Genomic DNA, 288,358 nt, shown 5'->3' on the forward strand with positions numbered 1-288,358 from the left:
TCTTGAGAAAAAAAACAAACCACCACCAGCAGAAGAAACAAACAGCTCAGGACTGGCATCAAGCCCTTTTCTGTATTAATTATATGGGCTAGGTTTTAAGAAATTGTGTCCCTGCCCATGGCAGGGGTGTTGGGACTTGATGATCTAAAGGTCCTTTCCAACCCTAACTATTCTATGATTCTGTGATTCTATGAAATGCTCCTAGCTGACAGTGTGGTGACAAAACCCCTGGAGGGGTCTGGTTTTGCTGACAGGGGAGAAGTTTTGTCAGATTGAAAGAGTTCAGCAGTGTGAGGAGAAGAGGGTGAAAGGCACAGGGAGTGTGAACAGCAGCTCTCTGCAAAGGACAGGTAGCTACAACGTGCAGGAGGAGCTCAACCCGCCATCAATCAGCCACTCTAGAGGAGATAGAAAGGGATGATCATTTGCCAAGCAAGTGGGAACCTTGAGGTAACAGTCCTCCTGGAGGAGAGTCTCAATGGTTGGACCTCTGCTCCATCCTTGTACTCACCTTTCTTCTTCATAGTACTGCTAAAATTCGGTCTTTCCACATTTCACCTGTTTTTCCATTCTTCACACATCCAAAGCACTCTCATTGGATCCTCAAATGTGACAGGATGACCATGTGGTAATACAGCTAAATAAGACAAAATATGCTGCCTCACTTGCACTAGTTATGCTAGAGGAGAATCTCCTTTGGTTTTCAGCCTGATACCCACTTTGGCTCATTTGAGGATTTTTTTCCCCTAATCTGACTAGGTTTTGTTTAATCTAATAGAGAGCACTGATACATGTACACAAGACCAAGATTACAATTCCAAACCTCATGGTTCTGTCATAATTTTTATTCAAAGACCAGCAATGCAGCAACGTCTTTCTTTAGTAGTAGTTAAGATGTTTGATATATCTTAAAATAAAAAAACCTTCTCCCCTCCATTCATGGGGTTTATTTGGAGGAGAAAAGACCTGCTTTGTTCACCAGTTGTGCTCCAAAATAAACCATTTCTGAGCCCTGCTAAATCTGTAGAAATATTTGTAGACCAGCGCTTTTCCTGAAGTACCTTCAGCACTGAAATAAGGGCTGGGAAAGATGTTTTACCTTAGGTAATCTAATTGCAACACAGTACAATACTTTGTGTGTTAGCTGGAATAATTTTAAACAACACTTAACAAAGTGGTTTTTCCTGTTGTAGGGAGAGATGATGCTAATCTAAAAGGCCCTCAGACCCTGACTTTATTTCACACCTTCATCTTTTGGGAGATCTGCTCCATCTCAGCTTCTTACAAGTGGAACAACTTTGTGGGAAGAGCAGGGGTGGAAAACAGCTTCTTGTGGGCTCCTTAGAGACTTGACCTTTCTGGTACTGATTCACCCGTGATGAAGTCAGCCCAGCTATCTGCATACTGAACTGTTTTTTTTTACAAAACAACACAAAACATAAATGACAGCTAAAACATTAATAAAGAAATGTACTGATACTGTTTTAGCTGAAAATACTTTTGATGTCACTTTTACAAGACTACTTGAGAAGTCATACCTCAGCCCCATGCTCTGCTGAATTCACGGTATAGGTCTGGAAGGTTTTTAGGCTAAACTGTTGATGTGCTGAATTTGGGGAAGGCTTTTTGAATGGCATCAGATTCTAAATTGCCCTTCTAATTTGGGCAATTACAGGCCATTTTTTTGAAGTGACAAAGGTACGACCATTTTTCAATGGCGACAAAGCTGGCTCTTGTCTCTGAGAAAACCCTTCTCACCTACTTTGGTGCATTGATGCTTTCAACACCTAGACCACTGCTGATCTGTTCAAAAAGCTCCCACTTACTTCCAGTTAGTGACGGAAATGCTAGGATTTCTTTTTTTTTTTTTTCTTTTTTTCTTCAAAATAAGTAGAAACCTTCACCTGGCTCAGCCCCAGTTTCTATTCCCCGAAAACATTCTTCATTTTCACTGACAGATCTCCTGACATTGCTAAGACAAGCGATCATTTCCTGAGAGCTCCTCAAGCAAGGTGAGACCTGTTCAGTTCTTGGATGGCTGCTAACAAGGCAAACTCACTGGCCTGCAGGAAGTGATTAGGATCACCATTTGGAGCACCCTCCTCAGCCTCTGCTGGTGTTGCAGGGGTGCAGCCTCTTAGACTGCAGAGCAAAACCTGTTTTCTGCTCCTTAAGATCTCTCAGATACGGTAATGCCGCCCACTTTCGGTGTGCCTGAAGTGATGTTTAATCCTCTGTGCACTTCATGTAGCACTATTGAATTTCACTTATCGTCATTATTGATGAGTGACACAGAGGTTAAATGATTCGCATCAAGACATTTAGCTCAAAAAAAAAAATAATTAATACATCACTTTTCAGTCAGTTGAGACACTTTGCTCAGATGCCAGTCAGATGGGTAAGTGTAACAGGCAGGTACCTTCTCAGAGGGCTGCTATGCCAGCTAGGAAGTGCGGCCAATAAAGCCACCTGGAGATTACCAGGCTCTTGCTACGATAACTGTGCAGCCAGGGAGAAGCATGTTAGTTTCCAGCAACTTGGCTGAGGCGCAGAGGCTGGGAGTGCCTTTGCTCCAATGTCTGCAGCCAAGGGCAGGATGCTGGCGTTGCCAAAGGGTGGGGCAGCCCACCTACAGACTGCCGGCCTGGGGCTGCTTTGCCTTTCCAGGCCTGTTGCAGATCAGCCCCAGCAGTGCACCTCAGTCGCTGTTGCTGCCATGGCTGTTTCCATCTGAGCAGGTGACTGAAGCCCTTCACGCGCTGTACGACTGCTGTGCCACCGGTCACACTGCCTTTTCAGGTGATGGCTGCTTGAGCGACTGGTCAGTTGAGCACTGAGCAAAGAGGTAAGATAAAAATGGTGCTGTTTTTTTCCCCAAAAATCCTTTATGTGAAGCTCTTACACAGCTAAACTCTTCAAAAATCGATCTCTCATAGTCACATAAACACCACTACTTTGTTTTGTTTTCATCAGGGCCAGTAACCCCTCACAGTCCCTGAAATTTTGCAGATGGGAGATGCACTGGGAGACACAAAGCCATGAAGAGTATCAGCCCTGCTTTGTCCAGAGTTTTGCTTCCTTCCCTGCTGCTCTCCTCATTCCATCTGACCTATTTTAACCACTACCACTGCACTGTCATACGAACCTTGGTACTTTGGCCAACATCCAACTGTGAAATAAGTGCTCTTCTTTACCTGATTCCCTCTGCAGGTGTCAGGAAAGCTGTTCCTCATGCTCCAGCATCAGAAAGTGTAACTGTCTGTCAAACCCTGGCAGAGAGGATGTTCGTATGCGCAGAGCACTCTCGGGTCTTTCCCAAAGAGGAACAGTAAAGTCATAGCGACAGGGGAGAGAAAGGGTATTTGTGAAGGTTGTCTTTATCTGTAGGCTTTCTGTAGAGTGAACGGAGAGACAAAGGAAAGGGAGAGACTCCTTTAGAAGACATTAGGAGCATCAGACCAAGCTTCTGCTTTAAAGTCCTTCCTTAAACAACCTTTCTTTATGGAAACTAGCCTGAGCTGTACTTTGTAAGAGTTAAGACTAGCCAGAGCAACCTAGACCAAATATTTATGAAACCCTGTGCCTTGTTTCCTGGTGCAGGAGCTGCCTTTTGGGGGGTATTGCCATGCCTGCTGCTCCTTTCTGATACAGCCCTATAAAAGATGGTAAAGATGTGATGGCAAAATAGCCTCCAACGGACAGACATAGCAGCCAGATTTTGCTTTTCAGTAAGCCATTGATACTTAGAGAGACATCTCCAGCAAGTGCATTGTAGTTGAGCACAGCAGCTCTTTCAAAGTTGACAGCTGGAAGGCCACCATGCCCCCTGCATATGTGCCCAACCTGCCATAGCAGGGAAAATGGAAATCAAGAGAAGAAGAGACCTTTGTAATGAACCAGTGATGCTAGTGCAATTGGAGGAAGTTACAGTAGTCACAAGCCTTCAGCATGTGGGAAAGCATCACTTTTTTCTTTTTTTTAATTTTATTTTTACAGCAAACATATTTAATATAGCCATTTTAAGTTTTACATGAACCATAAATCAAGGAGAAATAAGTATATTGGCCACAACATAGGTTGTTTTGTAGCTTCTAAATTTCTTAAGTGTTAGGTCATTTTACTTACAAGCTAAATAGCTGTCTGCGAGAGGCCTTGGTTGGTCATAAATTGTCCCTCCAATAATATAAACCACACCATTTATTTACAACATGTATGCTCTTCCAAGTAGATCCAACAGCTCGTAAAGAACAAGAGCGCCTATGTCATCCCTACTGAGACCACTGCAATAAAAAACCATTGGAATGACTCTGTGCAATCAGATCCAGCAACAGTAGCTTTTATGGGCTTTCTCCCCTCCAGGAAAACCTGGGATGCTAGTGCAATATTAAAGAGCTGTGATGGTTTTACCCATAGTGGGATCTTAATCCTCCTATGTTCCCACTGGGTTTGGGAGTGGAGTGAGGTTAACACTCACTGAAGAGGGTCAGAATCAGCGTTGTTAGGATGGTTTGCTTTCATAAGGGATATGATTGATTAAAAAGAAGGTTAATTGAATCTTATGCAGCTGCCACAGTAGTATAAACTCCAATCTCTGGCTTATAAACAACATTTGCTGCAGAAGGGTTATTACCTGCTAACAATTGGAGCAATGAGCCTTTTGACCCCTGTGTATTCCAGGATGGCAAAGCAGTAAAAACGGACGTGCTGGTACCTGACCTTGGGTAGGCTCTTAGGAAATCTTAGCTCAGTTTAAGTAATAAATATGTTCATACACTGGCAGAGGTGTGCCCCGATCAAACTCTGAAGTGAAATACCCCCTAAAAGCAGCATTTGATTTAGATTAGAAACACACTTTTAAGCGTTTAAAGTAGAAGAGCAGTAGGAGCTGATCCGAGTCCCCAAAGCCTTTTGTCGACAGAAAAGCTCTGAACAATTTCCTTTTAATAATATTACTGCCTTTTTTTAATGTGATTTCTGTAGTTTTTGGACAGTACAGAGGGGTGTGATATTTATCCCATGGATTTGCAGACTAGCAGGATCATTAACACATTAATCAACATTTTGTTCACTGGCTCAACCTCAGACAGTGCTGAGGGTGATTAGCTTGATGCAAGAGATTCACAGCAGCATGGGATTCATCTCACCCTACTGGGGAAGGTATCTAAACTGGCTACACGGTGTCTCCGTGCAATGTCTTGCAGAGGAAAAGTCACCCCATCCTACATGTCTAAACAGGAAAGGTTAATTCTATCTTAGGATATGCCAATCTTTTGTCATGGATTATGAGAGAACCCTGATGATAGAGTAAGGATTTGTCCCAGACATACCTGATTTTACCAATCAGCTCAGCAGAGAACCTGCATGGAGGAAAATGAAGACATCCCCTTCAGTAGCTTCTGCATGAAACTGCTGGTTCCTTTACACCAGGTGTCATGGCTGATTCAATGGCCAACTGCTTTGCTCAACAGCTGATTTCATTCCAGGCTCACTGCTCTGCCCATCAGGATCACCTCTGAATAGCTTCCCCACCCTCCCTTAAAGCTGTAGCCCTATTTATACCAGCCCACTTCCATGAAACCAAGCTGAAAATCAGTCTCTTGAGACTACAAACCCTTGATCACAACCAGTGTATCTGTTGCTCACTGTATCACTGCTTCCCATCACACACATAATGGACAGATTCATTTCTCCTTCCTCCAAAACCAATATTCAGCTTGTCGCTGTCGTGGCCTATCACAGCTCTGCTGATCTGTCCTGTTTTGGTCTCTTTTTGGGCACTGATGAAGACAGTCAACAAGCCATTTTACCATGAATCTTCTGGTTGTCAGATGTCTCCAGCCCTTGCTTTAAGCCCTTCTCCTGTGCTGTTTCTGCTGCAGCGTCATCCTCAGCGTCACTGCCTGTTTTTCTGCACCTCTATCGCACTGTTGACTGGAAGCTCAAGGCAAGACCATGGCACGTCCATGCCTCCTCACCAGCTGCTCCTAAGCATCACCAGAGTTCACTGACTGTGTTGGTGTGGTGACAGACCAAGACCAACCACCATTACCAACAAAAAGCAGTAACAACAGACACAAGGAATTACGAAAAAAATTACTTTTTAATGTACAAAAGGTTTATATACAGGTTCAGCATGTTACCTCCATTCTTATGATGTAGAAAACAGCTAAAAATGTTCTTAAGATATAAATTTGACAGAACAATTCACCTACAGTACTTTTAGCAATGATGTCTTCTATACATAATATATACAGTGCTGGAATGGTTATTTTAATACTTTTTCAGTAAATGAAGGACCACCACTGAAAAGTCTGAGAAATCTCAAGTCATTGGAGATTTGGTTTTGCTTTTGTATTTGATCTTTTGCTAATGAGATATCCATGAAGAGGGACTCAGTAGCCATCACTGCCCTATCCAGCTGCTCAAAAAAATCAGATTAGCAGTTGAAGGACACACAAAAGCCTGATCCATCTCAGCACAAGGGATGCCCAGTTGTACTCCAAGCATCCAGGACAACATACAATGTCCTAAAATATGTACTGCCCTCTTTCATAAATGCAAAGGCAAGGGCAAGGTCAGTAACTACAGGAGGATATATACAGCAGACTATAAAACAATCCCTTTAGACACAACTTTCATGGGAGACACAAACAGCCGGGCACCTTGCTTTGCTTTCCTGTCCTCATGCACCCTGGACATCAGCAAGAGTCATGGTGGCCTTGAGGGGTGAAGGGTGGGGGTGAGAGTGTCCTGTGTGCACCCTCTGCATTTGGGATGAGAACGGGTAAGATTGCAGGATGCAGAGTTGCACCTCCCTGAAACAGCTGTACCCAGGGCTGCCGCACAGCAGCTCTGCCCCAGCCCACCACTGCCAAGCATGGTTGTTTTGTACTGGTATCACAAGGGTTGCCTGGAGGTAACACATGGCATTTTCCTGCCAGCCCCTGGTGATGCTTTGAAGAGTGAGCCTGACATCACTTTGTGCAAAAGGAAAACAGCAATACCAGAAAGCACCTCTATAGAGCTGTCCCTGTCCTGGGCAGGGGACAGAGGCAGATGCAGGTAAGACCACCACATACATATGGGGGGGAGAAGGGGATACAGGAAGGGGAAAGCGAAGCTTTTCTAGTCAAACTGTGAGAACCTGGGGAGGGATGTCACACTTTTCCCTGCCCTTCAACATATGGGATACAAAGCACTGGATGCTATCAAAGCAGGATGAGAAGAGGGGTCTTTGTCCAATGCAGTCGGAAGTTAAGCAAAGCCTCCTTTCCAAGCACATGCACCCCACCACTTACACCCTTTTGCCTAATGACAGTAAAAATAAATAATGCAACTAAGACTTAATTCAGTGCCAGATAGGACAGGTCTGGAAACAGCTGGTCATTATTACAAGTAGTTATATTTTGGTGGAGGATTTGGCTTTGGGAGGTCCTACTCCTCCCATCTCTTCCCCAAGGACATTTCCAGGAGATTCTCACTGGCAAAACTACTATTTTGACTCAAATACCTGTTTTGCGATTATCCAGATGCTTGCTTACACTGTAGACTGCAGGTGCAGTGCTGAATGGAACCAGGCAGAGTACAAAGAGTATATATATATATACTGTAGCACAAAGCACTAGCCAAACTAACGTCCTGGGCTTTCCATGGTATATTTTTTGGATACAGCAGCTCTTTTGATGCTGACCAAAGCTGTGGGACATGTTAATGTAGCACTGGGTGCATGCCAAACGGTGTCCTTGTAGGGCAGCATGTATTAGCTCATGCCTGGCCTTGCAACGTGCCTGTTGCGTGCATGGAGCCCAGGCAGAGCCCTGCATGGAGCATATTACACAGACAAAACCTGGACAGATAAACCAGCTCCCACAATGCTGCCACAGCACTGACTGAGCTGAAACGATCATAAAATTCTCTCCATCATCATCACTTTTGTATGCAAGCACCTCACCATGGAAAACCCAACAGAAAGCGAAGCCGTTGCAAAGCTGCACAGCGATATGGTAATGCATGCTTCAGAGATCTGACATTACAGATGCACGCAGGGCCCCCGCAGAAAGTCACTGTGCTCAGAAGGCGCAAAGTTATGCGTGTGTGTCAGTCTGCATGCTGGAGCCTTCTTGCCACAGGGGGATTATTTCCCAGTGATTGCTGTTCCCAGGCCTCTGCTCCACTCTGCACATGAGATAAACCACGTTGTAAACACATCTGATCAAAGTGTGCATTCACCTTTTATGTGTCTCATCAATGTGTCTTTCCAATGTTTTCTCAGAAACACCACTATGTTTTTATAAATGTACATTTTATATACGCTTCTGGCAATACCCTATGTTTGATTTTTAAAGGAAGAGAGGCCTTGGCTACTTAGCAAGAAAGCATGGTAAGGCACTTTGCTGAGAAGCTGTTTGGAATCAATGCTCTTTGCAAGGTACAAAGGTATTTACGGTATAAAACAATACTGCTGGCAGAGGGCTTGCTTGGAGACGTAACTAAACCCTACTCTCATCAGAGCAGAATATATAATATGGCTTTTATTCTGATCAAAACCACATCCTCCCATTTCTTTCTGGGGAGGGTTGAAATGTGAGTTTTTGCAAACATAACTAAAGGAAAATGGTGGGGAGTGCTATTTACAGGGCTGCTGGGGAGGGAGGGTTTCATCTCTAACCACGCTCATGCTGTCTCCTAGCTTGGTGGTGATACCGTTCAGTGCTCTGGGAAACCAAGCCAGAAAATAATACTAGAGGTGCACCCATGTGGTGCTGAACTGCCTGGATATAGTTTACATAATTCTGTACAGAGACTTTAAAGAAGAATTATTTTGAATCCATTTAATGTATTTAATACTTATAAAAAAACCCCTATGCTATTGAAACAGATTATTTTTGAAAAGCACATTCATAAAACTGCTTCATGCAGAGCCCCTTAGATAGCGCTAAGGCTTTGTGCTTTACTGTTATGACATCATGTTTAGAAATTTACTCTCTTCTGCCAGCGTGGTTAGCATGGAGCTCATATCACCTATTGCCATATTGCTTATTCCTGTGGGTATGGTGGGCAGTGTCAGAGAGTTTCGTGGAGTCGTCAGGCGAGAGGAGTTCTGGGAGAGGTTCTGCAGGATGCTGGGGCTCAGGGTTCCAGACATCAGGCTCGAATGATCCCCATCGTCCATGATGGCATCAAAATCTATCTGGGGTGGCTCAAGACCTTGCGAGTCCACCGTACTGGACACCTGGTTTGCACCCGGGGAAGGCAGAGTGGCCGGCTTGCTGTTCAGTGGGCACTGCTGCTGTCTGACCCGGCAGTCCGTGTGATTATCGAAGCTGCTGTTCTGTTCGTACATGTGGATTTGACCGTAATAGTACATCAAGTTGTTTTCCCTTGTGCCGTCCGTGCACTGCTGGGCTGGTGCTGGCAACATGTCACTGGTTCTTTTATGCACGGCCTCTGCTGCCTCCTGGGCTGGGCTGATATTGTTTGTAGGGTGGGGAGTTCTCATGTAGCCCAGCTGCTGCACGGTGCGGAGGCCTCGGGATCTGTTGGCTGGGCTGGGCTCTGGCGGAGGATGAGGCTGGACCATGCCGGGTGCATATGTCTGCGCCACTGAGCCCATCATGCTCTGCTGAGGCTCAAAGCTGGGCTGGCTGGAAGTCATGACGGGCTGATGAAAGGCCTCCTGAGCCATGGGGAAGTTCAGGTGGGTTGCCTGAGCTGAGTAGTTCTGCTGACTCGGCTCGTGCATGACCTGGCCCAGCATTGTGTGCTCGCTGTTGCTGCCAACCATTAAAGAAGGGTCAGTTGCCATATCCATTTGCTGAGGGTGAAGGTGGGGTCCAGACTTTGCTGCCATGCTACTACAAGAAGGAGTGATCTGATTTGGGTTGCCACTAATTGCACTGGGGCTCAGCATCTGATGAGGTTGGTTATACCCAGTGTGCAAGCCCAGATCAGGATTCATACCAGTGCCTAGGCTCATTGGCTGCTGCCGCAGCTGCATACAGTTTAGCCTTTGGCCATCCATGCTCACATTTCTTTGCATAAAGCTCTGCTGTGTTATGTTCATATTGTTCTCCGGCAGCTGCATCTGCTGCTGGTTGTAGTTCTGGTACTGACCAAAGTTCTGCTTCTGCTGGACCACTGCTAAGTTCCCTTGTGAAAACTGTTGCTTTGACTGATTAGACATCATATCAACTGTACCTGAGCTGACTTCATTCCACTGGACCGGCATGTTATTTTTATTCATGTCTGAGGAAGCGTCAAAGCTCATGGGACACTCTGCCATCATGGGTCCCAAGTGGCTCATGCTCGCCTCAGCCACAGCCATCCTGCGCTGGCCGGGCAAGGCCGAAGGCTGCAGCTTCCCACTTCCCTGGAAGCTCTGCATCTCATTGCTATACCCCATGGAAGTGCTCTCAACTGCAGTCCCATTGCTCTGGGATTTGATGTACTGCACCACGTCATCTGGCAGCATAATGTCATCATCTCCGATGGGCGCCTCCGTCTCCCCAGACATGGCCTCCATGGCAATGTTTTCGCTGATGCTCAGCGGCCGCGGTGAGTAGGAGTGCCGGGGCAGGCTCCCATCTGAGCGCCCGTAGCTCTGGAGGCCAAAATTCCTCCTGTCCACGGGGTGTGGAGGATGGAAGGGGTTCATGCTGCTGGTGCTGTTGAAGCGGTGAACTCGTGGGAGGGACTGGGGGTCTCCAGCAGGTCTCCTCACCGGGTCACTTGCCCGCCTCGTGCAGTTGCCCGGCACCTCATGGGGAAATGCGGCAGCTGATGGGTAGCCATAGGTGTTACCATCGCTGCAACGTCTGGGTCCTGGGGGGAGGCGGACAGAGGGCAAGGTGGGGTCTGGTCCATCCATTAGCGAGATCCTGTTCTTCAGGGTCATCCTCTCCATGTTTGGCAGGGGAGTTGGGGGAGGGCCCCCTGTGGCAGCAGCATACTTGGCTTTCAGCCTGTAGTGCTGAGCTGGTGTGAGGTTCAGCAGACCCGGCATGCCGCTGCACTGGCTTGCCTCACTCGACCGACGGGAGGCGTCCGTCGAAATCGGGTCATAGGAGTCAGCAGAGCTTGTGTTATTGGGACGGTGCCCAAGCTGCGAAGCCTCGCTGGAACGGCGGCTGGAGAAGTAGGGGGAGATCCCTGATGATCTGCGGCTGACGGTGTAGGCAGAGCTGATGGTGCTTGTTGTGCTATCACGGCGCTCGTTGAGTTGGTTCAGCATTGTAACCTCATTGACAGAGAGCTCCATTATTCTGGGATTAGGCAGTGTAGCAGAACCACCACTATTTTCTAGAATGGAGCCTGAGAGAAAGGGTACAGGGAAGAAAAGGTTCAGTTAGCTGAGAAATTTCACTTGGTAGTGTTCTTAGTGCCAAATACAGACACACAAAGCCAACCCCAAATATTTTATTAGAACGATAGTGAGTTTCATTTGCCGACAGCGAATTCAAAGCCTCTTCTCCAGCATTGTGTCCATGCACAAAGAGCAAGAAGGCTGAGGGAGAAGACAAGAAGTCCCTGCTGCAGAGCCTTTGCAATGTGTACCCCATTGATACTCAGCTACTGAGGAAGTGCCTCCACATGGGCTTCTCATAGAAGGAAAATGTAGGCCTGGTGTGAACAGAGCCAGAGGGACAGCACATAGCTACAACCACAGCTGCTCACATGCACGGATGCACAGCAGTCAGGGATAGGAGGCCGGGAGCCCAAAAGTTGACATTCAAAGGCTCTTCCCAGAGTACACCAAGAAGCTCCAATATACTAAGCCCCGAGGTTTAGTATAACTCAGGCCCTATGCCTTGGGACTTCTTGGCAAAGCTAGAGGAGCACTGCAGGGTTCATAAAAAAGCCTTTATCAGGAATTCCCAACCAGGGGGAAACTACCATATGAAGCTGTAGGCAACAGCCAGGAGCTCTCAAAGTGACAAAAGGCCTGTCAGAGCAAGATCAGGGATGGAGGGCTTGTCTGGATTGCTGCTGTGCTCCAGCAGTCTCCTAGGAGGCACACTGGCCCTGGGGGAACTGTTACTGCTGAACAAACCCAAGCAGTCTTGAGCCTACCACTAGGACAGTGAGGACAGCTGTGGCTGGGTCCTGGGCAGGCCCAGAAACAAGGACACCAACACCTCTGACTCCCTTCATAGCTCCATAGCACTCAGCATCTGGGCTTCTGTTGCACATCACCAGATGGCTGTGCTTACACCCAAGCTCTGCATTTTACCTGACATCTCTATCCAGCAAGGGCTGACTCAGAGGCAATAAGAAATGATCCTCCTCCAGGGCAGACTCTCCGGTATGAAACCTGAGTCAGACTCCTACAGCAGATGGCCCACACCCAGGGCTTACCATTTCCTGAGATGGGAGGCAGCTTGGTGTTTCTGGCTTGTGGAGCTGGGCTCACCCATGAGCAGGAATCCTTAACTGTCTTGAGTTTCTCTTTCTTCAGCTGTTCAAGTCGTTGCATCGTCGTCATGTGTTTCCTTAGGTGCAGGCTGACTGTTGAATTACCAGATGAGACTGTTGAGTCCACAACAGGAGCATTGTCATCCAACGCTGTCAGATCTCCCAGACTTCCCCCACTGTGCATGTTCATTTCTACTCCACTGTCATTGTTGTTGGTGCTGCCAAGGGGTGACGGTTCACTGCTGCACGACGACTGGCCACCAGGACTGGACTGACACATCTTGGGGAAGGAAAAGAGGAAGTTGGGCAGGTAGAAACATTGATGGAAAGAAACCAAGAGCCCAACATCCCCAGCAGGCTCCACATGCTGTGCCCTATCACAGGCTCTCCCCTGTCGTTACCCTTCCCTGCTGCAGAATCTCAGCTCTAGCAGAGGGCAGGGGCAACTTCCCTCGGGTTGGGGGGAAGGGTAGAACCCCACAGCTAGAAAAACTATGGTATATTCAACTGGAGGATGGAGAGAATCCAAATGCTGCTCCTCCAAAAGATTAAGGACAGATGCTTCTTGAAGAAAATCATCACGATACCTGGTTGTGCAAGGTATATTGCGGCAAGCAGCAGCTTATCTAAAATAAGATCAAGGCCTAAGTATTTCAGACACAACGTATTTCTGTCTTTAAAATACCCTAACATATAATTAGGTTAGCTGACAAACTTCCCAGTCACATAAAAACCTGGTTCACTGTTTGCAAACTCCCACTTGCAGATAAGGCAGATAAGCACCATAAATATTTATTTCATTTACATTAGGAATTGCATATCACATTGAATAGTTTATTTGCAGCAGACACTAAATGGTCTGAACTTGCTGCTACCAGACAGGATGCCTTGGCTGCTCTGCTCCAGGCCCATGCTCCAGCAAAAAATGGGAGTGCCAAAAGGCAACGTACTTTGCCCCAAGCCAAAGTGGGAATGCAGGGTGATGCAGTGTTTTACTTTGCTCTGTAGCAGCCCCTATGGGCAGGGCTGACTGGCTCTGATGGCCTCATTGCCCTTAAATCTGGGTGAGAGAGATTGCAATCCCAGGATTTCATAGCAAGCTGTGATGCTGGAAGAAAGCTGTCAAAGGGAATCCTCAGGCACTGTGTCCTCCCCCTTTTTGCACTCAAGCAAATATCCCCTTGCCCTCCCCACTGCTCCCCATGCCTCTGCCTGCACCCCGTGGGGGTTAGCCGGAGACAGGAGGTCTGCAGGAGACCATGCTTCATACAGCTATTTTAATACAAAGGGTTTCTTTGCTCACCTTAGTACCGACTGTCCTTAGGAAGGTAGAGTTAGGAAGGGTAAGTGGGAATAAAGAACAGGTTGTTAGGACAAAGACAGCAGAAACAGAAAGGACCATGTTAGTAAAAAGAGGAAGAGGGAAGTGCAGAATACAACACAGATTGCCAACATTCCCCACCCCTTTCCTGTACCCCATTTTCCCTGCCTACCCTTTTTTGGGGCCCAGATAAAAAAACCTAGGTGAGACTTCCCACCCATCTCCATCTGTCTGGGATGAGACCCAAAGATGGGTCAAAACAATGGGCCTTGGAGTGATAAGAACCAGTGAAACATCTCACCCCTACCACCACCCTGACCTTAACCAGGAAACAGGAGTTGGACATGGAGCCTGCCAGGTCAGATGTTGCCTGTTAGATGTGCACAAGTAAAGTACACAGCTCTGGATAGGGAGAGCGGAGAGGGATATCCGACTCATGGCCCTGCTGCCAGAGAGACTGCTTGACTGCAACCCCAGGAGCACAGAGCTCTAGGAAAACAACCTCACACCTTCAGCGAAACAGGGTGGGGAGCAGTGATTGCATCCATGTTTTCATAGTTAAAAAACAGCAAAACACATGGAGGAAGAGTATTGGAGAGAGGCCATTCTGTCCAGTGGTTCTCACACTCAGTCTCTGTAACCTAATACAGAGCCTCATCACAGTAGAACTGTTCCTTCAGTCATTTAGAGACACTCTGGATGTGAAAATCCACAGTTCCTTCCTGATTGAAACATGCTGCTCATTAGTAATGTGTCCAGCAACACCTCCCTTAACATTTTTGAGAAAATCTTTGTAGCTTCAGGGCATGTTGTTTCATAAGAATAACAATCTTTTAGCCTGGATTCAAATCAACAAAAGCTTTGGAGCTCAGAGTCCTTTCAGTGCTAGTGAGAAGCCTGGGCACTATGGGAACACCCCCCTTTGCAGGTTAACTTCTTTACTGCTGTATCCAGACCACAACCTGCCCCACTCTAAGCTGGTGCAGCAGATCAGAACTTCTGAGTATGAACGTGAAGAAAAACATCAAAAGGCAAAAGTGACTTGCGTGCTGCAGTGATCCATCTCCTCCACCAGCAGTGGTGGGCTGAGGAGCAGGTTAGCTCCCTGTATGGGGTGGAAGAGACTTGAATGTGTTTGGACCCATCACTGTACACACATCATTAGCACCATCGACCACACTATTTTCTACTAAGAAGGTGCTGTAATGGCCAGGAGGCTGATAAATGGCCTTTGCTTCTGCTGGTGGTCACTCACGGGGCTGTAAAGCGTGACCACAGTTGACTGCAAGCCTGTACTCTGTGGGCCACAGCATTGCTCCCATGTTTATTCCTGGTTCACTTCCCTGCCGCATCCCACTACAGTTTTCTGTGGCAGTTGGGAGTTGTGTGCTCCTGTAGACTACAGTACTCCTGTACTTTGAGCAACCTGCTCTAGTTGACCTTGCTGGAGCAGGGAGGTTGGACTAGACAATCACAAGAAGTCCCTGACAACCCCATAGATTCTGTGCTTCTGAGTATGGAACTGAACTTGCTTTAAGATCCCAACAAAAGTAAACCAGTTACTTTTATTCCCACTGGCTACATCAGACAGCTCACAACAAAGTTGTGCCACGAAAACTGCTGTGCAGCAGCAGCCTGGAAAAAAAAACAGAGAAGGACACAAGGAGGAGGAGGAGAAAAGGGACCGCTTAAGCCAGGACTTCTGCTTCAGCTGTTGCTCAGTCAAAATTGGTGAGGTAAGTAAAGCTCACTGACCACAACACTCTTGAGTTTTACCAGCTTTAACAGCACAGGGAGGCCAAGCTCAACACTGGGCATCACATGGTCCCCATAACTACAAGGGTGAGAATTTGTGATGCTGAGTAGGAAGGCACAAAATGTACTGAACTGCGCTCTGACTTGCAGCTTCATCTCTGGACATGAACTTTAGTGTGTTGGCAGGTGAAGGGCAACTGCCCCTAGAGATAAATGGCATGCAAATGCTTCATGCCCCCATTGTGCTGGAGAAACTAGGGGCCATGTCGTTTCTGCCAAGAGCAACTGCTCTTACCACAGAATTCTCCGTCTTTATTGTTTTGACTTGTAAGCAATCCTCCGTGCTCCTTGTGGTGCTGTTGGCCTCAGGGCTCTCTGAAACCTTGCTGCTCTGCTTGGCGCTTGCCTCGTTGTCCCCATTTTCCTTGAGCGGAGGTGGCCTTGGGTGAACATCATTGCGCTGCTTCTTCGTGACGTGGGCATCAGGCCCATGCACTGTCTTGACGTGTTTCCTGAGGGAGCTAGGGTCTGTGTACCGCTTTGTGCAGCCAGGGATTTTACAGACGTAGGGTTTCTGTCAATAGAAGCAAGTCTTGGGTTATATTTAGAACAAGTCCAAATATTCCAGTGTATGGGCCAAGCAAATACAATGAGCATAGCAGCTGGCAGCAGCAAAATGTGGAGCATCTGCTCTGCAGGATTCTGTAAGACTGGGATCGCTAAGATGTGATATATGGACTGCTGCTGATGCACACAGACCTGGCCAGTCATTTTATGTTGGCTGAACACCTTGTTTCCAGTTTCTGGATGAAAAGACAGCTAAGAATTCATAAAATATTTTCCCAATATTACTTTCCCGTGTATGTGTTTGCTTGGGTGGCCACAGGAATGTTTCCTGATTATGGATGGGAGGGAGGTGATGTAGGGACTGAGCAGAACACATTCTCTCTGCTAAGGTGGGGTCTACACAGAGAAAATGTCTGAGATCTTCTGGCTGATGGAATTCCAGGGAAACCAAGCCAGACTGGATTCACCCTACCCAATCTATCATACCACTCCAGCACCTGTCATCTTGAAATCTGTTATTGTGCAAAACAAACCACAGGCATGCAATGTGTTTTTTTTTCAGACGATAGCACTCTAGTCCCAAATTCATGAATCATTGATTGCCACAGGAAAACAAGGCTGAAGCCACACTTCTGAAAACAGAAGTCAGCAAACAGATACTTTTCTTCTTTCAACTTTTTTTTATTATTATTTTTTTATTATTGAGTTTCCAATTCCAAAGTGTATTAGTGCTGCAATTGTTTGAGCTGGTGCTGCTGTGCTGGAAGCTCTGAACTCATGACAAGTTCCGCTTTCAGCCTTACAGCTACTCCAAATATTTTTCTGCCAATGCACTAGGATAGGTCCATGAAAAAAAAACGGATATTGTTTGAAGGCTACCCAAAATGACCATTCCTATTCTCTTTTTTTACCTGTTTTGCAATTTCATCCAGAAGCTTCAGTGTAAAAATACAAAGGATTATATATTCTTTGGAGAAAGCCAGCATCATCACATGAAAAACACTGGAAGTCTGGTTCTCATTCAACAGCATGCTTCCTGACTGATCTTGGCACATCCGTTGAACAAACTAAATCCTCATAACACTCCACTGATGTAAATATTTAAAAATTTTAAAGCTGGGTATACCAAAGCATAGAAGGTAAAATAGTTTGTTTATGAATCTCATGCAACCTTTTGGACAAGGCATTATAGAAATATTACTGGTGCTATTAAAACCTATTCTAAAGGACAGAAGCCCCACCACACGTGCTAAAAAACTCTACATAAAATAGTTCAAGGATTTTTTATAAAGACCCTTTAACCACAAAAGTTCTGATTTTTCAGAAACTGGTAGTTAGGGTAACACAGTCACTGCTGCTTGGACGGCAGACACTCCACCAACGTCACTGTCCTCTTCATCAGGCCATAGCTCCTGAAAGTGAACTGAGCACAGGTGCTTTTTTACTGGCGTGCCTTCATATATCCCCTGGGTTACGTAGGTTTTGACATCTAATGCAGTGTATGCCCTACTGAAGTTAACAATTTGGGTATCTCAGATGCCTTCCTCCTACTCCCATACAAATACAACATGACAGTTCTCAAGGTGGGAGAATTGGAGGCACTCAGCAGAACTGAATTTCTGCAATTTTACCCATGTTTAGCTTGAACTGGAAAAAATGTCACCGAGTCTTTGGCTTGCTGTGAATTTGTGCCACTCTTTTGTATGTGCACTGGAGACCGGTCATGGAAGGAAAGTCTTTTTCCCAGCAGTAACTTTGAAGGTATCCCCTGAAGGGATTCAAATAGCCACTGAAAGTTTAAAATGAAATAACACATAGGACATCTCAGCAGTCAAACAAAAGCCAGTGTGGTAATACATCCCAAGCCTTGAACTGCAGCATGTTTGGACCATACACCTATATCCTATTAAAGAATGATAGAGACAAACACAGGGAACCTGGAACTTCCCCCTTACAGGACTAATAAACGACTAACTCTGAAAATGTGGTGTATCCCATGTAAACACTGCAAGCTGAGGGAAATATTTAGTAGGTAGCTAGGAACCACAGTAGAGATACTGATGGGTAATGTGAAATGTTCACAGCCACAAACTCTTGCTTAGTATCCATGTGGTTTTGTGAGCCAAGGTCTCAGTGCAGTTTGCTAACCTACTTGTCATGGCCACAGCTGACTGCAGAACTCTCACTCACCTGGGTCTGCTGCCCAATACAGTGAGCTTTGCCTAGTGGGATGCCATCTGTTGTAAAGGATCATTTTCTACGTTCCTCAAAAAAAGGGTGTCAAATATATATGGCCCAGAGAACCATTACACACAGCCTCCTACAGATCTCCCACAAGTCTTGAGGAATGCCTGTGTTGCATCAAGGAGGATCACTTGGAAAACTGAACCCATCAAAGAAATGACATTTAATAATACAGCCAAAGCCAAAATTCTTCATGTAGGGACATGGGGAACCAGGTGGCCTAACAAGAAGAGAAACTCTGGCCTGTCTAGGAAGGATCCTGGAAAAGCTCTAGGGAGCCATGCTCAAGTGATCTATGGGCAAAAACCAGCTAATGTACTGCTTCAGTGTGCACAAACTGGGCAAAGTGAGTCTGTATTCAGCACTGAAACTTGTAGCAGTAGGCTTGATCCATCCACATCAGAATCCTTAGGGATGAAAGAGAGATGTAAAATGGATTTTAGGACAGGAAAAAATGCTGCAGTAAAGGGAATCTTCAGTGGCTTGATCGACTTACTCAGCTTATGAGAAAGAAGACAGAGAGTGACTTAACACTGTAGTGTTATGAGGTGGAATTGGCAACACTGCACATTGGATCCAGCACTAGAGGAAGGCAGAGAAAGCATCTAGGGCTGGAAAACAAGCAATTTATAATACCTGAAGTGTGAGATTAAATCACAACTGCCTACCTTTCAGAGGAAGAAGCATTAACAGAGAGCAAATGATGTTTTAGTCGAACATCAGTTACTGGGATTGAAGGTTGCTGAGTGAATGGGAAACTGCACACCTTGTTGGTCCCTCCTGGCCTCAAGGTTGGTATAGCCTTAAACCAGTCCTAAACTACCCAGTGCCAGTGTGGATATGAATTAATTTTAACCTGTGTCCTGCTGGTGAAGGACAATTCTGACATGGATCTGTTGGAACAAGTCCAGAGGAGGGCCACGACGATGATCAGGGGACTGGAGCACCTCCCATATGAAGATCGGCTGAGAAAGTTGGGGCTGTTCATCCTGGAGAAGAGAAGGCTGCGTGGAGACCTCATAGCAGCCTTCCAGTATCTGAAGGGGGATATAGGGATGCTGGGGATGGACTCTTCATTAGGGACTGTAGTGGTAGGACAAGGGGTAATGGGTTAAAACTTAAACAGGGGAAGTTTAGATTGGATATAAGGAGGAAATTCTTTCCTGTTAGGGTAGTGAGGCACTGGAATGGGTTGTCCAGGGAGGTTGTGAATGCTTCATCCCTGGCAGTGTTCAAGGCTAGGTTGGACGAGGCCTTAGGTAATATGGTTTAGAGCGAGGTGTCCCTGCCCATGGCAGGAGGGTTGGAACTTGATGATCTTAAGGTCCTTTCCAACCCTAACTGTTCTATGATTCTATGATATCAAAACCAATTAAAGTAATACTGGGATCTGAGTCATTCATTGGGTACAGCTCAGCATCACACAGCATGAAAGTGCATCCTAGACTTTGAGTCCTTATTCTGACTCTTAAAAAATCTCTGAAACTTAAAAAGCTTTGGTTATCACCGATTCCTGTTATGCCAGATATAGAAATACTCCCAACAAGCCCTTTGTAGACACAGCATCACTTTGAAAAGCTGTCATCCATATCAATTGTGTTTCATTCTCCAATAGTCTATATTTACTGCTGCAAATTAGGCTACACACTAAATTCTTCATGGCTGCAAACACTATTAGAACTTTGGAGTGTTGTTTTTTCTTCCCCTGTCAGCTAATTAGTGGTAATACAAATTTCAATCGTTGGCTGTGGTTGATTGCAACAGACCATCACAAGTGTTACAATAAAGGCAATTTCCTCTGCTCCGCAACTACTAATAGTAAGTCGTAATTAGCCAAGGTTAACAAAGCGTTGCATTGTGCTCTGTCATTGTACATCAAACGATGGAGGGAGTATTATTTCCAGAGAATCAAGATCCAGGGTAGCAGTTATACAACTGCAAGTCTGCTCTACAGTAATATTAAACACCACGTGCACAATTGTACAATCCTATTTGCACTATTAAAAATTATAAATCTGGAAATGCATTTTCTTAATTTCCAAAGCCAATTAAAAAGTTTGCATACTTAAACATCTGTTCATGATTTCAAACATGGCTTTCATAAATATAAAGCTAATGTGGTCTGGCTTTCTGGCAAAATAAATCCCATTAAAAAACAAGAAAAACCTCTCATTACAGTGGGTTTCTTTTTACACGAGTCCAGCATGTAAAGTGTATGTTTATCGTCAGCAAAATAAAAAGTCCCAACCCTCCACTGAGCTGCAGTGAGCCCAGGCTTACCTCATTGGAATGTGTCCTGTTCTGGTGCTTGGCTCTGTCCGAGGCATTGGAAAAGGCTTTATTGCAGCCTTCATGTTCACAGACGTAAGGTTTTTCTCCAGTGTGGGACCTCAGGTGTGTCTTTAAGTTCTCCAGGCGGGAATAGGCTTTGGAGCAACCCTCAAACTAAAATTTAAAAAAAAAACATAAGAGGAGTGATTAATTAACCAGAAAAAATTTATTCTCCCCCTGCTTAAACCCTCCTCAGCTGTTTCTCATTCTTTCTTTTTTCCTTCCCTTTAAAGGACTTGTGTTTTAGGGAACAACATCCACTTTGTTGGGAGAACTCACTTCCCTAGGCTGGCTGAGAGTTTCAGCAGTGAGTCGTATTTAAGGTGCTGGTCCTTTTGGGTACCCACCTGACATTTCAACAAGAGACTCTTTTTTCTAGCAGGGTTGAACACTCCTCCACTCCTACAAGGGCTCTCTTAGCCCTTCCTGCCATCTGTCTGCAGCTAACACACTCAGAAGCGGAGGACCTCTCCCTCCCACCAGACAACTGACAGCTTCTTGACAGTGTGACCAGCCTTGCAATCTCAGTAGCACCAGCACTAGAGATGCCAGACCATTCTCTAACACACAAACAGAAATCTAGCAAGCTTTGAAGTTTCCCAAATTACAGCTTGGGACTACCCTCAGAGGATGCTGTGGTCAGGTGGTCTGACATTACCAGTTTAAAAAACAAGACTCTCAGCCTTGAAGACAGATGGATATTTGGATGACAGAACAGGCCAGGAAGCTTCCTACTGGAAGGAACCCAGCTGCCCACACAACGAGAAGGAGCAGCTTAGGAAACATGGTGAGGCTTTGGATGATGTAAGTACTGACACCCTTCACTCTGGCTGGGCTGGAGGCTTCTGCCTGCACATGCCCTATCTGCAGCACAGGAAGGTTTCACCTCAAACCAAGAAAGCCACCTTAAACACTTTTTGACCAAACAAGTGGGAATTTACAAACACTGGAAGAAGTTTAAAGAAATGCAACGCCCTCTTCTAGCTAAATGCTGCACTCACTGTTCAGTTGGCAGCATTGAAAAGTCCATGCTGCACTTCCTATGCAAGCACCTTAAAACATACTCTAAACTTCAACAAGTAGTCTCTTCTGTTGTAATGTATGCAAGCCTCGAGGTATTGTATTTTAGCCAGCTCACTCAAATGCGTCTGCAAGTTCAGTCCAGATGTGACAGGACTTCACATGGCTATGTTGGGTCTTGGCCAGTGAAGAAACGAGCTCAGAGCAGGACAGATCATGCAAAGTGTTTGATTACCCTGTGGGCAGCTATGTGGTTCTATGTGTCCAGAAATCTGGACCTTTTGGGCAGAGGCCAAAGGCAGCTGCATGCAATAGCAATGGTACCTGTCTCTTTGTGCTCCATGGGCATAGGACTCATCTGCACTGCTAAGGGGCCAGGCAAACATGCAGCCCATGAAACCCATTAAGCATCTGGGCACAGGTTAATCCCGTATAACTTTGTTGTGCTGGAAAAGAAGTAGGGTTATTTAAGCTTCATTTTAAGGTCTACAATAGGGATGGTGGACTTAAAGCAAATTTGCCCCACTTTCTTGAGATACCCAGTTCTGTTCAATGACAGTAGGGGCATCCTGAAAGAGCTGATTTCTTCCCAGTTTTGTCAGGGTGGGATGGATCCAGTATCCTTTCCTCAGACAACTTTCATTAGCCCATTTGGACCACAGAATATGCCACAGCTTTGAGGTAGTACAGTATTTCCTGATCTTCTCTTGCCCTGTACAAAGAGTCCTTTACAACTCAAATTGCTTACAGTTATTGAAATACATAATTCCACTTGCTGGAAAACAAAGGGAACTCAGCATGAGGCAACTTATGTGTCCATTCTGGTTTTGCTAGATACTGACACAAAAATGCACAGTATTAAGAACAAAAGTACAGAGGCCACATTTTCAAATAAGATCCTCTCAGCAAAGCACCCTGCGCATGTTCAAAGCAGTCGTTCCCACTCTTATGTGTGGATTTGATTATGTCAGTGGGAGTTCTGGCTGTCATCTGTTGAAATAATCCTTGACAAAATCCCAGGCTGCAATTTGGCTCATGTGTAGCTTTATGTACACCACAAACTTCTTGTCTGAAACAAATGGCACTTTGAAAAAAATCACTGACAGACTTGGACAACAAATTCTCTGCCACAGAAGGGCACTGTCTGCAGAGCTGCCATGTATCCCAGGCAATTGGAAACCAGTGGTGCTCCAGTTCAGAGAGTTGCTGCAACATACTGCATTTGAAGGACTGCAGTTCTCCAGAAGGCAGAGGATGACTTGAGATTCAAACACACACAGCCTTGCTATTGCTCCAGTTTGTCACAACTAAGGCTTGAAAGAAGCAGGACTGTGCAGCGGATTGAGCTTTTTTCTGCTCCGTTACAGCACTGAAGAAGATTCAGTCCCTGTTGCTTTATGTCTTGAGTCTACCAGCAATGACAGGGCTAGACTTTTCTCTCACTGCTTACTTTGTAGCACATTGATGATCAATATCTCTTGATATTTTTAAGGAACACTGGCAACAAAGAACGTAGCCCTCTGCCCCAGGGAGCTTATATTCTGAATTAGATGAATACAGGGCTGGAAGATTGATAAAGGAATCACGCAGCAAGCAAATCATACACATCCTGATATTTGTAAGCAGGAGCTGGAGCACAGCCAGGGAGGGAGCAAGGCTGGAAGTGACTAATGGCGAAGAAGAGGAGGAAGATATGGGAGGAGGGCTCAAACATCTGCTGAGCAGAGAGACTCATCCCTGAGACTCTGGGGAGAGGAACAGCATAATGCTGACATTGGAGGAGGTATAAAAAACTGGCAGGAGAAGAAGACAGGGAGCAGAGGATGAAGGCAGGGATCAAAAGACAGGGATGGACCTTCAAGAGGAAAAAGGGCTGAAGCATATGTGAAAAAAGGTGAACACCTCTTCTACCAGTTGATCACAGCCACTAAACTCTACCGCTTGCTTCTCTTTTGTGCCCCCCATCAGGCATCCTTGGCTGCCACATGTCAGAAAGGAGTGCAGTGGCAGACTCCATGTGTGAGGGCAGGTAAAGGCTGTAATATCTTGAGGTCAAGGTGGAGGTGAGCCCTGCTCTCTCATGTGCCAGATGAACGGTACCCACAGGGCTGAGAGACAAAATAGCACTCCATGCTCCTTCTCAGGCACTGTTTAACACCAGGTACAGTACTTCTTGCATGCAGAAAGTCTGGGGACTGAGATCCTCTTGGGGTTTAATTACTCAGCAGTTGACCCTATCTCTGGATTAAGAAAGCAGAGGCAGGAGATGTTGGCCCAGCATCCCAGGCTGGATACAGGCCTGTGTGCACACTCATACATGTAAGTGAGGGAAACCTGCAGTCTCAGCAGCAGCACTGGGTGATGCTGAGTTAGACATGACTAGGGTTAGGTGGTTCTCCACAGTGTGGTGGTACTGGATTTCCTTCTTGGATGTAAACAATTAAATTGGCTGCTTTTCCACCTTAAGTGACTTGTCTTGAGTCACTCTGGATCTCTCAGGTGAACCCATTTTTCCCAGCTAACACCTTGACCACCCTCCTTGATCACTTGCCCTGTCCCCAGGGTGTAACCTGCAAGTAGCTATAACCTAGACACAGACCACTGAACTGGCCCTAAACAGAGCGCCGGCAGGTACCTTGGGAGAGCCCTGCCTGCAGCCCTGCCTGTGGTCTGCACACACATTTCTGTGACCACCAAAGTCCAAGGTCCACTTGCCAAGCTGAGATGCACCGTATCACTGCCAGCTCACCGTGCACTTGTGTGGCTTCTCTCCGGTGTGCCTTCGCATGTGTACCACCAACATGTACTGAGCCTTGAAGGGCTTCTGCTCCCGTGTGCAGTCCTGCCAGCGGCAGACAAACTCCTTCTTCTCGCCATGGATGTGATCGTTGTTGATGTGCTGGTAAGAGAGAAGGAAGAAGTAGGTCACTCCTAGAAGAGCTGATGCCAGCAAAACACTCACGGTACAACGAAAGCCTCCACTGTACTTGTGGTCCAGCACTGCACCTGGGTCTCAAGGTGCACAGATAACACCAGGGACACAGGAGTCAGCTCTGTGGTCTGGTGTGTCCTGCAGGAGAAGGTGCACAGCACCCAGCACACCTGGCACTGGGTCCAAAGCAGCTATAAACAGGAAGTTTGCGAAAGCAATGGGCATCCGTAATATCAGGGAATGAGAAGCCCTGTTCGTGTCTCTGGAGCTTCCTGATGCCACTGCTGGAGAGGATGACCAAGTCATTTTTGTCTCTGCTGAATCTTCCTGTGCCATATTTATGCAGCTGGGACCCTTTCCTGGGGTGCTGCTGCAGCATGGGGGAGAGGAGGAGACAAGCTTCAGTTAGAATCAATGATCTTTAAGTCTTTTCCAACCTCAATGACTCTACGATTCTAAGCCTGCTTGTGCGACAGCCCAGACTCCAGCCCCAAGACATCCACCTGCTGTCCAGAGCTGGCGGCTAGCAGGAAATGACAGCATCAGTGAGCTATGAGCCAAGCAAAGCTCGACAGCCTCAATTACTGCTAGTTACTTGGGTCCCTGAAATCCTGCGCTGGGGTGTTGAAAAGCCAGTCCCAGAACGGTGCCTTCCTCCATCCTGGGAGGAAGATGAGAGTTGGTTTTTCCCAGCCCAGGGCAGATGAAGCCCTTCTGAAAACAAACAGAACTGGAGACGAGACCATCAGCAGCGCTGTTCCCGCAGCAGCCCTGTCTCTCTGAATGGGGTCTTGCTGCCAAAAATAATGGCTGTCCTTGCTCCTGTGTTTTCAGCAGACATTCTCTGACAGGAAATCCTAAAATAAACCACTTTGGGTTTGGGGTTTGTTTTTTTTCTATTTTGTGCTGAGATTTTTTTCCAGCCCCCGCCTTCATCTCCCTGGCCAAGGCCAGGCACACATGTTGTGGCTTGGGATGAGCCTTTCTTGGGGTGGTGAGGCAGCATGAGGACACAAAACCACATTAAAACAGAATCATTGACCTTCATGGTCCCAGGCAAATCCAGCCCCAGTATTTTGTGTGCTGTGGCCCAATCCTGGGGACAGAGAACTGCTGCTTGGGGCACCAGGTCTACTCAGGGGCAAGAGAAGGTGGTGGTCAGCTGGTCCATCAAGCACCACAGGTAAACACTGAGAGCCAAAGCTGCATGCTGGGAGGGTCAGGGGAGGCTAGTTTTGGAGCTCAGCTGCCTGTAGTTCTGGTTTTATAACACAACACTGGTGAGAGATTTTAGCCTCAGATGGTGGAAATCTGGAGAACTCCTCAGGAGACCATGGGCACACTAAAACACATCCAGGCCAGACTGGGAATACACTTCTACTGGCTCTGTTTGTGTGGAAGTCAATCTGACTCATAACCAAGACTACACATGACAATGTTAGGAGCTGGGGAGTACAGAGGCTCACTGGTCCTGTCTGGGGAAGACACATTTACGGGAGGGGGACTGCAGCCTCCCTTCAGGCAGATTAACTCACTGGGCAACATCTACTTCCCACCACACAGTGGAGGAGCAGTTGCACAACTTACCACTCTTCAGCTATGGCTCCACAGACCCCATCAAATCCCCACCTGGCTGGAGGCTTTGCTTAGGTTTCTCTCAAATTAAATGTGACCTTTGAGGCTGGGAGAAGCTGTGCTGCTTGCAAAAATATGTCCTCACTCCTGCTGTTCCCCATTGATACTCGCTTTACTTACAAGCATGTTGCCCACTGTGCATGGAGAATGGACCCTGCACATACATGTATTTTGCTCTTCAGACAAACTAGTTTTTCCAAGCACGGTGGGATGCCACCTTCTCAGAAGTTGGCCCAAGACATCTGTATTTCATTTTCATGTATATTTTGGGCATCCCAAATCCACAACCCCATGTTGCCAGTATCCATAGTACAGAAACCTCTGTTTTTATAACCTTCCAAATGTAGGAAAATCTTTCAGATATTTTTCTTTGGGTTTTCTCTGGAAATAAATTGTGCTGAGGTGCTTGGATCTGCCCTGCACTTTGCTCTGGGCAGAGTTAAAGAGGTTTTCTTATGTCTGAGAGGAAAACACACAAATACTGCTGGACAAATATGAGCACAGCCCATCTGACAGGGCTGCTGTGGGTTAACCCCAGAAAAGCAATGCCCTGTGGCATGCAATATGCAACCCATTAAGCCCCTTATCACTCACTTGGCTCAGAAAACCATTTCCAAATCTGTCTGTACTCAAGGACCTTTTGCACTGAACCACTGGCAGAGGTGGGCAGGTGCTAGCCTTAAATGGATGAAGAGCACGTCCCCAAATTATCATTTAGAATGTGGTCCCTCTAGGGTAATGTAATGTTCATATGCAGAGCTTGGGGAAATGGAGACTGATGCTTACTTGGTGGTGTCTAAACATGACTAAAATGAAGATGTATGAAAAAGGGTGAGAGCAGACATGAGCCCTCAGGAGGAAGGCTACACATCAGTCACATTGGGTGGCCCCTAGCAGGCTTGGAGCCTGGCTGAGGCAAGGAGCAAAAGGCTAAAGGGAAAGGAGAAGGTATCAGGTCACAAAATTGGCTTACTCCAACATTTTTCTGCAAGCAGCAGCATTGCTGGGGCTGGTGAATTCCCAGAAGCTCTGGGCTGGCCTCAAACAAATGGGGCTTACACCACAGACCCAAAATGAGGACTGGGAGGGTACTGGGCTGGTGGCACAATGGGTCTCAGACACAGATCATGTCTGATTTCACAGGCACTCACTCAGAGTTTGAGTGATTTGTTGATCCCAGAAACCAAAGGAAACCAAATGGTGGATTCCCAGGTGAAGCAGAGCACACAAAAGGTTCTTGGAATTAATTAGAACTGAAAATCTGATTAATGACTTGGTCTGGGGATCCTTCAGAGAGCAGTTTTGACACTGGTTTGGGGATACCTCTGTGATTACAGAAGCCATATTTCCCAAATTTAAAAAAAAACAACCCACTTTGTATATTTTGTGCCCTGATACAGATTCTGGAGCATGTCTCCAAACTCTGGAAGTGCTCTGTTTTTGTGGGAGGAATTAGCTGAGCAGGTTAATGGCCCCTGAGTGATATGGCTCCACAGTTCATGTCACAGCAGCATAAAAGACTTTCATGGCTTAAACAAGGACTGAGGACAGTATGGGCGATCCCTGACACAGAGCTAGTGTAGGTGCATGAGGAGGCTCAGCGAATACGATCAGTGAAGAGGGAAGGGCTCAGGCCCCTTCCTCACTTTCTGATCAGGTCCTCTGCACATAGCCTTCTGTCACTGGGTTGTGCACGAGGGAAACCGAAACTGCAGCCTCAGCAGCTGAGAAGAGAGCACATCAAATAATCTATGAAAGGCTTCTTGCAGCTAAACTCGGGAGCAGTGACCCGCTTTGGCAGTGTTTACACACCGTGTCTCTGATTTGCACCTTTAGTAGCTCCCAGAGTGAGCTCTGGCTGTACAGCAGCTAGTGATAAAAAATGAGGACAAGTGCACAGAAATCCAGATTTATCACTGGGGTTTCCTCCCAACCATTACTCACATGGACGAGCTGCTCTTGAGTGTCATATTCCTTTGTGCACCCTTCCCAGTGACAGTTCGTCTCATAAATAACCTCAGGCTCCTGTTTACATTCATCCTTATCTAGATCTTCTTTCAGGTCTGTCAGATGCTCCTGCAACACACAATGGTGCATTGTATAAGGTGAACTTCTTTCATCTGAATTCCTCCATCACTCATATATTACAGGGCAGGTATCAACTGTATGTGACAACATAACATCTTTGATTACTGTGAAATAATGAGTTACAGAGTTTTGGTAGAAACTGATCAGATTTAACAAGACATGAAATACCCTGAAGCCATGGTCCCAGCAGTGCTTGGCTCCAGCCAGGTACTGGGCAGTCCCAGGAAAGGCTTTTGACCTTTGACTGTGTTCTTCGCTGGAGCAAAACTTCTGATCTGGGGGCAGTGGGGAAATATAAGCATGAAGAAACCACAGAGCAGTCAGAGCCTTACAGTTACCACACTCACTTGAGGTGGGTTGAGGAGAGGGGTTTCTGTTTTCTGCATCTCTGAACAGATGAGAAAATTACACCTAATTCTTATCCAAAGATTTATGCCTGCAGAGTGTTCTGCAGGGACAAAGTGGTGAGCCTTCAAAGCATTTCTCCGAGACAGGGAAATTTAGGAAGCCTGAGCAAGACTCAGTGAAGAGCAGAGCTCTGGGGGCTTTGGACGCATAAATGAGTTATTTTAATGCTGGGCATCCTGTGAGCTCTCTCCTTAACTTCTCTGTCTAGCCAGCTCCGCAGTGCTAAATGAAGCACTGAAGACTTTTCTTATGGCTGCTCTGAGGATTAAAGCATAGGCAGCTACACTGCAATATAACATACCATATAATTAGTACAAGTCAGAGGTAAGGACAACTGTTGGTTCTGCATGCATCAGACACTTCCACTACTGTCACACAATCAGCAGCCAATATTGGCTTAGTAATTTAGCAATACAAAACTCAGGAGGTTTTGACCCCTTCTTTCCTTTTCCTCCCAGTTATTACTACTGCCTAGCACAGCGCATCCCGCCTCCAGGATTACTGACCATGTGAGACACTGTTCCTCATGATCTGTTGGCCCCACAAGTGTGTAAACACAGCAGATCTGCTTCAGACTGCTTCTGACCTGCCCAAACAGACCTATCTGGTTGCCACCTCCTTCCCTACCAACACCTTTGTAATGCCTACAGAGGGGCTGCCATGACTTAATGACTTAATGGCACTATATGACTTGGGAAGTGAGAGGTACTGTACAAGAGTTTAACAGTTTTCATTAAATAGCTCTTGACATACATGCCAGCTGTGACTTTTCAATTCACAAGTTAAAATATGGAGACAAAGAGATTTGCTTTAATTAGCTCCTAATTTAAAAAAAAAATATTGCAAGGTGGCTCTTGGGACAGGAAACTGTAGTAATTTACAGAAAGATTTCTGGAGATTCAAACTGTAGCACAGCCCAGAGCATTAGTCTGAGAAAGTTCAAATAGCAGGTTGGATTTTTCCCCCCTGCTATTCCTATTTGGTTGAGCTGTGAACATTATTTGAACATTATTTTTGTTGGACTGTTTCTCTCCAGGCAAAGTGTGGTCCCTGGAAAAGTGAAATTTTCTGCTAAAAAAACCTTGTTTTGCCAAAATTTTTACATTTTCTTTTGGAAAAATGATATGGAAACAATTTTAATTTATTGAAGAGGATTGTGTAGTTTCATTTCTGTGAAGCTCACCATTAATCTGAATCTGTACTGGAGCTATAGTGGTATCACAAGAGTACACTAACTCAGGTCTCTCATGGCTGGTGCTCCACTGTGTTCTGCAAACCTTGTCTGGATTGCTTTTTTTATAGCACAAGCCATCATGGGAGATACTGTCTGGCCAAGGATTTTAAACACCCAAACCATAACTCACATGGGGCGTTTCCAGTACAGTATTTCCAAAACAAAATACACACATGCATGCTCTTTTGGGAATGGATGAGCTTTATACTCTGCAGAAAATGTATCAGTCAATAATTAACTGTCTGTATCTCAACATTTCAGCACAGTCTCCTGCAGAACAGGAATCCCCAAATCTAACAACTTGCTGTTGCTTAGACCAACTGAAGAGAAGACACTCACTGCGTTCAGTCTTTTAACCTGTTCTTGCCAAGAACAGGCTGTCTCTCACAAGGTGCTTTCCAGTAATTTCCCAGTCGATACTGAAATGATGCAAGACATGAAGTCACCGTTTCCCTTGAGGTATTACTTCATACACCTCGTTAGGAACTATTAGACTACATCCTTCTCTTAATTTCTCCTTGCTATTATAATCAAACCTCTTTGCACCACTTTAAACTACTCCCCCCCCCCCTTCTTTCAGCACTTATTTCACACTTGACCCAGTGGCTGAAACTCTGGAGCAAGGCTGCAGGGGTGGGCCAGGCTGATGTCACCAAAGCCCTCCCTGAGGCTGGGTGCACACCTCTTCAGGTTACAGCAGAGAACAGAGGATGACAGCCCTTGAGGAAGCAGCTGTCTGTCCCACGGCTCCCCTGCTATAGATGCTTTGAGAAACCAGGTGATGGCTTTCAAATCTTTTTTAATTTGCTGCAAGAAATAAACACATAGCCCTATTAGCCTGGGTGGTGGCCAGATTGTTTTTTCAGGGCATGGGTTTTTGCAGCAGCATGTAGGTGCACTCCTAAACTCAAAGCTCCAGAGAGGTGCCTCTTTGCCTTAATCATGCTGACTACAGCATGTTTATCTTTCCCTGATATGCTATCTTCATCAATTTTACCAGGCCCCTGATGACTACACACGTTGCTGTCCCCATGCATCATGCTGAGACCTGCTCCTGAACCAGGGCAGAAGGAGAAATTTGTCATCAACTCTTCCATTCACTTGACAATAACACAGCCTAATATTTCATGAAAATGAAGTGCCCAGAGCACTCCTGATAGTTTACAGTTGTGATAAAGGACAGTCAGATGGATACTGTCAGCCATTAAACAGTTTGCAATCACAGAGCTCCATAAAGAAAGCAAAGGCCTTTGGACCCTTCTTGGTGTCAAATGTTGTGTCACCAGTGTAAAGGATGTTTCTAGGAGCAATTCCTGGTTGAATCCAGAGGTCGTCCCTTTTTTTGCAAGCTTTCTACCTACATGCAAGATTCCCTCATAATCTATGTTTGCTCAGAGACACTAATGCTGCTTGCTTTGCAGCACAGAAACCTCAGACATCATTTTTAAACTAACACGCTTGAAATAATTTTCTCTCTCCTTTTTTTCTATCCGAGCACAGCAACAGCAAGCTGAATCCCAAGCACCCACTGAATGCTTCATTCAGTCACTCTAGCTCTGCCCTGTACCTTGCTGGGCTCTATGCTCCAAGAGACACCCCACCTGCCTGGCAGACTTTGATGCCTTGCTCCCACGTGCAGCAAAAAGTGTCAAGAGTATCATTCCCAAAGACAACAAGACCCAGCAGCTCATAGCTTCAGCCCCACAACATATCTCGCACCGGGAAGATTACCTGTGTGGTTGGGGACGCTGGAGGCAAACCCTCGACTTCAGTCTTGACTTTGCTGCGCTTGTTAATTACTGGATTGACTGTGCTGCTCACAGCTGACTCGCTGCTCTGCTTGCTCTAGGAAAGAAAACCAGGCAAGATATGACACCAGAGTTTTGGATGAGAGACAGACTGCAGCCCACCTCCTCATTAAATATTAACTTAAAAATTGGTCAGTGTTGAACCTCAGGAGTGGCTGGGAACAACAGAGTATTGGCCTGCTGGCCCAGGTTTCACATGAAAATCAGCCATGTGGGTTTGTGCAAGGCATGGAAAAGAGAGAAGAGCCAAGGGCAGCATCAGCTTGGTCTCACTGCTGCTGCTCCATTTCAGAATGATCCAGTTCCTGTCAAAGCCATCAAAACCTTATGCAACCTCCACCAAAGCCATGATTTTATTTCTCAACACTATGAAATGATTTGCTGAGAAAATGAATTCCTGGGGGAAGAGAGGAACTCTGGTTCCGTGCAATGGCTCCAGCATGCTGGGTGCATGAAAGGCAATGTGTATATTTTGCTAAGCTCTTAAAAAATTAGAACAGCTTCAGGAGAAAAAGCATCTCATCGTATGTGCATAAAATTGGAACATTAACATTTTAAATACACTCTTGCTAATTACCCAAGATTGGTCCTGCAAGTTATTAAACAGAGGCATAACTCCTGCCAGCCACATTATTTTGGTAGCCAGTTTATATGAAGAAAACAAAGCCAATCAATCAAATAACCTTTAATAACAAACAGAGTTTGCAGGACAGCAGCCATGAGAAACCCTAAAACAATAAACCAGTCTGAGAAGTTCAGTATGATACAACTAAACCAGCAATTTGAAGTGGGTGTGAAATGAGGTGAAATAAGTCTCTGGGGAGAAAAGCAATTGCAATTCAAACTTCCAAGGAGCGAAAATGGAAAGGAAACATGATTAAAAATGTGCTAGACATTTTCACTAGCCCCGCACATGTAAAGCTCTTGTGCATACATGTGAGTGTGAACTCACATGTAATTGCCAGTGACACCATGGCATTCCTAGTTTTTAAAAGCTGGCCCCTGGTTTTGCAAACATTAACAGTCAAACCCAACAGGGATACCCCAAGAGAGAAGCTACTGAAGAAGACAGAAAGATAGGTGAAAAGGCTAGACATCCTAGGTAAGATACACTTTGTTAAAGAGGAAGGGAATAAGGCGTGGAATGTGGTTCACATCAGTAGAAAAAAGGAAGAAGGAAGGACTGATGAAGGAACTGATGAAGCCTGGTTCACAGGGCTCAGGTGCTTATCTGGCAAAACACTCCAGCGTGTGCCAATATCAATAGCACATAACATACATATTTAAGAAGATTTGCTCCCTGAGATGCTCATGCATACCATGTTCAATGCTTTAATAAATCAAGGCTTTTGTGTCCTGCATGGGTAGGTACATGTATGTGCAAGGAATGGAGGCGGATGCAAAACTTGGCTGTGACTAGTCCAGAAACGCTTTGCCAGGAAGAAGAAATAGCAATGCAAAGGGAGAGCATGAGTAAAAAGAGAGTGGGTAGAACTCCCACAGCCACCATGAAGGGCAGTGCTCGTCCCACGGAGAACATTTCTCTGTGTGCCATTCAAAGAGAGTGCCAGGACATCCATCCTTACCTGGCTGGAGTCAGAGATGCAGTTGCTGTTGCTGCTGATCTGTGTGGGTGGTGGGTTGACGGAGATGACTGCCATGTGCTGCCGTGGGGCGAAGGTTGGGGACGGCTGGATCAGGGGAGGAGTGTGTCCGAAGGCTGAGCTCAGGCCTCTCTGCTGGGTCAGGATCTGCTGGTATGTCACGGGGTTAATGGGGTGGGGGAAGCTGAATGCCGGGCTGCAGCAACGGGAGGAGGAAAAACGATGAGGAATTATTTTAAACAATACTTATCACATTAGTTAGCAACTGATTAAAGTTTGGCTTCCTGGAGGCCCCAGGAGACAAGATGCAATGCCCCAGCTAGGTGCCTTCAATGCCACAACAAGCCTGACAGTGTACTTTACTGTAAAGACAGGATTTATCTCATGCGTGCCTCAGCAAACTTCTGAATCATTTTGACCCATATATCAGACTGATTGTAATTTCTTTTTTTCCTGTATTTAAAAACAGCCAAAGCCCTTGGCAATGAGTGCAGAAGAGGTAGGACTTGGACATATCTGGCTTTGCAACCCCCAAGGCTCCCAGGTTTTCCCAGGCAGACCTATTCTGCAGACTCACAACTTTAGGGTTATGTTACCCTGGATATAAAAAAAACAGCATCACCTGGCTTACCTGGCACATATCACAGCAGGGATGAATAACTATCCATTTAACATAGTCCAAACCCACACAACTTACTCTGCATTCAGGTGAGCGGAGTGCTGGCTCAGGGGACCGCTGAAGTATGTCACCCTTCATATGTAGGCCACTGGTTCATCTCTAATCTAGGTCAGTGGTGACCAAAGACACCACCAGCTCCTGGCTGCCTGGGCGCTAACTGGGAGCAACAGGTCTGAGCCAGGATGCAGCAGTCAACAGCATTAAAAATGAGACTCTGCTTTTGGAGAGAAGGGGTTCACTTCCAGGAGCGAGCCCCCTTGGCAGAGATGGAGAAGCACAGGAGATGTTCTGTTCCCTGGCACGTGATGCACAAACCACACACAGGCCAAAAATCATATATTTACAACCTTTAAGAGGTGGCCACCCTGCACCTTTACCCTCAACAATATTTTCTCTCACATCACTAACACTGCCCTTGGTGTGAGTGTTCAGAAAATGGGACCATAATTAGCAATATGCTTCATTTCCGATTTTGCTTTTAGGGAAAATACTTACTGCTTGTGACCATACAATTAGTATTTCTGTTCCAAACCAGTTAATGACAACTTGATCAAAAGAATAAAGGGCAAAAATCACTACAGTGTAAAAGAGCTCTTGGGGTTAAAAATGCACTGCAGCAAATGAGGTGTGATAACAGGCTGCTGCACAGATTTCTTATGTTACAGCAAAGTCTAAAAATGACTTTCTGAAGTGCCACTAGGATCTGGGTCTGAGTGGGTGAGAAAGTATTTCATTCCTGCCACTAAGATGCTGTTAATAACAAAAAAGTCTTTTCACCCCAAATTGCTGACAGTTCTCCTGTTATACACGTAACCCATTTTACAATTTCTGACATTCAAGATATACCTTTAGAACACCGAGAAGAGCTTAAAATTCTTTAGTATTATTTGATTAAGTCCCTCAGAAGCCAGCAAATGACCACTGGATCAAACTCATTCTCCTGATTTGTTGAAAATACCTGATGCTACCCTGAAAAGCTTAAAATCTGATTATGAGATGCTATAAATATGCTCGGTTAATGACAACAAGTGAAAAGACTAGAAAAACACAATTACCAGACAAGGAGTTGCAATTTGTTTAAGTTAGAATTATGCTTGATTTCACAGTCAATTTCTAAATGATGCTGCTGAACAAGTAACTTAGAAAATGAATGTTACAGTTACTAATGGCAATATCTCTATTTTTTCCCACAAATTTTAGGAGTACACGATCTTTATAAAGCCTTGCTTTGCAACATCAGTGCTAATTAGATCTAACATTTTTAACAGTGAAGTAATAAAAAGAATAATAACATTGTGAAACTTGGGTGAAGCAATCATGGCAGAAATTGGCAACAATGAGCTGCCTAGTGTAAGTGCTTTTTAATTAATATTTGAACAAAACTTCACTCAAGGGCTTAGATTTGTTTTAAATATGTTTTTAGAATTAGGCTCTTCAAGACACCCAGACAACATTTTTTTTTAAGAATGTGGGCCAATAATTTGGAGAATACTTTGGGACAATCTCTTAAATCAGAGGGTTTCTTAACCAGTCCAACTGCTCACAATGAGAATTTCGTTAGATGAATTTACTCTCTGTTTCTGCTTGCAGGGAGGCATGACCACACTGCAATTACTGGAAACACGTTGACCAATAATCCCAATAGAGCAAACCCCCCCGCATATGCGACAAAGTACCCTTCCACATGCAACACCAGATGGTGACTTTGATTCAATACAGTACACAGCCCCAGTGCACAAAAGCAAAGGTTGTGAGGAAGAGGTCTCACTTGCTGGAGGACCACCCCACCCTAGGAGGATAGTTATGCATCTGAACGGAGCTGGTCCCAGAGCTTTACCTGATTGTCCCAGCAGATAAATGGCCGTAGGAGCCGCTCGCTGCTGAACTGCTTCTGGAATTGTTGATATATGCCACGAGAGAGTTTGGGGAAGTCCTGATCATCGTCTGGAGATCAATGCTGGCATCAGACAGTGGGGAGATAGACAGTGCTCGTTTTCGGCTTAATCTCGGAGTCACCCGCGGGCTGGAAAACCGGGAGACTGTGGAAAGGGAGACTTTGTCAACAAAAAGCAGCTGGCTGCTCCCTTCCTGCAGGGAGGTGGGAGGCGCTGAGACCTGCTGCACTCGTGACTGCTGTGGGATGTTCAGGAGCCAGCAGCAGTGCAGGTACCAGCTGCACTTTGATGGGAGGTTTCCTCTCTTCTGGGCACTGAATGACAAGAGGTCAGGCAGCACTGTGAACGCCTGCTTGCTTCTCCCTCCTTGAGGGATAAACAGAAGCCTGTCCATCACCCCCTTTCACTGTCACTAAATGAACTTGAAATAAAAGGGAAAAGGCCCCACAAGGTTTCCATGAGGGCAGCCATCCCTGTTGACTTGGTGGCAGAAGCCGCCGGCCAGAAGAGCCTAACGTCACAGCTAGGGCGACCCTTGGTGTATGTGCTTGTGTGTGGAGGGAGCGGAAACCAAATGAACACAAGCACAATGCTGACCATCCAATTAATGAAGGAGGCAAGGCTCCAAGAGCCCCGAAAGTAAATGAAGAGTTTTAAGAAAACTAATTTGGCAGCTCAGACACAAAGTTCAAGCTCTCCCCCCTCCAAGGGGACATGCCAGTGCCTGGACCCTATTAGCAATTGTCAATCATTCGGGCATGAAGTCATTTCCAACCGTGTCCTGTGGCAAGTTACTACTGTACAAATGTGGCCTCCCCCAGCATTTCAGCACTGCTAACTGGAACAAATTACTTCATTCAGAGGAAACTTTGCCCAAGCCTGACCCACCTGCAAATCTTTGGGGTGGCATGGACAGGAGGTGCAGATGGGTCATATCACAATGTTCCCTGATACCAGGGTACCAGATCCAAAGCCTGCCTGAGCCCTAGCCCTGTTTGGAATGGCTCATCCCTCCAAAGCAATGAAAGCAGCATTTAGGTTGTCTATTTTTTTTTAGTATTTTTAAGGGTAAAATACACCACTGAGCCATGGGGCTGGCTGGTAATCCCAATCAGCCACTCTGGAGTGCAGGAGGGCTCACCTGCTCCGGCTCCTTTCCTCAATGAGCACAACACTGTGTTAGTACCTGGCTTTTCCAGCAGCTGTCCCTCCAGAAAGCTCGCTGTGAGCTTATCTTATTAAACATGGTGAATAGAACAGTACCTTACCCAGACAGGCAATATGAATTGTTTTCCTCTAGTTGGTTGGAGGGACTGATTTTGGTTGTGTATCACCAAATATAAGCCTTGTACTTTGCATGAGCATAAACGTTCCATCCTGATGACAGTGCTGGTAGGTGAGAGGGTGAATGGGATGTACAAGGAGGTAAAATATACCCTGCCAGTGTGACCACATGGCTCCTTGATTTGTGGTGGCTTTCAGAAGTTTGTGTCAACATTTCCCTGAGACCAGTGGCTGGGTTGCAGTCTCCCAGTCTCCACATGACTCACCTGTGTACCTGAGTGGCTTTGTCATTACCATGCCCGCATGCTGCGTAATAGATAGGGTTTAGTACTACCGTCCCTTTACTACCTATAATGTCCCTTGTTGCACAAGATGAGCGACTTGCCTGAGGTCCCACTGGAAGTCCAAGGCTAAGCTGGTACTTGAACCATGCACTCTTATGACTTTTGTCCTACACCTAATAAACTTCAAGAGTTGCTAGCTGCAATGTTTTTACTGCAGTACTGCTATATTGGGAATTTCTCTTGAAAATCAGAATGCTACATATACACTGAATGTGTTCTTGTTACGGTATTTTGTAAAGCTACATTTTGCAGCCTCATTGGGTTTGCAGATGCTAGAAAACATGATTCAAGGATCAGGTAGAAAACAGACAAAGCACACACTGGTCTATAAAAAAATCACCTCCTGAGTGTTAAAGCTGTCCCATGGCTTGGAGGAACTAGTTTCAAATTTTCCTATTTCCTGTGGCTGGCAGACTCCAGCCCATCCTGCCATAATGAGTGGCACTTCTCCTGGGAGCTGGAAAAGGAGCAGACAGTTTGTAGAGGCAGTATGGACGCAAAACAAAAATGAGCAAATAAACTACCCTCAGCAAAGGCTGGTCTTGCCTAAAGTCTGGAGTGGAGCATTCCCAAACTTCACATCTGGTTCATGAAATCTGGGCCCTGACAGAGCCCTGGACCAAGCAACATAAGGGTTGCTTGTGTCTAGATCATAATGGTCAAAACCTTGTTCTGTCTGCAATATACTATATATTATACTATACTATATATTATACTATACTATATATTATACTATAATATATACTATATATAAATTATTACATTAATACTATATATTACAGTATTAATATAATTTATCTGAACTAATTAAACCTTTTTTCTTCCTCCCCCACCCCAGCCATATCTTGATTCAATACATGGGCCACAACCCATAAAAGCCTCGGTGCTGTTCCTAGTCCTACCCACCCATACCTCCTTGAGCAAGTTGCTGCTTCTTTCTGTGTTCCTATTTCGCAGTGTCATCTATTTAGATGAGTTCCTTTAGATAGGGTTTGTGTTTTATTATGTATGTATTGCACCAAGTGCAATGGGGCACCATCTCGGCTGAGTTGTCAGTGTTTCTGTCCTACAAATAATATGTGTCTTTAAAGATACAGATACTGTTTTCTTGCATTTGCATTCCCACAGTCTCCTCCTCCTCTAACAGAAGGAAGCAGGCCAGATTTGACAGTCATATTTATCTCTGTTACTCCCACACCTCAAGGGAGATCTGTTTATTAATGTGCCACTTCCTTTGATAAATTACTAAATAGAAAGAAAAGCCTTGTACTCATTTCTTGCTGTTCCTTCCTGTGATTTATGTCCACAGTGCTGGTTCAGCCATTGGTTCCCATTAATTTGTGGAGGGAAGAAGTCTGGATGTCCAACAGACACATGGGTTTTAGCACCATAACCAAAGTGAGCACCCCTCCCTGCTGCACATAGGTACATCATTTTTTTTCCCATATAAAACTCTACTGGAAGCTGTCAGATTTGCAAGATGGCCTGAGAATTCTCCAGCCCAAAACCAGTAATATGTATTGTTAGTGTCTGCTCTAATTTAGATCTTGAAAATACCGTGGGCTACATGAAATGTTTGATAGCAGATCCAACAGGTCGGGCTCTTGCTTTACACAAAAGCTTCTTAGGTCTTGCAGGCTTCCAGGGAAAACTGTGACCTAAAATCGTGCCACAGGTGAACAATTCCTCTCTTCTCAGTGACAGCCTACACAAAGTGCCTAGGAAAGGAAGTGTCTGAGAAATGGAGAATGAGTTTCACCATGAGAAGCGACCATTGATGCATTTAGGAAGAGGGAATCTTCTCAAAATTATTATTCAAAAGCAGATTAGTAGCACAGGGATCATTCTTACTAATAAAATTGGCCTGACCTAATCTCCTAATCTGAGGGCACTGAGCACAAACATTAAATAATATCAGACAGCAGCCAAGATAAGCATTACTATAGCTGTACACATAGGCAAGGCACTCAACATGGGCTGACTGACAGCCACTTGAATGCATAAGCAAAATTCTCTGTTGCCTGAGGTCCAGTGATGTTTCAAAGGAAAACCACGTACGAATTCTTTAGCAGCAACTGTGCCCAGTGTTGTAAATGAAGGCAGAATCCACCTTTCAGATGCAGAGACAGAGACCCTCAGGAGGATTTATCTCTAAAATTCCCTCTCTCATCTCCCCTTCAAAAATGCTGATTTATCAAAATGAACAGGGTTAGTTTCATGACTTTTTTGATGTTTGTGAAATATGCTGGGGGAAGTTTCCAAACTGTCAGAGTACCCCGTTCTACACTCTTGAAAGAAAAAGAACTGGTATTGTTGTGCTATTATTTTTTTTTTCAGATACCTAAAATCACATTTTTAAAAGTCACATAAAATTGGGAAATTATTTTAAAATTAGGAAATTATTTTAAAATTAATTTCACTAATCTAGCAGCATTTCAGTTTTTAAAATTAATTTCTCTATGCCTCTCTACCTGAGATGGAGACTGGTTTACCTTCAATTTCTTCCCCTTGAATACTACTGAGAAATGGGAAAAGATTTTCTCACCCAGGTCCAGAAAAAAGTGATGGGCCAAAGCCTGCACAATGAAACCAGACAGCTCCAAGAGAGACTCTGTATCATTGCCTCCTCTGGTGTGTGATAGTATTTCCAGCCAAGTACATATATCGCATGCCCAGGATAGGTGGTGGCTGTTCCTGCACCGATTTGCTCTGCATCTACCTCTCATCGTCGATGAACTCCTATTAAAGCCAGCAGATGCCTTCCATTGATTCCTTGGGCTTTGGTACATGGATGAACTATGAATTTAAAAGCTGACCTAGCAACACCCTTGTTTGAGATATCTTGAGTCTGAGATATCTCGACTTTGTTTTCAAACTAATTCTTTCCTACTTGGAAAAGATGCTACATTTATGCACTCAGTTTTTGGGCATACCAACAGCTTGGGGTCTATTTATTTGGAGTATATGAAACGAATTAGCACCAAAAGGAAGAAACATAATTTTGTTTTTGGAAAGGTTAAAGATACCTTCTTAGAAATCAAAACTATTTCAGATCTCAAGCAGCAACAGAAATACCTTTGGGCTGAATTAACACTCAGGAAAGCCTAAGGCAAAAGACTGTCCAATCTCTCTCTGTGTTAGAAGAAGATTAAAGTGGAGATGTGAACTGATGAACAGAAAGGTGCAATAAAGGTTAACCCAAAGCTCTGTGCATGGTCATAGTGTTGTGGATGGCAGTCCATGAATGTAAATAAAAAATTTACCGTAAGACTTTGCCCCCTGCTTCATCTCCTTACAAAAAGTCAGCTCTGGATACGGTTTACAGTGTTTTTAATGGGTTTGAACCCAGATACACCAAACGTCACAGGCACAGCTCTACATGCTGGAGAATAAGTATTACCCACATATTTTAAGAAACTATTTAAAACTGCCTAGAATAACTTTTCAGTAGAAGAAACTTGACCTTGTAGCAGCATTATCTTTGCAGGGCAAATGTAAAGGCCACAGCTCACAACTGCAAGATGTTCCTGTCCTGGGGGAGTAAATACCCTGTTTCTAAATGAGAAAGAATTCAAGGCTGAATTTCCAAGTGACACTGGCCTTGTCTACCAAATGTCCCTGCCCAGTCTCCCAGACAGCCTACAGCTGGGAGGAAACTCAACTTCTTGGTGAAAAGATAAAAGTTCTCTTGGCAGTTTCCGACAGTGTCTATGAATTGTCACATCCAGTGGGTTGCCTGGGAACTGGGATTTTCTTCCCAAATTTAGAATTATCCACAACAGGCCAGTAATAAGCCAAATGGTCAGCTTTTACACATGTGGCAGCTTGTGGTCTGACTCCAGTGGCCATTCTAGTGCTGTTGTGCCAAAGAATGGGATCAGACTTGGATCATGTGGGAAGTAGGAGCAGAGGCTCCTGCTCTGACCACTCACCATGGCCATGGGCCATCAGAGGGACATTACAAGAGGTGGTTTTCCTGGAGGAAAGTTTCAGACCTTGTATCACACTAGAAACAGTGGCAGCAAAGCCCTTCTGAAAGGAAATGGCAGGCACTCAGTGGGAGTTCTTTCAAGGCTCCTTCAGGGCAAGGAAATCTCAGCCATCTCTTTATGGACAAGCATGTTGCCATCATCTTGACTGCAGAACGACATCAGGGGAAATTGCTTCCAAAGGCCAAGCCTGTAAGGCACGTGGGCTGCAGATGGTTCGCCCCCTCCTTCTCACTAGAAAGATCCCTGGATCCCTTAGCAAGGCCCTGGGATAAATATACTGTTATCAAAATGCCCCCTCTTCCTGACCACTCACCAGGAAAACTCCACTCAAAGCATACAGAAATATCCCCCTCCTCCAGTCATCAGATTAAATCCAAGGGCAGCATGAAACCACAGGGTGATCTCTTAATCAATAAGCAGCAGCAATAAACTACAAACACTCTTCACATAACCAGTTCCTTATTCCCCTCTCCACTCCTGCAGCAGCAACACACGTCTTACTTAGACTGCAGCAGATGCTGGACATTTGTACTGGCACCAGATGCTGTCCTGGGACCCTTCTTTCTTCCCTCCCTGGGCCTATCAACTTTGCAGTTCAAGGAACAGTAATGCTTCCCTCAAATCCTTGCTGAAAGACAAGGCTGCATTCTTCTACTCCCAATCCACAAGGTAACTGTTTAGATGACCCAACTTGCATATGTAAATTGAATTCTTTAGAAACCAGAGTGCAGCAGAATTCCAGTCAGAGCACTTATGGGATGCTCTGGGACTTTTTCTCTCTTCTGCACGTATTTTTCTGGGGAAGAAAACAGCATTGCTGGCTAGAAATGGGTGAGAAATTGTTTCCCATTCTCTGAGCCGTTTCTGAGATTTCAGCATGTTTCCATTCTGTGCTGGGACAAAGAAAACAAAACAACAGGAAAAAAACCCCAAAAATCTTTCAGAATTTTTAAGGAAGTGACTACAGGGTGCGCCGTCTGCCCATAGTAGCCAACAGCTGGCTTGTCATCTGTGATCTAGCATATCCAGCCTGCAAGCCCGCAGCTGCTGGTCCCTCAAGCCACTGGTGAGGCACTTCTTTCCTAGGTCACCGTGAGGCTGGGCTCTCTCCATCTATCCTGATAGATGAATCATTTCACATAAACCTGATGGAGGAGAGTCCTGAGCTCACCTCTCAGACTGTGGTAACTGCTGGGCTGCACTGCCAGCCCTGCTCCTTATGCTGATGGCTATTAAATCATTTATTTGAAGTAGAAAGGCTCCAATAACACTGACTGAAAGAGGCCATTGATGCTGAATGACTGATTTGGGGAAATAAAGTCCTGCTTGATGATTTGCCCATGTCTCAGGCAACTGTGCCAGCCACTGGCTTTTTGGCTATGCTGGGCTGAACAAAACCTTTTCCCAGTTAAACTAATGGTTGTAAGTCAAGACATTTGTGAGTGCCATGCACCAGGCAGCAAGAAACAGGCCAGGGTTCCTCCCTCTAGCTCCAAAACTCAACGAAATGTCATGACAGCACTGCAGGTTCATCACTGCTGTTGGCAACTGTAAAGCTGCACAAACACAGCCCTCTTGACCTGAGCGACTATTTTTGTGCAGTGCCGCTTGGACCTAAGTTGAATTTGAGATGTTTTTCCCCCACTGCCCATTCAGCATGGGCAACCAAATCACATTTTTGACACTGTGCAAGCAGAAGTGATGGATTTAAAGATGATCTCTACTTCGCACTCTGGCCATGACAGTCTTATTCTGAAGATCTGGATCTTATTCCTAGAGCTGCTGCTGCTCTGTTCACTGATCATTTTGTCTTTCTCTTTGGAGTCTCAAGTGATGAAGTAGCTTTGGTTTGTACAGTACTCTGACATCTTCTGTTGTACAGGGCTATAACAGTACAAGCATTGAGTCACCCTGGACACACTCCTCTTCAGCGAAAAAGACACCTCCTGAAGGGCTGTGGGTAATCACAGGAGCACTTGTGCTTAGGAAAAAAGAAGTTCGATGTACTAAACATGCTCAGAAAGTTGTAGACATTTCCAGGTTCATCTGTGCTCCTCACCAGTTTTTACTGCCCCAGAGATGCTCTTGTGCAACCACTCTGTCAGCTGGAATAATCTGCCATGTGGTACTCACTTCTAGAATAGAAATGCAAAAGGTAGTTTTGATCTGGTGAATAGATCTTGTATAGTCTCAGAGGTGATCCATCAGCAATGTGACACTGGAAGGCAGTTAACTTCTGATTTGAAAGTGTACGCTTTCCAGAAAATGGATTTAATCCTGGATCCAAATTCCATTCTCGGATTTAGCGTCCTTGTTTGGATGACAGAATGAAACATGACAGCTAACTGAAGGGTAATTCAGTCACCATTGGAACTGGCCTGAAGATCCCAGCAGTCTGCTGCATGAAACTTGGTCTAAACTCTCGTGGTATAAGTGCTTCTAGCTGCACAGTGAAAACCCTGCCAAACAGGTGTAGCTCTGGTACACTCTAGCTCAACCACCATTTAAACACCGAGCAGTCCTGACACATGGCCAGTACCAGCAAGCCCAAGCTGACCTTTATGTTCTATTATTTTCCCTGACCGTAGACAACTGATGGGGTGAAAAAAATACTGAAAAACATGGAGGCACTGAGAAATTCTCCAAGAAATGCAATTACAGCAACCAGAAGGGCCCACGTACATGCCTGTGAAGAGCTGCCATACAGTCTAGGGCTCCCGTGGGTCTGCACATGTTTGGAGGTGATGTGACTCTGAATAGGCCAGTTTTAATATATGCTTATCTGCTGGTTTTTCTTTTGCAGGTGCCAGTGTTACCACAGGTGTGTGATAGTGCTGTGTGTGGTTTAACAGGAGCTACCTGCATTTTCAGCAAACTAATTCTTGTAAAGTTATGTTCTAGAGCTCACTGGGAAGAAGAGGGCTCTCTGGAAGACAGATGCTGAGGTGGTGACTCACTGGGGTTTTATGCATGCTACTGATACTCTTGTCTCAGAAAATCACCCTAAGAAGATGCTTTATTAAATTATCTGTTCAACTATTTATTTACTTAGGCCCTGCTGATTTAAATTTTTGAAGTGACTTTCTAAAAAGAGAGGGAGACTCTGGCTCCTCATCCAGCATGCCAGAGACATCCATTTGAGTTTCCATCTTGAAACTCAACAACTCTCTCTTCAATCCAGCTGATGGATAAAACCACATAGACTAGAGACTGGCACTGGGCTGCTGCTCCTTTTCACATTCTTAAAATATCCTTCTAGTGTCTCATTGGTCACATCTTCATGACATTTGAAAGTTTTCATCTCATGCAGAGCATGTGAAGGCCCAGAAAAGGCTTTCCGGTTACTCATCAACAAAGCTTGACCGAAAGATCAAAATAAATGCTTGGTGAGTCCTGGCTTTGCAGTGAATAATGGTTATGAGCTTGGCCACATGAAACCAGGACCTTTAATATGTGAGCCATTTTCAGAAGGCAAACAGTAAGAGAATCTTCTGACAATGGGAGTATCTCAGATGACTTCAGATAAAGACTGATCTTCAACAAACCAGAGGATGAGCATCTTGGTGTGTCGAGAGTTAGCCTGCATTAGCATCAAAACAGTTGTGTTTGCTTCCCTCAGTGGCTGTTCATCTGGCACTTCACTGAGGCACTGCTGGTCAGAGATGGACTAATAAGGAGGAAAGGAGGAAGGAGTCTTGTTCATGAGCCCGAGGAGAACTTGGCAGTACTGGTCTGCACCCATCTGTTATAGCTACAGACATTAACTCTTTGGAGGGAAGACAGAGTGGTCTTACTGACCAGCTGCTTTGTAGCAGAGAAGCCTGGTATAAATTTGGGTGCTGGAGGCAGGATGGTACGAAGGAGCATGTCTCTTCCTTTCTGACTGGGATCCGGGTTCATGAATAATCCAGCAATTGGCAGCAAAAATGACTATTCAGGTAAAACTTCCACAACAGCTGCAGACAAGAAACTGTTTTTTTTTTTTTTTTTTTTATTAGAAATATCTATAAGCCCCATCACTGAAGAGCCAGAACAGCTTTTATCATTCTAAACCAGTCACTTTACGAAACAGCAAGACCACAAAGTCTTTCATCTTGAAAGCTCAACAACAGAAACTTTGAAGCAGTAATGAAACGATGCAGATCTCCACTCCAAAAATTGTAATGGTCCATACGCAAATCAGAAGGCAGTGCAGGAAACAGAAGCCAGGATCTGAAAGTCGAGCCAAGTTTCTTGCAGCAAGAAATAACGCCCAAACTGCCCCCTGTAATATCTGTGCAACCCCAATTCTTACGAGATGTGCCATAAAGTGACAGGAAAGAAATTTCTAACAGCTCTGAAAATCATCTGTACTTCACATATGCTTCCAGATAGACTTTACCCATCTCACCAGGGAGGTGGTCAGGCTGCAGGGGTGACTCAGCACTGCCTAACATGGTTTTATTTCTTCTTCATTTAGGCAGAATCAAGAGCTTTCTAGGTTTAGAATGCCCTGTACTAGCATAAATACCACATTCCTGCATTTTTTTCTCCCACAAAGTACCAACATATCCTCTCCATTATGGCTCCCCGTAAACATATTTTTAATCCTTGGGGACCTGAGAGGTCCCAACCAAGATGAGAGGTCCATCATGCCATACAGCTGTGCATGGAAATGGCCAGCCTTTGCCAGAGACACCAACCAGGCTAAACATGGGGTGAGATGGGGAGCCAGAGATGGAGTTTGTCCCCAGGTACGCTGTGGTCATCCATGGCCAAAGCAGTGGAATGGCAACAATGCCCTGGTCACTGGACCAGCCCATCTAACCATACAGCAGCCATGCTATCCTCCCAGAGAGGTCACAATGTGTATATTTTAAACTATGTATATTTTATACATACATATATGGAACAAGGTGACCTTTTAAGCCAAAAATTATAGTGTAGCACCCATGTTTCAACAGGGCAGAGTTACCACCTGTAGCAACCTCCATCTGGAGGACAGCCCCATCCATCTGCCCCAGAATTCCAACCATGCCAGGGAGGACACCGACCAGTACTCACCATCAACGGGGCTGAGGTAATCATGGAGGTGGGCTGTGCTGGCTGCTCCCCCACTCTGCATCAGAAGGTCCCCATAGGGATTCGGGTGGCTGGCCATCAGCGTCATTTGGTGGTAGTAGTCGGCAGGGTTGGCTCCTGCTGGTGGCGGGGGCAGACCAAAAAGACCTCGCTCCTTCAGGTGCTCATGAGCTGCTGCCGGAGCCACAGGCAAGGAGAAAAACATGGGGAGAAGGTTCCCACCGCAATGTTAGACCTCAGCGCTGACGTTGGCAGCCCTGTCTCCCCCCACGTCCCCCGCCAGCCCCGGCCGCACGGCTCCACGTAGGGCTCTCGTGACGTGCGCTTGGGCGTGCTTTTGCGGACAAAAGAAACTAAGCTGGGGCCTCTGCATTCCTCCATTTCCGCAAATTTATAAACAATCTCTCGTTCCCCCTTCTAATAATCCTCCCGTTTGGATACAGCCGGCACCCCAGGGAGGGGGGAGAGGGCCCAGCCCGCCGGCAGCAGTAACCCTGTCAGCATTAACATCCCTGCCTATTAGGAAGGAAAGACAAATGCAGCCCAGTTCCCGATAGCAGCGTGAGGAAATTAAAGCCAAGGTCTAATGCATAGAGCTAGGTTTAGTGTCTGGCAGCATAAAACCATTTTGGCTGCCAAAGCCAATTACGCTCACTTTCTCCCAGCTGTAATTTTTCAAACCTGCCTCCCCACCCGCTTGCCCCATTAACTTATTTACCACTGCCTTACCAAAAGAAAAGAAGGAAAAAAAGAAAGTAAAGAATAAAAACTAAAGAAAAAAGAAAAGTAACCCAAAACACAATGCCTCTTTTTTACAGCTAAGAACGAAAGTGGTTTTGGAAGAAGAGGGATGGGGAAGAGGACACGCACACCAGCCATCCAACCTCTCCATGGTGGGCAGCTCAGAGTGCAGATGACGTTCTGTGGGAGGGAAGAAGACACATGCCTCTCCCATCACTCTAGGGATGTTTTTTTCGACACTGAAGATGGTTTTCTGTTGCCAGACTCTAAGCTGGGGGCCTTCTCTCTCACTGGTGTGCTTTGCTTGGCAGTGGAGAAGGGCTGCTTGCCGCTGCAGCAGATCAGGAACCAAGAGATGCTGGGGTTTGCTTGGTGTGCAGAAACTGTCCCCAAACCCTGGCTGCTCCCTAGGCACTAAGCCTGCTGCCTGCAACTGTGTAATGAAGCACTTCTGATGAAGTAAGGCATGACTTGAACCTCCCCAGTGAAAGCAGAGTCATGTGTTTTCCCCTTTCCCTGCTCGGCCATTTTTGTCCCCTGCTCCCCAGCACTGGGTCTGCCAGGGCTCGGAGAGCATCACTACCTCTGCGTGCATCCAGTGCCAGCTCCCCCACAAAACTACTGCAGGGCAGCTCAGGGGTATGAAGGAAGAAAGTATCCTTCACCCAGGAGCCATCCTGCTCCAAGACACAAAGCCAATAGGGGATAACCCAGCCAGCATTGCCTCATCTTGCCAACATCAATCCCAGCCAGGCCAGGCAGCTGGAGAGATGTGACCCTCCTTGGGGAAAGCAGAGCTCCCAGTAGAGACATAAGAGTAGGCAAGCTCATAAGAAAGCCGAGAGCGCTGTAGAAAGGAACGTACTTTAAGCAAAATATTTATAATATGATCCAGTGGTAATAGCTATTCTCACGCTCTGCTTTCTCAGTGCAGTGATGCAAAACAAATGTGTAGTTAAAGGGAGAAAAAAAAAAAGGAAAAAAGAAAAAGAGAAGCTCTCCCACTTCAGAGAGCAGCTGCGGAGCCTTTGCGGCTGTAAATCTCCGGGGCTTCGGGGATTTCAGTGCTGGTGAGCTACAGAATCGCTGCAGTACCAGTAGCACAGTGTCTTACCATCAGCAGGGCTGAGGCCTCTGGCAGCAGAGATGACGGAGAGCGTGGGGCTGCTGTGGACAGAGCGGAGGTAGTGCTCCATGTGGGGTGCCACGTAGGGGTGCGGCGGGCTGAAGGGTGACTCGCTGGGCCCCGCAGGGTGCGGAGACAGGCGGATGAGGGAGATGTCAGAGATGACAGGGCTGCCACTCAGAGGAGGAGGCCTAGGAAGGAAACAGAGACACACCGTGACACATGTGCCACATGTATTTGTGGAAGGTGGCTCTCCCCCTGGGCTGTCGTGAAAAGGGGCTGCGCAGAGCATGCCCCATGCTGGAGATCTCACTCCATCTTCTCGCACGGGGAGGCTGGCTGCATGAAGATGTTCGAGGCAAAGCCAGAGCTTGCAAGCTCCTCAGTGCACCTGGGTATTCAGATGTTTAGTGCTGCCACGTGCAGACAAATCCCCAGACAGAACTGCCTATGAGAGGATGTAAATGGCGCAAAAAGTACTTACATGATCTTGAGGCAAGCCATGCTTTGCTTGGCCCAGCATGCGTGGCTCGGCCAGCGCCGGCAGAGCAGCCCTCCCTGCCTGCGTCCATCACGGCTTGCACAAACCTCCTTGACAGGTCGGCGGTACAGTTCAGAGGGCAAAAGTTCATGAGAGGTTTTATTGCGTGCTTTCTGGGGGCCGCCTCTGTTAAATCCCTCAGATCTTCCTCAGGCCATGCACTACCTGAGAAAGAAGTCAGTAAATGCTGAGGGATTCAGCAGGTAACAAAAAATTAGTCACAGGCATGTTTTGGCACTTAAGAAGATTTTTCAGGGTGAGCAAAGATGGAAGAGAACGCATGTGGCCATCTCCCAGATGTACCCTCCAGCCTTTTAGGTAAACCACAAAGGGCACAAGGAGAGAAGAAAAAGTTACACAACCTGACCTGAGAAGCAGAAAATCAGAGCTAGATGCCAAAAGAGTCAGAGCTGTCATTAGGCAAAACAAAGGAGCAAAAATCTGCTTTACGTTAGCTCCCTCTGTACTCATAGACTGCTTGAAGTGGAGCTGGTGGCATACACAGGTCACAACAAGGACAATGTTTGTGCCTGGGTGGGTGCCTTGGCAAAACTGAGGGAGACAGATGTGAACCTCATGGGCCGCATGCCCTGCACACAAGACCACGGGGATTCAGGGCTGTGTAGGTCAGTGATCTGGGATGTGGGCTGAGCTAAGAGACAGCATTAGAAAGGTCCTTCCGTAAGAATACCCAAATATGCCATTAACAAGTGCATATAAGATCTGTGTCTCCATGCACAGACAACCACAAACACAAGGGTCTGAGCAGTTTAGACATGCCACCTGCACTTCAGGATCTCAGTCCCACCCTGCCTCATCAACACTTCATGTGCATTTTAAATTATTTGTAATATCTACATATCAACAAAACCACACAGAAATGTAATACAAGCTTTGCAGACTTATTCAGCAGTTCACGAGCACGTTTGTCTTTGTTTGATCTTCCTTGTGTTTCTCTGTCTTTCTGATAAATTAGTAAACCTTGTGGCTTTTTGAACACTTTCTGCTGATGGGCAGTAAATTAAATGCCTTTTAAAATATTTATAGTTCAAAGTACTTTCCTGTAGCAGTACACTCTGTGGCTCACTGGTGTGAAATACAAGGCACTGAAAAACTATCAGATATAAAGGACTTGGGGAAATGCACACCCAGAGCAGCACAAATGCTTGTCGGACTCAGACTGCAGTTTTGCTAGAGTAGCACCCACCAGTATCAAGCCTGTTTTTCTTTATGGCACTGAAACACAAACCTATGATGGCATGGCTACTTCAGACCTCACAACCTCCCCACCTGCGTTGCCATGGCCTTTCATTGCCAAAATTATGGGGTGACTCCAGTCCCTCTCCCAGTCCCTCTCCAGTGCCTCTCGCCATGACGTCAGCCACTGCGGTGGCAAAGCTTGGGAAAGCTGCAGCCAAGGCTGCCGGGGCTGGTTTCTGTCGAGGCTGCTAATAAAGGCGGCCGAGCACGGAGCCGACCAATTTATTTCTACCGGGGAGGAGGGAGAAGTGAATCAAAGTCCCTGTTCCAGATTTAGTTTCAATTCATTTCTAATAATCTCCACCGCCTCATCTGGAAAAAATGAAACAGGATTAAAAAAAGTGATGTCATTAAGAAAACATCTGACTAATTTTTCTTCTGATGAAGCCTTAATATAAGTGAGGGGGGATGTAAATTAAAAGCAGCCCCAATCTTTCTTGGGCCACAGAGCCTGCCTTAATACATAAGCCATGAAAGAAGTTTTCTTACATATACAATAAGTTCCCTCTTTCATCAGTACTCACAGCTTCTCCCAAAAGGGTTGTGAACTTCTTTGATGCAGTCTTGAAACTATGTATTACCAGGTTTATGAGACTTCGGAGCCTCTACTGATCAAACTGTGAGGCCAACATCCAAAACGTGTATAACAATATGAAGGGTTTGCTGTTCATTTTCTCCATGCTAAATTAGGCAGAAATACTGGAGTCCCTCAGAACAGGAAAACTCCACCCTGGCCAAAAAGGTAACACTGGGAAAGAGATCAAGAATTCACCCAAAATGCATCCAGCTGGAGAGCCGGGTGTTTTAATATAAAGCTGGCCCTCTGCATAAAGACTGGGGTGGAGAACAGGCTTCTCCTTATGGCACTGCTTAAAGCCTCTCCTTACCCCATCTCTCCATCTGTGGACTAGGACAGAAATGTTCTCAGCCAGGCCTGGCTCCTGGAAGCCCTGCCAGTCAGGGATCACCTCTCACTATTGTACACCCACAATTCCAGCAAAGCATCCTCCCATGCTGCAGCCTGTCCCAAAAGCGTGGCTTCCAGTAGCTGTCTACCAGGAACGGCTCAGTTGGCCAGAGGGATGCCCTACTCCTAACTCCCCAGTTGTCTGATTTTCTCCCCCATTTTTTCCCCACTCATGTCACTGGCATTATTTCTCATCTAATCCCCAAATCCCATGTTGTGCCATTGCATTGGCACTCTGCAAATACATAGTGAGAGGCAGCCATAGATTCACAGGTCTGCTCCTGGCAGAGGAGAACAATTACCTGATGCTTTTTAGAGGTAGTGGCTTATATACATGAGAGATGAAGTGACACTGAGCAGCTCTACCCAACATGCAGCTCACCTCCTGGGCAAGCAGAGCTCCTCATCCCCATGCTCCAAACCCCACAGCAGGGCAATCACCAGCTTGTTGTGGTGAACCAGCCTGTGCAATGGTGCCATGGTGCCAGATATGGGTTTCTCAGTTTGTCCATAGAGTTTCCTGCTCAGACCTTTGCTATCCATGTATCACTCCCCACTCTTTCCCTAGATTCTGTTATGGCATAAGGAAAGCACCACAGTGACTGGGGGAGAGCTGCTGGCTTTGCTGAAGCCAATGTTGTGAAAATTTCGCTGTCTGCAATGGGATGAGGGATTTCACCTGACCACATATATTTCTGAAGGAACTGGGATTCTGGTTTCAAATAGGCTAAGGGAATTGGGTGTCCAAACGCCATTAAATTTAATGGGGGCTGGGGACCTGTTTTCCCTGCGGCTCTGGTGAGAAGCCCATGCTCTATAATTAATGCTCACGACTTATAGAGCAATTTGCATCTCTGACGAAGCATGTGAGCGTGGATTCATTTCTTCCCCCCACTCAGGAGAGGCTCTCCTTTCCCTGCTTTCTAACAGAGGGAGACACTAAGGTGGGGGAGACATTACCTTATACCATCTAAGGGCTGCAGAGCCTCCTGATGATACTGGGTGCATGCACATGGCTGAAGGCTTTACATAGCAGGCTTTTACTGGTGCAGTGGATAACTCCCCTTAGAAAGCAGAAATCCTTCCACTATTTACCTGGTTCCAGCCCCCTGCAGAGCAGGACTGTAAGGCAGTGGGTACACATAGCAGCGGAGGAGCACCACCAGTGCAAGGAGAGCTACTGGTGTTTGAAATGTGACATACACTGCTGGTAGGACACTAGGAGATTCTCGATGGTTTTCCCAGGAACTGGTCACCCGTTAACTGCCCTACATCAGGAAAAATGGATATGCTTCACTTTCCTGCTGCCTGGGTTTTGCTGAAAGGAGCTTGTCTGAAGCTCTACAGTCTCATCCCAAAGTCTTGGGGAAGGAGCAGGTAGGTTTTCTTTGGAAAGCAAGGCAAAAAAATTCAACCTGGAGTTTTGAGTGGGGCAGAGCAGCGTGTCCCTGTGTGTGCCCTGAGAGCCGGTAGGTGCCTGTGTCCAATGCCACTGCTCATAGGTGTGTGTGCTGTGCTCGGTGCATCGCAGCTGGACACCATGCTGAGAAAGGATCCTCATGGTCTCGTGGAGGAGCAGCACTGTGTCTAAGGAGCTGGGCTGGCGTCCTGGGAAGGGAAATCCCTCAGGGATTGTCAAAACCAGTGCTGGCTGCTATGAATAGTATGTTGGGGTAACTTTTTTTCATCTTGCTCTCCCCCCTGTGGTCACACATGAACAATCCCAAAATCTTGCATGGGAGAGATGTGACACCATCTCCCTGCTGCTGTGTGTGGGTCTACAGCCTCTGCAAGCAGCATCCAGCAATGAATGCAACAGTTAAAGAAGTAGCATATTTCTGAAATAATCTCCATCAGGTAAATAAACCCCAGAAAAATGGGACCAATTAACCAGCACTAATGTCCCATGACTAGTCTAAATTAATACTTATGTGACAAATATATTCATTTAGTGGAAAACAAAGGGCTGAATACTTTTCCATATGCTTAATGGAATATGGACACTTGCAAGCAATTGTTTTGCTGTACAATTAAAAAAACTGCATAGCTGCTACACAGAGATGGAAGCTAAGAACAGAGCTGCTCATGGGGAGAGGTATCATAGCCTGATACAGTTTTGATATTGGAAAAAAGCTTTTAAAGCCAGCAATCCAATCAAAACCCCACATAAAAATCCTTGCTTTAGTTTTGTTTTAAGTAATCTTCCTAGCTTGGTTTTTGCAAGTCCTGTGTACCCAGAACACCATCCAATGCCTGCAGGAGATGGAGAAGCATATAGATGCCTGAATATTGACTGTGCTTGTGGCAGACACTCTACATATGAGATGCCAAAGATATATCCAGCAGGAGACCTAAAATGCCCCAGTATTCATGCTAAACAATTCAGTCTAAACAGCCCTCAACAGCCCCTCAACTTCACCTCTGTTTATTTCTGATTTAAAGTCCCTTACAACAGGAAGGGCGAGAGGTCGTGACACTTGTGTGGTACCCCCAGGATCAAATCCTACAAGGTCCCTCAAAACAAAGTATGTTTCAGAGGTCAAACCTGGGCCACAACTATCAAATTCACATGGCATTTTGATCACTCACAAAGATCTCCTCCCTCTCCCATTTTTTTGGCTCAGGGAAAGGAGGATGCTCTGGAAGGAGCAGGCTGGAGCTGCCTTGCAGCTGCCTCTGCCCATCAGCCACTGCCAGAGGGTGCTGGGCAGCCTGGTAATGAGGTGGCGGGGAATCACCCACACTTCCCAGTTCTCCCAGAACTGCAACAAGTTGATAATTTTCCAGTAAAGTGACCTGATGCTCAAATATAGGAGTATCAACTTCAAGATGCCAGCTTATGTGTCCTGCTAGGAAGAGATCAGGATGGGGACCCAAGAGACATTACTGCTAAGTTCCAGCCCTCCCCTGCAGGGATGTTCAGCACAAGTATTTTTATTTCTTTTTCATGTATTTTCTCAGCTCTAAAATGGGGTTAATAATATAATTTGTTTTTCTTCCCCATACTCACAGAGATGAATATACAGAAAATCAGAACTACCTCTGCGAATTCAGCAACTAATGCACTCACTCCTGAGAAGCTGTTATGGAGACTGTGAAGCTGGACAAAAATTTCTACAGCTTCAATGCATAAACTTAACAGACATGTTTTGAGCAGTTCCTGTTTTCTCCTTTCCCCTCAACTACGGCTTTGAGGCATGGAAAGTACGGAAAATTAAAAAAGACACTTTTAACAGTGAGGACAAGTTCCCATTAGACAGGTTTATGGATGGAAGTGGTAAATTCATCACAGCTGCAAGACTACAGCAAAACTAGGCGGTTTTCTAAAAGATGGGTTCTAAGTGTACTACAAGGTTTGGAGTTTTAATAGTAGGAAAGAGTAATTTCTCCCACTGTAGAAATTAAAGAGGGAATTCTATGGCCAGTATTGCAGATGTCAGATCATACAACTGAGGTAATTCCTTTGGGCCTTAAGAGACACAAATCTGAATATAAAATCCCTTATTTGTGGACTTGTGGTAGGGCACTATTTTAAGAAGGGTTTAGGTAGACACTATGAAAAAGCCCACTCTGCATCCACTGGCAACGGGAGATGCCTAAATACCTTTAAAATTCACAGCTTAAAGTCTAACCTTGTACCACTGAAGTAAAGAGAAAACTCTGACACTGATGGTAGGAGCAACCAGAACAGGTCTCCAATGTGCAAATTCCTTTCTTTTCCATCTGCAGCATGGGAATAGTATCATAACCTATCGGTGGGACCAATTTCTTAGCACAACTTTTTTCCATCCCTTAGAAAAACATATTCAAGATTTAATGAAACTTCTAGCATATGAGATCAATTTCATATACTTGCTTCAGATAAGAAAAATAATGTTTTTACTTCAAACGTGGGAAAAAAAACAGGTAAATATCTTTCATTTTTGCTTTCAAAAGACCATTCTGTTTTCAAACATACCTGACTTCAATCCTACATTTAAAATACCTAAGACAAAGAACAAATGGAACAAAAGTTTTAATTTCACCTAATAAAGAGTGTTACTATTTTTATCAATGAATTCAAAAGTATTTTGGCTTATTTAGAGCTTGAAACTTTTTTTTTTTTTCATCTAAATTCTACCATAAATGCTGGAATTTAGATGAAAACTCCCAGGCTGTTGGCAGCTTTAGTGGGGACAAGGGCAACTCCTGGAGGGACCAAAGTTGGGAGTGTGAGTGCAGGAACCAGTCCTCAGATTAGAAACTCTTCTAACCACATATGGTTTCTTATTGTATTTATGCTGCGTTTACCACAATGCAGGTCTATTTTGGCTGGCACTTGTAGGCACAACTGCAACACAATAAGAACAACAATATCAATATTTGCTTTTAAAATGGAAGAAAAATGCAAATTTTTAATAAGTAAGGTTGCCCTTCATTATACAACACACAAAGAAGCAAGGCATCAAAGGTGGAAATTAGAGTTGATACAGGACCTTCAAACCCAAATCAAATTAGTGTCTTGAGGAGAGATCTTTGATTTAAGCTTAATAGTGGTGATTTTTTCTTGGGTTGTTTTATACTTAATCAGCCACACAGCCCACTGTGCAAACATATGTTCCCAAAGCACATCAAAGCAAGTAAACACTCTGTTTCAGATCCTAATATCCTTTTTTATCCAATTATCTTACTTACATGATCTTTTAATTTAAGTTCTGAAAGCCCACCTTTTCACACAAGCTTTCCTTTAGCGATGGAGGTAGAAGCATGGCCAGCTGAGTTCTTGTGAGATACCCGCCAAAAAAACCCCACAATGAATAAATCAAAGCACAGCAGATGAGTCTCTAAGATAGTTTCTTGAGAGATTAATGATGAAAGCCTTCAGAGGAGAAGCGCATTTTAAGAAGGGGAACTTCAAGAAAGGTAGCTGAGGGGGAGAGAGGAAAGGAGAGTGAGAGAAAAGATATGAAAGAAAGCATGGATAAAAGCGCAAGAGCCAATGAAAGTAGTTCAGCAACAGACGAAAGGAGCGATGTAAACCTAGAGGCAATGTGAACCTCAAGTGAAAACCACCAGGCATGAGAACTTGATTCCAGTTGCCACAAAATTCGAGAGCTGTGGTGTCAAAACACTGCAGGCTCAGGGCAGGCAGGGAATGAGGGCTGGGCAGTGGCATGGCAGGTGTGGAGGACCAGACAAGGTGGGAAGTATCGAAGAAAGAGGTGGGAGAAGTGTAGACATGGACCAGATCCTGATGGCAGAGCTGAGCAGGAAGCTGAGGGAGACCTGAGAGGATTAAGCCCTTGTTAGGGCATGTGTGAAATGGGTGTTGGAAAGATGTGTTGGATGTGACACAGCCATTTCTCTGCATCTGACTGATTTCCCTTGGGACACATGTTGAGGATATTAGCACTTCTGAGTGAATACTATGCTTGTAGCTGTGAAGACACCGAGCTTGGGAAAACAAATGGGAAGTGTATGTGCATGGGGAGGAAATCTGAATTTTTGATCCCTGCCTACTGTCTTCTTGTCATGCTACTTCTGGGTGGGGCTTTTTCCCCTTAAAAGGAAATAACATTCAACTGCTACAAAAGAGTTTAACATTTTAAAGACTATTCCTATAGTACTTCTGAAAAGTCCCTTTCCATGTTACGCCAGCACTAACCTGTTGTGAAGAGGGAAAGTCAGTGGCAGCAACACTGCAGCAGTGCTGTGGAATGGAGCTCATGGAAGAGTCAGGCAAAACATAGGAAATGTTTATTCATTCATTACATTTTAAATCTGCCTTGGCTCTATACCCGTCATATCCCAGAAAAGCAAAAAAGGACCATTCCTCTTCATCATGACTGTAATACAATCAACTGGCTGCAGCATTACTCTAACCAACATTAACTAACAGAGTCTGTGTCTGACATCTATAATTTCATGTTAACAAATTAGGTAGACTCCTGCATTTCCTGGTACCTTGAATGCCCAAGAAGCTCATAACTTTTCTTTATATGCAAAATGTCAGGGAAAGGGCAAACAATGTTATGCCAGAAGACCACAGCCAAATCACTTGGTTGGAATGTGCTGTAAATCACGGGGTGAATGGAAAATGAATCTTTGTTCCAGGACAGTGACTTCCACCATTAATGGTGCTGCTAATATGCTCCTTTCCTATTGGGAATGTCCTCTTTCCATGATCCAAGGTCCTACAACTTAAATCCCATAAATAAACAAGACACCAAGGAAGGAAAACCTACACCCAACTACTTATAAATGTATAAACCGACTATTTATAAATGTATAAACCTGAAATGTCCTGCTTTTCTTTTCATAATTACAGGGGAAAAGCACTGGTGTTCAGGCTTTAGAAAGAAGTTGTGCTTGCTCTAAGCAGCAGCAAGCTGTTGTAGCTAACTGGAAGTAATCACAAACCCGTGGTTAACAAAGGGGAATAAAATGAAACAGGAACAGGTTCAGCACAGATCTCTACAAAGCCTTTCTAGACACAGCAGTCAGAGAAACTCTGTAAGTAGAGGTGATTGTGGTAGCTGCAAATACATCTCACACATACATGTACACACATGCTAGGTATGCTGCTGGCATGCTGCATGTGTCCTGCCTCTGGTTCATTACAACACAAAGAGGTAAAAGATGTTCATTCCTATAAAAGCAAAGCTTTAAGCTGGGGCTCCCTGGGTTTTCTGCAGGAATTAATTTTACTGGCATTTGACACATCTTAAACAGCAACAGCACTCACAGCAACCTCTAAAGGGAAATATTCCTGAACAATATATAATAAATACATTGATTTCTAATAATAACCATCTGCCCTAAATCTTCTTGCTGACAGGTTTAGTTGAACCAAAGGCCCTTTTCACATCCACTTCATGACAGTTCCCATCACTACATAAAGACTTTGAAGTGCCCTAACATGCAGTAAAATGCGAGATAACCTACCAAACTGTCAATATTTCTTCACTTCTAAAAGGAAATGCTAATGGCACTCAAAGAGCTCAAGATGTAATGTAAGCTCTGATCCAGCAGGCTTGCTGATCTAACTATCCTTTCTTTTGCTATGAGTATTCTGAAAAGCAAGCAATTATATGGTGAAAAGCAGAACTAGGTAAAAGTTTTTCACTGATATGACTGAAAAAACCCACTTTTTATTCCAACCCAGCTTTTCTCTTGGAAGTGTCTGGAGTTTTCTGTACAAAATAAGAGAATTAACAATAAATTGAGCTCTTCAATTTTAATTTCTTCTTTTTAACCTACCACTTGTTTTTTTTTTTTTTTTTTTTTTTTTTTAATCATTTGAGAGAAAGTGAACCAGAATGAAACACGGATGTTTTGAAAATCTGGACAACATTCAGCTGGGAGTTAATTTTCCACAAGAAAAGATGAACACAAATAATTCAGAATCTTTCTCCAAATGAATGTGATAAACAAGCATTTATCTATCAACTCTAGTCTGCAGTGTAAGACTGAGAAAGGCTCTATAGCAGGAGAAACTAAATGGACTAAACAGAAGCCCAATCCAAAGGTAAAACCCCAGCACTGCTTGCTGCACTGTACAACTTCAACCAATTTCAAAGGAGCCACAATGGTGCCCGCACACCCCAAATCATCAGCTCATGGTAAGAAAGGATGAGGTGTTTTATATCTCATTATTCATGCACCACCCAAAAAGCCTTCCTTCCAAAACTCTTTTTCTCCCAGATCCATTAATGTCATTCTCTACAGCTGCTCTCCTATTATTCATTCTACAATGACACACAAAAATACATGTTTATTAAGGAAGGAATACGGATCTGATATCCCCCAGCCGTTTACTGATGAAAGTTTGCTGCTTTTTAGTCTGTGGTTTGCAAACCCATGGGAATCACAAAACCTTCTTTAGGTGCCATGAAAGACAGCAAAAAACCCCTGCAAGCCTCCTGTTACTTGGGCCATGTTTGAAAACCCTGCTTGAAAATTTGTAGGCCACAGACCATAATAGCTTGAAAACCCCTCACTGACCCTATGCTTCCCAAAATCAACAGAAAATTGCATATGAGACATTCTCAGAGTAATCAGTGACCGCCACCAGCCAACCAACACCCACTGATGTCAGCTAGCATCACAGCACGCACATGTGACATAAGTTTTTTCACTACACCAGCGCAGAGGTAACCCCATCTTCCATACCTATGGTGACACCTCCCTCCCATTTCCATGTAAAGGGAGACCTAGAGACCTCATCTTTCATGCTCTTATCTCATGCAGCTATTCCTTATGCAGACACATTTCTGTATACAAACCCCATTATACTTGACCCTCGTTTCACCCTGTTTCCATTACAATGCTGTAGACTCAACCAGACTTGCTTCAGTGCCAATTCTGTGCTGTCATTCCTTGCGCAGAGTGGTAATAAAGAAATCACTGTTTTAAGCTGACAAAGAACAGATTTCTTACTAAGTAAACACTGATGTTTTGGTAGGGAAATTAAGTTATAAAATTGTGTCTACAAAGGGAAACCATACAGATGGAGTTTGTTAAGAGACATCAATACAGTCAACAGTGGTTAATTCAATTGCCTGCTACTTATCAGATTTTTTTTTGATTTTTTTTTTTTTTAAAAAAAAGGCTTACCCAGCTTTAGTAAATGCAAATGCAGAAAAACATTTCAAAGAGTCATTGTTGTCTTAGCTAGAGAGAGAAGCACACGGGCACACGGCCTTTTGAGGCCCAAGAGCCCGAGGCCCGAGAGCCTGCCAAGAGGCCCAGGAGCATATGCATTCGCCATGGTTGTATCAGGGTCCAGTGGGTCTGGTGCTCACCAGCCTGGCAGGAGAGGAGCTCTGAGCACAGCACAGTTCATCACCATACCACCACCCTCCAGTAATGTTTGTCCTTATGGCTGTGCTGTGGCCTCAATTCCCCTGGCCACTTGCCTTTCTGCCTGCATAGTGCCCCACACAACTTTTAGATACCCCAAGCCTTCCTTCTGCTTGAGTAAAAACTGGGCAGTAAGCTCAACTGTGTACGGGTACGAAATTCAGTCTCACCAGTCAAGACTTAAATGACTCCAACTCAATGTTAAATGTCACATCTATTTCCCCAAAGTGCCAGGTTGACACCAAGTTGCTGCAGCTGTTTCTATCCTAAATGCAGCAGTAGCAGAGGCACAGACACTCCTTATCCTCCCCTTTCAGGGAACTGCAGCTGGGTTTGGGGTGCTGCCTGAAAAAGTTTGGGTTTTTTTACAGCATCAGTGCTGGCAAAGGCCTCCAGACATCCTGCCTCACACTAACAGTTCTAGTAATGGTCCATACTTCTGGACTGGGAGCAGAAACAGGAGGTTTCTCGTCACGCCAGAACCCTCAAAACCCACCCTTCTTTCATCTCACCAGACACCAGCTTATGCTCCTGTTATGGCATCTAAGAGACACACACTGCCAAGCCCTCAAACTATGCAGACCCAAGGAAGAGGCAGCTGCAGTCTTTGCATGGCCAACTGCAGGTGCCCAACTCGTGTTACAGCCATTTCTTTTCACAGCAGCAGCCAAAGCCTGCCTGAGGTAGAACTCTAGGTAGTCTGAATATAACCTCAATGAAAGCAGATACATTTTGGGGACAGTTTAAAATGACATGAGAGCTGTGGGATGTTTTAAAAGCATTTTATCGGGAAGGATAAAGAAAATAATTTATTTTTGCATAGGATAAAGTTCACTATGAGATTCAGCATGCAGCATGATGTAAAGTCTCAGGCTAGCCAAAAGGTTTTAACATTGGGTGCCCTTTAAGTGATACACTTAGTAAAATGATATGTGCTCAGGTTGGAACTACGTAAAAACACTTATTTTATTAATATGAGGTAAAAATCTAAAAAAAGATATACTGCTGGGTAATTAAGTCACCAAGTGTTGTTCTACTTAAAATTCAAGAGAAGAGATATTAAACATACTCAAATTTTAATGAAAACATTTGCAGTGGCTTTAATAACTCAGCACAAAATTGTATTTAAACATTTCTCTCCAGTTTTGGAAAAAGCAAACACAGGGCCATTGTACTGTGGTCTGGGAATGGAAAACCAGAACTGCTCAGGTGCAGTGGATTATTTTACCTGTTTAGACAACACAGTGGTGAATGAACCAACCCTGGAAATCAAAGCTATGCTGGAATCCCAGCAGCAAGGTTTACAATGTGGTAGCAACTTCTGAAAGTCTCAACAGTCACCTTTTTGTAACTTCAAGTACCTTTTTCAGCCCAAGTTGATTTCAGTGGGGTGTAAGCTCCTACATGCCTTTCATTGTGGGAGTAGACTGCTGATGGGATTTTGATGTCTAAATACCTCTGGCTCAGAGTTTACTTTGAAAATATGACTTAAGGTCCTGCGCTTTGCATGTTTTGGGGTTTAATTTTTCTTAGTTATGTCTCCTGCCTGATTTGTTAAAATAAGCAAAGTAACAGGTGAAAATAAAGTAGATTTTAAAAACATTTTATGGTTTAAATCGTCTATGATGTTATTAGTAACCAAGGAAATTCAACTATTCAAAACTGAACTTCCAATATTAACAATTCCCTTTTTGCGCGTCACTTTACAGTGCAAATTTTAAAGCTGTTCATAATGTAATTGCAAAATAATTACTCTTACCCAGCACTGCAATACACATTTGGTACTCGTGAATGCTGTAAGGATTAATGCAACCATTCACACCTGCTACAAAAGAGCATCTAGACAATAAAAAAAAAAATACAAGAATGCACAGGCCATTTTCTAAGCTCAGTCATGGAGTACTGAGGTACAGAGCAAGTGCGAGAAGAGTTATAAGTACCTATGGGTAGAAGACAAGCTTCTAATTACACAAGTCCCACTTGAAAACTCTCATTCTGCTGTTCCACAAAGCAGGACAAAAAAAGAACAACAAATGTAGCCTAAGCTACTGTACCCATGGATTTTTACTGGCATATTTGTCAAGCTCACCTAACACCCCCAGTGATACCAGATTCCTTGCCTGCACTATCTCTACCTTCTACCTTCATTCAGCTTTCAAGAAGAGCTTCTAAAAGTCTCTAGTTTCATTTTAATTGAAGATTTGCTCCTACACTCCACGGGCTCTTTCATTTGAAACTCAAATGCAATCTGTTCAGACCATGATGTACTGTAGGCAAGGAGATTATCTCTTAGCCTAGCTTTCACCCACTGAGGATGATAACAGGAGGAAGAGATTAGATTGAGACCTTGCACTGGCAAGCAAGAAAGACTACACACATACATACACAAAAATTTTTACTGCACTGTAACTTCACAGATCACAGCAATTTTGCTGGTGAATGTGTGAACCACAAAATTGTCCTGCCTAGGATAAAGCCATCAATGAACACAGGGCTGGTTGGGTTGGGTTTATGAAAGGCAAAGCAACGAAATCAATCAGAGCAAACAGATCCTGGATAAAAGCCAATTTGGCAATGTAGTCAAAAAGAAATGAAGGGATAGGAAACCACTGCATATACTGCAAGATTTTGGGAAGAAGCATGATCTGCTCTTCAGCACAAAACACGCTGAGGATTTGCGTGTCCCCCAGTTTATGCTATTTCCTCACTGAGTCACCCTGGAAAATTCACTCACTCAATCCACTGCACCAGTGTGACATACCTGAAGCAATGTGACATCCGCACACAAACCAAGCCCAAGTTTCTGCTCATTTCATACTCATGAGTATTCTACTCATAATTCACTAGAAATGCAAACTCTGTTCTGCAGAGATCAAGCATGGAGAAAGCAGGCTGATAGGATTCTGAGGTCCATCGAGCACATCAGAGACCTCAAGGGAAAGAAGTTACAGCTCACAGAACTCCTACCTTCATCACATTTGGCAGGAACTGGCTCTTAAACAAACAAACAAACAACTCTTTGAAGAGTTTCTTATTCTTGCGGTAATGCTGGCCTGGGCTCTGACGGGATTCAAACCAGACGCAGTTGGGGGAAGTCTGGAGTCATACCAGGTTTAAATCTCACATGCCAAGAGAGGTCAAGACCTACCAAAGCCTTGAATAGATGACTTGCAAAGAAAATCCCAGGACATGGAGGAAGTGGTGTTGGTGGGAGAGTGCCTTTCCCTCTGACTTATTAGGCAACACCATGTGACGATGCTCTGGTGAGGAATACGGAGAGGCTGTCATTCCTATCCACTAAAGCCCAAAAGTCCAGTGCATTTGCCTGTGGTAAAGGTCCTGTGGGACTCTTAAAAAAGGCATGGGTTGTAAAATATCTAACCTGGCTCAATTCCATTTTAGTCTTTTACATCACGGTCATCTCATTGCTGTCTGCCCTGGGGGAAAGTGAACTTTCCTGACCTAACCTAAAAATTGGTTTAGTTATGTGTGCTCTCTTTTACAAAGATGGCTAGAAATGTATTTGGACTTTGGAAGTCTTCTATTTTATCAAGTGAATGAAGCGGTTTGGGGTCTGCTGACACTAATTTCACTATGAATATTTCTCTTTTAGAGAATTCCACTGGAAATAATATACAAACAGGTAATATCTACTTAAACTTTGAAATGTACTGGATAAAACTGCAGATACCTCACTTTTCATCAGTTCCTGGTATTACTTCTTACAGAGAAACAGCTGGGCTGGAGGACTAGGAGAAAAGGGAAAAAGCTAGAAATAACTTTTGTATGATTTCTCCCCTGAGAACCAACTGCAAAATCCTTCCCACTGGTCTGCAGACAATAAGAGTTATTCAGCCTGACCTGATCCTTGCCATATACTAATTCTCATGCTTTGCCCTGATCCCCAGAAGATGCCATCACAAAACAGGTGTCTTGTGACCAGGGTAATAGAGCAGCAAAGATCACATTTTACTTCCTTCCAAAGAACTGAAACTATCACTGACTCCTTGAGGGTCTTTTCAAACAAGCAGGACCACCACACTGTCTGACCCAGGTGGAGATCAGTTACTCAAAATACCACCTTAACCACTGTTAATTCCTTGTAAACTTGCTCTTCCTAGGAAGCAAGCACCAGGACATTTTATCCACACAGTACCATTGCAGTTAGGTTTCTCCAAGTTGGCTTTTTTGTCACCAGTTCTGGGATCTCTGTGTTGATGCTGGACTCACAGCAATATTATGCTGAAGTAAACACAGATCTCTAGTCCTCCTTCATTAAGCCTTGACTTCAACTTTGCCAAAATTATCTAAAGAAACGTAACTGAAGGCCTTCATGAGAATACCAACAAAGAATCCAGTACCATAACAGGTCTGAAGTCTACTGCCAAGTCCATACTGACAGCAGAAAAACACTAATATAAGCCATTTCTACCACAGGAATACACAAGTGGGACTTTGTAAACATTTCTATTTTATGGCATCTTCAGAACAACACCTCTTTCCAGGACAGTATGTGAACATGCATTTAAGTGCCTCTGAAGTCAACAGATCTCAGCAGGTATTTCTAATTAAGCATATACTTGGGTGTTTCCACTAATAGGGAGAGGCTTAAAAACTGTACTGTAGTCTAAATCACTTTCTATATGTGCCTCTGCCTCATCAGCTCACGATTTATTTTCAAATATCTTCTACAAATATCTCTTCTCCTTTGCTAATCCCCTTTAGATTGATCTTCTTTTTATTTACTGATCTGATGACAGAATGCGCTAATTCCTTCACCACCACATCTTTCCACACCCTGCTTTTTGCCATCTACAATGCAGTTTTCTCTTGTACTGCACTTGAGTTGGGATGAAAGACAGCATATGAAATCAAGTGTTTTACTTCACAGTGAAGACAAATAGTCTCAAACAAGAATATGCATGTAAGAACATCGTCCTAATGCAGCTGTAAGCTTGAAACTTTCCTGTTTTTAAGATATTAACCACACTCTGGTAGTCTTTCCTCTACAAGTGGTAATTTGGGACATGTGGTTACTCTATGGGATCTTAAGAAGCTTTCAGATGAAGCATTTAATCAGCAGGTACCATGTCCAGTAAGTGGTTTGCAAATCAAAATCCATGTAAGTAGCTCCAGAACCGAGATAGGAAAGACTCTTGTGAAGGGGCAAGAGGAGAAATAAGACAAATCCTTCTCCAGGATGTTTTTACAGGATCAAAAGGAAAATATTTCAAAGGCCCTTATATTTAGGAACATACATTTATTTCTCAGAGACTTAAACTCATAAAGCAAGATGTGACTGCATTTCATACAGCCCTAACATACTTTTTTCAGGCACACTTGACTACACCCAGGCACTGTTTAAGTGCCTTAGGTACATGTGTGCAGGGTAGGAAGAGGTGTAAGAGAGTGATAAAATGAGCTGTGGCAGAAAGAAATACCTCTGCAGTGAGGAGGCTCCACCTATGTGAAAGAAACACTGATGTACCGCTGCACTCGTAGAAGTGGTAGGAGGTGGTGGTGGAGCCTAACTCGCATTTAATCTAACAGCACGTGCTCAGCAATGGGGAGACCATGGTACAGGTCATTCTGCTGCACAGTGAGTGGAAAAGGACAGCTTCTACCTCCTAGGCTCCTGCCGTGCTATAAGGTGTGTGTGTCCCCAAGTATCACCTTGAAAAAATCATCAAAAGGCTCACAATCTCCTGGTTTCACTATCAGCTACCACAATCAATCATATCAAAACCCAGCCCCACACATGCCAATCAGGTGAGCACAGGGAATGCCGTGAACTTGCTCTGGAACTGGAGTCTGGCCAACTGATATCAACGAAGCCTTGAATATATTTTTTTCCATAGCATATCCACCTACGAGATTTGCCATGTGCATGCTCCTGTAACAGAGGGGATACAGGGCAGAAACCATCCCTACTGGTCCTACAGGAGTTATATGACCCAGACGTGTACGCAGGACTCCAAGCAAGCACAAGTCACCTCATTAATATGTTTGCATTTCTTAACTACATTACAGCCATTTTCTGAATTTTTAGGTACTTAACTGCTTTACTATGTCTGGCTTTGGGGTCCTGAGTTTCAGTGAAGGTTGGGGGAGCTAAACATTAACTGAGCATGTTTGAAAAACCCACTATACCCTTGCATTACCAGCACTTGACAAGCTGGCCCTAAGGGTCAGCATTATTCTGAAATCTACAATACCCACTTTCAAAATTGTGTCGTTAGCCAGACCCAGTGCAGTGGGATTTACGATCTGAAATCATACACACGCTTTTTAAAATCTGACCATTAAGTAATGCTCTAAATTTTAGCTCTGTTAGTTGTCTATTTAATATCAACGGTGAAACATAAAAGAACAGGCATGAAAAGCCTCCAAGGCAAAAACTTGTGTGAAGTCACAAATTCACAAAATGGTCAGGCACACACAAGAAAAACATACATACATGGCGTAGTGTCAAAGTCAGGGATCTAGAAAGCCCACTTAAATACAGACATTCCCATAGGAGTGCCCTTCGGATCTGAGATTTGCCAGAGTAACAGCACCTAGTTCTGCCCTCTGGTTTGTGCAGATGTGTGTGCATAGCATTAGCTGCAGACAGGGGATCCAGATCCACAGTTCTGCCAAATAGGGTCCTTTTTTTATATGATTTTTTTTCTTTCCCCCCTCACCCCCTCAGCCATCTGGGTGGTCTGAGAATCAAGACTCGAAATACCTAGGATCCCTCGAACCACATGTTCTAATCCCAGCAGAGTTGACTCAGTCCTTCACCCTTCCAGGGTAAATTGACTTCTCTGCTCTCTGTTGCGTAGGGGGAACTTTTGGATGAGATTGTAAAATTTCCATTCTGTATGGACATTAAAAACCCTACATTTTTCTTCCAGTATCACAAGATAGCATTCCTGCCATTACTTTTTCTCTTCCAGCACCTTGTGTTATTTGCTTCCCCATAGCCACTGGTAACTGAGAACCCAGATTAACCAGCACCTGAAAAGTGATGTGCCGTGGGCTTCATTTCACAAGCCAATGGGATAGATGGGTTTTGTTCTTTTATCTCCACATATACTGGAAGGATTTCAGAGAAATATGTGAAAATGAGCAGGCTGAGCAGACTGATATTTGAGTACATGCTGCAGGCTGCAAGCTATGGGGGGGGGAAAGGATATGACAAAATGCAGTAAGTATCTGGAGGCACGTGTTACACAAGGAGGCGTGTTAGGAGCAAAGGGTGAAATTCAGTGAGAGAAATAAAGGACTGTGGACTATGAAGGTGAAATGCATCGAGAGCTTTTTATACTCTCTCTTTTTATACAGGATAGAGTAAAAGAACAATCACGAGATCAAAAAGGGGACAACAGGACCTGAAAGGGGGAACACGCACACCCATACAGGAGGAAAGTGTGACACAGGAAAAAATAGCTGCAACAGGTCTCATTGCCTCTTGTCCTCACAACTGTAAGAAGCTGCTGAGAGGTAAAACACCATCTAGAGAGGGGATTTATTTAGGATTAAGAAAAAGGAGGGGCCAGGAGAGGCAGTGATCCATATTTAGCATAGAGAAAACTTGAGAACCAAATTCTTAACACTGGAGTTTAAAAGGCCAGGAGGTTGGCACTGAACATTTATCCATTTTCACAGGATGCTGAAAGCAATGAAGAATGGGCAATACCATTGAGATAGTTTCTAAAAGACCCGTACTCTGTTTAGAAACTCTTTAGAAAGCAGTGGGAGAATAGAGTTCAAATACATTTTTCCTAAAGCACAAGCTTAACGCGGATAAGATGGAAGCATGAAGTCACTTTTAATCTACTATAAAGTGAGGTAAGCAAAGGGATTATCACTTAAGACTTGCTGACATGAAGCTCTGAGAATGACATTTAAAAGCAATGGTGGATTACAGAGTGACATCATCTTAAACGAACACATGCCAGAGGTTTACATAAAAGACCTTGGAGATCAGGCTTTTGTTCTCAATACTAAAATCTCCTAGCCTATTTTACACTTCTGGAGGTGATTAGGCTAAATTAGAGCTGCAGTTTTTCACAGCACCAGTAACTCGGTGGCCCAGATCTTCACTAAGTGCTAATGGGCACAACTCCATCTGAGCTCATCGAGGCCTCTCACTCTACTGCAATGCTGCTGGCATTCAGCAACCAAAATCCAGCCCAAATGTTTCTATGATCTGTGTCTTACTGCATAGTTTAGTGACTCTGAAACTATGCACCTTCATGGTCCTTTGGACTTGAGGTTTGAGTTTTTCCAAAGTGTTCTGAGGAAACTAAATGCACATCATGAAACTATTCTCAATTTAGGGAACAGCACAGATGTACAAATCTTTCTCGTAACAGAAAATGCTTGAAAATTGTTAATAAGATCCAAAAGAGAACGCCGTGGGGTTTTCTGTTTGGTTGCGGGTTATATTGTAGTATAATTTATCAGATTGGAAGAACCTACAGGAACATTCTAACCCTGGTGAGTGTTTTGGATTATGTCTGCCCCTTTTTCAGAAGATCTGATCAGCCTGTCCTCCTACTGAGGTCAGATGTTAAGGGTGCATCTTCCCAGCCTCTGCACAGCTAGGTAGCGCTGTGTACTTCTTTCCTAGTGCCTGAAAAATCACAACAAGCCCCTTCTGAGAAGCTGAACAAGTCACAGACAACCCAACTTTTCTTAGTTCTCAAAAAATCAGGAAGGTGAGTATTACTGTAATGGCATTTTAGAGATGGGAAAACTAAAGCACAGATGGAATTAAAGGAATTTTTACGGTAGCACAGTATTTAATTTGTGGTCTCCTGGAGATGGAACAAGTGACCATTAAGTATTAATCCTGGTAGTTTTACAGTGAGATCAGTATTGATAGTCCCTCAAATCACCACGTCTTGTAAGTTACTAAACAGCCACCTAAAAGCAACACACTCCTGCTAATTACAGACCAGTGAGAGGTTTGAACCAGCCTTCTGGTGGGGACCAGCCTCTGCAAACCATCTCTTACTCACACATTCTTATTTTCCTAAATAAATAAAAGAAGCATGTGGGAAAGAAGGGGACAGAATAAATTGGATGTGGGAGCCCCCAAACCTGTTTCCCAAATGAGCAATGTATCTGTTTGGTGAAAGTCGTAAAACTGTGCAAAACACATAAGAAGGCCTCTCTGAGCAGCTGTTTGCTTTGACTCCGGAGGGAGCTCGCTCTATCTGCAAAGCAGCACAGTACCATCAATCACGACCTGCCAGAGATTTTCTACTCCAGTAGCAAAGTAAATATGAAAAGTCACAGGTTTTATTGGTATGTACGTTCTGTGGCTCAACCAAGTGACTGCCTTGTTGCAGGAACAACCATTACCTGGGCTCCCATCCTAAACCGCCTGACAGGATCAGGGCTGCAGCCTCGTGGGAGCTGTGTCCCATGGAGGTTAACAGAAGGCACTTTACACATATCTGATAACGCAGAAAGACACCTCTGCTGGCATGCAATGCAACCAGCTTCCCTCTGCCATCAGCTGTGGTCATGAATCCCCCTGGGTAGACGGAATGACCGAGAGGCCCCGGCATAAAATGGGGAGCACTGTAAAAATCTGACACCCCTTCACTGAGTGTGTTGGAAGTGAGATTTAGCAAAGGATTTCTATCCAGCAAAACTGAGGGGGGGGTTTGTGGTTTTTTTTTAAATAGGAACAGCAAAAGGCACATTTGTGACAATAGCAAATTCCAGCTCTAAAAGCAAGAGACACTGGTGTTTCTGGAAGCTCAGTTATAAGATGATGATGATTATTTTTTGTATGGCTAAACAACATATTTTCCCTTAACCCCACTTGGCCTTCCTTGGCTGAATCTCACAAAAACAACAAAGGAAAGAGAAAAACAGCCTGAAACAGATATCCAACATGGAAAATCTTGGGTTTGTCATTAAATTTCACAAATTTATAAACACTTGAGACAGTCTTTTTATGATGGAATGTTTAACAGTCACCTCATCTGCCTGTGAATTACCCTGCCTAAACAGCTCCGGAACATTGGAACAGGTCCTGAAAAGGTATTCAGTAATTTTTAACATAGCAAAAAGAAAACAAACTTCAACAAGGAGGGGTAATAGGATCAGATAAAGAAAAAAGTGTAGGCTGAATATCAGGGAAAATCTGTAATATATTAAGATCTCAGGGAAATGGAGAAGAACCCATGATTAAACCAGATAAAATCCCTACCAGAGGGAAATTAAGGGCAACTTAACACTATCATGGAGATGGAGTCTTCTCTATGTTTAGGTCTCCAGGACAATTCAGTCCTCATGAAAGTTTGTGACTATCAACTCAGGGTTTCGGGTTGTTGTTTTTTTTTACTATTTTACGTGTGGACAGAGGAGCAACAACAATATTTTGTTTATAAATAATGTCAGAACTGCATCCTGAAACGCCACCAGGATGTCGATAGAAAAACAAGGCTGCTTTTGTTTGTTACACTGCATAATGCCTGATGGGTTTTAACCACAGTTTAGGAGCTACTGTTAAAAAGCTTATTGCTGAGTCAAGCCTAGGCATGCTGTTTACAAGGGTTAGCCCTCGAGGCTCTTGCATTGGCAGGGATTTTTAAGCTGAGCTAAGGAGTTTTTAGTTATTTTTGTTGTGCTTTAAAAAATTAGAGTTGAGAGTAGCTAAGCACACCCAAAAGTGGGGAGTGGAAGGGAGCTATCAGCAATCACCTGCCACGTCTGCCAGCAGCTTTCTTCTGTAGTCAAGGACTTGATCTTGAAAAGCTGATGCTGAGTCCCTTTGGCTTAAAGCAGATGGCTTTTCTGCAGCGACCAGGCCACAGTGGAGTAAGCTTTTGTGAAGAAGCTTGCTAAAATATACAGTACCCCTTTATCCCTTTATCAGCAAAGGACCTGTTCTAACTTATGAAGTGAATTTGTTTGGTTCAGCTTTGAACCTGTTGAAACACCCTGGCTGATGACTTTCACTCCGGTAACACTGATCTATGTTTTGCCTACAAGCACAAGCGCAGAGTGAAATTCTGACAAATCAATAAAAGCCACGTGCACAAAATGCACGTAACACCCACCACTGCTCTTCATCCTGTGCTATGGAAGAGGCAAGGATCCCAGGGAAAAACAGTATGCACTATTACAATGGTGTACAAAATGAGTCTGAATCTCCACATTTATTTTTCTTTCATTTCTTAGCTTTTGAGTGCTGTAGTGTACAACCTCAACATTAAACGCTGCTTTATGGAAGTGGTGCCTCATATAATTTAAATGTACTGATAAAATTCCCTTTATTATTTTTGCTCTAATTCTACACTCCTGGAGAAGCTTTCATCCCTTATTCAGTTTTACTCCATTTTGCAGTGCATCCTTTCACAGTATTCACTGGGCTGCAATCCTGCCTCTCTGCCCCCTCCTCCACATGACCACAAGCTCACAAGCATCAGAATCCAGGATGATGCCCCGATTCCACAATATTCCTGTTGGTTTGAACTGCAGAGCCTAAGGATCATCTGAACATGACACTTATTTTTCTAGACAAGCCAAACAAATACCATGATTCTGACAAATTTTTCCTACTGCCAAAAAGAGCCAAAAAAATGAAGATGTCCAAAAAATGTGTCACCAAATAAGTTAAAAAACATTGATTGTCCTAATGACAGGAGAAACACTGAAACACCCTGAAAAAAATAATCATCTGGAAGTATACTTCAAGGAAATACCAACATGATCTGCTTCTGGACATACATAATAATTGCTCAGTGATTTGGAAGGAGACTCAAGTCCTGAAAATTATTTGTCATGATGCTTAACAAGGAAATTGTTTTCCTTAACAAGGAAATTAGACATTAAGACTGACACAACAGTGAGCAGAAATACCAGATTTTTCAGGTCCCTATCTTGGCAAGTGGACATTTTATTACTTGAGTTTTCCATATTTGCAAGAGAAGAGTCCCACAGGTGGTCCTGCTTGAGAGAGCCTTGCAGATGAGTTCCCTCTGGTTAGGACAAAATAATGTATATTCTCATTAGGTCACACGCAAACAGTGATGAAGGGGAATGCACTGCCATGTCATACCGAGCAATCAGGAAACAAACCTTTGACATGATGCAGCAGGCAGATAATAAGACCCTATAGCTAACAACAAACGAGACTCCACTTAATTTGCCATGCAATGTTCATGTAATTAGGTAAATTTGGTACCGGCAAGACAGCAGACAGCGAGAATATGGGCTTGATGAATTGAGGGGCTCTCTGTCAGGCACTGATCACATTAATCATGAAGTCAAAATTCAGTGGCACAGTTTTTCTTCTAAACATTTGCCACAATCTTCTAAAGTGAAAATATGTTTGTGCCATTTTTGTTTGAACAGAAGGGTGGATTTCTGTACCATCAGGATGGAGTACAAATTTCCAGAGGCTCAACTGTGCCTGCTGAGTCCACCCAGCCTATTGAACAAGAGCGACACAACCAATAAGTATGTTCTAGCCCAGCTCTGCCACCATGTTCTGGATGATTTCATGTTTGACATCTTCTGGCAAGGGGGGATGAGCACTTTGTTACGACCTCCAGAGCAGAGATGGAAAGACAAAAGAGTAAGACAAAAGAGAATCAGAACAAAAAACTAAGGAAAAAAGGACAGGGGATGAGTTTAAGATGAGAAAAAATGGTGGAAAAACTAACTCCACAGCTGGTGATAATTTTCCCAGTGTGGTTGTGCCATAGTCAGGGCACTTAAAGAGTCATACAGAAGTGGCATCACCATGACCCATAAAACCGCCCGAGCCAAGAAGCAATAGGTTGCTCAGCTTTGGTGCTTCACCAGCCAGAGAGGCACCCTTCAGCGCAATGCCCAGATAGTTTCAAAGAAGACTATGTTTCCTCTTCTAAGACCAGCAATCAAGTTTTTTCTCCAGCATCTCACAGGTCATTTTTGTGAGACGGGCTGTTAGAAAGGTGAAGGATGCCAAAGAAGGTCAATAAGCATTTGCCAACAACTATGCCTAGATACTAAGCAGGACACTCTTGGTCTGCTGACATACAAATGTGGTAGCTGCTAAGACAGAGGATTATTAATACCTGCACAGATGAACCAAAACCTGATCTGACAGCACTGTACACTTGGCCAGGGCTGATCAGTAGGATAACCCCAATAAGATAAAACACTGGCTCACATTACTGGGAGATATGATTCACAGGTACATAACACCAACTGGCGAGCTCTTAGTTGTGTTTTGGAGAAGACCCTGTTTCATGACCCCATTGAAGAGACTGCTGTGGAGCCCCTGGGCAAATGCAGTGCACCTGATCCTTCTCACAAGGAGTGAAGGAGAACACCTAGCAGGGCACACAAATAACCTATGGCAAATATCTGAGCATCTGCCATCCTCTCTTCTAAACTGCTTTGAATATTGCCCCTTTCAGAAGTCAGTATGTGCTTTATCAGCCAGAGTTCTGGCTTATTACCTATCTCCCAGTATGGGTTTTTTAATTAATCTTTTTTTCTATAATGTTTTGCTTGCACTGGCACACAAGACCAGAACTATTTCACTCAGTCCCTTTAGCCCCCACAATTCCCATGACAGCAACCTACTCTGTCTTTTCCCCTTTGCACACAGCATGAAAGGAGCTACTCTGCCCCTTTAAACATCCAGTTAAACTGACTGCCAGCCAGAAAGAAAACGACTTGTCTTCTGGTAGAATCCAGGGGAATGCCCTATCATTTTTTTCCTGCAGCATTTTGGAAGTGGAATAAAGCTCTGGTATCTGTGGGACTCCACAAATCTCCTGGCTGATGTCTGTGTTACTTGCCTCCCAGGGACTGTTACCTGCTCACACCTATCCAGAAAAAGCACAGCTCCACGAACAGCCCATGTAAAGCTGGGTGAGCACTGACCCTGGCCAGACAGCAAGGCCACAGTGGGGCTCCAGGGGATCAAATGAGAGTTTTTTAAGTGATGGGCCCTATTTGTTCTTCCTTTGCTCTTCTTGCATAATGTTTCTGCCCCTTACAGGTTCCCATGCACCAAGTACCCTGGAACCAGTCCCTCAGATGGTGGCTGAGCTCTCTGTTACTGCCACAGGTTGAGGGATTTTGGGGTGGCTGTGGAACTGCCAGCCCCAAAAGACTGCTCCTTAACTCCCACCAGGACGGTACATTTCAGAGACAAGGAGAAACCCTTCCTGCTGCATGGTCACAAACTAAAAGTAGGTGAACCCGTATCTCTCTATAAACATGTCCTCCAAGGTGTCAAGAACTTTTGAGCTGCCATGTCCTGGATTAACCATGATCCCCACTCCAGAGGTACAACCCCTGACCAGCACCTGTGCTTACTGCCCATGAGCTGCCTTGGAGAGGAGAGGCTCTTGCGAGGAGGTCATCACCAAAACCTGGGATCCTGCTCCTCCAGAATGGACAAACGCACCTGTACGAGGACCTGCCTCTTTACCACATTTTAGAAAACACCACCCATCCTAAGTGGGCCATTGTCCAGTGAAATCAAACCGAACTACAGCATTCTTGGCAGCCTTTTGCTGCCATTCCCCCAGCCAGCGGGCAGGGAAGAATGGTACACAAGGTCTTCAAATGGAGGGAGCAGTGCTGGGTCTTCACCGAGATGGTGCCAGAAATGACCAATCACGGCATGATGAGAAACACCACAGGCACAAAAATGCAAGTCAAGCCTGTCCCAGGGACCTCAGCCAGGTAAAGATACAGCAGCACTGTACTCCTATCCCACTGTTATATAGCACTTCTATAGGTTTTACAGAGCTAAGAACTATAGAGCATTCCTGCCAAGCAGGTCAGTACAGTCAGTGTTTGGGGACAGTAGGGTGGAGGGTAGCCAGCAGGGCCAGCCTGCAAGGAGGGCAGCGAGTCCCAGGACCTTAGCAGTGGGATTCAGCATGCTGCGGGCGGCTGACATTTTAGCAAGGCACAAGAGCAGAGGTGCAAGACTTACCCGTGGATAGCGTGGATAGAGTGAGGCTCGTAATGGTACCGTCCTTCCTGGTGACGCATGTCAATTGGCAAAGGAGCGTGGAAGGCCGGAAAAATGTGCTGTGGCACTGTTGAGGGGAATAGAAGAAGAAGAAAAAAAAAGGGACTTCAAAAACTTTTCCTTTCCTTTTAAAACAATTTCAAAGGCACTAAATCTCCATGAATTTCAGAGCGAGAGCAGTGCAAGACAAGGGTCTTCATGATATCAGCGCTATCATACACCAGAGAAGTGGAATGAATAAATAATCAAAGTCATGCGGAGAAATCCTACATCTTTGACATAAAAGATCTCCAACAGGGTTTTTGACAAAGACAAGCAGCTAAGCGCTCTTTGAACTTGAGGAGATTATAGGAAGCACCAAGGAAAACTAGACTTGCAACGCAAATCAGGCTCAACAGAGCCTGGCGGGATCCAGACCTGCGCCGTCCCTCATGCCTAGAGTGGCAGCAAACACTTTCCTGAAGGTCTGTACACACATGTTGGAAATATTTACCTAAAAATGTAACAGTGAGAGCAGCACTAATGCAGACCGTCTAGGCAGTCAGAAGAGGCTCAAAAGTGCCTACTGCTAGGTTCTGAGAGAGGAGCCCAAATTGCTCTCACTTGTAATCACTTGAGGCCCTATTTTTTATTCATTTGAGAAGCTTGTTTCATCTTTGATGGAAAGATAAAGTGGTCTCAAAAGGCAGAGAACACCTACATTGACTTATTAAATCTACAGGTTTTAATATTTATTATTGACCCCAAAAGTTAGCGGCGAGAATATTTGAGTGAATCGAGCTGATGGAAAATTCATCAGGTTATTTTTCCATGCTACCCCCGACAACACTGCCTGGCTGTCTGGGCTTTTTCTACTAAAATTACAAAAGCTAAAGAGATACAATTAGCACAGCATCAATAACGATACTATACAATCGCCCTCTGAATAGGACTCATCACATCTGTAATGATGCCGCTTTCTAGATTCGTACCAGCGATCATTTTAAGTGTAAAAAGCTGGTCTTGCTGTCTTGCTCTGCCTTTACAAACAGTCAGAAGTTCATTAAAGATTGCTTGATATTGTTGCAGGTCTTTCCCATTCCCTCTCTGGCTTCTTGGCCTTTCTGTCTAACTGGAGACTAAAAGCAAAACAAAAAGCAACCTCCTATCTGAGCATTTCAAAACCAGATCTGTGCTCAGTATTTCACTGTGACTTGCCTCTGCAACTGGTAGCATCTCTCTGTAGAGTGGGGAAGCACCATCCAAAACCAAAGCATCAAGGCTTGGGCCAAGTCTCTCGCTGATGCTCAGCAAACTCCAGTAAACGCCAACCTTTTTTCCTATAAAAGACTTAAAATTCAGCCTTTCGTATCTGTGACTCCAGCTGCAACAGAGCTATGCTGACTCCATCCATCAGGGCTCTGCTCCTTTTGGGTCCGTCGCGCAAAGCCTGCGTGAAATCCCCGTATAAGTCCTTCCCGGCATATCAGCAAGAGGATCTGAGGCTCCTACTCCCATTGCAATGTACAATCCCTGAGCACGGCACAGCACAGGCGCGTCAGCCAGGCTGCTGGGAGAGGTGAGAGACTACACAAAAACAACCCTCCTGCCAACTCTGCTGAAAGGCGTTAAACTAAGGTAGTCAGGGTGGAAAGTATTTAAGGCTCCACAGCAGACTTGCTCTCTGCGCTCCAGCAACGGGCTGGCACCGCACACTACCTGATACACTGGGAGCATTTTAGCAGCTCGCCTAATGTCAGGACACAGTAGGATAACTGTTAACCACCTTCCCCATTTCTGATCCCTTCCCCTCCTCTCCCAGAAGCAGCTTAGGGACGCAGTAAGCTTGCATCCTTTAGGATTTGCTTTGGCAGGGGGAAGATTCACCCTTTAACCGCCCTGGCTAGGGATGATCAGTTACATAAGGACACTCGTAAGGAGTCTCCATTTTAAAAGGCAGCCAGTGTTTTTCCAGGTTAGAAATGCAAGAGTTCAGCCATCACATCCCACCCCCTTCTCATGCAGCAACAGACATCTTCTGATCTCCTCAAACCATGCTCAGCCTAAATAACTGCCAGGCCTGGCAGACACCTAAAGCTGCTGTCCTCCTCCCTGAAGACATTGCTGTCCCCTGGCCACAGCTACAGCCACAACACATAGACCAGAGGGAGCGAGGAAAACAAGTTTTACATCATCACCTACCAAACATGGTCAGAAATCAATTGTCCCTACACAAACACCTGATGCCAGACAACACAGGCATCTCTTCCAGCCTGAGCCCCTAGGCTGGGCTTCTGGCAGCACCATACAAATAAGGAGCAGGGACTCTTCCTGTGGACTTGGGGCCAACCTGCACAGCCCACCTGGTGGCATCCCTACAGGTGAAGTTTTGCAACCTCCCAAAACAGAGTGGCCATTCTGCCTGCAATGGGCAGGTCTAGGGTTGGGTTGACCCCCAAAATGGCAGGGAAGTGTGAGCTGACATGGGGCATTGTGGTAGTGCTTTAATAACATGGAATGTCAGACTCTAATCCTTGCGCCCATTCCCTTTACTAATAATGATGAAACTAAGAACAACAGGTCAACTGAATGTCTTAAAACCCAGGCCAGTTATGTTTTATTTTTTAACTGTACATTTCTAAATGATTGCTGAGAAAATATTGGAAACTTTTGTGCTAAAAGAGTCTTTCCCTGTCACTCAATAGAGCTGGGAAAAAGAAAACATGGGGTGTTTGCTGCCTGCCCTCCTTTCCTAGCTATCTGTTGGCATAAAAATGACATCTGAAGAGAATTTCTCCCTCCACACAATTCTGATTACTAATGGGAGAAAAATTTCCACGAACTTCCTCCCTCACACTGGTGCTGTTGGTTTGTTTCCGCAGTTCAACGTATTTAGACCATGGGAGGGTCTGCAATGTGTCTGTTTTGGGTGCCTGTTTCACTCTGCTGCTCTCATTTCCAGCCCCTCCATGTGCCCTGTGCTTTTGCTGCTCCTGAGGGAGAGCAGAAGGGCTGTTTTTGGTGACAACCCCTTGAAATGTCCCACTTTAGGGCTTCCCCTTTTCTCCCGTACCTGGGAGCACCAGCCAAGTCTACAGGCTCCAGTGGCTGGTGCTGTTTCTTTTTATTCTATTCCAGGTGCTTGGTCAGAAATAATGAATGGTTTTATAGGCAATCAACTACCAATTCATAAATGTCAGTCTGGCTCTGCTTCTTGTTTCCACCCCTCCCAAAGAGGACTGAGAGCTGGCAGCAGGACAGCAACATACGCTGTTAACAAAGATGGATGCTTTACACACACGAGTTAAAAAGACAAGTATATTCAATTACTTCAAGTAAGTCACGGTGATGTATTCCTGAATAGCCACAGGAAGGGCAATATGATGATTAGGGCAATGAATTTGCCAACTTTAATCTAATCAAGGCGATCTTTTATTTAGCATTATCTGCTTTGCAGTGGCAGAGGATTTACCAAACCCAAGCAATCTTGCAGATTTAACCCCAAACCTGCCCAATTAGCATTAATGATGACTGTTTTACACAGAGGGAGGAAGGTTTTAGCAGAAGGCCTGGGAAACAGCTGGGCCACACCATGCCATGTGGGACACAAAAGCACAACATGGTACCGTAAAAAGTCCCCTAGCACTGGAGCAACAGATAAATATTTTCTCTGGCTCTTGCAGAAGGAAGAGAAAACCAAAGAACATATCAAAGCAGCACCCAAGGCACAGGGATGATGGGAAAACAGGTTGTTATGTACAGAAATAACACAGCTCTTCATTTAGTCCATGGCACGCAGCTCCCAGGGTGAAGCACAGTGGCAGAGCAGCAAGGCGCAGCCGGGAGGCCCCACCTTCCACCCAGCCGCTGCTCTTGCAGGAATGTGTCTGCTCCGCCGCACCGTTTGATAAGGGGAAAGACGCTGCTACCTGTCCCCACTTGTCGGAGCTGATTTTCTGGCCAAGGTTTATGAGCAAGACACGGACCTCCCACTGCTGTATTCTCATCCTTGCCTATTCAGAGGCCAGCCAACCCTCTGGCTTCAAAGAGAAAAGATATGAAGCAGAAACACAGGTTTAAAGGGGATGTCCCTTTGCCGAAAATCCCAGGAATCGGGGAGGGAGGCATCAGAAACAGGCATTTTTTGAGGATGATGCAGGCTTTTGATTATCTCCACAGATAAAACCGTGCTTCAAGAGAAACAGACTGCATGCATGGGTTGGTATAGCAGGCAAAGGAGCTGTTTTGACATCACTCACAGCAGCACCTTTTTTTGAGCCCCAAAAGGAGAATTAGGAAGTGTCAAATAAGGTTTTTCTATTCCAAATACTTCAGCTTACATCAGTGATTGTTAAAGAAAAAAAAAGGGCAGCAGAAGAAAAGAAATCAGACCCCACACCACTGAACTGGATTTCATCTGCAGTTCACTTTGACAGTAACAATTCGGAAAGCCCTTGGGAAAGGCCTTAAAGGACATCTTCTGTTCCCACTTGCAACTGGGGTGCTGCAGTAAGACTAGCTAGTGAGGCACCCTGAGAAACCCTACACACCCCATCTGTACTGGGCTCCCAGTGCTTTATCTGAAACACACATGAGCTGCACAGGCCGCCACCTGGGCTAAAAAAAGGTGGGTTTCCTACAATGTCCAAGAATTTCTGTAGGGACAACCAGTCCAAGCTATGAGGGGGCTTCTTTGCCATCAGAAACAGAGCACAGATATTTTGCAATCAACAGGAAAAGTCATTTGTTGAAGGAAAAAAAGAAGAAAAAGTGGAAGATGGCTGGCTGGGTAATTCAGTACCTGAAGGGTTTTTCTCAACAAATTTGTAAAAACATCCACAAAAAAAACCCCAAAACAAACCACCAAACAAACCTACAAACAAAACCAACCAACCAATCAAACATTTTAGAAAAGAAGAAGCCCAAATACTGACTTCTTAAGATCCTTTTTGGATTGATTTCTTATGGCTTTAGTGATGCATGGGTCTCAGCGTTCATAAAGGGATCACAAGCTACTTTGCAAAGTCTAATAAAGCTTCACCTCTACTAAGCTAGAGAAGCAAACATGCATCTGAAACTCAACCCATTGTTTTTTTACTCAAGAGGGGCTGAAACAGGGCAATGTAAAATAACTTGCCCAAGTCTATGCAGTCAAGTAAGAGCAGCTAACCTCCACCACAGCAGGCAGAAACTGTAACTTTATCTCTAAAAGGCTTCAGAGCCCCAGGGTACTGGATTGATTAGGATTAGTGGCAGAAAAACTTCCCAGACAACAGCTCACGCACTCCTGTCATCGTGGTGTCATTAGCAGCTGTGCACAAGCAGCTGACACAGAAAAATGGGAAGGGGTGCCTCAGAAGGTGCTGGTGAGTGTCCACGAGTGTTTCCGCAGCAGCAATGTTGTGCTGTCACGGGCCTCATGCCTGTTACTGGGATGGTGGGATGCTGCTTGGTGTGACACAACAGCTTGCAGCAGCTTCTGCTTGTTCTTTTTCTCAGGTCCAGCTTCTTTGAAAAGGATAATAGGAAAATAACTGCTGTCTGCACTAGACACTACATGGAAATCTCTGAGACATCAGAAGAGGCATTTGCAAGTTTTCCCCATCTCTAAAGCAGAAGCTCTGCTCGCTATCCACATTTTCTCCCAGATGTTCAAATCTCCCTTCTCTCAAGGGCAAGGTTAAAGATACAACAAAAATGAAGTGTCATTCACTCAGTCATCACCCAGAGAAACCCAAAGCATCAACTGAGAAGTAAATTGTAGACAACATTCCTTTTGCTGTGAAGTTTTTTAAGTTCCAATTTTACTCATTTACAGTGTAAATTTTAAACTGACATATTTTGGCGTCCAACAACTGTGGTGGCAAACATCAGGTTTGTTCTGAAACATCAAAGAGGGGCTTGTGCTTTACTCTCCAGCTTTCCTGCAGTGATTTTCTTCATGTCAGAGCTCCCCTGACCTCAGAGGGCTTCAGAGCATCCTTAGACACCCTTGGTGTGCGAGCAGGGGAAGCAAACCCACCCTCGAACCACTGAGTGTGTGTGTGGCTACTTGACTCCCTTTGATAGTCCCTCCTGGGCGTTTCAGTGTTGTATTTGGATGGCCACCCCTCCAGCAAAGTGCTGCAGGGCTGTAGGTGTCAGCAAGGGAGATGTTATTGTATTTGTGTGACGTCCCCACAATAATGATCTAGCTGTTTAAGTGAGTTGAGCAAATGAATGAGCACAAGAAAAACATCTTTGCTGAAAGTGTAGCCAAAGTTAATGCACCATTAATAATGGCTCGGGTGAATTACTGGAAGAGATAATAGGCTTAGGGTCAGAGAAGGTCTGAGACAAAGAATGGGGAAAACTGGGTCACAGAAACATGACAGAGCAGATCACGCTGATGCGCCTGTGGGATTCTCCTTGGATGAAGTCATGTACCACCATGCAGAATATTAAGAGGGGAAGTCATTCCCAGAACCACCACTCAGATCAATATAGGGAGGAGGTGGAACAGACACGCAAGGCTACAGTAGCTGCTTCTTAGGCCCCCGTGAGCCCCTGTTTGAGAGCTTCATTTTAATGTTGTTTAGATACTTTGTAAAGTACACTGTGTGCCTACCTCAAAAAGGGATAATTATGTGGTTGCTAATTACACCAATCTGATGTTTTCTAAGCAGAGAGAGGTGTCTGGGGGAGAACAGTCCCTCCCTGAACGGCAGCGCCGTGCGTTTCACAAAAAGCCATCGCAGGTTCCTCAGCAGCTCTGCTTTTCTGTCTCCAAAATCACAGCAGACCAGCCATGGAGCCACAACCTCATCTCCTGCCCCGCCAGCTGCCTGACACTAAATTACCAACTAACCTTGCTCTGTCAGAATTTCCCTTCTTTAAAATGGAGATAATAATACCTCCCTACCTCAGAGGTTTGGTTAATGTTTAGACAGCACTTAAAAAATGATGTGGTAATTAAGTGCTCAGTATTATTATATCAACGTGTATAATGATTCCAGGAGACAGCACTATAAACAGGGCTGTGCCATGAGTGCTTTTCTTTTGTTTGGCTTGTTAGCATTTGGTTTGGTTTTCATACAGCATACTTCAATAATGATTGGTTAATTATTATGTTGTTTTATTACCTGCTAAGTGGCTTTAACAAAAATAACAAAGGACCTACGCAGGTAAAATAATAGCAAATACTCATCCTGGCTTGCTATGAACATTGTAACCGGGATAAATGCGAGGCAGGCTTCCACCAGCTCACCTGTAGGAGACCCCCTCTCCCACAGGCCTCTTTGATACACGTCAGACAGCTTTTTCCATCCAGAGGGGTGCAGAACCAGTTTTCTCTTCTTCTAACATACCTAATAAAGAAAGGTGGTGGTAGCCTGATTTACATAACTATTTTTTTCAGACAGTGTGTGGCAGGATGCTGGAGAAGACAACACACTCAGTGTAACTGTGGGCTGGGTAAGGCAAGCCAAGCTTCTCCTCCAGGTAAGTAATGAAAAGCACGCAACTAACTGCTGTTGAATAAACAGCTCAGGTAACAGTAAATACCTTGGAGGAGAGCTGGAAGAAGAAGGGGCCTTGCTGGGATGCAGATGTGTGAAAATTAAACAAGAAATAATGAAAAGTATGTTGCTTTTCAGCTATAAAATCACCCACAAAAAGCCTCAAAACAAGCATTATTATACTGACACCTCAAAGCATCTGCAGGACAGAGTCTGCATGACTCTACTCTTAGAGAAACTGAGGTACAGCTAGGAGCAGATGACAACACAGAGAAGGCTTGCTTCTCCATTTGCCCCTTCTCCAGCAATCCTGCTGGAGCTCCTTGCACACACCCGACTTCCATGGAAAGACCTAGGAGCCATTTGTTTCCCTGCCAGCCAGCAGCGAGACCACACGAGTGGCCACTCAGCTACTTGAGGGGACACAGAATTTGGCTGTGTGGATGTGGTACTTACTTTACGCAGAATAAAGCCCATTCCTAGGGTTACCCACGTAACAAAGATGTTATAAAGCCCATGAGACACAGTAAACATCTCCGTCACACTGCAAATTCAAGACTGCTTTTCACCAGCATCTCAGAGGAAACCTTGGGAGCCATCACAACAACAGTCCATTATCCTGTGGACAGCCTAGAGGAATTTATCCTCTTACAAAGTTTATTTTACTGCTTTGACTCAGGTGGAATTAAAATAAAAAGTCTTTTGAAGATGCTGAGGGCTGCCATATAAGCAGCCCTCACCTAGGACTCAGGCACTTCCACATGGCAGGCAGAAATGTGGTCCTGGTGGCCATACAGCCAGGGAACACACTTCAGCCCAGCCACTGTTTTTCATTTGGGCAGTGCTGCTGAGCCTCAGGCTGCCTCCAAAGCACGGAAGGCAAGCAGACATCTGTGAAGCAAGCTGGCTCTTGCAGCTGGGACGGGGGTAAGATTAGATCAGGGAGCTCCCCTCATGGCCCTGTGGCCAAACTGAGGCACTGCTGAAGGAATTTGCCCATGATTTTGCCCTCCACCCCCAAGAAGAAAGTGGAGTGCTTAAATGAACTCAGGTCCTAATGGAAGTAGGACATTTTTCTTCATCTCAATGTCTAACCCATCCAGAAGCTCCAAGCAGCTCTCCTCAGCTCACTTCCATGCAGCCCCACACCTTTGTGAAGGTTATTAAACTTGTCAGTATTTTCCAGGGCAAAAGAACTGGAACAATTCCACTGAGGTTAAAAATGGCCTTTCCTTCTACATGGAAAATTTAGATTAAAAATCTAACAGTTCATTGACATTTTCTACAAGAACATAGAATTGTCATTAAGAAATCAAAGCCTGAAATGCCTCAGTTGCTACCTACCATCTCCAAAACGTTGCATGAGGAGCTTTCTGCCTCAGCCAATGAAGGACTAGGGACAGCTGCTGGTAGCAGAGTCAGGAGGATGCCAGGAAACCCTGCAAGGTGCTCCCATGCACTAGCTGGCTTTGCATCACAATGCCGGTGTAGCGAAAAATGGGGCACATTGCTTCTTGGGGAGAAAACAGGAATTTTCAGAAACCTGTGGAGAACGACATGGAAAGTTCTGGCTTTGCTCTTGTAAAACACGTTGTATCCAAAACTTTCAAAAACTTCAAAATGGTGTTGGGAGGACATATTCATATTCATGTCTGTAGAATTATCTTCACATATTCAGGTGGGCATCTGTGGATACAGGCAATGCATTATTTATTCTTCTACAAGAATTCCTGGGGTCTTCAGATTACTGATATGTAGTAACCTTAAGGGGACAAATCATTATTTTTTTATACCTCTGGGAAGGGTAAATAACATGAAAGCAGAGCTCTCCTTCTGCCTGAGGGAACCCCACAAGCACAAGGAAGTCCTGCAGCAGGGTGCTTGAATATCGAAACTTGGACTGCTTTCCAAAGAGCGATAATTAGAAAAGGCTCTTGATCAGCCTTGCTGCCAGCAACCATGATCTTCCATCCTAAATAGCCTGAGTTGGGGGAAAGTTTAAGGCAGAACAATTTTCTGTCAGAAAACATTTTCCAGGAATCTGCAGCTCCTGTCAAAAGCGGCACAGAAGAGATCAAGATGGTTTATGATCTATTATATTTTAGACTACAAGAAGTACATGGAAGTGATGAACTTGAAATGCCTTGACTTTAATACACCATGAAATCTGAAGTATCAGCAGCACCGATGGTACACGGCAACTTCTCCACTAACATGGCACTGCTGTTTCAGTCTCTGAGCTGCACTGCACAGGGCTGCTGTCAAGGCCCCTTTGCTTCCATGGCCAGAAGCATCAAAGGTTCATCACTAGACGCTCTGCAGGCACAGCAAATCTGCCGAAACATTCGCCACCAATGATGTGATGTAGGTGGACAACAAGATGCATATCCCACCTGGGACATGCCAGTCTGCCCTACCACTACATGACCAGGAGTTTCTACATTCTACTGAGGATTTCCAGAACAAGGCTTTCCCACCAGTGCTAGCTTTTTATTACAGGGAAGACAAGCTGTGACTACCGAACAGCAGAAAACAAACCCAAAAGGCCTAATGCTGCTTATTAATTCCACAGGTCTTGAGCTATAAATGTTGAGAGTCTTGAAAATCACTTAATTGCAAGGCTGTCAGAGGCCAAGATGTATTTTGAAGATGCTGCCAATCTGACAGTTATTAACAAACAAAGAGGCCACAAGCCATGACTGCACTGAAATCCTTGTTACTTCTACTCATGTGCTGCCTCCCAACAGGAAGTACTTAATAAGAAGAATAATATCCCGAAAGGCCAACCTACGGCAGTGCAATTAAAAAGCTTTTCTGTCTCACTTTGAGGGGGAAAAAAAAAGGAGGGAAATTAAAATCAGACAGGAAATTCCACTAGAACAAGCTAGCTTATGTCCTAATAACACAAGATTGTGCCAACTCCAGAAAGCAGAGGAGGGAAAGAAAAGAAAGAGGAGGGAAGAAAAAAACCGGGGGGGGGGAGGGGATATAAAAAAGAGAGGAAAACCAACCCTCTAGACTGACTCAGATCTGAGGCTACATTGTGGTTCAGCTGTGGCTGCAATTCTAAAGGGAGAAAGGCAGCACAAGCGAATAAAAGACAGTTTGCTTTTCGAGCAAGTAGCTGTTCCATAATGTAACTCTTGCTTGAGAGTGCAGCCACCGCTGCTTTGTCAACAAAAGACACAGCCTGATAAGCTTGAAGGGCCAGATGGATCCTGGGGCTTGTTCTTCCAACAGCTGCTGCCAGAGAATGGAAAGAGGAAAAAGAAACAACCACCAAAAAAAATCCCGAACAGTGAGGAAGAAATCCTGGCATGTGAGGGGCAGGCAGGGAGGTGGGGGCAGACCACATGGTGGTTCAGCTTGTGCCTGCCTGGACCAGTAGCAGGAGAAAAATCATGATGTCTAAAACATCTATGCAAACTTACAGATTCCACAAGAAAGACACGTTCATGGAAGAGAAAATGCCTACAGGTTTAAGGGGCGAAGTTTTCTCCAAGTTGTTATCATCCTGCTTCCTGGGAAGCCTGTAGCATCCTGGAGTCAGCAATCGCCTGCACCTCCAGCTGATGCAGCAGTTTCCGAAAGAAAAGAAGACAGGCCAAGGAGATTTGCTACTGACTGTTCTGGGACCAGGCCAATGAATGATAAACTCTTTCATTCCCCTGTGTATTTGGTGTTAAAGCTCATTTCACAGTGGGAGCCACATCACTTGGAACAGCTAGTGAAAAGTAATTGTGTGAACCTCAGCCAACTGCTGAGTGTCCGGAGGATCCTCCAGTATCCCCTGCCTCTCTCCTGTGGTCCTCAGAAGAGACTCCCCAAGTCCACAAGATGTTTCTTTTTCTGGGTATCCCAAAGAGAAAGAAATGCATTTGATGCACATGCAAATGAGGTCCTGACAGAGGACCTGCCTCCCCCTGGGGAGCAGAGAACCATAGTGTGAGTCCACAGGCAGCTGAACATACTGCTCTTACAGCTCCCAGAACTTGATTTTACATCTGAGCAAACTTTTCCTTGTCTCTTGAAAGTACTACTGCTCCACATCACCTATAACACAATGCTATATTGTAATTTGACATTAGATGGAGGCACTGTGGGAGAAAGCACTAATTGGCATTTATGACCAGGAGGCAGCAGAAGCACCAGAGGACACTGATGCCCTCAGCTGCATTCCACATGACTAAGTCCAGGATATCTGCTGCAGAGGGATGGGGAAGTTCAGCAGCCTTAGACTGGAGCTTAGACAACAAAGGACAATACTAGAGAATGACAAAGGAGGGAAAGCACATGAGGTATCACACAGTGCTCTCTGCATAACACTTGTGATCCAACAGCAAGTCTAGCAGAGCCCTGATTGTGTGCTTTCTGCTCATGCAAATAAAAGCTATTGAGGAGTGTCATCTCAAGCTGCATCCCTAGGAGCAAGTCTACAGATGGGGATGTATTTAGCATTCAAATTGACCCTGCCTCCCGCCTCCAGCCATGCATTCACACCCCTCCCCGGAGGTGGCACTGGCACTCACGCAATCATACAGAGCCAGCTCAGGGAGTTCATCCAGTTGAAAACTAATCACCTAAAATTTTATTGCATGGGGGTTTGGCTGAACCAGCTCCCTGAACCAGTTTACTATGAGATCGCTGGTGCACAAATCAGCAAAGGCCCTTAGGCTGCTGTTCAGCAATCACTTCCAGCCCAGGCTGCCACTGAGAGCAGAAGTCCTGACCTCCCTTGGCCACTTGTCTCCCTGCCTGGCTGCAGTACTGACTGGACTGCAGAGTGCATCCTGCTGAAAGATAACTCACCCTTTCCCTTCAGATGGGTGAGCATCATGCTCACAAGCCACCTTGCAACGTGCTGGTTGGAGGGAGCACGGCTGCTTCTGGTGTTGGCCAAACTATATGTATGGAGTAACTAGGCTGACTGGCCATTGCAAACTAAATACACTTCCCCAGATCCATCAGGTAGTGCACCACAAGCTGTTTGCCCAACACACACAAAACTTGTGAGAGCTGGAAAGCTGCCTTGCAGAAGAAAAACTCCCAAGCAGATGCCTAAATCCCATGAAAGCTCAGATGCCAGTGCCAGCAAGAAAGGGCACGCCAGCCCGCCCTGATCACAGACCTACCTGAACGGTCTCCCCCATTACAGGGCTGCCTGCTGTCATCACAGGGACACCCGTATTGACTCATGCTACAAAGGCTTTCTCAATCATTCAGGACGAGGCTGTGCTTCAAATGCAGTGCTGGCATTTCTACCCTTTCCAATCCAAACCACAGCAGTGAGTTTGCTTTCTTTACGCATACGTTCCTCCAGGCACTAAAACAAACTGAAATCAAACTGTTCCTATAGGCAATGGGTTGAAAAATTTCCCCTTCATATGAAAGGTCTGTTTATATTATTTGTAAAACTCAACAAATCGAGTCTGGAAAACCCTATGCAGTCTGCTGTGCGTTTTGACCAAACTTCTGTCTGGAAATGGCAGCAAAGATGTCTGCTTTCTACTAGTTACAATAAAATTGCAGGGCTGGGTATTTTTTTCTTGCACTTTTACACAGGTGAAAAAACATCTTGGTAGCCTTCAAAGAAGAGTGTTGTGAGCTTTCATGCTTCAGGACATCAGTCCCTAAAGCACTCCTAGTCTACAAAGACTAAGAGGATACTGCATGAGCTGGCTTTTAACCAAGCATAAGGCAGCCTGCTGCTCTTAACTAAGCAGAAGGTCTGATGAGGAGAAGGGTGAGGAAGTTATCTGTTTTACCCAGCTGTGGTTTTGGTGCAGGCTAATAACTCCCATGTATCATCCTGCCTTGGTATGAAAATTCTCCGACTGGTGTTAAAAATGGTCCCAGTGCAGTTTGCCGTGGATTCTCTGGACAGCTCATGCAAAGTGCAGGCTGTTAGCATGCTGCTTGTGTAATGAGGGTGCTTAGGACTGTAAGGGGTCTCTGGAAGGCCCTGAAGAGTGATTGCAGTTCAGGAGACTCACCCACCTGGCAACACACTGATTTATGGCCTGCTCAGTTAATAGCCCTGCTTAACACAGGAGTTTGTCGAGATTAAGTAATTGCCTGAAACAAAAAGTTTATTATCTTTAAGTCTCCCCTGATGAATGACCAGGTGTTGGAAGAATCATGTGAAAGATCATCTGCGATTCCCTCCCACTTTAATGGAAAAAAAAATAAAAAATAAGGTTTTAAAAGACACGCTTTCCCAAAACAGTTTGAAGCTCACAACATACACTGAAACACAGCTGCAGACAGTAACAAGCAGGAGGTTTCCCATCTCAGGTGCCATCTAATTAATAGCTCAAGTAATAACACAGTTCTGTGATGCATGTTTTACCCAAGAACTGGAAATATTTTATAATCATTAATTAATACCACTGCCTGAGAGATAACTGATCCTGTCACACAATAATAAGATCAGGAATAAATCAGGATGTGAAGCCTGTTTTGTTTCTATACATCACGCAGTGGCCTTTCCCAACCCAGAAAAATCTGGAAAATTTCCAGTCTAGAAAATTCTGCAGATAACTGCAAAGTTCAAAGATTCTGCATGCTAAATTCTGCTACAAGTATTACTCATCTCATTTCCAAATGCTTCAGGAAGGTTAATTGGCTTCATTGAGATCACACACTTACACTGCCTCATGAAACAGAGATCCAAAGAGCATCAGAGCACAAGCTTTGAGACTTGCTTTGGTCCACCTGCACCCTGAGAAGAGACACCTGCCTGCTGAGCATCCCTTGAAGTGAGGCCCATGGTACGAGATCATACAATGCCAAGCCTTTTCTCCTTCATCCCTTGTTTTCTTTCCACCCAGAATTTGCTCAGAGCTGGCAAATGACTATGAGAGCTTGGACAAGAGGGAAACAGGACTGACAAGAAAACCTTGTCTTCGTTGCAACCACTAAGTAATGTTCCCACAGCCCCAGATGTAAGACATGCTGTCCCCCCTCACATCACTTCGAGGCCTTCCTGCAATAAAATGGGAATTGGCTCCAGCTTTTCTTAGCGCCTCTCATATTACCTTTTAATCCAAATACATATGGTTCAAGGAACACTGAGATACTTGCATGAAAGGATGTACACCAAGAGAATGCAAACCCTGGAAAAAAAAGGATTAGATCTGCAAGGCTCCCTCAGCCCCTAACAAGTGCCACCCCCAACTCCCCAGCATATTAATCAACAGCCTGATGAGATTCCTTTTGAAATCCCCCAAAAGATTTCTGTAGACTGCAGTGGCTTTTGGATCAGGCTACAAACTCAGAATAAATCATAAACTGGCTGCATCTGCCAAGTTTATTTCTTTCTTTTCCAGGTTTCAGAACAAATCCATTTTACTGCTGGGAAAAAACAGAATGAAATAACTGTCAAGAGTTCAAATATCCTGTATCACTCCCCATATTAATTCAGCCAGTCAATCTATCCCATAACTGGGAAGTGAAGCAGATTACTTTGGCAGATCAAGCCACAAAACTTGTGCTGTTTCATTTATGTGCATTTTATTATTTAAGACAACCTGTGCAAACCCCTTTTTTTGGGTTAAAAGTGACAATTTGGGGGACTAAAGCAGCACGGTTTTAAACTTTTAAACTATGCTAGAATGAAGTAAAGGACATCTCCACTGAAACAATATAACAATCACCCACCCCCACCCCCAATTTTGGAGAGGCTTTCTTACTAAAAAAACACCTAATCTTAAAGGATGCACACAAAAAAGGACTTTAAAACGTGACACAATCAAAATAGTTTTGTAACAGCAGGTGCATTTTTAATGACATAAAGGACTCTGAAACGGGTCCCTGAAGCCTCATGTTTTGCATAAATTGGGACAGTTTTATTAATTTGTGGCTAATGTGTTGCCTTTTTTTCTTTTTAAAATTCTTTTTTTTTTTATTTTTTTTTTTTGTAAATTCTACCACTGATGGCAAATTCCTCACTTCTAAAAGACTATGTTTAACTGCCAAGTTGGGTAATTCTGCAGCATTTCTTTCTATTAGCATGTCCTCAGTGAGCATAAAAAGGAGCTGTTTCCCCATTCTCAATTCAGAGCCGGGCTGATGTGTGCTGTTAGCTTCAAGTTAACTTGAGAGCTCTGCAAAATGGGGAGCTTCTTATGGAAAACAGATGCAGATATCATTTAGGGTTTTATTTATTTGTTCATTGCCTGCTGAAAGCAACATTAGCACTGGCTTAGAGTTGGAAAGATGCTGCACAACATATATAGCATCATACTGGACTTTTCTCTCATTTTCAGTGTTACTCTGGTCTAAAATCAACAACTGCAATGTAGGAACATCAGCAGAGAATCACAGGACAGGAAAAGCAGCCAGACATCCTAACAGGAGAGGCTTGGGGACAACCCTTCGATTTGCTCTGACCCACTGCTTGGGGATCATTGTACCATTTAAGGAAAGGACCTACACAACCACTCAGGTACTGGGCCCCCGAACTGGGGCAACAGCAGAAATGGGCATATTAAGTTCTTCAGAAATGCAGTACTGGCAGATCAAAACATCTGTGAACACTGTGTTTTACTGACAAGATGCTTCTAACTTTGAAACGGGTACTGCTATCAGGTTATTAGTATAAGCACTTTACTTTGAAGTATGCACTGTAATTCCTGGAACTTTACTCCTGGCTCTGGTATTTGTTTGGCTCTGGATACTTCAATAATTTGTCTTTTCACTGCAAAATTCAGACTGTAATATGCCCATCCAGAGTAGTATGAGTTTATGTACCTCTCTCTGTGCTCCCATTTACCATGAATGATATTTTCAATGAGAAACTTTAAAGGAAAAAAAAAAAAGTTTTCAATCCCAGTGATATTAGATCTCAGTTTTTCCCATGAGAAAATCACTTAACACTTCTCTGACTTCAGGTGACTCATTGCTGTTACCCTGCTGAGGCTTCCTTATTCCCCTTGCAGTGTTTAACCCAGGCATGCAACTTGCCCCAGTGTAGTAGGCGTGTTGGCATTTGCTAATAGGCTTCCTGGGCTGTCACCTGGATGTGATGGGTGAGACAAAAGATTATGTGATGATTTCTGTTTACAGAGCAGTTATGATAAGCTGACATTTGCCTCTAGCTGTTGGGTTTGATAACTTAAATATGGCCTACATGAGCGCTCATCCTCTGAGCCAGTGACACTGGTTGAGAGTCATTTTAGAAGATCTTTTCCACATACCCTGCTGGAAATTACAAGTGGATTTCAAATGCATGTGAATGAGGTCACATTGACAGCCAAAGAAGCCATGGTGCCTTAATCTCTGCCCTCACATCATCACATGCCACACCACGTGCATCACCTTGCTGGTAGCGGACAGTGCTATCATGAAGGCTCAGTTTCTTGAGTACTACCCCAGTGTAACAGTATAAACTGGACATGTCCATAGAATGGGGCAGCCACTGCCGGGGAGCATCAGCACCCTCAGCGGAGCAGGAAAACTCCAGTGGGTGATGCCTTTGAAAACTGAATGAGCGTTTTCCCATCACCAACCCTGATTTCACAACTCTTCACTCTTGGGCAAACACGCTTGCATGTGCTTAAAAGGAGAAGGGATCTGGGTCAGGGACGGGGAGACAAAGAAATCACATTGCAAGTCTGTTCCTCAGGGACCAAGAGTGCCAGGTAGGCACCAGCACCGTGAAACATTGCTGGGCCTGCTGGGGAAGAGGAAGGAAAGAAAAGTGCCTGGACAAACCCATGCCAGTATGGTGCCTGTTGTCAAAGCCACAACTGCTTGAGGCGACGGCACATCTAATCATACCGGTGGGTTTCACAGGATCCTATTACATTTCTGCAGGACTCAGCTTGTATCACAGTTCCTGCCATGTCCACTTAACTAAAACATGGGGAGAAGAGGAGAAAGAAAAAAAGCAGGGGAAGCTATGATGTGAAGAAAGGGGAAGATGGGCCATTGCCGATACCTATCTAAATTATTAACTGAACTACAACAGCCACAAATGGCTATGGGGACATTTCCCTCTAGTATTTTCAGTTATTCAGTTGACTCTGGGGGCACAACGATTTCCCAAATTACTAGATTTTCTCCATTTCTCAAGGTACAATCTCCTCTTCTCTTGACTTTGTGGTATCTAGTATCAATGCAAGACACATCCATAGCCCAAGAGTTACCAAACACAGCTTTGCCAGTATATGTAAGTGCTAACTATCATTACTACACTGTTGGGAACCCAGCTCCCAGACAAAAAAGGGACCTCTGGAGTATAATCCAATTCACAGACACTTCTGTCACCTATCCTGGCAAACATCATGGGTTGACACATGACTGGGAAATGCAGGCAGACCGGTTAATACATTTTCCTTGACTCAAATGACTACTTGATCATTCCAAAAAAATCTGTTAATAGTCAGGCACATAAATTCCTCCACTGTCAAGTTGTGCTTTGTTTTCAAATCAACATTCACCTTCAAGTACATGATGTTTCTTTTTTCCTCAGCATCTGGTCCCAGGAAAAAAAATTATTAGCTCTAAGTCCAGTTTTGCTACACTTTCTCATGGCTGGTAATACCATAGTTTGCAAGAAGTTCCACTGAATTAACGTTGCTTCAGATGGGGCTGGATGGCACACTCGAGCTTTGGAAAGCCCCTCTCCATTCAGGAAAGTGACAGTGTGCATCTTCGTGTTCATCACAGAACAGTTATTCCTCTGTTTTCATAGCCTGAGCTTTGAAGTTACACAACATAAGCATCTCAGCCCAGTCGGGTAGTAAGAAAGGCAGGACCAGGTCTCCATCCACCTGTGTCAGGTACATCACCAGCCCTCCACTCAGGGTCAGGAGGGAAGGGCAATTCTGCTGCCCACACAGGACACCTGAGACTGAAGCCATCGTGACTGGGAGTATATCTGGGCTACCAGGGAGAAAAAGAGCAGGGAGATGATTTGCACTGGGAAACATCAGCGCTGCTCCCTCAGCAGCCTAAGTAAAGTCCTTCAACTTTGGCTCCCAGTGGAAACAAAAAGCCCGTTTTTATCACCTCACCTCATCCTGGGTCTATAGTGAAGTGAAAGGCGAACACAGTGACTGCTAATATCTTTAGCCACATTTACTGAAACCTTTTGACACCAAGGCTGTTTTTATTAGCTAAGTGCACTATGCCTGTATCAGAATGCAAGTTTTATTGCTTACAGTTCAGCCCTGCAAAAAGCCTTTTCCAATCGCTGTCTGCAGTAATGATAAGCCCTAATGACACAGGGAGAGGTTACTGTACCTCCTAGCACAGCCTGGCACTTAGAACAGCTATGGATATCCCACACATTGCTGACCTCCCTTGGCCTCCACTCCCCTACAGAGCTCTCTGTGCGCCCAGGCTGCATTTGCAAACACCTGGCTTGGCCAGTTAGCTAGACACGTCATAAGCATACATGCAAAATGGGCATGAAACATAGGTCTACAGTTTTGTCTGGCTTTCTAAACCAGCGCAATAAGCAGATTTCACTACTTAGAAGTGGATGGTACGTTTGGTGTTGTCCTCCTCCTTCTCCCAACTCTCTGACCAGCAGCTGCAACACCCAGCAATACCCAAGGGCCTCCAAGCAGCCGCACCAGGTCAGACAAGGCTCATGGTGCCCCATCTCTAGTATTGGCAGTCTCCCAGAGAAGACACCAAGGTCAGAAGACACACACCACAATACACCAGAGTACTGCGTAGGCCAGGCAATTTCCCATCTCGGCTCCTGAGCCAGAGATGTTCTTTTTTATTTAACAAATTTTGAGATGTTTCTATTCCAAGCTCTTCCTCAGTTTCCCCACCATCAAAAGAAAAAAAAAAAGAAAAAATTTGCCCTTAATTTTACAAAAATCTTTTAATAATTATACTAGTGCTTGCTAATCGCTTCAAAGAGCTTGGGCAGAAATCCATGCATATGTATATAAAACACTTAAATTTCATTTTTTCTTTTAGTTACATGGGATTCCCTACCTGCTTTTGTTTTTTCATTCCCGGAACTGTTGTCTCTTTCAAGCCAGTAGTTTAGAGCGATACAATCTTAGTGCCTAACACCCTCAGAACATTGCATGCAACACCAATATTGAGAAACCAGGAACTTGAACAGATGCAGTCAGACCGCTCACAGTGGAAGTTCAGAAACAAATAATTCAACCTTTCATCACTCTCTAATCCCAGGAAAGATATCAAGGTTAAACTACTGAGAAAAATACAGCAAGTGCTGAACAACATGGATTTCACTTTGGAAAGGCATAATTAGCTCGTTAGCCATGGTCACCCAGCTCAAGAATTTGAACCTACAGTAATTTCTCCCTTCACAAGATGCATAACCCAAGTAGGTACATTTGCCATCTGCAGCCGTGGCATGGATTTGGTGTCAGCCACTCACTCTATAATTGGTTCTTTATTGTGAGTTACACGAAAGGCTCCAGGCAGTCCCCACAGACCTTGCCCTTGATCTGGGTTAAGATACTTTGACCCATGATCCTTTATAATAAATGATATCCCCCTGTTAAAGAACGCTGCCTTCAACAATATGGGCTTGCCCTTAGGAAATGGGAAAGGAATTTTCCTGTAAAGGCAGATTAAGGAAATTCCACGCAAATTTCATGCATTTTGAATAATCTTCTGAACCGTGACGAACCAGCTTCCCCTTGCAGGGATCCTGCTCCAAATCACTGTAGGTTGAAGACAAATTTAGCTGTTGTTTTCTTGGCGGCGAAGCGCAGTGTTTTTCTTGGACTCTGCAAGTTGAGCTGAGCGTGGCGCTCGGTGCAGCTTGTCCTTTGGGCTTCTCTGCTCAGCAGACAGAAAGCACCCCCCGGGTACTTGTAGACTCATGTGCAAGGATAGTTAAGGTTTAAAGTTTACAGGCAGCCCAATGTAGCCTGTTGGGTTGGGAAGAGCTCCTGTGCAAAGATCAAAGAGGATTTCTTCATACACCTATACCTCCCATCCTTGGCCCAGCAGGTAACAAAGAGGCAGCGAAACCTTCCCTCTTGGTACTGGCTTGCTTTCTCTGCTTTTGGGAGCTCATGATACTCTGGGTTTGGAATGGGATCATGCTCAGCAGCTGCGTGACTCACACCGGTGGTGCCTGGTTAGAAGTAAGCCACCCACTAGTTGTCCTCTCCCAGGTCCCTTCCTCTGGGTCAGCTCTGAATGTCCTGCTCTCAGTATTCTCCTTTTCCTTCATTTCTGGCCTCCTACCGTCTCCCTAAACATGATGACAAATGGGTATCCCTTTTCTCCACCTCCAGTCCCCTCTCCAGCTCTTTTCTTAGGGGATTCCCAGCTCTGAGAGTGTCAGCACTCTCCAGTCCCCCTATCAAACCCTTTCTTCATCTCTTAGGGACATCACTGCTGCTCCTTGGCACATCTCCATCATCCTCAGCCACCACAAAGAGTTGCCCATCTTGCATGTGCACCATCCCTCCCAGCACCTTTCCCCACCACTTCTGAGCTCATGACATCAATTTTAACCTTCAGCAAAAATCCTCACTGAGGCATGGTCATCTCACATCCTCCTGGTAACCACAGGCAAACCAGGAAGTGGCAACAGAACATCATCAACTTTTAAAATTTTAGTTTCCTAAAGAAAATAGTCCATTTAAAAGCACATGGTTGTGTCAGCTGGACACAAGCATTTCTTCCGCAAAGTAATGTGCGGTGATAGCAAATTCCATGTGACCGTAAGAATTTTAAAGCATTACGTGTATTTTTAGATATCTATGTAATACAAATTATACACATTTTCACTGTTCCTCCATCAGTTTATATCAAAATATTTTCCAGATACTCATGAAAGTATCAGATAAGGAAACTTTTAGCTTACAAAAAAAACCCCACGAGCCTTTTACATGCAGCAATGTTAATGAGACTGCAGCCACAAGGAGTGAGCACTGCAGAACAGTGTTGTAGTGTATCTGTCAGCCCTCATGTATGCTTTCAGCAGAGGAAGCAAATAAAGTATTTTGCCAAGCTCCTGAAATCGCATGATGTGAGGACACACTCCTGCACAGCTTTACTTACTGGAAAATAAAAAATGCCAGCAATTACCAACTGTCATTACCAAAGATAAATTAGGTGATATTTAAAAGTGATGTTATTTTCCTAGCAATCAACATCACAATACAAGTCAGGGTGACTCTCATTCTGAAAAGGATGGCACTTCCTCGCTCTGAGTAAATAGTTTATGGTATTGAGATCTTCTCTCAAACAAAAAGTTCTGGAAAAGCGTATTGCAGTTAATGGCAAAGCAACCAACAGCACGCTAGCAGTCTGATGTAAAGTCTATTGAAATCAATGGGAGTCTTTCCACCAACTTCATTGGGGTTTGGATCAAATCCTCCAGGAGAATAAGCTATTCTGCAATATCCATTATTATGGACCGCTTTGTCCTGGTAATTAGATGCTGGGAGAGCACAGCATGATTGTTTAAGGCACTGATCATTCACCCATGGAGACCTGCGTTCAGAGCGCGGGTGGGTCAAACTCAAAGAGGAGCTGAATATTCCCATTGACACCCCCCTGCATTCCCAGCCCTGCTGCTGCCACCAGGTAGACAGGATGAGTAAAGGCGAAAGAAGGCAGAGGTGGGGCTGAGCTGCTATTGACGTGCCAAGCGCCTGCCCAAATACCCCTGTCTCCTGCTCTTCCTCCAACTCCTCCGTTTTCCCCATGCACCGTCATGCATGCAAAATACTTTCAGAGAAAAAGTGGCTAGCCAGCAGGTTGGAGGTCTGCACAAAGCACCTCTGTATGGCCTCAAGCATTTTGCACGGTGTGTTGAGCGTCATCAGTGTTATTAACTATGCAGGGAACACGTCTCCATGTTTGCGTCTTGTTTCTAAGGTAAAACATACTGCTCCTTGGAGGATAATTCTGACGGAGGGACTGCAAGTCCCTTGCAACCAAAATACAAACATAAAGGGCAAGCCATGCAGAAAGGACTCCCACCACGAAGCTATAGATTTGGCTCACTATGAATATGGGAATACATACCATTAGCAGCCAACAGAAAAGACAGTATAGCCTGAATTCTCAGAGAGGACCAGCGACTGCTAGGACATAACCAGATGAACCATTTTTTAATATGTGTCCTGAACCCATTTCTTAAGAAAAAAATCTAATACCAAAAGCAACTCCCTCCTCAACCCCCCAGACTAACAAAGAAATAAAAAAGCCCAACAGCACCCTATCTTAGCTGGTAGGAACCCACCAAAAAACAAGCAGTGCCCAGACTTTTGAAAGTCACAGGTAGGAGCTGTTTATCTTACAGGGCAAAAATCACACCACTGGAACCCTTCAGATGTCTACACAGAGTCTTCCTATAAAGACAGAAACAAAGAGGAAGGATGAGGGGATCTGACTGGGTGGCCTGTCTCTCCTGCCAGAGGGAGGCTTTTTCTCTCCTTTCATTATTCAGGAGTTAGTAGTCAAACTAAGTTGAACTGTTGAACTAAGCTCTGCTCCTGTGATGAGGCTCAATGCAGAGTGAGCAGACCTATGCTCACCAGTTTGTGGGTAAAAAAAACCAACCAAAACAAAAAAAACAAACAAGTAGGTTCAGCAAGTTGTGGCTGGGATGAAGACAGAACTACAAGTTCTGGATCCCAGTCTCTTCCCATGCAAGACCTGCAAGCTGACAAATAACATGGAGAAGATGCAGGCTAAGATGATTAAAGGCATTCCCTTGCACCGTGCAAAGCTAAGGTGTGGCACTCCCCACTATAAGATGATGCTTGCACTAAGAGGATACACCATTCCAGAAAATGACTCTACAAATTCATGGAAGACACATCCCATAATGCGACCTGCAATTCAGACAGTCCTTGAAATGGAAGACTTGCAAGGCTGTGAGAACACCTCTGAGAAGCTGCTTGCACACCTGCCTGCAACTGAGCGCTTACCCCTGTCAGAAACTGGAGCCAGAGGCAGACAGACCTTGACCTCCACCTAAGCTGATGCTGCTATTCCTGTGCTGATGTCTCATGGAGCCTCCCTCCTCTTGCACATTCAGAGTGTTGGAAAACTTTAATCCTGGCCCTAAACCAGCTCTTGTCAGGGAGCTGACTCCCTTGTACCAGCAGCATGAGGCTCTGTTGCAAACCTTGATACTTTGACAAAGCTGATGGCCTCAAAAGCACCCTAGCTCAGATGTAAAGCAGTTACTGTGCACCATGCTCCAGCTATGATGCCTAGTTCTCTCTGCTGCTGCAGGGCCTCGGAAGCCCGGGACACTAAGTCCTACCTCCATAACTCCCCACCTCAGATGTCACAGGGTTTACAGTGAGAGGGTGGAAACAGCCTACAAAAATAATTAAATCAACCAAATTAACTGAATGTATTTGGATGAGCTTTGGTCATTTCAGCGTGAAAATACCCCCAGCCGCATCAGACTAGGCCAGATGTGGTGGCAGAAAATCGAAGGCTGGTGTCAAGCACCACTGTGGAAGTGAGCCCCATGCAGGCAAAAATGCAGCCTCCCTCCCTACACTGCTCCGACATCTTAGAGAGCTGCAAAAGCTATTTGCAGTGAGAGGCTTTCTTGTAAAACATAAATGAATACCAGCTGCCTGGACGGCCTCAGAACACAGCCTCCCTCCTTGGATGGGCTGAGATCCCTGGGGAAGCTGACTGGGCTGGTGGGACATGCCTCGTCTTTTCGTCTGGGAGAGACATGTGGGAAGTGAGTGGTGACAAGGCAGCAGTGTTTTCCTCCTGAGGTGTCAGCTGGTATCCAACTAAGTGCTTTTCAACCTCAGAGGGGGAAAAAGTTGCTTTTTATCATCCCTGATTTTTTTTAAATATACCTCTTTGTTATCTGAAAACAAACCCCATTTTATTTTGCCCAAGAAGTAAGACAGTGGCCCAGAGGCCCACCTTGGATGTGCCCATCCATTAGTCCCCGCCTTCGAGCACGAGCGCATTGCCACCCTGATGCCGGGCTCCGGCAGGGTCTGCCTCTGCATATCCCAGGGCTCTGCCTGACTTGCTTTGCACATTTCTTTTTTTTTTTAATTTACCTTGGAAATATTTCCTGGCAACATATTAATGCTCTTTTCAATGCTCAACAAAAATCCAGACAGCAGCACAGACCAGAAGCCAACTGCCTGAGCAATGAGAGCGATACCTGCTTTGTACATAATTATTTATAAGTTGCTAATACTTGCATTAATACTTCATTTTATTTTACCTATGTGTTTTATCTGGTTAAATACTTAATTGGCCTTTCCCACTATAAAATGTCAGGGATTCAGTTTCACTCTTCTTGTGTGGAACATGACAGAACTGACTTTGATTTGTGAGCTTTTTCCATGGCAGATGGACAAACACTAACACACGAGACAGCACTACTACACACTACACTTGAAGCTGCTCTTCAAGACTTTCACAATTACAGTACAGGAGGACACCAGGCTTTCCCAGCTTCCAGCTGGGGCTGAGCAAGGTCCACCCGTATCAAGGACAGCAGCTCCAGGCACTGAGGTGCCATGGCTGCAAAAGTGTATCACAGTGACCATGCAAAGGAGATGCTGAGGTGCTGAATTTAAGCATTTTCCTTCTGGGAGTTTTAACCTCCGAAATCATCTGCAGGTGTAAACAGCAGCAAGTAGCACTCTACCACCCATGTTGTGAGAGCTGAATCCTCACAGCACCTGAAGGTTTTCCCGTGGGTAGGAAGTGGGGCAGGACAGAGGCAACTCTGAATGGTTGGCTGGGATCACCAGCCACAAGCTAACCCAAACTAACGTTGCTCTGGGCAGAGCATGGCAGTGTGGAGTATGGGGCTGGTTGCAATCCTGAGGTGGCCCCAGGGGAGACAGGAGAAGGGCAGTGAACACCCAGCCATGCTGGCAGGCTGTGAGCCCCAGAGGAGCTGCACTGCTAGAAGCCACTTCCATCCCCTTGCGGCAGAGATGTCTACAACTCATCTCACTTGTGCCCTCAAACCATGATGAACTTGAGGTATCAGGAATGCTAATCACTGCTCAGCTGAACATTTCCCCATAATAACCTTTAATGACTCTGTAATTACTCTTTAAACCATTGACTTTGCAATCATTTTTTAATTCCCCTTTGCCACATCTCTCCCTGTGCTACCAAGCTGGAAGGCTGAGCTGTAAGTGAATATTAGCCTGCTAAGACGAGGGTTGCACCATTACAACCCCGCTTAATGCAGGGGCTTTGAAAGAGTTGGGAGGGCAGGGGGAGGGGAGGGAGGAAACAAAAAGCACAGCAAGATTTTCCCCAAATTGCTTTCCCTCAAAACAAAGCCCTACCACTTTGCTAAGCTGCTTTAGGGAACATTTGGAAAAAGCAGCAGAGATCCCTCAGCGACTTGCTCCACTGACTCTGCAAATAGACAGACTCCCATGCTGTGAATGCCAACTTTCAGTTGAAACAAATATTAGAAACTATATAGTGATAATTTAGGGACACGGCAAGTCCTTCGGTGAATGAACCCGACTGAATCTGCCCATTGGAAACCTGCATTTTGTCCGAGGGGGGATACAGAAGCAGTAAAAGAAACTTGAGTGTCCAAGACTCAGCATGAAGCCAGCACAAAGCAGGCAGGGACAGGCAGTTTCTTTTCAAGCCTTTGCCCCCAGGAACAATGGCCCTATTGCAACCACCCTTTGCTTTTCTTCCCGTGATTAACATGCAGCCCATGTGGGAAGAATGGGAATTTATTCTGCAGTTGAGATTCCAGAGGTGCTATCGGGTCAGGTGGCTAATCGTTAAATCAAACTGCTGTCATCTTCATTCAGGTCCTGTCACCCGGGGCCACGTTATTACTTGGGTTTATGCAAAATAAACAGCTTTGCTAAACATTCCTCTAAAAGAGGGTCAAATAAAGAAGGAAAGGAGGAGGTACACCACTGGCATCAAGTAGATCCTGCATTCCCTCCTACCCCCGGTCCCGCTCTGTACTGGACTGATTAGATGGGGATGGGGGGAAGGAAGGGTTTCTTCAAGGTTTTGGGCTTTTGTTTTTATCAGCAGGCCATTTTTCTCTTTTCTAATTCCACTCAAGGCTCCTTAGTAAGTACTGTTAACTTATTCTTGTCTGGGTCTGGCTAATTCAGTTTCTTTCTTGAACTACATAGACTTACAATTCTGTATTTTCTATAGGTGAACTCAGCCATAAGAAATCTCTTATAACCCCTCCATAAAAGACAATCTCTCAGAGGCTTCCTTCAAGACACATATAGAGATGCTTAACGCAAGGCACTCAGAAGGAATGTTAATGGCAGTAGCTCACACACACATTTTTGGCTTATTGGGTTATTTAGAAATTCAGAGCTTGCCGCTTTAACAGGTAGCTGAGAAAAGAAAGGCTGCTGAATGTTCTCAATCAGTAACAGGCCAAGGTTCTAGTGAGGGAGCAGATGTGCTGACTAGTACGTTGTGTCAGAGGGAAAACGGTGGGATTTTGCAGCAAGAAGAGAAACGGCTCATCCGACCTTCCTTGCATCACTTCCAGTTTGGTTTCAAAGAGCCCATTTTCAAAGATATCCAACTGCATGGATCCAAATGCTGGCTCATTCCATCCCCTCCCACCAGAGAGCACCCCAGTCAAGGACCCTCCACAGAGACTGTCCCAGCACCATGTAATGCAAAAGACCATCCATTCTGCATGGCAGCCTGATGTCCCTAAAATAGCCAGGACGCAATATACGACTCTGATTGCAGAAGAGCAGAAATGTAGGAGCAGCATGAGACCCATTCACATGAGGCTGTCTGCTGTTCCTGTCCCCAGACTGGCAGCAGTCAAAAATAAAAAAATCCAACAAAAAATCCCACCCTCATAATTAACATTCGTCTGCCTTGAAAGACACTTTTAAAAATATGTTTTTGTTCTATGTGGCTTGTTGATCCCAGGCAAAAAGTCAAAACTGGGATTAAAACAGAAGGACTGTAGCCAGGAGACTGTCACTTCTGGTTTCTCTTCCCTCAAGGATTAAAAAGTTACTTTTAATTAATGTTGTTTCAAGACATCAAGCCCAGCGCAGCTGCCCCCAGCGCAGCTTCCAAAAGCTGGTGAGTAAGGCAAGCATGCTCAGGCTCTTCCCACACCTCTCACAGTCTGCCTTTCGTGGCACATGCTCCTCCCCAAAGTGTTGTACATCAGCTATCCCTGGGGTGCAACGCTGCCCATGAAGCCAAGACAGCAATGCCAGCATGCACTCACAGTGGGTCTGGCTTGGGTGGGTAAACACAGCTAAACTCCAGCTTTGAAATACACTCAGTCTGAGATGCCCCTGTGCAGGTTGAGCTCCAGTACCGATCACAAAAATATTTTCACTGCCTGAGCTCCCTGGGGAGAGGTATCGATCCTTCCTGAGAGCTGAAAGCCTGTTTCATGTATGAAGAAACCCCCTCCTAGCCCAAACATCAAAACATATGAGTCCAGCTCTGCAGAATTATGCTGGGTTATTCCTGGACTGTACACAAATTGGATGCTAAACACACACTGGGGTGTATGACTAACACATGTCGCTTCCTTCCTGCATGCTCTGGCAACGAGTTCAATTGAAACAGGACTGTCTGAAAAATCCTGCCGCAAAAGGTCAGACACAGAGAGTGTCTCGGTCCTTCTGGAGTTTCACAGAGAATCTGGTATGAGGGAAAATTATGGCAAGCAAAAACTGAAGCAGAAATTTGACCACAACCCTGACCTCTGATTGAAAATGCCTCATTGCTAGTTCAACCACAGGCAGACAGACATGATTTAATCCAACTTCTTCACTCCTCTCACTGCATGGAGCTCGCTCGCTCTTTTGCTGGTCCTCAGGGGTATAAAACATATTTTATCCACCCACGATAGCCAAGGTACATATGCCACAACGACCAACTATGAATTTATTCAAGGTGTGCTTAGAACTTGGCAGGGCTAATAAAATCTGAAACAGTTTAAGGTGCCCTGGAACATTTTTAAATCATATGTCTGAGGAATTTGGGGAAGAGGACAATGCCAATTGTGCCGGGGAGCTCCCTAAACAAAGACTTGGCTGAAATGGGAAGACCAGGACAAGGCTCCCCACTCCCCAAAGGAACAGCGAGATCCAAATCTTGAATTGAACTTTCCACGGCTGTGTGAAAACTCAGTGCATTGCAAGCGTAGAGGTCTGGTGGCCCACTCTGCAGGCAGCCTGCCCACAGCCATGGAGGGAGCCAGATCTGCCCTGCCACAGCCAGGCCAGCACCTCCCCAACACATGGGGGCCACAGAGCTTTGAGGGGAGCGTGAAAATTCTGGTGCATTTGAGCCCAGGCTTCTTTCATCCCTCCTATAAGGACACGAAGAGCACTGCTAGTGCTTCACAGATAAAAACGTGAATAATCTGGTCACCTTTCACCTTTGCATAACCTCTCTGGCTGAGGGATCAACAGCAAGAGCTGTCAGAGCAGCCCATTTCCCTTCCTCCATCAGCAGAAGTGAAAGGGATGAATCTTGCCAAGTGCACAGGAGAGACAGGAATTAAAGCCAGCCAGTGAGCGGGAAGGCTGAGAGTCACCAGTGCAAGACTCTGACGGCCCAAGAACAGAAGAGATTTGCTTTATGAGTAAAGGCCAGTGTGAAGTTTTTGCCATTAAAGACTTCTGCGGTATTACATTTTTTACTCTATTTTGCAGGGCTTATAGATCATAGAAAATACGCTGTATAAATTGTCTCCCATATAAGCCCATCCATTTGCAAGCAACTGACAGTAAGCAGTCAGAAAGCAAATTATTACAGTCAAAGCAAGCAAGCAAACAAACCCTATCACTGCTCTGAAACAGGTGGCACAAGAAAACTTACCTCTGTGCATATTATAGAAAATGTTCACCAGCTTGGGATCATCTCACTCCGCTGAACAGGAGGACTGGAGCCATGTGACATGGTTAAAAAAGAGGGATAGAGAGAGGGAAAGGAACTGGGCGGGGGGAACCCCAACACACACAAGAGAGAGATATCCCATTCATCTATAGATTGTTGAGGGTCGACATAATGAGTTCTGCAAACTGGACCAAGCAGCTCTGCAAGGCATTATTGCTAGTAAATAAATCACTTAGCAGGAGAAGAAAATGCATGTATAAATCTTCTGTGCTGGTAGCAGGCATGTTTCACTACCAGCTACCTCCTGAATAACATGCCAAGAAAGCCAATAGAGAGAGTTTGTGAATGCACGTCCAAATCTTCTTAGCAAACTGTCATATTGATCTAGCACAGCCTAAGGAAGCCTAAGAAGACTCAAGGAGTTTGGGCAAATGCTTGTATTAGTGTTCCCTTCCTCTTAAGAGTTTGCTGAGACGGCACTTCAGTGTTTCCCAAGTAGTGCACCTCCGACCCTGGCAATCCATCAAGTGAATGCAAATTGCGGACCAGACAAAACCAGGCAAACAGCTATGCTGCTTAATAATAATGTACTCCCAAAGAGAAGGACTTCCTCTACAATGATTGCTGTGTACACATTTAAACTAAACACCCAAACTTCTTATTAGCCTCATCATGATTTGTGTTTTTGTTCCCTTTGAAATGCTCCAAAGTAAATGGTGCAAGTTTACTCAAGGCTAACCTCAAACAGTAGGCTTTCTGAACTGTGCAAACGAACAAAAGTTAGGCTATATATAGATAGCCACGTTTATTATAAGTCCCTTTTGAAAACCAACACCCAGCAAAGTAGAGCTAAGGAGTATGTTTAAAAAGAAAATCTCGGTAATCACCACTCTCTTCGCATTTGGCCTGAACTGCCCTAATTTGGTGGGGATTGTCAGGACAATGCCGCGGGGCAGCTTCCCTAGAGGTCCATCTCTGGCCATGTCATTACCAGGAGTCAGATCAAATCAGAGGAGGGGGCTTTATTCTGATCTGCACAAGGCATTCCTGCTGACAATATTGTTTCTCAGCTTTCCACACTCAGGGGAAGAGAAATAGAAAAGGAGTTAAAAAAAAGAAAAAAAGAAAAAAGAAAAGAAAAAGGGCTCTGGAGTGCTTATTTATTCACTGCACGTTAAGCACAGAAAGTGGTCCCACGAGCATGGGGTAGCCCAAAATAACACAGATCCAGGGGCTGACCTTCTGTGAAAGCACTTTTGATCCAGCTCTTAAGAAATGTGGTTATCACAGTGTTTGTTTTAAACTCCTGTTAATGGATTGGGCAGACTTACACTGGGAAACTCACTAAATTCTATTTAATCATGTTAATTTAGTTCAAGAACTAATGACTATATTCTAATGAGCTTTCCATTTGCTGCTTTTTACTTGGATTTGCAAAATCCCTTCTGTGCAATGGAAGTTTTCCTATCTGTTATAACGGGAACATTCCCAAAGTATCTAAGTGCTTAGGTTTGGCTTGACTTGGACCATCGCTACTGCATTTTTTAGCCTAGAAAAGAAAAACACTGCCACACACATGCTCAGATTTGTCATGGGTTCACGGTAAATGTAAATACACAGGAGGAGAACAGAGCGTGTGCTGGCTGACACAGGCTGGCAGTAGTGGCCGTTGTTGGAGGGGATCAAAATCACATTTCCATGGAGTCAGGCCAAACCCACCTATGAGTCACTGCCTTCAAAAACCCATTGCAAAATCTGTGTTGTAGTCTTCTAAGGCTACTGAGGCTGGACCTGCAGTAGCAAGTTGCCTCGTGTGAAAAAAAACAAACAACCCATACACCCAAAATGCATTAGAAATCAATCAGTAGATGAATTAAAAAGCAAACAAACAGAGTCTGGTTTTACTTTCCATATTCTCAGCCATTTGGAGCTTATTCTGGAGCACTTTGGAAATCTTCCAGTGGGGCGCACTGATACGACTGTACATTCAGGTGTCTGTAAAGTGGTGCCTGCTGGCACTTACACACACAAAAGTACAAGAATACTGACTCCAATACAGAGCAAGACTGATATACTGCAGCCATAGAACTGTAACCTGGCGGTATTAGACAAAATACTGCAAGGTACTCACTGATGCCTGTGTTTAAGGACAGTCTAGGTATAATTGCTCCATCCTGACCAGTTATACAAACTCATTGTAAGTATCACTGGAGCCAGATATCATAACATTACTGCAGGGGCACTATCACAGCCAAGAAAAAAAACAAACAGAAATTTGGCTTTAAGATGATTAGAACTGGTTTCTAAAGCAGCTGGGCCAAAAGCATCAGAGCTAATTATGAAATAACATGGCTTTGCCCAAGCAGATCCTGATGGTGGGTTTCAACATAATTTCTGCTCGTGTTTCCACCATGAATAATGAAAATGGCAACCTGTTGGTCACTTTGGGAAACAAACATTACACCAAGAATAAACTATGACCAAATGGCCATCATAACGCAAGCATACAACAGAGCAGAAGAACTAAGAGAACACTGATGCCCTTGCAATTGGCCCATACTTAGTCAACCCCAAAGTTATGGAGCTTCTGTGGGATGTGGTCAGCAGTCTAGGCTGCTCCTTGAAATATTCAGCATACCTACTTCAAGACAGACAACCTATGCTGACAGAATCATAGAATGGTTTGTGTTGGAAAGGACCTTCAAAGATATACAATCCCTAAAAAGATCATCTAATCCAACACCCCTACTACAGGCAGGGACATCTTCCACTAGATCATTTTGATCAAAGCCGCGTCCAACCTGACCTTGAACACTCCAAGGGATGGGGCATCCAACAACTTCTCTGGGCAACCTGTTCCAGTGTCTCACTGCACTCACTGCAAAAAATGTCTTCCTAATGTCCAATCTGAAGTTACCCACTTTCAGTTCAAACCTGCTGCACCTTGTCCTTGGTAAAAAGCCTTTTTCCATCTTTCTTATAAGCCACTTTTAAGTGTTGAAGAGCCACAATAAGGTCTCTCCCAAAGCCTTCTCTTCTCCAGACTGAACAACCCCAACTCATCCTGTCTTCATATGAGAGGTGTTCAAGCTCTCTGGCCCACTTTCTCTTGCTTTGCAGGCCATTATATGGTTGGCTTTCTAGGCTGCAAGCATATACTGACCATTCATGTCTAGCTTTTCATCCACCAGCAACCCCCAAGTCCTCTGCAAGGCTGCTCTCAATCTCTTCATCTCCCATCCTCTTCATCTCCCATCACTTGTACCAGTGATGGCCTCAACCCAAGTGCAGAACCTTGCACTTGGCTTGGCTGAACTTCGTGAGGTTGGCATCAGCCCACCTCTCAAGTGTGTCAAGGTCCCTCTAGAGGGCATCCCTTCTCTCCAGTGTGTTGACTACATCACACAGCTTGGTGTCATCAGTAAACTTGCTGAGGGTACGTTAGATCCCACGGTCCATGTCACTGATTAAAATACTAAATAGCACGGTCCCAACAGAGACCCTTGAGGTACATCACTCAAGGGTAATAATAAAAATGTATTAAAATTAACAGTTCCATTTCATTTTGTTGATGTTCCTCACTGAAAAGCCTCTATTGCAGAAATGCTGTGGGCATCTGCCAATACCCCACCCTGGCACAACCATTTTGGGCTGCAAGGTATGCAAGAGACTAGTACTTCATTTCTCTCTCTGACTGAAGTAGTCACAGAACCATCAAAGCAGCTCAAAACTGCATCTCTAACATGGCTGCTGAAGAAATTCACTTCTTCCTTCTCATTCTAGGACCCAATGGTAATGCTGGCTTACTGGCTGTACTTACGGTTTCTTCACTTTATTAAAAGACATTTAGATCTGAGATAGGCAGGAATATCTGTATCTGATGCATGCTCATGCCTCCTTCAAAAGCCACAGCTGGCATTGCTTACGGACCATGCAGTACTCATCACAGTACTTTTCTTCAGTAGGTCATGTGGTGGAGGTGGAAAGTGCAGGTTTGAGCAAAACAAGGACAGAGGCCAAGGATGTGATTTGCATTTGAGAGTTTTGACTGTCCCTGATTATCTTGTGCCTGTTGGAAAAGCTCTGCCTGAACAATTAAGCATTCTAAGCTTAAAGAGGCTTTACAAATCTTCTGTGAGAGAGATTAAAATGTTTGCACAAATTACAAATTAAATTCAATCTCTTCCCACATCTCAAAGTTTTAATTTTTGCAAACACTCTAACGCATGGCTGTACTTAAGAAACACAAATTAGTTCTACAATACAAATTGCAGTGCATTCTTTAAGAGTTAGTCTCTTTCTCAATGCAAACTATTTGTTTGTAACTAAGTGCAATCTCATCCTTCTTCTCTCTCCCTCTTCCTTTTTTTAGGTTGCTGCCTAAAAGCACTGGCTGTGCAGAACTACCACTAAATTTTCCTATACATCAGAGAAACCAAAGTCATAAACTGAATTTAAAACAAGGAAATAAACAAACATAAGATAACCACCAAAGGGAAATGAAACAACATTAATGCTATTATTTTTAATTTGGGTTTCAGAGGAGGCTTTCCTGAGTCTGGGAAGGACAGGACCTTAGCATGGCATACTGAGCTTAGTTAAGGAAACTGGGACATGAAAGCTAAGACAGTGAAACAAGGGCATAATAACCGAGGGAATAGTAAACACTCCATCTGCTGTGTGATTCACCTCTCTGGGCACTTCCACACCAGCACCAACCTGCAAGCACCATCCAGGTCCCAGCCAGCAATTGATCCTACTTATGTACACACAGATGTGAACAAAACCATAGCCACATTAATATTCCCACTACAATTTATGATCATATTTACAAAGACATCCCTTCAGTTGACATCAAGGGCACCAGCACTGCACTCGATGCTTTGCCATTTCTGCACCGTGTCACACTGAGCGGAGCCTGGACTGGGCAGAGGCCTTTTATGTGCTTTGCTGGGACTCTGGGGGCTGAAGGTACCCAGCCACTGCCAAAGGCTTTGCTATGAGCAGCAGAAACCTTCTGCCTTCCCGGACTCCCCAGGGAAATGCCCAAGAGTTTGAACAATGGCTAGGTTACTTAATAAACAAAGAGAGCTGGGCAGCTGCCTCAAGACACAGACACACACCCCCCAAACCCTGAAACTTTGCATCATGATTCTGGAGCAAAAGGTGATGAGCAGAACTGCAGTGCTGAGTGTTAAGAGATTTGCCCCAGAAGCTAATGAAACCCTTAGTGGTGCAAGAAATAGGATGGTGTTTGGAAGTGCAGCTAATGCAAAAGTCCTGTTTATATTATGAATATTCTAATGATGCCCGAGCATTAGGAGTTACAGCTGAGTGAGGATTTCTGGGCTTGTCCAGAACCACTGATCACTATAGAAAAAAAATCCCACCTCACTTCATGTATGCAAATTGTAGCTTAGAAAAACATATAACTCTCATTATACCTTTCAACACACACACTGTTTATTTCTGCCAGCACCTGATGCTATGTTAAAGTGCATTCAGTTTCAAGCTATCACTGTCTGGACCACTACTACATAGCATGAATAGATAAAGCATGTAATTACGGTCAAATTTTTATCTGATGGCCACTGAAAAAAAATTGTTTGTTTTGGAAGGAAGGGTAGGGAGGAAGAGTTTGGCTCAAAAACAATGCTCATTTTGAGGAGCCTGGGCGGAATTGAAAAGCATTTCAAGAGTAAAGAATATTTTTTTTGTTAAAATCTTTAAGCAAGCCTCATAGTAGTGAACTGATTATAAGATAACATTCCTTACTACTAATTATAAGCAATGTGTTAAATTTCATTCAATAGTAAAACAGCATAGAAACACAATGAAAAAGCTACTGCACAGCTAAAATACCCCAAGTTGTTAATGAAAAGTAGCTGAAATAACATACAGTTTTGGCCAAATCTGTGAACATAAAGGATGCATTTACATCAGTGGCGCATAGGAAAAAAAAAAAGATGATGACAATACAATTTCGGTGGAATACTAAACGATTAATGGCAGTAAAGATTTCTGTACAGCTGGGAGAAACTTCTTACGGTCTCAGCTCCTACAAAGCATACCGCATGAGCTCTGATAAAGAGTCTCTACAGAAAGGAAAAGAAGTCCCTGCCAGCTAAGATTCTCCTAAGGATGTATACACACAAATTCTTGTGAATCAGAACGCTCCCTAGTTCAGTGAAGTCAGACGACTGGCTCAGTCTCTGGGCTAAAAGTTACCTTTATTGTCATTTAAAAAGCACAGCAATTTGTAATGAGAAAATACTGATCTCTGAGAGGTGAATGCAAACAAAGATTAAGAGGCAGCCCTGGCCTCTGGAAACTCGGGAGCTCAGAGCCATGTTCAGCGGATAAGTATTTCAGAGCAAAGTACAAAGACACTGCCGCTCATCTCACCCACAAAACCGTCTCTGAATAAATGTTGCTGGGTTGTCTCAGAGGCATGCTGATTTCTAGCTACTGCTTAATGGGACTACTTGTTACTACTCAACAGGAATACTTATAACACAGTTTTGCCCCTTGAGACTTGAACTATTCAAGTTTAGATGGATTTCAAGATGCAGTTTTTCATGTTCTTTGTCCTTAGTATGCCACTCCAGATTGGTACCTGTAATCCATTGACACAGAAGGCACTAACATGCAAATAAAATTATTTCTACCAAACTGAGATAGCTTTCTAGATTACTGTATATTAATAATTGAAAGTTGCATTCATGTACAGCGGAAGGACTGTACTCCGCAATTGCTTATATTTTAGAAATTCTCAGTGAGAAAATTCCTCTCTTCTCTTTGTCTGATGAAGAAATAGCATTAAAGGTTTTTCCTCCCCAGATTTTTCTGAAAAGTCTTTCCAGCTTGCCTTGGTAACTGGGAACACAATCCAAATTGTTCCCAATGCTCCCATAGATCTAGTATCATATTGCAAATAGGTCCTAGTCCAATGCTTACTGAAGTCAACAGCTACAAACTGATATACTAACAGCTTTCCAAGGCACTGCATGTAAGTTTGTAAGCACAAAGCAGTAAACTATAGCCAAATGAGGAGCTAAATGTAGGACTCCCAGCACTTCCCAGTCATTCTGTTCTCACCACCAAGCAACTCCAGATGTTATATATGAAAACAGTAAAAAGTGACCCCTTTTTGTAATAAGGAAAATCAAAGATTCCACTGCAGCAAATCAGGAATATCAGGAACAGTGAGCAACCAGCACACAAGGAGCCACTGAAGCAAAGCACTTGGGTGGGCACTGCTGTGCATCGGCTGCTTACACTCCACAGGAGAAATGGAGGGTTTCCACAGAGCAAAAGCAGCAGACTGCTTGCATGGGCCATCCCACACAGAGTGAAGGCTAGTGTGAATCTCCCATGCTGGAGGTCACAACCTGGTCAGCCCATCTCCCCAGGCTGTCCCCCCCCTGTCTCACCATACATTCTTCAACCTCGGTTCCTCTCACCAAGCATACCAATCCTGACTCTTCAACGTGAGCCACTGTGAGCATATAACCCTGGTGTTATTTTGCAACGCTGCCACACCTTCACAGGCAGTAGGCTACACCAGCTGCAATCCACTCCCAGCAAAGAGGCAACAGAAGTTCTGATATAACTCCGTCAGAAGTGGATGTGAAGGGATAATTGTGAAGGGATAGCTAACTTCACTGGAGATTTGATTGGGGAGGTTACAACATGCCTAACTACACACTGAGATCCAGCATATGCAAACATAGCTCCCAAAAGTTTAATGTCAGATTTTCTTAGGTCCTTTGTACGAATTTAGGATGTTTTTTTCTCTACAGCTGCCAAAACGCTAGCTGTTGACAAACTAGTTGAAGTGCTACCAAAGCATCATTCATGAGCTGACTGCATACATCTGAACAGATACATACCTCATTAATGTGCTATATTTCAAGCAAAAGAAAACAATACATGTCAAGAGGCTATAAACCACAAGTACAAATGATCCAGGTCACCTATGATGAATATAACCAGTGTTACACAAAACATGACACATGGGCTCTCTTTTCTTGGAAAAGAAAGATAAAATAGGAAAATGGGAAGAGATGGAGGAGGGTTCCACCTTCTCATCTCTTTTTCTCTTCTGAAAGCTGATGGAGCCAAAGAGACTTTTCAGATTTATTTTCCTCACTGTTTTGTACACAGGATGCTTTCCCCTCCCACCACACCCCTGTCCTGCAGGAACATCAAAAGAAGCAGAGTTTGAGTTCAGATTACTCTCTAAATCCAGGATTAGGCTGATGACTAAAGGAGAGAAAAAGACAGAAGGAAGCAGAGGATCTGAGCATGGGTCTCTTCCCTGGTTATCTGCATCCTTCTGAGATGAAATTATGTGAAAAGATACTTTTCTGGCAAGAGGCTGGATTCCCCCAAACCAGAAACTCAGAAGCTTGACCTCGGGCAGAATTCCCTCCTCTCCCTCCACAACACAGAGAACCCAGCTTTGGTGAGCTGCTGATACCAAAACATTTAACTAATTCCACTAACTTAAAGTTAGGCAGTTAATTTAAGCCCCTTGTTGAAGCAAAGGTTGGGTAAGATATGGCTCTCTGTGCTTTGCTTGATTCTGTACGCTTTTCTGAATAAGAGAGCAATCTGTAATTTCGATAAAGTTTCCAGCCTGCAAGTATATCCTGAAAGGTGCAAGTGAAAAGAAAAACCCAGTTCATAAATTATTATTATAGAAAGAATATACAACAAGCAATGCTCTCTGTATATTCATTATCCCTTGCCTACTTTAGAAACTAAATCTTGAGAGATTTTATAATTCATGCCTTCATGCTCATCAAAACCTTTTTTATAGCAATCACTTTTGTGACAGATTCCCCCCTTCCTTCATTTGAAGTAAGCAGAGTTATGGAACAGTCACACTACAAAAATACCTGAAAAGTAGTAGCTGCCCAGGAAAAGGCCTAGATATAATATGACTGCTGATTTTTGAACTGCTATGCATGCTGTGTATGCCTGGAAACATAACAAATGTGCATGGCTTGGCTTGTAGCACCTAATTTGCAATAATATTGAAGTCCCCCACAATAACTCATTTACTCTTATAATAAATATATAAAAAAAGACAAATTGCTACATCGAACATGCATTTTCTTCACTGCAAGTAGCTGCTACCCCAGGGAGAAAACCCTGTGCTGCTAACTAATAGTAAATCCTTTGGAAAATCATGTGTCATAATGATGGACAACCAGGGAAAGGGTATTAAATAGATTTAGAGGTTAGATACTCTAACAAGAACAAAAGAGGCCTTTTGCAAGCTAGTACCAATCAGAGCTGGCTCATTGGTATGATTAGCACCAAGTCCAAAGAAAGTTTCCATTATAAGACAAGACAAGAGGGAAAATTTAACACAAAACCTTTCTAGGAAGATCAGTTTGGGACAGGTCAAGTCCTACAAGATCAAGTAACTTTCTGGTTCTCAGGAGACATCATGGACTCTTCAAACGACATTTAGGCAGGGGTGGATTTTGCTCCATCTTTTGTGTTATCCTTTGGTGCATCATTACCTGAAGTACACCTAAGCCAGAATGTATTACAATTATATGATCCCAACAAAAAATATTGACAGTCTGAAAACACATCTGATGGACAAAGAAGAGAAAATGTGCATTATCTAGAAACTGAGGCAATACATGGTAACACCATTACTTGCTTCACCTTTAGAAAACTACTCATATGTGTAAGTTTACCCACAAGGGTAATTTTTTGGCAGGAGGGAGATTTAACTACTTGTCTTTTGCAGAACTGTACAAAATGGAATGATCAGATCCGGATCTAAACTTCAGATCCAGACAGGATTTTGGCCTGAATGGCTTTCCACCCCTGCTTTCTAATTAGACTTGATACACTGGGGGTGTGGGAAGTTTAATTCATCATAAATGTCTTCAGTTTACTGCATTCAGAATCAAGGAACAGCCCAGTCTTGACAGAAACAAAGGAAGAGAGTGTTTTAATTTGTATTTTTGTGGACTCCCTTATATCTTTCGTATCTGCAGAACACCCAGCTGTTCTCTGACTGGCTCTAAGTTTCTTCCCCCAGAACATTCTCTATCATTTCTGATACATCAGCCCATAGTGATTTATTATTATTTTGCGATCATTATCAGTTTACTATTTTAACCAATACACCATAAATCAAGAAGAAGAATGTTAGGTGGGACTTCATAGTGTAGCTTTCATTCATGACCTGCAAAGATCATAGCCATTTCATAAAAACCAATATCAGAGAAAGAAGCTTATTGGCAAGTACCAGTGAAATTCATTTCGTGCTTCAAAAGTTTGTGATTGGTCTGGTAAGAAAAAACCCTCAATTGTTGGAAATAATTTTTTCTTTTAAACCAGCAAACACCAAGACTGAGCTATGTCAATTGTCTGCTGCGCTTTCTACTCAAATGCAATGGAGACTATTCCATATCTGTCCTTGTAAAACCCACTGTGCTTACTATTCATGAACTGCTGGAGAGAGAGATACATAAAAAACAGGTTTCCAATACATTATGCTTGCTGCTCCAGAGAGCTGTGGCACTCTGAAACCAGACTCTGGGAAAGTCAGCTGAATACTTGGTGCAATGTTTCACACTTGCATGGGGACAGACATATGGGGAATGACATAAGGACTATCAGTTTGGAAGTCGACTCAAGATCAAAACCAAAAACCTCCCCCACATGATTTTGTGGAGAAAACTGAATGAACTGGGCCAAATTCCCTTCATTAGTATTTGTCATTCCCCGATGTCTGCTGTCCTACTTAGTCCTGGGCTCTTCCCTAAACTGCTGGGAAACTTCTCAGGCTACTTTTAGATACTTGCTCTCTCCACTCACTTCTCACAACACAAGTGTTATAAATCACTGTTCAGTGTCTTGATATAATGGCCCATTAGCAATATCCACTCTCTAATTGTGTCAAACCTTGTGCCTACCTTTTTTGTCCCAAATGGAAGACTCATTCCTAGATTTTTTTTCAATCTTGCACAAGTCTAACTGCTTGAACAAATCTATCTTTACTAATCACAGGGTCTCAAAATCAAGCAGTTATCCTCTCAGTCATCTCTGTTGGACAAATATCAAAGGGGCTGTGAGTCCCACCAGGAAACTATCAGGGTGCTCTGTTTGACTGACAGCAACCTCTCCCCCGTACTGTGCCCAGGGAGCTATGGGCACGGCTGGGAGAAAAAGCACTGACCCCAGCCCTCTTCCCTGCATCCGGTGTGGACAAGACAGCTTCACTTTGTGGAGGAAGGCAGTGTAGTTTCATAAACATGAGTGGTGCTGTTAAACTGGCCTGAAGGGACAGAGAAAATGTCCTGCCCCAATTTTATCACATGTACAGATGCAACCAGGGAGAGTAAAGTCAGGGTTCATCTCTCGTTCATGTAACTTTTGTTAACTCCCCTTTATCTGTGGAAAGAGTCTTCCAGGAGTAATTGCCCCAACCATTTTACAATCCGCCTTCCATATTAGATGAAGAATCCTCCAGATGTGCATCTGTATGCCAGTGGCTTAACCAGTTTAGCATAAACCATGTATCACACTTTAGGTCGGGTCAAGTTAACATATCTATGTCATATTAAGCGACCTAACTAACTTCAGATGACTAACCTAGCAGAACAAGCTGTGGAGGCAGCAGGCATTGAGTCCTGGTCTTCCAAAATCACAAGCTGAGCTCCAAACCAGGCCAACTGCCTTCTTCCACAAGCTGGCTCCACAGATGCATTTGGGCATGGAAGGGTCTGGGAGCAGCTTGGTCTGTTGGTGGACATGACTAGAAGGTCAGTGAGTGGGAGATCTACTCTCCAGCCCATCTCTGAATGTCACCTGACTGGAAGCTCCTCTGCAAGGGAGTCTCCCTTGCAGTACAGATATACTGGGAGGTCTCATTAGTTGCATGTTGGGGAAGTGCTTGGAGAACTGACATGCACAACTTTTAAAGTTCCCTTCCTGTTTTCTTCTTTTCCAAAGAGAATAAGCTCACCTGCCTCCTTCTTAGCCTCCTTCCCACAGCCAGAATCTCAGGAGCACACATCAAACTTGGGTTGCACAGAAAGCACAAACAAACACTGCTAATTTACACTTTAAGAGGCAGAAAATAAACCTTTCCCTTCGACTTACCATTTGTTACACAAATGCCTTTCACCCTGTCACAGTTACTGGGAGAAAGCCACTGAACTTTCAGCTGTATAGCTCCTGCACAAGGCTTCTTGTAGTCGTGTATGGACTGAACATCAAGTGGACGGCTGTGCACAAAGGTGTGGTTACCATGAATCATTTATTACCCCAGCTAAAGCTTTAGGAACAACATTCACTAATGTAAAAGATAACTTGACTCTGGGAATACTGCTGTCACGCTGGCTGCATATTTTACAAGGAGAGAAGATTCCTTTAGGTCTGTTTGCTGCATTAACCCTTTCAAGCCTTCACTTTTACTGCAAGAATAGTTTGATCTTTTATTTTCCTTGCAAGTAGAGAATAACAAACAGCACCCTGAGTTTTTATTTAAGTTTCTACATGGTACACCCAACCATTTGAAAAGACCTGGGGATCCTGAAAAAATGTTGGAAAAGAAAGCTCTCACCAAAACCAGGAGCAGTGTATCTTTACTTCTGAATGTAGTCGGTTGTGCATCTACCTTTAAAATATTTGAACCACATTGCACGATTATAAGTAACAATACTGGAAACAGCATGTTCTGTCCTCTGTAGATCATCAGAACATAACTTCAGCCAAAATTTATCTGTGGGCCAAGCGTAAATGCATAGTAGGAAAACTTTACCATATTCAACAAGAAGTACTACATTATTGATTCTCAAAGATGCTCATTTTCTTAACTACTCTTGATTAGTGGCTTGATGTAGAGAAGAAACTTGCTCACCAGTTAGTGCACCAGCATGGCACAGGGGTGCACACCACACCTTACCAGTGGAAGACCACTGCCAAGCACAAAGAATTTACAATCTTCTGCATACAGAGAGCAGCCAGGTAACTTCTGTTTGAATGACCCTCACTGTACATTAAGAAGAACACAAGAGACAACTCCAGCCACATGTCTCTTTCTGACAGTCTGCACCAGGATTCATGCTGAATGGTTAACTATCTCCATAAAGAGCAAAGAGCCTACAAATTTAAACACATACTATGCACAACACAACAGGCAAGATAAATGATGCCCATTCTGCCTCTAGCTGCAACTTTGTTGCCCTCCAAGAGGCCCGATTATTGTCACAGAGGCTTCCAGAAACTGGTGTATTTACTTCTTTGTCCCACAGAGATCGCACGAAGTGTGAGAGAGGAGCCCTTCTCACTGCTTTTCAGGGCTTCTTCTAGCAATAAAAAAAAAAAAACCAACAAATAAGCCCCAAAATTATAATTCATTAAACTTGTGCAGGGAGAAGAGCCTGGGCTGGGGTTTTTTAGCTATTTTAAACACTCTTTAAACTGGGATAAATAATCTTTAAGTATCTAATCCCAGATTTTAACCTTCAACTATGTTAATCCATATTCCTCCTCCCCCTGAGGAAGCATCTCACCGGAGGTGCGCAGGGTCAGCAAGTGACAGGAACACTGTGGGTACAGCCTGCACCTGGGCTGCTGGAGCCAGGAGCTGCTGGGTGTGAAGGGTCCCTGAAGCATCAGCATCCACTTCTGCTCAAAGACATTTGGATTCACCAAGGGCACGAGGGTCACCTGTCCTCAACTTCCCCAGTACTTGACACACACTTGACACACATCCTTCTGAACAGAAATGGGTTTTGCTGACCACGTTTGCTTATAAATGCAATTTTAATTACCTTTTACATATATAGATGTGTTTATTTGTACCTATACACACACCTGTCACATATACGTATGACTCACGCTACCAGCATTTAAGAAAGATTGGAAAAACGCACAACTGTTTGTTTTTCTTGGTGCGAATATTATTTTCTCCACCACACTAATCTACCCTCTCAAACAGAATAACCCTTTTCTCAGTCACCCATCTGCCAGCCATGCAGCCCCTAAGCGGCAGTCCTTTGGAAATCTCTTTGCAGTGTGTAATTGTTGAGCATTGCTAACTACTTCCTTCTCCTCTAGGGCTATCTGTCCTATGCTGAAATATGCAGGCTTGGGCAGTGGGAAATCGGAGCCGCACATTAACTCAGCTGCCCTGTAGCATGCTGGCAAGGAACACTGGGGTAAGCCAGTTTTCTTAAGACTAAGCAGGAGAAGACCCATGGTGAAGGTAACTCTTCCTTGGCAGAGTCTCCCCCCTCCCCCTGCAGCCACACCGAGCTCATTCCACACATCTATAATGAATCAGGCTCCAACTCATTAATAAAAAATGACAAGCCATCATCTCATTGAATCTCCCACGCTGGAACAGCATGCAGATAAAACCCCAAACTCTCTCTCCTCAATTCCTCTGTGGCCCAGCAGCTAATGAGACTACGAGATGGACAGGACAAAGTGAGCGGCAATTGCACAGAACTTAACTTGTGAGAGAAAGGGAAATAACCTTTTCATTACAGTCATGAGACTTTAATTTTAATGCCTTTTTTTTTTCTGTCTGGACTAACAAAAAGGTAGGATCAGAAGTGTTGGTAGGGCCACCACCCAGGTTATGGAGTTGTAGGAGTGTCACAAGACATACAGGAATTGAGTTTTGCTATAGTAATGAGTTGTTTGGTCCTTCAGACCCCAAGCCAATGAGAATCAGAAGTGAAAGATTTCTAAGTGTTAGCAAAAATCAAATACTATGAAGGTATATTAAAATAAACAGCCTAATGAGATTCACAGACACTTAAGTCTCCCTGGGGAGTTTCCTGGTCACTTTGAGTCACAGACACTTAAATCATGCCTCCTAATCTCCTCTCCATCTACAACATCTCTGACCCACTGATATGATGCTCACAAAGGCACGAATTAAACATTCTGTGTTTCCAAGCAAGATGAGAAGCAATAGAGATCAACACAAGGAAATGGTAAAGAACAAATTGCATTGTCTACTTAATAACTGCATCCAGCCACATCCTTGTTTAATAATCTTGAGCCATACAGCAGAGGAAATACAAATTACAGATCACAATTTCATATATACAGCACCAACTTTATTCTGCATAACATCCTTCATGGAAACTACAGCCCAAAATATTTTACACAATTAGAGGGGATAAAAAGCAGTAGAGAGGGAGAGAGGAGGACAGAGCCAGTCCCACAACATTGGGCAGGGAAAGTTTCCCACTGGGACATGGAAGAGGACAGGCAAGAATGGGAAAGGTCAGCAGTCTGATCAGCACTGGGGAACACAAGAGGTGACCCATGGAGACTGCGTGATCAGCCAGGGATTGCCATGAAGGGGATGTGATGATGCATCCTTGCATCAGCCCTCCATTTCTAACGCCTGGCCCCAAGCTGCTGCTTTCCCCTTCTGTCTAACTTGGGTTTTAATCCCTTTAATTTGCACACGATGGAGACCTCTGTTACAGTGCTGTAGGTCTGTGGTTCAGACTTCACGAGTGGTTACAAAGGAAACAGAAATATCATTTTGGGGCATAGTGAAACTGGGGTTTTCTGTTAAGAAACCAAAGAAATTTTACTTTGGAAAACAAGGAAAAAAATGTTTTTTCTCACTAGACAAATGAGAAAATCTGTTCAAGAACACCAAAAAAAGTGCAAAAGTTTGGGCTGCTCGAACTATCTTGCTTTTATTAATACAAGCTTTAATTATATAATCACATATCATTGCTGTCCCCAGGGCCTTCATCTTAACCTCAAGGGAATAGCTTCAGACTAGGACAGACATTTAAGAAGGTATATGAGGGAAGAAAGTCCTTAGAGCGATACAAGCAGGAGGTACAGTGCCACACAAGCCAGCAGAAGTAAAATATAGCTAAGTACTGGTGAGCGGCTGGAATTTTTAGCTCTAGGGTGATATATAATATTAGATCATAGTTATTTGCAATGTGATAGTGCTATCTAAGGTTCCAGTAAAAACAATCTCTGCCCCACTCTTTGCATGTGATGTGAGGAGATGACCCCAGTCCAAAAAGTCTGTAGTCTCAGCAAATGGCAAAATAAAACTGAGGGATAGGGTGGAGTAGAATCATGATAATGCTGAGATAATGAGAACTAGTGATAAAAAGCTATGGTTAAAACACGCCAGCTGCTCCGTCATTCTCAAGACCCTGGATCCCAGCTTAGCGACGCTACTGCTTATTCTGTCTAGGCCAAATATATGGATGATTCAACAGGAAGGCCAGAAACTGTCAGCATCCTGAACATCTTCAGCCAGCCCACCCCTACAGCGGGAATAATGAAGTCAGTTTTACAAACAAAAGTTGTGCATCTGCCAGTTCCGACTGCAGATTGCACATTCCTGCACCACAACCAGACAACGGAAAAAAAAGAGCATCATGTTGTGCTAGGGTCAAGTAGTCTTTTCTTTCTTTCCCTTGTGTGCTGTAGACAGAGTGAAATTATGTTTGCTCTCTGGAAAATATTTGTTTGAATAATAACAATAAAAAAAAGCCCAGACCCTTCACATTTAAATTTAAAAAATTGCTAAGAATTAAGATCATCTCTTCAGGGAAGCTTTTTTTTGACTGTGAAGACTTATGGGTTTTGAGTGTGCAAAAATGCTGAGTTGACAGTGTGAACTGCCCACGAAACTCTCTGTGGACTTCCCCCCAAATAAAACAGACGATTTAAGGAGTATGAGCTTTCCCACACAGCAGAAGGATGTCATCAAAATGGAGAGGTTAGGCACTTAAAAACCAGGCCGAATAACAATTCCTTTTCAATTTCACGCACATACACAACAGGGTGTCCTTGCACAGACATTTAAAAACCAGGGGCTATAAACCAGTATTTCACACCACATGTACAGCCTGGCTCCTACCTACCTTTACTGGGATTTTTTTCATCTGCAACTACTATTTGCAGCCTGAATTGATATCAGTAAATAAATGTTCCCTGAACTGTGCCTTAATGAATGATTAACTGTGAGCAAGTGGTTGTGGAGGGGTTCCTAACCCCAGAACCCAAGCCCAACACCCTCCTCCCCAAACCCAGGAGATGAACCCAGATTTAACATCAAAGAGATTGGGCATAGGGATATTGGTGTCCAGGACCCAAAATACAGGGTGTCACTATTAAAATGAGATTACATACACTGTTTTGTATATAAAAATATAGTGATTTTTTGCTGAAATGTTATTCATGACCATAATGTTGCAAAGCCACTGCAGCTATAGGTGATTTAAGTTTTGTGGCTGTAAGAAAACATGGCACTGTAAGAAAAAACATCACTCCCATTGCACAGAGATGAAAATAGGAACACAAAGAATGGGGGGTTCTGAATTCCTCCGTGCTAATTTAACTAGCACTTCACTTCTTTCCTCCCCGCCCTTTGATGTTATTCGGGGCTTAGTGTCATTCTTTTCAAGCAGTAGAAGAGCTGAACCATTGCTGCGCGCTTTAAGAAAATCCCAGCCCTAATGACTTGTTCAAAACAACTGGAGTAGTTTGTGACAGACCATGTCTCTCTAGTCCTAGTCCAATGCTCTAATAGACAGTCAGACAAATAAATAAATCACTTTTCTCTAAGCCTGAGCAGTTTGTAGTGTTCCTGCAGCTGACCAGGGCAGTGAGGGAAGTCCACGCCATTGCGAGCATGGGCATGCAGGCAGAGCTGCTCCACCACCCATCCCCAGGAGCCATGCTGTACCCACCACATACCAACAACACTAGGTCAGAGAGCCAGTGACATGCATATGACGCCAGAAACAATCGCTCAGCCCGTGATGAGGAAAAGGACCACACAAAGCTGGGGCAGAAGGGACGTGGCAGATCAGCCAGGGAAGACTTACTCTGAGCTAGCTCATCTCTACTGAGCTCTGCTCCCTGGTGCCAGCAGTGGTAGGAGCAAAGTCCAGAAGATACCACAGAGCTCAATAGTCCAATGCCACCATCAAACACAGCTTCAAGGTTTCTAGGGAACACTGAAATGGCACGTGCCTCGCTGGCCACATCAGGGTTGGTGCTCACAAAAGCCAGCATAGGCTTTAAAGCAGCTGAAATACCATCCACCTGGCTGCCTGCACTTACTGACTTGGAATTGTTTATTACTTTTGCTTTGAGAACTACAAATGATTGTACACATCGAAGAAGTGCCAAAAACTACATGAGGACTTGGGAGGCACAGAAACAACTCTTCCACGCATGGGCCCGCAGTCCTGCAGTGTGGGATAAACTTGCAGGGGAGAAAGGAGAGAAGAATAAAGATAAATTTCCCCCCCACTTCAAATCCCACACTAATGACACAAGGAGGGGGGGGGAAAGGAAAAAAAAAAGGAAAAAGCAAACAACCAGAGCTGCGTTTTGTACACAGACTTCCTGGGTTGCAGCCTCTTGGACTCACTTTACAAAATCAAGTTATCTGAATCTCAATGTGCTGTACAGCGCGAATTCAAAGCTCTGTCTTTACCCACTAAACTTGATCTGAGGCTCAACTTGACAATGTTGATAAATATGTTGTGCTGCATTATTCATGTCTTTTCCCTCGCCTTCCTCCTGCCTCTGCCTGGCAAGTGGCAGCTGCTGCTGGTGCAAAGTTGTGAGCAGGGAGCAGAGAGACCTGCCCTGTACAAATACCTGCAGTAAATAAAAGATAACTAGATACGTTGCATGGTGACATCTGCTGCTTCTCCTCCTCCTCCTTATGCTGGGCTCTCAGCACAGCAGTCTCTTGAGGCAGGGGGTCTGAGGAGGCGGCTTGCAGGCTCTGCAGTTGGAAGCCACCACGCTAGGGTTTTTGCTTCAGCTGTATTGAATAAACCACTTGGATAAGGATAGAAAACACCCCAGTGCTAAAATATCTAAGAGCTGAAATTCTGCTGATGAGCATCAGGAGGAGATCAGTGGTTTACAATGTGAGCAACATTCCTTTAGCTACTCATCATCATTGCAATCATCATTATAAATCTTGGCAACTGTCAAAAAACATCCATTGTTCCTATCCCTCATTTCTTTCCCCTCCAGATCTGCAGACTTAGTGACGAGGATATTTTGTTGTGGTTTCATCCTCAGTGGTTTATTCAGGCTATGTAGGGGACCACCTCTGATGAAGACACTTTGCTGCAGCAGTACAATATGAGCAGTTGTACTTAGTGGCCAAACAGGGAGAACCAGCAACTTCTCTTCCATGCTGCCAAAGGGGCTGAAACTTAACAGTTTCCAGGTTCTTCCTCTGATGCCATGACCTTAACCTCTCCAACCTGTAGTTTGTTCATTTATACACCACCATCACCAGCGTGCTGCAAACAGGGTTATGTGGTTTCAGTAAAGCTTCTCTGCTCAGCTGCACAGCAACAGCATCTCATCTGTGGCCTTTCTGCCATGCCATACATCTTGCTCCAACAGCCAAAGTCATTAAGTGCAAAAGAAAATTAAAATCAAGTCACATCTACACTTTCCCTGCATATAGTCAGAGATCCACAGAGACTTCAGGCTGCTTAAAGAAAAATAAACCGTGAAAATGTACGTATGCACACACATACAGTCAGAGTTCCTGCAGGGAGAAACTTTCATACTGGTGAGCTGTCCTGTCGTGCCACAACTTAGTCATCACAACATCTGACTCTTGAGTCTGCAATGCTGAGATGATGCTACATGACTGTTAAATGAGGCCATACTGCAAGAGTCACACAAAAAAATACGTGCTGTGCGATCAGGCTGTAATACTCAGGATACATTTGGACTTGCAGAGCAGTTGTGGGAAAGGCCTAGAAAAGCAAAGGTGTGACAAAGGTGCAGCAAAGTGCAACCCTTGATGCACTCTAGGGCCTCAAGAACAGTGCGGTCCACTGAAAGGACATTCACACGTTCACCTTCCCAGACTGAGACATTTCTGCTGCACAATTGTTTGGAAGAAGCCAAAGGAAAAAGACTCCAGAAGTAACAAGACATCTCTGTAGTCACTTTCAGTGTCTTAAAGACTCCCTCTACCACATTTATTATGTTATTGTAACTAATACTCCATGCAGCTGCCAATTCGATCCTTATTAAAACAAACTGTGTGTGCTCATTTCTCACAGGAACACTGGTGTCCAAATTCTGGGAAAAACCGGTATTTGGAAGGCTCTGCTGCTTGGGGCAAAGAACACTTTTTTTTTTACTTTTTTTTTTCTTTTTAGGAGACCTTTGTCAAGTCAGGACTGTGAATGGTTTTCCCCATTTACAGCCTCCAGACCTTTATTATGCTTGGGCTGCAACATATACCTAGCTCTACCTCCAACAGACCAAAACTGCTACTTTGAGTCATAGCAGGCAGAAATGTGCATCCTTCACTCCATACCTGTTCTGAGGTAAACTTTCCTTTGGTTCAGAGGCTGGTGATAAGCAAAGGATGAGATACGAGACTTCTGGAGCTGGGTAGAGGAGCTACTTACGCCATGCACTCTCTGGTCTGTACCATGGAGCTGGAGCACTGCAAGCCATGAAACTGGGATGTCCAGGGCTAATGGCCCACTCTTTACACCACTGATTGCTGTTTGCTTTCTGACTCCCGGTGCAAATGCACTGCTTTTATTCTTTTCTCAGGGGCAGCTGCTCATCTGTAGCTGTGAGTGGCCAGAACTAGCTGCCTTTGGTTTGGATAGCAAGCTAAAGCATGGACGTTTGGCCTCAGGACAGGCTAGTTCTACCCAGGGCTGGTGTGGATTTTGAAGTTCAACTGCTGCTGCTATCTGAACAATAGATTTAAAAGCTAAACTTAGGGAATATATTACCTGGTAGTTGCTTAGTCATCAGATTTTTGCTTTCAGCTCATGCTGTTCTGGCCCAGTTTTGCCTTAAGTCCTGGTTTCTCTGGTCAGAAAATCTAGCTGGAGCTGTCGTACCTGTCACCCACAGTAGATGCCAGAGCCCTTGCCAGGACAGAGCATGGGAGAGGGAGGTGCCTGCAATGCAGAGCCCTCACTGAGACCTGCTTCATTCCCAAGCCCATCAGTGATGGAATCTCTGGATGCTTGGCTCCAGGCCATCCCCTTATTAAATACGATTACAAAGTGGTGCTTTTTCCACCAGCTGAAGTTTGTACTTGTCGGATCAGGAAAAAAATATACATATTGAAATGCATTTCTCCTGATCTGACATGTCCAAACATTATCTATGCACCCAAACACACACACACATACATATATTAGCCTACAATAGGTAACTGCCTTCCCCAGTGTTTAGACCCTGAAACCTGAGGATTTCCCCCTCAAGTTGTGTTTTATTTGGCCTAACCAATCATGAAGATAATCAGTTGCAATAAATGTATCCTGCAGAGCCTGGAAAAGGGAAGGTGGCATATTCAAGTATAAGGTATTTGTCAATATACCTCTCAGAGGCAGCTGGGAAACCAGGAGCATGTGCCATCCCCTAGGCACTTCTGTCCAGACTTGGATGCTCTTCTCCATGCAAGACATCATCCCATACTGGGAACACTCCTGCTAAATCAATATAGGTATTCAGAAAGTAATTAGTCAGAGAGTAAGGAGATCTGAATGTCCTCCTTTATAAACATTAGCTAGTTAATTTTCAGAGTGCCCCTACAGAGACAGGCAAATATGATGACTATTATCTAAAATATATGACAAGAACATTACTATTATTAAACCCAGAGCCTGAAAAAGAATGGGAAAAGCCCCACCAAAGAGACATACATCAGCATTAGACTACCCCTACGGTTTAACTATTCTCTTAGCAAAACTCACAGATGAACATTTATTTTACAAATGCCAAAAATAACTTTAAACTCTGTACCAAAAATTCTTACACTCTCTTAATGTACATGAACTTTCTCTGCAGTCGTCAGCATCCTCCTGTCTTCTCCTCCTTCCCCCTGAGCACTTCTTCTGGAAGGGGACTGATAGTATACTGAAACAGCCCTTGAAAGACTTTGAAAGCCTGTTGTGGTGCTCCCAGGGCTCCCTCTGTGCTATATGAAAGCCACATAAAACAGAGCAGCAGTACCTCTGCGGAAAGGCTTGGCATATCTCTGTGTACTGAATCAACATAATTATTTAGCATCCATCTCTACCTGTGTGATTTCTTTATCCTGCTATTGTGTTGCAAAGAATGAAAACCATGAAGAGCTGATCATCCATGCATCCTCCCTCCTCAGCAGTTTTTTCTAAGTTAAAAATTTCCTGGTTGTGACAGAGGCAATCTGAAAATTGGAAACTGGGTGCCTTGGAAAAAGCACAGCCAGAAGCAAAGGCAGCTGTTGAAGTGTCAATTTGGAAAAAGAAGAGGAAATTGGGATGGTCATCTGCAACATACCATTCACTACTGCTTCCAAACATAACAGATTTTGTCACATGGCTCCTCAGGGGAACCTTTTTGCTGTAAGAAATTAGTGTTGACAAGAATTTAGAAAAAGTAATGAAAAATCTGAGTGTCTGTATGGATAACAACCCTGACAAACAATAAATAACCACGTTAAAGGATAAGCTTGGGAAAGAAGTAAAACATTCCACTGCTTCTGAGACAAGTTCTTGTGCATCTCTTTTCTTAAGGAGGCAGCTCAATATAGCAGACAGCTGAACTGCTGAACCATACTTTTCTAAGCCTTAGAAGAACCGGAAAAATGAGGAAATTACATCCTGTGAAAAGTGAGTTTTATAGTGGAGAGATGCCTAAGCGGAAATCACTGTTCCAAAGAGATCAATAAATGAAAGCAGAGATCTCACACTGACAACTGCAAAAGCTCCTTCATAGCCACATTCTTCCAATCATTCTCTCATGATCAGAGAACAGAGGACTCTTATCAAAACAAATTTGCTATTCGTTAAGAAAAGTACCTGAACAGAACAATTGGTAAGCTGCATGTTTGTACTTACAATGAAACTCTCATGAGGCAACTCCTCTATGAAAGGCCAGCTGCATTTTTCCTTGTAAAAATACTAACTGTACATGTGTAAAAGTCAACAATCTAGGTGTATTCTGTGTATCAAGAGCCCCCTTACATAAATGGTGAACTCTTTGCAAGACAAGATTTTTTGCAGCCATTAAATGCAAATGGTTACTATGTGATCTCCCATAGAAATCAAATGAATATAATAAAAATAGTTTCACATGTGCATAATATGGCATACAGATGCTCCTTATACAACATGAAGAGCCGTTACAGTATAACTCATCTGCGATGATAATCGCTTCTTTCTTAAGGGCTGGAATCCCGAGCAGAAGTGCACATGTAATTGCATGCCTGCTTTTGCATATGCAACTGCTGTCGCTGCAAGCATAAATTAAATATGCACATTGCTACATAAAAACCTAGTCATTTACAGATGTGAACTTCTCTCAAACTCTTTCCAACTTCTTCTCAACTATCTGACTGGACTTCTGGCTTGCGGCTAACAGAGTCCCCTTTTATGCTCTCCATTTATTTACTGCATTCCCACTGTGTAAGAAGGAAACACCCATACATAACTGCAAGCACCCCTACAAAACAGCAAAGGTGAAGAGCAAAATCAGCCAGAACCTTACAGCATTTATTTTTTGCATTGCCATCCCTATTCAGCCCAACTTTTGTGCTCAAATTCAACTTTAAGGACATGTTTAAAAATCACTGAACTTAGTGAGGACAACAGCAAACTGCACTAGAAGTAGAGCACTGACGCTTATGGGACAAGGATGCAACTTAGTAGAGAAGGTGCTTGGAGTCCTGCAGACAAGGAGCAATGGGAAGCAGGACCACCTGCAGATAGCAAAGCACAGCCCTACCCCCACCCTGGAAAAGATAAATGGTAGGCTTTACCCAACATCTCTGCCCTGCTGGGCACTATGAATGGGGCTGCAGTCATCTCTTCAAGACAGCCTGCAAACCAGAAAAGTCTAGTTTCAAATGTGTGGTGTCTGGGCAACCTCTAAGAGGTGAAATACCTTTGGAGAAAATCGCAGTAAATAGCAAGACAAATCTGACCTTGAGGAACCCCGCTAATGGCAAAAAAGTTCCTCCACAACAAACAGACAAAACTTTCTGCTCCCATTTTAAGGCTGAAATGCTTCAGACTGGTTCTTCTTCTAACTTGTTAGCTCCTCCTGGTTGGACATCAAGCATGCCTACAGCATGGAGCAGGACTGCTGGCCAGCGCACATACATACACACACATACACACAAGGAGCTCTAGCAAAATATTTCCAGTAGAAAAACAAAAAAGCAGAATCTATCCATCTATTATTGACACAGTGTAAAAGACATGCATAATACTGCATATTTCATTGCACTTAAAAAAAATCACCTATTGGATGTACTGCCTAAAAAAAGTAGGGAGAACAAAGCTGCTCATGCCTTTTAAGTAATGGAATGCTGGAAAATGGTGTTAAACAAAATTTGCTGATACATCGTTGCCAAAACTGCAATAATGATAAATCCACTGTAAAGAATAAAATGTCTGTTTGCAGGGGAGAAATGGAAGAATCCGTGTTCTGAATTCCACTGGAAGCGTTTGAAATCCCACCCTTTAAATAGCATAGTTCGGTGCCAAACTTCGCAAATCTGCTAGTAACCACTTGTAAAATTATCTGAGAATCAAACCAGCAACAAGTTTTGCTACCCATGGGTGTTGACTGTAACCATATGCAATGAAGGTAAGTATGAAAAATAAGAATAACAAAGATTACATGAATGTTTAGTTATTGTTTTCTTATCACCCTCCCTTAACCAGTGTTGTAAGAGCATAAAGACCTCAAAACGTTTTCAAGAAGCTTCTGCAAGGTCAGGATGTCCTTCCAGCATTCACTAGGTCTGAAATATCATGGAAGCAGTTTCTCTTGAGGAAAAGGACTTGCAAGTCCTTGGTTTTCTTCATGGATTTGCCAAAATAAGCTTTAACAAAGAGCAGCTTTTCTGCCTTCCCCCTTTTATTTATGTGCAGAACATGAATACTTCTCTACCTCAAAGGACTTGATTTGCTAAATCACTTTGAAATCCTCAAAAGCTCCTATAAAACCAGTTATCTTGACTGAGATCGGGACAGGAAAAAGGGTATAGAAGGAACCCTACTGTGTGAGTTTGATAGCACCATGTGTGTGACCTCCATAGTACGACATGGGATTTAGTGTCTCAGGGCTTCACTCTCGAAGAGGTCAGTCTGACTGCCTGTCAGCAGCACAGAATCATTTGGTTTTGATTTTTTTAAAGTAACAATAGAAAGTGTGGAAAAAAAAATAAATAATCGCAACAAAGCAATCATAATAAAAATCATTTGGAACTATAGAAATAATATTTTAACAACTGGGAAATAAGGGAAACCCACTTTGTAGCTTAACCGGATCAGCTCCATCTGTTATTTTAAGGGGTGAAGCCTGAACTGAGGAATCTGTGTCACACAGAGGCCGGCAGGTTTGTGAACTCTATCGGGAGTGCTTACCAGAGTTGGTCTTAATCGTTTTCCAAGGCACAAAGCCGAGATCAAGACGAATCTGTTTCCCACATTGTTTCCTCCCAACAGGGTTGGATTTCAGATTCGCCTGGATTAGAGTAAAGCCACCGGAATTCCCCACCTGGACATTAAGAAGGTTGGAGGCCTTGATTTCAAAGGCGAGTGGTATGCAGTAATTCCAGCCTGGCCCCATGGGACCACAACTTTCATTTCTAATCAGTGAATTGTCTTTGGTTTGTGCAAAACATTTTTTTTTTTTAAGAGGAGGAGGGAGATTTCATTACATCTCCCCCTTTACTATCATTTTCTTTCTGAACCAACATATTTTTAGCCTAAGTACTAATGGATTAAAAGCAGAATCATTAGTTCACCTTTTCCAGAGAAATTAATAACAGGGCTGAGATTTTTAAATCCCATACTGTTCTCTGCTTCACCCTGAATTTGCTCATATGTTCCTTTTTCACATTATCAGCTTGTGCTCGATGTCTGTGCTGAGCTGTGCTTTAGTCTTGCTGTACGTTTCAACGGCAGTGACCAGAACCTTAACCATCTGCACCTTTGTCCTATGGTTGCATTTACGCAAAGGTACAGACCTATTTCAGCTCAAGGTCGGAGCTTCTCAAAAGCCTCCTTGGATAAAGAGAAGAATGGGGACCATTCTCTCGCAAAGCCAAAAATGTTGCAGCATGCCTAAATCACCACGCAGAATCCTTTTCCCTTGTAGATAGGCTCAGATTAGGCCAGCCACCTGGCATCCAATTTGCAAAGCACTGCCTGTCCTCAGCTTCCTGGCAGGGAGATCGGTCCTGGTACCTTTCCTCCGTAACTTGCTCTATCCTCCTGAAGTCCTGAGCACAGACAGATGCACTAGCAAAAGCAAACAACCAACCAACAAAAAAAACCAACAACCCAACAAACTAAAAAAAAAGATAACAGTGAGGAGGAAAACATTATTTTCCTGTGTAGTCTGTGCTGGGGAAAGTTTTAGCTGCAGGAGGAGCCCTTCTGCTGGTATACACTGTGATCTCCACTGGAGTAGTTTGTTGATGCAGAAGAGGCGGGAGAGGCCTCTCTGAAATAACACAAATGCCAAGCTTCGACTAACAGGAGACTTTCCTTCAGCAGTTATCCCATGAGATGAAAGGGGGCTGCACCAAAAAAACACCACCAAATCCCTGTTTCTGCCACCACTTATTAGGACTGGGAAGATGCCCTAATCATGTCCCATGAGAGATGAGGACATAGTCTGGAAAAGTCCAATTGCTTGTCTTGGCAAACTGTAGCCTATCTCAATGCTTTATCCATTGAGATCCAGCTTCCATTAGCTCCCCAAGAAGGTTTATCCTGACAAAAAAATTTCCTGTTCCCTTTTCCGGTAGTCATGTTCAACTCATTTTAATAGACTTCACAGGAAAAGCTTTGATTTTGACCCCTGCAAAGAATTACTTCTGATGATAGAAACAAAAGCAAAGGTAAGAACAGCATTTGCATCACCCACATGGCTGGGAGTAGTATTCAAACATTATCAACTTGAATGTGGAGGACAGAGATGGTTACACAAGTTATCTCAGATGAGCCCAGGATAAAAACTTTTCATTTCCCTCTGCTGAAGGTCAGGTGCTGCTGGCTCACTGGCAGGCAGAGACAGCAGGGCTTGGGATAGCTGGTGGAGTTACCACTTCCACAGCTGCCCCTGCTTCACCTCGAATCAAGTTATCCATTATCAATCCACTCCTGAGGCTCAACAATTTACAACAGGCATTTAAGCCATCACCCAGCTCTGTTTGCCTTAAACATCACCCTCTCAAGTGAAGCACTTCAGGATACTGATGACAGACAAACTGCTCAGGCAGCTGCACAGGAGTGCAAAGGAAGCAACCAGCCAGCCATGGTCCACTCATCGGCTGCCCCAAGCCATCCTAACCAGAGCTTCCATTCACCTTGCAGGTTAAGAAAACAGCTCCTGAAGTTAACATCCATTTCCCTTGTTTGGTTCCAAATAGCAGTCCTGTTTCATATCCATGAGGGCAATGAGACTTTAAACAAAATACAGGACTGGATGTTATTACATACCAGTGTAATACTGCAATTTGGAGAAAATTCCACATTCACAGGAAAAAGAACCACCATGTCCCTGGATTTAGAACAATAACCGAAAACAAGAAACACTGACGGCTTGTTCAGAAAAGCCAGGGGTTCTCATTAGACTCAGCCCTATGTGAAGTGCCACACAACAGGGTAACGAACCAAAGTGGTAAATAAACAATCAAAATCAAGTCACAATCAAAAAAACCTAAAAAAATCTTTACAATCTCTGTGTGATGATGCTTGAAGGTTTTTGTAAGAACACATTTCTATCTCTCTGACAGCATATGTTTTCAATACAGACATATTTGGGCCTGCATGTTGCTATTTTAGTGCTAACATTTACAAGCTTATTTGCTGAAGGCAATTTTTAAAGACATTTTGTCAGTGGCCAAGTCCAGCTCCCATTGAAGTTAACTGGAACTCCCACTGACCTCAATAAGAAACAGCTCAGACGACCAGGGCTGGAGTTGGAGCTGCCAAAACTCAGTGAAATGACACAAGTTGAGGACTCTTGGAGCAAACTGGGTAAGCCCAGAAACAGAACACCACCATAAGATATAACAGGAGGGTATCTACTAATAAATATATTGGGATCTGGTGCCATGTAATTTCTTCCCTGTCTGTGCCAGTGTAATACATTTGCCCCCATGCCAATGCTCACCACCAGCTTTTGGCCAGTGAGATGGTTTGTGGGGCTGTGCACTATTGCTTGTGCTCACTGAATCTGAATGTGAAAAAATAAATAAAAGAGAAAAAAGTGCAGAGAAGAAAGGATGTTTTCAGCAATACAGAGTGATCTTGTTGAAATTACAAGAATTATTCAGATTCCTAACGTCAAGCACAGACAAAAGCGCTTGGAGAATCCCAGCTTTGCCCTTTTCTTTCAGATAATTATTTTCCTCTACCTCATAACAACTAAGAAAACTTTGTTTAATAGCTTCTGATATTGGTACCTGACTGTAACTGTACTTCTCTCATTTGAGTGAAGAAAGAGCTTGAAAAAATTCCTTGCAGACAGGTTTTTTTTTTTTCCTCTTTTTCTTGTTATAAAGTCTACACATGGTACAAGGGCACAAGGGATGGAAAAAGTATTTAATTAGTATTTCCAGAAATATCCTCGCCTAACCCATAATGAGGTCATGCCAGATCATAATCCTCCTCAAATACAAGAGACAAAGTGATTTCCTTTCATACAACATCCTTTTTTGGGTGCAGCATTGAAAGCTTTTCTGTGGTTTCAAAGGGAAAATAAAATCAAGTCAGTGTGAGTGGGGGAAGTCCAGGAACACCTAATACATTTTCCTGTGAAATTAATCTGGCAAGCCATACCTCAGTGAAGACATGGGTGAGATTTCATACAACCAGGAAGCTTTCTTTCAAAGAAAACAGAGGAAAAATACACACCCCCACGCACATACAAGAAAACCCAACCCTCCCAAAGAAAACCCCACAAAACCCCAAAACCACAGCTCCAGTCTCCATGTGCCCAGCTGAACCCCTTTGAACTGTCTGCTCAATGATATTTCTCTTAAATCAAGCAGAGATGTGTTTAGGCTACCTGTGTCTGTTTGCTGTCCTTCCTATCTGCAGGAACTTAACCCGACTCCCAGGTGGACCCAGGAAAACACAGAGCACTGCGGATGCTGCAGGTCCAGTAGCCCAGGAGTTGGCTGCTGTTGCCAGGGCTTGACTTGCACTAAAGTGGTGCTGACAGCAGATACAGCTTGACCATTACAAGGTCACCCCTTCTTCCATAGTGCTAGCAGCCACAGCACTGCTGGATGTTGAAGACACTCCAAGAAAATCCAGACTGCCCCTCATGTGGTCCCTCCTGGATATGGCATAGGGAGGAGCAGAGGCTCTGAAGCTCAGGAAATACTGAGGCCACATAGCCTGTTCACCTTACAACACACTTCACAGGTTTTCATTATGTCTCTCTGCAACAAGCCCAATAGCTGGAACACGGCAAAAATATTAACTTGGAGAAAAGCTGCCTATCTTGACTTGATGAAGACATCAAGAGCTTGAAACCCTACCAGCTCCCATAGTGGCTCACCCCAATAATTATTCTACTTGACTGTTATGTTCAGGCAGGGAGCAAAGCTCGGGTGGACGCCTGAGTTTAGCTTGCAGCTCGTGATGGCTCATCAGCTTTTCCCCACTGGAATAAGGAGCTAGAAAGTACAAAGCATTTTCTCTCTTTCAATACTCTGAAATTGAAGTAAGTCAGAAACAGGACATTATCTGCTGTACCTGCCCTCTTCTGCAAAAAAAACATGTGTTATTTCACTACAGAAATAACCAGGGAAAGCTGATTTACTCAGCACTCACAGAAAGACAGTGGTTCTCCACTCTTCTCTCCCATCCCCCCAAGTTTATTGTTGAGTTCTTGGAATATCAAGTACAGAGTGTGAAATAATTTAATGGTGGGGGGATTTTTCACCCTCCTTCTCTATCCCAATATGACTAAATTTATTGATTTTGGATTGCTGTAAATTATAATGTAATTATCCTGCTGCACAAGCAGCTTCCAATTCCAGAAATTAAAAAGCAATTCAGGTAAATGATCTTTAGCTATCATGGTGCATCCCTGCAGAACTCATTAAGATGGGGGATTAGACAGCACACCAAAACTCTTACAGGGTGGGTGACATTAGAAACGATCATGTCTGAAAATACAGAACTTCCTTAGGAAGATAACAGGGGCAGAGCTGCTGGTAAGGCATTCTTTTTCTTTCCTGATGACTTTGAAATGCTATCAACTTGTACGTCTCCCAGGATTTCTAATGCTTACTTATTGACCTTTTTTAAAATAAACACCCTTCCTTTGAGACAAGAATACCATTAGGAGGAAAAATTTAAGAAATGGACAACTTCACACTGTCATCCATAGAACTTCATTATTTGATGTCATTGGATCTCAGGTGGAAAAGCAGCTCATGCTAGTTGGAGTCAGCAAGTACCTTCTGAGGTCAGAGGCTGCCAAGTGGCACGGAAGAAAGTTTATACCAGATTTCTAGCCAGCTAAGGTTAATTTTCCATCTTTTTCTGAAGAAAGCTCTGGTGGAATCTCTAAAAGATTAATCACTGACTGATGGTAGTCACAGAAGACATTTTGCCATATATGCCCTTTGCCAGCACAACTGTTCTCAATCCCTCTGTCTTTCCCAAAAGTTTTGCCTCCTAAAACTGCTTGCTCCCAATTCAATCAGTTAAGGCTGTCCTATACTGTTGTGATGCTGCAAAGCAACCATCATCAGGCTTCAGACTGAAGGCGGCTACAGTCGTTGGCAGATGAAAGGATACGTGTGCGCGTAGTTTGCACATCATTAAGTTCGTAAAATGCTTTGAGGATGAAATGTGCTACAGAAATATAACAGGTTATTAAATTCTTTGGTGCCATTTCCTACATCTAAGTCTGCAATGCTCTTCGATGGATTGTGCCCAAACCTGCTATTGCTTTTAGCTTCCTGGCTACTTTTTTTTCCCTTGCCCCAGGAGAATAGATGTTACCCACAGAGCCAATGAGCCTTTCACACCTTCTGGTCAGCCTCCACAGCTGCTGTGCAGACATGGTGCACAGGGAGCCACTCTAGCTTTCAGGCTGCATCTGTGCAGCCTCTCATTTCCTCTCAAAGCAGAGGCTCCCGGACTTGAAAGACCCCACTTGCTCACCCCGCTCTTCCCTAACACAGCCCTTAATTAAAACTGAAGGCAGCTACTGCTTTTGAGTAGGACAGTGCAGATCCTTGGGATATTAGCCAAACACCACAGACATTTATAAACTCGCCGGCGTGGCCAGGGTACTCAGAAAAGAAGCCAAAACCTTCAGTTTAAAAATCCCCTACACCATCATAAATTTCAATATTATCTGCAAGTTCTTCTCACTGTGAAAGTTCACTAGTTCTGTTATTTCACTTCTAGTAAGTACCATGTCCTAATATGGACATTTTTGCAGCATTCAGCTGAATTAGGAAGATATACGACATACCCCAGTAGTCTTTTCTCCTGTTCAATACAATCTATTAACTCAGTCTCGTGAAAGCCCAAATCATAATATCTGGTCTCTGTTTCTAGCAGAGGGCTCAGTAATCCCCCTCCCTATCTCACCAAGATGATTACACAAGCCGTACGGCAGGAGCATGGGACATCAGTGCAAATCTCTGTTCTTTTTTGGGATGCATGCATACTTTCTGAATTTCCTAAAAGGAGAGATTAGTTGGTTTTGGCCAAGCATCTGAAACCACTCTCAGGCCACACACAAGTTACCGAGTAAGCAGACGACATCCTCCTCTCAAACCCTTACTGACACAGATTTTGAAAACATGTACTTCAACCACCTCAGCAAATTGTTTCCCCTGTGCACTGGTTCTGGGAGCCCAGGGCCTGCCCTCCCTCCTCCTTCTCCTCCTCCTCACCCCCTGCTGGCTGCTTACAGCAAGAAGGGCATTAGAGCTGGCCTGAACTTGCTCCAGTCCTTTTATACAGATTTAGACCATATAATTTGACCATAGGCAGCTTTATTGCCCTGACTTATATGAAGCCTTGTAGTGGTTTGGTTTTGTTTTTGTTCTTTTTGGTTGTTTCTTTTTTTTTTTTTGTAAGAAAGCAAGATGCATAGAAGTTCCTTCCCTGCTCCGGCTTGAGAATAAACTGTGGGATCACCAGGGCTTCCCTCTCCCCTCACCATGGTTTTGGAAGGGGATGCACACACTGCAGGAGCTGGCTGAAGCTCCTCCTCAAGCACAGATCCTCACCGTGGCACTCACTTAGCTTGCCCTGCCCAAGGATGGTCCAAATGATGTCTGGGGTGAATGATGTTGGTGCTCCCCTTACCCAGCAGTGTGATACTGTGACAGAAACCTCAGCATCTTTCCCTCTCTTGACCACTAACCATTCAGAAAATCTCATAGGAAAGACAGCAAAAGGCATCTTTGACCAAACCATCACTTTTGCAATACAAATAGCAGGGGATTAAAATCCAGGTAGATCTGCTAAGGGAGATGTGGCTGTTGGGACAGGCATGTTGCTCCCAACCATATGCATTCCCAGGGCACACTAAACTTGGGATCTGTATCAGTATTCTCCAGCAGGCATCTGGCAGGTATTAAATATCAGCCTCCCCAGAGAATTTGTTACCTCCTCATGCTTGACTGGGTGAATGCAAGTGGGAGATGTGCTTGTATCTGCTAGCTGAAGAGCTAGATGAAGTCTATATGAAACATGCCAAGACCCCATATCTGTCATTACCATACCAATTTCCTGAATGAAAATCCTGCTTGTATTTAATTTAATCTGTCCTCTGTCTCATTATGTGGCCAGAACATGTTGTACTAACTACAAAGACAGGTCAGTATGTGACTCAAAACCTAATTTCAGTTACTTACCTAAAGGATTACTGCCTCGATGAGCACCATGCTTTGGAATAGCAAAGTCCACCAATGGTCCCTTCCCTGTCACTGGCATGTGAAGAGCTAATTTTGCACTGGGCCAAGGGATCATCAGAAGTCCAGTCTTCTCATCTTGATAACCTCATCTTCACAACAAACATGGACTGTGTTCTAGCTTCTCTATCTTTTGTCTTTTTCTGCACCCAGCTTCCATGGGACTATAACTCTTCTGTTCAAATACTTCACGACTTTTCCTTTTGCTACCAAGTTCTCTTGAAGATCTCATAAAATGGTGGGTTTTGGCTCAAACCCTGCTGTTACACCTCTGAACAACAGTTTGTCAAAGGCCTTCCAATTCCTCTACACAGCTAAGCCTTCCTCCCATGCCTCTGGCCCAGGCTACCTCTGATGCTCTGTAAATGATAGAATCATAGAATACTTAGGGTTGGAAAGGACCTTAAGATCATCCAATTCCAACCCCACTGCCATGGGCAGGGACACATAACACTAAACCATGCCACCCAAGGCTCTGTCCAACCTGGCCTTGAACAGGGATGGAGCATTCACAACCTCCCTGGGCAACCCATTCCAGGGCTGCTATGAGGTCTGCATGCAGCCTTCTCTTCTCCAGGCTGAACAGCCCCAGCTTTCTCAGCCTGTCTTCTACAGGAGGTGCTCCAGTCCCCTGATCATCCTCGTGGCTCTCCTCTGGACTTGTCCAACAGTTCCATGTCCTTTTTATGTTGAGGACACCACAACTGTACACAATACTCCAAGTCATCTTATCTGAGCTAATATTTTTGACCATAATCCACCAATGGTTTCCATAAAGGACTCTGAACTTCTCCCTACCACTTTGAGACTGCTGGCACCTTGTTTCTTACCCCATCTAGAAATAATTTTGCAAAACTCTGAAGCAGAATTACATCCTCCCCAGTTATGGGTTCACACAGCGCTGATCAATATCTGCAAGATTTTTTGCCTCACTTAGGAGCATAATGACTGTGCAGAAAAAGTATTTAAAAATTACCTGCAAAACTGTTACCAGAAAACTCACAAGTGACATGATTCAGCACGCACTTCATGTGCCCCCAGAAGCATATCAGTAATGCTGGGCTTCCACATCTGCATCCTTTGTTAGCACCTGGAGAAACACCACCCCTTGTTTGTGGTATCTACAACCATGGCATTGAAGGGCAAATTCCCTCTTCTGCTCAGCTTTAGTTGGCTGACATAGCCTTCAAATTCTCACTCTAAGTATGGTTTGGGCCACCAGTCTTGTACCTCACAAAACACAAGGTTAAGTGAACAAAATTCAGGAGGACATTTCTATTCTGCCCTCAGGACTTAACTACTGGAAGATTTTGAAGTTGGAAAGGAATAGTTTTTCATTTGGGTCACAGAAAGGAAGAATAAAACCATCTTAACAAGAGACATTGCAGATACAGACAGTGAGGAAAGGCCCTTTGGGCTAATACTTAGAGAAGCTCATTTCTATCCCCATTCAAGTGCTACAGAGGTTAAAGACCTGCTACAACCTGCCATAAAAGGCAAACCCCACATTAATAGAAAATGTGTTTCCCTCCCCCACTCCAAATGTATTTTTTATGAGTAAACATTTCTGCATTAAGACTTACTGTCTTCAAAGATCCCTTTTATGTCTTAAAGGTAACCATTTAAGTGATCTTATAACAGCCGTTACTTATCTTTACAGTGGGCAATGCACATGAACTCAGTGTCTGAGACTTTCATTTTGCTATATATTTTTTAGTAACTACTTATAAATCCAGCTTGTTTCAAGTGTCAGTGACTCCATGTGGTCAAAAGACAGTCTTGGATCTTATTTCAGCTGCTAATACATTGTTTTAAGTGGTATTAAAAGAAGCATGAAATTTACAAAACTCTTTTTCCTCCCAACCCTTTTAGCTTGCTTACAGAAATGATGCAGCATGCACGGAGCTGAGAAAGATGCAAATGTTTTTCACACATTCAGCCATCTCATATCTATTTTTAAGAGTCCCTGCTCCAGCATTTGAAATACAGGACCCAGCAGTAAAGATGTTTTGAGGACGTCTTTGAAACAGCACACTAAGGTTCCTCTGGAGTTTTCCAAAGGGAAAAAATTGCACCAAACAACAGTATTGTCAGCTCCTCTGCAGCTGATTACAGTATTAGAGTGTGCACGTGCACAGCAGGCTAACGGGAAGAAAAAGCTGAAACTAAGAACTTCTCTGAAGCTGCCATCGCACATCAGTGATTTTATTCTTCCATCACCTGGCCCCAAGATCAACACCATTCCTAAGACTCTAATTACAGAGGACTTTGCTAAAACCACTATATATTGCTCAGGTCAGGGTGAAACCCTGAAGCTCTGAGTGGTTTCTGTAAATTCATCCAAATTTGGTCTGTCCAACACTCTGTCCAGCTACTTGAACCTCAGCAAACCATTTGATGAACCTCATCCACAGATTATATATGTAGGAAAACCTCTTAAACTGGGAAAAATAATTTTCTCTTCTTTCAATGCAAAATACAGCTATTAACAACACAATGTTCTCCAACTGAGTTTGCCAGGTTAAGATAGCTTGAAAAACTTTCTTATTCCAGAGCACAGGGTGACCCCTTGTAACACAGTCAATCTCTATGTAACCCCAAATTGTCTGTCCACTGTAGATATTGAAAATACCTTTGCTGTAAGAACTTAACCTTATCTTCCCTAACCCTGCAAATCTGTTTTATTGGCCCCCTTTGACAGCAGCAGGTTGACACTTCAGACATATGAACAAGGTCACCCTTGTAACACAGTGCCCAGGCACAGCAGCACCCTTTTGCAGGCAGGGGGACGGAATGGAACGGCAACCTCTATGTAGTCTGACCTGTTAAGTGCTTCAGTATGACCAGTGCCATAAACATGCTAACCAGATGCTGATGGATGGGCCTGGAGGCCCAAAGAACAACGCAAGTTCATTATATAAATGGGGGAAAGAAGGGAAGTCAAGCAGCTTTCCTAAAATCATGAAGGAAGTTTGGGACTGAATCAGGAACTGGAACTAATTTTCTCCAGGCCCAGTTCCGTGCCCTCACCACAGGGAGCCACCAAAAAATTGGGTATCTTCACACAAGCAGTCTCTGGGAGTCAGGTCAGCTTCCCACAACACATAATAATTCCTCTCGTTAAAATGGGAAGTGCAAAGAAATGCCTAAAGTCCTCACCTTTGAGTTTCTCTGTTTTTACTTTAAAGTGTGGCTGTAAATGCCTCAGAAAAAACATCACCTGCGAACTGATATGAACAAGACTTAGCTTAACCTTGAGCCTCACAAAAGCAGCACTTGCATGCATTCACACAGGACACCAATATTATGCCAGCCAGCATGAAGAAGAGGATGCTGCTTAGTCCCCCCATCACTGTTGGTCCACCCCACAAAGAGCAGCCATAAACCAAGGTGAACCCCAGGTAGAAAAGTAGAGCTGACAAAGATCTGTCTTTCCCCCTTCACAAAAAGAGCAAAAAAAAAAAAATCCACTTGGGGAAAATCTGAATATTTCTCAATACTTTCAACCAAGAGTCAGGAGTGCTGAGCCCTCACCACTCCCTCTAGGCTCACAGCATCTCATTAGGTGCAGAAATATATCTGTTTTCATTAAGCAATTAAACTATTGTTGAAACAGTGCACATGGGGCCAGGGGCTTACAGGAAGACACCTCCTCTATTGGATGGCTTTCAGGAATGCTCAGACACTGATCTTTTACATCAGTACAACTGAAGACATCAAGATATCTACTTTAACTGTTTACTTAAGGATGCATCTGTTGCAAGCTGTGATTTTTTTGAAAATCTGTCAGAGTCAGGAGCTGATCCATGTAAGAGAAGAGAAGAGAACAGCTTTCTGGCCAGAACAGCACCATTCTATCCCTGCAAATGTTGCTGTATTTTAAAAATCAGATATTAGTGGCAGTAAATATAAATATTTTGCTTGCAATACTCCTGTTCTTATTTACAATTTACTTAAAGATGGAAGTGATTTCAATGGAATACAGTCTTAAAAGTATCTGAGATTCCAGGAGATGGAAAGAGGTATAAAGAAAGAAAAGAAGAAAACCCCATGGAGGTCTCTAACAAACTCTAGAAAAGCCAGAATTGATTTCAGACAGGTTTGTGTGAATTCTTTTTCATTTGTGCTCATGTGGGAGCAACACTCAGTGGTTTATTTTTTTCATTTTAGACTCAGCCTACATACCCAAACATTTGCTCAGCTCTTTCCACCAAGGTTTCCTTGATTTCAACCCAACACCACTATAAAAATCACAGAAAATACAGTGCAGGTGACTTCCAAACACATGTAAACTCACAAGTTTAACATAATCCTAAACCAGTTAGCATGAAGAAACTACCTCTCACTTTGTTAGTTCAAGAGCTAAACTTGCAATCTTGGCTGTCATTTATTCTTTGTCATTACCATTAAGATCAGAGAACTCACGCTGCTAAACATGGAACCTACACAGAATTCATGGGGTATTCATTTATTGCAGAATTTAAGGTTTCTTCACATTATGCACCACTTGGTTCTGGGAAAACTTGTAACCCCCTAATTACGAGCCCACTGTGCTAGGTACTGGACAAAGGCACTGCCAAAAATGAGTTAAAATTCAATAAAATGCTGTTATTGATAACAGAACATTTTCATACCCTTACCCAACAAAAAAGAATGGTACTGACTGCTGCAATGTGATATTCTCAAGGGCACTGTATGATGCATAAACAACTTGCGTTCAGCTCTCCTGAAGGAAAAGAAACAACTCCTTCATGTTTGGCAGATGAACATGAAAACTTGAGTCATTTGACCATGATTACATGGTATATATTTGAGAGAGGAAAGACTTGCTAGTGGATATGGTGACCCGAGAGACCTGGGCTAAATCCTCTTTATCACCATGGATGACCCATGTATGCCACCTATGAACTTCCAAATTTGCAGAGGTAACCAGCTTTTGACATCTATGTGAAACATCTGCACCCATTACAGCCTTGGCCTTGGAAAATCCAGACAGCACAATTCGTGTTTTGTAATTTAAAAAAAAAAAAAAGTAAATAACAAAAAGATAGTGCAGCAGAACGGGCTGTGTCCTTGCAGGCCTTGGTCATCACCACATGAAACCATGAAAACAGACCACCTGGTTTCATGGAGGACAGTTTAAAGGAGATGAGCAATGCCAACTCCTCCTTCCACTCTGAAGTGATTGGATGTCTCCTCAAGGCCATGCAGAAATTCTTTAGGAAGTGCTGGGAATAGAAGCCCCATTTCTCGGTGCCAGTATTGGATGCACAGCATTTCTAAGAACATTTTTCTCTGCCACTTGTCTGACCCTGGGAGCAGTCCCACTGCTCTGTGCAGGCAGCCATGGAAAACTCTGCCAAACTCTATCAATTATTTAGCATCAAAAGGAAGACTTAATCTGTGTGATAAAAGAATGGATTTTATCTAAAGCTTGTTCCCCTTAAACTGATTTACACACTGGCCTCTCTAGTTTCCTCCTTTAACATAATTATTTACTTTTGCATTAATAGCCTTCCTCCACTTGGCTTATATTTAGGTGCCTTTTGTAGCCTTCAGAATTTATTAGGTTTTTTCCTCACTTTTTTCGCAGAGATTTTAAACTGTCCATCTCTCTGAACAGGCCATTAAAACACTAGTTTTGTTAATGATGGTGTAAGGCTGAAGCAGCTCTGGGAAGCAGCTCCCCTAGCTGTGTTGACACTTGGGTGTCGAGTTTGCCTCCGACTTGAGAAGCCACAGGGTGAGATTTTAGCCCAGAGCTGATAGTGAGGGCTATCTGTAGCTCATCAGGCTATGCACTGATGAACGTGAATGGAAGGCTTTAAAGCATTAATCTAGTCCCACCTTGGTTCCTTGCTTTAACCCCACTCTGCAATTCTGGTCAAGTCAGGAAGACTGAGATTTGTCTGCCTAACATTAGTCACCTCAAATCAACCATGAAGCCCTCAAGGGACCAAAGCAGCATCTCCAAAGCATGCAAAGGGATCCCAAACTAGACACCTAACATTTAGGCAGTCAACTTCAGACAAAACAAGTCCCAGTCCTGGTCCCCCATGATTACAGCAGGCTCAAATGCCACAGTTAATGGATGGTGCTGGGAGAATTAATTTACAAAACATGTGCAAATTCTCAGATGCTTAGGCAAAAACCTGCTGCCGAGATACAAAAATTTCAAACTATGGGGACATGCTGGCAGCACAGAAGAGACAATCCAGGAAAAGCACCATAGAATCATAGAATAGTTAGGGTTGGAAAGGACCTTAAGATCCAAGTTCCAACCCCACTGCCATGGGCAGGAACACCTCCCACTAAACCATGTCACCCAAGGCCGCGTCCAACCTGGCCTTGAACACTGCCAGGGATGGAGCATTCACAACTTCCCTGGGCAACCCATTCCAGTGCCTCACCACCCTTACAGTAAAGAATTTCTTTCTTATATCCAATCTAAACTTCCACTCTTTAAGTTTTAACCCGTTACCCCGTGTTCTGTCACTACAGCCCCTAATGAATAGTCCATCTCCAGCATCCTTATAGCTTCCCTTCAGAAACTTGGAAGGCTGCTATGAGGTCTCCACGCAGCCTTCTCTTCTCCAGGCTGAACAGCCCCAACTTTCTCAGCCTGTCTTCATATGGGAGGTGCTCCAGTCCCCTGATCATTCTCGTGGCCCTCCTCTGGACTTGTTCCAACAGTTCCATGTCCTTTTTATGTTGAGGACACCAGAACTGCACACAGTACTCCAAGTAAGGTCTCACAAGAGCAAAAATATAATCCAGTATCACCACTGGATTTTCCTAATTGACTGTGAATGACCAACCCACAAATAGGTAGGTTCAGCGTCATTTAAAAGAGTCACTTTTCTGAAGACTAAACTAGATCCATGGAAAATAAAAAAATATTAGTACATGCCAGAATAAGCTTTTGGAGCTTACAGAACAATAGAAAGGTGGAAGCTAATATTATTACAATTACTATTATTAATTATAATAATAATACACTCACAAAATACAAAGGTCTTTCAGGTAGTACTTAATGGTTGGGATCACCAGTGCCAGAGCCAGCCTGTGAAGAATACCTTTTTTAAATTTAATCCCATAAAAGCTTTTCAAGTTGGTATGCAATCTTGCAATGTGGTTAGGGAGAAGACTAAATTACTTTGTCTTCAAAGTACCTTGGCATCGGTATAGGGCTGGTATGACAGTGTGTGGGAGCTGTATACAACCAGTGAATGTTTGCTGATGTTGTAAATCATAGAATCATTTACGTTGGAAAAGACCCTTAACATCAGTGAGCCCAACTGTAAAGTTGATACATCATTAAATGCTTTGCTGATACAGACTGTAACATCTTCTGTAAGGACTACGCAATGTGAACAAAAAGTCTGCAAACATTAATGGTTATCCACTCTGAGGTTGCACCTTTGCCCACAAGGCTGGCTACCACACAGAAGAACCCAGTATAGAGGTCTGGGAAAAGGGTTTTCCCCATGAGGAAAAAAAAAAAACCCAACCCAAAACCTAAAGAACCCAAAGCAAACAAGTGACCAAGAAGTGGGATTCTAATCACTTGTTTAAGCAAAGATGTACTGCTGACTGTTTTAAAGAAGAGCCTAGAGAGACTCAGCATTGCTGGCCATGGATAGAGGAGAAAGGGCAGACAGAAGAAAAGATGTACTTTTTGTGCCACAGTTTGTGGCAATCTTAACTACTAAAATTCTGTTGATGTAGCTGAAGAAATAAACCTGCTGCTCCCAGAGTGCTCTCCACCATGTCCACACACCAGATTATGTTCCATGAACATAAAAATGGTGCAATATGGCTTCAACTTCATCCATGACTACACTGATCCTTTTAAATTGTCCCACTGAGCAAGTATCAAGCAACCAGTATGATTCAAAGCTGGTAGGTCTTCACAGGCCTCAATATCCTGTGACTGAAGAACAGCCTCACCATTGCACGAGTCTGAGCATCAGAGATCACTGGGTGCTCAAAGGGACATGAGCAGGTACACAAAAGAGACCGGTAGGCAACCCGGCGAGCCAGAAGGGCTATGGTAGCAAAGAAATCCACTTCAAGACCAAACACAATTATTTTTATTTAAGACTAACAGAAATCTCCATGGAAGCAATCAAGAATTGTATTTCTATCACCCTACCCAGTATGGGATCCACTGAGCAATATGCAGTAGATACGCCATAGAGACAGTGGCTGTGACAAGAATTTCATTGTCTAAATGACAGGATTTTCCCAACATTCAGTTTTAACTACTTTCCCCCTTCCCTTCTACAGCCATCCCAGGCTTTCCTGTTAACTGTGTATCTCAACATTTCAAATTGCATGCAGTGAAGCAATGCAGGGCAGGGAAGCTAAGAATGTGCTTGTAGTGCTTATATTCCTTTTCCTAGAAAATGTGAACAACTGAAAAAAGAACATTCTTTGGAGAAGATCCCTGCCCCTCCAGGGTGGACAGAAGCGATGACTTCATTGGGCTGTTCTCCTTCTAATTTGTCTGAGTCTCAGGCCACACAAACTATATATTTTTTCAGTGTGCTGAGCTCTGCTGGGATGCTGGCATTTCCTCCTCCTCATTAACATGGTCTTCCCATAATCCAGCACTAAGACAAGCTGAACTGCACATGGACTCCCTGCCAACGCCACTCGGGGTTTGCTTACAGAAGACCTCTGGAGAGCGATGGGAGGTGCTCCCTGCCCTTCTCCTCTGCCTATGAAAGGGCTGAGTGTGCTACTTCTGCAGCACTGAGCGTTCCCACCAGCCCATAAATCAAGTGACCAAACTCTATCCCAATCTATGAACCACTGCAGAAAAGCCCCACACTCTGCCCTTACAGCACAGGCAGGGCAAGAGCTGTATTTCATCAACTGAAGCCTTAATATCAGAAGAGAGTCGTTACCTCCTGGAGAAAAAAAAAAGTGCAGCCAGAGTCTCACTGGTTCTGCAGCTTGGTTTCCCCATGTTTACACCAAATGACTTGTTGAACTTCATTATATACAAAGTATTTCCATAGATCAGAGGCAGGGAGACCTGTGCAGCTAACATAAAATAAATTACCACCCCATGATAAATGGTTCTATTAGCAATCCAGATTGTTAAACTCAGATACAACAGGATGAAGGGAGCACTGCCCCATTCATTCTCCCTGCGGCAGATACTGAGTTGTAAATAGGTTATTTTGTGTGTAAATAACACATTAAAACTCAGCATTAGCCGTGTCTTTTGATAGAGAGGAAATTGTTCCAAATAAATAATCTCGGACAGGAATGTAAAATAAGCCAGATTTAATAGTGCATGCCTGCTGCAGCCGTGTTAAACATGACTAAAATGATAAACCCCAGAATATACTAATAGTAAACTATGCTCTGACATCAAAGTAATGAGGCTGTATTTTTACCCAGCTTTAGAAATGCTAAAATTAGTCTTGACAGAGCCAGACATCAGAAAAATGTTTCAAACGTAAACACCATCAATTAGGAAACTTGGTGTTTGTGTCATGCGGAGGGTGGGGTGGAGAGGGAAAGGTGCATTCTGGGCATTGTTAAAGTCAGGCAGTTAGCATTTAGGAGAATTTGTATTTAATTTTTATTACAAGATGAGAAACCCATCTTCCTAAGTATCTCTGCCTTTGAAAGAGAGGCTCATTTAAATTTCTCTTCCAGCCACACGCCTGGGCTTCCTTGTGCATGCTGATATGGAGGATGTTGCAGTGCTAGCCTGGAGGACACAACCCAGTCTCACTCACTTGGGGCTTTGCTCCAAAGTCTCCCACACTACACAGCAATATGCACTTCTGCATTCAGCAAAAGGGCTTTCTAAACACTGTTAATGTGATTGCCCTTCCAGAAGTGGAGGCACCAAAAGTGAGAGGCTCTTCAGCAGATTTGACTTGTCTATAGCTCTTACACACTGTCATTAAAAACAGTTACCATTTCTGTCACACATACACGTGTGCTCCTACATTCTGTCCTTAAAAGCAGTTTCCATCTCATACACACTTACACACCTACACACATACACACAGAAGAGACGAGCTTTGATTCCTTAGATGGCATGATTTATGGAAAAATAGAAAATTAGGAGAGACTTTCCTGATGTCATTTCTGTGAGGCCAATTTCTGAACATCTGATCAATGAGTTACTGTAAAAAAATATCAGAGAAGATCTCTAACATGGCAGCTTCGGTAGCCTAAAAATGTGAGATCCATATTGTTAGTAAAAAAGGACTCTTATCCACTGACAGCAACACCGATCTCTTTTCCTACAGCCATAACTTAACTTCTTCAAGGCTAGAAACATTTGGCACAAATATCCAAAACGGGAACTAGAAATGGAGACTTATGATAATTTAGTCTAAATAATAATAATATAATAAACTAGCTATTCCACAATTATTTAACTACTATTCACTTTCTTGCTTCAATTACCCTAATTATAAATAAAACCTTATGAATCTATTCAGTCTTATGAAGGAAAAAGAAAACCTTATGATCTTAGAAACATGCTACGTTGGCACTCCATCTGTGTGACTCAGTAGAATAAAAGAGAAGAAATGTGTTGCAAATTACGTTTGTTTGGCTCTGAAGAGCAGCTTGGTGATCTGCAGCACTAACTAAGCCTTGTTGCCACTTTCTCACATGCTAGTACAAAGACGAAAACCTTTACAACAAATGAAATCAAGAGTTTGCCTTGGGTGAGAATAAAGACTTGTTCGTATGGCCCAAAGCAGGGTGGGGAGCTCAGACGGCCTCCCTTTAAAGCTGTTCCTCTACTCAAACTGAACATTGTAATCCATCCCCATGCTTCGTTTGCTTTCTTCAGTAAGAATATGAGCGTAACTATGTATATTTGTTATGAGTAATTACACTAGTTTAGTGAATCAAATATGCCATATTAGCACAAACGCCACAGGTACAGTCTCATCGCTACCCAGCCTTTTTGTTACCAACTTCTAAATCACACCTTACAGTTAACTAATGTTAGAAGATGACTTTGTATTAATTTTTCTACTTACAAGCACACGCACCATGCTGCTCCCTTCCAGAAGCATATATTATGTCTAGCCAGAATTCAAAGAAAAGCCCTCAGAACCACAAGAACACGCGCATCACTTGCAGAGTCCTAGAGCCAGCATCTGCTCACGTGCTGCTTCACTGCTAGCCATTTTAGGTCATTTATGAAATTTCTCTCCACAGCATGACATAGATTTCACTCTTTACATCTCATTACGCAATGTTTTCATCACAATTCTCTTACATCTTCAAACAATCCTCCACTTACTTTTGTACTTCCTTTTAATAAAAGGACAAATACTGAGCCCTTAAATCATTCTTTTTAAAGGTGACAGCACACTGCTAATGGGACATACAATACTGGACTCAAAAACCAAACAAGTCTCTGGGGATACCAGATGGGCCAGTGGACTCCACCTTGGGTGCATCCTCATTTCCATCACATCTCTGGAAATGCAGTGACTGCTTCCTCAGCAGATGCATTCCCAAGGCAAGTGGGGAGAATGTATTTACCCATAACAGCATGTATGTGGGTTCTGAGTTCTAGCATATCCTTGGACTTCATTGACACCATTCAGTCCTTTGGATCTGCCAGTCACTGAGATGCTGCCTCAGTGGCTCCTACAGCCTGTGCTGCTTCAACAGCAATCAAAATCTGCTGGGGGACTGAAACATCTGCATGTCGCTGTCTCTGCCTTTCCCCTATTTCTGCCACCCAGCAAGCTTTCCTTTCTGCCACTTCACATAGTGCTCACAAGGAAAGTGGCTCAGACCCATTCAGCAGGATGAGATTGTTTTTCCCTCCAAACAACTCTGTGTAAAAGATTTTCTAATTATTCTTAAGAAAAACTTTCTTTTGGCTAACAAAAGCTAACAAAGTTTATCAAACACGTGAACTAATCTGGTAGATTATAATCTAGACGCCTGCTACCTTATTTCACACATCTGAATCCTCCTCGGTCAACGTGGAAACAAAAAGTGAGTAACAAAGGTGATGAAAAGGAAGAATAGATAAAGCAGATTTAAGCGATTTGGACTGGGAACTATCTTCAAAACTCAGCCAACAGAAAACACAAACTCTTCAGCCGAGCTATGTAAGAAACAGAGGAGCCTGCAGAGGGGTCATGCTGCTCTCCTGGGGTGATGAAAAACCACTGTGCGGTGAAGGAAGGGAAGGGGAAGAGTTCATTTTGTGGTAGACTCTGGCTAGCAATAATGTATATTTTTAAGAGGGGACAAAAACCTGCCTGCAAAGTTCACGCAGCTCAGATGTTTCTTGCCACATCTGAGCTGGTGTGTCCCCTTCTAAGTTTGTCTCCTTACACCCTTATGTCCAGAAAAAAACACCCAGTCCCAGCCCCCAGCAAGGGCACCATGGTGCCTCCCTGATGGGCATAGCTTTGCCCACACCTGGCGCCAACATGAAGTGCCCTGACACCAATTTGGAGCTCCACCAGTTCATGTATGCGAGAGAGGGATGTGTTTTCTGGGGTTGTATTTTGCCTGGCATAGCCAGTGAAAGGAGACAGGAGCAACAAGCAGACCTGCACATTGCCCCACTCCTCTCTCCTCCCAATGCTACACCCAGCAAAACCAACCCTATGCTTCATGGGTGTCCAAGAGAGCTTCTCAATTTACTTCAACACCAGCAGGACCAAAATCTTGCCAAAAACACTGACAGAAATAAGGAACTGAGCTATTTCTGACATTAACAGGAATGGTGCAGGTAGGGGGGTTTCTTTGTGAACCTTCTTGTACTGGGGCCAGACAATCCCAAAAATCCCTAACCATAAAATCCCAGCAGGAATGACTGAAGATGGTGCAGCATGTTTAGCTTGTTAGCAGGATCATAGCTAGCACACAACGTCCCTCCCTGACCACAATATCAGGGGGCACTCTGGCTCCAGCCAGATTCCACGGAGGAGTGGCAGGCGCTATGCTGCCAACACCATACAGCGCTGGCTAGCTAGTGGCAAGCAATGATAGCATGCCTCAACTCTCCAACAGCCACCACTCACCACCCATCCTCTCTTGCTCCAGCCCAGTTCACTGGGAGTGGTGGTGACTCATCACAGTGCAGTGACGTTTGGATGCCACGGGGTGACACAGCTTCCTGCTCCTGTGACCTCCAATGGCCAAGAACCCCAATAAACTCAGCGTGTTCACGGGAGGAGAGATGCCACAGGACTTATTAAATTCTTACAGTCTAATGAAAAACACCCCTGCTGCTTTCAAACTGTGGAAAACATAAAGTACCTCCTTGTGCCACTGCTGCTCCTGTAGCTGCTAAAGGAGGGGGTTTCTTCCCTGTCTCCGTAAAGCCATTCCCCTCCAGAACTGCACCTTTCCCTTCTTTTTTCCCAGCAGCCGTTGAAGCAGAAGTTTCCATCTTAGACGTGCATCTTCCAGCTCAGCAACCCTACAGGACATAAAAGAAAACCAGATTCTGGTCACTATTCACAAAACAGGCAAATTCAGCTCCATGAGAAAGCTGATAGCTTGGCAGAGCTCAGAAGTAAATGGCGAGTAGCAAAGATTTCCTGGGATTCTAACTCCAGAGGCACAGCCAGTACAGCAGCCACAGACAAAAAAGGCATAGCCCTGCAAAGGGATGGATATTCTGACATCCACTGGCTTCAGGAAATTGAAGACCTAAAAGGATCAGGACCAAAATACATGTTTTCTCCACTTAAACTTGGGCTACATAATAAAGCTTCTAGGTCCAAAGGGTATTCCAGGATTAAACAAGTGAGACACAAAAATTTAGTGTGTATAAAACCAATTTGTCAATCCTATACGTGACCTAGCCCATCATACACAAAAAACTGAGTCAGCTAAAACCTTCCAATAAAAAGATATTAATAATAATAAATAAATAAAAATAATAATAAAATAATAAATAATTATAATAAAAAGATACTTTTAAGATATTTTTTTTCCTCTCCCCCAGTTGGTGCTGGTTCTGAAACAGTGCCCTGACCAGAACATTTCAAAAGTGCCTACAGATAATCCGCACCAGAGCCCATCTAGCTCTCACTGGTGAGGACTAACATCAATCCATTTCTGTGTCTCTCAAGCAAGCTCTATCCGACCAGTCACATCTGAAAACAAGCTACAGCTTTACCCCTTTTACATATGGTGAATTAAGTGACAGTGAAAACTCCACAAACCAAGTAGATACCAAAGAAGAAATAAGCTGGTTATTTCAATTTATGTCCATGAAAAATAACAGCTCCTGAACTTTTTGTCAGCCTGATAATTTGTTCTGCATGACTCAACTGGTCTCCCAAAAGCAAACATACGGGCTTCCCAAATATAACATAAAAATGGGGCTTCTCTTAAATGAGGAGGCATGCTTCATTTCTGACAGAAAATACTTTTGTTCTCCATTTTAACTTGTTTTATTTCAAATGTTTCCAGGACTCCTGATTTCACAGAACCCACACAGTTAACCTGGCACTACCAACCACTGGCTGGTCTTGGGAAAACCCACTGCTAATTCCTCCTTTCCTTTCCAATTTTAATGCAGATCTGAGATTTTTTCACATGCAAATTTTCAGATGCAAATTTTTCAGCTCCTGAGATACCCTGGAGCACACTATCTGTTTACCTTACTGGAATTAATGGGATTAGCCAGAAAATGTCTGGGAAACCATAAAACTTTTCTGCCTGTGGGTAGTTTTATCGCCATTATACCAGCTCAAACTTCCCTTCCTTCACTCTGAAGGATTAAATGACTCCTGAACATCTTGGATTAAAAAGTTAACTCTCCTAAACAATTTAAAGCATGTAAGGATTTCAGGAACTCACATGTGTGAACTGTAGCTTTTACTTTAGTTGTTACTGAACCTGGTGTAGGCACTTCATTTTGGGATTGTGTTGTCATCTCCTGACTATTTTGTTGGTTTTCAGATAGGTTTTGTGCTGTAACTTGAGGACACACAAGCACGAAAGTGAAGACCCTTTTCCTCTGCTACATGATGAGCTCCATGGCTCAGCACAGCTGCAGTGTAGTCCCATGCTCCCAGACTCCTCACACCCACCACTGGAGACCCTCTACATTGCACCCCTGTTCAAGACAGGCTGTCCTAAACAACTTCCTCCTCTGAGATACATTAAAACTTCCCTATAAACATGAAGCCACTCTTGCTAGCATCCCAGAGGGGCTTGGCATGTGGTGGATGTGGTCCTCCAGCACTGTCACAGCTACCTGGGCTCCAGCAGAATGGTGGCTCACCAAGCAGCTTATACCAGAAGCCCTCAAGTACTGCCTATATTAATGGGACAACTAACTGATGGATCTTCAGCCACTATCTGCAGCTGTGACCAGTGAAGCCTGCATTGGAAATTACAGGACCCACAATTACAGGCTTTACTTATAACACAGGACTCCAGCAAATACTGAGATGGCCCCTCAAGGTCCTGCCCTGGCATTCTGGGACTGATGGCAAACACAGGATGAGTTCCTGAGGGCCAGGGCTTTACAGCATTTTAATCCAGAAATCAGGTTGGGTTACAGACCACGTATGAAATAAATATACTCAGGCTGGAGGAGTATTTGACCTAGGTCTGACAGCCTGGGCTTCTGTTCGTTAAGCAAATAAACTTCAGAGGCTATATTACCAGCCCCCCACCTGTTTCTTCTTAGTTCCTCCTTTCAAGGCTTTGCACTTTTGTTTGAAACCAGACGATTGCCCTCGCACCCCTCCCAGCCGCCTCCCTCCGGGTTACCCTGACCCTTGGGGCAGCCTTACGCCTGAGGAGGCTTCCTCAGGGACTGCAGAGCACAGCAGCCAGGGAAGGCAAGGAAGAAACTACTGGTAGAAATTATCCTCCTGTGAAACTAGCAGGTTAGAGCAATGCTTTTTTCAAGAGAGGTGCCTGAGGTGAGGTCTCTAAATCCATGCCACAGACACCTCAGTAGGGACCCAGTTTTCAGATGTGTTGTTTATCCAACTGGAATTCAACAGGAGATCAGACTCCTAACAGAAAAACCTGGCCCCTGTAGCTGTAAGCTCTATTTTCAGATGAATTATGAATTAAAAAAAAAAATAAAAAATCCAGTGTGTCCAATAAATGGTTGCATTAAACAAATAAATCCTTCTCAAATACTGGATTATGAAAAAAAAAACCCAACCAAACCCAAATGCAACTACTGTAATCTCACAGGATTTAGGTAATAAGTCTATAATTATTTTTGCTTTATAAAGGTGCTTGGGGCAGAGCAGGCTGGATGCGAGGCTCCAGGCTCTTCCCCAACTCAGTGACAGTTGGAAGTTATTCTCCTTCCACAGCTGACCAGCCAGGACACAAGCATCCACTCAGGCCAGATCCTGCCCTGCTCAGCATCTCTGTCCACAGACTGGGACAGAGACCAGGGAGCAAAGGAACACCAACGCTGATTCATACCCCACCTCCTGAGGTTTAATGGACAATGGCTCAGAGTCAGCTGAGCGCAGACTCCAGCACTGTGCTTTGGTGCTGTGGACGACCAGGACACAGAGCTGGAGCTTTGGAGATTTAAGTTCTCATCTTGGCTCTGTTACAGTCTCCTCTGTCCCTGGGCAAAAAGCTTAACCTCTCTCGCAGCCAGTTTCCACATCCATAAAATAGGAAATAGTACTTTGCCCTATTTGCAAAGTGCTTTGAGATCCTTGAAGGCACAAGGCTATGGAAGTGGTTTTATTACCAGTATAAGAAGATATATTGATGGAGGCAGTCAATCCACACCATCCAGGAGCACAACGTTCATTTTTTAAGCAATACATAGTTTGCTTTCTGTTCAATGCTAAACTTTTCCGCTGCTCTGTGCCACACAGAATTTATAAATTCAATGACAGATTAATCTTAGCAACGAGCCATTTGGCATGAAAAAGGGTTTCACAGGGAGCCTGCTTTTTCCTGTAAAGAGCATGCATTTAGGAGTGACTATACAGAGAAAGACCCTGTGCACTTATTCAAGCACAAGTCTGCCCTCCGTCATTACTCAGAATTAGAAACCCAGAATGGATTACTCAGATTGTTCCTAAGGTTTGTAGCTTTCTCTGCAGGAGAAGGGTTGGGTAATTGATTTTGACACTAATACCAGCACTATTCATATGCCCTGTAATATAATTCTGCAGTGACACTATAAAGGCAGCCATCTGAGATCTGAACAAGGAAAGTGCTATATGATTTGCCCTAGACACCCCCAGCTATTTTAACAGCTGTGTTGTATATTCAAAGGGAGAAATCCCAACAGAATTAAAAACAACAAAGTCACATTTGCCTTTGAGGAAAAACAAGAAGCCATAAACTTTCCTAATAAAACAATCCCTCCTGCTAAGTGCTCAAGGAATGGTTGAAAATGCTGTCCCAAAATACCTGTCTCCTTTGGAGGGCATCGGCCAGAGCAGAACTGCTAGCAAACTTGGGAACAAACAGATGCTCATTATCCATAGCCCCTGCATGCCCTTCTCTTGAAAAGACATTATTTCCTTCTTCAGGATTTTTCTTTCATCAGGAAACCCCCTTCTCTTCCCTTAGAGCAGAAAACTGTGTTTTCTGTGAAACACAGATCACTAATTCTGGCCACCTTTCCTCAAAGACTAAGTAGCAGTGATGGAGCAAGCCTCTCTGGCAGAGGGTAGGTGCCACCAGTGATGTTGTGACGTGGGTCCAATCCTCCAGAAGCCATCACAGTTGTTGAATGCCACCTTCATGCCCAGAAGCCCCGCAGGGCAAGAGGAAGTGTTTTCCAGAGGGGGCTTCCAGCAGCCATTCTGCTTTTGTGAATATTTCAGGCTTTCTCAGACCAATGTCTATCCTCTTCTTCATTTTAAGTCCATCTCCACCTGACTTCCTCATGTACAGTGAGGTGCCATCACCCCCAAGAGGACACAACAGATGTGTGTTTGCTGCTGACAGCAGCACCACCTTCACTGCAGCACAGCCAGGATGAAGCCTCACTGCTGCTGGCTCCTGGCATGGATAGGAGCTGGGGTAACTGGTGGTAGCCTCTGCACAGCTCTCACCCGGTTTGTCCTCATACAACCACCAGGGAGATACTTTATCTGTTCTGCCACATCACCCTCCTCATAGGTACAATACCACATTCAATACCTTTCATGATGTGTTGTTCTAGTTAAGATAAACAAAGAGATACTCCCACCATCTCCTCTTTTGCAGTGGACTGTGTCATATGGCTAAAGTCTTCTGAATACATGATCTGCTTGTGAAATTCAGTGTGAGCCAACTGTTTTGAACATCGGCTTAATACAGCGGCTGCTGTGATCCTATTCAGTCTCCCAGGGTTTGAGCCAAATTATGTTCTCAATTACACGGAAGTAGCAGCAGTTAACCCAGTGAAGTCACAGGCTCTATACCACGGCACAACTTGACCCCTCTATTTTCTTTTATATCAGCAATAGCTTCAAATTACTAAAAAAAGTTATTTCTGTACACATGCCGCTACTAACTGTTGGGGCTATACAAACGTGCTGTTAGTGAAAGATCTTATGGAAGAAAGTGCTTATCAACTATCAACCTCAGCTAAAAGCAGCATAAATATGAATTCAGAACTAGCCACTTTGAGGGTCCTCCTGACACCACATTTCCCATCTTGACATTGCTTAGGAATGGTCTCCTTGGGCCAGTCCTATCGAGTTGATTACATGTGGAAATTAGAGCTGTATGTTGGGGCATGTGTGTGTAGAGCAGTAGCTGTCTGTCTAGAGGCCCTTTCTGCCCCCTCCAAGCTTAGAAAGTGCTGCAGTGGGTCCCAACCAGCTTGTGGGAGACCTTATGGGAAGGGAGGAAAGGAAGCAGAGACAGCTCTACACTGACAGAAGCGGTGTTAGAGCTGCTTAGGGCTTCTTCTGTTTTTCTACCTCCTCCCCCAACTCCTGCTTAGAGAAGATCAGTACTGGGGCTGCTGAAGGGAGGAAGGAGGGAGCTATGCTGGCTTTCAGCAAAGAGGATAGAAAGGCACACAAGTTCTGCTCACCCACCCCTCAAATATAGGCCTAAAACTACTAAGAAAACTGAGTGTTCAAACGGCTTCACCAAACAGTTCCAGCCCATGGCAAAAGTTGCATCACTTAAAAAAAATGAAGAGGCAGAAAAAAGAAAAGGGGAAAGAAAAAAAAAAAAAACCAGAGAAAAAAACCTCCAGGATAGTTGGCAACACTGCAATAGTTATACAGGTTCTGGAATGTACAAAGGCTGAAATCAGAGACTTAGCATCTCTTTTGAACTTCAAAAACAACAAGTCTCTTCAAATCACTCTGTTAATTGGCTTTAAATTAGAGTTCTACGTTAATGAACAAATCTTTCACATACGGCATGAAACGGATACGCTTCTAGATTAACTTCCTGATCAACACCATCTGCCATTTCCATATGGCAATGGCAAACCAAAAGCACTAGGAAGAAGTCACTCTTGCCTGACTGTGAGGGGTCAAAGTGCACCCAGGACTGCCTGGTGCTTGGCAGCATTTCTTTGTAATGTGGTAACTTCAGAACATCACCTCCAGCCAGCTCCAGAAGACCCAGGGATATTCCAGGCACCAATGGGAACAACTAAGCCCAGGGAGGCAAAGGATGGAGGCAAAGTATGGAAAAATGCATGATGGGTAGGAGGCATGAGGGAAGGAGGATTGTTTGCAAGGGTCATTTGCTGGATGTGGAAAAAGCAAGGTGTTCCTGAAGATGGAAAAGAGCCTGGAAGAGCAAGAAGAAATAAGGGGAAAGAGAGATGACCTAACAGATTGCTGTAGGTAAGACCTCACCAAAGAATATGAGTGAATGGAAGTACAAGCACAAGGCAGGCAGGCAATGACAAATCCTGTAGAGAGAGAAAAGAGTAGCATGAGAAGGAGGAAGGAAGCTGGAGACAGACCTGGTACCAGGGAAGATGGAGATACATAGTCCCGCTGGGGCAGGGGAAGGCACAGTATGACATCCAGCATGGAAGACACAGGGCAAGGAGGCATGGCACAGGGACAAGCAAGACGGAAAACATTCCAGTAACTTGCAGGGAAGCAAAATGGAGAGATGCAAGGGTCTCTGATGGAAAAAATATAACAAGGAAACAGCTCTAAGTAATGAAGCCCTCCAGTGTCTTCTGTCCCTCTTTGTAGCTGGACTACCCAAGACAAAGATACAATCCACTGCTTCATGTGGTGCAAGGCATATGAAAGGTACATCTCAGAAAGGGTCAAAAGTGGCATCCTGCTTCACATTGACACTGACTGCCATGGCTTCCCACTTAAATCAGACAAGGCCAGTGGGGTTAGTGGTGGTGGTGATCAGAAATCATCACCATATGTACGATCTTGAAGTATTCAGCTACCTCCTCCAGAGCTAGCATTCACCAGCTGGATGCTCCTTTGAGACCTTCCAGCAGGGACCAGACACTAATGGGCCCTGGACAGTGAAGAGTATAATGCCAGTGTCTGCACAGGGATACCCAGCACCCTGGAGCCCCTCATCCTGGGCAGGACTGACAGATGTGGCACAGGACTTACAGGAGACATGCGCTCTTCAGGAATGTCAATCAGAGGCCAGGCTATCCGAGGACATACCACGGCACCAGATGACAACACTGAGTCCACTGAATTGAAACATAACTGGTGTTTCCCTTTCTAAAAAGTTGTCTAATTTCTGAGCTGTGCTTACTGGAAAAAGGATAATATTGAATAAAGGAACTGAGATTTCACCCCTTCTTTGGGTTTAGCCTTCTGTTTGCATTTTTCATGAAAACTAATGTCACTTTTATGTTGCTTCCTTACAAATACAGCAAATTTATAAATATTAGATTAATATGAATTATTTCTCCACTTCATGTATATTTTCAAGTTGCCAACCTTAGAGCCCTGAACAGAAATTGTCTTTCAGATGCTGGGTTATATATAATTACAATACATCATCAAAACATACAAGCAGACATAAAATCTCAAAGCCAGACACAGATTCGGCACTGGTCCATGCTGAGGCATGCCGGCTGGCGTACATGACTTTTCTTCCTCTCTCTCAGAATTTATCTTTGTGTCATACTTTGGAAGAACCGAGAAGATGAAGGAGTGAGGACTGGAGGGAAGAGCCTTTTGTGGTGGAAGAAGAAAACAAAGTCATGCTTGTACTTTTACAAAGCCAAATCCTACATGTCTTATCATGAGAAAATTTTTACTGTGCGAATTCTGACAGGCAAAAAACTGTCAAAGAAGATAATCAGGACACTCCTGCATTCAGACTCTGTGTTAGCATACTGTAAAAATATGGAAGGATACTACCAGGTAAAACAAAATTGCTCAAAAGTGATGCATCACTATTATAACTGGTCCGTGAATCTTCACTTGGGTTTTGTTTATTTGTTTGGTTTTGTTGTAAGGGTGAGAGAACTTTGGCAAGAAAGTTGTCTAAGTTGTTTTTTTTTGATGTAAATTCAAAGAAGTTTTCCATTTCCTATTGCAGAATTTTCTGGGGGTTTTGTTTGTTTGTTATTTTGGTTTAAAAAAACAGCAAAACAAAACAAAACCCACAAAAAAAAACCTAAACAAAACAAAAGAAATATTACCTATATGTGTGCACATGTATCTAATGAAAAAAAATATTGTTTTCATTTTAGGAAAACTTTGCATGCTGGAATAGGAAAAAAAAATGGAAAAAAATAATAAGATGAAGAAACTAAAAAAACCCCTTCATCAAGTCTTCATGCTCCAACAAGAGCAAAAACTGTTAATAACTAACATGTCAGATAAAACATCTGTGATGCTTGGCAGATATGCCAGGGTGGGTAACAGCTAAACACAGACTGTATTAAGACCAGGGTGGAGGACCAGCATTTAAACTGTTTACAACAAAATTACACTCTAATTCTAAATCAGTAATAATTAACCTATTGACTTTTCAGCAGCCTTATGAGTTAAAGATACAAAGAAAGTAAATTGCACATACTGTGAGTGGAACAGAAACTGACTATGAACAGAGATGTTCATGCAAGTTCCACGGAGTGGGTGAGGGTCAGTGCAGGAGATCTGGCTAAGAGGAAAAGAGCTGCCTTGAAATCAGATTTGAGGGAGCTTTAGAAAAGGTGGAAGTGAATGTTTTGTTGACTGGTGGTGACTGAAGGAGAATCTTCTCAGGGCTTCACTTCCGTGCAGTAATAGTTTGGGCACTTTCAACTCTCATGAATGAAACCTCAAACACAAACCACATGCAGTGAAGTTTAATGGGTTTGCTTTATGTAGGGGTGGGATGAGTAATATTGTCTTGTAGTGACTAGTCCACCCAGATGACATTGAACAGGCTCCAAAGCTTGGATAAGAAAACCCTCGTCTGGCTCCAGGAAGGAAAACCTTTATTTTAAGCAACGAAAAATGAAGGACTGCACCCTTGCAAAAATCCCTATAGCAACTGGGTTCTTTCAGAACATGTTTCATTACAAGATTCTGGTTTATTTTTAAACATTCCAGTTCACTTCATCAGCCTATTGAATGCTCCCTCCAGAGGCACACGTGTAAGTATGTAGGAGAGAAGCCTGGGAAGAAAACAAGAATGTAATTAAAAACAAAAAAGCAACACTTCAATTGGCTCGTGTTCCTCTGCTGAACACATACACCACACAAGCTGCTATTCCACACTGGGTAGAAGCACATATTGTCTTTGTAAGACTATAGTTGCCAGCTAAAGGCAGGATACAGACCACATAAAATGGTTGACAGTTCATAAATGGGAGAATGGAGAAAAATTCATCCAGATGGGAATGGGAGAAAAGTTTTTAAGAGGATCATAAAGTATTTGGGGTTGGAAGGGGCCTATGGAGTCACTGAGTCCAGCCTCATGCTCACAAGTAACAGAGCATGTGCAAAGTCCAAAACTTTTGAAGTATCTGACAGTAGATGGGACATACCCACGAACTTTGGTGCAGCCTAGTCTGCAAGGACACAAGCACACCGGTGAAGATTCAAGACCAAGAGTCCTTGCAAGGAACTTTATATGAGGGATAACAAAATTATTACTCTGAACAGTGCTCACTTCTGGGAGCTGTAACTCAAGTTACAGGGTTATGGCTATATAAGATTCCAAGCATTAACAGTTAAGTAAGCAGTGAAAGGCAGGTCCCCTCAGTTCTCAGCAGTGTAGGTCCAACTTCTACAGAGAAGAGAGACTGTACAATGGAGCTGACTGTCATTTCATGGAAGGGAATAAGTCTTTCAGGAGACAGGCTAAAGTATTCAGGAGGGTATTAAGCTAATGACAAAAGACAAGGGTGAAAATGAGCACTCATTTAGCCAGAAATCAAGATGTCAAGATTAAAATTAATCAAGGTACCAAGGGACTCAAAGAGAAAAGATTCCTTAATTGTGTAGACTCTGACACCACAAACCTGAGTAATAAACAAGAAGTGGAATAGCTCATTTAATACACAAATTAGTCCTGACTGGTATTACTGAATTGGGTGGGAATATTCATATTATTGGAGAGCTACAATCACTTTACGTATCAGTGACTGGAAACAAATACAGAGTTATGAAGTTTGTCAGTAACAAATGACTGCAGACATGGTAAATAAAGATGACTGCTTTGCATCATTGACATGCTCTCCATCCCGAGGCTAGATACAAAGATGATATATTTTAAAACAATCTCATACAAGGCCACACATCTGGGAAACAACCGATTAAAATGAAGACTGTGTTTTGAAAAACACTGGAGACAACCTAAAGTTTATGGTGGGCAAACAGTGGCTGATAAGTTCTGTAGAGGTTGCCAGAACCTCAGCAACTCAAGAAAATGTCCTTGTCCACACAGAATTTGGGAGGTTACAATGCCTCTCCTAACCCTGAATTGACTTAGGGGAACACTCACACACAGCTCCAGTGGTCACAATCCAAGCAGAATGAGCAACATTGCAAAAACTCTAGTGTTATCCATGAGAAAAATGAAAGAGAGCTCAAAGGAGACGTGCTTGCAGGATGACTTGATCACTAATATTAATGCATTTATACAATTAGCAAAAATATGGTAACAGATGCTTTTTGACCCAGAGGTAAGAGACATTACAAGAATCTACAGCTAAACCAATTACAGTTGCCTAATATCAACTGCAAAGACTAAGAGTTAGAAGTTAAACTAGAGAAATTAAGAAGTTAAACTAGAGAAATTAAAATTAGAAACAAGGCTCCCAGTTTCAACAAAAAGCAGCACTGGATTCAGGCTGGTGTCAGATTCTCTAGCACTGCAGAGCAGACATTCTGTTCAGATATTTTTCCTGAAGAATGCTACAGTTTAAGACCTGTCACTGGATGTGGATGGATTTAAGTACGGGAAAGTCCTCTGATGGTGTTATACGGAAAGTTAGACTAGATCAGCACCTTCACCCTCTGTGATTGCATGCACTTATAAATCGGTATGTTATAAACAATTTGCCATACCTTCATAGATCAAAACATCTGCATTTATAATGACTGAATCTTACCATATGTGTGTCTTCTGATAAGTGAAACTAACTTCTGCCTTCCAACTTCTCTATTTTTTTCTTTTATGATAACGATTTAGTAAGACTCAAGTAATAAACATCTTCCAGAATACTGATAAACTCTAACGTGTTTATGTCCTGCCAATGGCAATGTTGCCGAGTATGCATTCCTTTATTATGTAGTTATGTCTACTATGCTACAAGTATTCTGATGACTGAGACAGATATAAAACCATTCACCAACAGAGCATCATGCAATTTTTGCTTGGTAACCTGTAAGAACTGACTTGGTTTCTTGGTCTGGCATGTAGCTGCCAGCATCAAAAAAAGAAAGAAATAACACTGATTTATTTCATTCTCTTCTTGTAAAAGCTAGGGGAAAACCGCCCTTCTCCCTACCCCAGCAGTGTGGAGAGCAGCCTACAGAAGACTGGAAATCTGAAGAAGCCAATCCTTCACTGCCTTGCAGTAACTGTTTCACTTACAGAACAAGCTGGGCTGTCATGCCAGCACATCTCATGTCAACAAAACTTACTGGAACAAACCCAAGCTAGCAGTAAACTTTCAGCAAATGTCAGCAGGTTGCTATGGCTCAGAGGAATGGTTCAGGAACCACGCTGTGCCTATGCAATTGCGCAGTTGAAACAAGTGAAGCAAAAGAACTGCATTTGGTGGTAACCAAGGTAGGGACTGAGCACTGCAAACTGCGTTCACTCTTCTTGAGCCCCCAGAACTGTTCAAAGGCTATACCAGATGTTGGGGCAGTTACTGATCCAGCTACTAGACAACACGCACAAGATGTTTTCTACTATTTCACTAGGTAAGTCTCAAATCATTAAAGCTAGCCTGAGAAGACCCTGTAGATACCTCCTTCTTGTCTGATTTTGTTCTTTGATACTATCTAATGCAATGGATTAATATAAATTCTTCAGGGCAGAGACCTTTTATATGAGCATGTGTGTATAGACACAGCTTTTTAGTACTGCTTGTAATAGAATCATAGAATATTTTGGATTGGAAAGGATCTTCAAAGGTCATCTAGTCCAAACCCCTGCAAATAGCAGGAACATGTGGAACTAGATCAGGTTGCCCAGAACCACATAAAGCCTGGCCTTGAATGGCTTCGAGGATAGCACATCAACCACTTCTCTGAGAAACCTGTGCCAGTGTTTTTTCCTCACATCCAGCCTGAATTTCCCTTCTTTTAAAACTGTAACAGTTATTTACCTTGTAGTTATTGTATATTACTTTGGTTGTATATTAATGCATATGATAATTATATTCTATCTCGGTATTTTTTTTTTCTGCAGACAAGCTTGATGAGTTCTAGAGAAAACAGTCAAAACAAAGTCTTTTACCTCCCATCTACAACTCCCTCTCTCTAACGTTTCATCTGCTCTTCTCCTCTAATCACCTCACTCCTCCACAACCATCTTCTAAACCATGCCACAGCCACTTTCTTGCTTTCCTTGCCCTTTTTCTCTTCTTTCAGCTTTTTCTCACAAACCCAGTCTGCTTTGGTCTGCCTCTCTCTAAAAAACAACATTTTGGTTTTGCCTGTAATCTCATTCCACCTTCCTCCTCATTCACAGCTAAGTTGTATCCAGTCTTCCATACCTAGTTACCTCTGGGACTTCTCTCCACTAAATCTTCCGTACATTTTAGTTGCAGATCACCTTAGTTCATACCTGATTCCTTCCAATGACATAGAAATCTCAGTACGCCTCTCAAATAACTTTGCACATCTGTCTGGCTGTGATTAGAAGGCGGCAAATGATGCCAAATTTAGAGGTGGATAGCATCTTGTTTGTTACTCAGGTCTGAAATCTGGGATGGTCCTCAGCTTTCTCCAACCTCACTTTTTGCCTCTAGGCCACCTCTGACTCCTGCTTCTTCATTCTGCACAATGTCTGAGAGTCTGGTGCTTCCTTGAGCTTCCTGCCACTCACCTATGCATCTGTACATAGAACACCAGCCTCTAAGCAACTCATTTTCATTTAGGACAAGTTCCTTTACATTGGCTCTAATGGGTACAAAGCTGGTTTCACAGCCATTCAGAATGTGAGAGCAATGAGCCATTTTCCTAGCTTGTCACTTTATTCCTGTCACTTTCCTTTACATCCTTTGATGGCATGCTCTTTTGTTTTGCCTCACCCATTGTCTCCTCTTTCAAAGCCCATCAAAGCCTACCACACTGTGCTTTCAATCTCATTGGCTTCAGGGAGACTTCAGCAAATGCATATGCACTTTCTTCAGTCAGGGCCTAAATATACATTCTTCGAGTCAGTTTGGTCATAGAATCATACAGATCAGAGATAGCTGTCCACTCCCAGTCTCATTCACAGCTTGTTTTCACCAGTGAAACTACTGACTTCTACTCTACTACAGGTCTCCAGGATGAGAAGCAGATCCCGTTGGAAAATAAGGACCCAGTGAACATATCGTTACGATTCGCTGTTCTGATTTTAAGAGAAATAAGGGTTCTTCAGTTAGTCATATTTTTACTTTAGTAAGGAAATTATGTAACTCATTTATCATAACTCATTTATCATAATACACTTGTCCTTTATTAAAAGAAAGAGCATATTTCTTATATTCCCTTGCTCTCTGCATAACAGTGTCAGGGCACCTCAGCATTCAAAATTATATGCCAGAAATACTGAAACACCTGTTTAAGTTTTCATCCTAATTGCTGTCACAACCTAGAACTTGACTGAGAAGCAAGTTAGGTTTCCCTCTACTGAAAAAATTCAAAACATATGTTACCTTCCATCTTTACAGTCATCCATTTAAGCTCAAACTGTCACAGAACTGCAAGCCCAGGCCTGGGGGACATGTCACCAGCTATAGATGTCCACACAACTTCTCGTCTTTAAGCCATGTCCACAGCTACCCACCATTTGGTGCCACTTTGTCTCCTTGTGCTCTTCCCAGCCTTTCATATGTTACATGTGAGACAGCTCAACACACTTTCTATTCTGGAACCAGTATCTCCACTTCAAACTCAGGTTTTCATAGATTTATTTATAAAAAGTTTATTAGAAAATCAGCTACAGAAACGGTATCTTTTGAAAACAAGAAATTGTTGTCCATCCGCAAATCATTCATGGCATACTAAGAAAACATCAGCTGTCTTCCCTTAGCACTCCTGTAACCAAAGAGTGGCTCTTTGTTTATGTGAATATATCCAGCCAAATGCCTTCACAGAAATGGACCTGAAGCACACACAGGGTTGGCTGTTCATCACTGCAGCCCACCGAGACTTTTAGAGCAGAGGACTGTTAGCTGTGAACATTCATTAATGTTTAAAGCCTTCCCATTTGCTGGCAGTGCAATGACACAAAACAGACACAAAGCCACGTGGCTTCTGCCCTGTCTTTTGGCTGGGACCTGGACATGACCACTCATACCATGTGTCTTGGAGAAATCTTCCAGCTTTACCAGACCTGTGGCCTTTCAGTCTACAGCCCCTAGAGGTACACAACTGCACTGGCAGCCAAAGGCATATTTCAGTATCGTGAGAATCAGCAATCAAAGGAACAAATCGTCAGTAACTCCAGCATCACATGCAAATTACAGTGCATGTGAGACCTCAAAGCAAAGAGCATCATGCGTAAATAACTCCAGGGAAAACACACAGAGAAAGAGGTGTATTTGTTAGAGGAAGAAATGATTCTTGTCTCATCAGGTGCAATGGAGCAGCCCTCAACAACCAGGGCAGGTTCACTGGGAAGAAAGCGCGCTGCACGCGCCACTGTACCAGCCCACTGTGCCATTGAGGCACTGTGTCTTTGCCAACAATTGTGACTATTACCAGTGAGCACAAAACCCTATATATAATTAACTGCAGTACCTGCTTTGGAGGAGAACAGAATAAGCTACAACCTAATGAGAGAAGCAATAAAATAAAGGCTCAAAAAATTACCGTTGTTTCTAAAAAACCCAGGATGCAATTTCCTGAAGTACTTAACCCTGTCTGTATGCAAAAGTGCACAAGAAACCAAACAGACACTGAAATAGAACTAATTATTGCCTAGCCTGTTTTGCTATTATCAGTGTCAAGGGAAGAATAAAGTAAAGTTAGAATCATAGAATAGCTAGGGTTGGAAAGGACCTTAACATCATCTAGCTCCAACCCCCTGCCATGGGCAGGGACACCTCACACTAAACCATGTCACCCAAGCCTTTGTCCAACCTGGCCTTGAACACTGCCAGGGATGGAGCATTCACAACTTCCCTGGGCAATCTATTCCAGTGCCTCACCACCCTAACAGGAAAGAATTTCTTCTTATATCCAATCTAAACTTCCCCTAAAAAGTTACAATGAAAAGGGTATTTTTAATGCATTTTTTCTTCCATGACAGTATATGAGGATAGACAGATGACCACTCAGACAGCTTGTCATTTAAATGAATCTTAATACAGAGTGAAATGGTTCTGTAAGTACTTTTTTTACTATATGTTCATTATAATAAGTAACCAAAATCATTAGCTTCAAGAAGACAAAAGTGAGTTGAGAAGTATATGATAGTCCCAAATATCCAACAAAAGAGTTTCATTAGACACCCATTTAAACCACACTTAATCAAATTTACTTTGGCTGAGACACTCTGGTTGCCCTGTTGATCAGCCCTCTAGATCCACAAAATCTTAACCTCCTCTGATCACAGCAGCACACAGCAGTACTGCTTTTCAGGCCATCCTTGGAAATTTCTGTTGTGCCTTCCTTGAAGGGGGCTGCACTATCTAATTCTGCTCTGCAATATCAGGGCTAATCACCAATGTACTTAACAAATGCAAACATGCACACTTTTCCGAAGCTCTTTTCCCAGAACAGCTTAATTTTACATTGATACAGGACAGTGACAACCAGAAAGATGTGTAGGTTTCTAAAGAGTTACTCTATGCTAGCAGAGGAAATACGCACAACCAGGTACCAACAGTCACTTTTCTCATCAAGTTTTAGCTTTTATTGGTCTTGGGTCCTCTGAGGAATCAGAAAGTCTTACCTATCCCTCCCACCCTCCCTCTCATATTTATTTCTCTGACCCACAAAATCCCTCTGCCTTAGCTTCCAGCTTTAGCTTTCACATTAGAACAGGACCCTTGCTGGGAAGAAAAATGCCCTCTAATTCTCCAGTCCTTCCCAGACTTCCTGGTCTGCCAGTAAATCCTGGGGCTGATGCATCTCACCTTCTACAGCTGGTTCCTTTGTTCTGCAGAGAGTCCATCACTGTTGTGCACCCCCACAGGAGAGGCTGGGAGAAATCTCCTTCACAGTTGTCCTGTTTGGTGAACGCCTAAAGTTCAGAGGTTGATGATGCACCTCTCCACAAACACCAAGTCATGCCATGATGCAGCAGTTACATATTCTCACGCACACAGACTCCCCAGATTGTCAGAGTGCTTGCCTGAGGACTGTCATGCTACAACAGACAAATGGTCCTGCTCATCCAGCACCCTGTCTGACAGCAATCAGTGATGGATTCTTCAGACTAAAATACGAAAAGGTCATTTTCTTTGCCTGGTATCAGAGCAAGGTAGCAAGGACAAGGAATTCTGCAAACTGGGGCAGCAGATATCTTCTTTGTGCTACACAAGGTGAAGTGAGAAACTGAGGAGGAATCTCCATCTTAATGTGTGAGCTTGTTCGTTTGTAGGCAGAACGTATTTAGAGATCCTCAGACCAAAGATGATACAAAAGCACAGAGGATTCTCTAGATTTGAATGCTGTAACCAGAAACACAATTACCTTATCACAGAAACTTCTCAATCTTTCTTGCAACTTGCAGAGCTACATGCTATTTTACTAAATGCACCATAAACATACTTTCATTTCTCGAGTTAATCACAATTGCCTTACAGGAGATTAACACCATAAAGCACTTTCACAGCTGATGTGTCTTTAAAAAAAAAAATCCCAGCGTTAAACTTGTATAAATAATGTAAGTGACATGGAATATAATTATTAAATGTTGTCTTTTTGAAGAAAATTAATTAGCAATAGCTGTAGCTGTCTTGTGTCTATTTAAGCAGTGTGTATCTCAATTAAAATTTAATTGCAACAGATTCAAGCACAGCAGGGAAAAGTGATGGAAATGAAAAGCAGCCTGATCCTATATTGCTGTCTACAAGAGAAAACGTCGTAGAAACCGAGGGGGAAGGGGATGAGAGACGCAGGAAGGTAAGAAAGCAAATTCACAGAATCATGCTGCTGAGTAGTCAGGTGGGTGCTGTTTGTTCACAAAGCAGCTGACGACTATCGGACACACCAGCACAAACAGAAGTAAAACCAGCTGCTGTTGGAAGAGCTATTGCTTCGTATCACAGTCGATGTACTTTCATACCCACTGTGCTATGAGACAGAATCCATCTCCATGTTACTGTGCCTCCTTGAAGTCATTCTGGAGAACCCCTGAAAACCCTGAGCAGGACCAAGAGGAGCTTTCCTTAAGGAAGAACCAGAAAGATCTTGGATACAAAGTCCTTCTGAAGCTCAAAGTCACTGCAGGTACAAAGATTTGTTTTGAAGAGTAATAACCCTCTCCAGGTGACTGAGAGACAGCTGGGGTCTTATATGGCTTTGGATATCTTCTCCAACAGAGGCAAAGTGTGACTCTGGTATCACCATCATTCACATGTGGAGGATTTTAGACATTCATGACAAGATGTTCTAAAGAAACTACACAGCCAGGAGTTGGATGCTGTGACCATCTCTGCACATATGTGGTGTTCCAGAGTTCCAGACTGGCACCAGACTGGCACCAGCAGCCAGTCCATTACACTGCTTTTAAAATATGATCTATGTCTTAACCAAAGTACTGAAAGCAAAGCTTTTATCCCAACATTCATTTCTCAAGACCTAAGTTATCTACAACCTGCTTACTTGAATGAATAATTCACATCCCAGACAAAAAGGGAAAAATATTATCAAGTATGACTGTAGGTGTGTAGGATGCAAATCATACTCGAAGAGGGGGGAAAGTTGCATTATCCTAAGTTCATGTATGACAAGTAAATAAAACTGGAACCGAAAATGAAGTTCAAGCCTTAAAACTTGGCCTAATTAGAAAAAACTTGCACCACTGAACTATATATGTGTTCATATGTGTTCTGTTAGGACTTATTCAGCTTCCAAATGAAATTAATACATTCCCGCCAAATTCCCAGGGCACATTCGCTTTCAACCTGAAGATAAAATTATATTGTTTCTGACTGCCATCATAATTACAATGTAAATTTACAGTACTTGATCATTTTGTTGATAATGCTAAAGTCATGACAGAATCCAACTCATTCTCCTACCAGTACGCCCAGTTATAAAAAAAACCCCGCTGCTTTCTACTGTCAAAAATAACGATAGCAACCTGAAATGGTACGTTAGATATTAAGCACAGAGATAGTGATGACGGTAACAATAGTAGTCATAACAACAGTACTTTCACAGTCTTAAAATGTTACTAAGGTATAGGTATGATATAGCCAACAGTGAAATTAAGATTTCATAAACATTTTATAAACCTGATCCAGTTTTAGCTTAAATACAGACAATCTAACAGCTGGTTTGTTACCAAAGGCTTAGATTAAAAGTAAAAATAAGCATACACACATGATCTAGCATGAGAGTCTGCAGTTATAACTCTGATTATATACCCTTCCTGGTAGTAGCAGATGGTATAACACAACTTGGGAAGTTCAGGCTGGACATTCAGAAAAGCTTTTTCTCTAGCTGGGCCGTGCAGTGCTGGAACAGGCCACTCCAAGAGGCTGTAACACCCCATCTGTGGAGGCTTTCAAGACTCTACTAGACAGGCCATGTGGATTCTGTGATTCTACACAAGTGGAGTTGAGAAATCTCAAGATCATCCATTTAGATAAGGACCCTCTGCTGCTGTTGCTTGAAATGTTCAGCACTGACCCATTTCAGGCTGCCATTCCAAGGCCACTGTCACCAAAGTACAAAGGAGCTGCTGCATTTATCAGTGTGCCTTTTTGCTAAAAGCAGCCTCAGGTACACATGAAGTAACCAAAGGTGCAACTGATGATGAACAAGCTGAAACACGAATTCAAAATATTACTTCCTTCTTTAAAAGCAAAACGCAAAACATTTCACTGGAGAAATATTTAACTTTCAAACAAGATGATCAGCAACTGCTTTCCCCTCTGCAAAACTATCCAAATCTGGGGGAACAAAAAACAAAACAAAACAAACCCCAGCTTCATTTACAAAAGTCTGCAATATTTTTTAAAGGTTATCAGATGATTCTATCTCAGCCTAACTAAAGCCTGAAGGGGACAGCCTGTTCACTAGAACATACCCTGATCTCACAGATCTAACGCATAAAGCACGTGCCTCTGTCTACAGCACCCTTACGCAATTTACATGTAAGTTTCCTGAACGTTTTCAAATACACTAAATAACAGGGTGCAATTTCTTTTAAATATCTGTTCAGTTTTCTGCATATTAATATATAGTTATGTGCAGGTTTTCTTTAGTCTATTACTAACTGGGACTTAAGGCAATTTTTGTTTCAAATGTTTTCAGCTCACTGTAAAGCTAAACACATATAAATTTCAGGTCCTGAATTAGACTGTTGAGCATACCTTTCATCACATTGCATTATTTGGTCTTCATTTAGCTGTCACAAAACCATTTCCTTTTGTCTACAGATTAATTACAGCCTGGTGAGGTTTCAGCACAAATACCTTCATCCATTGGAGCCTCTGCAAAGACACAGTGATTCATGCAGTATCTATGCCTCTGGAAGGGAAAATAAAGCTGAGGCAGGACATGCAAGCTGTGAGCGGATCCGATATCAAAAGAGCTGGAGCCTCCAGTGAACACCCAGCCATACCAACACAAATAAGTTTCTGCACAACTTGTGCAAGAGCCACAGATAAACATGAACCACTGCTTTAGTTCAGCACTAAGCTGATTTAGATACACCATTCATTCATCTAGAACTAAAGATGACAAGGCAGGAAGCGTCACTCAGTAATGAATTATATGTGACACAAAAAAGCCACAGGTGTGGTTTGAGAGACTATGCATGGAGCTGCTGCAGCCCTGGATTCCAGCTAATTGCTGTAAGTAACTATGGAAAATGGACAGTGGGAACCTCTGCATAAATGTGGAGAGCAAAGCAGTCCAAGAACACATTCCCACTTGTTCAAAGCAGCGAGATACACCATTTAAATATGTCAACTGTATCTGATGACGACCATGTCAGTATATTAGGTCTGGATGGTTAAATACAAAGGGCTCGATTCTTTGCGGTGCCAGAACCGTGCTGTCAGCGAGCTGGCGGCTGCTGCCTGCCTCGCAGCTGCCTGCTGGACACAGGCAGAGCTTTCACCCCACCGCTCGCTTGCATCTCGCACACGGATGCAGTCTGGCAGCACAGTGCAGAGCAGCCCCTGACTTCACCCTGCCCACGTCTGCAGGGTCTCTTCTGCCTGAGATGGAGAGGGGTGCCCTGAAGTATGCTCAATCTTCTGCTTTCTGCCCCTTTATTGGGGCACAATGAGAAGTTCTTCTCCTTTAAAGCAATGCGGACTGGAGAAAGAAAACAAACGTGAGGATTTTCATATACTGAAAGCCCAGATATAGAAGGCAGAGCTTCTAACATCTAAAATGCAACAGAATAGGTCCCAGCTTCTGATCAGGTCGGGACACAACTCTTCTGTGCCCTTGACAAAGTCACCTTTCTGCCACGAGCTCCCAGCAAAACCATCCCAACAATCCTCTCCTGCCAGCTTCTTCCTATTGTGCAAGTGGAGCTGTTTCATAGCTGCTATGGGTGTGCATAAGGCCACTTGTGTGGCACGTTTAGCAAATTAGGACTAAGCAAGAGATCACAGATTCAGCTGAACTCATCCTTGCAATCACTGTTGATGCTTGTTCACCTTTTCTCCTTAACAGCAAAATACCCTTAACTCTGGTGGCAAGTCAGATCAACCCCCATTTCTACCGCATGGGAAACTTCTCAAAGGGCTGACTTCAGGACAGAAAATTCTATCTAACAGCCCTCAGAATGAACACACACTTATCCCACCCTCTGTAACGTCTAGCTATTCTCTAAGAGACAGCATATTAGATTCCTTGAAAAGCCTCCTATGTGTCTGATCAGATATACAGAGCAGAGAGATCTCAAGACCAATGTTTGCTGCTTCCTCAATGATATTCAGAATATATTTTGCATCCTTCAGTGGAAAGGAGCTTTGTTCTTTGGTTTTAACCTATTTCCCCCCCTAAGGTCCGGCCATCTGCTGCATGGGGACCCTGTGGCTTTCGGGCAGGTACCCAGCAAGCTCCACCCAGCCACCAGGGACAATCCCAGCAGTATTCTGGCCTCAAAACCACGCAGAACAGCTAATCCCTTCCAGCGTAACGTCCTTGCCAACAATAATCAACTGGTGTTTTGGAGAAATCACCAAAGAGAGGGTTTGTTGGGTTTTATTTTTGTCTGGCTTTAAATGGTATTAAATATTTGCAGCCTTCTTCAGTAACAAAGGACACAAAGAAAGAGAAGCTAAGAAAAAAAAAAGTCCTGCTTTTTTAGTCGTTTTTGCTGAATTTGGAAAGGTTCCTAGATCAAAGCTCAAAAAGCTGTAAGTTTATGTAAGGCACATCAGCAACGCTTAGTGAGGAGAAACTAGTGAACCCTGTAAGAAAGACACCCAACCCAACCTGGAGGATGTAATCAATGGACAAACTTCAGGAAGAACAATTCACTAGGAGGAAGTGTGCTGAGAGCCTTCACAGAATTCAGTGGGAGCCACCCTGAACACAAACCCAAGGCAGGTCACAGCATGCAAAAGCACCAACAAGAGGAGATATACTTTAATTCATTAGATTGTATTTTACAAGAAATGGAGCCTCTAGGGAAACCATTATTCTCATATAGATGTACTCCTGTGAAACAGAAGAAAAAATACCTAGGCTCCCTGATGCGAGAGGTCAAACAATTACGATTTCCTTAATTTCATATCCAGTTGGGAAATTAAACAACAGAACTATGAAAGCTTTACACTTCATTTTGAGGAAAGTGGCAATTTAAATTAATTTTTTTAATGTTATGAGAACCGATGAGTGAGTAGAGGAGGGGGCTTTTCCCTAGTGACCTTCCCCACCACCCTTTTCAAACAATCTTTCCCATTCAATGGAAAAATGAATAAATAAATCAGGGGAACATGAAGTCTTTCATAAAATACTTACTCCTTCACAGACAAAACACTAAGTGTAGCTTCTTATGAAGCTGTTTTATTACATTAATACTCTTCTCTGCACAACCCAGTGATCTTTGTCCACAATGTATTCCTCAGAATTGGGAAGTTTGGCTTCTGGAAAGAAGCAGCATCCTTTCCTGATGCTACAACATTGAGGAACACCTTACAGGAATGACACAGGAAACGGGAGACCTATGGTCCATCTACTTTTGGGCTGCATCTCTTACAGAAAAGCTTCTGATAAATCTCTATGGAAAGACTTTGACTCTTTCAGAGCCCCATGAGCTGAACCATTGGCAGAAATATGTTCCAGGGATTTATTTGCAAAACTTGCTCAAGGTCCTGCCCTTAGACATGGCTCTTTCTAAGTATGGAGCAAGGTAGGCCCCATAACACAGGCTGGACATGGAAGAGGAGATTTGGAGGGCACACCAAGAAGCCTACATGGTTTTATAGCATTCCCATGGCACCTTCTTGTCAGCAAACAGCTGCAATCTGGAGTCACATGCTGCTCTCTCAGAGCCACCCAGCACACGGTATATACAAAATGTGGTGGCAACAGCCAGACAGCAAAGAGCTACAGCCAGGAAGAGCATGTGATTAATATGAAAACACACTAATGCTTGACGCAGAACAAACAGGCTCGACTGCAGAAGAAAACAAAAGCAGAAATAAATAACACCCCACACACACACATTAGTTCTTACACAGAGACAGTGAAAACAAAAATAGTGTCTGCACATACAGCTGTCCATAGGGGATAAAGATGAGAACATGAATTGAAAGCTTTGTGTTTCAAGTAGGCAAATATATGAGTAAGAAGGTTTTTTTGGGGCCACAATTAACCCATGGAATATCTGCTAATGGGTTCAATGGGTACTGTTATGCTGAGGCTCAAGAAATTATGTTTTAAAACTTTACACCTAAAACCAGCAAGGCAGCAGAACCTACATTCTCATTACAGAGATACAGACTCTGGCACCCACATGTCACTTTGCAGACATTAAAGATTTTCTAATTAAAGACAAGTCCATTTGTAAGACAGATGATTCCAGTTTACTGGCAAGCCTGTTGGGAGACATGACTAAACTACAGCTAAAGGCATGCAGCTCGCAAGAAGGCTAGACCAGGGCGGTCAGTCTGTGTCCCCAGATGCTAGTGCAAATGGTAGGGAGAAAATCACACAGCTGTAAGCACTGAGAACCAAAGTAGTTTGTGTCTTGATGCTGTAAGTACTTGAAGAAAAGGCAGCTGGACCTACAGTTACAGGGATGTAGAAATGGCCGGTCAGAAGAGGGAAAAAACATCAGCCTGACACTTGTAGGCTGCAAACTGTTGGTGTGCATCTGCTCAGACCAGCCCCTGGAGACCAGCTCTGCTCCTGGAGCTGCTCAATGAGAGATTCAACTCCAGCTGCAGCATAATCCTAGTCACTGATAAGCAGCAGTATCACTAACTCTGCAGAAGCAACCCAACATACACGATTTACCTCCAGTGGCCTGGGAGGTCAATCAATGGATTTTTTTTTGTTGTACTTTCCTGCACACATTATCTTCAAATTTGTGCCCCACTGGCCATCATAAATGCAGCTTGTCCCAGAAACCAAGAAGGCAGCTTACACAAAACTGACCCTGGCAGGCTATGATCCTACCATCTCTTCTGTTTCCACCTTCCCTCCCATTCTCTTGCACTCACATTAATGCAATTACAGTGTCAATCAGTTCAGGGAACTGATCCTGCCAAAAGTCGATTCTGAGAAGAAAGAGAAAAGGGGAAAAAAAAAAAGATCAGTTTTCAGCATCTGAATGTGTATATTGTGTGGCCACGTGAGTGCCAGAGGGGTAAGGATGGAAACAGGACTGTAACAGCTGGATCAGTTTAAGGTGCCTTTGACCAACATCTTGCAGAGAAAAAACCTAAATACATCTTCTCATATGAACAGCAGAGAGTGGGAAACCTAGTGTAGAAAAGCCCATGAATGGGCCTCCACAAGGCACCTGGGACAATTTTTCAGCCTCTCAAGAGTCTGGCATTTGCACTGATGGACTCATGATGGGCTCCAGACGGGGCATGTGAGCTCCAAGTCTTCTCCTGACAGTGTCCCTGAGAAACTCCCATTGATCAAGACCTTTCCCAAGTGGAGCAATTCTGGAAGTCTTCTGAGAAAGGAGAGGCCTGAGGCAGCAGCTAAAGAACAGCACAGTCAGGAGATGTGTAAAGCTCTGACTACTCTGTGCTATCCTGTCCTCTTAAGCTTTATTATAACTACGTTTAAAGCACTAACCACTGGTTTTAATAAAAGTACAAACTGGGTAGTGGAGCTTTCACACAGAGTCACACTGAGGGATGTCACAGGGCCAGTAAGGCACTCCTCCTCAACAGCTGCTCCTCTGGGGACATTCTCCTTCTTAGCCCAACAGCCCACCTGCGCTGTTTCAGGCTGTAGTGCTGGAAGTTCCCAAGGACATTTCTGGTCTTTGAGCAACACAAAATTTAAATTTTTGTTTAAATTTTAAAGTTCCCTAATCCAAAAGATTACAGCCTCTGGTGGGGCAGCTGAGGTTCTGAATTGGTTTTATACCCCAGTGATAGAAATCCATGTCACCTAAGTGCATCTCCTAAACACGTCACTGTCACACAAGCAGGCAAGTCTGACTAAATTACTAAATACCCACCTCTTTCCTTAGTCACTTTAAACAACCATCCCTCCAGCTACCATGACACACTGACGTAATGGCCCTGCAGGCTGTCTCACCTTTTTATCCCTGACCAGACCCTGTACCAAGTTTTACAGAGCTTTGTTTCTTCAACTGTGAAATGAGGAAAACTCTGCTGACTCCTCTCTGTTAAAATTCTTTTGTTTGTGTTTTGTAAATGCTCTTAAAGAACATTTATCCCAATAAGGAGTGCTGTGCAAAGTATTTTAAGAGTTCCTGTAAAGTACACTGCGTGGGATCCATAAAACAACATTGCTTTTTATCTCTCTGCCTGCCTGCCACTACATCTCCCGCGTTAGCATAACAAAGTTGATGATGGTTAAGGCATAAAAACAGATTCTTGGAGGGTGAAAGAACTACAGCCAATGGCTATATGTGTATGGAAGCAGAGTAATCAAAGCAGAGGAAATAGATCAGTGGTGTCTCGAGTAAGTTTTCCAAACTGAACATTCTTGAAAACTGATATTCTCACCCTCCTAAATCATTGCTCATGGCTGGAAATCCTGCTTCCAGAAAAACATTTGGAGCCCCTTTTCGTGCAGTGAGGTATGTAAAGAAAAAATCCTGCAGCCTGGATTTTTTACTGTGGTTTCTAAAAAGCTGCACTGCTGGAAAAACTCAATGGAAAGTGCAGTTTTCTGTGGATGGTAAAGAATTACTTTTTTCCACGCACACATGCAGAGGGTTTTGCTTGCACGGCTGGGGAGGAGTGGCTTTCTCCCTCTCCCCGGACAGCAGGCAGGGTGTGAATGTAGAGTCAGTCACTCACCCACAGGCTGCTCTATTTCCTGGATTTAGTGAGTGGTCTTTGTTGGAGCTGAAAGGCTGCAGCTGGGGTGGAGGATACAAGTTCACCAGGGGTTATTCAGCTCCAGACAGTCTTCATAAAAGCACAAGTAAGTCAAAGCAAACTTTCTTAATATTTTTTTTTCTTTTCTGCCTCCCCCAAGCAATGAACTTCTGAACTCTTGTTATTTTGAGGTAAGATACGACAGGACAGTAGAGGACTGCTAATTTGAACTGTGCTGATCTGCACAGCCCATAATTCACACAAACACACACAGAGCAAACCAGTTTCTCCATACTTCTCAACAAAGATTTAGTAGTGGAGTGTATAGCTGAAGTCTGCTATTGCTTAGACAGTTAGGTTTTCCAAAATACACAAAAGTACATCTACTGTATCTGGAAACAACTAATATTTTAAAGCACCCTGTATGCATCAAGCCCAGGAACAAAATACATTACGCGATGTATTATCCTTTTGTTTTTATTATGTAACTTTGCTTCCTCACTAATGAGTGGAACTAAGTAATTCTTACAGCTTTGAGTAAATTCACACAGGGGTGAGTTTCGTAACAGGGAAAGCTCTAAAATACTGAGGTCGCAAAGCAGAAAGGAAATAACTCAGACATTTCTGGTTCATTCACTACCTGCTGTCAACTGCCTGGGTACCTCCATTTAATTCCTATGCAACTGGTGATCTTCTGAGCAGCTTCCTCAACTGAGCTCTGCTCCAGCAAGACTCTATTTCTGACTGGCTCTACACAACTCTTATCAGCAACATGCTACACACGGTATATGTGTACCAACATGTACGTAACAGAGGTCAGGAGCCTCAGTCACAAGAGGCTTCCAAGGGAAAACATCAGGTTGATTACACTGAAAATGTCTGTGGTTGTGCATCGGTTCCAAGTAACTGCTGGTGGGATTGGCCAGAAAACTGCTCCATCTCTCACTAGCTGTCCAGGCAGACAGACAAAGCCTCCAGCTCTGAGGTTTCCAGGCAGCCCCATCTTACCGGCTGGCTTCTGCACCTGTGAGCCTGGACACCCATCCCAGGACACTGACAGGAGCAGAAAGCTGGTGAGTTCCATGAGCCCAAGCTCTCGTGAAGGTTGGAGGGGCTTTAAGCCCCCTGCTTTGTCAGGGCAGACAGCTGCTCTCCTTAATTTTGGGATAATCAGCTGAAACCAGTTGGTGATTTGTTGTGGTTTTTTTTTTCTTTGCTTGCAGAGCAAAGAAACGTATGGCATTTCCTTTCTGTGAGACACTTTTAAGAGCTTTATTGGGAAATAGTGTGAATTTTCCCAAAATAATTCCCCCAAAAGCAGAAACATCAGTTAGCACCAGCTCTAGTTATATGACAGTTCCTTTCTTGACAGCCAAATTTGAAATCCATCTTATCCTTGGGCAAATCCCTTTACAACCTTTCTTTGCTCCCCTTTAGCCAAACACACGTTTCCAAAGACTGAAGAATCTTGGATGTGAACTGCTTGGAGAGAAGGTGGTGATTCATAAAACAAGGGGAATGTGTGATAAAGCAGAGTAGCTTATCCCAGCTGTTGAAAGGGATGTGTAGAAATCCATGCAGGACTAAGATGTCAGGTTTCCATTTTCTTTGGCTATTCAAAGGGAGAGATGAAATCTTTGCATCCTGCCAAATTGTAGCCCAACTGGAATGTGTGCTGTTGTTTTGACAAACTGCAGCTTACTAGAGAAAACTGAATTTTCACATCATAAAGTTTCCTTAAGCTGGTTTCAGGCTTCATAGTTGCAAAACCTCAGCTACAAAAAGGTTACTCAAAAGCAGAAAAGTTTAAGGGACACCAGCACAATTACGTGTCTGAACCACATCTCCAAAATCTAAAGCCTGGTTTGGCAGCTCTCAATCATCCCAAGCAGCAGGTAAATACACATGGTTTACCCAAGTCCCGTGTTGCTTTTCACTGGGTGTTAAATATATATGATTAAGTCCTTCTGGCTCAATACAAACCAGAGTTTAAGACCCATTTTGATCAATACCAGCAGCTCTCCTCTCTACGCTCACATGCACACACACTCTCCTACAATAGCTATCAGGATTTATGGGTGTAAACCATAACAAAGGAAGACCTATTCAGGGAAACAGCACTGGTTGGTTGCTAATTATTTCACCTTCATTTCTACATTTCCAAGGGAGTTTTAGCCTAGTGCAAGTCTCCAGCCTGGCAGCTCTGGAAGTCATTTGTGAACATCTGTGCTGTGAATGGAGCGTGCTAGGCACTACCAGGCTGGGGCAGCCCATTACTAGATTACATGTCCTCGTCAGCAAGCTGCCAGGACATTGCTAAACCTGCCTTATCACTCACTTATCTGATGCTAATTTAGGGGTGCTGGAGCTGCAGTTCACCACATGGCACAGACTGATGGAACCCAGCTCCAATGCTGCCCTTTCTTTCTGGCCCTCACAAGAGATGCTGAGGACACAGCTCAGAGTCACGGCCATTCAGTTTCCCATCTTGTCAGAGAAAAGTGACAAGAAATCATTCATCCAAGGTTTACATACTGCAAAGACAGCTGATTTTTCAGAACATCTCAATAAATCCTGGGAAATTTGTTCTGCATTAGAATACAGTATCCTGCAGTGCTGGCAGGTGGCCTAGACCTTAAGCATCAAGTACCTCCAAATTCTGCAGGACATGGGGGAACACAGGTGGGGATCATCACTCACCAAGAATCTGACCTCAAAGGAAACTCAATGCACGCAGCACCATCAAGCTGTGGTCCAATTCCCTGGTCAGGGAGCCAAGGATCCCCGTTCCCAGGTGTCCTGATACCCCTGACTGTCCACCTGTGATTTAGGTTCTCAGCACATGCAGCAGGCATTTTTTTAAAACACTTTGAGAGGTACAGATACAAAATACTTGTATGTGTGTTGATGGGAAAACAGCCCTTAGTTATCACAGCAACCTTCAGTCACTACCAATTCGGATTTTCTGTGAAATGAGAACGCAATAAAGGAAAAAATTCCATCACCTATGTGCTGGTGCTAGCTCCTCAGATTTTTTAATAGAAGTGCAAAGTGAGTGAATTATGCACCTCCAAGGATGAGCTAGTTCACCTGTAGGGTATGGCTGCTAACCATAAATAAAATACAAACTTTTACAAGTATCTTTCTTGGACAAAAGAAGCCTATGTAATTTTTTTCCTGGGAAAACAGAATACAAAAGTAACCGAGAGCCATGTTATCACCCAACAAAACAGAACACAAACTACAACAAGTCAGAGCATTTTCTACTTTAAGAGGTAAACAAAATAAACTTCTGTGAACACAATGCAACTTATGATGGAATAACTGTTCCATTGCTTATTTATTCATTTTTAAACCCCAAGCTTGGCCTCCGATAGATCTTGTGGAGACACATCTTATTTATACATAAACAAAAATATGTACTGTTAGTATATGCAGCAAGTATAGAAGGCCTAAATCCACTCCTGTGGAATGCTTAAGCTCAAGATCAGAGGTAGCATGCAGTTTTTACATGGAGTTACAAGGACACTGAACAGTATAGCACATAGGCAGCACTTGCAGTCCTGAAGCCATTAGTTGAATCCAGAGAATTTCTCCTATCGAAAGTTTACATATGTGCAGCCCGAACTAAAGAGCTTTCTTTGAAAGCTGGAAGACATTTCACCAAAAGCTATATAATTATAAACATTTACTCTCAGAGGCCCTCAGTGCTGGGCTGAGGAGCAGGACTCACAGGAGATAAAGGCAGAGCACTAGTAATGGAGGATGAAAGCTGAGGAAAAGACACAAGGCAGTGGACAAATTGTGCAATAATCCAGTGCAATTAGCTAAAATCTCTCCAGCCTTCAAATGCTGCTAAAGAAAATGACGTGTGTATTTCAAGTCAAGATAATGTGATTCCATAGTGTGGCTTTCATGCACACGTTTATGTGTTTTCCCATATGGTACAATAAAAAGAAAGGTGTGTTACTTGCACTTGCCTGACTCCCTCGATTTGGGCTTCTCTTTAGTCCTGCCAGAAGGTGGGTTTGGCTGCTGGTCTGTGCCTCTTAAGGGGCAGTCAGAAAACATCTGTTTCACAGTAGAAGGTTAGAAGGAAAGGCTACGCACATCTGAAACTCTTTTGCAGCTGCTACAGGGAAATGTAAGGAGATAAACTACTGCCTGATTAAGCAAATATCGACAGCAAATGAATCCTTTCACTGCACAAGCTGGCTCAAGATTTTTCATTGCCCTCAACAGATAAGGAGGGAGGGCACCTTTTTTTCTTTCTTACACTGATAAAATTATACTTACTGTGCCTTATAGTCTGCCAGGTATAAGCTGTGCCTTATACAACTCCATCAGTTGGCTCTTGCAGCCCAGGCCTCTAGGAATTGAATTTCTGAAGCTTCTGCTGGCACATCATGGCTCCCACCCATCTCCCTGGCCTTTCAGCTGCAGATTATCAACCCACACCAACAAGGTGGAAATACTCCAAATGCTCTAAATCATAATCCAGCCCTACTGTGAAGGATTACTTCTAAAATATAAGCTTGGGAACTGGGTGATACAGACACACCCGCAGTAGGGTAGAGGAAGGCCAGAAAGCTGCAGGCACACACTGACATTTTGCAAGGCTGCTCCAAGACCTCCATCACCAAAGAGAGTGGGCTGGACTGCTGTGGTGATCTCAGAACTTGCTGCAGCTTATTCTGAGATGCCCTTTCCCACAAGTCCTCATTCACGTCCCCTAAATGCGTCCCTCAGTGTGCTCCAGGCCATAGCTTTGCAAAGATGTACTTCACTAATGGATTTCAGAGGAGTTGGCAACAGCAGTTAAAAGAAACCTGACCATGTTTGTTCTGTCCTTTTCATGGGGAGTACATGGATGGGAAGCCTGCCTTGTAAATGAGTAGGGCCCAAGTCTACTAATAAGAGGTGCAAATGTATCATGAATCAAACTCCAGGAAAAAAAAAAAACAACAACCAATGTCTCCTGCAAATGCTATTAGTGACCCCCAGCTGCATAGTTAAAATTCCTTTTTAAAGTGGCCTCAGAAATAAGGTAGGGAGAAGAACTGATACTCCTGCACTGCAGTGAAACCAAACCATTTTTTTTAAATAAGCGTGGAGTCATACTGACATAAATGATTTATTTCTGCTGAATGGTAAACCACTTAAATTAAGGTGGCAAACTTGAGGTAGCTTAGTGGTTATGCTACTCTCTGGAGGCAAGGGGGCCTGAGCACACATCCACCCTTCATCTGGATATGAAAAGTGGTTCAAAGCAAAGCTTTCCTATCCAGAAGTGTGCTCTCACCACAGCCCTTGGTAATGGGAAGGGCTGCAATGAAGACACAATTGTCTTGACATTTCCCCACATACCAAATTCCCAATTAAAAGCATTCACCAAATTAATCCAGTTCTGAGGAGACCAAAACTGCATTTTTCAGCAAAGAAAATATTCATCCACATCCAGAGGAGAATGAAACCCTTCAGCGGTTCTTTCTTCCCACAGACTGAGAGAAGATATAATTCAGACATTTCCCTGAAGCATACAGACACAGACCTCTTCAGGGACAGCATGAGCAATACAAAACACATTTAAGAACAATTATAAAAGACACTTTCAGCTCTTGCCTCATTTATGCTCCAAGCATGCCTATGCTTTAAAGTTTTCTGTCCTCCCTCTCTTCAGCAGAATAGCTGAGCTGCCAGTGGATGCTAAATGCTAGAGCTGCATTTGTTTCTCTAATTACATGAATCTGCCATCTTCCCCTTGCCGAAGATAAACTACCATTTTACTTGAGATGCTCTAACTTGATTTACACAGCTAGTTTACCTAATTTTCTAATTTAGCCCTTCAAGATAAGGAAAAACAAAATGCATTCAACTCTACTCTTAGGCATGAAGAGTAGAGAAATGAACCTTTCCTCAGTTACTGTGGAGGACATTTTAAAATGACAATGTAGTGGGTTCTGCCAGTAGGAAAGTGATCCTTTGACCTTAGTTTGCATTTCAAGTGAAGTGAAAAGCAGGAGAAGAAATGGGAGTTTCTAAAAGAAAAGTTAAGGTACAGTATTGTAGATTTATAAAAGACCATAGACCACGTGCATCAATCTTGTTTGTCCTGATTTCTTTGAAGTAAAGTGAGGATTCCCTGGTTTTTACACAGAGCTGCAGTGTAACTTTGATGTATATTCCAGAGACCACAAATGAACTCAGCCCCAAAGAGTAATACTGCAACGCCTGGATGGGGAGTAGTGCAGGAGGTAAAAGGAGGTTCTGATCAAAAAGTGGACACTACCAATCAGGACAAACTTTCTACACCAGTGCGGCAATATGGGCTGAGCTGCAGCTCGAGGAGCTGCTTGGACCTGTGCCCTCTCCTCCACTGCTGTGGTATCAAAAGCCACTACATCACATCCAGACATGGTGCCTGTGTTGGGGGGCATAGCAGCTTTGTTGTACGGTTTGCATGCCTCTGTATCAAATACATAAAAAACAAAAGGCATGATTTGAAATTGGCCTTTGTAAAGATTCTGAAAACTATGGCTTCTTAATAAACAGGGCTGTGCCCTAAGTAGTGAGCAATAAGGCTACTGCTGGAAGAGCATCCCATGGCCTAATACATCACACTGTCAAAAAGCTTCTCCCATTATTCAACTGAAATTTGCCTTCTCTTAAATTTCATCCCATTACTTCTAGTTACACCCCATTGTACCACTATAAATAATTCTTCATAGCCTTGGTGTTTACACCCTTCAGATATTTGTAGATTTATATCTCAACCACCCTATTTGTCATCCTTTAGCCAAGTTATCCATATTCAGCTCTTTTGGTCTTCCCTCGTAAGTCAATCCTTCAAGTTCTCTTGTTACTTCTTTTTTTTTTCTCCTGAACTCTCTCCAATTTGTCAATCTGTTGTAATGGAGTGAAGCAGACCTGAATGCATTACACTTCCTGCAGTTATCAGTGCTACGTCCTCAATCCCAACTGCCTCCTCACCACAGGATGAGCAGCCAAACCCTCCCTGAGTCCTTTTAGGTTACCAAAAGTACTAATTTGTAGCCTTTTCATACTCAGTCATTGACTCCTGAGGACTATGGTATCCCAGTAGATGCTTCTTCCTAGATGTCTCCTCCTCTGTAGTCTAAGTTGTTTGGGTTTTTTTAACTCTAATTCGATTTTGAAGTGCTGTGCTGCTGCTTGCATGCTCTCCACTCCAGTTATCATCTGGTAACTTCACCAAACACCAAGTCCACCTGCTACGCTGCTCGTAGCCTCAAGGGTTTGGCTCTCCATCCAGGAGGCCATACTGGAACACTCTCTCACCATGGTTTCCACGTGCCATCACAGTGTATTTCTATGTGCCACCTCTTCCACCAGAGGCTTTAAACCCACCAGGAAAGGGGAGACTGCAGCAGGGCCTTCCAGCCTATGCACTGATTGGGGATCCATAGCTCTGTGCTAAGCCAGATACTTTTAAAACAGCCTGGATGGTCAGAGAAAACACAGCCCCCTGCAGAAGCTCAGTGCAAAACAAAGCATAAACAGATGACATTTCTCTAACACCTGCATCTTCATAAAGTGAGTGCTGTTCTTCCCCATCCTGTGAACATATCCTGCTGCACAGTTTCTCCACAAAATTGTCTGGACAAATAAGAGGACTGTTGAAAATAGTTGACAGGAGGGTAAAACCACAACTGAACCAGCTCTCGGCTGTGCAAGCACAAGCCTAGCAGCAGGACAAAGGCCCTCGAGAATAACCCTGAGTGGCAGAGCTCAGCACCAGGGCAGGCGCTGAAGCCCCCTCTGATGGCAAGGGCAGACCCCTCAGAGGGAGGTGAGCCAAAGCTCAGATGACTTCAAACAGAAGAGCTGCTGTCCACCTTCCCCTTCTAGCACAGAGTCCTGGCTACTGCTGGTCTGCTTGGAAGGAGACTGACCACTACTGAGCACTTTTCCAGACCATGGTGTGATTCATCTGCAACATCCCCTGTTTGAGAAGTTAGCCCATGAATCTTTGGTTCATACTTACAGTAAATGGGCATTCACTTCTCTTCAACACATTCATTCTGTCTCATATTAACACCATGTCTTCACTACACGACTTTTGAAGATAATAGCTATTTTGCATACCTATTAAAAATAGTTATATTCACCCTAATTTTAACTTCCATTCAGCATCTAAAATCAAGTCCCAGGGCTGCAGACAACCACCTAATAGGAACTTAGACACACTCTATTATAGGCATGAATGATTCATTCTGCTATTAAGATAAAGATTACATCTACACTCACAATATTGTAAGCTCAGCTCTGTACAGACAACAATAAAGCAAAAGTCTTCAAAACTGCAACAAACACTTAGGTACAGAAGCCATGTCAAGATGTATTCAGTCAGGTGGGACCGATCAGCTCCAGCTCAAAGCCTCTCTCCCCACAGCTGAAAGTATGGTGGGGAAGAACAAAAGCTGACCCCTCAGGGAACAGCTAAAAAAAGCATCCAGAAACACACAGCAAGCTCTGGCAAGGGGTTTGAATTTGCCATCACTTAAATTAACAGAAAAGGAATCCCCAGGAGGGAAGAAATCTGGACTCTCTCCAACATGCAAGTGTGCTGTGTGGTGAGCTGGGAGGGGTAGGGGAAAGAGCCAGGCACAAGCACTGCGGACTCAAAGGAAGCCAACACACACACCTCCAGCAACTCCGAACCCTTATAAAGTGCAGGAGCTTGCTGCTTGGATGGACTTGACTATGTTGACAGGTACTGGGAGAGAAGTTTATTGCGGGTGACCTCAAACAGAATTGCCACTGTCAGTCATCAGTTTGCCATAAGCTATCTTCAGAAAACAAAGGCTTTTATATGTTCAGAAACCCCTCGAGTTATCCTAAAATGTCTCAAGAGTTTCTGAAAACTGAAATAATCGAAAGCATCACAGTTGGCTAACATAACATTCCTGGTTTACCCACTGGAGTTGTTACCAATTCTGACACAATGTGCAGGTCACACTGACTTCCAGATGACCCAAATGCCCAATCAGCATCCATTTAGCTTATGACAGAAATGATAGCTGCCCTACTCTTCCATAAGGGCCTAGAATTGTGATGTACTCTGGATTAAGTCCTATTAAAACACCTACACACATGCGGTTTCCCCCACAAAACTCAGTAATATGTTAAGAAGTAATTCAGTCATGTAAATTTAACTGAAGCTGGTAAATCAAATAACATCTTTCTAAAAGCAATAAAATGTTCAGACCTTAATCCTTTTAATTCACTGTTTATCCCCTTGGCACCTAGACTATTTTTATTCTAATCACTTCTGCCATAATAAAAAGTTAATAAAAGAACGCAAGTTGTCCAACATGTTGCAGAACTAATGAAGACTGGTTTCCTACAGGTTTGGTGATCGGCTGAGAAAGTTGGAGCTGTTCAGCCTGGAGAAGAGAACACTGCATGGAGCCCTCATAGCAGCCTTCCAGTACCTGAAGGGGGCCTATAGGGATGCTGGGGATGGACTCTTCATTAGGGACTGTAGTGACAGGACAAGGGGTAATGGGTTAAAACTTAAACAGGGGAAGTTTAGATTGGATATAAGGAGGAAATTCTTTCCTGTTAGGGTGGTGAGGCACTGGAATGGGTTGCCCAGGGAGGTTGTGAATGCTCCATCCCTGGCAGTGTTCAAGGCCAGGTTGGACAAGGCCTTGGGTAATATGGTTTAGAGCGAGGTGTCCCTGCCCATGGCAGGGGGGGTGGAACTTGATGATCTTAAGGTCCTTTCCAACCCTAACTATTCTATGATTCTATGTCCCTTCTTTCCCCCATGGTATTTACCCCAGCTGCCCAGGTTGCCTGGGAGTCTGTTTCTGTGACTCTTTCGTGTCCCTCAACTACACATGAGCCAAGAGGCACCACATGCCATGGCTGGCTGTGAGCTAAACGTGGTTTTGCACTAGCCCACAGGCCTAGCACAGCAGAGAGCTGATTATTTCACATTCCAGCCTTCTCTGCTATAGGGCACTGGCTTTTCCACTGAAGATAAATGAATTTAGGCAAAGATCACTAAACAAAAAAAAAAGGAAGACTGTAAAAGGTCTTGAACTTCCTGCCTAATGCAATATTTCTTCTACCTAAGATAGTCCACGTAGGCATCGCTAACAACCAGAGCCATAATGTATACCACAAATGCCCTGAAAAATAAGGTGATCTTTACAAACCACAGGAAAGGGTCTCTCAGAAAAGGGAAGGGCACAGAAAGCATTGCTTTCTGAGGAGCCCAATGGGAAATAACCAGACTTATAACCAGCTGTTTCATAAATCAAGGAGATCAGGCTCACATGCCACCATGATAATGTTACAAAGGAGAGGCCTGTCACACACAGTGCAAGTCCCAAATCTGGAGGACATTTCTAGTTTATCACAGTTATCTTGAATGGCCCCTGCATACTTGCATGCAGACAAGGCATTCTGCAGGACATGTGTACCACTTGTTGCCTATGGAGCACTGCAGAATAAGCAGCCATTCTGCTCTAGTACAAGCTGTGGATGGTTTCAAGGCATAGCTCCATGTCTAGAAGCACATTACTACAAACATGTCACAGAGGTCCACGTAAGGGGGAACAACATACATGAGGCTGGAAGAAAGCTCTCTTGGTCATGCTTGCTCTCACAAAGCAATCACCTGCTAGCTCTTTGTTACAAACTTGCATTATGAAGAGCAGCGATTCTCCCTTGGTGGGAGTACCAGAGCTGCAACGTTTACCAGTATTTCCAAGGGACTAAGTCAAGCTACCGTCTTCCATACGCTTCTCTTGTGAAAATACTTTGTCACCCATTCTCCTGCCTCTAGAAAGTTACGTTAAATAGTGATTCAGGGCCTCTTGCCTCTGGTGTTGCAAACTACTACAAATGGCTCTACACAACCCCCTTACTCATGGCAACCAAGGCAGCAGGAAAGAGAAAGCAACTTGCAGCACTGCACCTTAGAGTCTCTTCAAGGCATAGACCATAAAAAGAAAGCCTACAGAGGGTGGAAACAAGGACAGGTAGCCTGGGAGGGATACAGATAAATTGTTCAAGCAGTCAGGTTAGGAAAGCTAAAGCCCCAGTGGAATTAAGGCTGGCCAGGGACATCAAGGGCAACAAGAAAAGCTTCTGTAAGTACATGAGTGATAAAAGGAAGACTAGGGGAAATTTGGGCCCCCTCCAGAAGGAAACAGGAGATCCGGTTATCTGGGATATGGAGAAGGCTGAGGTACTCAATGACTCTTTTGCCTCAGTCTCCACCAGCAAGAGCTCCAGCCACTCTTCTCAAGATGCAGAAGGCAAAGACAGGGACTGGAAGAATGAAGAACCACCCACTGTAGGAGATGATCAGGTTTGAGATCATCTAAGGAACTTGAAGGTGCACGAGACTGGAAAAGGGGAAACATAACCCCCATATTTAAAAAGGGAAAAAAGGAAGACCCAGGGAACTACAGGCCAGTCAGTCACCCTGGTGCCCAGCAAGATCGTGGAGCAGATCCTCCTGGAAACTATGCTAAGACACATGGAAACTAAGGAAGTGATTGGTGATGCCAACATGGCTTCACTAAAGGGAAATTGTGCCTGACAAACTTGGTGGCTTTCTGCGACAGGGTTACAGCATTGGTGGGTAAGGGAAGAGTGACTGACATCAGCTACCTGGACTTGTGCAAAGCATTTAACACTGTCCTGCACAACATCCTTGGCTCTAAACTGGAGAGGCATGGATTTGATGGATGAAGCACTCGGTGGATAAGGAACTGAATGGATGATCACACTCGAAGAGCTGTGGTCAACTGCTCAGTGTCCAAATGGAGATCACTGAAGGCTGCGTTCCTCAGGGGTGGGTACTGGGACTGAGCCTGTTCAACATCTTTGTTGGCAACATGGACAGTGGGATCGAGTGCACCTTCATCAGGTTTGCTTACAACACTAAGGTGTGTGGTTCAGTTGATACGCTGGAGCGAAGAGATGCCATCCAGAGGGACCTTGACACTGTTGTGAGGTGGGAGAGCACAAATCTCATAAAGTTCAACCAGGCCAAGTGCAAGGTGATAAAGCATTCAGTTCTGGCATGCCTGACACAAGAAGAACATGGATCTGATAGAGTAAGTCCAGAGGAGGGCCACACAGATATCAGGGAGCTGGAGCACTTTTCCTGTGAAGACAGGCTGAGAAAGTTGGGGTTATTCAGCCTGGAGAAGAAAAGACTCTGGGGAGATCTTAAGAGCAGCTTCCAGTACCTAAATGGGCCTACAAGAAATATGAAAAGGTACTTTTCACAAGGGCATGTAGTGACAAGTGGTAATTACTTTAAACTGAAAGAGGGTAGATTAAGATTAGATATAAGGAAGAAATTCTTTACTATGAAGGTGGTGAGACAATGGGACAAGTTACCCAAAGAAATCGTGGCTGCTCCATCCCTGGAAGTGTTTTAAGGCCAGGCCGGATAGGCTTTGAGCTACATGATCCAGTGGAAGGTGTCCCTGCCTATGGCAGGAGGGTTGGAACTAGATGGCACGTTAAGGTCCCTTCCAACTCAAACCATTCTATGATTCTGTGTTTGGGAAACTGCACCTCTGAGATTTCTCCAGAAAATGAGAAAGAGCTATTAAATGAGTCCAGAGAGCTCAAAAACATTCTAAGAGATGATAAAGGCAGGTCAGCATTAACAACAGATGCACTGACTCCTCATCCAATTCTGCTGCCAGACGTAGGCAACCAGTCCATATGAGCAGTGGAGTTTTCTGCTCCAACTCCTCATCTCAAAACTGCATCTCTGAGGACTCCAGGTGACTGGGAACTGTAGCCTCCACCTTCCTCTGCAAACTCTCCTGGAGGAGGAAGGTTGTATTTGGGTGGCAGGAGACAAAAGAGACTTTTCTTGACATCCCTTCAAATTACTGATAAAGGCAACCAGTGCCACCTGAGAACATACTTATAAAGCTGTACCCTGACAGAGGCTAAAACATTTCCTTATATACATCTTTTATCCACTAAGACAAAAGCTGGCCTAGATCCAAATATGGCCCAAATCCCCCCGTATCTTGTCTTGGTGAGCAGCACTAGCCTAAAATCAAGCAGGTTTAGAGCCTTGCTACGATCAACACAGCTCAGTCCTGAACTGTTTTGTGCGTAGAGTCACCATTCCTCCTGCTGTCTCATGGTTTTCTGTCACCTTTTTACACTGATGCCATATGGTACCTCCAGTGCCACTGTAGCCCAGTCTGCATCCTGTTCTCCAGCAGTCTTCCCCGCGATATCTCTGGTGGGAAATGATCTTTCATCTTCCTCCCCACAGTCAAGCCATGTATTTCAGCTTGGCAGGACACAGCACTTGCTCTCCCTTAGGCTGGTGAGCCCAGCACTTGCCATGTCCCAGCAGTATTTCTGCCACTACCACACAGCTGCTTGCTGAGCCCAGTCTGATACCCACAGCTCCTCAGTAAAGAGAACTGCTCAGGAAGGAGGTCCCAGTCACAGCAGGACTTGTCGGACCAATCTGTCAAGAGACACAGCCTGCTTGAAACCCTGCATGGGATGGTGCCAGCTTTTCTTCTGAACACTTTACACCTCATCATTCAAGCAGCACACTCATAATTACACCTAAATGTGAAACACAAACTTTCTATTATTGTCTGGTTTTCATAGAAAACTGATAAATCATTCATTTCTTCTGGAGAGAGCACTCCAAGCCTGACACCCAAGACACAGGCTGGGAAAAAGAAAAACGGAATAAAAATGAAATACGATGAATTTTCAGCAGAGGTCTAGCTAGCACACATAGGTATGCATGTATGAGCCCTTATACTGGCTGCTCTGGTCTTCCCGGCCTTCACTATCTATCCTTTATTTTAACATAACTCCCTAACAGTTTCTTCCTTATCAGAGATGTGATATGAAGTCCAATCACCAGACCAGCTCAAATGCTCTTTTTTGCAGAAACCTAAGTAACAGGCTTTCCCAAGGTACTTTGTTGGGTTTTTTTTGGTGCAGTGAAATTAATAGAGATGTTGAGTGAAAGCACTGGCTGCCTCCTGCCCCTGCTGAAATCAGGAGCAGACCTCCTGTGGAAGGCAGCCCTGGGAAGTAGCTCTAATGGAAAACAGCCTTTACCACCCATGACAGCCACAGCGCTGGGATGCTGTTGCCACCTCTTGTGCCATATTCATCCTGGCACCACACAGATCGGGAGGAGAGTCGAATCCCATGGCCACGCTGCTGGAGTGACACCAATGGGTGGCTCTGTTCTGACCTCTCATCTGTATGCAATATGGCCAGCAGTGGGATACCTCTGCATTGCTGTGGGCTGGGGGCTGGGCAAGCAGAGGGGCTCAAAGAACATTTTAGAGGCAAATCCCCTGAGAACCACTCTTGCTGGGAGGGATCCAAGAGATCTGGATTAATTTGCAAGTTTGCTTTCAGTTTACTTCTTGCAATCTTACAGTAAACTGCCTAACCTTGTAGGCAAAAAAGTGAGATGCCAGGGTTTTCAGGTCACACTATGCTCTAATCTAGTTTGCATGTCCGGTCCTGTCATTAGCTCGAGGAAACATTAATCCAAGACAGTAGAAAAGAGGGAGTAAAAATTTGTTTCTGGAAATGCAATGATTCTAATGGCAAACGTTTGTTATCTAGACCCACAGCTGAGTTAAACTAAAACATATTATATTCCATAAAAAAAAAAAGTTTGAACCATATGTTTAGTCATTTGTGAGCTCTTGATCCTAACACACAACATAAGCTGCAATATCAGTGTCAGAAGTGCTTGATTTAAAGTATGAGAGGCAGAGTCACATGAATTCAAGTTAAAATCACTTCTGCAAGTCTGTGGATAGAGACTGCTGCACGGAGTGACAGGTACAGGGGAACAGATCCCAGTGTCTGCGCAGGAGGGGAGGAAGAGAAAAGTTTATTTCATTAAAAGTTTTTCTGTGTGATTGGCTAGGGATAAGACAATATAGCTGGGGGGAGGACTAAAACAGCTAACGAATAACACATGGTATGCTTTCAAAACATACAGCAACATGTGACATTCGTCTGCAAGTCTGGCACTGAGGAGCCTGTGGTCTGGCAGCAGTGAGAATTTCTGCTTTTTATTTCTTAAATCATCACAGGCATTTGAACTAAACCCCCCACCAAACAGTATGAAGGGAAGAACATAAAATCAGATTTTACGTACCGTACTCTCAGTCAGCCATTTTCTCAGTGGATTTTTATCCTCCAATTCAATTCCCACATCATTAAAGTGGTGCTGTCGCTTTAAAACACAACACGGGTCCGTGCCAAAGCCTGCAATAAGAATCACTGGCACCAAAACAGTCAAAGCACAGAGCTTAATTCTCTACTTAATAAGACAATTAAAGAAGAGTATTTGGATACAGCAGTCTGCAAGTACCAACACAGAGCACTGATGTCTCCAAAGGCATGTTGATCTGAAGGCTTTATCAGAAAGCATCTGTCGCAACCAGATGCCATCAACACCTGAGAGAAATGGGAAATAAAGTGGGTTAATGTGGCTGCAATATACACAAATGTTTGCACTGCCCAGGTCCCTATTTGAGCATTTTAGAGGGTACATGATAAAGTGCCCTGATGAAAAAATGCAAGTACAGTAATATAAACTAGAATATATGTACATAGCTGCCTTTGTTAAAAGATAAAGTAAAAAAATCTTGTGGAAATAACCCAAATTAAAATGTGTGTTGTGTATTTGATATCTTCACCTCCATAATCATAGGAAGGCTTCTAGGAAGCCTGTTTTTAAACACTGTGCTTTGATAGATGTCTTAATGTACATGGTTGAATTGAGGAACACAGATGAACACACGCACCAGTGATTACTCATATGGACTCTCTTGACCATATCTGTCTCTAAGTTTCCAATCAAATAATTCTCAGATGTCATCTCCTAGCCAGATTCATCCTGCAGAGCTGAACCAAAGCTAGAGAAAAAGGTAACAGCAGCAATATAAGAACTAATTAGTCATTTGATTAGCTGGCGAGAAGACAGAGTGCTGCAGTTCTGTGACCTAAAAATGCCACCAATGACCTAAAAACTCCATCTCAAGGGTGTCTGGAAATCTGTAACTTCCGGGGAGAGAAGGAGAAACGGATGATGCCTAAACTCCATCAACTCACATGAGATGTTGAAATAGCATAGACATTAAGTCAAGGAGAGGTGTGACATTTGAAGCAATCAGCCAGCACCTGCAGCACTGTACTTTGTTTGAACTGCTGCACCAACGGCTCCCAGTCCAGCCTACACGGAAGCTTCATGGTGATGCGTGATTTAGTGCACCCAGAAGGCATGCCATTTGGCGTGCAAGAAGTGCTGACCTCATCCTAGCAACTAACAACACATAGCAAGAGGGCAAAAAGACCCAAACAAAACCCCAATTGCTTCCCTTCTACTACAAGAGGGCTAACACCCAGCCAGCTCCAGCCACATCATGCCAGAAGAAGAAAGCAGCCAAGGAAAGGAGGGAAAAGCCACTGACATCCTGAGTGGTTACCATATTCACCTCCACTGGAGGGTCCTACATTGCACTGAGAAGATCCGCTCCTGGGTAACCCCCATGAATGTGCTTGTTATTTCACATACAACAGGAGAAGGACTGGAGTGAAGCCAGGAGGTTTCCTTAGGCTGCAAAGCTACACCTCCAACAGCAAAGGAGGAAGACACCAAAATGACCAGGACTAGGGATCCCAAGTTAATTTGTACCCCACTCCTTCAGCCTGAAAGCTGGAGCATGCCACCATCCGACTGCACTCAAAGTACTGAAGATTTCCAGCCTAATCTGAGGCAATGCCTCCCTGACAAACCATGAATGGGTGTGGAGGTATCCAAGGTGACCTGAAATAGCAGAATGGGCAGCAGAGAGCAACATCTGCTTGCTGTCAGTGAATTTCCCCACCAAAAAGCCTTCCTCATTTCCCACCTCCTTCAGCAGCTTGGATAGCCTCTGGCTCTTGGGTATCTGTACCCTGAGATTAAAGGAAACTGAAGCAAACCTTGGCAAAGATCCCTCTGCCATCTGCACCACTGGAAATGCCCTCTGGAAAGCAAAGGAGGAGCATCCCTAACTTTGCAAGCTCCTGGGAGAATGGTGCAACCTCCAGGACTGCCCCTTTTCATCCCCATCCCCTCGACGCAGATCCAGACCTGCCTTTCGCTGCTCACCTCCCCCCTGTGTGCTTTGTCCCAGAGGGATGAACTCACCTCCAGAACCAGTGAGTTTATCAGAAAAAGTCCAATGCAAGAGGCCTTGGAGTAAAATGCATGAGTAGAAACATTTTCTCAAATAGAAAACAGTGAAAGTGCTTCAGGAGGTCAGTCATTAGGTGCAGGCTTTGCTGAGACAATGCAACCCCAGAACACACAATGCTTTCCCCTTCATTCCACTTTCAAAAAAAAAAAAAAAGGAAAAAAAAAAAGGAAAAAGGAGAAAAGACCCAAACAACACACACAGAATCAAAGGCAAAACCATCAGCCATGGACATGGTTGGGTAACACATGTACTGCACTCATCTCTGTATTCCCTTATAGTTAGCAAAGTTAGGAATGCAGTTGCTACAGCTTACAAAATGAATTTAAGGTTTCCAAATATGCCTTACTGTGAATTGGAACAAACCCCTCTGAATGCTGAAATTCTCCACAAAAGGAATTTTAAAATAATTTCTTAAAGCCTACTGGAAAAGTACTTGTATCACTACTGTATTTCCTATGATGGAATTGTATTTAAAAATTTTAAATAAAAACTTACTTCAACACAAAACCTGTAAAAAATTTACTTTTTAACACTGTCAGAAATCTCACATCTCTTTTTTTTCTGCCACTTTTTGACAAAACTAACCTGATTTTGCAAGAGGATTCAGTATTGATGACGCCAAATATTGGAATATGACTCCATCAACTAACCCAAGTCAGGAAATACCAAAGCTGTGGTTGCCAAAGCAACATAATTAACTTGATCACGGTACATACACTGTGCACCATTTCGCAAATGTCCCTTTAGCACCCAGCTAAATCCTTGGCTTGAATGGTGCATCAGGATGAATTTCCCCTCCGAGTTCTTCAAGAACACACACAGCAAAAGAAGCTGTCAAAAATTACTAAAAGCCAAGTACCACTCTGGTCCTTGGCCAATGGTCCCCTGGGCTAGAAGAGGTCAAGGACCAATTCTTGAGTCTACTGCCATGACTAACACTGTAGCAGTCATGGAAACACATGGTCCTGTTGCATGGACCAAAGTCATTTTTGTAAAGCTTCACTTTTAATTCATCTACATTACCAAATTTAGGAGATTTGGTTTTTTTGTGGCATAATCAGCTAAGTTCTTACTACCTGGGTAGAGAGGTCCGGATGTGGGTGCTAAACCTTGACCCTAGGGCCACAAACTTCAAAACCTGAATGCTGCTGTCAAGTAACTCAATGTGTACAATGTATCAAAAATAAGCTTCTGTCTGTTCATTTGGAAAAAAAATAAAAAAAATAGAAAAAAAAACTGAGTGATGGGCTTTCAGCCTGTCATCAGACCATAGTGACCTCAATTTTTTGAGAAATAAAGTCAAAATCTACTCTTATCTTCAGAGATTCGAGATGTATTTATGTGTCAGACTTTCTCCCCCTTGTCCTTAGCCTTTGGGAAGCACACTAAAAATGATATCAAAGCCTGAAAACCCTATGATCACATTCACAGTCACCTTTGACCCAGGATGCCGATAGCTCTCACCAGCTCCTCGTCTCAATTCTCACTGTATGGCAAAGACAGCAGGTCTGGGAGAAGCTCTTGGTGAACTGTTCAGGACGAAATAAAGGCCACTTTGCATAGCAAAACCACACAGGCCTACTCCATTTTTAAAGGCCAAAAAACTTTACTTTGGCAGTTTTCTACTGCTTTATATCCTTGAAGAATGTTTTACCAGCATCTTCCTCTCCCTTACACACAAATGTTTGATTATTCTCTTTGAAATGTCTCTGTAACATCTACAGTAGTAAGATGCTGAATGCAAACACTGATTGATTCTTTCTTAGCCATCAAATGTGCTTACACAGCAACTACACACAGCAAATGCTCACAAATCTCACATTTCACGTTTAAAAATATGAACATGTAGTGGGTTTTTTTTACTCAGACATAATGAATGAGCTTAAATATTAGAACTTGAAATTATTAAGTAAATCATGGCACCTGTAAAGCTTTTATTTGCATAACATTAATTCATGATGGCATGTAAAACAAATTCATCATTCCCACTATATTGTAGTCTGATTTATGTTGGAATTGGAAAAAATAAAAATCATGAGCACAAAATTATGTTGACAAGATGTACGTGCTCTTCGAAGACCAAGATTTTTTTTCTGAATCATCAAAACAACTAAATTATGGGGAAGAAGGCTGGGAGAAAGCATCTTTAAAAATGAATAACACACTAGTGTCACACACACACTCTTCAGTTATTAATGTCAAGCATGGTGAAGATACTCTAGAAAATCATTACCATTCATAGCTACTAACAGCCATTAAATTTCAATCAATTCAACTTAACACAAGTGTACTTCAGCAGCCCTTACAGTTCCTTATAGAGGTGGCTCAGAAAGTCCTGACTTATTGCATTGTCCGCTGCACAAAGAGGCATTGCTGAGGATTGCCCTGAAAGGGAGCTATCTTGGTGTTGGAAGCTGATGCTCTTTTAATACCGTTGCAATCAACAGACCTTGCTTTTAAATAAGGCATGAAAAAAGGGCTCTAATAGGACTCCACAGGTCTGTATGGAGGGGAGCAATATGCTGATTTCAGCTAAGGATGCCGCTTTCCTAGCTAGGAAAAAAAATAAATAAAATGTTGGGAAGTTTTTAAGGGGGTTGCAATGATTTTTGGTAACAGAATCAAACTGATCAACACAGCGCGACACAGCTTCCAGGTGATCCACTTGCTTGAAGGATGTAATTACTAAATGTACATGACATTTAAAGAAGAAAAGGATTTAAGTTTCAGAGATTGGGTATTTAAAGCTCCCAGTGATTAATACAAGCCACAGTGCTTGTATATGACAGTATCTTGTACTTACCTGAATTACATTTGTAACACTTGAAGTTTTTTCACTGCTGCTGCACGAATTCAGCTGTGCAGCTGACCATTCCTTGCAGATCCTGGGGAGAACCAGCCAGACCACTGCACAGTACTTGGCACCTCATGGCAGGGGTGAGGGACTGGGACCACAGGGGGCTTATCAGCCAGGAGCTGGACCTACACTGGCTTCCACTGTGCAGCACAGGATCCCAGAGAAGGCATGGTCCTCTAAAGAGATTTCAGTAGTTTCATTTGAATGAATTATCTACACTAAAATCAGTAAAATCCCACATTTCACAGGGGACAGAAGATTTTTTTTTTTTTTTTTAACAGGAGCCCATATTTTCCCATAAGGGCTCATTCTGCCTCGCACAAAACCCTTTCTTCAGATTTAGAGTTAGTTTGAGATTGCAGGTGTGTATTCCTACAGAACAGACAGTCACTCAGTGCACAGATGTGCCATTACTGCAGCTGAAATTACAAGCTTGAGTATGGATGCCCTTTTGTGGCTTTTAGCTCATCCCTTAAAAGTATCAGCATTGATGGTACTACTCATCACAGGAGTATTTGGGACTGTTCTACAGAACTCTATGGTTTTCCTTCCCCTGGGGTTTACACTTTAGCATTTAACATAGGGGAGCAGTAAAGTTCTTTGGAATCAAGAAACATCCGAGAAATCTCTCAGACAGATACATGCTCCATTTTAACTCATTTCCCTACACTTACAAGCTGCACCAAATGCAATAAAATTAATGTTAAAAAGGGTCTTTATTGAAAAATCTTCCAGTGACAGGATCAGAAAGTGCCAGAGTTCAAGTAAATCGTTCCATGGAAAATGTTAGCAAAGCTTAATCATAATGAAAGCCACATTTAATTACAGCTTTTTAAGTCCATCTGGGAAAAAAGAAGAGACTTAAATATGTCACCTGAGATGATCTAGATACTGAAACTATTTGTAAGTTAACAAAAGCATTTGCATCACAAAGCACTCTGGGGCAGCACCACGGCAAAGCAGATGTGTAATGAACAAGGATCATAGCACCAAAACAATCAGGATTGTAAATAACTGCTGTTAATCTGCAATCATTTAAATTTGGGTTTAATCGCTAGGCAGCAAATACATTTCATTCTTGAAGAGGTAAATGCTCTGTGGAATACACACTTAAATATATTTAGAGGCAGAAGCTCCACAGCAAAGAATCTGAATATGAGGAGAGCAGAGAAGAGGCAAGGAGTAGGGCTGGCTTTGACATTAGATCAAACATTAAACAAACTTTTCCCTGGAAGGGAATTAATAATACTGCCATCCCCACTGTATGTACTGTAAGTGCTGCAGGAGGGACACGATGCACATGGGAAGCGAGAAGGTAGTGACTATAGAACAAAATTCAACCTAGTGTAATGAATAAAAAGTTCCTTTTATTTCTCTGTTGTTTTTGGTTCATTAAATTTTCCACAGATTTGCAGAGAAGAAAACGTGATCAATAAACCTTGACAAAAGTGAACATGTGAAAAAGGCGAGAGAAAGGCACAGGAAGATAAAAGTGATATCCCGATCACAGATTTCAGAGGCAGATGACCAGAGCTTTGGGCTGCTGAATAATCTGAATAGACCATCATTTCTTTACAGCCTTTTACTTTCTTTTCCCTGACTGTTGGAACTCTTCATTCAATACAATAGTAAATGCACTAAAACTTTTTTCTTATGCTAATGGTCGAAATGGGGCGCTCACAGTTAAAACACACTTCCCACAAACTTGTTTTCTTAAAAAAAAAATAATTAAAAATAAAAATTAACCCATTCAAATTAAACTGTCAAAGACAGCTTAACGCTTACTTTCACCATTCCTCAAAATTAATGGTTTTCTCCCCAGCAGATACAAAGAGAAAAGACTTGAATAAGGATAAAGCTGCTAAATTCTTTTCATATGAAAAGAACACTTAGAAAGTAAGAAAGAATACATCCAGCACAAAGAACCTGGCACCTACAGTTCTAATTTGTATTGTTTCCTAATGGAATATTTATAATTGCAGAAAGGTGACAGCCAATTGCAAATAATTGTGAAACAATGAGAGAATATTCACCAGAGACTAATATATGTGGGCAGCCGTGCCCATGACAGTACCAGAAATACTGCCACTCGAGGAATGCTTCCACTCATTACAACAGGAGCCCAAAGGTGCCTATTTTTGAATGCTTTCTAATTTTGATGACCATTTCCAGGCACCGAGGCCTCTTTTTCATGAGGACTGAATATTCACAAATCCTAAAGAGTTTTTATGTCTCTGAACTTCTGAATAACAGGACAACAACTTTCCTGTTCCTTCCCTGATGCACATTTCAGCTTTTGTATACTTGGTTTTGTTTACAAGGAGTTAAAGAGTGTGGGGTGTGGTTATACAGTATGCAAGCATGAACGAAGAAAAGTTCTGTGGCCTCTGCTGGACTTACACATCTAATATGTATTCACTCACAGCTGGAAGTGGCCTGCAGAAAATTAGACCTGATTACCCAGTGTTTCCATTCCAGCCACTTGTTCACAAGGGAATCTTGCCATTTTGCCTCTTTGACTATCAAGATAACCCAACAAGATCAATTCTGTTTAGTTGCACATCAAATAACAGTTAATTTCTAGAAGATGCACCTTTATGCGATCTGCTGTACAAAAGTGTCAAGAACTGTACACGTTGCATGCACATATATGTGTGTACATATAAGTAGAAATGCACAGGTTCGTGTTTTATTTACCTTTGAACATGATGCCTTCTTGCCATCATTCATACTAACACTCATCCTTCATTATTTAGTGCTGGTTTAATTATTCCCAAATACCTCCTGTTGTTTTGGTTTTCTTTAAAAGGGCCCTGGCAACAGAGCTCAAGCAAACCCTAAATACCACTTAATGCTTTGTGGCAAGTTGTCCAAATGCGCAACTGTTTAAAATATTTATCCAGGTATATAAGGGGGTTGTGCAGCCCTCGAACAATGCCCTGGAATCTTTCCCATCAGTAAAAAAGCAGATGAAAAGCAGAGACTGCTTAACCTCAATGCCTCAGCAGCAAGTGAGAAGTGCAAATATCACATTTCTATAAAGCCCTGGAAGCTTCATAGAAATGGAGTGGCAACTAATTAGTTTGATGCTATAGTCACATCTAATGTTCCTAAGTAGCTTCTTTGAAAAAAGCTGGCTGCCTTGAAATCCTTGGCCAGATTATTAAGTGGAGGCTTTGTCATGGAGCAATAGATAGGTGTTTGCTGCACAAATGCATACAGATTTTGGTGACTGCTTACTGAACCCACTGCCTCCACTAATCTGCACTGGAAACTTCACTATGAACAGAGCACTTCTCACGAGTACAAAAGCATGGAGTATCTGTGTACCTTTCAGACTACAGGGCAAACAACTGGCTTACAGTAGGCCACCAAAAACAGGGGAAGGTGATTAATCAAGTGTTCTCCCTAATTACAAGCAGAGAATGAGGACAATGATACTGGTATTAGGTCAGATGCTCTACCATAACCTTAAATAAAAAAAAGATAAGGCCAGAGAACTGGAAAACTCATCAGAAAAAGTCGAAGTCTCTAAATAAAGTATCAGAATCATGAAAAACGTATTTTCAAGTTATACAATCCTGTAATGAATGCGTAACTTTCCCTGATCACACAGCCCCAGAGCCTGTACAGCTTCTATGCAAACGTGCCACTGAAAGGAAAGTTGTGGTACAGACCTTTAAGATCATTAGAATCACAGAAACTATAGCAAAAAATAGCTCTTTGCCATAAAAGTTTAAGCTGGTTTTCAAAACAATGCCAAAAATCCTGGTCATTCTATATATGCTGCAAAAAGACTGTGTTTTGTAAGTGTGACTTCAGTGTGCCATTGGGGAATGCAGGCTGTTGTGTACTGGATGTATGAGGTCAGGTTCTGTTTTCTTTTATACAAATATAAACTGGAGTAGCTGTATAGTAGTAGATTTATACTGGCATATGCATCTAGTTCACATTCTTCTGTGGCTCTAATTTTTCTCTAAATGAATGATCTAACACAAGCAGTATTTGTCCATCTGTATACATCCCCCCTGACATACTGAAAAAAGACATTGAAGTTGGAAACAGTCCTTGAGATCTGTTTTCCTTTGAAGAAGAGCAGTTGCATTTCTGGGCACTTCAAAGTCACATACTTTAAGCAATAACAACATTTGAGATGAAGTGAATCTTACCTCACCTTGCTTTAAAGATTAGCTCTTTCACAAACATGCACTAGAGGCTCAGCTATACATATACCCATAGATTAACAGTTCATCTTCAGTGGATCATGCACTTCTCAGTGCCACAGATAGGTCATATTTTCAATCAAATGACATTTTTTCAAGAGTTGTTTACAGTGGAAAAGCCATAATGAATTTCATTCACTACTTAAAAAGTTGACAGTTTTGCAATAACATTCAATATGACACTTTTATTGCAATTCAGAGTTTGACAGGTGTCAACATTTCCTGAAGTTCCAGCCAAAATATGAATTACAATATCCACTCATCAGAAAAGTTGAACCAAACCAATTCACGCTGTAGTTGCTGTATGCAGCAATTATCATGCATTTCAAACAATTATTTAATAGGATCCCCTTTTCCCAGTGAATGTAAGTTTCTTTTCTAGTTAAGTGAATCAGAAGTGAATGGGTTTTTTGTTGGTTTGCTGAGTTGTTTGGGGTTTTTTTAAAGCAAGGTAGCTAGAACAAACATATCAAATCAGCAATTCTTCTAACAAATCAGTCTCTTCCACCTCTGTATATTCTGAATTTCATAGCTTATTTACTTTTTTGGCACCGATTCCAGAGTGCATGCCAATACAGTATTTGTTTAAATGCTGTTTTATGCAGCATGCTAGTCAAACGTTTACTTTCAAATTCTTGCACATCCCAAGAGTCTCAGTTGCAAAAAAAGTAAAATAAAATAAAATGAAAGTGACGAAGACTGGCAGGGAGGGGGCTGACAAAGTCCCACAACTAGCCCCTTTATCTGTGGCTGGGAAAATACAAACACGATACGCCAATAAAACGCTAATTTCTATTCTCACCGAGGCGGACACCCAGGTTTCCAGCCCCTGCGCTGTAAGGAACACGAGGGCAGCTACAGGCAGCCCCAGGCTTCACTGCCTCAGTCCCGGTGACTCCCACACCTGGGCGTTCGCTCACCCCGGCACCGGGAGGCCATGGCGGGCCCCGGCCTGGGCTCACCCGGGGGCGCCGGCAAGGCACGGCCCTGCGCAGGGGGCATGGCTTTGCGCGCACTGCGCCCGGCCACCGCGCCTGCGGAACAAGAGCAGCCCCGTCCCGACAAGTTTTGAAGCCCAGGCTTCAGGTTAGCAATACATAAATTAATGTATACATCTATGTAAAAGCCCGTAACAGTCTGGAAAGCCGGCAGCGTGGCCAGCGGCGGGACCACTGATTGATAAACCGTCCCAAGCCCCGGCGCTGGAAAAGTCAGGTTTCCCAGGAAATGATGGCAATCACTTGAGGCAGAAAAAGCATCTAGCTGAGCCCATCTCCCTCCCCTCCTCTCTGATTGTTTTAAAGCCAATGAGTCCGGGAGAAGAAACTCTCAACTCTCTAAGTCCTTAATAGGATTGGAGTCCGGGTCTCTCCAAGCCGCTCCTCATCACACAGGGATCAAGTTGCAGCAGGGAATTTTTTAAATTCCTCAGCAAATATACTTGTCGAAAGATTGCCCCTCCCGAGGGTGACAGGGAGGAGGGGGGGCAATTTCGGTCCTTTTTCTTTGAAAAGACAAGCTCCCTGCTGGGTTTGGGGAGCCCGGCCGTCCTTCGGGACCCGGGGCAAGGCTGTCCCGGCGGCGGCTCGGGGCTGGGACTGTCACCGCAGCGCCCGGGAAAACGATCAGGGAGGCACAGCCCAGAGTTCGGTCTCGGGGGGATCGGGCCGATGGGGGCACACGCCAGGCACGCACACGTAAGAGACACAGAGGCACACGCGGCGCACTCGCCCTGCTCACCTGCAGGGGGGACCGGGGATGGGACCCCCCCAAGGACACCCACTGCGAGGAGACCCCTTCGCGAAATCTCTACTCTCTCTCAGCCCACCCAACCCCGACGCAGGGTACCTCGACAAAACTGGGAGGAAGAAGAAAAAAATATATTGAAAAATTATTAAAAAAAAACCACAATGAAAAGACACAATAAGCATCAACTTTACCCAAAAAGCGGAGCAGCAAGTTTTCAGCAGGCGAGCCGTTTCTGCGGAGCGGAGCTGCTCCTCCGGACCCCCATCATAAACTTGGGGGAGGGGGGCGTGGGAGGGACTTTCCCTCCGTCCTTCCCTTTTGTGCCTCTCCCCCTGCTCCGCTCCGCTCCTCGCCAAAAGCTGCCGCGAATCCCGGCTGCGGCGCGATGTTCTCCGGATGCTGCCGCGGAGCAGCTCCGCGGAGGCGGGCGGGAAGGGAGGGAGGGAGGGAAGGCGGGCTGGGGAAGGCCGGGGGCAGTTTGGAGAGGTGCGAGGGGCCGCGGTTGTAGGGCGGCTCCTGCTGCCCATCAGCACGGGCCGGCGACGGGACACGGCGCGCACACATATTACATGCTTCTAATATAGATGGTGTATATACACACACTCATACATACACACGGGTTGAAGTTGAGCAGCCTGCAGGAAAGACGCTGGAGCGCTTTCAAGCTCCGACACAGGAGGGAAACTGGCTGTAGGGCCTGTTTTCTCTCCCACCCATCCTTACCTTCCCCCCCCTCCCCCCCCGCCTTCAAATAAGAGAAAAAAAAGGGAAATCAAAGCCTTCCCATCTTTTCGGCGCGGGAGCAGCGGAGCGCTACGGATCCTCTCTCCTCCCCCATCTTCTTTCATATCGGATAACCCCCTCGCCTCGACGAACCTCACCATTTTGGATGAGGGTCTCTCTCGCTGCGGGGTGGGATCCTCTCCCCTACCCCGGCCCCGGAATGCCGCTCCGAGCGGGGCCGCCGGCAGCACTCCCTCGCCCCTGCTCAGCTGGAGCGCATCTGCCACGAAACCACAAAAATCCCGCGTCCTCGGGGAAAGTAGCCCCCTTCCTCCTCCAAACGACAAAAGTTTGGCCTTGTGCAGATTCCCTCGCGCAGACGCGGGGATGGTTTTCCTCCGACTTTGGTGTTTTGTTTGTTTGGGGTTTTTTTTTGTTTGTTTGGTTGTGTTTGGGTTGGTTTTTTTCTCTTCCCCGGGAGTTTGCGCCACTCTTCAGCCCCCCCACCCCGCCGGGGTCGGAGGCAGCGAAGTCCCGCGAAGCATCTCCGCGCCCGGGCTGTTGCTGTAACCTGGAGGTGAGCCAGCCCCGGCCCACGGGCGCTTCAGCCTCCAGCAGCATCTTCGCTGGGAAAAGCGTTCATTAAAGACAATTCCCTAAACGCGGTAACCGACCTCACCGGAACATGGAAATCTAATCCACGTAGTTTGGACCGAGGCTACAAAAGGAGAGGAAAAAGAGCTTCCAAAAAGTGCCCCGTTCCGACCCCCAGTATCTTTGCTTTCTCCACTGATCTGGTGCATTAATAGTGGTACCAATGACAAATACAGCAGTTTTAACTTGGACTCTGGCCAGATTGGGCTTGTTACTTGATTTGTTTTGAATCCTTTAGCTATGGAATTTATCTAAAGTTTAAAACATAGTCAGATACTGCTGTGGAGGGTCACTGAGCTGTACCAAAAACAAGCTGAAACTCGTCGTATCATCAGGGTATCTGACTCCAACAGGATTACGGCCAGTACCATAGCAACCACATGCCACATCAGCCCCCAGCTTCACTTTCAGTCCCTTGGGCAGTGTTAACATTTGCCAGCGGATTTGCCCTACACTCAACCCAGGTCCAGGCAAGTAGAAAACGTGCTTTATGCTACTCAGAAACTTTCCTCTTTTAGCCTGTGCAAAGCAACCTAGCTGGACTCCAGGCTCCATGCCACAATTATCATCCTAAAAACTTGATACCAGTCTGGGGCTTTCTGTCTGAAAGCCTGCACACCTCTATTTCCTTTTTTTTTTTTTTTCCTTTGCTGGGGAGTGGGGCATGGCATTAGAAGGCTGCAGCACCAACTTTTGACTATTTCAGGGCAACAGCTGACTTCCAGGCACCCCCAAATCCCATTTATTCCATTCAGATAGCTTGGGGAGAACTGTGAGGCAACAGGTGCCAATCACCAACAATGCAACTTATTAGAGGGTCAAAAACTAGCAGTAGCATGCACCCACTATGTCACCCAAAGAAATTCCCTTCTCTCTCCATGGTACGCACGCAGTCCATGCTGGCACAGCAGCTCACCCTTACCCCATGCACAAAATTTTGTGCTGACAGGAGTTTCGTTGCACCTCCTACAGAAGAGTACCATGCAATTGAGAAGGGGGCTTTGGTTACCAGAAGCAGGAATAAACCAAGTCTTTTATCTCCAAAAAACAAAAGTCCACTTGTATTCCCAGGTTATTTTACCAGGGAAAGATGACCTAGCAGCCTGGGTGGTGGGTTAGAATAAGATGATTTTATATGATAAGGGAAGCTGGCAAAAAATTAACATTAGATGCATTCTAAATTCTTGCTTCATAGTTACAAACACAGGTATATCCAGACTGTTGGCCTAGAAGATTTTTAAAATCAAATGAAGGAATAATTAAAGGATTAATTCAGAGAAGTTATGCAGGTAAGGACAGTTTTCCTTTCTAGAATTCATACTTGTGAATCCTTTAGAAAATGGTGATTTTTAAGCCTGAAAGGAAACATCTCATTTTTGTCAGAAGGATGATGGCTGGCCACGGCCAGAGTTTTTTGGGAACTTTGAGTTGGCTTTTACATTATCTGACTGCTGTAGCTCATCCATCCTTTCCTCTCCTGCTCTGCTCATTGAACTGCCCTCTCTTAATCTTCCATAGGTGTCCGAGATTAAATAGATGACAGAATGACTGACATTTGGTATACATAAAAGAACCAAAATATAAACAAGAGGTCAAAGTGCAGCTCTTCCCTATGGTCTTCCCTCCTGCTCTTGTACAACCTGATAGCGATGAAACCAAGTAGCAATATAAAGACATATGACAACGTACACTTACTATACCTTGCTGTAGCATGAGTGTGTGGATATAGAGGATACATTAAAAAATGTTCTGGTCTAAGGGAAGAGTTTTTTAATCACAGTTTAAAAAGAAGCTCTCACGATGGTGAAAGATTGACATACCACCAGGTCCAGGATTGCTAATCTGGGATCTGTCCCACTTCTGTAAGGTCAATGGAATGAATCTGAAAGACTAGCCTCAAAGGGGACAAATGTGGCTTTTAAAATGTTTGATACAGTTCTGAAAGAGTACTGTAATTTTTTATTAAATAAGATATTTAAACAAAGCTGTTGAAAAAACAGTGGGGGATGCTCCTTTCTGTTCTATTCGTGTCTATAGGATTTATTTCTATAATGATAAATTAAAGCTATTTGAATATCCCAAAAGATACTCACATGTAGAAGCTACGAGAAAAAAAATCTCATTTAAATATGCCTCTCTTTTAGAATGAAGAAAATAATTACATGTGGGATGATCACTAGGAGACAGAGGCCTAAAATCATGTTTTGTGCAACTCATATCTTTATGATGTCTGGTTTAAGTCCAAGTGGGACTTTTTAAATCTAAGTGGGATTTAAATCCAAGTGGGACTGTTTAAATCAGTTCTGCCCTGATTTAAACAGCTGTACCAGCTCTGGGGTCAATGAAATTGCACCAAGTCTGATTGCACCCTGTATTTGTAGTATATAATTAATCACAATGATATTTAATACGTTAATAATGTCATGTGTAATGCTGGCTCAGAATTTGTTAGGAGAATGGGTAAGATTTTTTTTTGCACAATACATTCCCTTCTTTTTTTAAAGTAGCCCTGTTACCTGGTGGAACCAGTAACTGTGGGTAGACAATGAGACAGTACTCATCGGGATGATATGCAGCTCTGATTCCTATCTGCCTCCATGTATGTGTTGTCTCTTGTTTAAAGCTTCAGTGGTAAGTTCCTCGAGGCAGGTGCCATCTTCCTGCATTCTACATTTTGATTAAGGCCTATTTTATTCTTCCTCTTTCCCAAGTATATCTGAACTATAATTTCAATACTAATTCCCTGATACCTTTTTTTTTTTTTTCTTATTTTTTTCCCCCCACTGGAAGGATCCATTCTTGACAGATTTAATCTGTATTGGGTCATTAATATTGAGCTAATGCGATAAACTCTTTTAAGGTTTTTCCATGATTATGGAAGGATACATCCATGCTACATCAGCAAATGAGGTGTTGCTTTTATTTACTGCAAAACTGGCCTGGAAGCCTGCCTTTCATTTCAGAGAGCATGCAAGATCTTATTCAACTTTAAAACCAAATTGAAATGTCCTGCGAAAACAGGACCTTACTCACATGGCTACATACACTGAAATTACTGCTTGTAAAACAATAAGCAAGTCATTTGAACATGCATTCACCATGAACTAGGAATGCACATGCCATCTGTTTACCTGTCTTAGCAGGACAGAAGCTTCTTCTAAATGCACAGAGCCTGTCATGTCTGCACAGTTTCAAGAAGTGTCACACTTGCTTCTGCTCTTCGCCAGACCCAACCTGTTCTCCAATGGTGAGAGGTCCCTTCTCCCATTCAGCTCTGAAACAGGAAGCATGTTTTGCTGTAGGAGTAGGGACTCCAAGCTCCAGCAACCAAATTACAGAAAATTTAACATGGAAAGCTTGGGTCTGGGTCTGTGCCTCTCACTGTGTTTCTAGTTGCAGAAAAGCAGCAGTACATCATGCTTACCTGAGGAAAGGAGAATAAGCGGCACTAGAGAAGCATTGCACTTTGGCATGGATGTGAAAACAAAATGCACAGATTCTGAGGAACATTCTTTTCTCATGATCCTTTGCAGTTTCTCATTCTTTATTCCTCTTCTCCCTGTCCCTCTAACTGCAGTCCCTTTTGACAGATAGGGAATGGGCTACAGGGCTATGCCTACCTGGGGGTTTGAGAAAGCAGACAGGCAGCCCACCAGCCTTGCAGGGACTTCTGGACTTCATCTGTCCCCAACAATGCTTGATTCAATGAGGAGACAGATAACAATTTTCCTGCCCAGGGCTGGTTGGGTTACTCAAAGTGTGTTGCCTTTTTAAAGGGAAGAAAGGAGAGCAGGGCGAGGGATACAAAACCTGGTTAACTAGGGTACCTGTATGTGGCATTGTGTGAAGAATTGCAAAGAACTGGAGTTAGCAGCGTACAGAAAGCAAAACTCAGCCACTGATAATGAGATCTGTTGGAAGCTATATTTATATTTCATGAGGGAAAGCTAAGGAAAATACTTTTCATTCACTCAAGGAAGAGAAAATTTCTTGGGATTTGCAGAAAACCAGAAATCCCTGTCTGTACAAAATGTGTAATCTAGTGCTTTACACATTACACTACATGTACACACTGTGTATCAATATACATATGCTGATGACCAATTTGCATGGATTTGCCCTGATGAAATATTATCTACAGTGGCCAGTGATTTTAATAACAGTTTGTGCTTTCCACCAGAAAAAAAAAACTCCAAAACATTATCCTTTTAACCTTTATGGCTTCATAATTATTAATTAGGATGTCTAACGCTCATCCAATGACAGATAAATTCACCGATAAAGCTAGAAAGGAAATCCTGATTCCTAGACCCAAGTTCAGGCTACTAGATGGTGCTGTCCCAAGAAGACTTCCTCTGTCAGAGCTCAGTCTTCTTTCCACTGCCTTGACTTTAGGAGTATATAAAGTGAAAACATCTCACCTTATTTGCTTTTGTAAGTCACTTTTTGTAAGTCTTTTGGAGGAATTGCAAATCTTCTAGTTGAGTTTTCAGCAAAAGCATGGACTGCCACACTAGCCGTAGTTTTAGGAGGCCGTAAAGGAGTAAAATGATTAGAAACAAGAATATGACTATATCAGCCACATCTAAGAGTTCCTGGGTACTATGGCCCCTGAATATAAGATCTCCAAGGGCTGCAGAATAACAGCCAAAGTTGTATAAATGCTAAGAATTTTGCAAGAGGCTCCTAATTTTGACTGCTCAAATTTTCAGAGGTAGCTTGCCTTCTTTGAAAATAAGGTGTCTGTGAGTTATCTCAAGTCAGGCACCTAAAATACCCATTCTTTACTGTAAATCTTGACTAATGTCTTATGATGATGAATAGAAAATGTGGTCATGGGTATATGAGGCTGCTGGCTGAACAGCATGACGTGTCTGAAGACTCTATCAAGGCAATGTGAATTTCCATTACATTTGTTGAATAAATAAGTGACATCAATATGTAGAATCAGAAGGACCCCAAATCCATAAATAACAGCCCTCCTATGTACTGCCCACAGAGGTCCAGCCTGGTTTTGCTGAAGAGACAAGTAATGCTTGCAATCATACCTAATATATTTCAAATTGGTTATATTGTTTATAGATTGCTTATGTCAAAACTGGTGAATTCTCCCGTGTGCTTTAGGATTTATGCATTCTAGTTCTTTGAAAGGTTTGTTCTTATTTGTTGCTACCTGCAAAAATATATCTCTTGGCCCCAATTCACAGTGGAACAATGTTAGGTCATTATTCCTTGAATTGTTAGGCTGTAAAGAAGCAATTTCTCACTAACCTGTGACACAGGAAATTGTGATTCTGATGTCAGGTCATTTCTGGAGTTCCCTTTTACAACAATCTGTTTTTCTGTCAGCAAATGACATTTATGTATTATTTTCAGAAAGTGTAGGCTTCAGTGTTTTTTGTATGTGTACATTCAGTATTTCTCTTCTGCTTCTTATTCTGCATAGCCTGGAGTTTTAATATATGATTCAACTGATAAATAAATATATTTTGATTGATAGTGCAAATACCTGGTAGCTGGTACCAGCTACCTTAAAGTACTTCTCAGAATAGTTGAGTTTCCTGCTTTTGTTTTTACCGAGATTTCTTTTATGAAGAATTGCAATGAATGAATAATGCTTGGATACTCCTTTTCTCTGGCTTCTCTGCTGAACTTAATGTGCTGCTCAGTGCTCTTCACAACAGGAACACAACCCAAACTGCCACCACAGCAAGATTTTATACCCTGTTTAGCAGGGTTTGATGTTATGAACCAGAATCGCTACTATAGTTCAGACCTTCTTCTGACAAGAAAACAGGTATGTTTTGTCAACACACTGCAGCCTAATGCAGCTGTTTTATTCTACTCATTTGAAATTGGGTAACATGTAAAACATTTGACAGATGACAGTATGCATATGTTTTACCAATAAGTATGCATATTGACTACACAGGAAGTGGTTTACTGGCAGAATACATTTTACATATACTTAGGGAACCGATGCTATAAAGTTACACATCACAGAAATGAAAGTTATAAGATAATGTACATTTCAATGTATATCGTCAAACCTTTCCACAAAAATAAACCACTTCTGTCTATCTTCTTTGTTATCAGGTTTTAGGATAATATGTACAGAAAGGTAGTTGTGTAACACTAATATAATTCCTTTCTTCCTGAAAGATTCTCCTGTAGTAGAGTATCACTGCAATGTAAGTGCCTTTGTCCTAAGTACAGTAGCTATTTAATGATTCAAGACAATTTAGATCTGTTAATACATTTATAGAACAATGGCATAAGCAGGTACTGGCTAGCAAGGACCTCATAAACTTTCACCAAAAGGCTGAAAGGCATTTCTACCACCTTCTAACTATTCACTCATTTCAATCCGTTGTTTCCAAAATGGAACAAAAATTACAACATTTGTACCAATGAACAAACCAAGACCAAGCAAAGTCCATCCTTACAGATTTCCAAAATTTGGAGTGGACAAATCCACGGATAGAAAATATAGTGTGGTAACAATCTCATGCTCAAGAAGAAGAGAAATTATGTTACTAACGTGTATTTTATTAATCCTTGATTTCCTCAGAATCAGCAATCACAATTTTTTTAGCATAAAACATGAAAAAAACCCCATGATATTTTGTTGAAATAAAAATGTGGGATACATCTGGTTCTGTGGTGAGATGACCTATTAATAGTTCAATTAATCTTCTAGTATCACTGCAAAATTCTTAATTCCAGCTGGCAGAGCCAACATGATATAACCTAAATACTAACTGTAACATTTTGAAAATGACAGGAAAATGTGGGCACCACACTAAGAATCTAATGTAGGAGTATTGCTCTAGATTTCCTATGTATCAATGCAGAGAGAGAGAGAGACTTGTACACAGGTCATGTCAGAGCATGTAAGTCAGGCTGTTGTTGTAAATCCCCCTTTGGAGAAGCTGTGCTTTCCCCCAGCCGTGCAGGCAGCCCCAAGGGGAGCTGAGCTTCTCCAAGCCAGGTGCTTATGGTGTGAACACCCCCATACTGACCATGCAGATTGTAATCAATGCAAAGAGCATTCCACTCTGCAAAGATCATCTTGAGATGCTGACAAACACTGAATGCAGCTCAGTAGTCCCAATTTACTAATAAATTCCAAATGTCAGACAAGAATACTGTTTAAAGTCTTTCTGTCATTTGGTCACAGCACCCCTAAGCAGCAGTAGGGTCCCCCCAGAACAGGGCTGGTAACTCAAGCCAAACAGTTTGCCCCATCTTGAGACTTCTCTCAACACACTTCCCACAATTGGTCTGAAAAATGTGCAGTATTCTGGTATGAGCATATTTAACCCAGAAAACCTTTTCTTACACCATTAAATTACATTTTCCTCTTCTGACCACACAAGAATAAATTGTGGTAAAAATAATCAGATATACACTGAATGATTGTGCTTGCCCTGCCTTTTCCTTGGCTTTCGCAGAACATCACAGTCGGTGTCTGAAGTGTGCAACACCTTTGGAGACAGTGACAAGACAAGAGTGAGTTTACCCAATATTACAGTACTTTCAATCAGCCTGCATTGGGTCCCTGACCCTCCTGGGGGTATTACACACAGCACACCTCTGTGTTTCTTCCCAAATGCTCTTTAGCCAATGCCCATTTTCTCCAGCTTATCTAAAGAGTCAACTGCCCAGAACAACGTTATTTAATCAGGTTCTGGGTAAGTCCAGAGTAAAAAAAAATCAAAGCAAACTCAGAAAAATAAAAAGGGCAGAGCTGGTGTAACCTGAGACAGTGTATACAGTGTAGCCAAAAGGTAGAAAGCACAAACTGTCCTCTAAGAGAACAGCTCAATCAAGGACTGGCGCAGACAGAACCAGGAGAAAGCCTACAACAAACAAAACCATCACTTCAAAAGACCACAGAGAGCCCTGGGTCTTGCATGGGTGCAGACCCCGAGGAAATGTCCCATCATCCTAGCTATAGTGCTTTTGGGGAGCAAAGAGCTCCAGCCACAAGCGTGGTTGAGTGCATTACACAATCTGCAACTGAGGTGCAGAGCTGCAGTCTCGTTCTCACTGCCACCTCTGAAGAGAGTTGCTGTGAGTTGCAGAACACTCAGCTCCCATGAAGTGACTCAAGATAGCTGAGGAGAAGGTACTGCAGAGGCTCAGAGCATTCGTGTTGTATTTTCACTGATGACTGTCACTGAGATTACATAATAGTAGGAGAGGGATTCACGTGCTTCTAGTGCAGTGTCAACAGTACAGTCACAAAAATTCAAGTCAAAGTGCAGCTTTGAACAACTCTCATTGACCATGGTAACAGTTCATCAAGGGGAGCTCAGCCTCATGAAGTACAGCCACCACAGTGGAACTGTTTAGTGACCTTCAGGAGCTCTGCATGATGCTGTGGGGACGCTCAGTGCAGAACATCTGGAGGAAGAGCTGGGAATGAATTACGTATTTTTAAAAAATACACTTCCCTAGATTTGAATTAGTAATCACATTTTTATGACCATTTCAGTCTCCAGAAAGGATACTCCAATATTTGTTCCCACAAAAAAGGTTTGTGAGATCTTTTGGAAACAAAGCGGTTAGAGTTCCCACCTTGCATTCCATCTGAAGGATGTCCAAGCAAACATTGCCTCCTCACGTCACTCTGGGACATCGTTTCAATGCTGAACCAGAGGGAGGAATGCCATCAGCTGAGTCACCAAGACCACTTCCTGTAACTCCTCTGTGGTCTTTGGAGGATCCATCACCTGACTGGCACTGACCTTGTCTGACCTCAGAATACTTTTGAGATCCCAGCACAAAGAGATATGAGTGTGGGCTAGTATCTGAGGGGCTCCGTCGTGCATGCTAAGCTGCATGGTTTCATTGCAATGGGTAAAAGGTTATGAAGGAAAGGAAGCACACAGTAGGTAATTCCCTGGTATGGAGATCACACATGTGAAGACAATTGTACAGCACCCAGCCCAGACACACTTAAGCATAAGTTCAGTTGTGGTGCAGTGGATGGGAAGAGTACAAAACCCACAAGAGGCAGATCTGATAGAGTAAGCTGTGGGGATGCTCTCAGACAAGCAGCAAGGAAGTCTTCTGAAGCTTTCCATCCTGTGTTCTCTGTATGTACCACATCTGCTCCAGAATGATGGAAGACTATTTTAGGCACATTTTATGGAGTTTTAAAAAATGTTATTGTGACTATATTTTGCATCCCTTTGCCAGTAAAGCCAGATGACTGCACCATGGGCTACATCTCCAGATGGTTTAAATCACTGGTCTTGCTCTAATTTGCTCCAGCGAAGGATCTGCCCCCATGAGTCTAACTACACAAGGTACATAGAGCTGTAAAGAATGAGCCAAATAAGCTAAAACAGTGTTTCTAAAAATAAATGCCCACAACAAGACTCCAAGTGCCACACATACATATTAGGTCTGTCAAAACAGTATTGCCAATCCCAAGCATTCAAAATTTAGGAGCTGGGCATGAGGTTGGCTTTAAAAAAGCCCACAAGGTTAAAAAGAAACAAGCAAAGAGTAATATTTATGTACCTCTTTTGGTTTGTATTCTTGGAGTTTTTGAGTCCTCAAGACAAACTATGGTCCTGTTTTAAAACTTTGTGTATTTTTCTTTCCCTTACACCTTCCCCCACTCACCCGCCCGCTCCCCCCCCCTCCCCCCCCACCTCCTCTGGAAGCAGCAGGGCCAGAAACTTGCTGCTAAGGAAGGAATGTTAAACGAGAGATTCTCATGTAATTGCCTGACTCCAGAAATTAAGCTTTTAAGAAGAATATCATGAGACTCATGATAAAATCATGAGAGTTGGCAACACTATCAGGGAGTTGGAAATGATATAAAGCTCCCACTTCTGCAGTCTGCAAAATATTGGACTTCTAGACACAAGTTTTTATATGCACAGAAATCCTGTCACTGCTGTATAACCGGTCTTTTCATTGCCACAGGTCTTCAGCTTTCCATTATATCAATTCAGATAGTTTCTAGGGATCTTCTGTTTGTGTGTTGTCAAAACAATATTTGGCAACAAAAGACTCTTGCAGCAGATTACAGACAGACACAAATGGGAATGAGTTTGAAGCAGGCTGGGAGCCTGAAGGAATGGCTATGTCTGGGAAGAAGGAAATATGTCCACACAGCTTTATTTTCTGGACTTGTACAGCTCTCTGAAGAGCCAGACTCCCACTGAGAGGGGGATCTGCAAATTCACCTTTTACATTAACAAGTTAGTAGAATCCTGGGGCAGGGAAACAAGGGGGAAAAAAGCCCTCAAAACCAAACTCTGGAGACTTGCTTTGGGAGCATGACATCTACAAAAGTGCATGGAAAATATTACCATGTAGCAGCGGTAAGGAAGCTCCCAGCAGCATGGGGCTGCAGGATTGTCCTGATTATTATGTCCGATCAGTGCTAATCCACCACAACAGGAATCACTGAGAGTAGATACTTGAAGAAGCAAGATCACCACCTTCCAAGACACAGCCATCTCTGAGCAGCCTTTGCCAAAAAAAAATAAAGAGGCTGTGTGACCTTTGTATGCCTGATGCTGCCACAGTCCAATGGGTCAGTCCAGTTGTAAAAAGCTCTAATTAGCACCACAAGATGCCAAGGTTCTTAACTAGATCGCAGGAAAATGGGAGATTGCTCCACGCCTTTGAAAACCCATTAGGAAGCATTGATCCTCCCAAATTAAAGTTTAAAAGACTTGCACTACACTTAGGAAAACAGATACAGATAGGTTTGAGTACATCACACCTCCCCGGTACTGTTAAAAGGCCCCGTTGCTGAGAAAAGAGCAGGTGACAAAGCAGAAACTTCCATAAGTGCAGTTTGTTGTTTGTCTTTGTAAGCAAAGTTCACACATGTTCTATCAGAAGTGAAATTTCAGGTGCCTGTGGCTGCTTCACAACTAACGGAGCTTGGATCCCCATCGCTGTTGGAGCTGGGCATGTGAAATCTGCGCTGTGGTTTTGGATGGAGACACCTTTACACTTAAATGGCTAATCTACTTTCTTAGCAGAGACTGCAGTCAGGAAAGCAGTACAGCAAACTTCGTTATTGGTAGGGGAGAAATAAATTGTGACCAATACTGATCTGTCTTACACCAAAGTAAGCAGGAAAAAAATCCATTAAACTTTGTGAATGACACTAGCATGAGTCTATCCCCAGAAGAATTTCTGAAGATTATAAATTTAACATTCCAGATGAGAAAACCTGGACTCAGCTGAATGGTCTTGTGATTCGTGGTCATCTTTCCCAGGATCTGTACCAATTTATGGGTTTGAGTGGAACAGGAAAAATCTGGTAGCTGTAGTGGAGTTTGGTTTGAATTTTGAAACCAGTCCTGGGAACTGGAGAACCTCACACAAACAGGAGCACCGGGATTGCAGATTTTATTGCTGGGACTTTCTGAAGACCTGGACCTGCTTTAGTGAAGGGAGCTCACCACTTGCAAGGGAGAAGTACATTGAAAATAACTGCAGTACACAAGCACGAGAGTTATCAACTCTTAGAAAGTAGGTTCAATTCCTTTAGGGTTTTGTGTCATAGTGCTGGACTTCCTGAAATGCCTAGTGTCCAGAAATCCCAGAGAACCACAGCACACATCCAAGATCTGTACAGAAATATTTTGGCCAACACACTCCTTTCTGAAGAGCCCCAAAGTAGCTGTGCAGGTACTATAGAGCTGCAAAGCACATATATCTGATGCTCTTGGGAACCGTACATGCTGCTTCATATGCACCAGAATGTCAGAACGATGTATAGTAATCTCTATAAATAAGCAAACAAACATACTAAATTTTAAACAAACTGGTGAAGAATGCGTTACCGTATTTATTCTGGTTTTAATGTTTTCTTTGTACATGAAAGAGTTCAACTGCAAAGCTGGTAAGTTGACGATGCTCGTAAACGCACAATAATTTCAACTACGACAATCTGCCATCTAGTGGAAAAGTGAAAATCGCACCTCAACCAGGCGCTGAAAGTGATTAAAAAAATTCGCAAAGCCCATAAAGAGTGGAATAAACTATTTTAGAAAGGTGGGAGATGCACAGGCACGGTTCTCCATGGAGGAATAGCTCCAAGATGGTATTTTAATCTCCAAAGGACAGTGTATCTGGTAAAAAATTTATAACATATATGTACAACATGTATTTATACCGTATATGATGTTCATAACATTACTTGTGTGTGTGCACTTGCATGTTTACAATATAACTAGGCAGGAGTTAATTAAAAGTCATCACATTCCATCCCTTGGATGTGATAATTGAGCACAGCCTAAATTATCTTCCAGCTACCCAACAACATAATTTCACACAGCTAAGGGAGACTGCACATGTTTTCAGGGCAGTCCTAAGATGTAGAGACAGCCAGATTTTCCCAGAGGAATCTGTATGATTCTGCTGTCACTAGCCAAGCAATGCTGACCTGTGCTTCCAGAGACATGGGCACATGTTGCTAACTGCTTTCCTAATAGTGAAGCATCTTCACTTCCACACACCCTCTCATTTTGAAGCACAGGAAATCTAATTCTCAGGATACCCTTTAAAGACAGCAACTTCCACTGAGTGGGACACATCACTGTAGCAGTGGGAAGATACTATTTTTGGAGGGAGCTGCTTAGCTCTGTAATCTGTAAGGGTAAGCACTTTCCAAGAAGTATGCAACTTTCTCTTTATGGTAAATGTATTCATGGACGTTTAATGGTAACACTGGCTGTTACCTGTGGGCTATCATGTGCATTTCTGTCATCTCTGGAAATCATTTCATAGCTGTTGCTGGTTGGCTTTTTGCTTTGCCTGACTCCGGGAAAAACAGAGGTATCACCAAATCACTCCTCAATTCTCTTACACATTGTGATCCAAGTAATCCCCTCCGTTGTGGACAGGGATATTCAGAAGGAAGGCTGGTTTTTGGTGCCTGATTTTAGGTCTAGACAGGGCTAGTTTGTTTGCTACTATTGGTTTTATACAGATGTGCAGTTCCATGTGATGGGAAGATGTAATTTTAATGACTGGCTCTGGTTTGTTCTCTACAGAACTCAAAGACTTTTTTTAGTATGAAGTTTCAGTCATTAGTTTACACAAAAATGTAATTGTCTAAGTTCAACTCTGCCATCTCCTGGTAGATTTTAAAAGGTACTGTTCAATTTAATAATTCCTGGCAATATCTGTATATGCTGGATGTAAAAGATTTTTGCTAAAGATGCATAGCAGCCTTCCAGTATCTGAAGGAAGCCTACTAGAAAATTGGAGAGGGACTTTTTACAAGGGCATGCAGTGATAGGACAAAGAGTAATGGCTTTTAACTGAGAGTAGATTTAAAATTAGATATAAGGAAGAAATTCTTCATTATGAGGGTGGTGAGGAACAGGTTGTCCAGAGCAGCTGTGGCTGCCCCATCCCTGGAAGTGTTCAAGGTCAGAATGGCCGGGGCTTTGAGCAACTTGGTCTACTGAAGGTGTTCCTGCCCATGGCAAGGGGTTGGAACTAGATGATCTTTAATGTACCTTTCAACCCAACCCATTCTACAATTCTATTATTCTGAGATATTTATGATAAAGACACTCATCATTGCTAGAAATATCTCCACTTGTCAATGAGCGAGATTAAAAAGTGAATTACTTCTGAACTCTTTTCTTTACATTTTGTTTTGGATAATGAAAGGTTGACATTTGTTTCACATTTGTGAAGAGCTGGCTTGTAGTCAGGTTCATTTCCCAGTTCTCATGCAACAGCTCCATGCTGCAGTGTTTGAATTATAAACAGGGGAGTATTTAAACTCAGGCAATTTCTTTTCCTCCTCACTGAGGTCTAGGTAGAAGCCAAGTTTTGAACAAAGCAGTTCAGTCAATTATATGCAAAAGTTATTATAAAGCAAAGAACCGTTTAAACTTTTTGGAAAACAGGTTCTTTGCACAGTGCCAAGAGGCAACTTGAAGTGCTATCGTCCCTGAAACCAGTGACCTAGCCTGTCTTTCACACTGGGACTAGATAACTTAAGCAGGAGTAAGAAACCCTGCTGTCAGAGTGACTCATCCTGGTCTTTTCCTCCCTCCCTGTACAGCCAGCAGCTGGCAATCCATGGAAAACAAACACCTTGTTTTCACTGTGATGATGCAGTCACACCTAGTATAGCAACATGAACTTCCCTTCACCCTCTATCACCATTTATTTCTCAAATGACCACCACTTGAAATGAAATCTTGGCTTATTCAGTATCTGAAAAAACCTCAGCCTCTTCTCACCCTCACCTGGAAGAAGTCTGAAGTGCTTGTCCTCTGTGCATCAAACAAAAACCCTGTGCACCAGCAGGGAGCTGAGCTTCAGACACAGACCTGAACATTGCCATGCCATGTCAAGCTCAAGGTTGATCTCCAGTCCCCAATATCCAGGGTGGTTCAAGAGGCCACCAGTGTGTCAACCTTCATTTTCATCCTTACTGTCTAATGCTCAGAAATCACTGATGCATGACTACTTGCCTCACCTCACTTGCGTTTGGAGCTTTGATTTGAAGCCACATCAAATTATGCCAACCTTTCAAAAGTTCTTTTGCAACCCTTCCCTTTCCTTTCTTTTACCTTTCTTTACTACTGTAATATATGCACCTAGAACTGCAAAGTCACAAGAAAAACAGTAGAAAATAAAAGAAGCCACAAAGGACCTACAAATTAGTGCCTTACATCCAGCCAACCTCACCTCCTACCTCCTGGTCACATCAGATTATGATCTTTGTCCTCCTGGTTTCCTACCTGCTGCAGCGACTTGTCTCCTGTGGCACCTCAGAAGAGGCCAAGCTTGGCAGCTGAAGAAGCCAGATGTCAGGGTCTACAAAGAAAGTTTTCAGCAGTGGCAGCTGCTTGGCAGATCACATTCCCCCAGAGGCGTACGTTTGGCTCTGATGGTGCATCTGTTGGTGGCCATGGCTGGTCTTCCTGAAAGTCATGTGTGGGATCTGCTCCCAGAGGGAAACTCAAGTTTCTTCTCCTGAAAGGCAGTCTCCACTGATTTGCAGCTCTGGGAACTTGTTCTTCCTTTATTCTCATATTCTCAGAAAGAGTTTGTGTTCAATTTGTATAAAACTGAATTACCAAGAAAGGCTTTTTTCCATAATTTCTACTGAATTTTGTAATTAATTTAAAAGGAGAATGAAACCCCTTTTAGTTGTGGGTTGTTTTGGGGTTTGTTCTTTTTTTAAAAAATAGTAATTTCCATAATAACAAATATATACATTCTTATTTATAAAAGTTTTTATTCATGGATGAGAGTTGGCTTTGGGTGATTTATGATGAACATTGATCTTCATTTGAAGTAGAGGAAACCAAGTAGAGAAACTGAAACAGATCCTTTTGAACCCAGACACTTCATAAGAGCTTAAATGTCTGCTTATGACATTACCTTGTAATCATAATGATCAAGCAAGGCTTAAGAATCACACTTTAGAAAAGTCAGTATTTACCCACAGATTGAAAAGATTTAGGACCAAGTAAACATGCAGACCTGTGTCATTAAGTGAGACTTCACCTTGAACTGTGAGTCAGGCAAATACCATGTCTGTCTTCAAGAACTCTTCCCTTTTCCTCTGGGCAAGCCTATTGGAAGTTGGCATTTGTTACTGCTGCTGTCCCTGCGCTTGTCACTTGGGTACAGACTTGGTGGCTGGTCACAGACCTGGGATTCAGGATTTTGGCTGCCTGTAAAAGGAGGATAGCACGCTCACAAAGAAGGCACAGTATAGTGAATATGTTGAACCCTCTCAGCCACTTATTTGGACACTGAAATAAATCAACAATATCTGATGCAAAGACATTTCTTTTCAGATTTTAAATTTACTGTTATTTAATTTTATGAAGTGTTCCTCCTTAGGATTTTCTAAGGATGCAAGGCACAAAGGGTACTCTTGAATTTCCATTTACTTAGCTCAGACCCTTCTTCTCCTGGGAAGTTTTAACTTTTTTTTTTCTGCTTCCCCCCGTCCTTGTCATTTCTTTAGATTTTTTTGTCAGATGCCACTGCTTACTGAAAACACTGCTGCTGCGGAATGCAAGGCAGCACACAGGCTCTTAATAAGGATCCTGTACATCAACTCAACATAGGCGCAGGTAATATGGAAGTTTAATCTGAGTAACTGTAGAGGATTAGAAGAGTTTTCACAATTTCTATGGCTACTTAAGGAGGCAGCATCTAACATATGTGAGGAACCTGGTCATTATTCAGTCTTCTGGTAACATAACCCTATATACAACCAGAAATTCTTTCTTTTTCACACTTAAACATCATACTTGTGCCTTCCCTGCACACAAAGTTTTCTGGAATAGCCTCATCTGAGTTAACTGTGATGATGTGAACTGTGCTGATCAAGACATCCTTAATGTATTAATTTTACAGCAGCTGTAAACAGCAGCTTAAAGGATTACCACAAAAGCTTAATGAGTGGGTTATCGTAATTACATTAAAAGAGATATGGGAACTACAGAGAAGCCCTGGCATGCAAAGAGAGCTTTCAGAGGTGAACAACTGCCTGCTCATGATGACAATTGCAGAGGCTTCAGGGTGTGAGTTAGAGGTTATCCTCTAGTGCCAGGCTTCTGGCACAGATGTCACATGAACCTCTGCTTTGACACCAGGAAGCAGCCATATACAATCAACATTGCAGAAGCTGCAGTACCTCCTCCCCTGTCTTTCAGGGGTACTGTCTCACTGCTGTTGGTATTTGCAAGGGGATCAGGTGTGGCTTACCGTGCCACAGCACATGGGCATAGTCAAGGAATCTGGTTGATTCCTTCTTGTTACCTCTAGGCCAAAGAGATGCTCAGCTGTGATTTCTGTCCTACCTCCAAAGCCAGTGAGCTGTGTGGCTTGTTAAAAGGTGTGTTACCATCATGACAATTACGATTTTTGTTCTTGTGTCATGGCATCAACATAGAATTGTAGTTTTTCCTACCTGTGTTGCACTTTTGCTACCCGCAGTTCAGGTGATGCTCACAGAGGACGGGGCAGGGAAGGCCACTGGCCAGGCAGTAGATGGCACCAATGTACAGCAGTTACCGTGTGCGCAAAACCAGTCACAATGCAAAAAATAATTCCTAACATCACACTGCTGTCGCTGCTTCCAGCCTTTCTGTTTAACCTTGTCTGATCTCAGGACATCTTTGCTAATGATAATCTCCCCATAGTAAAACTCAGATCCCAGCATCCTCCCGTGTAACCACAATCACAGCTGTGTCTGATCAGTTTTAGTCTTTTCTTCTGATTTTACCATTGTAAAGAATCAGCACAAGAGATAGGGGCAAGGTATCTCCTCATATCTCTGCTTCATGGTGGGAGTATATCACTAATATCTTGTACCTCTGCCTTCCCAACTGTAAATCTGGGCATAGTCAGAGTACCTGTGCACACACCTGACTGCAAGTTGACAACCAGATATGGATGTGGAGGGAACTTCTCTGGGAGGTGTACTGTTGGGTCTCATGTGGTGTGTGCCTCCCTGCCTTCTCTGTACTCTGGACCTGCTTCCCAGGAGCCATCCGTAAATTTTCTTTAAAACAGATTGCGAGCTATCACAGGGACATTGGACATCAGCAGAACTGTCTCTTTCTTGCTCTTTTTTCTGCAATATATTATACTTTCACACCTTTTACTACTGCTTTTAAGTTTCTTACAATGTTTTATGGCCCATGATGTGGATTTCTGTACAGAAGAAAGAGGCACATATAGGCACATATATAAACCCTTGAAACCTTGATGTGTGTTGACATGGTTGCCTGCAACTGTTCAGCTCTGTTGCTTGTGCAGTCTTAATTTCTTGGTGCACCAGATATTGCCTTGCACTTTGTTTACCTGTACTCGTAACTCAACTTTCGATCCGCACCAGAATGAGGAACTCTTGTCTTCATGGGTTTGTTTACAAAGGGGAGCACAAGGCAATATAGTCATTATAGTGCCATTCATTGCCATAGCACTATCTTAAATACCTCCTGAATGACAATGACGGTGCCATTCACTGCCTTCCCTCCCTGCTTCTGTAGTCACCCAAGGCTCAGTTCCAGGCTGCCAAACTTAGCTAAGTATTTCCCAACTCCTAATGCTCATGTTAGGCCAATTGTTTGTACTGTTTAACAAATAAACTTACGAGGGGTGTTCGTCTGAGGCCTGCAGAGTCACAGTGTCTCCAAAGACACAAAGAAAAATACCTCTAGAGTTGCAAGAGGCTTTTCTAACTACCATATATCAAGTACCTCAAAACATTTCTATAGAACAGATCATTTTTGTGAAACACTGAATAGTGATTAAAAAAAAAACCCCAAGAAAACCTGGCAAAGCTGTCACTGTCCTCCTACGTCTTTTAGCCAGCTCTTCTTTTTGATAAACTCATTATCAGCCCTGTATAATTTTCATTTTCCCAGCAATTTTTCCATTTGTTCTGCCTCCTTCTCTCCTACTCTCGTTCCACTTACAAAGGAGTTTGTTTCAAGGAATTTTCAGTTTTAAGAGCAAGTTTTAGTTATCGTGTGGTGCCTACCTGAGTTCATTAAAAGATAAGCTCTCTTTACTCACCTGAGTCAGAATAACCTTATGCTGAATAACATTGAGGTGTCTGAGGGAAAACTCTTTGGCTCACGAATAAAAATTATAAAAGTCTTCAAGTCTCAGTGACCTCTCCAATAGTTCTTAAAATTCTCCTCCCTGGGGATTACAGATGGTCCAGTAGACCCTACAGAGAAATTTAGGAGACAGAGACTCTCTAGAAGCACTGATTTATCTTCTGCCCTTCTCAGAATTGCTTAAATCTCTGCAGTCTCTTTTCCTCATTTCTCCTTTCTTTCTTTGCTAGGGTGCAGTTACGAGATCAGAAGTAAACAGTCATATATTTGCTCTCTGTTAATAAAATCATATATAGGGTCCTTCATCCCCTGTTCTGAGAACAATAAAGTAAAACATTTATGAAGAATTAAAATCCACTTTGTTCTGAAATAACCTTGAAACCCAAAGAAGGATTTCACACCAACAGGCACTTTTAGAACATTGTGACTCATGTAAGTATTTCTGGGTCAGAGGAAAAAAAGGTTATTTACCTTTCACTGAAGAACAGCAGTCCTTTGAGAGGAAAAAGAGAATTGGAACAGTCTAGCTGGGTCATTCAGATCAGGTCTCTCCAGTCCCTGCCACCATATATGAATGGTTAGTATGGAAAGAAATACATACTCTCTTTTTACCCACCACGTAGTCCTAAACATCTCTAATCACAAAAGAGCTCTCATTTCCCATTTTAAACTTTCAGCATCAAAGATCAAAAGCTTCAGAGACTGGACCATGCAAGAGGAGAAGAATAGGATAAATTAGCAACATAGCCAGCTGGGGAGAGGGAAGGGAGAATGGGACACTGTGACTCATGGGCATTTGTGGGTGAACCTGTGTGGGTGATCTTAGATTAGTTAAATTGATAACTATTACTTGACCAGTTGCTATAGGCTGATACAGTATACAAGCTTTGGGACATACAGTCCCTGGGAAACGGACTTTGCACCATGCTGTAGAAGAGGCCAAAACTGTAGGAAGCAAAGACAGACGCTGGTATTTGCTGTATAAATATTCTTCCCTCAGCTCATATCTGGTCACTGATTTAAATATGGCTGTGTGAGGAAAACATACCAAATAGGTACATTAGTCACAGCACAGCAATACCCACTGAGTGTACACTCACATCCTTTGGCACTGTGTATCCCTGGGAAGTGTCCCCATCTCTGGGTCGTGTAGGTCCCTAAACAAAACTCACCATCTTGCCGTGTTGAGCAGGATCTGCCTCTGCCAGGGTATAAGAGTGAGGGCTGTCAGGAGCCCGTGTTATTAGGATTTCCTGTACACCAGAGAGCTTTGATGCAGATCAGCAGAAAGCCAGCAATGCCAGCACATTTAAAAAGAAAGCAGATTCTTCTTTAGTCAACGCTGATGAAGTTTACACTCCTTTTTCGATGTCTCAAGCGTCAGCGATCTATGGATGTCTGAAGTTAGAAAGGTACGTATCTTAAGACGTCTCCAGGACGTGTATCTTGGTAATACATGGTATCCTTTGAGACACGTATGTGCAAAGGTCTATCCCTCTGGGAATTACTCTCCATTATCCCCACCCAGCAGGCTTGAAGGTTCTACAATTTCTCTTTCAGAGAGTTAGAAGCTGTTTAATTAGAGGATGCTGAAAGGCCTTAAAGATCATTTTGGGTAGGGAACATCAGCTAGTTTAGCTTTGTCAGAGGAGGAGGATGAAATAAAGGCAGGCAACTGCTATTCTGGCTCCTACATATGCTCAGTAGCTAGACCTAGTTAGAAAAATCTACTCTGACGTTCAAGGCAATACAGTCTATTTGTCAGCTGATCAGCTTGATGAGGACAGTCAAATCTGACAGCAATAGATGGAGTGGAGTGAGGACTATCCTCCACAGCTCAGCAGTGCCATGGCAATTCAGAGATAACATGGGACTTAAAGTGTTTTTCCAACATGGAAAAAATACCTAAATTAGGATCTGCAATTGTGATAATTTTGTGTCATTGAAGTACCTTGAGGGATGGCAAGAGATAATGAACATCTAAAGAAATGCTTTTCATAAGATTAAAAGAATAAGACAGAACACATGGGAACACCAGCAGTACTGGGAAGCCTAACATGCTTGTTCTGTGCAACCACAGTAAGATTTCCTAAAGATGATACAACATCATAGTTGTTACCTAAAGGTGATACAGTATCAGCATCCATGTTTGTAGGAAAGCAGCTAGGGAATACTGGATCAAATCTGTGTGTGCCCAGCATTAAAGTGTCTTCTGTAACTGATGCTAAAGTTCGAAACTCAGTCTTCCTAACAAAGTAGTAGAGCGCTTAATCCCACTAATTTCAGGTGCCTAACAAAAAAAAGCTTTAGGTGAAGTCCTTCTAAAGAATGGGCTGGTGTGGAAGTGATGTTTTTGGCAGACATGAAGTCAGACTTACCAGCCACTCAAAAGTCCTGGATCGAAAGCCTGGTGCATTGACTACATTGGAACATAAGGATGGTTGTAAGTTCAGTGTTGGATCAGAGGTCAAAAAAGATCCCTGTAGTAGTCCATTGTGAGACTTGCCATTTATGCTTCTGCTTTACACATTTTAATCTATTTCAATTCATGCAACAGCTTTTCCTCTTCTCCAGTCATTTCCCACAAAATCTAGAAATAGTTTTTAGACATCCAGGTAGCCTGTATGGATTGGTTTTCCCTTATCCACATGCTTGCTGCCCCCTTCAAAGAATCCCAGTAAATTGTGATTCATGAGCAAAAAAGGCTCATTTAAGTTCCTTACCATACAATTCTCTGCCCATCAGATACTGGCTAGTTGTCTTATCCTAATGTATTTCAAGGGAGGGTGTTCAATCAAAGTACTCTTTGGTCACTATTACAGAGCAATTCTTTGACTGCTTGATGATCTATTCCTTCAGCTATACCTCCAAGATATTTAAATTACCAATAAATTTGCAGATGGTACTTTTTTCACTTCCTTTTCTGAGGCAAATAAGATACTTATACTCATCAGCTGTGGGCAGACAACTTGACATAAAAGGCAGGGTTCAAAGCCTGAAATTTTCTGCATTCTAATTGCCAAATTGCAACAAAAATAAAAGATCTTATCTGAGATAAATTGCTGTTACATAATTAACACTACTTACATGAAAATATGTTACATTCTAAAAATGCTAGAGGGTAAAAAAAATACAACAACAATGATGAGATGAAGGAAAAAAACCCAGTGTACTCCAATTTTCAAGCACGAGTGGGAAGGAACTGCAGAATGCTGGGACAAAGATGTGTAGGACAAATATATCGCCTGCTTGTGTACTGTTACCAAAATACTCACTGAAACACATGGGGCATAAACAACCCTATTTAGAATACACGATTGCACACATAGTCAAAAAGCTGGGAAAATAACTTGAAAACCTAATGAGCATCAAATGGATACTGTGGAGGAAAATGCCAGAGAAATGGCAGGTGTGAAGGCTACGTAAGATCATCTTCGATGAACAAGTCAAGAGGGTTATGAGTACTTAAGATTTGTATCACTTCTTCAGATTATAGATGATAGCACTTAACAGGAGGATGCTACTGACGAATTACATTGTCAAAATATTGTTGTTATATAGGCATGAAGGGTAAAATATGTTTAAACACACAGTTTTGGATATAGTGAGATATCTGTTCAGCTCAAAGGAAAAGATGGAGATACTGCTTAAAAAGTAGGATCCTTTCTGCAATCAGAAATGTGCATGCTGGGATAAGAACGTTCATGTGAGCTGTTGGCATGACACTTCAAGAAAGATAGAGTCTGAAAAAAATAAGCATGAAAGGTCATGGATTATAGACCTCTGACCAAGAAAGTGTTTATGACATTAGTGTATTTGGAAGATGCTTGGGATACATAATGATCTGCAAATATCCAAACGAATACTTTACAGAGTCAGTCAAAATTTGTATTTAGCTGCTTTAAAATTGTGGCAAAGAACAGATTGATATTAAAGTTACTGACTGTAGGGGTAGGGAAACTGTAAGATCACCTAACATGACTGGGGAATCTCCACAGTGGGAACTTCTATACAAGCATGTTAAATGGCTGTTGGGGGATATACAGGTGGAGTTGATCCTCTTCTGCATCAGGGGACCTCTTAAAGTCCTTCCAGCCCCATCAACAATGTCTGTATTTCTATGAAGTTATGTACAAAATTAGGTGTTAATGAAAAGATGTTGATGACTTAACTCAGCAAAATTTTGTTGAACTCAAATCTGTATATTGTAAAGACTGATTATAAAAAAAAAGAAAAAAAAAAAGTTCAGACTTTAAAAACAGGATTTCCCCTGAAAAATATTTTTTAGCAAAGTATTTCAAATGAAAACAAATATTCTGATTGAAATTAAAAAATGCTCTAATTTAGGAGTGTTTCCCTGGTAACCAGAGACACTGTCATTCTATGGTCTTGTTCTTCCTGTTCTCCCCTGTGTGCCAGGCTTCCAGCTTGCCCAGCACTCCTGTGGCTGGAACTCCTGCTAGGACTGCTCCCCCTTCTCCCAGAGAGTGGACCATGAAACACGGTATGTGCAGCCCAAAGTGGATGCAGCACTGGAAGAGATCAAGAGGAGCCCACAACACACTTTCAGTGAAACCACATGATAAAATACAAGTTAGTTATCCTTTTTTTTTAATTAACCTTTTTGGTTGGTTGTTGGTGTTTGGTTTTTTGTTTGTTTGCTTGGTTTTTTGTTTGTTTTTTGTTTTTTTTTTAAATAGCTGTCCCTTGTCCCCCATAGACAGCTTGAAGACCAAAAAGCAATTTCTGACAAATTCCAGATAGCATCTAATGCCTCATGGGAAATTATCTAATTCTGGGTTTTTTTGACTACTTTGGTCTCCCTTAGATGAAGAGGTTGCTTTTGCCAACATTCATTGTAGCCACTGAAAGTGTCAATATTGCAGCTTCCCCTAAAGCAAGATTCAGCCTCAGCCAGGCTGTACCTGGGGGCTCAGCACTGGGCTGAAAATACAAGAAAACAAAACACTGATAAAATAAACATACCTTCATCCCAATTCAATGGGAAGTCTATCACTCCATATTAATAATGTCTCTTCCAGATGAATGATCCGTTGGGACAGCAATTTCACTGTCCTATGTTCACATTTCAGAGGGGGACTCTAAAAGGAGCAGCTGGTTGACTTTGTGGAATAGGCCAGCAATTCCAGCAGAGCCCAGAGGGGTATTTGAGGCAATATACTTCAATAACAACTTCATGCAGTGCTCAGGTGAACGGCAGTGCCCCACCTAAATATTTGACCTGAAGCTGCCACTGAGCAGGCTCTCCAGGCTGACTGCTTTGATGGATCAATTTGGAACGTGTTAATGGCATTACTCAGCACAATAAATAAAATGCGACTCACCTTAACATTTCTTGGAAGTAGTCATGGAGTTTATGACACCCAGTGGGAACAGCAAGAGAGGGTCATCTGGAAGGAACAGGGAAACATGCCGAGTGCTCACATGGGAAATTTCAAGAAACAGATGGAGAAAATATCAGAGTTCTCAGTAGCCCCCAAGGAACAGACGAAAAGCTTTTGGGTCAATAAACTAGAGAGTGAAAGGCTCAGAAACAAGGTTTGTGGTCAGATTATCTAGTCCACGTACTGGGAAATGCTAGCTATCCACTAGATCCTCCAGTGTTCATGGATGCAAATGTTTGAAAACTGAGGTGAAGCAGTAGAGAAGGTATTTCTCACATTATTTATGGGAAATAAAATATTATTTAAGTGGAAAGGAAGGATTTTTATCCTCTGAAGAACCTCAGAAGGAATCTGAATTTTCATTTTTTAGATGATAAAATCAGTAGAAGAGAGAATTTTCTAACCTGATCATCAGATCTGTTACTGAAGACTCAATTGGTGCAGAAACACAACACAGCAACAGTTTCAGATGGAAGTGCCATTTGAGGATGTTAAATTACCCAAAGAGTCTTTCACATGAATGCTCCAGACTGAATAGCATGTGCGTACACATTCTAGTCATGGGTCCAAAACAAATTAGGAAGCTAATACACACCCTCCACTGGGATTTAATTGACCATTAGTTTCCTAGGTTCCGAAAAATCATGTCATTATATCTAACTTATTTCTACATTGCATTTTACCCCTATAGGATCCCAGTGCTATATACATTTAAAAAAAATGCATCCTTCACCACAAAAATGCAATTGCTTTTTGAGGGTGAAAGCTTCTGCCCAGCAACACTCCACAACTAGTGTGGACATTTTTACTCAGGAATTGAAAAATACCGTATCTTGCTACAATTACACAGAAGAATGTGGGTCAGACAAACATAATTACCAATTACAGAGTTTAAGCGGAGATGTGGCAGTAACATGCACACTGCTGGGAAATAGCATAGCTAGTTCTTAATAATAAATTTCCTTTAGACATCAGCCTCTCCCCAAAGATTCACACAAATAAAATGTAGCAGAAATATAACAAAATCCCTTCGAACGTCTAAAGGGAGTTTATCTTTTGGGAAGAAAATGAAAGATAAAAATTGAAAGTCATTATAATTTTAGGGCTAACTGTAGCTATTCCAAAAAAACACCTTTCATGAGCAAGTTATTGGGATTTCAGCAGTGCAGCAAGTTCCACAACAGGGAGCTCAGCTTCGTATCTGAGACTTAATGCCAACCCCCCTAGGATTTGATACCTCTAATAATGCTGAACTGGTAGCTTGGCTCAATACTAACTTGGAAAGTGGCAGTACCAGACTCAAGGGTGTAACTTCTACAGAAATAACCCAAAATGTTATTGCCAGATCATCTTTACGTGTATACCCTTTGATCTCTGAACCTGGTTAGCCATGCTGTGGGGTGACTAAATTTGAAGATAAGTCTAAAGAAGAACTGAGCTTTGTGCTTTGTTTGTGAGCAATTAACTTCCCTTTACTTGGGTCTCTGTTTGGAGCAAGCATTGGCGACATATTGCTTGGCTTGTTTCCTTTGAGCATGTGATTCACCACCTTCTGTATTGTGATCAGTGGTAAGGCAGCCCTAAACACCCGTTAGCTGCAAAGCGTACACTTTATGTGGCAAACCATCTGATTTTACGGTTCCTTGTATTTCTCATGAAACAGTTAATCGTGTGACTCTCTGAGTCTGAAGATTTTGCAACTGTCACAAGACTGCACCAGACAGGTACCTCGGTCAGGTATTTGGACTTTCTTTAAACTCCATAAAAATAACAAACAAAAGGGTTGACCTTTTACTGTACGTGCATGAACGCAGGATTTAAACAGATGCAGAAAAGATCAAGAATTTCAACTAGGCCCAGGAGAATGCCATTCTGCAGGAGTATATTAGGGTTCAGCGTAAAATCTTACCATAGGAAAAGAAATTAAATGAAATAAAAAATAAGTGTAAAACCCAGGAGTATAAGTAAAGGGGCTGAACACTCTAGTTCCTGGTTTATGACGCTAACAATAGATACAAAAAGGTACGTCTCTTTCACGGAGCAAATGTCCAGGTTGTCCTAATTCCAGCAGCTACAGCTCCAGCCTTATTTGAAGGACATTATAGAAAAGTAAAACATAGCAATTGAAGAAATACAGACAGTTCACATACCTCTGCACATATCTAAGAAGTACGTCATCATAGATAACTGTATTATTTTGTTTTTTATCATAAATCTTTCATTAACCATCTGTAACTCTTAGTGGTTTTCAGATCCCATGTTCATGCCTAGAACAACATCCACTTGAAAAAAGAACCCTAAGGGCAGCATTTTAGGTAGGGAGAAGGCAGTTACTGAAATAGAGGTAGGAGTAAGCCACTGCCTCGCACTTAAAACCAGCCATAGGTACCGTGATGTCTATACCTCACCAAGATACTAGATTTTATTCTAAATAAGTAGAAATGTCCAAGTGACAGAGGCATTACGTGTCTACAAGGTGCCTTTCTAAAAAAGATATGCTGTATTTCAAGTATGAGTTACAGGACCAGATGCTGGAATCTGGGCGAAGAATTATAGGCTGCATTTATAGGAGGTCAGGTCTGGCAACCACAACGGCCTGAAAAATTTATTAATCTCATTTGAAAGATGGAATGCAATCTTTAAGTTAATATAAATACACCATCTGCAGCAGTGAGCCCTGAGGAAGGCATCAGAAGAATATGGAGCAATTTAGGCAGAGAGGAATGAACCAAATGTGAGATAAGGCCAGAATGAAAAGCAAACTCTGTTGTCTGTTATCCCCTGGAGAGGATGAAGTTCAGGCCTGAATCCAGTGCAGAGATTCCCAGATCTGACCTGTGTTTCTGGAGAAATTTTACTAATCTCACTAATCCTGGGTGCAATGCAGTTCATCGAAATGAGAGTGAGGAATTGATCTGATGACAACATGCACTTACACATTTACATAAGGAAAAGATTCTGCATCCAACATGAACTACTCATTTTGCAAGTCATTCTGATTAGCAAAGCATATATCAGTCATACAGCTGGAAAGTGACATTATCTTAAGAGCTTATAATTAAAAGTGGGCAAAATGAAGACAATTGCAGCTCATGCTTCCCAGTGGCTAATATCCTCCAGCTGAGGAAAATTATGAGAAAACAGTGAGTGGGAGGAAGAAATCAGAGACAAAAACATGAATGAAAATCAGAAGTTCTTTCAGAATAGAGTCAGACCATCAGCATCACCAAGGACAGACTGGCTACCTCAGTGGCAAACCAAAAGTATTTTAAAGAGTCAACAAATGGGAAAAATACAGCAACTGCTTGAAGTGCAGAGTTGTGATGTAGGAGAAACAGATACTGGAAAATAAAGAGATTGGGAAAAATCAGTCCATGGAGATGCTAAGCAGGCTTTTTCTGAGGTTGCTTAAATTGCATAGAGTTAAACTACAAGCAACAATATAAAAAGCCAGACTTGCTCAATAAATGTTTCTGTTTGGTATTTTGGAAAGTAATAGCACGATGGTGTTTATATGAGACCAAGGTTGAATAAGTACTTTCCAGCCCATTAGGAAATAAGCAGGATGTTAAACATCATCTAGTAGAGATAAACATTTTTAAATCAGCAGGCCTGGATAAATCACACCCAGGGGTCCTAAAATATTTGAGTGAGAAGAACTCTGGCTCGCTAATGTTAATTTTTAATAAATTTTAATATCAGAGGGATTCCAGGTGACTGGAAGCAGGGTAGTAACCTGGGAAAAAAGAGAAAGCAAGAGATAGAGATAAAGAGAGAGGGAGAGAGAGAACAGGAAATCAAGTGCAATTACAGGGGAGTTATTGAGCAGTTAAATTCACATCAATCCCAGGTAAAATAGTGGAAAAGCTGAGACAGGACTGAGCTGCCAAAACATGAAAGAACAAGATTTTAATTACTGCCAGTCAACGTGGGTTTATGGAAAATAGCTCCTCTTGAATAAAACTGGTTTCATGTTCCGCCTGCAAAAACGCTAACTGTATAGATGTAGCAGTCTTTCTCAAGGCTTTAGACTTAGTGCATGACATACTTACTAGATAAACACTATCTAACATGAAGGAAACTTATGTTAAACGGCTAAGACATGGCTATTTAGCATAACTCAAAACCCAGCTGCGTCAATCAGACCATCATCAAATGAGGATTGCTTTACTGGCTTTCTGCAGGGCTTTGAAGTATACTTGGTGCTATTCAGCATTTTCACTGGTTCTCTGCAAGGGAATATGAAATCAGCACTAACAGACAGATGGCTGACACACAAATATTAGCAGTCTGGTAAATAAAGACGAGGAGAAAATACTCATGCAGAGTATTTTGGGTGACTTGTTAAAGAGAGTCCATTTGAATTAAATGAAGTCAGTGCAAAGGTGATCTGTAAGGCAGAGAGCAAGATAAATCTTATGGAACCCTATATCCCCTAGAAAATAATTTGGGAATCACAGTGGGCAAGTATGGCAGCATGAAATTTCTAATTCCAGGAAGACTTAAAAAAAGTGGCAAGTTGTTCCCATAAGCCATACACCTACAAACAAGCAGGGAGCAGTAACATCATTTTACCTCCTCACAGTGCAACACCCACAGATGTCTGGAGTCCAGTTTTTACCAACCTCTGTTAACAGCTTAAATGACAACAGAGAACTGTTAGACAGACATGACGAATGAAGGAGACACCTGATCATGAGAGATTTAGAGACCCATCTACTGAGTTTATTGGGAAGAAAAAAATGAGCAATGTCTTGATTACACTGCCTAGTTACTTCCAGACAACAACGTACTGGATACTAAAGGGTTCTTACATCTGGCAGAGAAAAGCATAATGAGAACCGGTGACTGGAAGTTGAAATCAGAGATTCAAAATGGTCACAATTTTTCAAACAGTGACGGCGATTAACCACTGTGACAAACTTCTAAAGGAAATGATTGATTACCCATTTCCTGATGTATTCATATCAAAATTAGATGCTTTTCCAGAAAATGCATTTTAGCCAAAATAAAAACTATGCTTAATTCAAATGCAAAGTATTGGGTAACAGCATGAAATATGAAAGTCCGTGGCATGCAGGAGAGAAAATGTGATGACTGCATGATCCTCTCTGAGTGCAGAAACTGGATGACTGCAAGAAAAGATAGCTCTAATCTGATATAGCAATGCAATCCAATAGGGGAAAGGATTTTAAAACCAAACTTGAAAACAAGCTAAAGAATTTAAAGTGATTCTAATTAACCACTGAACATGCTGATGGTGCTACAACTCCAACAACTCTACATCTGGGCTGTATTTCTTAAAAAAAAAAAAAATTAAAAACAAACAAAAAAACCCACCCCCCCAAAAAAAAACAAACCCAAACCACCTGCCCTCCAACTCCCCCCCACCCCCCCAAAAAAAAACAAACCAAAAAAACCATAAACAGAGGGTGAGGCAGCTGTAAGCATCACAGATTAATTATCTGGGGAAGTTGTAGAGTCACTGTCACTGGAGTTTTTAAGACTTGTTTACACAAAAATCTCTGTAAGGAACATTTTCAGTTCCTTGGAGAAAAGGAGGATGAGGGGCCAATTCATTGCTCTCTATAGCTTTGTGAGGCGGGGCAGATCTTTTGTCCCTGGTATCCAGTGTTAAGATGCATGGGAATGGTTCAAAGCTGCACTGGGGAAGGTTTGGATTGGACATTAGGAAGTGTCTCCATACCGACACAGTGGTCAAACACTGGAACAGGCTTCCTAGGTAGGTGGTTGATGCCCCAAGACTGTCAGTCTTTAAGAGTAATTTGGAATGTTCTTAACGACATGCTTTAACTTTTGGTCAGCCCTGAATTGGTCAGGCAGCTGAACAGAAATATCTTCCAACAGAAGAAATACCTTCCAACAGAAATATCTATATTTATTGATATTATCTAGAATATAGAAATATTTTAGGTCCCTTCCAACAGAGATATCCTATCCTATCCCATCCCATTCCCACTGATACTTGGGATAGGGGATAGGACAGGGATAGGACTGGATTACCTCCTAAGGTCTCATCTACTGCTATCATTTCTGTGTTACAATTCAGGTAAGAGTAGGATGCTAAAACTAGCAGGGAGGGATAGGTCCTCTGTTATGCAGAAGGTCTAATTGAATGAGAATTCGAGCATAATGTTATGTGGTAGTACAAAACTTCCATGTCTGATTGACTCTGTTTAGAAGGTAAGTCTGTCTGTTTTTTTATTATTCTTCTTTGGATATGCTAGTGTCTGGGAAAGATCAGAAATGGAGGTTCTGGTTATCTAATACCTATCTCAGTACTTACCTGCCCTGAAGCCCTGTAGCAGTTCAAGTTCTTTTTGAGAAATGATGTTTTTTCAGGCCATCTGAGGCCAAACTGGATCATGGTGAACTTGAAAAGCAGAAAATCAAAAGCACCATGCAAAGGTGGCAGGGGCTAACATGTCCTCCCCAGCAGGGACACATCTGAGTCAAAATGATTCACAACCAGGCCTGTACAAATAACTAATTTTTCAGTTTGCCAGGTAAACTTGAAGGGAGAAAAAACATTTACACTGCCCTGAAGTGAAGTTCATGTTTGTTTCTTGATGGAAAGAACTATGAAAGAAAAAAAAAAAGGTTATTTTCATCAGTCTGACTAAACTATTGCGTCTGATTTGGAACTGTTTTGTCTTTGTGGTCTGTTGCATATAAACATACATTTATGGATTATTTTTTTTTTAAGTCAACCCCTAATGGAATTTCTTGAGTGGTGAATAAATGATTCACCCCCAGAATTTTTGTGGCTTTGTTCAGACCTTTCTATGCATTTCAGCTTCAACAGCTACACTGCTTGATGCAGAGAGTACCAAAATGCATTAGAGAATCACAGACTTTCAAAAAAATGGCCATATACAGCCTGTAACGGAAAAGCCCAGAAAATTCAATGAAAGGAATTAACCTCTGGAAATTTCCCCAAAACACATCACTCAGGTGGAGAAAGTTTTGTGGAGGTCTCCTTGAAAACTACTGGACATGAATAGAAGAAAATGGAAATTCCTGACTTTTTCCACCCTCATCCAACACTGTCCATTTAGTGGGAATTGTTTTGTTTTCTGTCTCCCACCCAGTGCTGCAGCTACACAGTCCTGAGGATCACAAAGCCTGTCACCCACCTTTCTCAACTACTGGACAGAAAGAGCAAGTGAGTTGCAAGACCTCATCTGAAAATTTCTCAGCCAAAACATGTAAAACAAAGAGATGTTATTTTTCCTAGAAGGGAATCTAGATCATTAGGCTTGCCCACATAGTGCTGCAAGACATGTTTTTCAAACACATTTATTGTAGAAAGGTAATACCCTAGTGAGCACCTATGACTTCAGCTCAGCTTGGGATATACATGTGCAGAAAGAGTGACCCCGTCAGTTTGGACAAACACATGGGACTTGATGGAAAGTTCAACACCTTCCCAGGAAATACAAACAGTCTCTGAAAACGCAGCACAATAAAAAAAATAAAAAATTACAAAATTGTCAGTAAAGGAGAACCCTCTACCTCTGTGTCATGGTAAGGCATATCTTAGGCATGATAAGAGAACAGATCCTTAACAGAATAGTGAGAAACTCTCCATCATTTCTTTTTGCCGTGATTAGAAAACTCTAGATTTGTGAAAATACATTTGTTTTTTAATTTTGCAGAAATGTATTGGTGTCAAGGGAACTTGCATCAAGAGCAGAACAGTTTTTTGTTTGCAGACAGGAAGATTTAGCCTTATTTCAAGCAAATACTCTAACAAAAAGGCCTGAAAGTCCTTTCCTGTTCTGGTGAATGATAATCATTTAAAAAAATGTAATAACCTAATGCAGAGATGAAGAGAGACTGATACATAGCCCATATTTAGGATGTCCATCTTTAGGGAGCTCAGGTCTAGTTTGTATTCAACTGCAGGCAGGTATCTATGAGGTTAAAGGCTGTAAGTCTGGAACCTCGTAGAGTAACTATTTTGACATATTACACTTTTACTGTTTCTGTGGACGAAAATCGTAAAACTTGAGACTGCACTGGTCTGTCCACCTGACTGTACCAAAATCTCCACCATGGTACTGCAGGCTGGCAGCCCCCATGCTGTCAAGCAGCCCTCTCTGTTCGCATAGTACAGTGCCCAGGGGTTGTCTTTTGTTCAAGTGCACGACAAAACATTTTATAAACTGCCAAGTTTTATCCTTAAGATTAAATTCTGGTTTTCCAGCTACCACCTGGAGTGGAGTCCCTACGTATTCTTGTCTACCTTCTTTAAATTGTTTGCATTACGTTACTCTTTGTCTAAGTATCAGGCCAGCTTGAGAAAAAATAAAAAGTGTTTTCTAAGACAGTGCATTTGCATGATGAAGGGCATTAGATCATAAACCTGAAGGATTCAAAATTTTGCTATCCACTCGACTGCAACTGCATTAACCAGGCCCTGTTTCAGTTTACTTTCACAGAGCTCCGCAGTGCAAAGAAAAAAAAAAAAGAAAAAAAAAGAGGCATATGAAAAAAAAAAAAGGAAGCTAGCACCTCTTTTCTGTGCCATGAAAACAGACCGACTTTGCCATACACCCCAGGTGCAAATCCCCTGAAAACTGAAGGTGCCATTTTTTCAGCCTCCTCGTTGCCTGCCGTGCTGTCAGAGCCACACTTTGAGGGCTGCACCAGGAGGGGGCAGGAGAAAGCCGTCCGTGCCTTCGCACTTAACAGAAACCCTGGCAAAACCGATTGAAAACTTCCCCAAGCTCCAAGTTAGCTTCTGTGCTCCTGGCACGATCCCTCTTTTACACACATGAAATGATATGTGCAGAGCACTCCGAGTATGGATTATTTGCAGGCAAAGATTCTGCAAATCCAGGTTTGTAATGCATCCCACGGTGCGGAGGCCAAGCTGTCTAAAAGCCTCTTACGCTGGTCCAACTTTGCTTCCTACCCAGTTAGTAAGAATTTTGACTTTGAGATAAATGTGTTTTGCCTAATTTTCTCTCACATTCCCTTGACATAAAGACCATCTCAGCCTCAGCATCTGTGCAGCATCTCAACAGATCCTTACTTTCCTCTGTGCAATAATCAACAGCAATAATTGTGCAGTGGATGAGACTGAATGTGGTCTTGTATAGCTCAAGGCAAGGTAGATAAATGATGATAAAGTACCTAGGGGTTATTTGAACCCAGCAGCCCAGATACACCTAAGAGTCACTTGCATATCATGTTTGACATGGCTGGGCAGGTCTCAAAAGGTGCAGGGCATGGACTGAGTTTGTGTAAATCCCAGTCCTCAGAGAAAACAACTGCAGACACCTATCTTTGTGGGGGAAACTGAGAACTGAGGATGGTGGGGAAGACTCCTATAGATTTTCAAACTTCCAGCTTCTGGGAGGGTCAGGAAAAAAAAAAGTAAAACCCCCTCATCTTCTCTTGTGGTATTTTGGCATTTCTGCTTTCAATCATAGCCAGAAACCAGAAATGTGAATTGCCTTATGAGAACTAAATATGTAAGGAAAAAAATATCAACCAACCTTTGCTGAACAACAAAGAAGACTTGGCTTATGTTGGTTTCCAACTATGGGTGAAGGTTCAAGTCACTTACTTCAAAAATACATTACTCATGAATGAGCTTTATTAAGAAACCTTGTGCTCCTATAACTCTTTCCATGTGAGGTTTTCAAGTACTTTATGGAATTAAGCAAAACAACCCTGGGAGGTAGATTAGTTCTAACATCCCCACATTACAGATGGGAAAACTGAACACTAAGCACATCTGTAGGAGAGCCAGAAATAATATTACCTAACTCTCATGTACTGCTTTTCAGCAGTAGATTTCACATCTTTACAATGGAGGAACCATTATCCTTATTTTATAAAGAGGCAATGTGACTTGCTTAGACTGGCCAATAGCTGAGTGGAGCAAGAGGAGCCAGTCCTTCCCAGGCTTGGTAGATCCAAGGCTTGATTTTACTAACTAAATGACCAAACCACGGTCTCTTTCTCGAATATTAAACAATTATGCAAACACACACAAAAAATTAAACACAAAGAAAATACATCAGGGTAGATTTTTGGAAGCTACAAATCTGTTTTCTCATATTGAAGAGTTTATTGATGGACTATATCTTATATCCTACTGATGGACTGCATCTTTGCCTTGCTAGTGAACATGGGAAAATATGCAAAGGTCAAATCTTTTCACATTAATCATGTGGTATTACCTGACCACAGACGGCATCATCAGAAATATTTAACATCAAAGAAGTCTGTTGTATGGTCTTTTTGATGTTGCAAACCTGAACACAGAGGAGATAGTTTAAATTTTCACAGACGTAATGACACATGAACACAGAAGGGGTCATGATGTTGCTGCCTTAAAAAAAACAAACCAACAAACTAGCAACCTTGTCCCCCCAAATAAAACTTCAGTTTCCTTTTGACAACCTTTCCCCTTCTTACAGGAAAAACAAAGTTTTGAGCTCTTTTACTGTAAAGCTCTCTTGAATTGCACCCCGTTGCCTTTTGACAAGAGCAGGTCCCCCAGTGAGCTGGGCACTCAACAGACAAATCAGGAAGATGGTGCTGTCCCCAGAGAGCTCTCCATCTAGATGCACCAAAGATACTGTTCCACCCCAAGAAATCCGCTTCACTTCCTCTGTGCAGTCCCATTATTTTGAGCCCAGAACTAACAGTCTGAGAGTAGGCAGCGTAGAGGCTTTTGAACTAGCAAGTAAAACACGGAGAGCTCGTACAGAGTTCTGGGAGGAAAAAAACAAATGAGCAAGAAACTGATAAAGGCAAACTGAAGTTGCTGCTCCCAAGGCCATTTCAGAGCTAGAAGAGTGACAGGTTAGAGGATGCTACCCTGGCCCAGCTGTAATTCTGAACATTTGGAAGCACAGTGGTGCTTGTCTGCAGAAAAATGAATCTAGAGCAACCACATTAATATACTGTAATTAAATAAATTATAAAGATTAAGATCATTCCACATAAATTATAAATATCACCATATAAAGAGATTTCATGAGTCCCCAAAAGGGGCTGAACTTCAGCCAATCTTTAATATAGTTTTGGTAGAGTTGCCTGTGGACAGAACTTCCTTCTCTAATTCAGTCAATCAAGCACCCTTCCCAAAGGCTGGGCCAAATTAGAGCTGATACTACACTAGTGGGAAGGATACAGAATCATTTGCACATGACTAAAAATGAAACTCAGAGGGCAACAGAAACAAATCCCTGCTTTCATTTTATGTATTTATCAATTTTGTAAGCCTTTAGCACAGGTGGGCAACAGTTGTGTTCTTTTGCTCTTTGCTGTGCCCCAGATCTGCGTGTATCTCATGAGTTGTGCTTGTGACATGTCTTCACCACCTGCACAATAGTCACACTTCTCGGGGACCCAGTGACCATGTGAGGGTTGGGGGTTTTGAGGGGTTTTCACAGTATCACACAGTATCACAGTGTGTTAGAGATTGGAAGGGACCTCAAAAGATCATCTAGTCCAATCCCCCTGCCGGAGCAGGAACACCTAGATAAGGTTACACAGGAACGTGTCCAGGCGGGTTTTGAATGTCTCCAAAGAAGGAGATTCCAAGGAGATTTTTGTCCACTTGCAGAGTCCTTTGAGATCACCAGAAGAAAATTCTGCAAACCTTTGTTGCTACTACTCTGAATTTCAGATGAGAGATCCAATCTTAGCAATGTGGACATTATTGTTGTTGCTATTTGGCTACAGAAACTGACCTTTTACTGTAGTGACAAGAGCCAGACACTGCAGAAACTGATGAGGATCTCCTCCACTCTGTTATGAAGTCTGATAAACCCAGAGGACTTTATGTGTGCCTCACTGAGTGGGCAGACAGAAGACAATTATTCCTTTTTCACTTGCATTAATTTAAGAAAAAAAGGTCATTCTGAACAGCTAAAAGTGTTACTGTAATAACAGTGTTTTACTTATTTAACCAATCTTCAGCTTTAACTGATATATCAGTTAAATGCTTTAACTGATATATCTTAATGTCAGCACCAACCATCCATTTGAGGACCAGAAAAATACTTCTATGTCAAAGTGCTTTTACTTGCCTTTAAGTACAGCTGTGGAAATGGAGGAACAGACATTTCTAAAGATTCTTCTCTGACTTGGGAACAGCAGTGATATCTCCAATTTTCGTATGCTCTTCCATAGTTACTGCACTGTGTACATGCCCAGATTTAAACTCCCTAAGACAGTGCCTGCTTCATCCTTTCTTCCAAACAGCCCTATTCTGTATGGTGCAGAGAAACACACTCACAGGTTAGCTATCTACAGTATGCAAAGCTGTGCTTACATTTGGCTCTTAACACACCTCACACTGGTGTGGTGAGTAAGCAGTGACAATACACAAGGTAGAAAGTGATGCAGCTTCTAGGAGTGTTAGGATCTCCCAGAGCTTGGTTGATGCACTTGTTCAGACTCTCAGGATTAAACCAATTTTTACACAAGAGTTTTACACAAGGGTGGAAAAGCCTACAAAGAAAGTAGGGGACAGAGGAATTTGCCTGTCATTGTAGAGCAGGCTAGAGCTGACTGCTGGGATCACCAAGAATTTTTTTTCCCATACTTTCTGCTCTTGCAAGGCTCTATGAGTGTTGCTAAAACTCTTGATCACTCCTGCTTTTTTCGTTTGATTTTATTTTCTTTGTAGTTGAGGTTTTTGATTTTTTGCAGTGATGTTGCAATGATGCAATCAAGCCTGGGAAAGCAGCCTGGGGGCTGCTTGAGGCTGGATGACCCAGAAACTGGACACCATGATCCAGATCGTCCTTCCCAGCCCCATGTTCTTCAGTTTACATTCACTGATAGCTGCAGGACAGCCTCAAAACTAAAATACTGTCCTTTTTTATACTAACCAAAATGCAGCCATAAAAGAAATCTGTCTTGTTTAGTCATCTGGACTGCTGCCGGAGAAAAAATGAACAAGAGGTTTCCTTTAAGTCCACTGAGCAGAACCTTGCACCGTTCACATCCCTGAAGGTGATATGCTCTCATCTAACTAGAGCATCTGCTCATTTATTGTCCCCAGGAGTCATCACCTGGAATTGGGAACATCAGGGTTTTGCTTGAGTGTTCAGCATTAAGTTGTTGGCAAATCTTCACTGTTACATTTTTCTTATCTAATGATAATTTGATGTATGAGAAACCTGCCGAGTGAAAGCATGACTATTCTGCGAGCAAACAATACAGCAGTATGTCCAGTGTTATCTGTGAAATGTATTTCAATACCTGTGTGATTAATAATGGATTTGGAAGCACAGTGAAGTATAAATAATCCAAAGCAATATGCAAACTTCTGGGAAGGAAAGGGATTAATACTAGAACCAAACGAGGCTCTGGAAAATGTAGCACTCAAAATAAATTAGCCAAAATGCAGGATCGCCCCTCAATGTAATTAAATAATAACATAAAACTCACAGACCAACAACCCAGTGGTTTTCTCCAGTAAATATAGAACAAAAAAATCAGCAGCAGCCGAGTTGCTTCTTAATTATACCAACCACTTCAATAGGAAAACCCTATAAGGGCTAGGAAAAAATTGCTGCTAAGGCTGGGCAGGCTTGCTCTGTTGCATAGCATTCCAGGGAGGGAGTTTGGAAGCAGAGGGAGCAGATCTGTTCTACATATTTTGGTCCTTTTAGTGCACAGACTGGAAAAGAGCAGCCTTTAAAAGAGGGCATCATAGTTCTGCTGCCTTCCAAAGAGGATTCCAGAAGAGATTTGACCTAAGTGTTTACTAAGTATAAGACATTTACATAAACTTTGCTCTGTTGCACACTTCAGATCCTCAGAAACGCTGTGATCTTTCTAGTCAAGTCGTCAGTACCAAACATCTGCACTAAGCAGTCTTCCTTTGCTGAGAGTTGTCATCTGCTTTGCAGGGTGAAGAAGGCTGATCTGTTCCTCTTCCATTTACGGGACAGTGCAGCATATTCACTGTGTCACATTCACAGAGATACGTTATCTCTGAAGACATCTTAAATACCATGAAATACCCAAGTGCACGGAACAGTGCACTGTTTGGAAATAAAACAGACACTGAGAAAATGGTGCCAGAGACCAGTGAGGATGCTGGTCCTTTCCCTGACCAGCAGCCAGTAAGATTATTATTAGCTATTGTTTTAATTGCCTTGGTGATGTGAATTTTCTGGCTTTGCATGCGTCTCTTTTCCTTGATTTGATTTCCTTGATTAACACGCGGACTGAAATACAGGTATAAATTAAGGAGCTACAATTTAAAGTGTAAGAAACTGGTATGACAAAACAGCATGTGCACAAACTGGATCTTTTTTAAAATGACCCAAGAATTGCCTCAAGACAAATCTTCTTTCACTGAGTTAACTGCTATTCACTAAAGCAAAAAATACACAGTACAAGAGTAAGTCCTTGAAAGAAAAACAGCCTCCTAAACCCACAAACCCAAGCAAAATCAAAAGACAACTTGTTCACAGAGATAAAGGGGAAAACAGAGAGAATGCTTTTAACAATGACTTTTTTCATTCTCTTTTTTTTAATCTAGTATCAGTATCAAGAGCTGAATGGGTAGAGCCTTTGAACAGCACCTGCATGGGCCAGCAGTGAAGGTCACATACCAGCTTACAAATCTCTCCCCCTTGGCATTGAAGAGACAGTGTTACATTCCTCCCTTTGTACTGACATGAAGTGGCTTCAAGTCCATGTCCAAGTCTAAATAGTCATGAGCTGTAACCCAATCATAACTGGTGAGTTCTGTACACTAGCCGGCAGTGGAAACCGGAGACTGCAGATCCCCAGTCTCCTGTACAGCCCTGCATGTCCTCTGTCAGCTCAGCTTTTTCCCTTCCCTACTAGCAACATTGGCTCTGATTCTCTCAGGCTGGCACCAGTTTGTTGGGAGATCTGTGAAATTAAGTGTTCAGAGAAAAACACAACTTCCATCAACTTTATTAAGGAAAGCTGTGTGCTGGAGTAGGGGAGTAGGTTCCTTTCACCAGGTTCAATTGCATTAGAGTCTTGAAAAACTTTCTGGCAGTTTGCTGCAAGGTTATTGAACCAATTGCTGCATGCTTCAGTCCCTTCCCTCTTCCTTGAGCAAAAGCTTAATGAAGGCAAGCAGGAGAAAGAATTTTCTGTCACCCTTGCTGACCTGTTTTGACTTTTAAAAAGGAAAGTGATAGTTTGGTTGAAGGGTATTTTAACCATTGCTGCTGAGCCTCTCAGCAAAAAAGCTGTACATTTCTTCTAGAGCTTTAAATCATAGGCACTGACATTCCCCGCAACATATAGGGGAGATGCCTGGCACTTGTTCTACCACAGTTATTCTGCAGTAGTACGCAAAATGTCTTTTTTTTCTTTTTTTTTTCACTCTGCTGAAACTGAATACAGTAACTTCCTTTGTTAAGGGCTGTTGGAAATACCTCAGGTGAAAAATATACGCAGCAGTATTCTATCTAGTTTTCTTAATTAACAAGTGATGTAATCTGGGATAAGAGATTGTATTCTGTTTAAAAAGAAATACGAAAGATGGAATAGTTCATATTATATTTTGGAGAACTTTATAACCAAACAGAAACATACAAAAAAAAAAAGCAACAGAGTGATAATTGGTTCCACCATGCTCACATGCTGCCTTCTTCTGCTCATGCTCTTTTTGTAGGGGAAGGCATAGAAGATGTGTGCCCTGGGAAAGGAAGGGGACCTGGAAAAAAGCTCTGAAGAAGCTGTGAAAGCCATTGTGCAAGAGTGACAGTGTAGATTTACCCTGCTTGTCTGAAGAGTGATAGGCCATCTTTAGAGAGCACTGGCTGAAAGAGTTACACATGCTACATGTAACTACTAAGTGCTTTGCAAGATACCATTGTGGACCTGAAAACCTAAAAACTGACCTTTTAGTGCTTGCCAGTATCTGGGAGATAACACTTATTCTTCTGACAGCCATTGCACTGAGAACATTTTACCTCAAGCAGACATTGTGCTCACACAATGGATCTCCTCACCCAAAACACTAGTAAGATGATGCTTATTATGAGGTTGACAGTCCTATTATAGAAACACAGCCAGAGCTGCCAGGCTTTAAAGGAAAGACGTTCTGTGTACTGTGTGCTTGTGACAGCCTTTAATTCCAGCCCTGAGAGGGCAACATGGTTATAACCTAGGTGCACCAGTGACTTCTATGGGTGCTTGTGGTTCTCCAGAGACAAGGCAATTCAGTTTGAGTAGGATCACTGGAGTTTCACAAAACACCCACTCTTTCCAAGCAGCTGACTTGTGCTTGAAGCTGTGCTGTTGAGTGGGGATGTACAAAAATTCTAGAACATGTCAGTTGAATCAATAGTCCACAGCTAATGCCCCTTTAATCCCAGTTATATATTAAAACATACATATTGGGTATTAAAAAGATTGCAATCCAAATAGCTGAGCCTCCTTGCACCACAGAGGATGTTTAAGACCACTAAAGACCACTTAAAGCTAAAACAGTTTTTTGGAAGTGTTTAGATAGTCACAGCACAGGAAACCATGGAGAAACCAAAGGTCAGCAGAAAAGTTTAAAGACAGAATTGTACTTCCAGGCAAACCACTCACTTCCCAAACATTATGGAGGTACAAGGCATCTGCTGTGTAAAATTTTCCATGCACCATGACAGAATTAAATATATGGCCACACATAACGATAGAACATCAAAACACAAAGCACTTAGATTCCTCACTGCATAAACTTCCAGTCAGATAATGAGGAGCTTACAAAATAGGCCAGAGCTGCTATTTTCAGATCTAGATGTTGTGTTTTACTCGGAAGGGTTTAATATATCAATAGGAAATGACTTTTTTTTTTTTTTTCCTGGTGATGTTCTTCATCCCAATAAACTGCATACAAATATTCTATGTGGCAAGACTTCTTCAGGCATATTCTGGCTCATCAAAATCCCAAATCCTATCATTCAATTAATATTACTCAAATTAGCCATTATGCAGTGGGTGAGGTGCAAAGTACCTAACGTCATCATGACATAATATTATCAAGCAGTGTTGTGACAACTTTAGCATTTTAGAAAAAAAGAGCTTAGCCAATCTTACACTGATTGGATTGACAGGAGCAAATTATTGGGTAGTCAGATAAAATTCAAGTGTATCCAGATGAAATTGAAATAGGAATGGCAGCTATTAAAAATAGCTTTAAAGACAGCAGCAGCTTCATAAGTTGTTAAATAACAGTTATCTTCTGGATATTATTGACAGTTGTCTTTATAATATCAGCAACCATATCACATCATTAGAGTGTACTGCTTTTCAATATTTCAGAAGATATAAATTAGTCTTTCAAGAAAGGTTCATGACCCTAATTTCATTTTCTCTAAATAAATCCAATGCAATGTCCTCAGAGAAGATAATGAAGATCTACAGCTCACCTAAGGAGTCATTTAAAAGTCCATTAATCATCTTTAAAATACATTGTGGTGACATGTATTACCAGATTGTCGTTCTAAAGAACTGTATGTAAGATATTCCTGGCATGCAGTTGATTGCACAATACTGCCATCAGACTTGGTTTGTCTTTACTGGAAGATGTGGAAACTGGAATATCAGACCCAACGGAAAAAATCTTTGATTTGCAGTGTCCCAGGATAACAGTTGAGGGAAGCCAAACATGCAAGGAGAACAGAATAGTGAGATAAGGAAGACTTAGGAAACAAGATATACAACATACGCATACAGTCTTGATGGGAGGAGAAATATTTGTTGTGAAATAACATGCACAAAGGCACATTTAAAAAATCCTCAATCAATCTCTGTGCAAGGCAGCTCTCAGCTCTTTGAACACTCCTGTCCATTGTGTCTAGAAAAGGTTCTCATAAAAAAACACCTGGCAATTGCATAAGTAAACATTAAGTGTGGAGCAGAAGCTGACTTACTTCATTTCATCAAAACTGTACAAAATTACTCGTCGTACAAAACAAGTTTCTGAACAGTAACAGATTACATATATTTAAAATAATTTAATGTCAGTTAGAAATATTTCGCAATCCCTTTGTAAAATCAGTCATCTGTAAATTATCTGTTTAAATGTTTTGCTTAAACTTGTAGTTATATACAGAATCATTAGTGATAGTCTTGCTTTGAGCTGAAGTTACGTTTCAGTACAAAACAGAGCACTAATATTACGTCCACTTAGAGTGTCATTTGCTGATAGTCTATTTAAAAATAATTAGTAGCTGTTACTAAATGCCAGATGCTGTCAGAAGTGATGAAGATGTTAATTTTTAGTCTTCACCACTTTAGATATTATCTGATATTCAGTTTCTCTGATTAATGCAGATATTTATGAACTGACTACAGCGATCTTCCAGAACTGGAAATTGGTCTGCACTATATGATGATGACTAACAAGTTGACCATGATTAAAAGCAGAGTCCTGTAACTAAAGTTAACCTTGAACTTAACTGAGGGTCTCTGGTTGTTCTAACTTTGAGTAAGTCATTCTAACTGCCAAGAAGATGAAAATTATAAAATCAGTTACTTCCAGTCTAAGGTATTCATCAAATTCCTTTGCTGTAGTTTGACATTAGTTTCCTCTGTCTTTATCTGCCTTTTTATAGAAATATTTTATCCCTCTGGAACTTCAGGAACTTTTTGTTCAACATTTTCTGGTGAACACAATCCCACGTAACTGTTCAGATCTGACAGACTGTGGTCAATTAAACATTATTTCCCTCTGGTCTTCATGCATTTATGCTGTATGTGCAATTGATAGCAGGTCTCTGACAGGAATGCAAGTATGGCTAGTAAGATACTGAACAAAGGATCATCAGGTGATCAGATTCAGTAGAGGAATGAACCTCAAAAGCAGGAAAAAAAAAAAAGAAGATAAGGGGATGAGTAACCTATTGATATCAAAATTCATGAAGGATGAGAAAACAACCAGACCTTCAGCTGTTGCCCAGAAGAGGTGACCAGATACTACAGGAGGAAATGCCTTGTGGGGTTAGAGGCAAAGCCTTGAAAACTGAAATAGTACACTGCGTTTGTGCTTTGTTGAATAATGGTTTGGTTTGATAAAAGTTAAATCTGGGGCTGTGCGTTCAAATCATTTCTTTGGGTCTATAAAGACCACTTGAACATAAGTAAACTACAGAATTAATGAGTTCCCATTTTGACATTGCCCTAACTGCAGCAATTATTCTCTGCAGAACTGAATTATGTTTCATCTTCACAGGTCCTACCACCAAACTACCTCCAGGCAAGAGTTATTCATTCCTTCAGATAAAATATTATAAAACTATAGGAGCATAAGGCATAGGTTTAAGGTAGAAAAAGTAGATCAAGTAGTACTGCTGTAGTACTGGACACTAGAAGCTTGAAGGACTGTTATTTAATTACCTGTTTCTAGCTGTCTCAACAGTGTCACTTGCAGCTGTACACACAGCAAATTGTGATTCGTGAAATGCACTGGAAGTCCTCTCTGAACTAGGGGCTCCAGAACCCAGAACCTCAACGGAGAAAGGAAGCAGATCTCCATGCTGGCTTATTTCAGTAGATGGCTTTGTATTCAAAAACCACAGTTTTAAAATTGCCGAATGAATGTTACATTCTGAAAACTGTGAAAGGTAACATTTTGCACTAGTGATTGATGATGGATTCGCATACAGGTTTTGTAGTTTATCTAGATATCAGTATGGTGGTGTCACACATGTAGATGGAAATAATGTCTCGGAAGCAGAGGCCATGTCCACTTATGTCCTAATTTTGATCTCCTGGTGTAATGAACACATACGACTCATGCTGAGCCTGTCTGATTTTTTTTTTTTTCAGAAGACCACAACTAACACTGAAGAAAAGCCAAATTTCAAAAGATGAAAGAAAATAATAACCAATTACTGTATGTCATTTTGACGACCCAGAGCTTATACTGAAAATAAACGTTACTGAACAAGTGAAGCGTATGCTTTTACATGAAGAGGGTGACAATTTCTCTTTGGTTCCTTTCTTTGCAGACGGAGGTTTGCTATTATTTTTGTAAGTAGCCAAAAGAGTAAAGACAAAATGACAAGTTCAGTTATTCAATATGATAATGGAAATCCTGGCTTTTTAAAGCAAAGAGAAAACTGAGTAGGAAATCCACAATCTGGAGAGAGAAAGCCACAGACTTACTGAAAGGTGAAACAAGAGCAAAAGCTGATAGCAGAGAAGCTCAAAAACCCTGAATTTCCTCTTCCTGCTCGGCACAGTCAGTTGCAGCAAGACCTAAACAGCCTCCTGTAATACCTGTGTGAAGTTTAAGAAGCTTAACTTGCTTTATTTGGATATTCAGGTGCAGGTCAAGCATCACTCAGGTCATTTCCCAGGTACGTTTTGATTATCAGTTAGTCAAAAATCAGTATTACGATCTTGCACTTTAAATTGCCAGATAAGGCTCTGATGCACGACTGGAGGAGTGGTTTGGTTCATATGTCTGTGAATTGCTATGACTATCAGCCACACTACATAATCCACTTTAAAAAACTGTGTATTTCTGGCCCAAAATTCATCAGGCTTTAATACAAACAGGGGGAGAGAAGCTATAAGACTGTAATAGTAACTTTCTTATTTTCAGTTTCTAATTTTCTGTGTTCATCTTTTTATTTATCCACTCTTAGCCAGTATTCTCTTTTAGCTTCAACTGTCCTTCTGTCTCAAGCACGTACCCATGATACATATATGGAGAAAAATTTAAAGCTAAGGGGGGATGCTGAGAATCTGGTGGCCTTCTCTTGTAATTCACAATTCTTTTCTCTCCCCATTCTGCATTTTGGTGTACCAGCAGCACCAGGAGAATTGCAGCATACTGCATGTGAGACAGGGGAACTGTGGCTTACTGGGGGAATGATATCCAGCTTCATGTAGTTCTTCCCTAAGCCCCTCTTCTTTCCTTAGTCTTTTCACTTTTATGGCTGAAAACTCTTCTTACAGTTCCAGTTTTGTTTACATGTAAAACTCAGCTGACTTTTAGAAGCTCTCAGAATATTCCTACACCTTCTGAACTACAAGACAGATTTCTTTCAATAAAATTACTCTCAGGATTTCTGTTTGTCATTATAATTTCAGAAAATATTACATTTCTGGTTGGATCTGGAGCCCTTGTCTGTATTTTCCCTTTGCCAGAAGTTCCAGGTAGACTTTGTATCACTGAAAAGTAGCATATCGTCTGTATTGAGATTTCTGGTCTTTTTACTCCATTGGACTTTATTAGCATCTCCCAAAATTTAAAAAGTTTGTGTTCAAATACAAGCTAGTATTAGTGTCAGAAATATTTGTGTTTACTCTTTTGGCTGATTTTAACTGGAGCAAGTCAGGATTCCCTAACCCTGTAAAATTTTCTTACAATAGTTTTTTTCAAAAGCGGTACTTTTTGCTTACTGAAACTAAGTCTGTGACAGCATTGACTCTGATGGGTTTATTGACCTTTGTGGAAGGAAGTATATTCGCTCTTCTATGTGGGAGTACCTGGGATCTACCCCTATGGGTATCTGCGTTTCCACCCTATGCTAAGAAATTACATTTTTCTCTAACAACACAGTTCCTAGGAGAGGGATAGATGTTGCTAAGAACAACAGAACAATGCAGAAGACTAAAACCAATGCCAAGAATTGGTTGGAGACTCTCAGCATCATCTTAGCAACATCCACGTGTTGACAGCACTGTCCTTCCCAAAACCATTTGTCATAACCTATTCCTACACATGGTGTCTTCAAGACCTTCCTGTCTATCCCAATGGAGGTGGATGGCCAGTGGAGATCTCTGTCCCTCTTATCCCCACTCCACACCGTGGTGACCACCCTAAGCAGGTAACTCTCGTGAAGGTCTATTACCATGTATGGCCTTTGTGAGCGTAATCATTTAACCAGTAATATATGCTGGGTCATAACAACATATAAACTGAAACTATCATCCTCCTCCTACTACTGGGCATCTGTCAACTTCTACTTATTTGAGTCCTTATCTCTCAGAGGTTAATTGGAACTGGCAGATGCCTCATGGTAATGGGCCTGTAAGAACAGTCATGTTGTATGCGCCGCAGCCGCATGGCACCACGCAATGTATTGTGGCCATATCTACAAGTAAGGCACTGTGGTGAGAGAAGAACAGAGGAAGCAGGCAGGCTTTGGAGGCAGACCTATGAAATAAAGTAAGTATTATTGCAGGGATTTTTTAATCAAGAGATAAGCTTTGCTTTGTTAAATAATAAAGCTAAAAGTTTTTCTTTGCTGCACTCTGCTCCAAGTGCATCTGTTCTGTTGAGGTAGGGAAATCGTGGTGGATATCAGTTCAGCTCCTTATAACACCAGTTTGAGAGTGAAAAGTAAACAAAAGAGGCTCTAGAGAAAAAAATGACTGTTTCATAAAATGTTCTCAGCTCAAAGCAAGAAGGTTAAAGAAATAGCACATCTAAAACTCAGAACAGCAGAATAGTCTGTTCGCTGGATAATGCTCAGCTTCATTTGGCTTCAGTTCAACCACCTTGGAAAAAGAGGTGAAGGAGGTGACCTACAGGCCAGCTATGACTTTCCTGGTGTGAGCCCATGTGTGCACAGTCACACAAATACTGTAGCATCAAGGTGAGAGGTCTGCAGAGTGAGGGCTGTGGAAGCACAGGGTGTGATACAGGGAGCAGCCCCACACTCTGCCCTTGCAAAGGGGGCAGTGAGCTCCAGCGCCCACAGCTGCCCTGAAGGCCCATCAAGCTGCAACCCATAAATGTTTGTGAAACCCTTAAGAAGGCATGCATGGCACAGGGACTGTAAATTTAATGTAGAAAAGACCTAAAAGAAATCTGTGTGAACACAGAAGTCAGCTGGTATAGTATAGATACATGTAGATAGAAATAATTTATATTCATATATTATGCTCTTTTCTGGGGGGGGGTCTCTCTGAAAGCTGCAGCATGTATACTTGAAATTATGTACAAGCCTAAGGATTTCAAATAATCCAAATACCTCTTCTTTTTATCCTTTTCCACAAAATTAGTAGAGCCCCTAAACAAACCCACAAATCTAAACAGCAGAAAACAGAATGTATATTACTTAAAATTTATAAATAACATCACCAAATAACACGAGAGGCACAACCATGTAACAAAATGAGAAGTAACATCAGAAATCACTCTTCCTTAAATGTATCTTTAGTGCCAATATTTTTCAAGATCATATTTAATCAGTGTATTAATTTATCAACTTTTGGGCACAGGGATCATCTCTTTTTAAATGTTTAAAGGAACCTTAGTCCAGCGGTGTCTCGATCTTGGGCAGTTTTTGTTTGTTACTATAATGCAAATGCATAATATTAGTGGTTAAAAATAATACCTTTTAGCAATGGCTTCAAGTCTATAACTCAGCTGAGGATGACTCACTCTCTATAGGATTTTGTATTCTTACTTATTATGGAGTTCACTGGCTCGCTGAGATTACAAATAAAATAAGAATTTTTATGGGAAAGTACAGCAGTAATGGAGTTCAGCTTCCGAATATCTCCAAAACAAGGAAATTAAACTGCAACAACAAAAGCTGAGGGGAGCCTAAGGGAATTAGGTGTCCAGCTATCATTCATTTTCTGAATTCTTTCAGCTCATGCTGGATTTTCTGGGAGACATTTATATCTCTGCACATTGGTGAGCAATAAATTTAGGGAGCAAACTTCATGATCTTATGCTTTGGGGGACAAATTGTGTACATACTTTTTTTAGTGACAGACAAAAACTGAAAGAAAAGCATTGGTATAAAAATTCTTTTTGTGTTATCAGGGTACTTCATGTTTGAAAGACAGGAAATAAGAGTCCTTCATCCTGGTAATTTTCATCATTTAGCCATAGGTAGGAAATATTTTTAAATCACACCCATACGGATACATGAATATTTTAAATGGAATTTTCTGTTTCTGATGGTTGAGCCAGTATTAACAGAACTTCATAATTTACTGGTTCACTATTTTTATTATATCATATGTCCCTTATTTCTTTAGTTCTTGCAGCACACTACATGCTATGGAAGCAAGTTCATCTTTTTTTATGACAGAAACACTAAAATACATATCCCTTAGGACAATCTTTATTTCTAAGATGGGAAGATAATATTCAGAGAGATGAGTGATAGGCATCTACCTGCCACTGAGAATAGATGGACGCTAGGCACTTACTCCCTGAGCTTTTAAATATCTCTTTCTTGTCAGCTTTATTACTTTCTAATTTCAAATCTATTGGACCATTTTTCAGTACAGTCCTATATAACTTGTCCATGATTAAGGAGTAATCCCTACTGGATGATGTCCAAAAGCCCTCAATTAAAGTTATGCTGCTAACCACCCAGTCAAGAGACAGGATCCAATAGTTCAAGGTACCAGCTCCAGAGAAATACAAACATACGAAGGGCTGTTTTTTAAGCAAAATTGAATGGAGATATTAACCCCATAATTCAGCAAGTGGACTAAAAATAACAGAATACAAATTTTACACCAAAGAAGTACACATGAGTTTTTTGCTTTCTGGGTTTCTGAAAAAAAATCCCCAACAAAACAAGCTTAGTACTGAAAATACATAGGTTAGTATTATGAAACACTAACAGGTAGCTGGTATTTTAGGGCTGAATTTTACCAAACCTTAAGATACTGTTAGGGAAAACAGGAGCCTCAATGTGACGACAGCTGAGAATCTCAGAATGAAATTAAACTAAACACCAAAGGAAAACTGTGTCAGGATGAAGCCCTTTAAAAACAAAAGCCTTTGAGATTAATAGCAATCTTTTTGTTTAGTGGCAGGATGGAATTGTAGTCTGTTTTCTTGGTCTGCTAAGAGGCTTACAGTATTCCCCTAAATTTTAGCTCTGTTTATTTCACCACAGATTTCTGGCAAAGCATATAAACTGCTTACTTAATGAAGTCTCTAGACTTCATCAGGCCCTTGCATGATCATGCAGAAAGGTGCATTAAAGCTGCCTACCATTCCTAAGGAAGGATGTCCCACACAGCACCTCAGCCACTTCTGCTTCCTTCAGCTTGGGTGACAGTGTGGGGCTCCCACCCACCCTCCCATGACAGCACGTGGGTCAGGCAGAGCAATGGAGCAATTTGCTTCATGGCTGGAAGAAACTGTATGTCTTATGTTTGCACAAGCACAAGAAATCACATCAAAACACGTCTTCTGGACTCCTCAGCCTACTACTAAACTAATCTTAAATTAGCTAATCCAAACAGGCACCTTGAATGACATTCCCTCCAAAGGTCAGAAAGCAGAATAAAAGCCAATGAAAAGGTTTCAGGATTTTAGCATTTCTGCAAGATTACAGCAGAAAGCAAAATCAGTGTCATTGGTGAAACATTGTTTTTGAGACTAGAAAGGTAGACAAATAAAAAATTTGATAGCTGTATAATATATATTGGAGCTATAAAGCTACTTGCTGGTCAGTATCTGTACTATCAGTCATAATCCAATGAAGCCAAGTGCAATCAAATATTCAATACCTCTTAGCTTTTGTACAGTACTTTTCATCAGTGCTGTTCATCAGCATCTAGCAGTTTATAAGAAAAAAGAGTGTTTCATTATCACATTTTAACAGGTAAAATGATAGCTGACACAAAAGAGAGAAAGTGATTTGGTGAAGGTCATTTAACAGGCACAACGCAGAGCTGGGAATATACGACAAGTCTCATGAATTCCCATCCAATGTTCCTGCCATCAGATAGTGAAGCCCTTCACAGTAACTCACTGTTTGTCTGCTCTTTCAGCAGCCTGCTGCAAATTACATTCCTCACTCTAGATAACTGGGTCCTTATATACTGGAGGAGATAAATACTGGTAGTGTGTGGAAAATCTAGAAGGTTTCATCTGCAGTGAAAGTGGCCAAGAAAAAACAGTCAATCTTAAACTACCGGCAGGTAAAATAAATATCCTTCCCTCCCTCATTTATCAGAGGCTGAATAAGGTCACAGAACAAGTTACCACAAATTACTTTGATCTCTATCTTTTCATCTCAAGGCCTGAATTTAGAATTAGCAGTACAGCAAAGCAACCAATGAGTTGGAAAAGGGATGCCTCAAAGAACCCTCATGTGGACTCCTATACATTTCCAAGCATTCAAAAGCAACACATCAGGCTGCAATTGGATTTCTTTGCTTTAACCAGCCACATGCCTGTGGAAGTTAATTTTTGGACATCTCCATGGCCATTCTTTAGCAGGTGTTGAAATAAAAGTTCGCATTTCCTGCTCCTTAAGGGTTCTTAGAATTAGGCTTCCAGCCATAGGCTTATCTAAAATCCGTGGAATCCAATTAAATCTGTACTGACATCTAGACTGAATTATCTTTTTGTAAACTATTGGTAGCATGAATAAGAAGTTTGCATTGAGCTTCTGTTGAAAGCAGCTGGTGAAGTGAGATAAAGTTCATCTTCTAGAAGTAGTATCTGACAGACATGCATGCCACACAACTGAAGGACGATTGCATAGTTTTTCATATTTTTTAGTTGTCAATTGGCAACTAGTCCTGCAATTGATTTCCTTACCTTAGTGTCTGAATACCCATCTTCATGATGGCTGTTCTAATTACAGACACTATAAACATCTCAGTTTTGCAAGACAATGTTGAGGTTATTTAAGAACCTACAAAACTGAGATATCTTCTCCAAAATTTAAGCATTTTTTTTCATTCTGACTAACTTACCCTAGTCCTTCATCTCCCCAGATGCAGGCTTGAAATAAAATGAGGTATTGCTCATTCTATTGTTCTGTCTTCAAAGAACTGCCAATTCGTTTTCTCTGTTACATGCTACCATGAGCAACTGTTTTTCTCACTATACATGTTCCAGTATTCCCAAATGAAGCCACTAATGCAACAAGTTGTTGACTGTCAGTAAAGAGTTCACATGCTAGGAGAAGTTCTGCTGGTATGATTCAACAGCTATTTTCCTTTCTTCACTGAATAACCCCTGAAAAGGGACACTGCCAGATTTCAACATGTAATGGAAAAATTATACCATTGACAACTTCAGTTTGTTGAAGAGTCTACAGTTTTTATTGCAAAGGTCTAGCTACATCCCAACAGGAAAGTGTTCCTCACTTTAATAACCCTGAATGCACCAGCTGAGCAATTATTTTTCATTTTGCTAAAAAGCAACCAGGGCTGTCCTATACAATGATTGCACCCCTACATCTCAGATACAGCCTCTAAAATAAACAAAATAGTAAACAATTCAACTTTTTCATGAAATAAAGATATTGGTTTGTAAAAGGTGTGGCCAGTAAAAAATATTTTTCATGAGATTTTCATCAGGAAGTCCCAGGATGGATCAATTGTATGAGATCCTCTGGAGACTGGAAGTGTCATTATAATCACTTTACAGATCCTGGAAGCTAGTAATGAAAAGTTCATTTTCTTGCTAAACTTTTCACAAGCACAATGTTGGAAATAAAGTACAAGAGAGCTGCCTCTTCTGTACTTATTACAGAATTACTCCCAATGCAGCAGCATCTGTAGCAATATTTAGTTGTTACTTTTATTTAAAAATAAGAACAGTCGTATTTCCAGACTCTACCACTGTCTAATCTCTATAACGTATTGCTACATCTATCGTTGCTGACTTAAAGTAAAATAAAATCAAACAAAAAAGATCTGACAGATACAGAGCTGAATCTCAAAGACCAAAACGAAACACAAATTATTATAAGTCAAATTATTATAATAAAATGTGGTAATAGCCAACATCCAGGATTTTCAAAGGTACCTCATACTCAGAATTTGTTTCAAGAGCTTTTCTTTTCAGCCATATCAAATAAACCTGATTAATTCTAACAAAATTATATAAAACATCTTATAATATGTTATAACAGAAAGCATCTCTCATCAGGCAGGGAGACACAGCAAGAATCATAAAAAGACAAGCTATTTCTACTCCTGAAGCTTTTCGTGTATTAAACAACTGTGTCTAATTCTGTAGGGAGGAGGAATTGATTTTAATAATAATGTTTTCAAAACTACTACAGCTACTTAAAAAAGATAAAATCTGTCATTCCTGAACTATGAGCACATGGGATGTTTCTCAGTGAAGTTCTAGAAATAGTCCAGCTTTCAGACTATAACATTTAGAATTCCAACCTTAAACATTAGAGAATATCAGTCATAAAGCCTCTCTCTATTTTGTTTCACAGGTGAATATTGTTCACTGCTTTCCAAGTCAACATATTATGGGGAAGAAAAAGCACGACCTTACTCCTATCTGAATCTACATGGTATCTGCAGCAATAGTTCTGAAAGCAGCATTTCAGAACACAGAAATGAAGCTGATGACCACAGGAGCATGAAAAATACACTTATTCATTTGACTGAAATTTATGAAATGTGTAACACTACTTAGTGTACTTAGTAGCATCACAGATGTAGACATTTGCACACGGACACAGTATATGCCCGTCTGGCATGTTCTCTCTTAACTTCACCGAACAAACAGTTCAAATGTAGCACTATCAAAAAACAATGAATAGCACTGACATGAAACCCCAAGATACTAATCAAATGGATTAAAATAATCTCTTTTTTTAATGAACATACATCAATTGCAATTAAAATACACACTTAGAATAAAAAAGAAATCATTAGCTGAAAAGGCATGCATTAAGATATCTATCTATTCTAAAGGTACTGAACAATACCCAACTTCTTTTGTTCTTATACAATACCATTCCTACATAGACAATGCTGCACTCAGCAAGGACAGATTTTGGTTCTTGCACTTTGTGGGAGGGTTTCAGTCATTTCTTTTCTGGGTTTAGAAGAAAGCAGGTGAGGGTCAGTGAAGATGCAATGCATTTTTTCTCCATTTAAATGGTTTTTGTTTTGCCATTTATGTTTTAAGTGGTATTTATCAGGGGGAAGTAGAATGCAAATCCATTGCATTTTGATGGATAGCTGTAGGTAGCAATAGGCCACCTACCTGTCTGGTTTATTCTTTCTCATTTTACAACAGATATTACTGCTATTAACAGACACACACAGTTTGTACATGCTTAATTTTGTATCCCACTTGTGGTTATGACTCCTGAATGGTTCAAAATCAAGGCAAATTTTGGTTACATATAATGCCTTCCAGGAACAAATATTAAAAAAAAAGGAGGTTTAAGATAAGTTATAGAAGGAAAAAAGCAATAACCCACCTCTTAATATTCTTATCTCTCATTAAAATCTTTAGAAAGAGCTTCCGTAGAAAGACCTCTGACAACAATTCTTTTATAATATTACATTAGTGTAATTTTCATCAAACAATGAAAAATGCAACAAATCATTCCTATAAATAAAAGAGAAAGATGAATGACAGGATTTTTTCACAGAGGAGCCAATGATACTCTAATTAGCAACTCAAGGATTATGCTTAGGGCAGATGAATCCCCCTAAAGTGTGAGCAGTATTTTTACCTCCTTCTACCAGGAAAGGAAAAGTTTAGGTCATCTGAGGGAAATCAATGAAGCAGAGAAAAATACAATTATACCTCTTTTTTTTCCTCCTCCAAAGACAACCTGGACATTCCCAAGCTGGGTGCTGGTCTCAGCACACACTGGGAGGCACGTGTGCCCATGCAATGCACGATGCTGTGAGCAGGGTGAACATCCTTCTCCCCCAGCAATTACCCTCTGTTAATATTTGATAGACAGCCAAAGCTATTCTATGAAGAAAATGAGCAAACCACCTATGTAAAAAATAAACTGCTTTTCAAGAACATCCATCACTGAAAGGGGCTGATTTCCTTGTCCTCAAACAACCCAGTTCCTAAGGCTCCTGGGCTGCCTCCTAATTGCAGAAAAAAACATACTGGGGGTTCGCTATATGGTGTAATCTGTTTTGTCAGACTCACTCATTCATTTTCTCTCTCTTGCACTAGCACAAGGTGCCTGATTGAGAAACCAAGGAATGACTAAACTGACCCATATTGCTGTTGCAACTCTCGTAAACTACACATATTAATACCAAAACATCTAGCACAGCATTAATAGTTGGATTATTAGTGGCTGAACAAGAGGCTTAGGCAGTCTTTATTAGGCTAATGAACAGATTTTTCCAACCAATGTCCCTAATCACCATGCCTGCCTGCAGTAAAACTGCATGAATAACTGTTAAACCAGATACAATTAAGGTCCTCACTGGGATTAGAGCTACGGAGCGGCTGTTCCCAGGCACCTAGATCCCTGTTTCCTAATTCTAGTTAATAGGAGACCTTCTGCCTGCTTTCTGCCTTAAGCCAGTAAAGGAGAAGGCAGGGGGAGGAGCAGAAGAAGAAAACCCTTTGCAGAATATCAGATCCTCTCTCCTAACCTTTCCTGGATGAATAGAGACGGATTGTGAATCGTGCAAACCTAACATCTTCTAGAACAATGAGGCCCTTCAGTGATAACAATAGTACTAATCATAATAGTAGGCAGCTCCAGCCCCTTTCTATCATGTGCAAACAGTTGGGGCAGAATATGAAATTGCTTTAGAAATAGATACTGACTTTTCCCCCCCCCTCTCCCTTTCACTTGCCTACTAAGAATAGCCTAATTTATTCATGCTTTTATTTGGCAACAGAAACTAGGCTGACCTGCCTCCCTTTTTATTCACACAGATAAAAGGGCTTTGGCAAAAAGGCAGAGGACACTCTCTGCATTTAAAGGTGTCTAGTGTTGCTCTCCAAAGGAATGACAGAATGGTTACTGCTTCTTTCATTGGTCCTTCTCTGCTCTCTGGCCTTCATCTCTTTTCTCTACGACTTTCTTTGGGGCTGTTCATGCCATAAAACTAGGTTAAATCTGGGGCGGAGGGGAGGGAAAAGAGTAAAAGAAACTCAAGTGCCTTCAGCATCTTGTTCAGAATAGTGTGGCACTGTGCAGCTACAGAGGTCCTATGTGTAACTCACAGTCTTGGAGCTCCAGGAAGAGATCATGATTTAGAGATTTTGTTGAGAGTGTGTGTGTTTGTTGGGGGCAGGGAAGAAAGGGGGCTGAAAAAGGGCTTGCATTAACCCTTCTTTTATCTTTGTATAACAAGAGCTGCTACTCAGAAAACGCTAGTCATTGAAGGAACTTCATGCATACCAAAACCAATCCACATGAGACAACCTCACTGTATATGTCCCTCTTACACCCTCAGCTGTGTACTCACAGCAGAGCCCTCCCGAGGAGCACATGCAGCCAAGCCATTACGCTGAAGACAGATAACGTAAAAATTAATTGCTAAGGACAAACACAGGGATCTTTCAAGCTGGACAAAACCTGTGTGTAACCAAACACAGCTTCAGTGCCTGCCTCTGTGTGCATCCACTTGGGTGAGCAAAGACCAGGGTTATCTGCTGTTGGATAGGGGTAAGAAAGCTTCTGTCTGGGTGAGTAAAGTTCAGCTGTTCCCTGCTTGATTAGTAAAACCTCAGACTAAACAATAATTTTAAAAAACCTATCAGAGCTGTGTTTTGTCATTCCTAATGGTGCTTCAGAAAAGCAGGGGCACTGCCTGACTGCTGTGCCAGGGAGTGTCTGCACAAGATAGGTCGCCCACAAAGCCAGGTCTTCTCCAGGCTACTAGAGCCTCACCTTCTCCACACATTTATTTCCATGGTAATTTTAGAAGTGTTTCAGGTGACTTTTTCCCGTGATTGCTGCTAAATTCAAGGTTCCCATTTCTCTTGAGTTTAGGTCATTGCATGCAATATATTTGTATAAAACTTGATACAGAAAGTCACAGAAAAAGGGGGCAAAGTAATTGTCTATGTCTGAAAAAAACAAATGCTGAAGGTGTTGATGTACAAGACTAGCTTAACAATATATCCCGCACTTTTAAAATTAACCACACCAACCACAAATCAATACTTGCCCTACTGAGCATCCAACTCCTGGTATATAATTCAAATTTATCACCCAAGTGACTGATTTTGTTACTTCTGCACCTTTTGGACTACCTTATTTTCTCAGCTATGCCAAAATAAATATGAATTCAGCAGATATATTATGGCTCATTCCACTGTAACTGAGAGCAGAATGTGACTTGTCTTCTTCTCAGATGCATTATTAAGGAAACTAGTGGGAGCACAGATTTTCCTGCTATGTTATCACATGATAAGGTCGAGTTGATCTGCAAAGTGAAACCTTTCAGAATTTTATTTGGCAGTTTGCTTTAAAACATCAAGTGGTAAATGGTTTCTGCTCTATTTCAGTTCTCATGAACACAGTTCTTTTACAACTGAACCCTTCAACAGGTTAGCAAACATTGTCTCTCTGCCAAGACATGCCATTTCTTTTTTTGTAGAATACTTCTTTTCTTCACTCCTCTGCCAACCCTTTTCTCCACACACTGCTTTCAGATTGCCAAGACGTGATCGTGTGCTTTAAAGTTGATTTTGGAATTACTTGGCATATCTTCTTAGCTTTCATCTATTTTTCTATCTGGAAACACAATAGAAAGCTTTGACTTTGGAGATATTTTTTTTAAGCACCTTTTTTGAGAACCTATCAAAGTGCTAGCTACCACTGATTTTGTGGAAAAAACTAAACTATCAGGGTTAATATTCTTTTCCATATACAGTTGAGAAAGGTTGAAACTTCAAAGCTAAAGTACAAATTTAACCTCCCTGCAAAGCTCAGGTATTGGCATGTTCTTATCAAGGTGAAAAATGAGATGTAAAGGGGAAGTCTTATGCAAGAGTAGACACCCTAATACACTCGAGCACTGTCCAAGAGGGATTCCCTAGTGCATAGACACCATCTAACCATATAAAATGTACCAGATTGGGCATCCAGAGGGTTGTGTCCTTAAGAAGCCTATTAGTAGAGTTAAAGGCACAATTAGTAACTGTGCTCCTGTCATCTCTCATCTTGTTGCACTAGTAGCAAAATATCGGTCTCACTTCTCTCCCTGATCAAAAGATCTTTTGAGTCCTCAACTCATTCTGGTAGCTCTGTCCTAAATGCTGTTTCTATTTTTTCCACACACTCTGTGAAGTTTAGCCTCAGTAACCCTGGAGTTCTTTCCCTATCTTCCTACTCCTTACACAGCCAATAATCATATTTGCCATTTTAAGAGTCAGCATCTACATCCTGGTAGGAGTTCTTGAATGAACTTCACTGGCCTTCCATTCTCCACATGCCATTCACATAGCTGTCTTTATGTTGGGTTGCTTCTTCAGTGTCTTGAAGTACTCAGATGCAAAAATATCACATGAGCCACCACATGTCTGTTTACAGCCTTCCTTCCATTGCCTTGAGCTCAATATAAAAATATGCTCATTTACATAACCTGTTGTCAGACATGCATACTTAAAGGCTAACCTGGCCACACAGCACAAAATCATGAGCTTGCTTGCCAAGGCTTTCCACTCCTACTCTTTGTAATAGGTTTCAGAAGCATCTACAGAAATCAAAAATACCTCTTCTGTCACGAGAACACAGGATGACCAAACACAGAACAGCTTAGAGCTGCATAAATGCCATTTATTTATAGATCAAAGATCAATAAAAAACCTATATTTATATAACTGGAACTTATAACACAACCCAAAATGGAGATGTTTTCTTCAATCAGTTCTTGCCATAAACACTGGCAACTAACCTATCCTATGGAGGAATGACCTTCAAGTAAGGTTTTGTGGAGTGTCAGGTGCAGTCTATCAGCCAGAATGGTTTAGGCTTCCCCATGTAGAGAAGGATCCAGGATTTTGGAGTGAGAAACTGTTTTAATGCTCTTTCCACCCCCTTCCCATGGGCTGTTGTTACAGGTTTGGTCGGATCAGTGAAGGGCTCAATGCATGACAACCGAACGGTAAAAGCTCTGCAGGTTCAGCAACTCTTCCTAGCAGTAAGGAGTCTATACTTTCTCAAAAATAGTCCAAAACCATCACCCCAGGGTACAATATGAAGAAAAATAAGCTACTCAAAACATGCAAAAAAAAAAAACCTAGGTAAAATGTGACTTAAGTTAATTTTTCCCAGAAGAAACATATAAATCACTTGCTACCACCTGTTGTCTTCTGCCAGTTGAAGGACAGTGGATTTTAAATTCAACTCCGCAAGTTTTTTGAAATTCCTTATTTCATGCCTCAAACATTTAATTGCTTCTGACTGCCTTCAGGAGTTGCACTGGAAGAAAAGCCGTTGTGCAAGGCAGCTGGGAGATCTCAAGCAGTTCCAACTTTTCCGAGTTAATTCTATAGCCTGAAAGCAAGCCAAGATCTTGGATTAACACTAGAAGGGCGAGGATTGTGGCTTCAGAGTTTGTTACAAACAAAAGCACATTGTCAGTGGATAGCATCAAATGGTACTTTCAGTGAGCCAACCTTGATACCCTGAATACTTGAGTGAAAGCATACCGTGACTGCTATTTATTTCAGAGCATCATCAAACTCTGGTGTTGTTGCAAGCCCATAGGGAGTCAGGGCATTTGTAGCTTAGCAAAAAAAGAAATGCATGCATGCACCCTTATTCTCCTCCTCCTCCCCATCCCCCTCTCACCTCCCCAGAAAAAAACTCCAACCAAACCCAAATTCCCACACGGCATATAAAACCAAACAAAAAGTTTACCCTGCATAGGTTTGCTTTCAGGACCTTACATGCAGGACCATAACCAGACTCGTGGAAATTTTAGTCAAATTAAGGAATTGTGTTTTATACATTATACATTATGCTTATTTCAGACTGCAGCAATCATTCCCCCAGCCAATTTTTGCTTAATATGGCAAGTTAGCAGTCTACCTAGTTTTCCCCCTGACTCCCAGAAGTCTTAACAATGTGCAAATTCAATGTGGGCCATATGCAGTTTATTTAACCTCTCCAGGTGTTCTGGGAAAGGACTTTTAGCCTCCTGCTGATCTAATTTCATCTCCTGTCTTCACCTTTCCCTTAAAACCACAGCAAAACTATTAACTTAGCCTCAAAGCAAGTCTTCAAAGCAGCTTGTCAATTTTTCTTAAAGAAAAACTGAACAGATCAACTTCCTTTTTTTTTTTTTTTGCATAAACAACCTGAAATTGGGATCTAAAATGAGCATGGTATTAAATTTCTGTTTTATTTCATGCTCAAAGTGCATGGAGTAATCTTTATGGTAATGAATGAACAGTCAGAGATTATGAGTACATCAGCTGAGGAGTTGAACACAGCCCCCATGAGGACAGGGAAGAAGAAAAGAATAATCAACCTATGAATGCAACCTTTACTATGATAGTACAGTTCTAGAACATCTAATTTATGATTTGAGTAGAAAGATTTATGCACTATTAGTTCCAGATTTCATTAGACTTATGCACAGTTATGATAAGGATGTGCACATCCTTGGAAGCTTGTCAAAAAGTCTATGAAAATTACGCATACTGAATTCCCCAGGCCACAGACCACATGTCTGACATGATGACTTCTCAGGCAGACCATGTTCTTCTCCTATTTTGTCCTTAGAAAGCAAACTCAGCAAGTAGAGCTGTTTTTATTCTCTGTCTTTATAAACCCCAGCACAGTGGGATTCCTATAAATTGGGATTTTAGAGTGTTAGGATAATGCAGATAAAAAAATCAAAACAATAACAGCATGAAACAGTGCAGGAAACCATATTCTGCACTGTACAACCTATCTAGCTTGCAAGAAACCTGAGGCAACTAAAATCTGCCCTTTGCTTTACAACTTCCCCTGTAACGTCTTGAAAATGCATTATTTTGGAGATGGGACTGCGACAAAAAAAAACCAACTCTATTTTTTTAGTTTGCATTGTGTAGGATGGTTTCTTTTTTTGAGAATACAGAGAATGTAATCATCTACTTTCAGAGATTGGCCTTCAGGTCAAGAACCCATGGCCTTCAACATCCAACGTAAAGTCTTGAGACAGAACAAATATTTCTGGGGTAGGTACCAGAACATGCCTTAGAGTTCCCTGCATTCCTTATAGTTCTGAGGATGCTTCTGTGTGATCTACTTTCTAGATCAGCCCATTCACATTTGAGGGTTCCCAAGTCTGAGCAGCCACACCATTTATTTTATCTTCTAAGACATATGACCCAGCTGCATGACAGGAATTGACAGAAGTACCAGGGAGGAGACATAGCAGATGGTTTAGTGGGAGGTGTCCCTGTCCATGGCAGGGGGCTTGGAGCTAGATGATCTTAAGGTCCTTTCCAAGCCTAACTATTCTATGATTCTATGATGCTGCTATACCTCCAGAGATAAATGGTTTTAGCTGAAGTTGTTTTTAGCCAAGAGGGAAGGAGTTTGGAGGAGTCAGCTTGCTCCTGGCTTGACTGGTAGTTAACTAACACTATACACAGGACATAACTAGTAATCAGGTCATGAATCTTTGCATATAGTTACTTCTGTGAGAAGCCAAACACATTTGGCAAGCCTGCCATTATTTTATGTGAGATAATTGGTAAATAGGCAATAAATGAGAATGGAGAAGAACATTTCAGCACCACAAATCAGCAAAGGAAATTCATTGTTTATGATTCATTGCTCAGAGCCTTGGTATCCATATCTGCATTTAGAGACATGAAAGATTCACTAAACACAGAAAAGATCATTCATGGGATGAACGTTTTGGTGATTCCAACATAAAGGACTGCTCTTGGCTGCCAGGAGTTCCCAGCCTTGTGAGGATCTGTGACTTCTCACCCTTGGCATGCTGCATGAGGACGTCCAGCCTCCCCAGCCGGCTCCCAGATTCAGAAGGTGCGAAGGCACAAGGCATGTCCCAGGATGCACTGAGGAAAAGACCTGGTTTTCTATGCAGAGCACTGGCTATCATTTTGGATATATTTATTTACATCAGATCTACCAAGGAACATGCAGCTGAATTTTACAAGCACTCTTATCCAGCACGAAATGAAAAAGCAAGCAAGGATGCTGGTAATAGCCGGGCTTTGAGCAACCAAGACATGCCCATTACTTTCCTTTTCAGTAGGAGCTATTTTCCTTATCTGTATTTGTGAGCTGGATCTTGCCTACTGGGTCCCACTGTAGTTTGTTTTATTGTGATGGTAAAATCAGCAACAGACCCAAGGGACACCCTGGTACCAGTCACTTAACCCACGGTGGTGTTATAAAGCAACAACCTTCTGCTTTGCTTATGTGCAAGCCTTAAGCAATTGAAGATACTGAGAAAAGAGCAAAAAGCAAAGATAAGAAACAATAGAATAACATTAACTTCTGGGTCATTTAATACAACTCTAGTAATTTTCCTGTCTCTGTGTGCCAATTTTAAAACTGAAAAAAAAATATAAAATCATCATATTTCTTTGTATACATCCCAGGAAGCTGTACCAGGTACTTCCAGTTTGTCTCTCCTGACTTCTGTTGACTTCTGCAAGATGACGAATGAACACATTGAGGAATAGAGCCATAATTCTGCTCCAAAATCTAATGTCAGCTGGAAACAGAGAAATTATGATGTTGGATTTGTCAATGGGGATGTCAACAGCAGTAGCACGTAAAGGTTTTATGAAATACTCTTCTTGCAGTCCACCAGATCCTATAAAAGTGCTCAAAGGTTGGCTGTTTGGATCTAATCTAAATCTCTTTAAATTAGTAGAAGTCTAATAATAGGCTTTAATGATCTCTGGATCAGAACTTTTAATGATAAACATGTCTGGAACAGTACATTTTACATCCCTTAAAAGAAAATATTTTGGTTTAAGCTCCTCTTCTCCACAAAAATGTAGGAAATAGATTGTGACTAGCCTGCCTCTTGGACAGATACCTTTGATTTTCTTTGTGAATTATGGGCAAATAACATAACCAGTAATTTGTGACCAGAGTTATGCTGAAATCTGGGTACACTGACATTTTTCATCTTGGCCATTATTTAAGAAAGAAATTGGCTACAGGCTGGCATACCATTTGCCTAAAGCGTATTTCATGCTGTTGGTTTTGTAGTAGCAGTATTTAAGAATCTGCCAGGGAATTAGTAAAAGTAACTATGTTTACTAAGAGTAATGCTAACTAAACAGCTCCAGACAAAGACTCCTATGCTTTACAAACCTTTGCACTCTGCCAGAAGAATGTGGGAAAAGAGTTAATCAATAAAAGACAAAACAGACACATTACCTCATCACAACGAAAACTCCTATAGCCTAAATACTGATCCAAAAGGAGAAAACTGAACCAGTGACTCCAGTGATAGGAGTAAAACTTTGGTACCAGCAAATGCCCCACTCTAGTTAGAGAAATATTTGGCTCCCAGTAAAGTAGCAATCTCTGGTTTTGTCCCACAAAATCAAGACAGAGATAAAAAGCAAACACAAAACTGAATTGTTTTTAAAACAGAGTGTGATATCTTTAGGCCAGACTATGCCTTACAAAATATTTGCAGATAGCTGATTACAGAGAAGATTCTGTCATAATTCTGGTCTCTATGTGCTACCATACCCTAAGGTAGAAATAATACATGTCTATTACTAAAAAGCTGGCAAATCATGTAGCTGTATGTCAGCGAATTAGCCACAAAATGTGCATGTGGGTATGAAGAAGAAATTATTTTAAGAAAGAACTAAAAAATTACTTTAAAGCTATGTTCTCTTCCTGAAATGAGGCTTTTTTTCTAAGTCACACACTTTTCTAGAAAGCTCAGTGTGCACCATAGGGACTTCTCTGAAATCTCTCTGTACCCTTTAACACAGCACAAATGTTAGTCAGCTGTGCAGACAGTGAGGCACAGACACTGCCATTTGAAGTTCAGTTTCCAAGATCACACGCAGTATATTTTGTTCCTGACAGTCATGCCTACTTTGTGCAGCACTGTCAAGATTTGGTCCTTCCTACCATCAAAAGTGTCAGGAGGAATAAAAACAGTCAACAAAAGCTTTCAGCAGGTAGAAACCACTACACAATACTCCTCACTTTTTAACTAGAACTGAATTTCTCAAACTTTCTATACACTCAGCACAAATTAGGGTTTGATTCAGACTTTAGGCAAATGCAAACAACAGCCCCAGACCAGACAACTCCATGCACAATGCTCACCTACTTACAGAAGCTTGATCATTTGAGTGTGCTACAGCTCGCCTGTCGTTCGCTTCATGCTGCTTTTGGAGCTGTTTTTTCCATTTGTTTGTGTTGAAGGCTGCATTTGTTTTCTTTCCTTGTACTGAAAAAACTGGAGTACTGTTGACAGTAAAATTATTAGGCCCTTTACCCTAAAGTTGTCAACCAGTCTTGGCTGTTAACAGATCTAACAATTAGGTAATTAAAAGTATGATTGACAGGCAAACAGCGAAAGAAACCAAACCTGTTATTGCACCCCTTCAGAGCAACAAATAAACCCTCTGTACGTTTTCAGTATTCACTGGCTTCAAGAGGCCTAATTATCCCTGGTTGATGAGTATGTGCATAGCATTCAGAAAGTGTAAGGTTTTCATGTCACTTTTTTTTTTACCTTTTTTTTTTTTTTTTTAGCTAGAGACCTTTTTCTCATATGTGTGCACGTTTTGAATATAATGCTAAAATACTGGATGTCACCCTGAGTGCTGGAAATAAGCCAACATATAATAATATCCTACCAGGAATGCTTAGGAAAAATAGATCACTCCAGAACCTTGGAGTCAGTGATACAAGTGCTATTTCCCTGTCAGAAGCAGGCAAGCACATATGTTTAGTGCTGCACTTCAAGGTATGCAGTCAGAGCCGGGCCCATACGGGACCAGCCTATATCTGATAGTAACAGAGCTGTCACCATGCATTTCCCATTTTCTGCAGTGTGTGGTTCTGCACCCTGCTGTGTATCTCCTTGGTGGCCACTGATTTGATATGACATATTCTGAGAGGCAAAACACCTGGTGATGTATTTAAAATAAAACCAAAAACTTGCTGTTCTTTTCCAATTTAGACATCTAAAGAGAATTCTGCATCATATGGGATCCTTTAATTTTTTATTCTCTCCTTTTCGGATCACATTCTCTGCCTTTCTCACACACAGACCAGGCAATAAATCTGTGTGCTTCGTTTTTGGTGGGCATCGTTCAAAGGCTGGTTTGTTAGGTGTAATTACATTCACAGCAGTTTGAAAGAATTGTGCTAAGCTGCCTGCCCTTCAGCTGCAAGCCCTGGTTTACAGTACACCCCATTAATATGCAGCTGGGCAGACAGATGAAATGCCCTCAACAGGTCTTAGATGTTTTTAGAATCTTAGTCCACTAACTTTGTAAACATTGCTTAGCTCTGGGAGCAGGGACTGCTGTGCTGCACAAGCAATGCTGCTCTGAGGGAACAGGAATTGAGGCTCACAAACCCTCTGAGAGCCCAAAAGCCACCTGAACAGCTCCAGGGACAGATATTTACCTTTTCCTGTGGCTAACAGTCTGAGCTTGCAAAACCATCTCTTCTGGCCAAGCAGAATTCACCACACACAGGCAGGCTAAGAGAGGAGGGGAGAAAAAAAAGGCCTGTAGAAAACTATCCCAGCAGCCTTGCTCAGCAGGGACAGGACCTCTGGGTCTTCAGACTAAATGACATCAGAGCAGGTGACTACACATGGGAGGGTTTTTTCTGAACAATAACCAAGACAGATGACAATACAGCTCCACTGCTGTCTCTCTCCTCCCACTGTATTTCCTCCTCTTCCTACACACTATCGTATCTCTTTCATGTCCTATTCAAAGCAGCATTTCAAACCAAGAGATGCAGTTAGAAATGGCTAGCTGGAGGAGACTGTTCTCTCAAGCAGGATACAAAAATGGAGATGGTGAGGCCTGCTATACAGGAGGTTAGTTTTTTTACCCATTATTTTTGCAATCTCAGCCAAACCCGTCACTAGGGATGAGATGCAGAACAACTGTTAATGCAATACCTGCAGTGTCTTAGCTTCCCTGCTTCCTAATTAATGAAAAAAACCCCAACTTCACAGGCTTTCCAGAGCTGTAATAATCTTACCACCAAGGCTGACACACAGATCAAGCAAAATGCAGAGGTTGTCACAGAGGAGCAGAATTGCCCACCCTCATTTTCTGATGGCTTCAATACCTAGGGACCGGAAACTACTCCCACACTCAACCCTTCTCCCCCCTTGTATTTCACTGCATCTCCACCTTGCTTCAGAACACCTCTGTGACCCACCACCAACTTGGAAAAACACATCACCTCTTGTGGGACCTGGACAAGGGAAAAACACATCGCAGCAAATACTGAGCTGTGCGCAGGTGGTCTGCCAGCAGACACCTCTCATCCTTTGAGACTTGAGACATACCTCTTGCCTTGTGTCAAACACAGCTGGAAATGGTACAGAAGTTACTAAGGAAAGACTGGGTATACAGTCACATCACTGTTCTTTCGTCATGCAGCCAAGTTAATATAAAATAAAAAACAACAGCAACAAAAAAGCCTTCCTTGAAGTTTGAGGAGGAAAGTGTGTTTTTTTAAGTGTCAAAAGTACAAATACATAGAGAAAGTCAAAGGTTAATTACAGGGAATTAGTTAGCCAGAAGCTGTGTAGAAGCAGATTTATATCTGTAGAGCAGAGAGAATGGCTTAGTTATCAGGGCAGGGTTTGACCTAAGGGGAATTAAAAACAAAAAACCCACCAAACCTAAAGATCAAGTCTCTGGCTCTCTGTAAGATTTAAGGATGAGAAAATTTCCTAAGTAACAAGCTATTTTTATGCCATCTATTTTAAACCTCTCTATTCATGAGATGATTCTTCTTTTATTCATGCTCCTTCAATCTATTATACAGACCATACTTGCTGAGCTACTACATTTTAAGACCATGCAAACTGTAAATATTGGTTTGTATTAAAGACAGGTCTGAGTCACAGGATTTAGCATTTGAATCCAGACTCAAACTTTTCGAGGTTCATAGGTGTTTTGATTCAGGCCTGCTCAAAGCCCTTAATTCTGCAAGATGCAAAACACTTTCAGCTCCCCCTGAAGTCCAAGGCAGTTGAAAGCCCTCTGTACTTTGAAGGGTTGGGCACATAATTTAAAAATCTCTGTTAAAAAAAATCCCCACCACACAACATCTCCTCAATGATCTATTATTTAAGGGGCATGAATTTAATTACTTACTGTAACCAAGCTCAAGAAAGTTAGTCTTCTCACTTGGAAGGATACCAAATTTCCACGTCTGCATATAGGCACAATCACATACAGTGTGACCTTAACAAGATTTATGGTGTGGTTTATTAATTCTCTAAATTGGCTCCATAAATCTACACTAGCCCTCGCTATTTAGCTGAGTAAATGGTCTTTGATCTGTGCAGAAAGGAGAAACATACAAATCAGATTTCTTTCATAAAGGTACTGGGCCAAAGTCTGCCCTCAGAGGTATGGTCAGCAGCTCCTCATCCCTCTCTCGGTGGCAGGAATGCACAACAGTTTGGGCTGCCACATGCAACATCCGCAGTTGAAACAATTTGGATTTCTAGGTGATAAGCATTTTATCTGTGCAGTGCTGCTCATTTTGCAGTAATTAGTAAGACCTGGGGAGTTTGGAAGATTTTTTTCACTTGGCAAAAAAGTGAACTTTGCTTCATTTTGTTTACAGAAAACTGTTACAAGATAACACTCCCTACAATTATTTCACTTACATTAGAACAACACTGTCATTTTAACAAAGATAATTTTATTCAATATCTAGACTGTTAGTTTAAGCAATGGACTGGCTCCCATGCTCCACAGTAGCTCTGTGGACTTGCACAGCTCTGTGCTGTGATACTCTACAACATGTCATCTCACAGGGAGTTTGCACACAGTAGTTTTTCTTTTTACCTATAAAAAGCTATACCGGGACTAGATGTGGCTTCATTCTGGCAGATTGCTAAAGCAGTTAACATTGCTGCTGCCACCTTTTAAAGCATGACTAAAAAATAAAAGCTCCACTAAGCTTCTAGAGAATTTCCACAACAGCAGAATTCAGTCATTCTTTTGAGAGTATGTGAAACACAGTGAACTCAAGAAACATGTATCACCAGGATTCTCAAGTCTGTTTCATGTTGGTCAGGAAAATGAGGGAAAATTTAGAGTATATGTTAATTTCATTTGCATTTTGAAATTTTACATCAGCAGTCAAATTAAGCCATGATGTGTTATTAAATAACAATGTGCTTGCAAACTCATAAAACCCCAAAATTATTCCACTTAGTTAAAATCAGAATTTGACACAGCACATCTTTTGCATTTATACCACACTGAACTTAGAAAGCAGCAGCATGTTTGCTACCATGTCTGGGGAAAACTGAACAAATGCTGTAAGTCTTCAGTTCAGGCTTGTCCTCTTCATGTTTTTAACCTCTTCATAAAATTCAGATTTGAGGTTTGGTTAGTTTCATTTTAGTCTCGGTCCAAAAGCATTTTCAAATACAAACTGAATTACCCCATAGGCTTATGAGTCTGTTAGTGTAATTCTTTCCTGTAATTTCTAGCTCAGCCTTTTGTGTTGAAAACAAAGCACAAAGAAGCCAACCAGGTTTACCTCTTTTTTTAGTTAATCAAGGGGGCAAGTGGATTCTTATCAAACTGGATGTGAAGAATTAATTGTAACAGCTGTCTTATTCTTTAATTATTTTTTTTTTTTTTTATAACTTCTTTAATTTCTGCGGTCTAACAAGAGACAGTGTTTGCCTCCCTGGCTGTGCACCTTGAACAGGTGGAAGTTTTTACAGACACCATCTGGAGTCAGAAGACTGCAGACAAAATATGGGGGGCAGTATTGCCCAAGTCTCCATCAAGCATGCTGAAAACAGGGTAGATGAGCAAGCAAGGAATAGATCTAGAAAACACCAAAAAAAAAAAAAAAAAAGAAATCAGTTACACTAGAAGAAGGCTTATCTCTGGTTGGTCCCATATGTACTGCTTCTGGTGACTCCTGAGCAAGAATTCGTAAACTTTAAATGGACTCTTAAAGTTTACTGAAAAAAGAGAAGAATACAACATGCCTCTGTCATGGTGAGAGTTGGATCTGAAGGCTTTACTGGGCTATAAGGGTTAAGTGAGGACACAAAATATACTGCAGGTAATGCTTTACCAATCTCTGCAGTCTGGATGCATTATACTGAAGCTGCAGAAGCTACTTGAGCGCTGGAGAAAAAAATATTTTGATAGATACATACAAGCTAACTCCTAACAATCTGTACTGGAGCCAAAGGCCCAGGATCTGTTGTATAGATGGATAACGATTCCCTCTTTGTCTTATTCATATATAATTAAAAAAATACTCCAGAAGAATTTTTGATACCATGATAACATGTTCTTTTCTTTGTTTGATCATCGTCTTATCTAGAGCTGAAATCATCCTTGTTTTTCTGCCCTGGACTCACTCCAAGGAAACCACTTCTTTCTTCAAAAATAGTGCTCCAACCTGAACACAATATGCATCTGAGGCTGCATTAACACAAAAGGCAGTAAAAAGTGTCCTCCATATATTTATGTTGTATACTGGTTAAAGTCAATATTACTCTCTTCTAAAACAACAAGAAGCAGCACATATTTCTTTTGAGACTTCTCCACATACCATGATTTCTAAAGTCTCTGCATCAGAGACAGTTCGTTTCACTAGAGGCATTCCAAAACCAAAACGCAGCTTTACTCTCTATAAATGAAATTTGCCATATCTGCTATTTTTTTTCCTGTGTGCATTATAGTTGTTTCCCCATCTACATTTTCCTTTTCATCTATTGACAGTAAATTTCATCTGCCACTCTAGCATGCTGTCACTCACTCCTGTGAGATCCTTCTGCATCTCTACGCCTAAGTTTGATTTCATTACCCAGAATAACTTTATACCACCAAATGCTCTCATTATTCAATCTAATATCTGAGTTCATTTATGAATATGTTGAACAGCATAGATACCAGCTGGATACTACTAAGTTCCCTTTATCATGCAAGCTGACCATTTATTTCCACTTTTTTTTTTTCCATGTCTTTTAACTAGCTATTAACCCCTAAAAGGATTACCTCTCTTGTTTTACAATAGCTGTTCCTTTCTTACCAGGTGTCCGCTGGAAATACAATATGGCAGAAAGGAAACATAATCCAAGGGGAAATGGACAGCAACCTGCTACACCATTTAGACATGCACAAGTCCACAGGACTGGATGGGATTGATCCAAAGGCAGTGAGGGAGCTGGTGGAAGTGCTCACTGAGACACTTTCAATCATTTATCAGCAATTCTGGGAATTGGGAAGGTCCCAGTTGACTGGAAGTTACCGAATGTGATGCCCTTCTACAAGAAGGGCTGCAAGGAGATCTGGGGAACTACAGGCCTCTCAGTCTGACCTTAGTGCAAGGAAAGGTTATGGAGCAGATCATCCTGAGTGCCATCACATGGAAGCACATCATTCAGGACCACCAAATGATCAGGCCCAGTCAGCACTGGTTTATGAAAGGCAGGTCCTGACTAACTAACCTGATCCCCTTGTATAACAAGATGACCCACTTAATGCATGACGGAAAAGCTGTGGATGTTGTCTACCTAAAATTTGGTAAAGCCTTTGACACCATTTCCCACAGCATTCTCCTGGAGAAACTGGCTGCTTGTGGCTTGGATTGACGTACTCTTTAATGGTTAAAAAACTGGCTTGGCCCAAAGATTGGTGGTGAATGGAGTTAAATACAGGTGGCAGCCGGTCACAAATGGTGTTCCCCAGGGCTCAGTACTGGAGCCAGTCCTGTTCAGTACTGTTATCAATGATCTGGATGAAAGGATTGAGTGCACTGTTACTAAGCTTGCAGATTATACCAAACTGGGCAGGAGTGTTGATCTGCTTGAAGGTGGGAAGGCTCTGCAGAAGGATCTGGACAGGCTAGATCAATGGGATGAGGCCAGTTGCATGAGACTGGCTTTCAACAAGGCTCAGTGCCAAATTTTGCACTTGAGTCATGACAACCCGATGCAATGCTCTAGGCTTGGGATAGAGTGGCTGGAAAGCTGCCTGTCAGAAAAGGACCTGGGGACATTGGTCCGACAGCTGGCTGAATGTGAGCCAGCTTGTGCCCAGGTGGACAAGAAGGCCAATAGCATAGTGGCTTGTATCAGAAGTAGCATGGCCAGAAACACTAAGGAAGTGATTGTCCTGATGTACTCAGCACTCAACACTACAGCTGCACCTTGAGCCTTTTGTTCAGTTTCGGTCCCCTCACTACAAGGAAGACCTTGAGGTGCTGGAGCATGTCCAAAGAAGGCCAAAAAAGCTGGTGAAGGGTGTAGAGCATGTGAGGAGCAGCTGAGAGAACTGGGGCTGCTTAGCCTGAAGAGAAGGAGGCTCAGGAGAGACCTCACTCTCTACAACTACCTGAAAGAAGATTGCAGCAAGATGGCGGCCAGTCTCTTCTCCCAAGCAGCAAGCAATAAAACAAAAGGAAATGGCCTCAAGTTGCACCAGGAGAGGTTTATATCAGATATTGGGAAAGCTTTCTTCATTGAAAGGGCTGTCAAGCATTGGAGCAGACTGCCCAGGGAAGTGGTTAAGTCACCATCCTTTGAGGCATTTAAAACACTTGCAGATGTGTCACTCAGGGACATGGTTTAGTCATGATCTTGGCAGCATTAGATTAATGGTTAGATTCAATGATTTTAAAGGTCTTTTTCAACCTAAATGATTCTATGATTCTATGAAAAGCCATTAATCAGAAATTGTTTGGAAACTTTCTGGAAATTCAAAATACCCCTCCTATTGGCTCCATTGCAGAGGTTTTCATTTGTCTGTATCTAAGTCCTTTAAAAATTTCTCCAAAAGATCTGTGAGATAATATCTCTCTATGAATGCCACCCTGGCTTTTCACAATAATTTATATTTATCCATATTTTTCCTTTATTTTAGCATAGGTTCTCTTTGATACAGAGGTCAACATCACTCCTTCCCAGACATTCAACATTTGCCTTTTGTTTTCTTGGGGCAAGAAGGAGGGGGTCCTTTATTACTATGGTACTGATGCACATTCCATTTTTGATTCCTAAGTACAACACTTTTTTGTAAAACTGCTGTCTAGCTATGTTCCCCATGTTGTATTTGGGTAGATTCTTGTTACACCTCTGCCTGAGGTTGTTCACTGTTTGGGATCTAACAAGACAAGGTGCAAATTTAGCTGAAAAACATTCCTCCAAAGGGGACCCTTTCACCCACCTGATCCCTTCCCAACCTGTTGCTAGGGACACCTGGTAATGGAAATAGAACATATCCTTATTTATCAGTCCTCTCTGGCAATTAGTTGGGTCTGCTCTTTTTCTGGTATGCTGTGTAGGAACAGGCTGTATATTTGTGTTGCATGAAGATAGTTTAGGCATGTCGATGTTTTTGCATTAATGAAACATGGGAAAGGCGATGAGTGCCTGTTTGTGTATCTGCGCACTGTGTCACCGTTTGCTGGGTGATTAAAACGCAAAGTATGTTATGGTGTGATAGATTATTTGAAGAAAGTACAGCAATGAAAACCACAAGAGGGAAGAGGCAAAAAATTACTTGATTCTCATACTCAGCAGTCCGCAAAACGTTTAGGAAGAAGACAGTCAAAATGCAATTTCAGAGCCTGATTCAAATCCCACTGAGGTCAATGAAAATTCTCCTTTGGCTTCAGTGGGTTCTTAACTGGATCATTAGTAACTGTCATTCTGAGATTGCACTTAAACATCAATGTGTTTTAAATTTAACTAAAAAATTCGAACAAGTAAGGCAGTATATGAATTGTAGAATTTGATTAATATATGGAAAAATCAATTTACTGGGTCCAATCCCACTTCCCTTGGAGTCAGTGAGAGTTCTGCCATTGATTTCAGCTGTAGAAAAACCTTCTTGCTTCCTAGAGGGAGATTTCCATGTGACTCTCCAACAAGAAATGCTCATTCATGAGCCTCACGATCTAATCCATGGAAGCTTTAGCAGAACACAAGGACATCCCTAGAGAGTAGGTTGAAGTCAGATCAGAACTGTAAGATGAACCAAGGCCATGTAAAGCCTTGCTTAAGTCAACAAAAGGATATTAAAGTTGAGATTTTGTACAGCCTTTCTGTTGCAGTGGGAACTTGTGATGAAAAAGGATTGAGAGAGAATTGAAGTGCAGAGACCCAGTGATGCAGGATTACATAATAATCCAGCCTGCTAGTCACAAAAACATGAATAAGCATTTCAGCCTACATTGCATGGGCAAGCGTCTGATCTTGGAGATGCTTTCTGGTTATCTGGTAGGATGTTTTATTCTCCTTTCTCTTCCTCCCCCTATTTCTTTACCTTTTGTAATTTTTATTTTTTTAAAGCCTTTCATACAGCCTAAGGTGAGAGGAAATAAATATAGCCCCCCTGCAGATAAACCACAGCAGTCAGGGTAATGATTGCAAAGGACCATCAGTCTTCAGGACATGACCTGAGCATCACTGATGGCTAGAGGGGCATTTTTCATCTGTTCCTTCCTTCCCTCCCACCCTAGTTTGTCACTGCAGAAATGCAGGGTGAAAGGCAGGTAAGCAGAGATGGCGTTTCTGATGCTTAGATAATATACAAGTTAAAATGTATAGTCAGTTCTGTTGGGTTAAAACCGAAGGAAAAAGAGAAAAGAATTCCTGAGAAAAGGATTAAGCAGGAATCCTCCAAATCCCTGCCTAGATTTGCTTGTTTCTAGAAACAAAAGGAAACCAACTGAGCTTTCAGTTGCCTTTCCCAGACGGGAGATAGGGACTTTCCAAATTCTTCATCTGTCATCAGGCAGGGATGGAAAACCCTTGTTTTTTCCCAAGGAAAAGAAGAAAGTAAACATTTGTCAGGGAGATGCTTTGTAACTCATTTGTTAAGCACTTGAAGTGCAAACTATTATAGGTCAGGCCCTGCTATATGTTATTTGTTGTCCCATTATAGAATTACCATAAGGTAATATTTCAAAGGTTTTGTTTACAGACAAACTGTAACCAGGTTACATAAACTCCCAAACCAGGGTTAGCATACTTATTTAATAAACTTTGATGATATTTATTTTTTATTCCTGAAGGACAGCAGTGAAGAAAACTGGCAAGGGTTGAGAGTGTACAAAATGTTACATGAAGATCTGCATGGCAATTTAAATGGATGATTACAAAACCATTTATCTGTTATTTTCAGAAACTGCTGTAATCAAACAAATTACGTATATCTGTCCCATGAGAGCACTGACATAATTCTTCAAGTTTTAAGATAATTGGGATCCTACAAGATCTTACCAGTACCATGACATGGGTGCTGCTCAAAAGCGTTTTAATACGCTATGGGGAAAAGAAATTAGTTCATATGTGGGAGATGAGAAGGTGACCAGCTCAGTGAGAAAAAACAAATTTAGTGTACAACTGGAGAAGCACAGATTTCAAACTCTTTCTGCCCCAACTGAGTAATTTAAAGTACATTTTAAGAAGCAAGATAAATAGAAGGAAACCTTCCCAAGTATGACCAGTGCCTGGTTGCTGTTTCACTATAGAGTTATAGGGAATATCTAGAGGACACTTAGGGAGCACGTTGGGCACTTGATCATAACACTGAGCCATTCCTAATGACTGGGGGATGTCAAGAGACTTTGGCAGGGAGTAAGCATCAGTGCCACAAAGCTGAAAAGCAAGATCCAGGCACCTTTGCTACTCATGAATCTACATATAAGATGGATTCACAGAGAACCGATTTACCCTGCTCATGTATAACTGAAGCCTATGGGAAAACAAAAATCTCCCTAGACATCTCATCTGTAATGTTCTGTTGGCCTTGCAAGAAGGATTAAATAACTGAAATAGGACAGCAGATTGAATATACCTTTCCATTATGAAACATGTTTGCATTGAGTATATTCCTCAGAATCATGAAGAAAAGGAGGCTGTCTGAGGCTTTGCTTATTCTCCAGAAAACTGAGTAACAGAGGGGAAGTAATGACAAACCAAACCAACAAAAAAAAAAAGTACACACACCCCACCCCTAAAAAAGCTCCAAACAACAACCACCAAAACCCCCCAAACTGAACGTTCCTTTTTCACCACAACAAGATTCTCTCAGAAATGAAACAAGAGTCTTTGGCACTGTGGATATATTAATGAGTTTTTCTCAGACTGCATATACATTTATTAAACCATACCTGGATTTTTCAATGCACAGTTTACTTGGCAAGTAATGCTTTCAAAACACATGGACCACTGAAATTATTGTACAAAGCTCTTTCAGAGAGGCTAAAATGCTTCACTGCATCTAAAAATATAAAATGACATCACAGTAATCCAAGGCACAGTTGCCACAGGTATCACAAATACCTACAAAGGGAGGATTTCAAGCATGAAATACGCTAAATGCCATTTTCTACTTAAATGACTGCAAAAAGGCTGTGATATATGGTAATTTATTGTAAGTTCTCCAGCACCATCATGTGTGAGCACCTCTCAGTCTTTCATGTCCCAACCTTAGAAATTCACCTGAGGTAAGGTTGTATTCCTATTAGTGTTGAACAGATGAAAACCCAGGAACAAGAAAAAGTGCTGGATTCAGAAAGGCAACTCATTTCCTGACTGCCATTCTGTCACCTTCTTTCCAGTGTTTTATATATCTTGACATCTATGTCTTGCTCAAGATAACCTTCAAATCAACTTTTCCTTTCATGAACTGAATATGCCAATATGGAGGTATAAAACGATGTAGACAGACCTGAAAAGAATAAAGCAAAGTACTCTTACAGAAACACTGAATCATAGAATCACAGGACCATAGAATGGTTTGGATTGGAAGGCATCTTAGATCATCTAATTCCAACCCCCTACCACTACAAGTAGGGACACGTTCCACAAGACCAGGCTCCTCAAAGCCCTGTCCAGCCTGGCCTTGAACACTTGAAGGGATGGAGCAGCCAAGACTTCTTTGGGCATCCTATTCCAGTGCCTCACCACCCCCACAGTAAAGAACTTCTTCCTTATATCTAACATAAATGTACCCTCTTCCAGTTTAAAAGCCATTACCCCTTGTCTTATCATAATTAAGGAATAGTTAACTTCAGAAAGTTGTAAATAAAATTAGTAGATTACTGGAGAGAGGTTACTGTGCCTTCCAAACAATAATGTTGTTCTTATAGTTTATGTAACAAGACAGATGTCTTGCAATTCTCACTTTATCACAAAACTCAGTCAAGCACTGCAAAAAAACTCAGGACACCCATATATTCTCTGGGAAAATGCAGCAGCTCCATTTAAGCTGCTTACTCTAAAGGCAGAATCAGGCACTAAAAAAATTCTATCTTGATGTGATTTTTAAGTCTGGTGTGACCAGTGAAGCAGTCTGTGTTTTGTGCCTTACTATTTGTTATATGAGCATATGACTCTATCCCAAATGAGGAAAAAAATAGAGGCACAGCCCCCACATACGAAATGGCAGGAGCTTTCTGGTTCCTCCCTGCCTAGAAATCACACAGCAGCACAGTAACAGAGGAGAAAGTTACATCTCCCACTAACACTGCTACTCCCCAGCAACAAACAATTTACAGTCAGTGATCCACTGAAAGCAGATCTTAATTAAGTGCAATATAGTTGAACTTATTGATCTGTAGATGTATTTGATCTGTACAGATAAAATCCTTATTGATCTGTAGATGTAAGCTTTTAGCAAGGCGCTTACTCTAAATCAAATATACATTAGATGCTTAGAACTTCTCTTTTAGATTGGTGTGTGCTCTCTTGGCTTCAGAAACCTACTGCTAAAGATATTCAACTAGAGAGGTTACCCAAATTTATAAATAATGTAGCTGAGGCAACTCTTTTCCCAATGACTGTGTGCTAAGCAGACTTGCAAAACCTGACATGGTGAGAAAGGGGTCCTTCAGGTCACATAGGTTATAACAAAACGATTTAGGAAAGCCTTCAGGTTTCACTGCAACCCAAACATCTTGTCCTACATGCCACAGCTTGTGTTGGTCACACATCTCTGGTGCAGAAACATCCATCAAGCCAAGGCTGCAGTACATATAGAATCATAGAACAGTTAGGGTTGGAAAGGACCTTCAGATCATCCAGTTCAAACCCTCCTTCCATGGGCAGGGACACATCACACTAAACCATGCCATCCAAGGCTCTGTTCAACCTGGCCTTGAACACCACCAGGGATGGAGCATTCACAACCTCCCTGGGCAACCCATTCCATTGCCTCACCACCCTTACAGTAAAGAACTTCCTCCTTATATCCAATCTAAACTTCCTCTGTTTAAGTTTGAACCCATTACCCCTTGTCCTGTCACTACAGTCCCTAATGAATATTCCCTCTTCAGCAGCCCTCTATAGCCCCCCTTCAGATACTGGAAGGCTGCTATGAGGTCTCCATGAAGCCTTCTCTTCTCCAGGCTGAACAGCCCTAACTTTCTCAGCCTGTCTTCATACGGGAGGTGCTCCAGCCCACTGATCATCCTTGTGGCCATCCTCTGGACTTGTTCCAACAGTTCCATGTCCTTTTTATGTTGAGGACACCAGAACTGCACACAATACTCCAAGTGAGATCTCACAAGGGCAGAGTAGAGGGGCAGGATCACCTCCTTTGACCTGCTGGTCACACTCCTTTTGATGCAGCCCAGGATACGGTTGGCTTCTTGGGCTGTGAGCGCACACTGAAGCTGGCTCATGTTCATTTTCTCATCGACCACACCCCCAGGTCCTTCTCCATAGGGCTGCACTGAACCTCTTCTTTGACCAAGTTCATAGAGGCTGTCCAGAGTTTCTTTCAAATAGCTCCAAAGTCAACACAGCCAGCTGACTAGTTGTTATGGGCAGTTGCTCTGCCTTAACTTTCGCAGATAAAAAAAAGAAAAAAATTAAATTTGTTGCAGGAATTGTAGAACTAATGAAATTTAATCATATTAACAGGAAGAGCGTGTCACACATGGCAATTAACTCCTTCAAAAAGACAAGTCCTAATTTTCTGCTCCTCCTGAAAATCTTTATTGTAAAGTGTCTTGTGTGCAAATACATATCTAGGAAATATAAGAATAGAATTAAAAGTAGTTTGCTAGTGCTACAAGAACTACTAATAGTTTCTAGAAAGTCTTTTTTGATATTTAGGCTTAATAGAAAGTTTTGTACCTCAGGAAACTTCATTTCAAAGTAACATGTTTCATTAAATTCAAGGGGTTTTACAAACATGAAACAAATCCAAATGTATCAAAAATTGATTAAATCTTTATTTAGTGAGGATATCCTATTATATAAAATATTTCTTAATAAGAAATTCAGCATAAAATAGGGAACTTTTTGTTTATTCCATTAAACTGTGAGATTTATTTCCCTTAAAGGATTAAATTGCTTCCTGTTCACTGATCCGTTCCAGTGTATTTGCAGAAGCTGATGTCACCTGGATGCTTGTACAAATTTACTTTTCAGCTTAGTGAGGTTGCTCATTATAAATAGTTTAAAGGAAATTTTAAATAAGCTGTTCATTACCACTGCTAACATCAAGAGTAATGAAGAGAGCAAGAAGGACACCAAGCAAAAAAACCAGCACCAAAAAGACCCACTTAACAGTTCTGCTTTTCTTGCCAAATACTGTCTGCAGCAGCACAATTCAAATATTTAAATTATGTCAACAATTACACAGGTCTATTGCAATTAAGATATTTCAGCTAATCCTAAATGTTTGACCAATTTCTCGTGGGAAACATTTATTTTGTTAAATTTGATGTGCTTTGTTTTTTGTAGGCAAGAGGGATGGTTTAGGAGATGTTTACTCTGCCTCAGTACTGAGGAACTAAAGAGCCCACATTTCTCTCTGATTTTTGTGACTGCTGCAGTATTGCTCATTCACAATTCTTTTCCCAAAGACCTACTTCACAGCCCTTAAAATAGAAAATCCGTTATATATGCTGATAAGTTTACCAGCACATTAAAGTCAGTAAAATCACAAGAACTAAAAATCTAAGTGTCTTACAACTTTCATATTTGTGGCTCTGTACCTGCATCCCACATGCATATGGTCCACGTCCCTGGGGCCTCATGTAGGAGAGCAGTTCCACACCAGTCCTCACTACAGAGCCCTCAGTGCGCAGGACTGCAGTGCCTTCTCTTAGAGGACTTCCACAGCTTGTCTGTGCTGATGAGCAGTTTTATTTAAATTGAAAGTATAACACCAGTGCTCACTGGAGCACGATGCATTTCTCTCTGGCTACGTTAGTGGCTATGGAACGTGTCAAGATAATAAAAAGCCACTATATGTCTATTGTTAAACTCCTGCTTTAATTAACATTTTTCTGTCCTGCACATTGTGCCTTTGGGCAGAAATTCTGGGCTTGCATTTTCCACAAAAGACAGGTTCATTTTAAAATACCTTAAAAGAGAACAAAATGTCAAGAACCTGACCCAGAAACAATACTCCACGTTTTCTTCTTACTATATAACACAGTCCAAAAGTCTTTTGCAAACGTTTGCCAAAATTTTATCATGATATTAGGATTAATTGCTTTATAAAATGAAGTAATGGTAAATAAGGCACATTAATAACTTTTTATTTGCTCTCCCTGATGAATGTTGTAGAAAAAATCTAAAGAAACAGATGCATATTTTTCACAGTGAAGTACAGTCCAGGCTTGCCTATGTAGTCCATGCCAGTTGTGAAGAAATCAAACAAAGTTGAGTGGCATAGGTCAAAAAATTCTTTTATATTTTATAAAACCAAATGAAGTCACCAGAGTGGTGCCATTAAAAGCAACCAAGACATGGAGTCATTTAAACGGTTTCCCCTAGATGGCTAGGTTAAGCTCTGTTAAAATTAATCCTTTTTCATGCTGGCAGGTGTAACAAAGAAAACCTTTTTGTACGGAGTGCAAAGAGGGTATTTTACCCTCTCAAAGGAAAGCTGCTTGATATTTCCATGGAGAAAACAACACAAGTGATTAACAATTTAGATTTCCCATTCCTAAGCTTTGTTTATATAAATATATGGGGGATCATTTCTGATTCTGTAAGAGGATTTTCTACAGTCCAATGTAAAGAACTTTAAACTGCCATAAATGAGATGTTAAAAAGAAAAAATAAACAGATTGACTTGATAAATGCCAGTTATTGCAGACTGAGCCCCACTGTAGTAACACACTAAGCAGCTGACGTTTAAAAGAAACCTGAATACAGTGCTAGCTCCCAGGGTAGATTTTTTCTCCTCTAAAATAATCTCAAGTCTGTGTATAGTGTGTATATTACCTGTATGTGTATAGTACCTGCAAGAGAGGATCTCTTATTGTTTCCCAGCCCTTCCTGACGGACAGTTATGACCTACTTCAGGACAGCCTTTCATGCATACCCTGGCAGGAAATGAGCATCTTCTTGAGCTAGGTCTAACGATGGGCATGGGACAGAAGATTCCAGAGATCAGGCCTTTGACATGGAAAGCAACATCAGCTTCACTGTCCTCCCCTTTCATCTCTTTCCTGAACAGGATGAATCCTTCCTCAGAAGATTTTCCCAACTAATACATTTTCTTTCCCTAATAGTGATTTCCATGAAGGACTGACACACCTTCCTTAGAAAAGTAGCACTGCTGGGTTTCCTAATGCAGAAACAGCTAAAAATAGCAAACAAAAATAATTTCCATCCTCATGCGGCTTTCCTCTTCCCTGGGGCTTTCCTTTCAGCACAGAAGAAAGGATCAATATGCTTTGTCCTCCAGCCTTCCCCTTGTAGGAGCTGCTGCATTGACCTGCTTCTTCCCTGCTCTTCACAGGTCGCAGTGACAGCTCTCCAGCCAGTTTCAGAGACAGGATTGCAGTCTTTGGCTGTCGAAAGGGCTGCCACCTTTTACAGAGGAGGTAACCTTGGTGCTGCTTTCTTGGTTGACTGCAAGGTTGTGGGGCGGGGGGAGTTAACCTTTTATTTAATTTTTCTGAATGAACAAATCCCTCCCTTCCACTACTCCGCTTCCTCACTGGTTTGCAAACCTTGAACAGTTTCAACCACATCTGCTAAGTTTCAAACATATAATGCATGTTAGCACACAATTTAAACAACTGACCCCTCTCTCATTTCTGGCAGAGATGCATAAACCGTATTTCTTACTTGATGATGAGTACACTTGTTAATATAATTTCTGGCTGGCCCAAAGCAGTCAAGTCAAAGAAAGGGCAATAGAACATTTAAAGAACAGAAGCAACAGCCAGGTTCAGGACCCAGAAAGCCACAGCATGTGCTATTCGATAACTAAGCACTAACTCTATTTACCTCTTTCCACGCTGAAAGCCATGTGTGGAAGCACAGGCATGACAAGCCTACAAAGCCATCCTTCCCTCCCATGTCCTCACCATGTCACATCATCTGCAGCAGTTATGCAAGGTATGCAGGGAGACTTCACAATATAAGCAGAAAAAGATTAGCTTCTAACTTGCACCTCTGCTTCTGGCTTGTGATTTTCTGCTTACTGATCACCTATAGAGGGATCCATGCTGGAAATAAGCCTAACTTCTGCAAACTATAATGAAAGAAAATGCAATCTCAAACTGCACAGACCATGGGACACGTCAGTGCACCTGAGAGAGTCAGGACTGTTATCCCACAAAACCAGCAAATTTAGATAACCAAAATGTCCCTGTTTTATTCATATCTATTGAATTCAGAGCTAACAAGTATAAAACTTTGAATTTTGATTTTTTTTTTTTTAATTCCTAGACCTTGGGAAGTTTACCCTTTGCACAGAGATAAAGAACTTATAAAGCTGGAAGGAGACAATACATTTTTAGAGTTGACTGAGACTCAGAACATCAGGTTAGGACTGTTCAGAGTGCACTCACTGCTACATCATTTTGACAGTACAACGGTGTCTCAGCAGGTTGTAATGCAACTCCTTGGTATTTCTAAGTGCACTGGGCCCCTAGGATCACTCTCTGGGAAGAGATGTCGGGATTGTTATTACAAAGTTGTTTACATTTAATTAAAATGGTCAACTTATCTATGAGTTTCCATAAGGTTAACAAGCGCAACAGACTTCAAAAAGGGATCATATGTATAACATATATGTTCCAGTAACTTTCTTCTGCTTCTGCAAGATTTCTATAAAATATTTAAGCTCATCAAATATTCAATGCACACTTAACAATCTAAACATTTATTTTAGAATGAATTTTTTGAGTTTGAGAAGTCTACCTCTAGTTAAATTCAAAAGTAACTAGGCATAGGTACAATTTAGCTAGAGGAGCTTGTAAAAATATGATGACTTTTCATGCAGTCTGATGACACTAGAAAGGCTCTGCAGTCTTTAGAGGTGTAATCTCTTCAATAGCTTCAGGTTTTTGAACCCTGCATTTCTACTGCTTAGAGGTTCACTTGTTTGTGATCCCACAATATTTCTAGGCAATTAATCAGCCACTATTCCAGTATCATCAGCAGCAATATTTCTACACTCATGGGCCATCTTGTCCACTGTAGTCACTGTGGGAACCCATGACTCAGTGCCTACTGTGGTCTATAAGGATGTTCCTCTGAAATGCTACCTAGACTGTCAGAGTGAAACATGTTGTCCAGTTGCATCTCTCCTCCCTACTCAAGGGGGATGCCCTGGCCCTCCAGCTAAGAGCTGCTGTGAGAAGGACACAGAGGCAAACAAGCTGGAGTGGAGCTGGGACTAGCTAGATGCCAAGTGGATCAGGTCCCCAAGGCATGTCAGTAAGTATGCTGACTTCTTGGCCCCGAGACAACCTGTGCTATTTTCCACGAAGCAGCACTTGCTGATGATATTGGCCAGGCAACGGCTACAGCCAGCTCATGCATTATGCTGCTGATGTTACAGAATCAAATTTTATAGGAGAAGGCAGCTGGAAGAGGCCTCAAGAGAAATCTAGCTCACCTCTCTGTTCAAACACAAGATCAGCAATGCTTGTGTCATTTTGACAGGTGCTCACCCAACTTGTTTGTAAAGCCTTCCAATATCAAAGGCTCCCTAATCTCCTCAGCAAGTCATGACTATTCTTACCATTATAAAGTGGTTTTTTTAATGACTAACCTTTCTTTGCAATTTGAACCTATTACTTTTTATCTTATGCAAAGTAAACAGTCTATTTTCTCCTTTATGTGTTTAGAGATTACTTTCTCTTCTTTCAGTCTTTTCTTCCACAGATAAACCATTCACCCATTCTTCTTTTTCATATCAAGGTTTCTGTATCTATGATCATTCTGCCTGGTCTTCTTTGGTGCTTCCTTCTTATTAATATGCAATTACAGTTTTCCAGTCAAAGTGGCATTCAGTTCACAGTAGTTTCACCAGAAATGCACTTCTGTAGTTTGTTACTGAAATACGTACTGTGAAACAGTATCAAAAACCCAAGTCAACAGATGCAATAAATATCATTTCCCTCCTGTTCAAAAGGTGTATTGTTCTGTTACAGGAGGAAGTTAGGCATACTTGATATGATTTGCTGTTGATGAATTTGTGATCCTTGCTTGCTTCTACATGCATATGCATTGTCTCCTTAAATTTTTTCTCTAGTATTTCTGAAGAAATTATATTAAGCTATAGTGTGCCTATTATCTTCTTCTTCGTTAAATACATGCACTAGGTTTCCCCTTTCCAGCAGTCTAGTGCTTTTCCCACCATCTGTAAATTCTCAGAAGTTTCTATAAGCAGCCCTTATTTAAGTGTTCTCCAGATTTTTTACTTATTGGAAGATAAGGTCTTGCCCTGGTGTCACTGGGACACTGAACAGGTTGGCACTTTCAGCGAAGAAATGGCTTACTGCCAGAGAGCAGTAAGCACTGTAATCTTTGCAACTTCATCTGCTAATAACTTGCCTCTGTTGTATAACAGGACAGCCATTCTTGGCCATCTTCTTACTGCCCCGGTCATCTGAGGTCCATCGGGTCACCGTTACTGTTCACCGGAAGTCTTTCATTTTTTTAGCTTTCATATGTTACAGTTTTATTCCTTTCCTGTGTTTGAAAATTACGCCCTGTATCTGCACTACACTTGCTTTCTGGGCCTGCTACCTCAGATATAGAAATTACACAAAATTCCAGTATGCCTCCTAACAAATCAAAAACCTTAACTAAAAGAAGTCAATTGAATTTGACCTATTTTTCTTCTTAATTGTGATACCTGTGCTGAAAAATACAGAATTAGATTGTGTCTGCTACTTCAGTTGTCAGGATTCATATGTTAAAACCAGAATCTTCCTAAAGAGAAACTCTATTTCTGCCCCTGCCCAGAAAGAGCAATATATCAGATAAACTGAGCATTCAATCAGATATGCGTATCAGCTGTGTATGCTCTCTTCACATGTATTTCAGTGCTGGTTGGTTTTGGGGTCCGACAAAACAAGAAATAGCATGTCTCATTAGCTTTCCATGTGGGACTCTACATTGGGTTGCCCTACCACAGAGGACAGCCAGTAGCATAAAATTCACAGCTCTGCAGAGCCTGCCCATTTCTGCAGCAATCCTGGTAGGGCCCACACTCCAGAGACATGGACCCTAGTGCTGTGTGATCCACACAGCAATTCCAGGTAAAAGACTGTGGGGCACGGAGACCTCTCAGCTGGAATTCCCTTTTCCCTGCATTTTGTAGTATCAGAAAAGCTCTGAGACACTCCTCAAAGATATCTCCTGCATAAGTCTTCTAAATCCATGAAATTTCATCTTCACATTTCCCTATTTCAATGCATTAAGTAGATGCTTTTTCCCTCCTCAGTTTTATTTTCAGGCCACAAAGAATAAACCTATCATGTTTCTTACCCACTAGAAAAGCTGCTTTAGTGTTGCAGGAAATGTAATCTGTATGGCCGACATGAAAGTGTTATAAGATGTGAGCTGCACAGATTTTGGAAGGTTGTGTCTGAGCCACAACATCCATTCTTCATTGCTAGGCTTTGCAAGCTAATATCCTCTTAGCCTAATTTAAAATCATTAATTAAAACTGAGTTGAAACTGATGTGTAATGCAATAAGGACAAGAGATCCCACACCAAAAAGAAGAGGAAGATTTAAGACATGACCATGTATTCAAATTTGCTTTGCTTTTCTTGAATCAGAATTTAGTGTACAACATGACCCTAATTTAGTAGAGTCCTCAGATTCATGCATCTTACACATTTTGATTGAAAATTAGTAATTACTATAAAGAAACTAGGAACCAGGCAGGCAGCTAGCAGGTTTTTTTTGAGCAAATTATAAACACAATCTCTGTATTCCTTGGTCCTCCAATGCACTGGGTATATCACATCAACGCAGTAAGGAAAATCTGTTGAAATCAGTTGGAAATCCTGACTAGCACAATATGAGCTGTTGCTGCAGTGTAAGAAGTTCTTCATCTCAGCAAGTGATACGCTACAACAGGTTTTGTGAAGTGAATTCATTTTCTCTCCCGTGCATGCTTGGGTGGAGGCGGGGAGGAGGATGGGGAACAGGGATTAGAAAAAATGGTAGAATGGCA

The 288,358-nt window shown here is 42.7% G+C and overlaps 1 protein-coding gene and 1 long non-coding RNA gene across 3 annotated transcripts; both read right to left on the reverse strand.

Annotated features, from left to right (window-relative positions):
• Positions 1 to 6,081: 6,081 nt before the first annotated feature.
• Positions 6,082 to 203,081, reverse strand: GLI2 (GLI family zinc finger 2). Of its 2 annotated transcripts, XM_061370107.1 has the most exons (14): positions 202,860 to 203,081; positions 150,619 to 150,781; positions 75,043 to 75,148; positions 48,469 to 48,671; positions 46,596 to 46,787; positions 35,875 to 36,076; positions 33,341 to 33,554; positions 31,678 to 31,791; positions 28,161 to 28,292; positions 24,399 to 24,548; positions 20,579 to 20,743; positions 15,783 to 16,061; positions 12,355 to 12,691; positions 6,082 to 11,310 (listed from the first exon to the last, which is right to left on the reverse strand). In XM_061370107.1, the coding sequence occupies exons 2-14, from the start codon at positions 150,749 to 150,751 to the stop codon at positions 8,957 to 8,959; spliced, it is 4,581 nt and encodes a 1,526-aa protein (XP_061226091.1). In that variant the 5' UTR covers positions 150,752 to 150,781; positions 202,860 to 203,081; the 3' UTR covers positions 6,082 to 8,956. The 2 variants fall into 2 exon arrangements, with proteins under 2 accessions (XP_061226091.1, XP_061226092.1); XM_061370108.1 differs by lacking the exon at positions 31,678 to 31,791.
• Positions 203,082 to 260,230: 57,149 nt separating this feature from the next.
• Positions 260,231 to 262,239, reverse strand: LOC133221259 (uncharacterized). The gene is made up of 2 exons (XR_009727949.1): positions 262,052 to 262,239; positions 260,231 to 260,481 (listed from the first exon to the last, which is right to left on the reverse strand). It is a non-coding gene; the product is annotated as an uncharacterized LOC133221259 (long non-coding RNA).
• Between the last annotated feature and the right edge of the window lie 26,119 nt (positions 262,240 to 288,358).

This window comes from Neopsephotus bourkii, unplaced genomic scaffold (assembly GCF_033783945.1).
Source record: "Neopsephotus bourkii isolate Nb327-2 ecotype Australia unplaced genomic scaffold, CSIRO-AGI_Nbou_v1 NB_1526, whole genome shotgun sequence".
NCBI classification, from domain to species: domain Eukaryota; kingdom Metazoa; phylum Chordata; class Aves; order Psittaciformes; family Psittacidae; genus Neopsephotus; species Neopsephotus bourkii.

Bases quoted from the DNA above. Each gene is read 5' to 3' on its own strand.
- GLI2 (XM_061370107.1), bottom strand. From the start codon at position 150,751: ATGGAAACTTCTGCTTCAACGGCTGCTGGGAAAAAAGAAGGGAAAGGT. The intron at 48,672-75,042 runs GTAAGTCTTGCA...TTTCCTTCCTAG, and splicing joins TCTATCCACGCTATCCACGG to GCCTCCTCCTCTGAGTGGCA. The intron at 11,311-12,354 runs GTAAGCCCTGGG...CCTTTCTCTCAG, and splicing joins GCCTCCCATCTCAGGAAATG to GCTCCATTCTAGAAAATAGT.